The sequence below is a fragment of the Myxocyprinus asiaticus genome, chromosome 50 (genome assembly GCF_019703515.2).
Source record: "Myxocyprinus asiaticus isolate MX2 ecotype Aquarium Trade chromosome 50, UBuf_Myxa_2, whole genome shotgun sequence".
NCBI classification, from domain to species: Eukaryota; Metazoa; Chordata; class Actinopteri; order Cypriniformes; family Catostomidae; genus Myxocyprinus; species Myxocyprinus asiaticus.
Window position 1 is genome coordinate 15,731,556 of NC_059393.1, and position 288,358 is coordinate 16,019,913.

At 37.4% G+C, this 288,358-nt stretch overlaps 9 protein-coding genes and 1 long non-coding RNA gene across 20 annotated transcripts; 4 read left to right on the forward strand and 6 right to left on the reverse strand.

Annotated features, from left to right (window-relative positions):
- Window positions 1–4,653: 4,653 nt before the first annotated feature.
- On the reverse strand, window positions 4,654–21,734 carry LOC127439190 (cartilage intermediate layer protein 1-like). 2 transcript variants are annotated; one of them, XM_051695326.1, is made up of 10 exons: window positions 21,524–21,734; window positions 14,895–14,990; window positions 14,041–14,310; window positions 12,961–13,143; window positions 12,096–12,248; window positions 11,541–11,858; window positions 10,798–10,906; window positions 10,550–10,707; window positions 7,093–9,521; window positions 4,654–7,006 (listed from the first exon to the last, which is right to left on the reverse strand). In XM_051695326.1, the coding sequence occupies exons 1-9, from the start codon at window positions 21,585–21,587 to the stop codon at window positions 7,105–7,107; spliced, it is 3,768 nt and encodes a 1,255-aa protein (XP_051551286.1). In that variant the 5' UTR covers window positions 21,588–21,734; the 3' UTR covers window positions 4,654–7,006; window positions 7,093–7,104. The 2 variants fall into 2 exon arrangements, with proteins under 2 accessions (XP_051551286.1, XP_051551285.1); XM_051695325.1 differs by having other exon boundaries at window positions 12,027–12,248.
- Window positions 21,735–31,864: 10,130 nt separating this feature from the next.
- On the reverse strand, window positions 31,865–76,793 carry LOC127439199 (yjeF N-terminal domain-containing 3). The gene is made up of 6 exons (XM_051695345.1): window positions 76,602–76,793; window positions 49,670–49,778; window positions 40,738–40,848; window positions 37,608–37,721; window positions 37,333–37,483; window positions 31,865–32,667 (listed from the first exon to the last, which is right to left on the reverse strand). Exons 1-6 carry the CDS (start codon window positions 76,658–76,660, stop codon window positions 32,471–32,473), a joined length of 741 nt encoding a protein of 246 aa, XP_051551305.1. The 5' UTR covers window positions 76,661–76,793; the 3' UTR covers window positions 31,865–32,470.
- A 3,269-nt stretch (window positions 76,794–80,062) lies between these two features.
- On the forward strand, window positions 80,063–80,896 carry LOC127438896 (testis-specific serine/threonine-protein kinase 6-like). The gene has a single exon (XM_051694803.1). It carries the CDS (start codon window positions 80,063–80,065, stop codon window positions 80,894–80,896), a length of 834 nt encoding a protein of 277 aa, XP_051550763.1.
- Window positions 80,897–80,965: 69 nt separating this feature from the next.
- On the reverse strand, window positions 80,966–123,284 carry LOC127439193 (transcriptional repressor p66-alpha-like). 3 transcript variants are annotated; one of them, XM_051695335.1, is made up of 11 exons: window positions 122,377–123,284; window positions 96,748–96,991; window positions 90,319–90,445; window positions 90,002–90,130; window positions 89,328–89,399; window positions 88,327–88,446; window positions 88,018–88,134; window positions 87,255–87,516; window positions 86,511–86,938; window positions 83,093–83,312; window positions 80,966–82,956 (listed from the first exon to the last, which is right to left on the reverse strand). In XM_051695335.1, the coding sequence occupies exons 1-11, from the start codon at window positions 122,879–122,881 to the stop codon at window positions 82,823–82,825; spliced, it is 2,358 nt and encodes a 785-aa protein (XP_051551295.1). In that variant the 5' UTR covers window positions 122,882–123,284; the 3' UTR covers window positions 80,966–82,822. The 3 variants fall into 3 exon arrangements, with proteins under 3 accessions (XP_051551295.1, XP_051551294.1, XP_051551296.1); XM_051695334.1 differs by having other exon boundaries at window positions 87,940–88,134; window positions 122,377–123,280; XM_051695336.1 differs by lacking the exon at window positions 122,377–123,284 and adding an exon at window positions 119,869–120,051 and having other exon boundaries at window positions 87,940–88,134.
- An 8,577-nt stretch (window positions 123,285–131,861) lies between these two features.
- On the reverse strand, window positions 131,862–175,717 carry LOC127439205 (uncharacterized). 2 transcript variants are annotated; one of them, XR_007896866.1, is made up of 5 exons: window positions 175,208–175,717; window positions 173,917–173,954; window positions 163,148–163,209; window positions 149,487–150,548; window positions 131,862–132,726 (listed from the first exon to the last, which is right to left on the reverse strand). It is a non-coding gene; the product is annotated as an uncharacterized LOC127439205 (long non-coding RNA). The 2 variants fall into 2 exon arrangements; XR_007896867.1 differs by lacking the exons at window positions 173,917–173,954; window positions 175,208–175,717 and adding an exon at window positions 170,003–170,234.
- On the forward strand, window positions 173,062–191,728 carry LOC127439195 (transmembrane protein 161A). Of its 2 annotated transcripts, none has more exons than XM_051695340.1 (12): window positions 173,062–173,307; window positions 186,366–186,469; window positions 186,570–186,653; window positions 186,749–186,846; window positions 186,964–187,120; window positions 187,360–187,511; window positions 187,636–187,696; window positions 187,814–187,957; window positions 188,078–188,191; window positions 188,893–189,067; window positions 189,185–189,281; window positions 190,571–191,728. In XM_051695340.1, the coding sequence occupies exons 2-12, from the start codon at window positions 186,372–186,374 to the stop codon at window positions 190,864–190,866; spliced, it is 1,476 nt and encodes a 491-aa protein (XP_051551300.1). In that variant the 5' UTR covers window positions 173,062–173,307; window positions 186,366–186,371; the 3' UTR covers window positions 190,867–191,728. The 2 variants fall into 2 exon arrangements, with proteins under 2 accessions (XP_051551300.1, XP_051551299.1); XM_051695339.1 differs by lacking the exon at window positions 173,062–173,307 and adding an exon at window positions 182,230–182,321.
- Window positions 191,729–196,699: 4,971 nt separating this feature from the next.
- On the reverse strand, window positions 196,700–215,181 carry LOC127439256 (myocyte-specific enhancer factor 2B-like). 5 transcript variants are annotated; one of them, XM_051695462.1, is made up of 11 exons: window positions 215,058–215,169; window positions 212,886–212,927; window positions 212,547–212,638; window positions 205,930–206,017; window positions 204,542–204,745; window positions 203,061–203,189; window positions 202,699–202,882; window positions 199,500–199,663; window positions 197,957–198,053; window positions 197,560–197,662; window positions 196,700–197,279 (listed from the first exon to the last, which is right to left on the reverse strand). In XM_051695462.1, exons 4-11 carry the CDS (start codon window positions 205,981–205,983, stop codon window positions 196,982–196,984), a joined length of 1,233 nt encoding a protein of 410 aa, XP_051551422.1. In that variant the 5' UTR covers window positions 205,984–206,017; window positions 212,547–212,638; window positions 212,886–212,927; window positions 215,058–215,169; the 3' UTR covers window positions 196,700–196,981. The 5 variants fall into 5 exon arrangements, with proteins under 5 accessions (XP_051551422.1, XP_051551423.1, XP_051551424.1 ...); XM_051695463.1 differs by having other exon boundaries at window positions 205,930–206,020; XM_051695464.1 differs by lacking the exons at window positions 212,547–212,638; window positions 212,886–212,927 and having other exon boundaries at window positions 199,518–199,663; window positions 215,058–215,181.
- Window positions 215,182–223,122: 7,941 nt separating this feature from the next.
- Window positions 223,123–227,804, forward strand: LOC127439073 (transmembrane protein 221-like). Its single transcript, XM_051695112.1, has 3 exons — window positions 223,123–223,622; window positions 225,105–225,190; window positions 226,214–227,804. Exons 1-3 carry the CDS (start codon window positions 223,330–223,332, stop codon window positions 226,699–226,701), a joined length of 867 nt encoding a protein of 288 aa, XP_051551072.1. The 5' UTR covers window positions 223,123–223,329; the 3' UTR covers window positions 226,702–227,804.
- LOC127439075 (BLOC-1-related complex subunit 8-like) lies at window positions 225,264–231,766 on the reverse strand. 2 transcript variants are annotated; one of them, XM_051695114.1, is made up of 6 exons: window positions 231,596–231,766; window positions 231,218–231,330; window positions 230,926–230,990; window positions 228,496–228,603; window positions 228,056–228,141; window positions 225,264–226,111 (listed from the first exon to the last, which is right to left on the reverse strand). In XM_051695114.1, exons 1-5 carry the CDS (start codon window positions 231,630–231,632, stop codon window positions 228,078–228,080), a joined length of 387 nt encoding a protein of 128 aa, XP_051551074.1. In that variant the 5' UTR covers window positions 231,633–231,766; the 3' UTR covers window positions 225,264–226,111; window positions 228,056–228,077. The 2 variants fall into 2 exon arrangements, with proteins under 2 accessions (XP_051551074.1, XP_051551076.1); XM_051695116.1 differs by lacking the exon at window positions 228,056–228,141.
- Window positions 231,767–231,912: 146 nt separating this feature from the next.
- On the forward strand, window positions 231,913–236,399 carry LOC127439074 (DNA-binding protein RFXANK-like). Its single transcript, XM_051695113.1, has 8 exons — window positions 231,913–232,064; window positions 232,206–232,323; window positions 234,364–234,429; window positions 234,526–234,626; window positions 234,708–234,833; window positions 234,988–235,054; window positions 235,126–235,206; window positions 235,310–236,399. Exons 2-8 carry the CDS (start codon window positions 232,224–232,226, stop codon window positions 235,378–235,380), a joined length of 612 nt encoding a protein of 203 aa, XP_051551073.1. The 5' UTR covers window positions 231,913–232,064; window positions 232,206–232,223; the 3' UTR covers window positions 235,381–236,399.
- Window positions 236,400–288,358: the final 51,959 nt, after the last annotated feature.

Genomic DNA, 288,358 nt, shown 5'->3' on the forward strand with positions numbered 1-288,358 from the left:
AACCCTAAAGGTATAAGCACCCATTTTTATATTCAGTTGCATTACCTGAAAACTATTTTTCCTCATTGTTTTCATTAAAAACTGTTTTGTTTCCGATAACCAAGCCATCACAACAAAAGCGAGTTGTTATTTTCAGCTGTACAGGCTGTAATACAGTGAAGAGGAATGCATATTTTATAAACTAAACCCCCCAAACCTAAACCTAACCAACAGTGGAGTAAAAATGTAATATTGGAAAGAAAAAATGCAACCACTGAATCGTGCTCATCACTGATTATGCAAACACTATTACTTCCTGGTATCAACCCAGGATCCGAACCCAGGTCTCAAATGCTGCTGACACAATATGGTTCCGGTCGCATTACATGGAAAGGAGTAACATGCTGGAGCTGATGCGAAAATGTCTGATAGGAGATGACTCTTGTCAGTGAGGCATAATGCGGCCGATCCTAGGGTACTGGAACTTTCAAAAACAACATGCAGACTTCCTGTGTGATCATGTTGTTTATTGGGCATCATTTCCAAGCAAGCTGTAATTTTGTCAAATGATGCGAAAAGTGTGAAAATGTAATTTAAATGTGTGTACTTTGGATACATAAAATGGTAGCTATGAAATCAGCCTTGGCAAGACAAAAGAGTCTGCAATTTTACAACAAAAAATGTAAAAATTTTAAAATGTAGAAAACGATTGTGGTGAGCAGGGCGGAGCAGAGCGAGGCCAAGAACTTCGCGCCACACCGGCCTCGTGTTCCAGCGAGGGGAGGTGGGATTATTTAAGCAGAAGAGACAGCGGCAGACGAGAGAGAGATGAACGAAGCTTGTCCGCGTGTCTGAGTGTTTTTGTGATTTGACGCAGCTGGCTGAAAAGCAGTGCGTGTTTTTGTTTCTTTGTACACTGAAAAGTGTCATTAAATGTTTATGTGTTTGTCAAGCCGGTCCCAGCTTCCTCCTTACCTTCTTACATTACAACGATATAAACATAATTTCCTTCACCGTCATTTCCACCACTGAATTCTATTAAATGCAATACAGAATTTGAGATGTTGTGGAAATTACACTGTGTGGGAATTTCCTTGACTTTCAGAAAAAACATTGTGTTTTGCATGTGATTGCATGTATATACACTGTTTTACATTATTCACATACCAAAAAATATTGGTTTACATTACATGGTAGACATTTGTTATTTAGATTGTTTGTAAATCTTTTCTTTTTTAAGATATGTATTAGTTTGTGATGCTTTCCTGATGAAAAGATGTAAAACAGACATCTGGGAGAAGTACGTGTGCTATCTGGTAAGGTACTGTCGTGGTTTGTGGACAGGACATATAATGGTACTTTTATGTTTTTTTCGGACATGTAATGTCTACAATGGGTTTTTTTAACATGTACCATGATAGTACCTTGGTAGGCTATTCTTGGAAACACCTAGGTGCACCATTTAATTACCATGCGTGAATTTCAGTAATTTTCAGTAGTTCAAAATACAATGGTATTATGGTAATTGACAAATAAGGTTGTCCGGGGTATTAAAAATAAGAAATCTTTAAACAAATCTATTTTAAAACACGTGTTAAGTTCTTAGAAATGTAATATTTGTGCCAAATTGGTTTCTTAAATTTGTGCATTTTCTACAATAAATAATAATAATAATAATAATAATAATAATAATAATAATAAATTAATTAAAAAATGTCATGTGGTGTAACCAAGTAAAATGTATTAAAATACTTTCCTTGCACCTTGAATACATGAGAGTATAAACAACTTAATTATTAATTTCAAAAAAGATTAAAAGTTTATATATATATATATATATATATATATATATATATATATATATATATATATATATATATATATATCATACATTTTTTAGTCAAGTTTTCTCAGGGTTACACCACATGTCCTGGACAAAATGTGCTTTTTCATAAAAATTATTATTATTATTTTTTTTATATATATTTTTTTACTTCACGCTCAGTCTTGAGGGTCTAAAGGGGTCCTTTCTGTTTTATGCTTTTTGTCCACATAAACATAAAAATGGCTACCTACATGTTGGTTACATACAACATGACTTTGATTTGGTGGCAAACATTTTAAAACACAATTGTTTCACCGCCATTGTTTTTTTTTTTTTTTGTTTGTTTGTTTTTGTTTTTTTTAAGAAATATTAATAAAAGATTATTCTGCACTACTCATGCCAACATTTCTTTTTTCAAGAATTTCAGCTTCTTTTTTTTACTATCTCTGGATGGTTACACCACATGACAATTTCTACTTTGAAAAAATATCAAAATTACTTCAGAAATTGAAAATATGCTCATCATAGAAGAGGTCTAAGCCTATTCAAGTAATTGTTTTGTGTGAATTTCATTTTTTTTAATGTATTTTTGAATTATTTAATAGATCTGGCCAAAGAAATTAGCATTGTGTCATTGACCCATTACCATTTGATTCCACTGTACCATACTGTACAACCAAAGTACTTTTTCATAAGGGGGCTAATACCAAATTACCATAGTTTTATTGTAGAGTTACAGTTACTATGGTATGATGGTGGAAATTATGGTTACCATGGTAATATTTTTAAGGGTGAATGTTTTGTCTCATTCTGTACTCTGTCATGTCCATTCATCAGCCAGTTTAAATACTGAAAATTGGGCAAGCTAACATACACACATGATTATTTCAGTGTAAAAGGAGGTCCTTTGTGTGATGGAGATATTGAGGAGACCGATGGTGTTCTTCAGGTTTTCTGCCCTTGGCATGATTTCAACCTCAAAACTTGACAATCAAGCACAGGTTTACAGGTAAGAGACCTTTAAAAAAAACTTATTAAAGGGTTAGTTTACCCAAAATGAAAATTCTGTCATAATTTACAAAACACAGATAGCAAAAGATCATACAGTTTTTCTATCAATGTTATCAACTGTTAATATCTAAACGGAATCTCAGATTTATTTTGTGGCATTCTCTTGAATCAGTCCGATACCTGTATCGGCCTAAGAGATAAATAAAAGGAATAAAAGGAAAACAGCCATTCAATCATTTTTACTTTGAACCCAAAGAGCAATAGTCAATGATTCAGCATCCCCAGCAAATGTTTCTATTTTTGTATTAAAACCACATTTTTTGTACCATCACTTTAACTTAGTATGGCACCAAACATTATCTCATTGAGTAGTGGATTACACATCAACAGAATAATACCAAAATAGGGGATGCCAAAAAGAGAGAGATGTTTGGAAAGTCTCGTTCTAAGAATTAAACTTCCCTCATTTTGGCACATTTCAATGTAGTCAAACATCTGCTTTTTTAATAAACAGATGAAATGTGTTCTCTCACGCTGGGAGCAAAGAATTGGGCAGTTAGACGTGACAGCGAAACTCAGTCCAATCAATATAAGGCAGAGACTCGGTAAAACAATCCATAATTACGACAGTCATCATGGGGAGGCTCGACACCTTGAAATGTGCAGTAATTAGACATTATTCCCACCGCTGGTTAAAATCCACCATACTCTTGTATCAAAGCACCATCTTAGCTTCAGGCTTTAACAGCTGTGCAAGCAGAAATAGAGACTGTGATGCGTTGCAGGAGTTTTCAGTTGTGTTTATTCATTAAAATTTATATTTTTTTTCCTATTCCTTTTTTAGCAACAGGTTTATGAAGTGAAATTGGAAGATGGCAATGCACGTCAAGCACACAAGCGATCTATCGTTACAACCTTTCAGCCTGGTCAAAGAAAACTAAAGTCCTTGCTCAGTTACTGCAGTATTTAGTAGGGTGATCCTCATGAAACGTGTCAAGAAAATGGCACTACAATAAACTATATTTTAATTTTCAGACATTTCGATTATCAAAATGTTTATTTGATTCATTATGCCTATCTTAAAAGTTTTGTCTGCAATATATATTTATATACAACATGTACTGAACTCAGGAATAATGGGGTCACAGAGCATTCGTTTAGTTAGTGGTGTTTCAGCAGCTTATTTAGCCATAGCTTGGTTTAGGTAAATAATCAGTAGTACTCCAGAGATGTTAATGTGCTTCTCTCTAGGGTTGTAAAAAATGTTTACAGTGGTAACTTGCCATAATTATATCATCATAGAACTAACCCACTTGAGTGTTGGGTAGAAATGACTTAAACCATAGGGGAAAAACTGAATGGCTTATACGGATTCCCATTAATTACATGGTCAACTTAGTTCCCTTGTACTTTAATATGTACAAAACAAGAATATTGTTATTTTAAGAATCTTACCCCTTTTTTCAGCATCTGTGAAATTATCTTAACCACAATGTTAATTCCAAATAGAAAAATAGGTTGTCTCTGTTTAAAGCTATTCAAAGCTCTAACTTTTGCTTTGATTTGGATCATCTGTCTTCTATGGAGAACGCATTTTTGGGACGAATGTCTGTGATGCTTTTTTGTAATGTCAAAATCACAAATTTTGCAAATACTATGGAGTTATGCTGAGTTATTGCCCTTTAAAAAATTATTAATAAAATATTATAGCTTTTAAATGTTTCCATGTTTTATATTGTTGTGTGCCTATACGAGCTTTTGTATATATAATTTTGTGGTTACATTTCTTTTAATTTATCTTCGAAGTAATGAAAACAATATCAAGAAAATATGTTTACAAGAGATCTTTATTTACATTCTGGCAAAACTGACATACATTTTAATCCACAATTTACACATAAAACTGACTTTAGAGATTGCAAGGTGGGCAATTTCATGCAATACAAGTTCCGTTATTATTTGCGTGGATTTTTCAGGAATTGATTTATGGAATACATTCAAGATGCAAGCATGAAGAGTCCAAGAGCACAAAGGCAGCTATTCAACTCTTGTTTCATAGCAAAGACAATGGTAGAGATATCAATGCACATTGCACTAGAGGATATTCCTGTAAAGTTATAGTCTCCCTGAGACCAACCAGACAGTTGAAGTGAGGAAAGAGAGTTTTTTTAGAAGCTAACTGGAGGCCAACAAATTTTTACCACCATATTCATCCCTGTTCCCTACCTTGCCTCCGAAAATATGATGGAACAGCATAGACAATGAAAGACCAAAGGCTGCTTTAACTGGATATGTTAGAAAATTACAAAGGTTTAGATAAAGTTCTTCAAGTTACAAATGTATGACTCAGCGTCACTTACAAGTGAGACGGTCTGGGCTAAAAAAACAAGATTTTAACATGATTTTCAAGCTTATGCTTTGCATGTCACAATATGCTTAACATTTTAAAAGAAATAATGGTGATGAGTGTTACCTTATCTCTGGTTTCTTCTACACCTCATGACTAATAGAAAATAGGTTCTGCTGTTTATGACAAATCTCAACATACTTACATATTGTAATCTCTTCAGTCCCTCAGATTTTAATGTCAGATGTTAGGAGATTTAGCAACTTTGCTTTGCAAATTACGCTCAACTGGAATTTTGCAACTGTATTTCGTGTAAACACTACATGGCATTATTTCCTTAAAGACATTCTTGGTTTCTTCAATACATTCTCACCAGTACATTAATTGATATTATTCAGGATTATTCAGATGAATCAAAATAGTTTCTTCATGGGTTGTTGTAATAAGTTAATGTTTCTTTGAAGATTAAAATTTTTATTCCACAATGTTGTTTATATTTTACCCACACTGGGCCAGGTGTAAATCTCTTGATACAAAGACAATAAACTTTTGCAGGATTATCTATTAAAACATGCGCTCTAATCCTTCAACCCAATTAACTTGCCGCTTTAAAATTCTTCACTAGCCTGTGTTGGTTAAAAGCATGAAGGATTAGACAAATCAAAGCATAGTGTGGGGACAAATTACCATAATGAAATCCTATTTGCAATGCTACCTATGACACAATGGAATTTTTTTATAATTGTTGTCCATAGTTATTTCCGGAAAGAGTTAAAATACTGCAACTGCTTTATGTTGCATTGTCAGCTGGCTAAATATGCGTCGAGGTTGCTATTGCAGCTTTTCCTATGTGTCTTTTGCTTAACAAGATGCCCACATTTCTTAGCGCTATGTAATAAACAGGTGCTATTTACCAAGGGGTTTTATTTGCCCAACATTTTTTACAGACCTATGGTTGATTGGCTCATAACATAGGACATTTTAGTTAGGGCTCTCAAGTCATTATTGGAACACGATATTGCACTTTAAGAGACAAACAGAGACCCACAAGAAACATTATACAATGAATTTACTCTAAGAACGAGACATCAATCACTGTGATGTATACGTTGAATTTCAAATCAAAACAAATCTTATAATTAGGCCAGCCATAAATGTTATAAAGATTGCAGAGGTGAATCGGCCGTGCTGTGTTTGAAGTTAAGGGCCATTGTATAATTTTTTTGTCTTACCACAGGTTTGTTTAGTCTACCTTGAAGATCCGTTCTGTTAAGGGATACTATTCTTGGCTGGGGTCAGGCGTGCTTTGGCAGACCAGTGACTGGCTAAATCACAACTGTAATAGAAATGTGGAAAAAGGAGGTGTGACAGAAAGGGCATCTGTCCTGCCTTGAGTCTGGTTCATTGCATCCAGCAGAGTTCTCTCACATACATGTGTCATTGAGAAAAGCAGAAATTAGCAGTTATCACATCTGATCTAAACCCATACAGACTTTTCTCAAACATGTTGTCTAATATCAGTGGAAGACAATGGTCAATTTAGAAGAATTTGTCAATAGTTAAAGACATATTTGGCTTGTTTAGCTGCACATAAAGGAAGTGAGTTTTGATATCGAAATAAATAACATCATCTTGGATGAGTCATGTCAAGTATTTACCCAAACCATAAAAAAAATGTCTTATTTAATTAACTAAACTTTGAAAAGGACAGTTCTCCATACACAAAAAGCAGGAGTTTAAATGTTTTCAGATAAATCAGGTAAAGATTTCGATCAGTTAAATTTGGGATTCCCATTGCAGGTTTTGTGAGTCTTTTTTCTTCATTCTCTTCAATCCCGAAAGACCTACAAGAGGAAAACAAGCATAAATATGACATTCATCAAAAATAAAACATCTTAAATTTATTTAAATTAAAGTGCAGAGAACTCACCTAAAGGAAGATCTACTGTCTTGGTTGTGTCCTAGTAGCAGGTCTTCTTCTGTTAGTATTCGTGGCTCTGCGGTTCTGGCTCCTACCCTGTTGGCCAAAGGGATAGGCCACCATTTGAGTTGACCCTCTTCTGACTTGCAATCCCTGGGACTCCCTCATCTCTCGAGCCATCTGTGTTAGTGTTAGACCAGGATTTGTTTGCAGGCGTTGGAATAAACTCTCACGATTCACAGTTCGTTTGGGGCAACTGAAAGTCAGTGCCACTCCAGAATCTGACTTCATCTCCCTGGAGAAGCCATCTGAGGTACCATCAAAGCAGCGGCCAATGGCGATCTCTTTGGCAACTCGTGGGTTTTGGTCTGTAACAGTGTATATTCCGTAGTTGTGTCCAAGGGGATCAACGGGAGCTAACATATTAAATGTGTGAGACTCATTGTTCTGAACAACAGGAGGATGCTTTATCAGATACTCTTGCAAGAGGCCGTTGATGCCTATCCGACGACAGTTGCCTTGTGGAATAACAGAAATTAGTGATCTGTCAACCATACCTAGATCAAAAAGCATTCCGCTGCACTTAAACTCAAGACAAGCAGCAGAGGTGTTAGGATGGTGCAAGTCACGGGTGCTGCGAATGTCTCTAATCCCATACAACTGACCTCTGGTTTGAGGATGAGTGCCACCAAGATTTCTTGACCTTACCATGACTTCTGTAGCTCCATGAATCTTAACTTTGATGTAGCAAGCCCTGAACTCCTGTGGGTTTGGCCACCAGGAGAGGTAGTCCCCAGTCCATGACGTGAGGTCACTCTCCTGAAATGGTATCACGTTGTATTCGTATTTATCTTTTTCGACACGAAAGAAACGGAAGTGGTTAGCATCAACAGGTGCATTTTCACATGCAATTAAACTCTGGTAAGCATATATTGGTCCATTTGTTTCATCTAAATTATTTGAGTTTGGTTTTGCTAAGTTAAATCGGAAAGCTGTTTTTTTAAGTGCCGGATCATCATGATCTGAGCGCTGGTAATCTAACTTTCCCAAGTATGGCTGAGAGACACCAATAATGTTTGGGTTCATTTTTGGTGAAGAGGGAGCTGCTTCCAGTTCCTCGCCACCCATTATAGCTGTGACATAAGCAGTGTATGCGTCAGGCCTCTGAGCATCGCAGAAGGCTGGCAGACAAGCACCATTTGGTCCTGTTATCACACTGTCGAAGCGACCCCAGGCCCTTGGGTTTGATGAGTAGCCAGGCTTGGGCTCCAGGTTTATCAAGTTTATAACCACTCCTTCTAGTTGCTCATTGGGCAGGAACTTGTCGCTCATGTACGCCCGCACCTTGACGTAACAGCGCCGATTTTCAGGCACGTCAAGATTGAACAACCTACGTTCCCTTATTTCCATATTCCCTATCAGGAAGGTGCGCTCCTCTCTTTTGTTCCTCCCTCTGCCAGCAACTGTAGTTTGTGTGGGGTAAAAGTTACTTTCTTCCTCCCAAATGCCTGTGTCTGGATTGAGGGACCAGAGTTTCATTGTAGGGATATGCTCCTGCATTTTGACATGCTCTGTATCAAGGAGAACTTGGACACCTCCAGCTCCTAGAACCTCCTGGTTTGCCTCATCTCGGAAATCTACTGAAAACATTCCATACGTTCTCAGAGGAAGCATTTCTCCCTCATCGTCCACAAAGTTGAGATCACCAGGGGCTGCAGCAGCCGTGGTGATGTTTCGGGGGTCAAGGAATGTGACACTGGCCTTCACGGTCCCTTCATACACTTCCCCTGTGTTTTTGTGGAAAGAGTTTGGAGGTATGACCAGTTGACCAATAGGGTCCTCATCTTTTATTTCACCCAGATAAATGGTGTTGGTTTCTCCAGAATTTATGTCAACAGGTTCTTGCTTTCTCATTACTTTTACATCATGATAGACTGCACCTCCTCTCTTGTCAAAGATGAATACCTTGACTGAATCAATAAATTTTTCGGAGGGGTCCACAAAGTTTACCACAAGTCGTTGCGTGTCTGGTGACACCTGAATTGTGAAGCCACCCTGATATCCTGTGGTACCTCTCCGCTCTCTGCCTATGTAAATATGTCCAAAGCGCAAGGGTTCATCATTGTCTGATGCAACCACCCTGCCCCGGACAAGGACTTTGGGCTCTGCACAGTTCTGGCAGCCACACTCACTCACAACCTTGATAGGCAGAGTGTACCGGCCACAGTTGATCTCTCTGGCCTTCATTTGTTTGACCCCACAGCAATAGCCAGATCCATCTCTGCAACGCATATCAAAGTCCAGTGTCCCGGGGCATTTGTTGTGTGGACAGCGACCTGCATTGTAAAACTTGGAGTCTGTTCCAGGCTGCCTGCAGTCTAGTGGCAGTTTGATTAGGTGAGTGTCAGGTGTTGAGTTGCATGCTGGTGTTCCTTTTGCTGTGAAATATAAAATTTGAAGTCAGTGAGATGAATTTTCCATGCACACAGATAGACATTCATTCAGGACACACAGCCAAAGAAATTATATACCACTTTGTCTAAAGCCAAAATAATAAATGTTTCAGATAATACGTGTATCAAATAATTATAGGGATGTATAGATCATTTTGAACCCAAATGAAGCTGCATCACTGAACTCTACGTAAAGGGTGACTGATGACATGGCAAAATATTGGTTCTGATGAAAAATTATGATCTCATTGTGGAGACAGTTCAGTGTCTCCAAATTAATGACTCCAGTCATTATTGTCACATTACCACTTCATTGTAAATGCTTCTCATTTATACATAAGAACACTGTTTTCCCTTTCAAATGACATTAATTCGAGAGAGCACCCATGTAATCTTATTTGAGGTTGTTGAAATTTAATTTATGGAAATCTCTCCAACTGTAGCTGTTGTTTAAATGCAATGCAAAACACATTAATCATCCTCCAGTAAGAAACATGCTGTGACAGGTGTTAGTGTGTTTCATTCACCAAAGCACATTTCGTATGCCAAAATGATTAAGAACTTGAGAGATTCCGCAGACGAAATCTAGGGCTGATTGCTTTAGCACACTATTTGGCAGACTATACCTGACAATCTATATCTAGTATAACAAGCATCATGGGAATTTTTAAAATGTGTAGTTTTGTGTGCAAATATGGAAATGCATACTTGTCTGAGGATTATAATAACAGGATTTATTGACAGGCTTGGATTTCACTTTAATATGGAGCGCTCTGAACAGGTGGGATTTAATGATTTTAGTTCACTACGATGTCTTGCCAGTCATACCTTGTTTAGAATCAAGGTTGAGTTCTACAAACCTAAACATAATAAAATATTGTACCCCACATGTTACTAGATATTAGAGACCTTAATATTTCTTCAGATACCTCAGTGGGGTTATTTTTCTTCTTTAAGGACATTTAGTAAAAGTGCTGCAATGACATATCCCGCTAAAATGGTTCTGTACTTACAGAAAACAGTGAGTAGGGCTGAAGTAGACTTGATGCTGCCTGTCAAACTACTTGCTTTGCAGTAGTATTGGCCTGACTGCTCTGGTTTCAGGTCACGCAATATCAAATCTTCATCATACTTGTATATTGTGCGGTTCAATAAGGTTCCATTGTGGTACCTTCAGATGAAACAAATTAATATTTTATGTTACTATGGCAATATTTCCAGTTGTGAGAAAATGTAATTATTAACTTCAGTGTTTCTTTACCAGTAATATTTGTCAGGTTTAGGTGTTCCTGTTGCTCTACAGCAAAGGGTTGCACGTTGTCCCTCATAACGGACTTTTTCTTCAGGATGCTTAACAATATATGGCTTCTCTGTAAAACAGGAATCAATAATGCAACAGCTTAGAAAATCCAACACAGTTAGATCTGTTAGGTAAAATGGTTTTGAAATGATTATGAGTGATTCCAGTTTCTGTATCTATAAACATGAGTATATCCATTTTAATGTATTTTTATCTCCCTTACAACTGCTTCTAGATGTCTATGTATATGAACTTGTTGCTAGGACTTTCCACATTTGGTTTGCTAACCTTTTACAATAAGGTATATTCATTAACATTAGGCAAGGCAAGTTTATTTATATAGCAAAAAAACATACACAATGGCAATTCAAAGTGCTTTACATATAAATGCTAAAGAAAATACAAGATAAAATTAATTTTTGTTAATGCAAGAGTTAACATGAAGTAACAATGAACAACACTTTAACCACAATTTTAAATGTTTGTTTGTTAATTTTAAATTAAAAGCTGCATACAGCATGTTAACATTAGTTAATACTATATGGATTGACCTGAACAAACAATTGATGAATTAACATTTACCAAGATTAGTAAATGCTGTAAAAATTCTTCATTATTAGTTCATGAGACCCAATGCATTAAACAATATTAATGAATATAACTTTATTGCAAAGTATTACCTTAAGTTCTTTTAATATACTTACCCGAGGACCGTAAGACAGCCCGTACCCAAAGTGCCTCGGTGTTGTTGATGGCAACAGGCACAGTGACTGGAGCAAATTTCTCCTTGCTGATGACCACTTGGGTCTGAGGGCTGGAACACAGTCCAGCAATCTTGAACTGACCCTTGGCATCAGTGTGTGCTCGGATGATTTTAGGTTGGCTAGCCAGAGCCACTGTGGCACCAGCCACTGGAACACCTGTAACACTGAAGACCTCTCCGTCTAGAGTCTGTCCCTCACAGATACAGTAGTTGCAGTCATCGCTGGGACGTCCCCCAGGACAAATGCGCTTGCACACCACTGTGAAAAATGCAAGTACAGAAACCTTTATTTAGTTTATTAGGGTGTTCTTCCATAAGAATGGAAAAAAATACAAATACAAATGAGATCTCTCTTTAATATTTCAGTTACTTCTGAAATATTAAAGAGACCAAAATAAGACTAAATTAAGTGCTAATGGAGACCCACCTATGTCTACTGCCATAAAACGTTCCTCTGGTCTCATTGCAAGTTTGTATGTTTTGTTATACACAGTACCTGGACATGCATCTCCACACTTCTGGACCTCTATAGGTCGTCCTGCACAATGGATCTTAGTTGTGGATCTGTGACAGATCCTTCTTCTTGTCCTGCGACCCTTCCCACAGGTCACAGAGCAAGTGCTCCACGAACCCCATTGACTCCACATGGCTGTTTGGTCAAGAATGTGGGAGAAATTTTTGATGAATAAACAGTTCTGACACCATATGCATTACATCACCCTGTCTATCTAGCAAAACCATGCCAGGCTGGAAACTGCATTCTGAAGTGGTGTTGCATTGATTTTATGATCAAAGACAACAGAGTTCTGAACATACAAAAACATGTTTGGGCTTAGCCAGCTAATTGGGCACCATGTGTGTCATGTAAATGTCAGCGGGAAGTGATCACTCGTGAGAATCACGAGTGGAAAATAAGCCTCAATTCAAGTGTTGATTCAAGTGTCAAATATTACCAAGTGAAACAGACATACAACAAATTCAAACATTTGATCATATTTGATATGAAGAGCTCAAAACGAGCTTGTGACATCTCACTGCTGTCTAATAATCTGGCTCTATCTAAACCATTCTGTAAAAAATCCCCAGCTCAAACCAGCCTAAACTGGTTTGCTGGTCCTAGCTGGTCCCCCAGCCTGGTCTAGTTTGTTGGTTTTAGAAGGGCTTAGGGTTATCTTGGAGATCTGCTTGACCATCTTAAACAAGCTAAGACCATCAAACCATTTTGGTCTAGGAATATATTTATTTTTTAGCAGGGAAGCTAGTGAAACCAGCATTGGTGAATGCAAGCAAATGCATGTTTTATAAAATTAATTTTATTAATTCATCATAAGAATGGAAATGTTATCTCTTGCCATATTAACCTTGACATGGTGGGGTCGAACACTCTCTCCTTTCAATATGAGGCCCCACACAGATGGGGGAATGTAGCAAAGGCAGAGGCTGTGTGCTCATACATTTCCTCTGACGGACTTGAATACCAACATCATTACAGGCGGTGGCAGAGCAAGGCGCCCATGTGCTCCACTCAGTCCAGAACGAGAGAACTTAAGAAACAAAAAGCCACAATATTTAGAAATTTAATCTTACCTCTCCGTAATGCAGTAACTACATTGTTTGAAATCAGGAGTCTCAAGGGGGTCCCACACCAGACGAGCAGTGCTATACCGCGTCACGTAACAGGAAGCACAAAGCACAGATATTGCACATAGAATGTGTCGTTCTGTACACTCGAGCTCAAGTTTGAAGTCAACTACAGATGAGATTCCAGATGAGTGAGTTTTGACTTTACACTCTCTCCCAATAAAGATAAATCATAAATTGTTAATGGACGTTAACCATTCAAATGATTATGTTGTTAAATCTGGTTACATTTTACAATCTCTGTATTCTCAGTAGCAAAGTAGCAGAAGTACAAGTTACATAGTAACTATTTAGCTAGCTAATTTTAGCTAGCTAGCCCGACTAGGAATGTTAACCATACAGGCTATTCAGTATGTTTGTGTCTATCTAAAAGCCATTTTAGATCAAATATAATTGAAAACTATAGGTGAGGAAGAATTTTGAGCAGCCCCCTAAGTCGTAGCTGGGAGCCATCTTAACAAATGGACGCAGTATGCAACGTTTACGATATGGTGGTAACAGTATGCAAACATTCACAGAAAACAATGGTTTTTACATTTTAGGATACAGCATGTTGTCTGTCTGTCATGTGTGCGACACCATTTAGATTAATGAGGAAACGCGATAATCCACATTTGGCTGGACAATCAAAAAAACTTTGAAGCCATTTTCCTCAGTTTCAGTTTTTGCTGTAGTTATTGGGTTTTAGCTTTGCAGGGCAGCATATACTGTTGTACACTACTATGTTTTAATGCATACCGTATGTCTCCATCTGGAATACAGTTCTCTACTTTGATGGATTGTCTCTTGACTAATTGTACCTGGTGGACATTGGAATCGCACATGGTAGTTGGAACAATTGCGTCCATATGGCTGCTCCTTATTGATGCACCAGAAACCCTTCTCCAGGTTGGAATGTACCACCTCCCCTGTATCCGCTGCTGCTACCCAGTCTGTGGTACGAGCCTCCATGGCTACTGGTCGTGCACAGACCCTTTCCCGGTAGTAGAAACGAATGGCTTCTAACCTCTCGTAGTCGCCGTTTCCTCCCGGATGGTCAATGTTGAACCAGGATGTCCACTCTGTCATGCCTGTGTTACCCAGAACAAAGATGAGAGTGGGATGTGAGACATTTTACAAGAACAGTCTGCTGTTGCCAATGGCCCCATGATGTGCACCTAAGAAAATGAGCAATCTTTTTCCAAGGGTTGGATCCTTGGATTATATCAAATCTCTGCCCCAATTTGCATGCTATTTGCTCAGTTTACTTTTTTCAGATCAGTCCAGCTCTCTGCATTGCATTAACAGAATACAATCCATCTCTCACAAAACTGCTTATTGCTTCATGTCAAGCTTTCCCATGGGAGGTATGAATTGGATGACTTTATTGAAGGAAGATGGAGCTGTCGGAACTGTCTCAGTACATACAACTTCTTTTTTTCCAATTAAGAGCATTTGTAAACTAATTGACATATCAGTGTCTTATTGTTTCAGCATTATTGCACCAATACTGTATGCCTAAATCGGCTCGCATTTAATGGAGACAGATGACTCCGATTATATTATAACTCTGAACTTCTTTTTTATCATCACAAAGGAATGCGGTTTGGATCTAGTAAAACACCACAAATTAGTTGATTGCATAAAGAGAGCATGATTATTTAGCCATAACTACCTGTGGTCTGTGGTTCAAAGAGGCTGTTGTAAGCCAGCTTTCTGCTCCTGTCTGTTTGGTTTAACCTCCGAAGATTTGAACTGTCCCAGATTGGTCCTGTGGGAAGGCAACATTTATTACACTGCACTCAACACAAAAGGTGCTACTAAAGGAAGACTGGCTGCTTAATAGATTAACGAAATCTACAAGGAACACTGACCTCCTTAGGGACTAACTAAATTTTGATGTAAAATTGGAACATTGGAAATAAGACTTTGTTGTTTGATCTATTACAGTGCAATATAATTTGCAATGTAATGGATCAGAACAACTTATTCCTTCCACTTTCCTTATGTTGCATACATGTCTGTGAATGTGATCGGAAAATCTCGCTTGACTTCGCAGTAAATGGAATGTGTGCAAAAGACATTTGATATTTAAGTGCTGCCCCACGGGTGTGTGTTTTTTGTGTGTGTGTGCTCTAAGCAATGGTGCCATCATTGAGTCCAAGTGGAACGACTGGCCTACTTTTATCGGCTCAGCGTCCAGCATTATCTACAGCCAATTTGGTTATATCCAAGCAGTTTTGTGTGTGTACCTGTTATCTGACATTGTTATTGGCCTAAGGAGGACACATTTGGTTTCTGCACCTTATGATCCCTTTTCATTTAGCAACCAATTGTTTGGTTGTCAGGAGATGCTGCACACATATGGAAAAGCACTGCTGTCTGAGTTGACTGGGCAATATGTCAAATATTTATGATATATTACGATGATTTTGCCAGCAATATAAAATACATTCAGACATTCTTAATGAAACTATTATTTTAATGCACTTTTTAATGCACTTGATTAATTTTGTGATCATTCCTTTCCTTATCTTGCAACTTGTGAATGTGTGAGCATTAAGACTCTGAATCTGGTTCAAACTTCAGTTGCAAGAATGCCATTAGAGTTGGTAAATTCGACTAATTTCTGTGAATCAATTCAAACTGTCCATTTCACTGAATGAATGATTATTATTATTATTCTTGACTGTGTTGGAGAATATGCCTTGGTTATTTTAAATTAATTTTAACTGTATTTTAGTTCTTGCAATAAACGTTTTTAATCTACTTGGCAACAATGGCTGTAAAATCATGCAAAATTGTTAATATGGCAATGATTTTAATGCTCTTTTTATTGGGTCATTACATTTCCTAAATACAACATCTTTGATTAGTTTCACTATCATAACATTTCTAGTGACCTGTGAATGAGAGCATTGAGATTAAGCGTCTCTGATTTAAACTTGAAGAATACTGTTAGAGGTAAGTTTATTGCTATGATTTGTTATATTGGATTTAATATCCAAATAAAAATGATTAGCAACAAAGCCTGAATTATTTGAAACTAGATTTTACTTTAGTTCTTGCATTAAACATTTTTAATTTACTTGGCAATAATGTCTGTTTGCATGAAATGATGGAAAAATCACCCTAGCCATTACAGAGCAAATGTGGCCGGCTTCATCATTTTCAGTCACTTTCACCCAGAAACACATTTCGAGTTCTATGCAATATAGTAAGAAGTAAAGTCTAAGCTTTCTAGCAATGTAATTGTTTTTTTCCTTCAAACCATTAAATGTTGGCTGATCATAATTACTTCATTTACTTTTTACTTTAGTGCATAAAACTGAATATGTGTCTTTAGGACAAAATGTCTCAAAATGCAGGTCACAAATACATAAATATCAAGATATACAGTATATCAAATATCATCAAAAGACTGAAACAAATACTGAAATGTAGAAATATTGAGATTTTTTAGCTGTCTCGCCCAACCCTATTATCTGCACCACATCCATTCTCAAAGCTAATCTGAAAAGCTGGAGACACTTACAGGCCAGGGCCCCAGAGGAAACGAAAGAGTAATAGGGACAAACACATGGTGCCTCATGCTTTCTAGATGAGACATTACCAGAAGATGCACACACAGTGCCACATGTGGATCTGACTGTCCTGTCTGCCTTAAGAAAATCCCTGAACCACTTTGCAGTACATGCTTGAACACATTTCCCAGAGTGTGCTGTGATAAGGAAATTTGGTCATTGACTGAGGGATTCATTCACCAGTGCCATTTTTCCAGGGGTGACTTGTCTAGCAGATGTGGCCTAACATCCTCAAGTAGAAATAGTACAGAGTCTTGACAGTGAATTGTTACTGGCATTACTCGAAGCGTACACACTGAAGCGCTTATCTGTGGCAGACATGTCAGTCACCGTAGAAGCTATGCAGGACTTACTCCAAGCCACCATTAGCTGTGATTATATCCTTCTCAAATACGGCATTGATTTTCCCTTGCAGGTCAACCTGAAACAACCCTTGTCATTCCCAAAGTATAGTTCGCAGAACTCAAGAATATCATTAAGTTATTTATACACTTGTACTGATGTAGAGCCTGAGGCACTATATTGCTTTTAAGCTGTTCTTCAAAATGCCAACCACTTTCGCTCTAAAACAAAGTTTTTACTCCATTGACGGTTAAGTTTAGGATTGGGGATTGGGGTTTAGATTGGGGGTAGTTCTAATAAAATATGCATTCTGTATTACATCATTTAGAACTAAAAATTCAACTGACTTTTGGTGCCAATCTGTGGACATTTCACCCAGAAACTGGAGCTCACATGTGCCTATACGCAGGGGCGTGGCCACCCTCAAAACTAGCTTTGCCACCCCAACTCAGATTGTTAAAATGTCACAGCTATCATACTGGAGACGCTGATGTACACACAGAGATGGTGCGTAATGGCTTAACCTGTCCGTGTTGCGTATGGTCACAGCTCAATTTTCTATTTTTCTGAGAAATAGGTAATTGCGTCAAGACGTTTCAGAAGCACCTCTATTCGTAACACAATGTCTAAAAATGACATATTGACATATGACATATTGCATAGCGTTGCGCATAGCGCTCTTGAAATATGGCCCTGAAAGACCTGTTGAACAAGGATGAAAATCGAGAACCACTCACAGCATGCTAACCTCATCGTTTCCTAAAGTTAATGGTACTAGAGAGCATTTTTCGGAGAAGGAAAAAACAGTTCCGGTGTGGATGAGAGGCATAAACGTAACAAAATGTATGTGTTTTCTACTGAAAAGGTATTACAGGGGACATGGCATAATTGGCAATAACTATCACACAGTCCATTCTATTCCGAGGCAGAAGAACTATGTGTTTAGAATAGAACAGTCCCTGACCTCAAAGAAATCTTGTAATGTCAACACTCAGTTACAGAGAATTACTAGGATCAGGTGTGTAAAAATGATTTACTTTGCAGTGGAAACAATCAGTTAACAACCGCTAAAAATATGCAACCACCTATTAGGAGCGCATCAGTATCCTCCTAACATAGACTTACACTCTACCCTCACATAACAAACAGTTCATGCCAAGTTTATTTTGGGAGATGGCTCTCACACAAGAGGGGTGTATTTAACTTGGTTCAGCAATTCTGTGATTACTTTGTACCCATATTTTTGCCAGGGTATTTATTCCACAATATAAAGTTCAGTATTGTTACTCTTTTAGGACTTCTCACATTACCTTGTAAAGTCTGCACAATATCCAGTAGTCATACGTACAATTAATCCATTCAAACAAATAACAGTCTGTACCCTCTTAATAAGACATTCCCCTTTTTTAATGTGTGTTTGGGTTATTGCTGCCCTAGCCAGAAGCTAATCAAAATAGAGTCTAGGATTGGGTTTTAATAAAAGCTCTGTATCAAAGATGTAGCTTAGTGGTTAGTGCACACGCTCCAGACATGTCAATACAAGCCGCTCAGGAGATGTAAGTTCCAATCCAATTCCTGCTGTCCTTCGCAGCTAACAAATGTATGTTCTTAAAACATTTTGTAAATGTTACATTGTGGTTGTGGGAACACGAAAATGTTCAGTTTTCTAAATGTGAGTGAGGTTAGCATAACATTCCTTATAAAAATGTAATTTGCCAACTTAATTATCAATTTTCACATATAAAAAATGTGGCAAAATTTTGTTTAAAGAATGTATGAACAATGTTGTGCTAGCTTTTATCGAATACTACTAACTTTATACGGATGTTCCATTAATGTAAAGTTGTTGAAATGTTGTTTTGTGGGTTCTCCTTAGTGACTGTGCCTCCTCTATGCTGTCTGTAAATAAAAGTGTCAATACGCCCAAGGACCATATCAACAAAAAGCATTGCCAAAAATTAGCTGGCATTAGCACTGTCCTTTCTCTGAAATGTCTGAAAGTTTGTTAAATGTTCCAGAAGTATTAACATTTCAGCATGATATGTAATGCCTTCAGAGCAAACTCACACTGACTAAGTGCTATGGTGCTGACAAATCCAGAAAAATATTGAGACGTCTTTAACATGTTCATCGCACAGTATATGAGCTTGTTAACAAGTAGGCATTTGTTAGAAATCACAAGCGTTTCATTTAAGAAGGCACTGTGCCCGGGCAGTGGTCTCAAAATTGCATTCCACATCCCATCATGTTTTAATGAATGCAGAAGAGAGCTCCAAAGTGATTTTTTTGTGTATGTTTATCCTGCATTGGCAAACATGTGGAAGTAGTTTTGTGCATCTGGCACATGTCCTGGCTGAGGTGTGCTCGAATGGAAGACTCAGATGGTGAGTTCTATCTGATTGGGTTGAGAAGAAGATTAGGAGCCACTGACTGAACGTTCCATAGCCTCACGGGTTGCATCTGTGCTCCATTATTCTACTGGACTGGACTTGATAGAGAGTGACTCTATAGTCACTGAATTGTAATGAAAGCTCAGTCAGATTGGTGTGTTTAAATTGATTTGGGATGTTTAGTTTCCTTTGTCTTTGAACTGTTTTATCATATTATAATATGATGATAAGTGCCAGTGGTGGAGCTTGCCTTTTAGGTATGTGAGTGCAAGTGAGAAAGCTTGGGTTTGGTACAAACTCCAGAAATTGGATAAAGTCTGTATCAAAGACAAAATCAATGGAAATTGTCAGTGACACATTGATTTATTCACCTAAAGCTACTTTCCCAAATAATATCATTATATAACCATGTAAATCTGGCCATGGGTGCACGGAATTGAAGCTCCTCTATAGGTGCTAGTATTAATAGAGGGACTGTTTGCACAGAATACATTTTTGTGTCCGTGCATCCATCTGTTTTCATTTTTTTTTTCTATGTAAACATATTTTAGATGAACGTCTTTGACAATTTCACCATCGAGACACTTTTGTTCCATTCATAGCATTGCATTTAACTTTTTTTTATTGTAAGAACGCATTCGGTCTGACTGGTCCCTAAAGTTGGTCCTTGTTGCTGTTTGTTGAGGGAGTTTAAATTTATCAAAATCCCAAATACACCCAGACTAACAACAGAGGAACACTGTAAGCATACAGTCTGCTGACAGGTAGCGACTACTTCATGGATGAGAAATACTGAAATACTTCTGAACTGAGGTGTGTAACCTTTCGCTTGTAGACTTTGATCCCTCTTTCCTACTTTCTCGTTCTTTTGCACATCAAAGCAACAGAGATCGATGTACTAGGCAGCTGAACTTGAGTTGAATCTGGAAAATAAATTGTTTGAATGGAGCAGATTAGAGAGTGACAATATTTAATTTGGAGCATTGAAAATGGCTTCGCCGTGCCCTGGATGAAACTGGCATGGAGACACAAGCTTGCAGCTCATTACCGGATGACTGAGCGACATCTGGTTATTTAAAACCAGATTTTAGACGCAGAACTTTAAAGCCTTGACTTAGACCTCAGCAATGTCAGGCACTATTTTCCATGCTATGGGTGCTGCACAACGGCAGCTTTCTACTCATGTTGGGAAACAGGTAATAAATTCTGTAGAGACTGAGGTAGACTGGAGACAAGAGGGAAGTGACAGTAAATAGACAGCGGTGAGACCAGGAGATGAATAAAACGGTGGTGCTCCAAATTTCAGTCTGTATCTTCAATACTGGGCTGGTGTCCAGTATTTTCTGACTGTCATTCAGTCATAATTAACTCCTCCACAGTTAAACTGTACTTTCCAAAGCAGTGGATTTGAATGTGACATTGGGACAGAATTCAGAATATAATGCAGCTTTGTTCCGCATTTACTATTTTGAATTATACAGTAAACCGTGCATGCATATGCTAACTTTGGCAGTTTCTTAAATGACAAACAGCAATCGTGTGGAGTCGATTATCAGATTCACACAACTTGAGAGTCTGTTGCGCTGGTGATGAAGAGGTATGACATCACAATAAGATACAATGCCATTCCCACTTTAGATTTGATTAATAACAAATAGATCATTCGAATGCTGAAGCATTGAATTTGAGGTAGCATTATTAATATTATTTTCTAATTTGTCAATTCATATCCATTGATATACTGACTCAGGAAACAGAATCAGTCACACAAATATTCTGTAGGCAAAAACAGTCTTACAAAAGATTACTCTAGCCATGTAAGTTGAAACAGTACTGTGCTTCTTGGAGTGAAACAAACATTCCCTCGCTCTGTTTTAGTAAGTCCCAAAAGTGCTGACAGCTGTATTTAATCAGTTACATAATATTTAATTAATCACATTCATACATGTTGTCATAAAGACATAAGTAGATTATTTAAAGTACCTTACCTTGTGCAATGGACACAACAAAGAAGGAGGACAGCACCAATGTCACCACTGAGAGGTCCCACATAGTGCCACTTTCATTTATGGGTAGCTGTTGGTGAAAACAAAAAAACAAACAAAAAAATCCAACAAATAAATAAAGAAATAGAAAATAGATATAGTTTGATCAAGTTCTTGGGTGACTTGAAAGGAAAGCCAAAACAATGAATTTGTTTTCACTGTCCTTCAAAACAAGTCTGACAGAGTTTCGTGAAGTTCCCAGAGTTTTAAAAGACGGGATGTAGTGCAAAGGGGTCCAACCCAGCCCCCTCCTGCTCGCCATTGGCCAGTGCGCTAACATCTGTGTCCTCATATCATTCCAGAAGATGAAAAAGAAACAGACAGACGTAGGAGGAAGGTGAATGTTCCATCAGAAAAATTTAATGTTTGTGTTTTTAATCAAGCCAGACTACATTACCCTGGATCTGTGTGCTTAAACAGGACAATAAACCACATTTGTGTGTTTTATTATGTTCTGGGCAGGCATGTTAGTTGAAATAAATGTCAATGCGACTACAAATGAAGAGGTTTACCTAATGAAAGGAGATGATTTCAATTTAAACATATCGATACACTGCACAATTGAATTTTTGGAGCATTTTAGGAATGCTCCTCTCCTCAACAGTGTGACTCAATAGTTTGAGATGACAATGATATGGCGCACCGGTTTCAAAAATAAACAGGCACATGGGAGGTTGACATGAAATACCTTTGTAATGTTGGCGTGTCTTGTGGTGTGACATGCTATACTGCATCTAAACCTATTTTAAAACCGCATTTTGCTTGTTCTTTCCTAATTATTATGCCTGCAGCTTAACATGCAGACCGTATTAATGGACAGACTACATGCAATATTTGTTCTTTAAAAAATTAATTTGTCACACCACAGGGCCATTTAAAATATACATTTATATATATAAAATGCTGTGGAAAAAGCATATCTTGATTTCTTCTATTTTTGTGTATTTTTCATACTAAATTGTTTTAGGTCTTCAAACGAGATATAACATAATATAAAGGCAACCTGAGTAAACACAAAATACATTTTTCAAATGTATATACATTACCATTCAAAAGTTTGGGGTCACTTGCCTGAAAAGTTTCTCATGATCTTAAAAATCTTTTGATCTGAAGGCGTATGCTTAAATGTTTGAAATTAGCTTTGTAGACAAAAATATAATTGTGCCACCGTATTAATTTATTTAATTACAAAACTAAAATTTTATAAAAAATAAAAAAAACATTTTTTTTTTTAAATTGATGACTTGGACCGAATAATTAAGAAAAGCAGCCACTAAGTGCCCAGTATTGATGGGAACTCCTTCAATACTGTTTAAAAAGCATCCCAGGGTGATACCTCAAGAAGTTGGTTTATAAAATGTCAAGAGTACATGTCTGTAAATTCTAGGCAAAGTGTGGCCACTTTGAAGATGCTAAAATATAAAATAGTTTTGATTTACTTTGGATTTTTTTGTCACAACATAATTCCCATATTTCCATTTCTATTATTCCATAGTTGTGATGACTTTACTATTATTCTAAAATGTGAAAAAAAAAAAAAAAGACAAAAAAAATTATAATAAAGAATCAGTAAGTGTTTCAAACCTTTTGACTGGTAGTGTGTGTGTGTGTGTGTGTGTATATATATATATATATATATATATATATATATATATATATATATATATATATATATATATATATAATTTTTTTATTGAAGCAAAAAAGTTATCTATGTCATCCATGTGAAAAACTAACTGCCCCCTTAAACTTAATAGCTGGCTGTGCCACCTTTAGCAGCAACAACTGCAACCAAATGCTTCAAATAACTGGAGATCAGTCTTTCACAATGCTGTGGTGGAATTTTGGCCCACTCTTCTTAGCAGAACTGCTTTAGTTCAGCCACATTGGAGGGTTTTCGAGCATGAACTGCCCGTTTAAGGTCCTGCCACAGCATCTCAATCAGGTTCAAGTCAGGACTTTGACTAGGCCACTCTAAAACTTTAATTTAGCTTCTTTTGAGCCATTCAGAGGTGGACTTACTTCTATTCTTTGGATCATTGTCTTGCTGCATAATCCAGATGCGCTTGAGCTTCAACTCATGGACAGATGACTGGATATTCTCCTTTAGGATTTTTTGGTAGAGAGAAGAATTAATGTTTCCCTAAATTATTGCAATTCGTCTTGACCCTGAAGCAGCAAAGCATCCCCACACCATCACACTACCACCACCATGCTTGACCGTAGTTAAGATGTTCTTTTTGTGGCAAGCCTTAATGTTCTTCTGGGATATCAGTGGTTTTCACCTCACTACTTTTCCATGCATGCCATTTTTGGCCAGTGTCTTTCTGATAAAGGAGTCATGAACAGTGACCTTTACTGATGCGAGAGAGGCCTGCAGTTCCTTGGATGTTGTCCTTGGCTTTTTTGTGACTTCCTGGATGAGTTGTCACTGTGCTCTTGGAGGAATTTTGGAAGGTCAGCCACTTCTGGGAAGGTTCATTACTGTGCCAAGTTTTCTCCATTTGGAGATAATTGGCTCTCACTGTGGTTCTTAAGTCCCAGAGCCTTTAAAATAGCTTTGTAAACCTTCCCAGACTGATGTACTTCAGTCACCTTTTTCCTCATAATTTCTGGAATTTCTTTCCACCTTGGCATAGTGTGCTACTGGGTTAGACCTTTTAGCCAAAAGTTCTATTTAGGTGTTGATTTGATTGAACAGGGGTGGCAGTAATCAGGCCCGAGTGTGTCTAGTCCAGCTGAACCCCATTATGAATGCAGTTTCATAGATTTAGGGATTTAGTAATGAAGGGGGGAAATTATTTTTCATACAGGCCCAGTTGGTTTTGGATAACTTTTTTGCTTCAATAAATAACATTATCATTTAAAAACTGTATTTTGTGTTTACTCAGATTGCCTTTGTTTTGTTAGATTGTGTTTGAATTTTTGAAAAATTTAGTATAAGATATACACAAAAACAGAAGAAATCAGGATGGGGGACTTTTTCACAGCACTGTATCTGGCACCAAGACATTAGCAGCAGATCTTTCAAGTCCTGTAAGTTGCGAGGTGGGGCCGCCATGGATTGGAATTGTTGGTCTAGCACAGTTAGAAGGTGATCAACGTTATTCGCTTCACCTGTGAGTGGTCATAATGTTTTGGCTCATCAGTGTATATATTCTGATATATATATATATATATATATATATATATATATATATATATATATATATATATATATATATATATATATATACACACACACACATAGTTCTGGAAAAAATTAAGACCACGCAAAATTATCAGTTTCTCTGGATTTAATAATTATAGGTATATGTTTGAGTAAAACGAACATGTTTGTTTTATTCTATAAAGTACTGACAACATTGCTCCCAAATTCCAAATAAAAATATTGTCATTTAGAGCATTTATTTGCAGAAAATGTCAACAGGTCAAAATAACAAAAAAGATGCAGTGTTTTCAGACCTCGAATAATGCAAAGAAAGCCAGATCATATTCATTTTTAAACACAATACTAATGTTTTAACTTCTGAAGAGTTCAAAAATCAATATTTGGTGGAATAACCCTGATTTTCAATCACAGATTTCATGCGTCTTGGCATGCTCTCTACCAGTCTTTCACATTGCTGTTGGGTGACTTTATGCCACTCCTGGCACACAAATTCAAGCAGCTCTGCTTGGTTTGATAGCTTGTGGCCATCCATCTTCCTCTTAATCACATTCCAGAGGTTTTCAATGGGGTTCAGGTCTGGAGATTGGGCTGGCCATGACAGGGTCTTGATCCAGTGCTGCTCCATCCACACCTTGATTGACCTGGCTGTGTGGCATGGAGCATTGTCCTGCTGGAAAAACCAATCCTCAGAGTTGGGGAATATTTTCAGAGCATAAGGAAGTTAATTTTCTTCCAGGATAACCTTGTACGTGGTTCATTTCATGCGTCCTTCACAAAGACGAATCTGCCCAGTTCCAGCCTTGCTGAAGCCCCCCCAGATCATCACCGATAGAATAAAACATTTTCATTTTACTCAAACACAGCCATGCATTTTAAGTCTAGGCCTTTAGTGTGATTCATGCCATTAAGAAAACACAGTTTCACAATGAATAAGACACGGTATGCCTATCATACAATACGTGGCAGTGAATTTAGAATACCAATTGACATTTTAAAACATGTCCACACACGAAAGCCAGAACCAAGGAGCTCTAATACCAAGAAAAAGCTCTCTAATAATATTTGCAATTTAAATTTTGCTTGCAATAAATTTTATTTCGTCAGGGTACACGGTTACTTTCCAAAATTGTATCTGATACTGAATGCTCCAGCAGCCTAATTTACAATTTGAAAACTCCTGATGTTGCTATAACAATACAAAAAGCACTTACCAATTTACTTGAAGTGAAAATAAGTCCTCCTTTCCTTTTTAATTAATCAATCGCACGATATCTCAGGTTTTTAAATCCATAAGGATCTCTTTCTCAACGGCGATACTAGCAGTGATGACTGCCGACTCGTCAGCATCTCACGCTCTTCGCTTTCAAATTATGTATGTCACTTAAAGCGTGATTGCGTCACTCAAGGCCAGCTAGAAGGCCTCGACTGGGATATATACTAAAGATCACATCCACCAAGAATAAATAAATCATTCTGATTGTCTGATGAATCTGACATCTGACTTTAGATGCGCATTCATTTGCACTGTTGAGGGATTCTGAAGAAATTCTGAAGGCCTGACGGGGTGGAGTTCAGACTCACGTGCACCACCGCCCACTCCGTGATGACGTCATTTTTACCTCACGCTATTGCGGACGCGTCGAGTATAAGCCAGGCTTAAGGAGCATGGCTTCGGGCATGCGATTTGTGAAACAGTTATCACACTTTGCTTTTAAGCATCGAGGATTAAATTCTGATTGGATAAACGTTTTGTTTTTTGCTATTCATTTGTAGATGAATTAGGAGAGGAAAGCGATTAAAAATACATAGGCAAAAGGGTCAATGAGAATGAAAGGATGAAAAAATATTGATTTATTAGGCATGTTACACCAGCAGAGAAGGCTTTGCTAGCCCTGAGAAATCGCCACTACTCAAACACATACCTATAAATAGTAAATCCAGATAAACTGATAATTTTTCAGTGGTCTTTTAATTTTTTCCAGGGCTGTGTGTGTGTGTATATATATATATATACACTGGCGGCCAAAAGTTTGGAATAATGTACAGAATTTGCTGTTTCGGAAGGAAATTGGTATTTTAATTCACCAAAGTAGCATTCAACTGATCACAAAGTATAGTCAGGACATTACTGATGTAAAAAGAAAACAGCACCATCACTATTTGAAAAAAGTCATTTTTGATCAAATCTAGACAGGTCCCATTTCCAGCAGCCATCACTCCAACACCTTATCCTTGAGTAATCATGCTAAATTGATCATTTGGTTCTAGAAAATCACTTGCCATTATATCAAACACAGCTGAAAGCTATTTGGTTCGTTAAATGATGCTTAACATCGTCTTTGTGTTTATTTTTGAGTTGCCACAGTATGCAATAGACTGGCATGTCTTAAGGTTAATATTAGGTCAAAAATGGCAAAAAAGAAACAGCTTTCTCTAGAAACTCATCGGTCAATCATTGTTTTGAGGAATGAAGACTATATAATGCTTGAAATTGACAAAAAAAAAACAAAACAAAAAAAACTGAAGATTTTATACAAAGGTGTACACTACAGTCTTCAAAGACAAAGGACATCTGGCTCTAACAAGGATAGAAAGAGATGTGGAAGGCCAGATGTACAACTAAACACGAGGATAAGTACATCAGAGTCTCTTGTTTGAGAAATAGATGCCTCACATGTCCTCAGCTGACAGCTTCATTGAATTCTACCCGCTCAACACCAGTTTCATGTACAACAGTAAAGAGAAGACTCAGGGGTGCAGGCCTTATGGGAAGAATTGCAAAGAAAAAGCCACTTTTGAATCAGAAAAACAAAAAGAAAAGGTTAAAGTGGGCAAAGAAACACAGACATTGGACAACAGATAATTGGAAAAGGGTGTTATGGATCTTAAACCCATTGAGCTTTTGTGGGATCAGCTAGATCAGGGGTCGGCAACCTTTTTGACATGGAGTGCCATTTTTTATTTTCCTAGTTAATGGCTGTGCCGGTTCTCCCTATGGACAGTCCGCCCCTGTGTAGAGATACTGATTTAAGAAGCATTTAGAGTGTCTCTTAATTTTTTCCAGAGCTGTATGTATATGTGCATGTATGTGATTTTCCAAAGTTTGAGTCCACATGTGAAAATGTTTCTATTTTGCATTTTTCTAATTTAATCATTTATTTATTTATTTATTATTACAAATGATATTATCAGCATAACAGTTTGAGTGAAAACCCAATGATTATTATATAATCATGATCCTACATGTAAAAATGCTTTAATGAAAGAAAACCTGTCCTTTTGTAGGCTACTAAATGAGTTACAGTTAATGTCACAAATTTGCTTATTTGATTACTGATCACGAAATTTTGTGCAATCTTAAATAATTCTTATATTATGTCATACTACATTTTCAAAATCACACAGAGGGGTAATTACTAGCATGCAATCAACAGTGAAAGAGGAGCAGGCTATTTTACTTGTATGAAGTTTTTCGCACCTGCATTCAAATCTACATCTTGATGTAATCCTTCCTCATGTTCAACATGCGTGTTTTCATCAGTTAAATCGGAGACTAAACATTATTAAAGTGCGAGGAGACTTGCGAATGCAAGCCATTCGCACATCACAAGCCGATCAACTATTTAACCTTTTTCGGTGAATCACACCTACAAAATCCTTAACTTTATTTTCAGGTTTAATTTATATTTTGATTAGACTCAGGGTACGTTTACACGACAACGATGTACTAAAAACGGAAACGTTTTTCCTTTGCGTTTTTGAAAAGTTTCACGTACAGATGACAACATTGTCAAAACGATTCCCGTTCACACGGATCCGCGAAAACGTCTAAAAACGCTGCCAGGCCAGTAGTTGACGATGTCACTTAAACACTACGCGCCTGCGCACATAAATATTCTTCCACAGAGCGGTGAATACAAACAATGAAGATGGCGGGAGCATCGAACAATTTTGTCTGGACGGACGATGAGGTTGCTTTATTACTACAATTACTTTGCTGGAGAAGCGTCAATAAACTCAAAACCTTGAGCAGCACAAACACAGTCCTGTAGTCCACCACTGTAGTTCTGAATGTCTCGCGCGCTGTTTTGAAGTACTCGCGCGCATGCGTATAGACTGAACTCTCAAGATTATTCAATAACTCTGCTCATTTTTACCATCACTTCATCTCCTGCCTTCTTCTGTATTCCCCCTGCTGACTCTTGGACTGGTAGGAGAGTAAGTTAACATAACAAGCTGTTGATGTTGACTGGTTTTGGATATCAGACAGAACTCTGATATATGGATATCTTCTGACGGAGAGAGAGGTCTTGTGTTCATTGGATCTAACACGCATTTTCACTGCCTCAAGTTTTCATATTCTAAGCATATCATTGAATACATGGCATCACATCTCTGTCTATAGGCTATATACATAAGCGGTGGGCGAATGAATTGCAGGGTAAAGGTACATCAACTAAAATTAAGTAAATAAATAACATTTAAAAATACAAATACATTTTTCCCATCTGAATCCATACATTAATTTCAAGATTTTCAAATTGCAGGTTCTGCCTACTGTACAATGTTCACACTCCATACAAAACACTCCAAATGAATAAATTGTTGATTATTGTTATTTGCACAGACACCAGTATTCATATTGATAATTATACATCTCAAACTGATGCTTATCAATCCATCATTCTTTATATAACACATAATACGCATGCACATGACGTCATCGTTTTCACAAATTCATGTTTTTGTATGTTTACACAGAGAAGATAATGGCATCGTTTTCAAAAACTTGCACTTTGAAACCTGTTTTCAAAAGTTTGCGTTTTCAGGCCCCAAAAACGCCGTTGTCGTGTAAACGAACAGCCAAAACGCATAAAGAGTTTTCCGTTTTTAGTTGAAAACATTGTCGTGTAAACGGCCCCTCAGATTTTTATGTTTTCTCTCTTAATCTTTTAATGTAATTTTGAGTGTGACCATGGATTAAGGAGTGTGTACCTGTTGCAGTGTTGGAAATCTCAAGGATTAATAGTGGTGTTTTCCTTATTACATCACGTGTTGTTCTGAAAACATTAAGAAACAAATGAAACACGGAATGTTGGCTGTTATCCGGGCAGCCTGACCAAAGCGAAGCGGGCGCGTTTACTCGCGCGATTAAGCGAACGTGAAGTGCTGCCGGCTCGTGATGTGCGAATGGCTTGCACGCGCTGCAGTCTCATCACATTTTAACTTTTTGTTTAGTCTCCCATTCAGCTCATGAAAACATTTTGTGCGATCATGAGGAAGGATAACATCAAGATGAAGACTGGAATGCATGTGCGGAATTTCATCTAGTCTACTCCTGTCTCGCTGTTGCTGGTGTGCTGTTGATTACTCCTCTGTGTGCCATAGGTTGCCAACTCCTGAGCTAGACTGTAAGGTGTGTGAGAAGTGCCCGACAAGACAGCCACATCTATGGCAAGTGCTACAGGAAGTGTGGGGTGAAATGTCACCTGAGTATCTGGACAAACTGACAGTTAGAATGCCAAAGATCTGCAAAGCTGTCATTGCTGCACGTTGAGGATTTTTTGATGAGGAACTCTTTGAAGTAGTTTAACAAGAAATTTTTTCTTTAAATTGTAATAGTAGTTTTTCATGTTATTAATGTCGTGACTGTACAGTGTGATCAGCTGAATGCCACTTTGGTGAATAAAAGTACCAATTTCTTTCCATAAGAGCAAAATCTGAACATTCCAAACTTTTGGCGGCAAGTTTGTGTGTGTGTGTGTGTGTGTGTGTGTGTGTGTGTGTGTATATTAATCTTCATGTTGATAAAAGAAAAGGTCCATTTACTGTACATGTAATTGGGTCAGCTACCCACATAGAGTGTTATAATTGAAGATGTAAACAACCAAATGGATTAAATTTCTAATAAATTGCCCAAAGCAATTTCTTTCACAGACTCTGACTCACAATACCCATTTTGCATTAATTTGTGGCTTAATTTAATTTTCGTTTGTGTACAGTTTGTCAATAGTAGATGGTCCGCTTATAGTGCATTTCTCCATCTTTACCAACCACAGAGCGCAAGATGGCTACGTTGCCATGGAGGAAAGTGCCGTCATTTGGCCGTTAAATCAGAGTTCCACACTAAAAGCTTATGTGCTTGTGCAAAGCAGAACTTTGAAGTCTAACACACAGTTCATGAGCAATGGTAATTGTGTTTGACCATTTGTAAATATTCCCATGTATGCAACATGTACAGTACTGTTCCACTGTCCAAGATAATAACAAACACATCCATGACGGGGAGATTTGAGGTTGCTCGCCAATCCATGGTGCCATCCAACAAGTTATTTTGACTGTTTGAAAACATTGACTGGGGAATATGTGGTACTAAATGAGTTTTCATGGACTGTAAAGACAAGTTCTTGAATATATATAAAGATCTGAAATCGTGAAGATGTTAGATTATAGGGAATTGTGTTATCGAAACAGGACAAACAACCAAATTTGCAGCAATTTTTTTTCCCTCATTCCGTCCCAGTCAAAACAGATTTTCATATTTTCCTTTGTCACCATATTGAGTGCATATGGCTGCCTTTTACTTCTGTGGGGTTCTCCATGGATGTTTAAAGACAATAAACATACTTTTGGAATTCAGGGAGGTAGATATAAATGTAGAATGTTTATTGGCTGAGTAAGAAATTTCCCCTTTTCAAAATAAGCCTGCTTATTGTAGACTTTAATTTCAGATGACTTCGTAAACACCTTTTGATGAATATCAGAGTTTATGCAATGTATGGCCTATAATGCATAAGTGATGAATCATTACATTGTTTTGGTATTCCTGTCCACATATTGTAACTGTTGTCATTTTAGACAGAAACATTCCTTTTTATCACCCACACATTTTCCTGACTTTTTAATACATCTCAGGGAATAAATAATATACTGTACAGTCTAAAGAATATCTATGCCACCTCTTGTTCCCAAATATTAGCTAATGGGCTAATAGTTTGTGTATCCAAGACAGGCTAAATTATAACATCTGTGGCTTTGAATGTCCAACATTTGAATTTTTAAGGGATAGTTTACCCATAAATGTAAAATTTCGAATCATTTACTCACTCTCATTTTGTTCCAAATCCATATGACTTTTATTAACTGCATAGAGAACAATGTTTATATGTAGATAATTTAATTTTTCCACTTCCCGAAATTCATACAGTCTTAAAGAACTAAGAAAAAACGTGCACATGAACAATGTAGAGTAAAACAAAATGATATACACATACATGTTCTTTAGCCTCAGACTACTGTAGACTATACAACTTTTCCAAACAAAGTACAGTTGAATCGATTTGTATTGGAGTAACATTCCAGTGGAAAAGCATTGATTTTGTAGGTGGCGTACACATTAGACAGGAGGCACTATCAGGGTAATGCACTTTGTATATATATCCAACATTTAAAAGACAACTTTAATATGTTTTGAACAATATTGTATATTGGTGAATTAAGAACTCGGTGGTTGAATGAATGACATGAATGTTGAACATATGAAAAAATTCTGCAACTTTAATTTATCACTGTAAACCCATCTCATCTAAACTAGCCAAAGTATCTAATCAATAATATTTGTCAGTAACAGAATGCCACAGGACAATCTATAAAATACAAAAGGGGAAAAACATCCTTTTTTTTATTATTCAAAATACAGATTTTCTTCAAATAAATTGCTACAGTTCTATAACACATTCTGTGCCTGGGAATTCAGGCAGATTCAGTTCGTATTTCTTCTGAATGTCATAGGGTAGGAATCGTCCTGCCAGAAAATGCTTTCCCGAGAAACCCGCTGCGCACTTTTTGGGGGCTGTCAAGGAGACGAGGACTTCTGGATTTATTCCATCTTTGCCGGGTACATCCACGTCCCAACCTTCAGAAGAAAGAGACAAGAAGAGTTCTTTTTATTCGTTTTCACCATAACAAGCCATTATGTATTGCATAACATAACCATGTTTCCAGATTCTTCCAGATAAGAGGTGGAAAACTGGCTCGTAGTGTTGTCATCTGGAGGCAAGTAAAAAAAAAAAAATGCAATGTGTCAGCCATCAGCTGCCATTTTTAAATGAGGTCTCTACATGTAATGGTTATGAGTTTTCTTTTATGCAAACACTTCCAGTCCAGTGCAACTAATTTGCACATAAAGGTCTCTGGTCAAGTCATTTATGTAATTAGTTGGCGCCAAAGATAGGATTTCATCACTGAAATCCTCTTGGCGGTGCCAATAAACCATTGTTTAAATGTTCGAGATTAAAAATACCTATCCCAACATAATATGCAGATACGACTCTAAGTAAGCCATTCATAAGTTGATTCCCCTGAAAAGTGTATCTCTGTGCGATAAACTGTGTTCTGGACCGACCCTGCAATATTGGAATTGCGTTGTGCAAATTACATTCTGCTCAGAATTTGTGAGAGCATTTGCGCCTTTGCCTGATCTGCATAATTCCTTTAGTGAATCGAGCGTTTGAAAATAAACAGTGTTTTACAGGCCAATATTCATTCTTAGAAATTATGCACATAGTACATAATCATGTAAATGTAGGATGTGAACATACAGTATGTTGATTGTACATATGGTTAGCTGTCATGGATTACACATTATGTTCAGTGTGTAAAAATGTGTATAAAATATGAATCCATTGTTACAGACATTTTATTAAAACAAGTCATCAGATTTGTTTGGTTGTTCTGATAGCATCCTTCTTGTGTGCGCTGAAGAATGCTAATGAATATTTTAATGAGCACTTTTTATGTCTTGATGAGCTTGGGTCACATCAAGTCAATCTTTATTTATAAAGCACATTTAAAAACAACAGAAGTTGACCCAAAGTGCTTTACAGATAAAAAAACAATAAATATACAATGACAAAGTGATTATATATATATATATATATATATATATATATACACACTGGCAGCCAAAAGTGTGTAATAATGTACATATTTTTATCTTATGGAAAGATAAATTTTTCTTTGCAATTCTTCCCATAAGGCCTGCACCCCTGAGTCTTCTCTTTACTGTTGTACATGAAACTGGTGTTGAGCGGGTAGAATTCAATGAAGCTGTCAGCTGAGGACATGTGAGGTGTCTATTTCTTAAACTAGAGACTCTGATGTACTTATCCTCTTGTTTAGTTGTACATCTGGCCTTCCACATCTCTTTCTGTCCTTGTTAGAGCCAGCTGTCCTTTGTCTTTGAAGACTGTAGTGTACACCTTTGTATGAAATCTTCAGTATTTTGTCAATTTCAAGCATTGTATAGCCTTCATTCCTCAAAACAATGATTGACTGGTGAGTTTCTAGGGAAAGCGGTTTCTTTTTTGCCATTTTTGACCTAATATTAACCTTAAGACATGCCAGTCTATTGCATACTGTGGCAACTCAAAAACAAACACAAAGACAATGTTAAGCTTCATTTAACGAACCAAATAGCTTTCAGCTGTGTTTGATATAATGGCAAGTGATTTTCTAGTACCAAATTAGCAATTTAGCATGATTACTCAAGGATAAGGTGTTGGAGTGATGGCTGCTGGAAATGGGGCCTGTCTAAATTTGATCAAAAATGACTTTTTTCAAATAGTGATGGTGCTATTTTTTACATTAGTAATGTCCTGACTATACATTGTGATCAGTTGAATTACCAATTTCCTTCCAAAACAGAAAAATGTATACATTATTCCAAACTTTAGGCCACCAGTGTGTGTGTGTGTGTGTGTGTGTGTGTGTATACAGTGCATCTGGAAAGTATTCACAGCGCTTCACTTTTTCCACATTTTGTTATGTTACAGTCTTATTCCAAAATGGATTAAATTCATTATTTTCCTCAAAATTCTACAAACAATACCCCATAATGACAACGTGAAAGAAGTTTGTTTGAAATCTTTGCAAATTTATTAAAAATAAGAAACGAAAAAAAAAATCACATGTACATAAGTATTCACAGCCTTTGCCATGACACTCAAAATTGAGCTCAGGTGCATCCTGTTTCCACTGATCATCCTTGAGCTGTTTCTACAACTTGATTGGAGTCCATCTGTGGTAAATTCAGTTGATTGGACATGATTTGGAAAGGCACACACCTGTCTATATAAGGTACCAAAGTTAACAGTGCATGTCGGAGCACAAACCAAGCCATGAAGTCCAAGGAATTGTCTGTAGACCTCCGAGACAGGATTGTATCAAGGCACAGATCTGGGGAAGGGTGCAGAAAAATTTCTGCAGCATTGAAGGTCCCGCCTGGAGTTTGCCAAATGGTCTGAGAGTCCTTCAGGTGCCTTGAGAAACAAAGATTGAACTCTTTGACCTGAATGGCAAGAGTCATGTCTGGAGGAAACCAGGCACCGCTCATCACCTGGCCAATACCAACCCTACAGTGAAGCATGGTGGTGGCATCATCATGCTGTGGGGATGTTTTTCAGCGGCAGGAACTGGGAGACTAGTCAGGATGGAGGGAAAGATGAATGCAGCAATGTACAGAGACATCCTTGATGGAAAACCTGCTCCAGAGCGCTCTGGACCTCAGACTGGGGCAAAGGTTCATCTTCCAACAGTACAACGACCCTAAGCACACAGCCAAGATAACAAAGGAGTGGCTCTGGGACAACTCTGTGAATGTCCTTGAGTGGCCCAGCCAGAGCCCAGACTTGAACCCGATTGAACATCTCTGGAGAGATCTGAAAATGGCTGTGCACCGACGCTCCCTATCCAACCTGATGGAACTTGAGAGGTCCTGCAAAGAAGAATGGGAGAAACTGCCCAAAAATGGGTGTGCCAAGCTTGTAGCATCATACTCAAAAAGACTTGAGGCTGTAATTGGTGCCAAAGGTGCTTCAACAAAGTATTGAGCAAAGGCTGTGAATACTTATGTACATGTGATATATTTTTTATTTTTAATACATTTGCAAAGATTTCAAACAAACTTCTTTCACGTTGTCATTATGGGGTATTGTTTGTAGAATTTTTAGGAAAATAATGAATTTAATCCATTTGGAATAAGGCTGTAACGTAACAAAATGTGGAAAAAGTGATGCGCTGTGAATACTTTCCAGATGCACTGTATACATGTATATGCATACACAAACATAAAAAAAAAATACCTTTAAATACAGCATAATGTATTTACCCAGTTCAACCTATTCAAGGATCTATTCAAAAGCTTTAGCATAAAAAAAAACATTTTCAAAGAAGATTTAAAAATGGCTAATGAAGAAGCTGACCTCATATGGAAAGGGAGACTGTTCCAGAGATTAGGCCTTACCACAGAAAAGGCACGATTGCCCTTAGATCTATAGCAACAACTTATAAGTCATGAAAACTTATTTTAAGGCGCGGAGAAGGAATATTCAGCTTGTAACTGGAACACTTAATTTTGGAGACTACATCTGCTAACTGTGCTGACATAACTGGTTGATAGTAAGTCAGGGAGCTGGACGGGGAAGGTATTAGTGGTTGATCAAATTGTGAAAGTACAATAGCACATTTAATCTGCTCAATGTTGTGAGTAAAAAAAGTTAAAAAATGTCTCGCAGGTCTCGAGTGGCATCCTGAAAAGCATTTCTAGTTGGGTTTAAAACAGAATCGATTGTATTAAACAATACTTTGGTCGATTTGCGTTTTCAGAGATTACTTTAGAGAAAAACGTAGCTTTTGCTTCCTTTACTGCTCTTTGATAGTTTGTTAAACACACCTTTAAAATGTCAAAATAGGCCTGAAGCTTGTCTTTTTTCCACTTGCGCTCTGCTTTTCTACACTCTTGTCTGAGAGCACGGGTGACGTCATTGTCGAACAAAAATATCCAAAACAGTGCTTTGAACAGATTGAGACCTTGATGCATTTTTAATAATTATTTTGCTTGCTAGCTGACACTACAGTATTTGACAGTCCTGGAACACTCCTGTTGTAATCAACTAAGCTGTCTACACTGCAAGTAAAATTAGCGACACTACTAACTTAGCGTGGCTACTTTTTCCAAAACTTAGCTACAAAATGCTAACTTGTTGCACAAAGTTAATTGCAAACAGAGCTGAGTGACCTAAGACAATAATAAAACATGCTCTCCTGCTTATTCCTAGCAAACAGAAATACTTTAGCATATGGAAGTTTGGGCATCCCTGATTTTTCAACTGCATAATTTCGTTGCATTAGCATGAATGAAAGTGAGCTCCATTACATTTGCATATAGTGTGAAAATAGTAGATCGGATGCACATCCTTTTTGTAGAAACAAATTTATGTGGCCAAGTGTAAATGGAATGTGCACACCCATTGGGATTTGAGTGTTTGGATTGCTATCTATCGCGAATGCGTCTTGGGAGGCATTTACACATGGTATTTTGATGATCGGTATCGTATAAGCGACAATGCATGAAGTGACCCAAAGTGGTAAATACTCCCTAAATAAGCCCTTAGTGAATGTACTCTCACTTGTGCACTACTTATATATTTTTTGTTATTGTACAGCCATTGTTACAGCACTCTAAACAGCCTCGGGCAGATTTTCTTTGAAACAGCAGAATGTTTGTTTAAAGAGCAAATACCTGAGGGCACGTCCACACTAACGATGGGTATTTTGACCTGTTTAAGAGTCACCAGCATCCCAGCATAGGGCTCCTTCTCCTCCTTGTGCTCAGTTTCTGGTCCCAGGATGGCATCAATCACCAGATTGTAGGCATCATTTAGCAGCTGGACCTGGTCAGGCGGTACTCGGTTAGGATTGGAAGATGTCCAGAAGAATGAACATCAAATTAAAATCTCTCTGCCAGTGTACCTAGCTTTGTTATGCCCAATTTTGATCCCTATGTTTAACACCTACCTCCGTCGGAAGATAGGAGAGAAATGGGATATCCATTTTCTCGCACTGAACGGTGAAGTCCTGGTGCAAACTCTGAGAGGACCGCTTGGGATAGAAAATTGTGGGCTCATATTCCTACATTTGAGAGAAAGGGAGAAAACACTTTGATCAAAAACACTTTGAGACCAGAGGATATTGAGTTTGCATAAAATGTATTTTATTATACCTCTTCTGTTGTAATGAATGCAAAATGAATAAGGCATCATAAGCAATGTGACAAAAAAAATCTAAATAAAATAAAAGAGCATGAAAGCAACAGAATGGACAACCAAGCATTGTTGGAAATGTATTTTGTGGCGGCCACACATGAATTAGATAGTTAATTTAAGTCTCCATAAAAGCTGTTGATTTAGGCAACATTTTGTCCCTGTGTGGATTAGTGGTCGGCCGATATATCGCAGAGGCCGATTAATCGGCCGATATTCTGACTATTTTAATTATCGGCATCGGTCGATACATTTTCCCGTTCGGCCGATTTGTTTCTTGATGGCACAGAGAATCACCTGCCTGCATGTGAAGCGACCAAGACATGTAAACGACCAGTCATGGTTCATTTTGTTGTTACATGCCTCATAATACAATAATAGACCGGTGTGCAACAGGGTCTCATTTAAACAGTCCACATATCAGAGCCGCAGCAGATGCGTTTGAGCTCATAATATTAAAGTGCTCACCTGTTTCATTCTCCCTCTCTCTCCTCAACAGTTCCCTGTAACTTTTAACTCTCTTGTCTAATGCTAAAAGGCAAATATCAATAAAACTAATACAGTATCATATACTGTCTGTAAATATGCACATATCTTGTTTAAACAGATGTAATAACCCAACCTCATACAACTTCAGCAGATCCAGCATCCTGTGGATAGCTCATACAGTATATCTTCCTCTAAAGCAACTATTCTAAAAGTCTCTCCTCAACAGTTACCTGTCACCTTTAACTTTCTTTTCTAATGTAAAAGGCAAATATAAATAAAACTTGTATTATATACCGTTTGCAAATATGCAGATATCTCGTTTTAAACAGATGTGATTCACGAACCTCTCGAAAATCCAGCGTTTTCTTCCCGTCAAGCTCTCATCTAATATCTTCCTCTAAAGCGCGTATTCCATCAGCCAGAATCAAAAACTTCAGGATCAGGATCTAAAGTTCCTCTGATTCACAAATCTTGATGGTCAGTCCATGTCAATCCAAGCAGGCGATCCAGGCCATTTAAAGTGTCAGGAAATTGTTGCTCGAGCTGGATCCGCACGAGTGCGTGAGTGCAACTTCAAGGCTGTGTCCAAAACCAGGAAAATGCTGCCTCCGGAGGCTGTATACGGAGGTAGGATGAAAACAAGGTGCTTTTCAAACTGTTCAGAGACAAGTTTCCTTAAAAGTTCCATTCACGCAAAACAGCTGTCAGTTAAGCCATTAACTGATTAGGCAGCAAGGTAGCAAGTCAGCTGCCTACGTTTATGATGCAGCCCAAGGTAAAAGCGCTTCACATGTGCTATAAGTAAATGTCTTATTACGTGGATATGCCATCCATGGTTGCTGGAATACTGTGTGTACTGTTATTTCCTTCTTCCTAATATATTAACAATGTCTTCATGTGCAAATAAATTACTAAAATTTGATGACTAAACAGAATTCTGAAGAAACTGCTATCTACCATTTAAAATACAATATAATTTTTTTAGTTTTGTGTGAAATTGTGTAAATATAGTGCTAAAAATATATATATATTTAGCACTAATAACTCTTATTTAGCACTATATTTATTCAATTTCACACAAAACTATATTATATATATATATATATATATATATATATATATATATATATATATATATATATATTAGCAATTTTATGTTTGTTATTTACTATATTAAATTGCTTGATATATTAATCGGCCACCCTGCTCTCTGGATATCGGCATCGGCCATTAAAAACCCCATATCGGTCGACCACTTGTGTGGATATGCAGGGAGATACTGAAGAATTTGAGTTCATAAATCACATATAATTACCTTCTAATTTAATTTCAGAAGGACATTAGATGTGATTAATATGTCCTAAAATTAACATTCAGGATATAGGAGAAAATCCCCACAATATGGATTACTTGGTAAGTTCATCACAATTCAGTAGTTAAACTTAATGTATTTGTTACATAACGTTGGTACGGACACAAAGAATTCATGCAGATGTACACTGGGAATGTATAAAACAGAAGCCATCATGTGATAATACTCTATTGTTCATGTCTTTCCTTTGGATCTGGGAGTGAGTGTTTTATTCATTCCAAGAATCCCATAATGGTAACTGGCCAGACTTAGACTGGCCAAGCCTCACTCCTTTAGACAGAAAAGGGATAACTTTAACAGATTATATTGATGTGCATTTAACGGCAGTATGCTAAGGCTCCATAAATCTAGCATTACAGAGAAGTATGGCGATGTTATAAAGCACCATTTTCTTTTTTCTTTTTTTATCCCCTTTTTCCCTCAATTTGGAATGCCCAATTCCCACTACTTAGTAGGTCCTTGTTGTGGCACGGTTACTCACCTCAATCCGGGTTGCCTCCGCTTCTGAGACAGTCAATCCGCGCATCTTATCACGTGGCTCGTTGTGCATGACACCGCAGTGACTCCAAGCATGTAGAGGCTCAAGCTACTCTCTGCGATCCACGCACAATTTACCACGCGCCCAATTGAGAGCGAGAACCACTAATCGCGACCACGAGGAGGTTACCCCATGTGACTCTACCCTCCCTAGCAACCGGGCCAATTTGGCTGGAATCACTCAGCACACCCTGGATTCAAACTTGTGATTCCAGGGGTGGTAGTCAGTATCAATACTCGCAGAACAATAAGAACCAATACTCTAAGAACCATTTTCTTAATAACCACATTTTTCTTAATGTTTTGTATCTAGTACAAGATACAATTTTGTACTTTTTTGACTATAGGATAGTGGAGAGAGACAGAAATGTTTAAGGAATGGGACTGGGACATGACATAGGCTGGATTAGAACCTGGGTCCCCTTGAACCAACAGCTCACGGGCATGTGCACTACCCACTATGCCCATGTACTTGCTCTGTACTTACAAATATGCGCAGGTGGCGTGCACACACCAGACCAATGGAGCCATTCTGGTCAGGACCACAAACAACCAGCAGGGTGGGCTGCTTTTTACTCAGAGAGCTCAAGGGAAACGCCTGGAGAGAGAGAGAGACAGAGAGAGTGAGAAATCTAATTTCGCTCCCAATGAGTAAGCCAAGCCATTCATACTTGTCAAAAGTTCTAACTGCATTAGGAAAGGTAATGCTCTTAACAATAACCCAGCAACAGTTACAACAATAGTAAATAGCCCATGGAGACAACACCACAGGATGTAACCTTTAAATAACACATTTTTGGTCTGGTTTCTAAACCGGGCCTGTGTTGTTCAGATTTTCCAATGGTGTTTCTCACTCACTCCACATTTACACTTCCCTTTTGAAAAGACCAGCACCAAACTAGTATAATCCAGCCTAGACCAGTATAAAAAACATGGTCTAACAGGTCTAAGATGGTCTTGTCAGTAGGGTTCTTTTAAAATCAGGTCCTTAAATTCAGATAATGGTGGAAATCTTTGCCATTAATGTGGGATGATGTTTGTTAAATGTCCATTTGATGTGTATCTTACATAAGGATCACATTATGAACAATCTAATAAAGTAAAAACACAGTTATGAATGGAAAGGAAATGTGCATGCTATATTCACATCCAATTAACCATCACTGAAATATGCACTATGCCACAACCAGCATTTCTTTCAAATCAGCCGTGAACAGGGGTGTAATTACAGACTTCCGAGAGAGAGAGAGGAAGCGAATACTAATGAAGCTAATGGCATATCATGGGAGTTGAAATTATCAGCTGACATGGATGTTATATTAGTGAGCTGATGAAGTTTAGATTACATTATTATCACTGGTTGTCTTAGTCACAGTGCTGGATTAACAATATTGTAACGCTGCTATCACATATCTAAGCGTGGAAAATTTACGTATGTTTCCAGCTGTTGCAGTATTGGGGGAAATCTGTGTAGGAGATTTTCCCATTGTCTAGAAACTAGAACACTTCTGTTGTAATCATCTAAGGGTCAACATTGCAAGCTAGCATCACAATACTACGCAACAATACTAGAACACTCCTGTTGTAATCAGCTAAGCTGTCTACATTGCAAGCTAGCAACGCAATACTACACAACAAAACTAGAACACTCCTGTTATAATCAGCTAAGCTTTCTAAATTGAAAGCTAGCAACACAAAACTATGAGACAAAACTAGAACACTCCTGTTATAATCAACTAAGCTGTCTATATTGCAAGCTAGCGATGCAACACTACGAGACAAAACTAGAATGCTCCTGTTATAATCAGCTAAGCTTTCTACATTGCAAGCTAGCAAAGCAATACTATGCAATAAAACTAGAACACTCCTGTTGTAATCAGCTAAGGGTCAACATTGCAAGCTAGCAACACAACACTATGAAACAAAACTAGAACACTCCTGTTACAATCAACTAAGCTTTTTTACATTGCAAGCTAGCAACGCAATACTCAGAGTTACTTTTTGAAAGTAACTTGTAGAGTAGCTAATTGACTTTCAATTATGAGACATTTATAGCTTAGCAAGCTGATAATGGGAGCACTTTTGTTTTGTTGCATTGCTCACTCACAGTATAGACACTGTGTACAGAGAAGCGCAAGTGTAAGTTTCCAAAATAATTTGTAAGAAGTTTCAACCTTGAGGTAAGTGCAATTACTTTACATGAAGCAGTCATGTGAGTATGTGTGCATATGAAATATTATTGTATTTGCTCTTGTTTCTCTCTGTGTCTGTTTCCTTACTGGAAAATGACATGGAATAGACTACTGTGTTCTTGGAAGCAGTAGCCAGTGGATGTATTGTTCAATTCTTTTACAGGTCTACAGCAGCTGGGCTGAAATCTTCTGTGGTGTCAGCTCCTGCCAGGACTCTGGAGACTACAGCTCTGATCTTCCCCTGTTCGGAGCCTCTGAACCCACAGATTTCGCTTCCATGCTTCCAGCAAATGAGCTCTCTGGAGAGGACTCTGGCTAATTACTCTTGCAGTTTTTGCCTTCTACCCTCAACCTTACACACACATACACACTCTTACTTTATGTATCTAAAAGACAGTGTTCCCACACTTTTTACCAATCGATTACCAGGAGTTTTCCATGACCTTTCCAGTGAGTTATTATTACTGGATAATGTTTTTATTTTTATTTTTATTTATTCGTTAATGAATCACTTTGACTGAAAACTGTTCAACCAATTAATTGAAAAGAACCGACTCAAAGTATGATTATTTCACAAATCACAACACTTTGGCTCGTGAAGTATTACTTTTTTATTTTGGTCACATTTTTCATCTAATCTCTTTTTTCATGTAGTCATGTTGAGATATACAGTATATGTCAAATAAAATGGGAACACAGACAGTGTAATGTACTGTGGTTAGGATATTTTATTAAGTCAGTCTGCATTCCTTACTCATCTTAGATGACGTAACTGAAGCACTTATCCCCCCGATGTAGACAGACTGATGTTGATTTTGGCATCCGAACTGGGGCAGATAGTTTGGTTGTGAAATCACATAGTGGTAAAATCGTACAACTGATATCCCCCTCCAAACAACTGTGCTAATATAATGCCGGTCTCAGAGCTACTGAGTGACGTGTTTTCTTTAGATGCAATTTATCTCACTGAGGTTGTATCACAGGAAGTTTTGTTGATGCTAACCATGGCAGCTGCTTTACCGCGAGCCTTCAAGGGGCGTAAGGTTCAATTTGTAAAACTCTTCTAGCAGTGTTAGAAAATGTACACAGGCCAAATCAGGAAACAATTTCAGGCTTAAACCGACTCTCAGGTAGGTCAAGAGGAGGCCCGTGCTGCCTGTCAGCCTGACTGAATCCAGATGGGGTGGTTGCGGCTGTGTGACCGCAGTAGTCTGGTTTGGGTATGGCCTGTCTCTGTCAGAACCCTCAGGCCGCCCTGATACCAGAGTGACAAGACTAGAGACTTTCGACACCTTCAGTGATAGTACATTGGATTTGTCAGAGGGGGCTTATTTTTTACTTAATTTTTTAGTTTTGGTTTTCATTTTAGAAGACAGTAGAGGCAGTCAGGAAAGTAAAGAAATGACCTAGGTCAGATTCGAACCAAGGTTCCCATGAGCCAACAGCTCTAATATACACTGGCGGCCAAAAGTTTGGAATAATGTACAGATTTTGCTGTTTCGGATGGAAATTGGTACTTTAATTCACCAAATTGGCATTCAACTGATCGCAAAGTATAGTCAGGACATTACTGATGTAAAAAACAGCACCATCACTATTTGAAAAAAGTTTATTTTTTTTATCAAATCTAGACAGGCCCCATTTCCAGCAGCCATCATTTCAACACCTTATCCTTGAGTAATCATGCTAAATTGATCATTTGGTACTAGAAAATCACTTGCCATTATATCAAACACAGCTGAAAGCTATTTGGTTCGTTAAATGAAGCTTAACATTGTCTTTGTGTTGTCACAGTATGCAATAGACTGGCATGTCTGAAGGTCACTATTAGGTCAAAAACGGCAAAAAAGAAACAGCTTTCTCTAGAAACTCGTCATGTCTATCATTTTTTTGAGGAATGAAGGCTATACAATGCTTGAAATTGCCAAAAAACTGAAGATTTCATACAAAGGTGTATACTACAGTCTTCAAAGACAAAGGACATCTGGCTCTAACAAGGACAGAAAGAAATGTGGAAGGCCAGATGTACAACTAAACAAGAGGAAAAGTACATCAGAGTCTCTAGTTTGAGAAATAGATGCCTCACATGTCCTCATCTGACAGCTTCATTGAATTCTACCCGCTCAACACCAGTTTCATGTACAACAGTAAAGAGAAGACTCAGGGGTGCAGACCTTATGGGAAGAATTGCAAAGAAAAAGCCACTTTTGAAACAGAAAAACAAAAAGAAAAGGTTAGAGTGGGCAAAGAAACACAGACATTGGACAACAGATAATTGGAAAAGAGTGTTATGGATCTTAACCCCATTGAGCTTTTGTGGGATCAGCTAGACTGTAAGGTGCGTGAGAAGTGCCTGACAGGACAGCCACATCTATGGCAAGTGCTACAGGAAGTGTGGGGTGAAATGTCACCTGAGTATCTGGACAAACTGACAGCTGGAATGCCAAGAACTGCAAAGCTGTCATTGCTGCACATGGAGGATTTTTTTATGAGAAGTAGTTTAAATTCTGATTTTGTTCGTCAAATTGTAATAGTAATTTTTCACGTTATTAATGTCCTGACTATATATTGTGATCAGTTGACCACTTTGGTGAATAAAAGTACCAATTTATTTCCATAAGAGCAAAATCTGTACATTATTCTAAACGTTTGGACGCCAGTGTATATATTCATCTATTGTTTTTACTAATATAAAAAGTCACATACTTGTATATTTATGCAACATATATTTCAAAATACAACAAAAATGGCAGTAATCAAGAAACATATATTTTCCCAAATACTAGAGGAATTTGAATATGTTCATATATGTCCCAATATATTAACTATAATTGTGTATATATATATATATATATATATATATATATATATATATATATATATTCATATAATGGCCATATATCAGATTTCCAAATGGGATTGAAGGAAAGTATTTAATTATAACATAAATAATATTAATGATGCAGCTAAATATCTAGTATAAAATTAGTTTAAAGGAACATTTTTGGTTTGTGTTGATGAAGAGCTCCTTGAGTCTTACTGATGGGGCTGTAGGGGTACAAGAAAAAAGGTTGGGAAGCACTGCTCTACAGAAACAGCGAGATCAAAGGTTTCCCACTGTTTTCATCAGCACTTGCAGCAGGGCCTCAGCTCTTAAGAGGATTGGTTGAAGTTCAGCAAATGCCGACAGACACTGAGAGTGGTAAATTCCAAGCAATGTGTAAATGCTTGCATGTGGTAAATACAGGACTAAAATTCAGAAATAGGATTTAGATGTGTTAAATGGCACTTTGCACATGTTCATTGGTTTTTAACTTTTGCAATGAACTGTTGTTGTTTTTCTCTGCTGTTCATGCATTTGCAGGGGAAAACAATGCTAAACGCAATTCATAAAATGCAACAAACCATAAATGAACATAGTTGGGTGGCATTCACATTGAATGCATTTTTGCATCCGTCTGCGCTTTTTTCAGTTGTAAACAATTAATTATTTTTTTGATGTTAACATGCTCTAGACGGATGCTTTTGATCGTTACACTGTGTCTTGCAGCTTTTTAAGAGTCTTGTACAATAGCACAGCATTTTTTAGACACTGTGTTAAGTTAGAAAGAACATCAACTTTTAAAAATGCATCTTGTAACACCTGCGATCTTTTTTCAGAGCAAGAACGCATTATTCTTAGACATAGTTATCTGTTGTTGTTCACGTCAAAGGCTGTGAACCCAGTATTTTTGCGGAAAATTAATCTGTCACCTGGTTGAAGCGAGCCAAATTAGCTAGATGCCATAATGGACAGGTTGTATGACACGCCGTCAAAACCATGAACAAAACTATACTAGGTACTGTAAAAGAAAATACGATCAGGCTAGGGCTTGGTATCCAACCACCTCACAATTAGATATAGTGCTGTGAAAAAGTATTTCAACTGTTTTTGTGTACATCTTATACTACATTTTCAAAAATTCAAACAAAATCTAACATAAATCAAAGGCATTCTGAGTAAACAAAAAATACAGTTTTTAAATGATAATGTTATTTATTGAAGCAAAAAAGTTATCCAATACCAACTGGGCCTGTGTGAAAAAGTATTTGCCACCCTTAGTTACTAAATCCCCAAATCTATGAAACTGCATTCATAATGGGGTTCGGATGGACTAGACACACCCAGGCCTGATTACTGCCACCCCTGTTCAATCAAATCAACACCAAAATAGAACTTTTTCAGCAACATGAATTTGGCTAAAAGGTCCAAGGTCGAAAGAAATTCCAGAAATCATGAGGAAAAAGGTGACTGAAATACATCAGTCTGGGAAGGTTTACAAAGCTATTTTAAAGGCTCTGGGTCTTAAAGAACCACAGTGAGAGCCAATTATCTCCAAATGGAGAAACCTTGGCACAGTAGTGAACCTTCCCAGAAGTGGCCGACCTTCCAAAATTCCTCCAAGAGCACAGCGACGACTCATCCAGGAAGTCACAAAAAAGCCAAGGATAACATCCAAGGAACTGCAGGCCTTTCTCACATCAATAAAGGTTGTGTTTAACTATGGTCAAGCATGGTGGTGGTAGTGTGATAGTGTGGGGATGCTTTGCTGCTTCAGGGTCAGGGCGACTTGCAATAATTGAAGGAAATGTGAATTCTGCTCTCTACCAGAAAATCCTAAAAAAGAACATCTGTTCATCAGTCCGTGAGCTGAAGCTTAAGCGCAACTGGATTATGCAGCAAGACAATGATCCAAAGTATAAGTAAGAACCACCTCTGAATGGCTCAAAAGAAGTAAAATTAAAGTTTTAGAGTGGTCTAGTCAAAGTCCTGACATGAACTTGATTGAGATGCTGTGGCAGGACTTTAAATGGGCAGTTAATGCTCGAAAACCCTCCAATGTGACTGAACTAAAGCAGTTCTGCTAAGAAGAGTGGGCCAAAATTCCACCACAGCATTGTGAAAGACTGATCTCCAGTTATCGGAGTGCTTGGATGCAGTTGTTGCTGCTAAAGGTGGCACAACCAGCTATTAAATTTAAGGGGGCAGTAAGTTTTTTTACATGGGTGACATAGGTGTTGAATAACTTTTTTGCTTCAATAATATACAGTGCATCCGGAAAGTATTCACAGCGCTTCACTTTTTCCACATTTTGTTATGTTACATCCTTATTCCAAAATGGATTAAATTCATTATTTTCCTCAAAATTCTACAAACAATACCCCATAATGACAACGTAAAAGAAGTTTGTTTGAAATCTTTGCAAATTTATTAAAAATAAAAAGCGAAAAAAATCACATGTACATAAGTATTCACAGCCTTTGCCATGACACTCAAAATTGAGCTCAGGTGCATCCTGTTTCCACTGATCATCCTTGAGATGTTTCTACAACTTGATTGGAGTCCACCTGTGGTAAATTCAGTTGATTGGACATGATTTGGAAAGGCACACACCTGTCTATATAAGGTCCCACAGTTAACAGTGCATGTCAGAGCACAAACCAAGCCATGAAGTCCAAGGAATTGTCTGTAGACCTCTGAGACAGGATTGTATCGAGGCACAGATCTGGGGAAGGGTACAGAAAAAATTCTGCAGCATTGAAGGTCCCAATGAGCACAGTGGCCTCCATCATCCATAAATGGAAGAAGTTTGGAACCACCAGGACTCTTCCTAGAGCTAGCCGCCCGGCCAAACTGAGCAATCGGGGGAGAAGGGCCTTAGTCAGGAAGGTGACCAAGAACCTGATGGTCACTCTGACAGAGCTCCAGCGTTTCTCTGTGGAGAGAGGAGAAACTTCCAGAAGAACAACCATCTCTGCAGCACTCCACCAATCAGGCCTGTATGGTAGAGTGGCCAGATGGAAGCCACTCCTCAGTAAAAGGCACATAACAGCCCGCCTGGGGGACTCTCAGACCATGAGAAAAAAAATTCTCTGGTCTGATGAAACAAAGATTGAACTCTTTGGCCTGAATGGCAAGCGTCATGTCTGGAGCAGGCACCGCTCATCACCTGGTCAATACCATCCCTACAGTGAAGTATGGTGGTGGCAGCATCATGCTGTGGGGATGTTTATCAGCGGCAGGTACTGGGAGACTAGTCAGGCTCGAGGGAAAGATGAATGCAGCAATGAACAGAGACATCCTTGATGAAAACCTGCTCCAGAGCGCTCTGGACCTCAGACTGGGGCGAAGGTTCATCTTCCAACAGGACAACGACCCTAAGCACACAGCCAAGATAACAAAGGAGTGGCTCTGGGACAACTCTGTGAATGTCCTTGAGTGGCCCAGCCAGAGCCCAGACTTGAACCCGACTGAACATCTCTGGAGAGATCTGAAAATGGCTGTGCACCGACGCTCCCTATCCAACCTGATGGAACTTGAGAGGTCCTGCAAAGAAGAATGGGAGAAACTGCCCAAAAATAGGTGTGCCAAGCTTGTAGCATCATACTCAAAAAGACTTGAGGCTGTAATTGGTGCCAAAGGTGCTTCAACAAAGTATTGAGCAAAGGCTGTGAATACTTATGTACATGTGATTTTTTTCGTTTTTTATTTTTAATACATTTGCAAAGATTTCAAACAAACTTCTTTCACGTTGTCATTATGGGGTATTGTTTGTAGAATTTTGAGGAAACTAATTAATTTAATCCATAAGGCTGTAACATAACAAAATGTGGAAAAAGTGAAGCGCTGTGAATACTTTCCGGATGCACTGTATATATATATATATATATATTTGAAAACTGTATTTTGTGTTTACTCAGAATGCCTTTGTTTTATATTATATATCTTTTGAAGATCTAAAATAATTTAGCATGAAAAATATAAAAGAAATCAGGAAGGGGCAAATACTTTTTCACAGCACCGTACATGTTGCGATACACGTCACGATTCAATATATCATGATACATCAGGTTATCATTATTGGATTGCGAAAGAAACCAATATAAAATATAGATACAATATCATGTGAAACATTATCATGATGTATTGATATATACAGTAATTGTATCGGCACAGTCCTAATCTAGACTACATTAAATAATGGGTTCAATTGCAATGAGGGTGATTTGAGATGACCATGTATTTTTGGCCAAAATTGTTTTTACTTTTTATGATCATGATCATTGCAAAACAATTTTGCAATTATGTTGGGTTGTCACTTGATGTCTAATTTAAAATCTGGGTCCTGAAGCAAAACCAGTTGAGATCCACTGTGCATTTCACTGCATGTGTAGGTGTGGACAAACCTTTGTGATGGCAATAGCACACGCATGGCCCCATATTTCAATCAACTGCTGCTGTCCAAAGCGATAGTCCCGCAGGAGTTCCGTCTCAATGGTCGACACCTCTGTTTTACTACAATGGAAAGAGAAAAATAGACAAATTGCATTGACACAGAATTCATAATACACGTGGTTTAAGCTCATCAATGGGCATGCTTTATGCTTCAACATCAATGCAAACAAGTGTCAAGTTGGAAGCTGGGTGGTTTTCATTACATGGAAACTAAGGAGTGCATTGCACCACCTGATATTTACATGCATGTATTCTGAGCACATTGTATTGGAGATGCCAACCATTCCAGACATGGTGTCCCTGTGTGTAATGCCTGTTTAGCCACCATTCAGGGCTTATGCGACTTTGAGTTTAATGTTGGCAACTGGTAACACAACAAGACCATAAAATCCAGGTCATTACTTCACTGCTAAAACATGGAAAGCCTTTTAAATTAAGACCTACAGCAGGTACATGTTTGTGCACTCAAAGAGCATTGGTCGTTACATCAGAGCCCTCTGCTGGAAGAACACAGAACTGCGGTCAGGACAATACTGTGGTGTCCATGACAGCCTCAGTCACCATTCACTTTGCATCTATTTTGAATGGTGAATGAAATTGTTAATCTGCCTAGCATCACTTTTTGGGTTCCACGGAAGAACGTAGGTCGTACAGGTCTGGAGCAACAGCAATTTCAATTTTGATGAAATGTTCCTATAACTATTTGAAATATTGGCTGAGCATCACTAAGGATTTAGTTGCTGTACATGCTATTAATGGCTCTTATTTTATTTTTTTCTCTGAGCTTAATTCTATTTTTAGATACCTTGGCTTGCAGATCTTTCCCAACTTGTTATTTCATCCCAGAAGCATTTTTTTCACATTGTGTTTCCAGGACAACAGATTCATTGTAATGTGTAATGTTGTCTCTTATTGCTTTAGGCATTTCAGAGAGAACAGAGGAAGAGCTATTTATAAAAACTGATTATCTGCCGTGGACTGATGAGCATCAAGGGTTTTAGAGATACTTTTGTAGCCTTTTCCAGCTTTATTCAACATCTTAAACATGCAACTGGTGAGGCTGTTCTGTTGGCAGGTTTTAGACTGGTTTTGGGCACTTTTCTATGGCATTATACTGCATTTTTCATTTTACGATCTTTTCCTCTCAAATCTTTTTCACTCTCGCTTCAGAACAAAAAAAGTCACAGAGATAATGAGCCTGTTGTCTGCTCAGATGAAGTATGTGCTCGACTGTCAGACAGGCATTATTTCCAAAGCAATTTCTGTGAAAAAAAAGAACATTAAAAAGGAGAGAGATACAATACATTTTAACATTTTTTTTCTCAACCCTGTTATTGTTTTTAAGCAATGTCTCTTAAGAGAGTTAAATATTGCATTTACACAACAGTTCTATAAAAGTGTTTTTTCAACTTCGGGCACTTTTAGCACAGTGGACTTCTCATTCTGAACTGTTTTCACACTCTCACTATTTTATACTAGTACTACAGTGTATGTACATGCATCACAGGACATTTGTCGGTTTTTATTTTTTCTGAAAGTCATGAAAATTTCCACCAGTTTCATTTCCAGCACATCTCAAATTCTGTTTTGTGTTCTTTGCTGGAAATGATGCTGATGGAAATTAAATTTTTAATGTTTTTTAAATAAAATGTCCAACTCCTTTTTCTTGCTGCAGCTAATTCCATAGCTAACATTTTATGGATCCTTCCTAAGAACACACAATTACATCATATTTTCACACTTTTTTCCCCATAATTTGATGGCCAAATCAAAATATTCTGCACACAAGTGATATTTACCTTAAATTTTATTTGTTTTATTCAAACATTACTCTCATATTTTATCTCAAGCATGCTCTTCACTGACACTTTTGTCGACAAGTACCAAGTAACAAGTACACTAACTTCTATAAGAAAAAAAAAACGTTATTAGAGGTAAAATTGTTTGGTGTGGTGGAAATGATGCCACAGATGAGCGACAGTCGCAATTTTCGAAAAATAAAATAAAAATTATAGAAATCATTTTCATGCAGTACATATTGAAAAGTTTCATGTTTATTTCATTTTTGGTTTAGATTGTCATAGTTTTAAACATGTAATAATTAGTATTTTTAGAATAGATTTTCATAGTTTTCACTGAAAGTCGGTGTCTGGATCAAGGCTAAAACAAAATCAGTAAATAAAAGACGAAGACCTGGTAAAAAGTTTTCATGTCAGTTTTAATGTGACCTTTATATCAAATAAAAAGTAAAAAGTTTAAATCTATCCTTGGGATGTGAAATTGCCAAAGTTGAAGATACAACCATAAACAAGATGTTATTATTGGGTAATGTACATTTTAGACAAACTATGATTTCGGTCACCATTTACTGTCATTGCATCTGTTTTCCATATAATGAAAGTGAATGGTGACTAAGGCTGTCAGTCCCTAATATTCAACCTAATACCTCCTTTTGTGATCCACAGAAGAAAAAATAAAAGTCCTAGGGCCATAACCACAATATACATTGAGGGGGACAAGTCAAAGTCCCCCCCAGTAATCAGATATGGCCAGATTGCCTGTTCTGCTGTAGTCCATTATGCACCACTGTTTAATTGTCATTAAGTTGTTGCAGGAATGACATAATGGTTTAAAAATGTTACATTTTTAGCATGCACAGTAGTCTAATGCCGCTCGTCAATGTCATTTGAGATAGCAATCAAATCGATGAAGGCAGGACTCAAATTTAAGAAGCTGAGCGGGAACCTCATGGATTATTCCAGCAGCACACACGCATCAGTGTCAGCAGTTTAGGTTAACGCCGGGTTCACACATCCTCCGTGAGTGGGGCGTGAGCGGCACGTTTTCAGCGCCCATATTATCAGATGACACCGATTTACACAGCAAGCATGAGTTACGAGGTGACACGTCCCAGATGCGGCAGAGCGGATACTTTAGGCATTGAGCCTATTTTTGCAGTGCTGAGTGCAGTACAACACTAAAATATTCAGGTAATTATTGAAAAGACACAAAAGCAAATCAAAATTATTCAAACCGAACCTATAGTACACTACAGTTTATATATCTATATTCAAGTAAACTGAATAAAATAACTTAAAGGTGCTATGTGTAAGATTGACAACAAGCGTTTGAAATGGGTACTGCAGTCCAAATTCAAAATATTGGAGAGTTGTCTGCCCCGCCCCAGACCTGAAGCTCATGCGGGTTGCCAGAATTAGCCAACTCAGCATCCGTTTTAAAGGAGTTCTGGGCATTAAGCTGTCTCTATCTTCCAAAGGCATCTCCAATATTTATCCTTGTTTTACTACGCCTCTGGTCATGGTGGTTTTTAGATGGATGGCGAGGCTTTTTAGGTCGGGTGGAATCTGTAATCTCTGATCATGTTCGTTTGATGGCTTCCATGGCTGCAGCACGCAGTGTTGTTTGCCTGCAAACTTGTTCAAATCTGGCAACCCAGCGGTGTCGAAATACTATTGGTGAGTGAGCAGTGGGCGGGATCACACAGGCCAAAACATAAACAGAAATTCTGGCCCGGAATGGAAACTTCAAAGTAGAATATACTGGCTGTAGCATTGTTATCGGAGAAGCCAGTATATCAACTTAGCATGTTTCCTAATTCTCTAATGACATATTATGGTCATTTTATGATTTAGTACAATAAAAATACTTAATAAAGGAAAGAATTAATAAACTGCCGGACTTTCTGCCATTCTGTGTATATAGGTGAACACAACATTAACCAGTCACAACCAAGTGTGCTGATAAAGATGAAGTGCACGTGACTGCACGCTGTTGTCCTTGAAGCAGCAATAACCTCAGCTTATTACGACCTTCTTAAAGAAAAAAATTGCCGTTGGACCCCATAGATAACTTTATATCCTGCGCAGAGGTGCTGCCAGTGTGAACATCCAACACGACCGGCCCACTCACGCGCTGCTCACGCCTCGCTCACGGAGGATGTGTGAACCCGCTGTTGTGTCATGTAAGATGTAAGTATCTAACTAAACATGCGATATTTGCCCACTATTTTATGATTGAAATGTTGTACAGACCAACAGTCATTTCCAATGGGGCAAACTATTGACCATTTGGTGAAATTTGCTGTTTTGAATAAAAAATATGTCATGTACACTGATATACAGTATATATAGTACTGGATCACTAATGCAACATTAAACTGCCAGCAGGAGGTGAAGCCACCGGAAGTGTTTGAGCGGCCATCTTGGTATGCCCAAACTGCCATAGAGCATCAGTGACTGACAGGCAAAAACACCCCCGTTTCAACATCTCCGACCATCGGATTAGACAGTTGCATTTCGTCCTCTAGTGACAATCATGTTTAATGTTTAATAGCTGTTATGGATCATTCATTACGAGGGAGAAGATATACGTCGATCGCAATGTCAGAGCATTCGCCTGCCCGGGTGTTCAGTCTGTCAGTGCAGCACAACAATCACCAAAGGAAGCAGCAAAACTGTCCACAAGTTGTATTGTAAGTAGGAAAAGCTGTAATATCTGCTTGTTTTGGGATGACAACATGTCCATTTTTAATTCGCTTAAAATGCCCGGGATTTGCTTGTTTTCATATCGAAGTGCTCTCTGTAGTCATACATGGATACATGTCATAAATTACGTGTTCATTTGCCATTTAAACCCAGCATAACAATTTGATTTGAACCAGTTTTGCTTTGCGTGTCTCCCTCTCTGTGCGTGTGATATAGGGAGAGAGAACTTGTGCTCTTATTCAAGTGACTGCAAGAACAAGGCACTCTTTGATGAAAATATAAAACAAGTACTCTGAATAAACACTTCGATGTTCACAATAAATAAGTCTGAAAATGTCTGTTTGTATCTTACCTCAGTTTCAGTGAACTTCTTTACGTTCAGCTGATCTGTTCGCAGATGAAGTTTGTTAGTGGTGGATAGTAGTGGTCTGTTTGATACAGATACACATAACTCACACAGGCTTTCAAGAAACAGGAAAAATTCCAACTTTAAATAAATAAATAATTACATGTGTAGGACGTCTGCATTGTAGGGATTTACATGCAGATTTCAGATATAAAATAGGTGATTGAATGACTAATGTTTACTCACTGAAATTAGATGATTTCCTATTAACTCAATAGGGACATTGGAATGTTTGGGCTGATATGATGTCATGAGCAAACCAGTTCTATATATATATATATACAGTCGTGAAATTTTACAGATACTTCAATGATGAAAAGAAATTCATATTATATTCATCTTTTCTTTTATACAGCACACAAAAGAAAAAAGATGACTAAAATAGGCAAATTGCTAGCAATGTAGACACAGTGGAAGTCTTGTACTGTATGAAAAAATATCTCTTAAAACCACAAATTATAAAATGTTGGACCTTTATCACATTTATAGCCTTTATTCAGAAAATTATTGCATTCAGAGCCTTTACTATTTTAAAGGACCAAAGAGGACAATTATATTTGTGACCTCAACACCCACAACCCCCCACCCCCAAAATGGTTTGGTCCCCCCCATTTTAAAGACATACGGCTTTGCCGAATGCATCTTGAGTGCCTTTAAGGCAAAGCATACTGTATATTCTTAAAACCAACCAGAGGGCAAGACGGTCTGTACTATATTCAGTCATATTTTTGCTACATCACTTTTATGCTACAGGTCACCTAACGTTTACTCGGGTCAGTGATGCACTCTGATCATTGGCGTAACCCATCGTATGGAGTATCCCAGCGTTTTGGCATTTACAGTCTCCAATAGAGCGCTACCGCTGTCAAGCCGAGTTAGCAAGGGGAGATTTCCTGGCGTACTGTGACACAGTGATATTTGTAAAGTTCATCCGAGTCTAGTGCTTTTGATATTTCCTTTCCTATCAACCTATTGAGGGAAGTCTTTTGAGGGAAGAAATGTTTTTGGGTGAACTATCTCTCTCAGAGCAAAACTGAACATAAAGACAGGTAAAACAATTTAAATGTCAAGCTGCTTTGTGGAGGGAAAACTACACTGAGAAGACCTCCCCACCAGGGGTCAGCGTGGCCCAGAATGTTCTCATTGCACCTAGATTAGCCGTCAGTTCAAATTGCATCACATTATTAGCTCACTTAACATATATCTGCACATATCTGTAAATCTATAGCTGGTAAAATCTACCATTTGTAACAGAGGCCTTAAAATTGCCATTAGTTTTGCATTAGCATCTCCTCTGGCATTTATATTCCACAGGGCTAGCGCTTATTCTTGTTGATTCTTAGCGCAGACACACACATGAATGCACAGCCAAATGAAAAACAGTATCAGCCCGCAGGTTCCACCAGTGCCTGCCTCAAGATTTTAATTTCCCCTCAAGGAACCACGCTATCTGAGCCGCAGACTGTGCTGGTCATCTGTAATAACAACTTGGCTAATGAGGTTGTTTACCTCCAGCCCACAAGCTTATTTAACACGCTGGAGTGCTGCAACAGTGTCTTCTATTTGTGAGCATGTACACGCTTCATAACTTCAAAACAACCCAGTCCCACTGGAAGGGTATACAGAACTCAAATGTACTATTAAGGAAGTTTTACTGGCTTAAGATGAGCTAGCAGGAGTGTTGAAAGCAAGAATGTAATCACATATTCAGGATTGGGGAGAACCAAATGTATTTATTTTACAATCAACACTTAAAAAGCTTTTAGGTCGACCACTAATCTGAATATTTGTGTTCCACGGAAGAACAAACATAATTTGGGTTTGGAACAATATGAGGATAAGTTATGTAAATTATGACAGAATTTTCATTTTTGGGTGAATAATGCTTTTAAGCCTAGATTTCCATAGCACAAAATAGAGGGGTTACTTTTCAAAATCACTTTAGTAACATTTTGCCTCTTTCTCCACATTTTAGACCACTGTAATTAACCTAGCACACCACAAGACAACTAAATAACCACCTCTCCAGTTTAAATCAGGGGCTTGTTTTTGGGGACCAGCAGCCTTTGACAAGCATCCTCTCAATGTGTTTAGTTAGCATGGATTTAACAAAGGAAACGAGTGGGTGGAAATGATATAAAATAAATGTAATGATTACAGCGAACAGGAGAGTACATTGCTATTTCCATATGGCAGTTGGTGGATAGACGGGGAATGGATAGCCTTTGCAGCAGCTGACATCTGCTGATTTATTCAGTATAAAATAATTTTCACACATTGTCACAAGCACTCTTTAATGTCAGCTGATGGATTTGTGCCCTGATGTGAACGCTGATACGAGCATTTGATTGCTATTTAATGTAACATTTAAAAAAAAAAAGATGAAAGAAGAAAAATAGCTTTCTCCCTGCTAAGAGACTGAAATCCTAGACAGTAAATACGGAGGTTGCTTAAACCATTTGGTTTCTATTAAAGTTTACAGAAATAGTTCAACCGAAAATTTAAATTATGTTGTTCCAAACCTGTATGACTTTCTTTCTTCGTGGAACACAATAGATGTTAGAATGCTTATGTTGTTTTTCTCTACATTATGAAAGTGAATGGTGTTCAGCAGCTGTCAAGCTACAGAATTGACAAAAAAAGAAACATTAAAGCACCAAAATCACTCGACATCACTTTTTAGTTTGATGGAAGACAGAAAGTAATTCAGGTTTTCAATAATATTAGGGTGAATAAATATTACACAATTGTCATTTTTGGGTGACCTATCCCTTGAAAATGCATCGATTGAGTCTATGAAAGGAAAACGGAAAACAACATTTAATGATGCTGAAGATCTAGGAACTGAGCTCTCATGTTATTCTTAAAGCAATTAAAAACGTCTAGAAGGGGGTGACGCACAAACTCTTGCCAACTCCCTCCTAATGAGTGTCTCGATTTCCTACTCGTTAATGACATAAAAGCCGGCTTGCACCACTGGCATGAAGGAATGGTCAGTAGGGCCCTTTGGAGAGTTAGTTCAGCTTGAAACTTTTGTCTGCATATGTACAGGTAAAACTTTGGCTGGGGACAGGTGATGAGTCACAGATACATCTTTAATCAAACAATGTCATAGAGGTGGAGAGAACAGAAAGACAGTGAGATAGATGGAGAGAAATGTGAGAAAGGGAAAGGTAAGTTCAAAGATGCACAGGAAGGCATCAAAGACTGGACTTCTATGGTGATGGGTGACAAAACCAGGCGAGCTGCCTACATAGGCAGCAATCTATCCAAGGTAGTGGAAGAAGCGAGAGAAATGTTTATCATGATTATGTTTATAATTCATTCAATGCTCAAAAGTATGTTTAAAAATAGTACATCTAATTAAAATGGATTGTTTTACCCAATATTTGTGTGTGCTTCATATTTTAATGCTTATTTTGGAGTATCACAGTGTTAGCTTAGCAACATGCTAACGTCAAACTATTAAAATCAAATGATCAAGTCAAGCCTCCTGTGCACTTTGTGTGAGGAGTGCTATTTTATATGATGCTCGGAATTGCTTCCTATGTCGAGCGTTCCAAATCGGTCACTTACGAGGCTCCATTTCAGTTTCAACGCTGCCTTAGAAGGCAGCTGTCTATGTAGGCAGCAAACAGCAAGGCAGCTCACTAGGTTTTAGAAAAGAACCTTTAAGTCAGCAGACACGTTGTTGCTAAAGGTGATTTCTGAGCCAAAGAACAGTGGGCTGCACTGTTGGACTGAGTTGACACCAATGTTCTGAAACTTCACAGCTCTTGGCAGTGCGAAGCCTGGCTTGGCTGACATATGTTTAGATAGAAGATTAAATATGTATCAAACGCAACACTCTTATTCTAATATTAGCCTAGTTTTGACATTAATCGGCCAAGGGAAGTGATATTTTACAGTGACACAGAACACGCAGAACAGTTTATTAACATCTGAAAATGTATCTTTCCAGAGTCTTTCCATGCTCAATGAGCTACATATTAAAATGGTAAACAAATGTCTGCTTTTCACATTGTTTCATGTTGCTTTTCAGTCTTCAGTTTTTCCATTAGTTCGATTCATCATAAATACACTGCATTACAGACCCAGATTCTCTACCTTTGACCCAAAAATACAGTTCTAGGCCACTTAGTGACAAAGTACAAACAGTACAAAACACAATATTATACACTACGAGCAATAGAAAAGATAAATCACCACTTCACCTTCTCTACTGGAAATAATGGGCAATGCCCTGAGAGTACCTCTATAAATTGTTAGCTTATCTATGATAAAGTTTTCAAGTTTAAAGCACAAAAGAGGCTGGCCAATTGCACATCTACAAGATAATTTCAGCTTTTTTAATTTGATAAGGGCTTTTGAACATGAAGTGTAATTATCAGAATAGAATGGAACAGAAGAAAATATGAGCAATGCTTGCCCATGCCGCCACAATGCTAGAATGGTTGCCAATGTGTTGCTCTGCAGTTCTTAGGGTTTCCTGGTTGGTCACTAGGTGGTTGTTTATTTCCCTTAAGACAAAATAGGCCACGCCCAGTCTATATGATATTCTGGCCCCAAGATATCAATTGGTCCCTTCTTCAATGGAAGCACTTTGGCCATTAAGAAAATTTTACATTTGAACATTTAAAAAAAAAAAACATTTCCCCTACCAAGCATACAAATTAAGGTATCATTAGTGTCTGTAGAATAAGAAGTGAAATATTTAGGGTTATGGTTTATTTACCTATGCAAATTTCTATTGGGGTTAAAGTTTGACAGAGTTTGACATGCAAATTTGCAGCATTGACCAATGGGAAGTTGATTGGTTTAACAGTAACTTCATACATAGCAACACTGAATATTCACAATGGACAAGGAATCATTTTTGTGGCAGAGGGCCAGGCAACCATCATCTAAGTGGCTGCTTGGGAACCTTTGGAACACCTGGTGCATTCACGGGGGAGAGCGGTCTCAGGAAATAAGAGTCACAGTGTTGGATTTATGGCAACAGTGAAGCCCAAGCAGCATCAGGTGCCAAAGTGACAATGAATCACTGGACTAATGTCCCAAAATGCAGGAGAATTATGATAAATAGGCCTACTACCCTTGCCAATAATTTAATGACACGCATATTAAAGACATCATATTGTATCATCTTCCCCACTTTGTATTATTGACTGCTCACATCCTCAATGACCAAATCTTTGACCTGTAATTTACCTCAAATTGTGAAGCAGTATGCATTTCAATTGTCCGTTGGGGTGTAAGTGATCATGAAAACCAGGCACACCTGAAAATAGTATCAGGCTTTGGCCCAGCAGGCCAGATCACTGCACAATGACTTTCATCTGGCCAGATGAAGCGGTAAACAACAGTCGGCCACGACTGAGCTTCAATCATTTCTCTGAAAGCATGAAAGCAAAGAGCTACTCCAAAGGCTCCTGAGAGGATCACGCTCTGGCCATTTCTCATCCCGCAGATGAGAAAATCGATAAACGGTCATGAGCATCGTCTCAAGTCCTCCGCATCACTTCGGATGTGCTTGTTAACTCAATTTGGAAACCCATTGCTGAAGCGGATCACCTTCCCCCTGCAAAATTACTATAATACATCAACTGTTCCATTTTTCTGAGATGGTGCAAGTCAGAGAATTTGGCCTAGCATGTATGGACCTCTTTAAAAACAGGCCTGTTTTGGAGCCAGTCAGCTCTGGGCTGGTTGCCAGTCTCCATGGCAGCATTTTGGTGACAAGGGAGCCTTGAATTTGATGAACTGTGCTTGGCACTAAGGACCAACTTCAGGAGAACTTCATTTGGAGCTACACTTGACTCAAACACCTGGGGTCCCTCTTCAAATCTATGCGCTATAAAATATGAGTTCTCTTTTGCACTCGATAATGAAAGTTCCATCAAGGGATGTTCCATTTTAACACTGCCCATTTAGTTCAAGTAGACCGGACATTGGAGTATGGAGATACTAATTTCTGCAACAGTACAGCTTGCCAAAGAAACCACAAAATATGATTAGCAATGGCAATTCGTGGCTCTAATCCATTAGTTTCCTTCAGCGACATTACATCAAATGGTGCAAAGTGGATCTGATGTAACTTTTCGATGGTCTTGTGCTTATGTAATTATGGCTTGTGCCAGTTGGCAGGTTCTCAAGTAAATGTGCCCAGCTAGATATAGCAAGAGGTCCACAGGAGAGTTTGCAAGTGGAGGAAACCATGGTAACAGAGAGAGACAGGTCACAGAGCTGAATGTGCCTGCAGACAGGTTGAAGTATGCGCGGAAGTGAGAGAGAGAGAAAAAGAGATAATAGGAAAGCAGGTACAGCCCTTCAAGTCCAATTAAAAGTGCTGCATGGCAGAACTGGAGTTGGACGGAAAATAGCGCAAGTAAAAAAGTGAATATTTAGCTGTAGAGGTTAGGGATGGGCACAAGTATCGAGTACTTGTAAGTAACAGTAATGATCAATTATGATCATGGGTGACGTGATTTTTCTGAATTTGAAATTCAGTAACAACTACACACAAAACGCATCAAAAAAGGGCCTTGTTTGAAATTTCACAATTGGTTACAGTGTGATTTTCAGTACCTCAAATACAGAAATGTAATCCAACACTGCATACGGTGACTTTCAGTCATAATGCTCATGCTTATTATTTGCAAATAGTCAAGCAATTATGAAAATAGTGGTATGCACTGATAGACATGTTTTCTGCAGACTGATCTCACTGTGAATTTGGCAACGGTATGTCAAATGTTCTGCTGAAATCGGTCTGTGCTTTTCAAAATTTAAATCACTGCCTCCACCCCCAACCCATACCACCCCAGTGGCCAAAATTGTGAGCTCCAGTTTCCAGGTGAATTGTCTGTGAGGTTGCATGCGCAACACGTCATCAGCAGCACTAGAAGGAAATGTGATCATGGTTGAACTGATGCAAAAGGTCTGATGGTGGATGGCGCTTGTCAGTAATTCGGCAGTATGGGGTTGATTTGAGGGTCCATGGACTTTCGGAAGCTACATGTCGTTATTCCGTGTGATCATGTTTTCTGAGCATCTTTTTTTCATTGAGTTGGCCAAGTCTTTAAGTAATGACAAACATTTTTAGTACATTTTGTAACCACCTATCATAAATAAATATGCAAGACGCTGAAAAAACAATGAGATGCGGTGCAATGGCCAAAGATGTCTATTGAATATGTAAATAGACCAATATTGAAAAAAAAAAATAAAAATAGCGCACCTGAAATCCCCTTCTTAAGTACTCGTTTAATTTATCTGTCATGGACTAGAGTCGATAAAATGACTAAAATATATGTTTTTGTGCCTCAGCTGATTATAACAGCTGTGTATGGCCATAGCTATGCTAAAATAAAATGCCCTGTAATTATTTGCTATATGCATTCAGGTGTATTTTGACAGGGTTTATTTAAGGCTGACAGAGAAATCGAGGAACTTTGCATTTGCCATCTGGAACAGTCTAGGAAGTATATGCTGCAAAATCACTGAATAAAATTACATGAATTACATTTGGAGTCAGTCAGATCTGTACAGTTAAAGTGTTCTCATTTGGCTTTAAAGCTGAAGTGTGTATTTTCTGTGCCACTAGCATCACCAAACAAAATTTCAACAACAACAACAAAAATTTTTTTTTTTTTTTAAACAGGTATTCCACTGGTCACAATAACAGTTAGCCCCATGCAAAACTCATATGATTTGGTTGCTAAAAAACAAACAGAGCAATGTTCTGAATGTTCTGCCACAAAGCCACTATGTTTATAGGGGGGGGGAAACTACAAATCGTTTCTCTGAATATTAGGTTGGGATAGGATAATTATTATTTTTTTAAATCCCCAAAATAACACAATTCAGCTTTCAATGTAAAGTGTAATCTAATTGCAACAAATTCATGCAGGAAGATTCATGTTTCATAGGGCGAAAAACAGCACAAATATGGCCTAAATAATTATGCAATATATCTTAATTATGATGTTCCTGTTTCATGATGTTCTCAAGGGATGTGGGGTGAATTAAACATTTCACTATCTGTTAATGATAAAAAAATGATACATGATCCAAATGGATTATAGAATATAAATAAAGGAAAGCAGGATCAGTTTCTGTGTTTACAGTCTGCTTCCTCAAAGAAATATTCGATAAATGACAAGCTAAGCAAGGCAATGTATTTCATCTGACCCAAATCTGCCACTACTACTTGTGTAGTGTAACTAATATGCTTCCTTCCACAGGCTTCCTCAAACAACCAATGTGTCACTTTGATGCCATTATGCAAAAGATCTCAAGTAGCTTCATCATATCATTTGTGTGAATCTCAAGAAAACACATCTAATTTATATTTGACAAAATAAGAAATTATGTTTTGAATAAATATTTTGCATTGTGTTATTACTGTTTTGTTTATTATTATTATTATTATTATTATTTTAGGAAATTTTAGGGTTTTTTGTAATTCATATCATTAATGGTTATTCTGTGATATAGTATTTTTTTTTTTTTTTTTACTGTATTATTGTAAATATTCATATAGATTTTAATAGGTTAAACAATTTAATAAATCATAAAATCTGCATAAATTAAATGCAATACAACAAATATTATTGTGATGTTTAAATATTTTCTACATATATATATATATATATATATATATATATATATATATATATATATATATATATATAATTTGTATTTTGTATTTGCTTTATTTCCATTATCTGCATTTTGGTCCTAGAAATCGTAATTTTATTTATTTATTTAATTTTGGGGTATAATATTCTTGACATTTTCTGAGAGTGTCTCTGGATTTGTGAATGTGCATCTTACACAGTGTATAAGAGTCAACATTCTGCTCAACCATTTGACCAGTAGTGTTGCTCCTGTCCTGACCCAGCTTGTCAACACGAGCCAATGAGAATAAGTCCTCTGAGATTCTCTCTCAAGCTGCCTATCCTTGATCTCTTATCTTCCATTTCATCCAGCTTAGTGTGCTCTTGCCCAGAACGACCATAAACTATACAGTGTCAAAGCCAGAGAAGTAAGACAGGGGTCCATGTCCTCATCTGACTGATCTAAGAATCATAATTTACCCCAAAAATCAGTCATAAATCAGTTCTCCACCATCATACTTAAGATTTAGTAGGGTGTTGTGGCCATGCAGCAGATGGAAAACATGTCCCCAGATGTACGCTGTGAGTTTGGATTTGTACCAAAAACAATGTGATGAAGCATTTCGATTCAGAAGTGTAAATTGATGGTTCTTCCAAAAATTAAATTGTCATTATTTACTTACCCATTTGTTCCAAACCTGTATTATTTTCTGTCCTCAATGACACACTAAAAGAGATATTTAGCAGAATTTCCAAACTGTACTTTGCCGTGGACAGTAATTTTCAGTGTCAAGCTCAAAAAAGAACAAAAACCATCATAAAAGAACAAGTAGTCCATATGACTAAAAAGAAAAAAGAAGATGACAAAAAAAGAGAACATTTCTCTCGTTTCCAGTGTCCTATGTAACATTGTTAGAGCAAAATTTCATTTAATTTATGCTTCCTCATCAAATTAAGCCCAAAAACTGGAGGCTGAAACTTGAAGCACTTTTCACGTAAAGATGTTGTTCTTGAGGGCATTATGCAAGTCACGGAAATTATTTATTTAAAAAAAAAAAAAAGTTGTTGTAAATCCCTTATAAAAGCATGCCAAGCAATAAACAAGAATTTGTCAATCCTAGCTAAATTAAAGTGCAATTTCAGCAAATGAGCTTCACTTCTGCCCTTTTCTTTTCTTTCTTTCTTTGTCTTTTTTTTTTCACTTTTATAAGATATTTATGAGCTGCTGCCAACCTTGTTTATTGCCATGTTTTTCAAAAGGAACCAATAAAGGGAAAATGAGCTGCTGACCTAGCTATTAGCTCCGACTAGAACAATGTGCCTATTTTACCTATTTTTATTACTGGAGCATCACTGAGGAGAGTCGCTGTGAAAATGTGTGTTGTGTGTGAGCACAAGCAAAGCAGGTGCCAAGATTCTACTTTCCAATCTCTTCAGAATTACAGCAGACAGCAATAGATGCTACAACAGAACCACCTTCCAGTTAGGGCTGGTAAATATTTTGAAATATCAAGAACTAATCTAACTAATTTTGATTGTGATAATTATATTTGATCACACGAGAAATCGACATGTTGCCTCTGAATGTTCATGTACCCTAAAATCAACCCCATTCTGCCGAATTACTTACAAGCATCATCCCCTATCAGACATTTTTGCATCAATTCAAATGTGTTTACTTTTTCCTGTGGCGCTACTGATAACATGATGCATGAGCAACCTCAGGTACACGGGATCTAGCCCTGTGTGAACCAGGAAGTAATCATATATACAAAAACAATGGTGAGTGCAATTCTAAGTTTTTTTCCACTAGTGGTTAGGTTAAGGGTTGTGGTTTTGATAAAAAAAATAAAAACAATACATTTATTTACCTAAAAATGCAGCTCATTTTTGGCATCACTCTGTGGATATTTTACCCCAGAAACTGGAGCTCATTCATGCCAATTTGATTAGCAACACTTTCAGCTGTGGTCACTGGGGGCAGTGTTTTGAAATTCGGTAAGCACAGACCGATTTCAGCTGAAGAACTTTTGACCTCCTTTCGCTGAAATCACAGTGCCATGAGTCTGAAATATCGTAATGACTTTAAAGTGCTTTTTATTTGTCCATTAAGTTTCCTAAAGACTGGGTTATTGGACTAATTTTGCAATCCTTACTTGTCTCACAACTTGCTAATATAAGAGTATTAGGACAGGTATGTTTAATAAAGTTTCTGATTTATAGTGGCGAAATATACCATTAAATTCATTTAATTTCTGTGAATCAGTTCAAACTGCCTGTTTCAATTAATTGATTCAGATTCAATGTATCGTTTGTGTCATTACTAAAAAAAAAATAATAATATTCCATGTGACATTTTTAAATACAGTACTGAAATGTAAAAAATCGTTGTTTATTATGACTACCTTCTGCAGGCGAAGAATGCATGTGTGGATGTGAAGCAAAAGTGAAAGCCACAAAAACTATTTGCCAAGCAGCCTTTTTTTACTACTGCACTTTACACTCTGGAATAGTGGAGTTATAAAGAAACTAACCGCTATAATTATTTCCTTGTCCGTTGTGTATATTCCATGTATGAAGCACTGCCCATTCAGAGGTCACTGCCAAACCAAGCAACTTCCTATTGGTCAACGCTGTGAATTTGCATGTCAAAGTTCACCAAATGTGAACTTCATTCAAAATTTGCATATGGAAATTCCATCGGAAATTCTGACATTTCTGATTGAACAGATTTCCATTGAGATGACTCTATTTCGCCTGCGGAACTTGTGAAATGATAAATATGAGCCTTTAGTTTGTATTGTTATATTCCCAGACATCACACTCCGAGACATCTCCGAGATGTCTGTTTTAGATCTTTTCATCTGGAAAGCATCACAATCTAAATAAGATCTACTAAACATCTTAAAAAGATCAGATTTGCAAACATTCTAAATCATTAATGTCTCAAAGACATCTTCTGAATGTTTTATTGACATCCGAGAGGAAACGTCTTATAGACGTATTGCAGATGAGCAAACAACCTAAAAAAATGCATCTTCCAGCTTAAACACACACACATAAAATAGACATCTGCGTGATGTTAGAATCTAATTGACTTCAATGGCTGTTTGGCTGAAACAATACAATAACAATTTCAGAGCAAATACATAAATATCCATATCAAATATCATCTCAAGGCTGATAAATATCAACACATGATTGTTTTAGTTGTATTGCCCAGCCATACTTCCAGTACAGCTCTTCAGTGTTACTGACCTTTAATGGCATGGTGCTACCCTGGACAGGGGTCAGTATAGATCAATAGAATTGGAATTTCTAGACATCCAACAGGGTCATATAAAGGTGTTCCTACTCAATGCCAGGGCTGCCAAAAGCAACCACATGTTGACTGTTGACTTTAATTAGCAAGAGCGAAAATCAGCAGGTCACTAGCGACCCAGAGGGCAGGTCACCTCTCAACCTAAGTCACGTACACTCAGATCACAAGACAACAAGCGCATGCCTTGGGCAGATTCACAACAAAAAGTAAAGTTGCGCTTTAAATGTCTGCTAAAGGTCAGCAACTTCTCCTTTAAGAGCCTTTTGTTCTGTCGTTAAAAAAAAAAAAAAAAACACTTAAAAAAGACAATGCAGCATCTGTTAACCCGGCAGCGCTTTTCATCTCTGCAAAGATTAACTCTTTTCAACAGTAAATTCAGCCTAATTTGCGCACATACTTCGTCATAATGGGTATTCTATGAGGCAGAAGTAATGGAGGGAAATGGCAACAGACAGGACCCAAAAGTATCAAAAGGTAGTTCAATAAATTCATTCATGCAACATATTTCAAGCCTTCCGTAGGCATGCGATAGGTTTGGGTGAGAAACAACCTTAAATTAAAGTCATTTTTCAATGAAAATATTGTTGCACGTTCATGAGCACTATGAGAGAAGCTCTATCACAGTGGCTCGTATGAATGTTAAATTCTTATTTGGCACCTAAACCTATCCTTTTCCCTTAAGAAGACAGCAATATGATGCACAAAAGGAAAGAAAAATGGATTACAAAGAGTAAAATTGCATTAATAAGATTGATATCAAAACAGACTGATCTCAATGTGAATTTGGCGACAGCAGGTCAAAGCAAAGTCTATTTAGCAGAGACAGGCCACATCTGTTAAAATGAATGGGAGAAATTGGAACGCCCAACCAAGAAGCTCTAGCACCCAACGGTCAAAGTGAGTAAAAAGTTCCGCCTTACAGGCAAAAGCGCCAATCACCTTTTAGATACAGGCATGATCACCTGTCAATCATCTCGAGAATGCGCATGCACTTTAGATATACAAACCGAGAAAATTTTGCTTTTTTTAGTGTAATCTGAGGAAAAGAAGCACAATTTATAATTGTCGAATTTTACTGTTCTTTGATCATAATCTTTACCTATCGTTTTTGAGATTTCGATGTTCCCCATTCAAATAGATTGGAGCTGTACTGTCATGACTGGAAATAGTATCCCGGGAGCATTCCAAAGATGGCCACCAGTGGACTGACTTGCTAGAAAGCCTTTGGTCAAAGTTCTAGTTTTAGTTATAAATGATGTAATACAGTCAACAAAAAATGCATATTTTATTAACTCTACCACCTAACCCAACCCCCAACCCTAAACATCAGCAGAGTAAAAATGTCATTTCAGAGTGAAAATACAACCTCTGAATCATGCTCATCATTGATAAGTCAATGCGATTACGTCCTGTTCTTATGGGACCAGAACCCGTGTCTCGGAAGTTGCCCGTACAACGCCCATATGACTTTTATCTTCAAAGTCATACGGTTTGGAACGAGAGGAGGGTGGGTAAATAATGACAGAACTTTCATTTTTGGGTGAACTATTCCTTTAAAGTAATTTTTTTTTTTTTTAAATATGGATTTTATTTTATGAACCCACATGCACATTAGATTCATTTGTAGACAAATGTAGACAAAACCTCATACCACATAGACAACATTTGAGAGCAAAGTATGTCTGAGGAGCAGAAGCAGACACTGGCCAAATTATAACTAAGGGTTACTTGTCTGTCAGAGCATAGTGTCTTTGTAATAAGCCCAGCAGAGCGAGACAGTGAACCCAATTAGGCTGTCTCTGGCAAAACAAAAAGAGAACATTTTAGGACAGCCATTCCGGTAGAAGACAACTAAAATGTTGGGGATTCACCTCAGTCAAACTGTAAAAAGAGCCTTGGCTGAAGCAGAACATTCTGGATATTTAATCTGGATAAAGCTGCAGTACTTCATTCAGTTCGACAAAGTTCCATATGTATAATTAATACTATCCAAACAAATATTTGCATTCCCTTGTTGACAGCTGCTTTTTTGTATGTCTCACCTGAAATGTCCTCAAATATGTAGTCAGTTTGTTCTCATCGAGTACTGTTTCTATGGTGACTTGGCCGTATAATCAGTCACTGACTCACAGTTCTTAGCGCTACTAAAGGAAACTGTAGCATTTGCTCATGAAAACAGCTCCTAATTATTCTTTTAACGGTTCATGGTTCCCCATTACCTACTGAAATCCATGTGTCTATTGCAAGCCCTTTCGACATTTAATCATGTGCAGTATAGGAATTACACACTGAAAAAAAAATTATGTTGGATTTACTTAAAATATATACATAGCATTTTTGCATCACATTTTTTTTTAAGTAAATTCAACTCGTGGTAAATTTAGGTCAGCATTACTAGAAAACCTTTGTTAGATATACACAAATGTATCAGTTCATTTAACTTTATTTACTTAAAAATGTATGTCACACCAATAAGATTTTGCAACTAATAGCAAGTTATTTCAAATTAACATTTAAATCACTGTTTCTATTAAATTTTATTGGCTCTAAAGAAAATAATAATTGAGGTCAGGCATTAAACTTGATTCCCCAAAGAATGCATATTCTGCATGCATATTCACATGTGCAAGGAAAATTACATGGACTGAACAGGATCCCATTTTACCAAAGGGAACACTAATTACCCTAATGGTGACTTTACACAAAACAGCTATTTACAGTAAAACATCATCAATGATATTAAAAATAGCTAAAATCTCTGTTAATTATTAACAACTAATTAAATGCCCACTGTTACATACATAAACACACTCATAAACTAGTGTTCTGGCTAAGACAATGTGTTCATTACATTAATAGAATGAATGACCATTCCTTTAATGGTTTGCGATAACAGGAAGTGACGTTGACACTACAGTGACTCTCTCTGTCTGGTTTGGTTCCAGTTTAAAAAAGTGTTTGGTGTGTTACGACAGAAAAGTAACAGAAAACGTAAACTTTTGTCAGAGTCGTTCTTAAGGATATAACACCCACAGAAGTTATTCAAGCACAAGGGCTTATGGGTTTTCCCCACAACCTCAGTTCTGTACTTGATTGTTTGAGTTGGCAGCACATAAAATATAAATTTTATGGATTTGTAAGCTAAAGAAGTTCCAGAAACATGATGATTCATTTACTTTATGTAACTCTCTATGTTCACATTAAAATATATTTTTTGTGTTGTACACATTTATGAAAATTAAATGAAGCTAAATGTTATAAACAATTAATTTATTACATTACATTTCTGAGTAGAAGCTGTTTATTTATGCTAACTCTTGATATCAGCAATGAAATCACTACTAGTAAAAATGCAAATTTTTGATATCAGTAATTACTTTTGCATTAGTACAAGCTAGGGTGGCCAGACGCCCCATTTGTTCCAGGACAGTCTCGTATTTAAGCACTTTTTCTAGTGTCATGACTTATTCTGAAAAAAATCGTGTTTTTCCCAAATTTCCCCTCTCCTAAAATTTCTCTTTCGCCTATGCAGCTTTCTCAGTCCTGTGAGTATTCTAATCAAAGGTAGCCAAGGATACGGCTTGTAAAACCAATAAAATCACACCATGTTATTTGAAGTACATGATTGGACTAAACTATCCAATCACAATCCCCTATCAGTAGACGTCCATTTAGTGAACTGATTGAAGAGTCAGTTTGAAAGCGCACACAGATTAAATTGCAGCTGGAAAAATGTCAAGGAAGCATGCATGTACATGATCTTCAAAAAGAGTTTATTTTTCTAAAGAAAGGAGACACAGACAGAGCCTAGTAAAGTGAGGTGTGAGATTTCTGGAGCTCACTTTTCCATGGCCCATGGAGGCCCCACCGACATCGCGTAGCATGTTCATACAAAAAAGCATGTGGATGCTGCTAAAAGTAAGTGTGCCACACCAAGTGTTAGCGATTTTTTTGTGAAGCAAAGTTCCGAATCTGACAAGGTGCACGCAACTGAAGGACTTTTCGCTTATCATTCTGTTGTGCATGGCCATAGTTTTTGGTCGGCTGACTGCGGTGCGAAATTGATCAAGAAATTGTATGATCTGAAATTTTCTTCTGCCCACACCAAATCTGAAGCTGTTATATGCAACATACTAGTTTCTGTGCACCTGGACTATCAGAAATGACTGCAGCATGGCAACATGTTTCCTCTCTCTTGGTCAATGGTCTGCATGCATACTTTCTTTCTCAAGAAAAATGCCCAAAGTTTCTAAGAGACATTTTCAGCGATCCATGCACTAAACTTTGGATTGGCTTCGCACTCAAGCAAACAGCCACTTTTAACCGTGCTCTGGGGCAAGACCACATATCAGCCACAGAAGTGGCTTTGCACATTCATGACCTGAGATGTTTGATGGAAAATTAGTCTGTCACCATTCACTTGCATTGCATCTTTTTTTCATTCATAAAAGTAAACTGTGACTGAGGCTCCAACGGTTTCAAAAAACACTAACTTGACAAATTCTTGTCTAAGTAAAAAAAAAACAAACAAAAAAAAAAATGAACAGAAGGACAGTTACTCAAGGGCATATTAATCACACTTGATTTCCCAGTCACTAGAGGTTCCCGTGCCTGCATGGAAGAAGGTTCCTCATAAAATAAAAACACCTTCCCCACATCAAACATCTCACCTAGTCTATCAGAAATAGAGGCACTTCATTACACTGGAGCTTGGCAGTGAAGACACTCATTAAACACATCAGGGGGAGAAAAAGAAACAACCACAACTGCAAGCAGTGACGAAACTCATTAAACGCGCTGAGGGGAGAAAAAGACACTGTGCCAATCTTATTCATCCCCCTGACAGAAGAACACAGTGAATTTATACTGTATGATTCAAATGTCTGAGTGCACATTCAAAATCTGGGATTCCAAATCTAATTTAACAGGGATAGTTCACACACAAATGAACATTCTGTTATCATTTCCTCACCCTCATGTTGTTCCAGACCTGTATGATGTTCTTCCATGGAATGTTTAGCCTCTGTCACCATTCACTTTCAGCGAAAAAAGATGCAGTGAAAGTGAAACAGATGGGGGACATGAATTAATTAAAAAAAAATCTATAATAGAGTGATTTGATTTGATTTATACATTAACTGAATTATTGGAAACTGGGGTCTTGCTTTTGAGACATAAACCAACAAAAAATAAATATAGTTAAGTGTTTCTGCAGCAGTGTAATTCTGCGATACCTTAATCTATCCTCTTTATAGCTCAATAAATGAGGCTCTATGGGCTAACTCAGGTATTTGGATCTCTCAAATAGATAAGAAAGAAGCACTGAAGATTAAAATGAACACTGAGCATAACTGAACAAAACAAGCACTCTATCTGCCAGCCATGCTGTCCTTGTTTATGTACTAAACACCAAAAGATGGACGTCTTTATCTCCGTTCTAAGGAATATTTTAAATGAAACTCCTCTTTTTGCACTCTGTACATTAATAGACTTAACAATTCATCTGTGCACATTATTCCAATAACAAATAAAAAAATTAAAAAAAGAAATAGACAAAAATACATTGTCTTTGTAATCTTTACCTTGCAATAGCTTTATCCATCCCTTATGAAAATAAACCCTGGTTTTACTACAGTAACCATATTTTAATCATGGTTCCCAACCAAAAGTATTGCAACTATAGTAACATCATTGTTAATTTGCTGATTTTTGAAACCATGGTTCTTACCACAAAAATTCATGGCAGGCATTGATACAGCAATACTATAGTGAACCATGGTTAATCTTTGTAAGAGAGTAAGTCAGGGAACCCAAAATAACTGAGGGAACGCAAAACTATTCACTATGATTCTACTTAATTTAGCCAAACATTTTGGAAAAACATGAGGGTGAGTAAATGAGGATGAATGATTCCTTTAAATGGACTTCACGCCCATTTACACATGGTCATTGTGTTGATGTGGGCGAAATGCGTTTTTTGTCATTTCCCGATCCCATTCCCCCATTGCATTCCACTCTAATGGTTTTAGCACTGATCTTTGACTTCAGTCTACTTTGATCTTTGATCTCCTGAATGGACACATTTGATGGATCTGGATTGATGGTGCATCAAACGGCTTCTGGCATCATTGTTGAGGAGACAAGATGTTGCGTGACAGTATTCTGGTTTACTAGCTGAAGAAAATAATGGTGTACTGTCTCACTGAACCTGTAAATCCTCTCCTCTGGTGGATCATTTGACCTCAATACAAAGGTATGGTCAGCATATCCACTACATTGACAAAAATATGTGGACAGCTGAACACTACATTGCTTGTGAACTTGTTGAGCATTTAATTTCAAAACCATTAGTATTTATTCAACTGATTCAAATTGTTCACTCAAGCACACCTCCCTGCTGGAAAAAAACATCTTAAACCAGCCTACGCTGGTTGACTGGTCTCTCAGCGTAGTAAGACTGGTATTTAGGCTAGTTTTTAAGGTGCTTGGAGCGCTATTCAGCTGTGCAGAATGACCAGCAAACCAGTTTAGGCTGGTTTAAGATTTTTTTTCCAGCAGGGGTATTACAGTCCTACATTTCACGGTCATCACCACCTAAAACTACATTTACATCACTCTTTCTCTGCATTGCACACACACACAAACACACTTGACAAACAGAGTAAAGGCTCCATAACAGAACCTTAATGGTGGCCACCATTTGTGGTAATACATTGCCTGGTAATAAACCACAAATCATGCAGGCTGCCTTTCACATTATTGCATCGAGTCTTGGCCTATAAATAAACCCCAGCAGCCGGTGGAGAGGGAACAGAGCTGGATAAGGCTGTAGGGATGTGGAGAACAACAGCGGGCGGCAACGTAATCAGGTAGGAGTTACAGTAATGCCATAGTGGGCAACACCTGTTACTGCTAAACTCCTATCCAGCTCAGAAAGGGATTTTCAGCACAAAAAAATACACTGATAACTACCAAAAATCAGCATATTCAGACAACGCCAAAAAAAAAAAAAAAAAAAAAATTATATATATATTCAATAATAATGCCATTTATCTTCGTCAAATATGTGTTGATGTATTCATTTTTTTAGAGTGGCTCATATACTGTGATGGGTGAATTGTATGTTTGCATCTTATATGATTGTATTAATATGTGATTCTAGGTGGTGATATGGACCTATAAAATGCACTAGTTGCTCAACATATTGGATCACTTCACATATGCACTTAGATGTCCAGTCTAATTTTCGAGCTTGTTAAGTAATTAAGGAGAGAATCAAGTTTGTTGAGTGTTCCAATTACCTGTAATTAGAAGTTGATGCCCACACCAGGGGAAAAAATAAAGACTTTTTTGTTTTTTTTAACTCTGTGCAAACGTATAATAAAATTACATACTGAAGAAGGCTGTGAGGCCGAAATGCCTGTGTTCTCCTGTACTGTGAGAAAAAGGGGTGCAGATCATCTTGCTTTTGACATTAAAATGTAAACAGGCATGCGCACAATAGTTGTGCACATTGGATAAGCCTGGAAGAACACCTAAGAAAAGGTGTTTACGTGCAACACAAATGAGTTGTAATGCGCAAAACTCTACATATCGGTTCAAGAATGTGCAAGTAAACGCTTATTGTTGGGACATTTGTAGAGCTGTTCGGTTTTTTGTCATAAAACCCGGAAGACAATTAGCATTTTCAAGCCACAGGTTCCACTTAGGAAGTCTGTGGTTAATGTTATTAGAGGAGATTTTCACAAATTACGGAGAGTCGTACCTCAAATGAAGCTGCCGATGTTTTTAAAATCATAAGCTGCTAACAGGTTGCTAAAAAAGTACTACAGCTACCACAAGGATTTTAGTTACGTGCTTTGATGAACCGGACAATCATTGTAGTCCTTATGTAGCTACTCGTTAGCAATGTACGTATTAAAAAACACAGCAGCTACAAAATTTTTATTTGAGGTATGATTGTAATTTGTGTTGTAGAACAAAACCTGAAAGTATCTTCAAGTAACATTAACCACAGACACTATTTAACTACTACTACTACTGCTACTACTAATAAAAACGCTATTATAAAAATGTGATTTGAAATTTGCCATCTTTGCTCATTTTAGATCTGCAGCCAGGTTGTTTGAGCCAATCACTTGAGCCGTAAATGCGATGTGACTAAACACACTGGGCTGCAGGAAAATTATGTTATGACAATGTTGATTAAGTGATGGCACCACAAGAATACACACAGTTGCTAGCCCTTAACTAGTGGCTGTCTTGTGTTGTGACGTCAAAGGCAGCAGAGAAAAATATACGTCCATTTTACGCATTTAAGAGCCTGCAAAAAAAAAAAAAAAAATCAATAAAAAAAAAAAAAAAATGGACTAATATTTTCCCCTATCAGCTCCCACTGATGAGTGATCAGTCACGTGACGGCCGATGCCGGAACTGAGCAGCCAAGATGGCAGCAAAGATGCCAGCTTCCAGGTCTCGAACTTCCAAGGAACTCTGCGCTAGCTCAGCAGATGGCATGAATTAATGTTAAAATGAATGTTAGCCTTTCTCCAGGTATTTTAGAGCTCCTTGGTCAGAATGCACAGATACTTTTAAAAGGCCATCAAAGGTGAAAGATTCATTCTTGTGGCCAAATGGTATAGTGACAACATATACCAGCAGGGGCTAAAAAGCCAAACTTTGGTTTCAACAGCCGGACAAATAAAACACCTTACTGTAACCCAGTACTGCCAGTCGTTGTGCTTCTCTTGGTTTTAGCGTCCATTACTTAAATCAATAAAAGGACACAGGGGCCACTGACATGTACACATTTCCAGGATACACAAATCAATCTTCTCTGCAAAACAGTAGAAGAAATGCCAATTGTTTTGCATTTCACACTTTCCATGCAAAAATCAACATTACCAGATATTATGAGGGTTTAAGTTGCAGGGGAACACAAATTTCCTTGGAATCCAGATCTTTAAACCCCAAATACTTAAATCCTATTATTCCATCAACCCTTAAAGTGTATTATTTGCCTCGTCTCTTGGTATATTTTAAACAGCCGTGGGCTGGTGTAAAGTGATTCACGAGGCCTCTCTTGTGAGGAAAATATTTAGTGCAGAAACCAAACCTTGTGCCACTAGCACTTCTGATCAAAACAGCATTTATTCTGTCACTTTGATGTAATTTTTAAAGATATCCTCTGGTTACACTGCTTCATATCTGCTAGGGAGACCAATCTAATCCAGTTGAACCCAATAACTGAATCTCATTCAGTAAGGGTGTCCCTAAATAACATATGAAGCAATTTGTCAAACCAACAAAGGACTGAGGTAATAAGTTGGATTAAATCAAAGGCAATTGGACACTTTTACATGCTCAAACTGTTTATGCTTTAGAAAGGGCTCTAACAATCACCATATGTCACTCAGAACTTCAAGAGACCTAGAGTACAAAGATAAAATGACGAACAAGCGACATCAACTCATTTAAAGAGCAAATCGCTGGCCATGATGTTGCCATCACAACGACCAGTAGCGAAATTGTCATATCACCTTTGTCGACATGCCTTAATCACCCAGAAACTGCCGTGGAAAGGGAGATGATGTGGAAATGGCCATTTCTTCCACCAGTTTTGTTGTCAACAAGGCACATTCCAGACATCCTGGTTATTAAACATGGCTGGGACTTAAGGGGGGCTAGGAGGGGCATTGCCCCCCTAGATCCCCCAAGAAACTTCTGAAGCTCCCGCTGTAACTGTCAGCGAAATGATCAAGGGGCACTCCGCCCCCCGGACTGACAGCGAAGCGAGCAACGTTCAGGAAAGGGATATTACAGACATCCCTGTGGGTGACACATCTTGTTAAGCTAAAAGTAACTACTCAAACAGACACAAAGGATGTCTGCAAAGACAGCTGTCACCCTTAATAACATCCTTTCATGAAAACATATCTTAAAAATGGTTTGAATATATACAAATCTTTCCTATTTGGTGACAGCATCAGTCTTTATACTAAAACAATAACCATAGTGTGTCCAACATACCTGAGATAACGCAATGGCTCTATAGTCTCTGGTTCTTTCTCGTTGGAGCTGTGATTCATCTTGATGGGTTTGTGATGAACTGATGATTGGTGATGAGATTCTCTTGTCACAGTCCCCCCGTTATTGCAGTCTCTTTTCTCACTCTGTGTGCCCTGCTTCTCTCTATCTCCACTGGCTTACTGGCTGATAAACCAGGCTCCACGCATAGATCAGCTACTCTTACTGGAAGTGTCAGCCAATTATGAGGCAGGGAGACACCATGAGTACCGTCTGATTGGCTGAACACCATTGATGCTGGAAGCTTAGTCAACCATAAACTGCATCCCTTTCAGATGGAGCATCCTCGGTGACAGAAGAGTGTGAATATGATAAATTCTAATGCTCATTCATCACAGTCTTGATTTTAAGTTTTTATATTTGTACCGTTTTTGGATATTATTTCTACACAATATATATATATATAAAGATTTACGCATTTCAATTTCAGAATAAAATTCCATAAAATGTTTAGTAATCTTTTAATAAATAAAATATAGCTAAATATTAAATTATATATATATATATATAGTTTTAATATTTAGAAAACTAAATATTTTACGTTTTATTAATTTAATGCAGTTAGTTTATTAATTTAAAACAGTACACAGTTCAGTTTGATGGATTTTTAATGAAACTGAAATGCATAAAACTTAAATGAGCTAAATATATATATATATGTGTGTGTGTGTAATATATATATATATATATATATATATTAGTGCATAATACTACAGCTCATATCAGTGTATCATATAATGCATAGATTATGTAAATAAGAATTTATATATATGCATTATATATTAGCAAGTCAAATGCATCACACCATGTTAACATTGTACAAAAGGAAAAGACAACACTGAATTTGTTACTTTTACAATACGCTTTTCACTCGAATTATGTCATGTCGATAATATAGTTATTTCAAAACAATTTAATTAGAAAAATAAAATAGAAGCATTTTGGTGGACTCAATACTTTTGAACAGCACTGTTTATAAATAGAGAATAATTAAGATGAATTCTTATAAATAGCTGCAAATATATTTTAAATTGCATTTCAACCCATTATTGCAAAGCTGCTAACCTTACCAGTATAAATGAATTTGTACTTAAGTAATACAAGTCAAAATAGATGGGTGTGAGTATATCCAACTCTAGTATGTTTCAAACAAGAACAGAAAATCAGGATTTGAGGAGACGTGTGTTGGGCAGGGACACACAGTAGTAAATGTCGCCGTCTACAGGTCTTCTAGTGTCATTGCAGGCAGCCTCACAGAACTCCCATTAGAGGCTGGAGAAATTAACACTGTAAATTGAGCCCCGAGAGCATTGAAAACTAATGAGACACATTTGTTCACATGCAATTAGAATCACTTTAATGATGTATCCCAGATCTCGCTGGCCATAAACCTGATGTGAGCGCAAGCACAAAGTCCAAATCAGATGTAAAAGGCAGATTGCTGAAATTTCAATGCAGCAACATGTTTCCAAATATCAATAGGCCTATAATTGACTGGCCGGTCTTGTTAGAGGTACCTGATAAGGAAGTATTATCTGTTGTTATCGTTTATAATTAGGGTTACTGATTTGAACAAACTCCTAAAATACACATCAAACTTGAATTAGAGAGATGTTTGGCATAATGTTGATTACCACAAAAAATTTATTTAGACTCCTCCCTCCTTTTCTTACAAAAAAAAAAAAAAAAAATTTGTATCTGGTTAGTGAGGCACTTACAATGGAAGTGAATGGGGCAAATATTTAGCTAAATGTTAAAATATTCACCGTTTCCAAAGTAAAGCCACAAGACGCAAACAATATGCGCGTTTACATTATTTTAGTGAGACAAAATCACTTACTAAACTTTTACTTTTATGTGTAAAGTTATATCCAATTTTACAACTTTGTTGCCAAAACTACGTGCTGTAAACCTAACGGCCATAAAAAATTATTTAAGCAAATGTACATCTAAATAAATTAACAAGTTTTGACAGAATTAAATGTAAGTGCTTTTATAAAATTATAAGCTTCAAATTTCAGCTTTTAAACTGTCCAATAAAACTTTCACTTCCATTGTAAGTGCCTAACTGTAATGTGTGATTTTTGCTTTTTCTTAAATAAAAGGAGGGGTGAGTCGAAAGGTATTGTTGTCATTATCAATATTACGCCACGAATGCTGCCGAATTGTGCGTAACTTATATTGAACCTGGAATATTACCTTTAATGTTATGCACATTTCATAACTCAAATTGTGCAGACCTCGTTGCAGTTAGCGCCATATTTAATTTCTGACTTGGAAAAAAAACAAAAAACAAAATCAAGGCTGTGAGGGAAAGAGTAAGCAACCACCCAGGGCACCCACGCAATGCACTAAAAACTACTCGAACACCTAAGCAACCATATATCACAGCCCTGGCAAGTACGTTTGCATCATATTGTGGCAGTTTTGCAAGTACCACTCATATTTTCTTCCAAAATAAATAAATCTAAAAATCAATAATACAGTATGTTCACCTGGTCTCTTCTTGCATATCTTAGAAACTTGTTTTACTTGATTCAGCAGCCAAAATTTCAATGCTGCCATTCACTGTTGAAAGGAGCTCCATAAGCTGAAACTAACCCAGATAGCACATGTACATTGAGATGTCTATTTTAGATCTTTTCATCTGGAAAGCATCACACTCTAATTTACATCTGCTAAACATCTTAAAAAGATCAGATTTACAAACATTCTAAATCATAAATGGCTTAAAGACATCTGCTGAATGTCTTATTGACATCAGAGACGTACTTATTTACATGCATCTTACAGACATCTTCCAGATGTAAACACACACATCAAATAGACGTCTGGGTGATGTACGTGTGCTATCAGGGTAAATTTTGTCCAAAGGCAAAATGGTGCCAATGAGACAACAAAAGATGTCAACTGTCACACCACTTCTTGGTAAATGTCTGTAGCCACCCACATCTTAAAATAACAGTCAAAAAGGCGACAGGCCACATTTCATCTCTTCTAAAATGATCGTTGAGTTATGAACAGACACATCTCAATCAAGCCTTCTGAATAAAATTTAAGCAAATACAAAATACTTCAAAAAAATACAAGATATAATGACTACTCTGTAGAAATGTCTCTGGGGAGCCAGATAAATAGTTAATTAATCTGGTTTATTTATGTGTTTTATGGTTGTTTTTTTTCATAGGAACTCCCATGTGTTGCCATCAGTGGTCTATTTCATTGCTTACCTGTGACATGTTCTATTATGACATCATAGAATAGAATGTAAATATCAGTCACATTGAGCATAAGATGTAAAATTCCATGAGATACTTTCCACTAAGGGCACGTTAAAGAGCAAGGAAGGATAACCAAACTCAAGCCAAGGTACTGATTGGCTGAGTTCTTGCTAGATTAAGATAATGCCAATTGATAAAGTTTTGAAAGGCATGGGCTACAAACCCATTGCCATTATTGGTGAGGGCAGTTTTTCCAAAGTTAAACTTGCCACCTCGAAGAAGCATCATTGTGATGTGGCCATCAAAATCGTGGACCGCGAAAAGGCTGAGAAAAAGTTTGTCGAAAAATTTCTTCCACGTGAACTGGCAATTTTGAGACAAGTGAAGCATGAACACATCATTCAAGTGTTTGAATTCATTGAGGTGGGCAGTAGGCTACTGTGTATCGTCATGGAAGCAGCAGAAAAAGATCTTCTCAAGAAGATACATGAAGTCAACCGCATCTCAAAAGACCAAAGCAAAACTTGGTTCTCTCAGATGGTCAGTGCTGTTGACTACCTGCACAAGTTGGACATTGTCCATCGAGATCTGAAATGCGAAAACATACTGCTGACAGCTAAAGACCAAGTGAAGGTCACAGACTTTGGTTTCGGCCGCTTCGCTGACACCTCCGACTGCAGTAGCACCTTCTGCGGTTCTGCAGCCTACACGCCCCCTGAAATCATTCTGGGTGAAGCATATGATCCAAAGAAATACGACGTATGGAGCCTTGGGGTGATTTTGTACGTCATGGTCACTGGAACTATGCCATATGATGACAGAAACATGAAACATCTTCCACGTCTTCAACGGAGGGCTTTGGTTTATCCAGACAGTGCTGATGTTGAGGAATCATGCCGTACCTTCATCGGGACCCTGCTCCAGTTCAACCCATCCCAACGTCCAACCATCCAACAGGTGGCAGAACATCCGTGGCTGCAGGTGCCAAAAGACCAGGGCGCAAGCACTGCCGATTAAAAGATGTGTTGCAAATGCAAATAATGGTGTCTTCATACAGTTCAATTCTCTTAAATTAAACAGACAAAACAGGTTAAAATTAGTTTTTATTATAATTATTAACTGATAAAGCAGAAATGGATGAAAAAGACAATGTTTTTTTTTTTTTAAACAATTCATAAAAGGGATGCGATACGATAAACAATGCTGGCATCCCAGGAAAATGGAATGGTGTTAGTTGTCAGCAGCAGTAGTCAGAACAGCAGTCTGAAACAAGGGCCTCCATGTCCGAAACACTCCACAGGCATTCAAGATCTTTGAATGGATCATCGTAAAAAGATAAAGTGTAGAAAAACTAAAACTGACGCAAGCATAACTAACATGACATGTTTGTTGGACTGCAATGACTAAGGACCCAAGCTGTCATTTATAAAATACATATCTGTTTAGCTAAAATACCAAGCGTACTGCTAGCAAATCAAATCAGATGAAAGGAAAATAAGAGATGGCAAAATAAGTGACCACCACCTTACAGGTAGGTACATAAGGACTTTGAATTCGCTATTCACTTGTGACTGTGTGCTACATTCAATAAGCAGTCATGCTTTTAAACATTTCCTTTAAGGAAAGATTAAGCTGTGCCAGTCTGCACAACTTCCGACAGGATCTAAAATGGTAGATAGAACATGAACAACTAGCAAAACTTTGCATTTAAATACGCTAAATACAGTCCAATCTTAAATTCGTAACCCTTTGAAACTACCTGGGGAGAAATCATGGGTTTAGAAATTCATTAAACTTGGGCTAATGGTATATATCCTTCATCTAAAGTGACATTTATAAATAATACAACATCCAAATATTAGATGCTCTTATAAGAAAGCCTGGGGTAGGGGAGAACATCACAACGTTAATCAAAAATGTAATGCAATATCAGATCTAACGCAATTTTCCTGTTATAACTGATATCAACAAATGTTGTAGGTCTAGTAGTCCTGTTGTGGCTGCTGCTTTAGTTAGTTAGTCCATCTCTGTAACCATCCCTGATGCACAATTCTTGTCTTTTATAAGCTTACAAAGAAAAACAACCCAAAGTATCCAAAAATAAACATTACACCAGCAGATGTATAACCACCTCAACAATATAACAATACCTTTTAAACTCGAAGCCTTTAAAAAAAGGCCATTTCGAATAAAGGGTGGAATGAGTCCACAGTTAAGCTAAGAAAAATAAAATACAAACTTATTGACATCGAATACACATGCATACACTCCCATATCTGTTCAAGAGACGATGTGAGAAATAGTTCACCCAAAAATGAAAATTTTAATGGTGAGTGAAACATGACAGAATGTTCATTTTTGGGTGAACTGTCCCTTTGAGCTTTTCACAGCTCAAGTAATTGTGTAGATGGTCAACAAAAGGTCAAAATGTAATTTCTGGCATTACGCAGGAAGTCTACAGTCCCATCTTCTCCACTTCCTATGGGTAATGTGTCCGTCAGTCTCTGGAACTCTGAACAAAGGCTGTAGCTCACATAATAAAGCCTTTTCTCCACTTGAAGAGCCATTAGGAGCCACAAATTGGGAGCTGGTGGGCGACATGACCACCGTGCATGTGTATTAGATCACTAAAGACCATAGGGTACTGGAGGGATGCAGTAGATGGATACAAAGGCCTATACAAAAGGTTCTCATGCCTCCTTTATCACTGATCCCGGTACAGTTCTCCTCTAGGACACACTTATTGGCCTATAGGGATTTCTTACCTCAGACCGTACAAGTAAAGGTCTCAGAACAAAAGAGAAATAGAGAGAAAATATATCTTTTTAATTTTATTATTGCTTAATGGCTGGTTGTCTGACATTGAAAACCAACCAAATGTCCAAAAGTCAGGATTATAATCTATGAGAAATATTAGGATCATTTAATCGGTGGAATGGGGTATTATTTCCATGTGTTTGCCGTTTGGGAAATGGAGCGGGAAGGGATCATGTCCAAGAGGTACTCTCGCTGACGGTCCACCGGAGAAGTTGTCCTGTGCACAGAGAGGCTGGGGTTGACATAAGCCATGGTGACACCTGCCGAGGAGGATGTTTAGAGGTTAACAAGCATTCAAAACAAATTATAATCAATCAATTTACCTATCTACCTATCTATCTGAGAAAGGTAGGGGCAGAAATGTTATTTGTTGGTGTTTTAGATAGCATTATATACCTGTGGTCCCACTGTTCTGTTTCCTCCAGGTATTGGTGGTGGGGTTGCTGCTGCTGGTGCCCTTGTCCCCTGCCCTCATGGCATGCTTACCTGGCCTGCTAACTAGCACGGCAGCCGTGACGGCATTCTGGAGCTGAGATGACGTGGAGCAGCTGTGGCTCACCCCGCGTACGCCCGTGTTTAAGGCCTGCTGTACGCTGCGTGACAGCTGTCCTTGGTTCTGAGAGGAGAAAGGGAACATTAGTGTCCAAAGAGTCATTCAGGAGAGTAATATTTTTAATGGAAACAACAAAAACACTTTTAAATGAACTTGTTGTGTTTACACCAATGCTTGCATTAGCGCCGTGATGGGAGAAATGTGTCTCGAGTTGTTCCTGGCAGGCTACTCAGTCTTACAGGCTACATATGGTTAGAATTTGAGATGGGGGCAGGGTTAGGGCAGCTTCTGCCTGCCAGGAGCAAACCCAGGCACCTTCGAACAATGGGTTGTTAGCATCAATAATGCAACTCGCACTATGAATAATGATAGACCAATATATTAGCTTGCACGATATTATTCCCATTTTGCGATTATCGCCATTGGCTGATAACTGTGTTAGCATCACAGAAGTGATTTGTCAATGGATAGTCAACACTTTCAAGGTTTTTTCTTTTTAAGTTTTTGCAAATTTGAGTAAATATTGCATAAGTATTTCTTTCACTTGAGGAATGTTGCATACACAATCTGACTTGCTGTTGTTAATTTGTATTATGTTTATCAGGATATATATCAGCCATCCTGCTCTCTAGATATTGGCCACTAGATATATATCAGCCACTGAAAAATGCATATCGATCGACCACTATTTATGAATTGCGTTCTGGCACATTTCAAAATCAGAATCAGAATGAGCTTTATTGCCAAGTGTTCTCACGTACACAAGTAATTTTTTTTGTTGATAGGAGAAACAAGTGCACACAGAACATAACAGTGAGACACAGAATATAAAACAAGGTAAGAGTATAAATAGACATAGAAATAATAGGACATATAACAGAATGGCATATGTACATGTGCAAATGGTAATGTATGTGCAGGTAGGAGTATGTAGAGTTACTGATTTAAATATGTGAATTTACATATGTACATGAGATAAGTATTTACATTATTGCACTATGGGGGAGTCCTGAGGCAGTTTAATTGTTCATTAGGAAAATGGCCTGAGGGTAAAAACTGTTCTTGTGCCTGGATGTCCTGGCACTCAGTGCTCTGTAGTGTTGGCCAGAGGGCAACCATTCAAAGAGGGAGTGTGTAGGGTGTGTGGGGTCCAGAGTGATTCTACCTACACGATTCCTAACTCTGGAGACGTACAGGTCTTGGAGGGTGGGCAGGGGGGCACCAATAATCCTCTCAGCAGTCCTGACTGTCCGTTGTAGTTTCCTTCCGTCTGATTTGGTGGCTGAACCAAACCAGACAGTTATAGATGTACACAAGACAGACTCAAATGATGGCCACGTAGAACTGTGTCAGCAGCTCCTGTGGCAGGTTGAACTTCCTCAGCTGGCGAAGGAAGTACAACCTCTGCGGAGCCTTCTTCACAATGGAGCCTATCTGGGTGTCCCACTTCAGGTCCTGAGAGATCTCCACTGTTTTGAGCATGTTCAGCCCAAGGTTGTTGTGACCGCATCAGACAGCCAGCTGATCAACCTCCCATCTGTATGCAGACTAGTCACCATCACGGATGAGGCCAATGACCGTGGTGTCGTCTGCAAACTTCAGGAGCTTGACAGTGGGGTCTTTTGCAGTGCAGTCATTCGTGTACAGGGAAAGGAGCAGTAGAGAGAGAACGCATCCCTGAGGAGCACCAGAGCTAATAGTGAGGATCCCGGATGTGAGTTTCCCCAGTCTCACTAGCTGCTGCGTATCTGCCAGAAAGCTGGTGATCCATTGACAGATTGGTGTGGGCACGGAGAGCTGGGTCAGTTTGGTTGAGAGAAAATCAGGCATGATGGTATTAAAGGCTGAACTGAAGTCCACAAATAAGATCTATGCATAAGTCCCAGGTCTGACGAGGTGTTGCAGGATATAATGCAGTCCCATATTGACAGCATCAACCACAGACCTGTTTGCTCGGTAAGCAAACTGAAGGGGGTCCAGTGATGTCCTTCAGGTAGGCCAAAACCAGTCTCTTCAACAACTTCATGACCACAGACGTGAGAACGACAGTTCTGTAGTCATTAAGTCCAGTGATTTTGGGTTTTTTGGGGACCGGAATGATGGTGGAGCTTTTGAAGCAGCAGGGAACTTCACACTGCTCCAGTGATCTATTGAAGACCTGCATGAAAATGGGGGCCAGTTGGTCAGCGCAGACATGAAGACAGGCAGGTGAAACACCATCTGGGCATGAAGCTTTCCTTGTCTTTTGTTTCCAAAAGACCCGGCACACATCCTACTCACAGATCATAAGTGCAGATTGAATAGCAGAAGGTGGGAGGAGGGGGGTTCCAGAAGGTGTTGGTGTGTGTGTGAAGTGAAGATCAGAGCGGGGGAGTTGTGCAAGACTGGGCTTTTCAAACCTGCAGTAAAACACCTTCAGTTCATCAGCCATTAGTTGACTCTCTACAGAGCGAGGGGGAGTTGTCTTGTACTTGGTGATGCTTTTTAGGCCTTTCCACACAGATGCAGGATTGTTGGCTGAAAACTGTTTTTGAGCTTTTCAGAGTAGCTTCTTTTAGCCAATGATTTCCTTAGTAAGTGTGTTCCTGGCCTAGTTGTACAATATTTCAGAACACAACAATAACTTGTGAAATTGAACTTGCATACCTAAAGCATTTGCAATGAGGTACTTGTGTAGAGAATGTTTCGGGTCTACCCAACAGCTTTCCGTTTTAGTGAGCATGTCAGTATATTAGCATGCACAGTTATAATCGAGCTACAGTGGGTTTTTGCGTAGTCGTGCTACGGTATTTATCGGTCCATCCAAGTACACGTCACAGTGCGTAATCAAATATTTAAAGGAAGGACAACACTTTAGACTTACGAAGCATGCGCAAAACGCTAAGTCCAATTGTGGTCCCATTAACGTGTATGCATGCTGGACGAAATGAAGCTACAAATTCATTGTTTAGGTCTGTCAGTCTAACTTCACAGAGAGAAAAAAAAAAAAAAAAAAAGAGACTGGTATGATTTCAATCGGACTAAAGCGGTTACATGATATTTTAAACAGACAAATTATTTAGTCAGACTGAAATCAAACTTTTAAATAGCATTTAAATGTTCTGATTGGGTTGCTAGGCTGATTCAAACCATTAACTTGAGTGATTTGTAGCGTTACAAACCCAAGTATACCCTAGCCTAAACAATGCAGAAAAAAATAAATTTATGTTATGGACAATGTAATGCTCAGTAATAAACAGCCACTCTTAGAGTATCCAGTACCTGTTTGATGGTGGTGTGGTAGCGGCCGACCAATGTTGCCCTGTTGCTCTGCTGCTGTGGCAGAGACGTGCGAACCTGCTTATACTGTGGCGACACCAGCATGTGTTCTGATTTAATCACAGGTGAGGATGAGGAGGATGAAGATGAGGGGGTGGTGGTCTTTGAGACGGGTGAAGCGGCCTGCTGCAGAATGCGCTGCTCGATCTCCTGCTCCTGCTGCAGGGCTTTGACAAAGGCGGCCTTCAGACGGCTTGTATGCTCCGCCTTCAGCACTTTCTTCTGGTTGGAGCTCATGCACTGCTCGCACAGGGTGGAGCTGTTGCTCTTTTCTTGTCTCCAGCGAGACGTGAAGTCTGTCTGGCACTGGGCACATGTGAAGGGTTCCTTAGGTGCCAGGGTGGACACAAACTCGGCCTGCGGCTGCTTACCTGGAAGGTAGACAAGTGATTTAAGATATTACATGCTTTTTTTCAAAACTTACCAGTCAAAAGGTTCATGACAACATATTTGTGTTGGTAGGTGGTTACTTATTAGCCCAAGTCTATATGATATTCTGGTCCCTAGATATGGCTCTGGTCCCTTAAAGTAAGTCTATGGGAACTTTTTTGCCCGTTTTATTGTCCAACAGGTGAAAATTGCAAAACTGATCACTTTTACAGAAAAATTTTAAAGCACAACTGCTTTTCTCTATAATATAAACCAAAGCTTTCAGAAACAAAATATGTTCTACTAGGCTGTACTCACTTTTAGCCAGTGTATCTAGAAGGTTCTGGACCACCATCTCCAGCCCCACCAGGTAAATGAACTCATTATTGGCTGCAGAGGGCAGGAAATTGAGCTCCGGTGCTGGTGGTTTAGGTGGCGGGATCTCAAGTAGGGTTTTCTCCAACTGTTTTCGTAATGCAAGCTTGGCAGCGGCCTGACGGCTGGCGGGAGAGTCATTGACAGAGGATGTGCTGGTGCCCAAGCCAGATTGAGAGGATATTTTTAAACCAGTTGGGGATGCCTGGACATGGGAAAACATAACAGTTTGAGGTATTTTGATGAAAAATACACTGCATAAAATTACTATACTGAATCAATTATGCATTTCAAAACAAGAAATCTTATTCTATAAAATTTCCTTATAACAGCTTATAATTCTTATAAGCCTTCACAGAATCAGAGTCACATTTTTGTGGGAAAAATGTATTTAAATATGGTTAAATGTTAAACTGAGATGAGAGTACTGCACTATTACGATTTCACTCTTGCCATAAATGATCATACAAAGAGGTGTGTATAGAATTTTGTGAATTATGGCTGTTTGAATACTGATTTTGAGCTTTCTGCCAAATTCTCTGCAAACCTACTTATAACTTTGTAACTTATAATGGTTCGAAGCTTTTACTTATAATCTACAGCTATATAGTAAGTAAATGACAGTGACCTGTGGGACGAGGACACTGGCATTGGCAACATTGGCCACACGGATCAAGCCCTGTTGGATGATTCTCTGGCCCTGTACCTGCACGCTGGGTACAGAGGTCCGTGGGCCCAGCAGTAGAGGAGGAGGACCAGAACCAGAGTGCTGTTGCTGCTGCTGCCTCAGGGTCGCAATCTGCTGTGGGGTCACTGCGATGGGCTACAACACAAATGAAAAAGGATTGATTTTAGTGGTTGACAGATAATGGGACGGAGGCCTGAATTTTCAGCGTATCACCAATTGATTTCAAAAGTGTAAGTTTCATTATGACACAGTGACACATGACAGTAAAACCACATTAAGTTTTTTCTTAAAGTGAATTATGAGTACTTAAGTTGTTGCAGTACACACCTGTGAGCCTCTGACTAAGGGTGGCATGACTACTGTATTATGGGAGCCGTGCTTGGAGCCCTGCACTCCACCTCGAACCAGAGGAGGAGGAATGACTGTCCCTGAGTTTCGGTTGGAGACCTAAACACAACATAAGTATTTAATGCTGCGTTCCATTTGTCTCGGAAGTTGGAGCTCAGGACTCGGATCGAGAAATCCGAGTTGGATGCGTTCCATTACACACAACACGACAAGTCGGAAAAAAAGATGGACGCCTCCAGGAAAGTAATTGTTGCACTAGCTCTTTTGGAGTACAGAGAGCTACAAAATAAGTATGCCCTTCACCTAAGAGACTTCGAGGAAGATGACAGAAAGCGGAGAAGGTGTGTTAATGTTTCCGCATATTTGATTGTATCAAAACATGTTAACCACGTTTTAATCAAACCAGCGGTGTAAACAAAGGGCAATGCCCTATGGAAGTACAAACGTATATTTGCAATATAAATTTGCCTAACGGGGTTTGTGTGTAAACTGTTTTTCGGTTTGTAACGTTAGGCAGTGTTGTTGTAGCAACATTGACCATTGTTCTTGTAGCAGCAGCGACCTAGCCAATTTTAGCTGTACCAGTTTATAAACAACACATTATGTGGTAATTTACGCATAACAGGATCGTAGCAACATGCCTATAGGCAACAGTAATACAGTATTGTGTATATGACTTACTAAATTGGACACAAAAGACAAAAGTGCTAAAAAAAAAAAAAAACTTTAAACCCACAGCATACTACAGTCGATGCTCTTCGCAGCCATCTTGCTTTCTGAACTCGGGGTCCTCTGAGTTCGTCCAACTTTCCGAGTAGGAATTCCGACATCGGGGGGTGTTCCATTTGTCAGTTCCGGTCTCGGAACTCGGAAAATAACTTGGAGCTCCAACTTCCGAGACAAATGGAACGCACGATAAGCCTTAACAGCTCAGTAACTAACAGAGCCAATCTGCAAAAAATAGACTGAACATAACTGACCTGTAGGGGTCCTTTAGTGGATGAGATGCTGCCTCTGACAAGAGGTGGAGGAGCAGCCACAGAATTGGTTGACTGAGAAAGAGAAGAGAGATGTGAGAATCAGAACAAAAATGAAAGTGGTGTGTGTAAACATGGCTGATTTTACTAGAAAGATGTGAACGTTTTGTTTTTAGTCAAAGCTATATGATATGTTAAGTTGCATCCAACAGCCTGCTAGTTATGACTAGGCCCAGATGGAATCTGTAAATATTGTCACAATTCTTTTGTGCTAACTGTGGGGGGGAAAGCTGTGGAATGAATTTAATTATAACGGAATATGTTAAACGAAACTGCAATTACTACACTTTTCCTCACAGTAAAAACAGTTAAAATAGCAAACAAATTGTGTTCAATGACTGCGCCAACGATATGCATAGACGAGGGCTGTCTGCATGTCAAGAAAATTTGGGCCGCGAGTGGACAGTCTGCATGGACTGTGCTGATGATATTTACTTCACACGCACTGTGCGTGGAGTGATCAGCAATGCGGACAACCTAAGTACTGTATATTTTGGCCTAAATTCAGCAGAAATCTGCCGAGCTTTCAATGGACTTCTGCAGGCACAGATTCCCTGTGGATCTGGTTATGACTCCTTTAAACTTTTGCAAACATCTTTACAGGAGAGAGCTGTTACCTTTTGTACGCCATCTTTTTGGGTCTGACTTTGCCGAAGTTTCTTCAGTAGGACGAGTTTGGCCTCCTGCAGACGCAGTTCTTCTTGCAGCTGCTTGATGATGCGTTCACGCTCGGATGGGCTGCTCTTCTTCACACCAAAAGGGAGGAAAGTCAAGTTAACAATTGAACAGAACATTGTCAATTGATGTGAGAAGTCGGTGCATAAAACTTGATTTGGATGACATGAATTACCTTGTCGTGTCAAGTGCAAATGATCTGGCAAAATGAATTTCTATTTAATTGTAAATGTAGACAACGTACTAGAAGCGACATTACCATTAGCATCTCGGTATCCATCTTCTTAAAACTGTGGATGACCCCATTCATACAAGGACTAGAAGGCTCATTGTCCGACAGAACAATGACATCATCTGGCGTCGGAGGTCGCTCTTTCTTTATATCACTGAAAGAGACAAATGAAATGATATATCATGGATGAAAATACACTGACATTTCCATGTCCCACTTTAAAATTTGTTTCTTTAAAAAAGCATTTACTTTTCCTATGTTAAAATACAATCCCAGCTTAAGTATACAAATCCAACTTTAAGTAAGCCATTCATAAGTTGATTCTCCCAAAAAGCAAAAACATTGTGGCACTATTAAAACAATTCTCTATTTGAGATTCCCAACCAACCCGATACATCAACATTGGCTCAACTAATAACATTGGCTCAACCAATACTTATCTGTTTGCCCAACCAATTGAAGATGGGGGAAAACAGTTTGAAAAGTCAATATTTTTGAAATTCGGTTTGATGGTGCTAATGCAGCAAAGATAACACTTCACCTGTAAATATTTTAGACTAAAGACTAAAATTGTATTTCCTGCACTGCCCACAAGAGGTCGTAGTAAGACCAGTAAATTGTGTAGCTCAAGGAGCTGCACAAGAAGCTTAACTCTGATCAAAAGATCCATTTACATGTAAAGAAGGTGATCGGGTCTCATTGCTCTCATCCACAACATTAAAGACCCCTCCAAGCCGTATTTCATGCCCAGTTCAAATGAGATAGAAAGATAAGAAATGTATCTACAAGCAGCGCTTCAGGCTTAAAAGCTATAAGCCGTTCCACCAGAGAAAGACGATATTGGTCTCAAGTTGACTTCAGGAGCTCTGGGTCTACAGCCCCTCCTAAGTGACGGACTTTATGAGACGTAGGATGAGGGGGATGGGATGGCTAAAGGCAAGGCTATTGTGTGTACTCTGTCCTCAACTTTCACTGCAGGCAGGGTACTCGCATATCAACAAAGACACCCTCTTTCATGCGTGACATGGCAGCCTCTGTGCATGGGGAGTGTGGGAGAGGGCAGATGGGAAGACTGGTATTGGCACAGGCTCACTGCAACTTCTAGGAGAAGGGTCACTTATTAGGCATGTTGTAGTAAAAGTGCTGACCAAGAATCAAAGGGTTTTTCCTGGGTCAAACATGTTTTTCAGTGGTGTCTGAAGAACACGATCATCCATACGCACAAAGTTGGTTATTACATAATTGCAATTAATTAATATTTAACATAATTATGTAGCTGTATATCATGGTTACATTGGACATACAAGTTATTTTGTATAATCTACGCATGATAAATGAAACCAGGATGAATATCATTACATTTCAATGCAGGAAAATCCCTGCAGATTTTTGTCATTAATGAAACCAATTGCTTCGGAGTAGTTGCAGCTACTAAATTAGACTTTTGCAATGTCAGTTATGTGGTTGCAAGGGTGTTCGGAGTGCTTTCTAAAGCCGCTTTTCCACCATCGGGCCAAATAGTTCTGAGCACGGTACGGAACGGTCACAGTAGCATTTCCACAGGAGCACGGTTCGGCACAGCACGATTATAAACCGTTCTTGGGAACGAAATTCTCGGCACGGTTAGCTAGCCATACTCAACCGTGCTGGTAGAATGGCTTTAGTACGTAGCGACTCATTTAGTGTATCTTCATGATTTTATTATGATGGTTTAACTAGTATTGTAGACTACATTTATTTTTGTACATGTCTTTTTCAACATGGAAGTAGACTACTAACTCATTTAAACTCAAAATACATCAATATATTTCTCATATACTATTTTCATATAATACTTGCATAATACTGTGTCAATAAATCTCATTTAAAGCTAGAACTTTTACCTTTCGGCATGTTCGTGTCCGGTGGTAAACACAAGCCCTCAGCAAATGATGGTAAACCTCGCACCTTTTTCTCTTAATTTTCCTTTTTGCGACATGGTCCGTGCCTTTGCTGTTTGCTGGCAGAGTAAAACCAGTGAAAAAAGCAGTCCTGAAACTGGAATATGCAATCATCCTCCATAGCACGCCACATTCGATCTAATGTTTACCTCTCACGCGGATCTGTTACGTACACCCTACTGATTTCACAGAACCACGGTGAAAAAAGAAAAACATAACCGTGCCAACTGGCCCAGATCGGCACGGTTTTGCGATGAGAACTGTTCGCCCCGATGGTGGAAAAGCAGCTTAAATGGTTAATTACTGATCCAAGTCAAAAGAGCTCACCCTTGTAGGCCTGGGTAAAAATGCAGCCCAATAGAACTTATAAAATGAATCAAACAACAATAAAAATAAAATTATAACTTTGGATAACTTAAGTAGCTTTAAAAAGTATTAATGTATTAAAATCATACAGTGAAGACCAGTCATTTATGTAGCTTTGGGTTACATTTCATTACATTTTCAATTTCTGAATGTTTACTCAAATACTTGATACTGCTGTTAAAAACTTTAAGCACCCTTTTCTTAATTGGTATCTGTTTTGTATTGTTTTGATTTGTTCAATTGCTTGTAATTTGTTTATTTGTTCTTTATTACTGATCATTTAATTGTCTTGAATAATTACTCAATAACTTCAATGTTTAAATCAAATTAGTATTTTTTGTAGCATCAAAATTGGTTGAGAATTGTCAAATTTCTTTCATATGCAAATAAAATGGACATTATAACTGAAATATAGCCCATCCAAATTCATCAGAATCAAATCAAAAGCTTGTGAATTGTAATCGAATAAGGAAATCTGTATCAAGACTAGGGCTGCACAATTAATAGAAAAAATAAAATAAAAAAAATAGAGATTACAATGACTGCAGCAGCACTTAATGTCAACTGCACAATTCCCATTAGGTGTACTCCAGAAATTTCTTATGTCTTTTTTGAAACACTGAGCAATGTAATCGATCAGAGACATGTGTGTTGTATGCAATAGTGCAATAATAAATCAGTTACTGAATCCGAATATCCATTCTTCCCTACATTATAGTATGTCAAAAACAGTATGCCAAAGGAGTACTATGTCCGAATCCTCAGAATTCATAAATGAGTAAGCGAGAAATACCTGGATGAATTATTATTTCCACTGAGATTCTAAATGGCGGATCAACTGGACACTAAATGGTGCTTGTTCAACAAAACCAGAGTAGATTATTTTCACGGTTGTTGTTCTCGTTTCGAAAACATGGAGTGTTTAGACAGAGACTATTTAGCCAAGACGGTTACTTCTTTTAAAATGAATGGGAGAAATTGGAAAGGCCATGGATGTAGAGAAGGAAGTCCCGCTTTAAAGGTAAAAGAGCCAATCATCTTTTAGAAGTTAAGATGTCTGTGTGTCTTTTTAGCATGATTTGAGCTAAAGAAGCACAATTTATGATACCATTGTTGTCAGACTTTTTCTTTGATCGTAATCTTGACAAATTGTTTTGAAGATTTCGGACTTTCCACATTAAAGTAGCTTTACTTGTATGCCGCTTCCAGCCATAGATGGGCTGATGGCGTCCCAAAGATGGACTGGCTGGCTATGACTCCGAGTGGACTACCCTTGCCTTGAAAAGGACATTGGTTTAGATTAGTCTGGGCACAGACAGAATCGGACTTATTTTTTTTTTTTTTTTTTGCATTTTCTGCACTGACTTTGTTGGAAAAATCTCTGAATTTTTGCAGAATGGATTAAAACATGGTCAAATGTGTTGAGAGTACTACAGTCTTGATGGCTGCTGAGGGTTCAAATCAAATTATCTAATAAACATACAAGGGGCAAGGGAAGGTGAGGAAATTTGAGAATGAACGAGTCCCAACTCAGCAGAAATCTACAGTTTTGCTATCAGTAACAGTTCTACAGAGTTTAGCAAAGTCTGATACATGCTTTATGTCTCATGAACTAGGATTTATAGCTTAAACATGATGACATGCAGTTGCCCTAAACAAAGATGACCTCAAAAGCTAACACATGGACTAAAAGCCACAAAAATGTCAACGTTCACTTCATGGGGTCATTAATACTTGGGGGTTAGGAGTTTTTCTAAACTCTTTACTCCAGTTATAATGAATAGTTCTAGTAATGCTTGCCTTGACAGCACGACAACATAATCCAAAACTCCTGTAATCTGGAACTAACACTTTGAATGGCAGGATGTCTCCAAAGTCTGAGCATCCATTCCTCATGCAGCACTAAAGATGGGATGACGAAGAGGGGTCAAGTAAACTCTCCAATTGCAAGACCTATTCTAGTAAATTGACACTTAAAAGAGAGGAAGAAACAATACATATCCCTGAACAGCACTTAGCTGTCACTTTCCAGTACCACTGAGTGTTCCTTAAAAGCAAGTGAGTCAATTAAAGCCATCCTCCATATAGTGTCCAAATTTACTGAAACCACTCAGAGTTAATATTGTTTCCTCATGGGAGCACCTGTTATGCTTATCTAATGGGCTGGTGAGTCAGTATCTGCCTCAAAATGACAACTAAACACTAACCATAACTTTACCAGAAATGACCTATCACTTCCTGTGCATGATCCAGCACCAATAAGATCACATGATGCAAGAATTTCCCTCTGGTCACATGACTCACACCCTCCCTTTTCTTTAACTGTTCCTGCCAGTGTGGAAACCATGGCAACGGCTGGCTGAAACCAGTTTGTGACACAGGCCTCGTTTAGCAAAGTCAGGCAGGCTTCAGGTGCGACAGAAAAGGCTTTGAACTTTAAATGGGGTATGGGACCTGAGGGAAGACTGAAATGCTGAGAAAGCACAATCTTGAGTATGCTCTCTGGGAAAAGTTTAGTGTTCGGCGGCCGTGTTTGCAGAGTGTGACATCTTTCACTCAACTTTCTTCCCCTCCCCCACCCCACATGGCATCAGGCCACCTCCTTTGTCCTCTTCACTTTATCATGAGCTCGGCTCTTGTGGTTTGTCACTACCTTTGTTTGTTTGTTCCATTCAAATTGCCATCACAAGTCAGTGGGAACTGCCACCTTCAGATTATGGTGCTAAATGTTCACCATTTAGACATTTCAAAACATGGGTCGCCATTTGCACAGTGATAATTTTATTTTTATTGTAAGTGGTGCTCGTTACAGTTGGAGATTTGAACAAAACTCTAACCCTTAAGTATTACACTTGCCACATACCTAGTCCTGCACCGTTCGTGCTACAGACATGAATGATACCTCATATCTTTGTATGGGGAGAACTGGGAAAAGTAATGAGCCAGATTTGAAGTTGCACTACCAGCATGAACACCACAAGTCATGTGTCACATGCACGGCAAGTTACGCTCCGAGAAGACCTAAGGCCTCATTTATAAAGATGTGCAAAGATTCATCCTAAACATTAATGTACAAAAATTTCCAAAATTTCCCTATGAACAATTTATAAAATGTAATATGCAAAATAAACAGTATGCATATAAACGTAAAAGACCAGAGGCTTCATTTATAAAGTTGCGTAGAATCATCCTAAACATTAATGTACGATAATTACCTAAATGTTCCTACGAACGACTTCTAAAACGTAATTCGTAAAATATAGCATATGCAAACCACATGTGGATAAACAAAACAAGACCAGGGGCCTCGTATATAAAGGTGTTGCATGGAATCATCATAAGCATTAATATATGATAATTTCTGACATGTTCCTACGAATGATTTATAAAACATAATTTGTAAAATAAACCGTTTGCCTATAAATGTAAAAGACCAGAGGCCTTATTTATAAAAATGTGCATAGAATCATCCTAAACATTAATGTACGATAATTTCCTAAATGTTCCTGTGAACGATTTATAAATTGTATTATGTAAAATAAACTGTATGCACAAAAATCCCAAATGCATCCCATTTTATTAATCACAAATAATTGTAACATTCTCATGGATGTAAATGTGGTCACCCATTTACACAATTAAAATAAAGTCTTTATGAAAGCTTCTTCTGCCACGCGTGCATAAGACCATTTTCATGTCAATTTCTGTCTTTATACATTCCGATTTGTTTGTCTCTTTTAACGCTTAATTAAATCCATAGCATTTAGAATCAAAGTTGTTTTTTTTAAATACCAAAGTTAAAGCACCACCAGGCAACTAAAAACAGACTTAACCTAAGCTGAATGGTGTAAATCTGTAGTCATGTCCTTCTTTGCATCTACTTGATACTTTGTTTACTTTGCATTTAACAGAGGCTTTATATTCGGAGCATCTAGTAGGTAGAGTCTCAGTGAAGCAGCCTGAGGTTAAGTGCCCTCAATAACAGCACAAATATGAAATGGCAGGTGTGAGATCTCTGTAATTCTACAGCCAACACGTCACCACTTGTGCTAGCAAGCACTTTCATTTATTACCCCATTAAATATCTTGATAAACACAGTTTTCTTTCTTTTAGTGTACCAACACAGTGATTTGAAAGTGTGTTGCCTACCTCTTGGATGTGCTCATGTCCATGGGCTCGTCACTGGTCTGCACCTCCACCTTGATGGTGGCCTTCACCTCTCCGGCCCTCAGGATGTTGGCCACCTTGTTGGCCTGTTCGCTTCTGGTCTTCAGTCCATCAACAGCTTCCAGTTTAACCCTTTTTAAGTCTGGGTCTGCGGCGGGGGCATCTCGCTCCAGCGCCCGCTTTTGACTGCGCGTCTGACGCACAGCGTCTTCTGACATCTTCTCACCTGTAAATGAACATCATAAAATGAGTCAAGCATTCAGAAAGAAAATCAGCTTTGATCAGATTGAGTTTATAAGATAACAAAAAATAAATAAAAATAAGTATAGCCTAATAGACCATACAATATAGCAGTTGACCAAAGAGTTTTTAAAATGGCCAATGCCGATATCTTGAGCAAGCTGGCTGATAACCAGTCTAATGCACACAAAATGAACGAAACACTCATTTCACACCATAGTTCAAAATTTCCTCCTAACCACTGAAAACAAAAATAGTTTATAATCCACTGACAAAGCTGTCAGATCTTGAAATTTAAAATGATGAATGAATACTTGTGTTAACAGAGCCCAACAGTCTGGTGCCGAAAGTAAAAATACCTCTTATTTTTTTCATAGGGGAATTGATTTTTAAGGATAACTCAACCTTTTTATTGACAGGCCTACCGTGAGCTACGAGGTTGTTAATCAATGCTATATGCTTCTGTTCAAGCTGCCGGTCCATGTTATTTCAACTTGATTTTTAAAATTGCATTTAATAGCATAATCTGTGGTGAATAACTACACTTCCCATGATCCTGAGTTGGAAAATCCACCAATCAGAGAATATCAGCAAACAAACCGCAGCTAAAGATCCCTGCAGTGACCGCCACTTCCGTGATGCATTGCAAATGACGCAACAGATGGTGCTTCTCAATCGGAAGGCTGCAGCCTAGTTAGGCTGGATATCTCGGCTGCCATGTCATCAAGTACTATCAATAGCAGTCTCAATTGTGAGGACACTTGGAAGGCAGCCTCGTTTCGCAGCCTTCATTCGCCACATTTTGGAGGATGCATGAGGTGCATCCTTCGTGGCCTTCAATCACCCATAATCCTTTGCACAATTCAGATTTTTTTTAAAGAAAATATCAGAAAACAAATCGAACAGATGTGCACCCTCCTGGTGGCTTCCTCCATTTCTACAAATTTGTTGTAGTGGTTCACAAATAATTTTTCTTTGAAATTTTCATGCCATGACCGTGGGGGCAAAAACCTTTATGACGTATCCATGCAGGTTTACTAGACTGACTGTCTCATTCATAGCGCTGAATGCTGAGGAGGATCTTAGCCAGCAGCCTCAGAAGGACTGATCTTGCTAGGCTGCAGCCTTTCATTTGAGAAGCACCAAGGGTCATCTCAGTACACTCTGAAATAGGGTTGTCACGATACCATAATCATATCTTACAATTATATACCAGCTAAAGTATCATGATACCAAGTAGTATCACGATACCACATGATAGTGTGTTAATTCTTCACACAGTTTGTCACAGCAAATGTGGTTCTTAGAAACTAGCCATTCCACTCGTTGCTCAGGATGTGGTGAAAATAACGGATAGATGAACTGGGAGAAGGCTCAAATGAACTAACTTGTTACCTAATACATTCTTAGTTTGATGTAAAAAATAAATAAATAAATAATATATATATATATATATATATATTATTTGCTGCAACAAAACAGCCAGTTCAAATGGCAACATCTTTAAACTTTTATTCCATTATTTCTGTGAATATTTGAATGTTGGTAACATAAAAATAAAGACTGATTTGAGCAGCTGTTTCATTATTATAACCGCTTCAGCACCGGTCTCCTGGTAAACAGCAGCGCAAGTGCAAATTACACACACATCAGTTTGATCACACGGCTCAGGGTCGTGATCTAATCATAAGAGCAAACTTAGCAAAGTTACCGTCACCATGCATTCGTAATTGGAAAAAAGTTAAACGAGTGCAACGTTCAATTTTTCAGAGAAATGGTAAATCTGTAAATGTTAAGATAAAGCATTTAGGTTAAATGAAGTGGCACAAACCCGTGTGTATTCTGCAGAGGCAGTGGGATGTGTCTAAAAGTGTTTAATAAGGTTGCTGGTGTTTCCCCCTTTGGCTTGAAATCTCTGTTGACATTCAGGGCAGATGGGTTTTCCTGGTCTCATCAGCCAAAACCCAAAATAATTCAAAATCTCGCTACATGAATTGTGTTGTGTAAAAAGCTTCTTACTCTCCCAAAGTTTTATTTAAATCCATATTATCCATTAGGAGACACGACCGCCAAATTAACACGCGGGGATTCATATGTGTGTGTTTGAAGCATGGGAAAACCACTCATTGATAAATAAACAATACCATGTAAGGGGCAAATTCTAAACAGCATTTTGCGCTCTTAAAAAGGCACTGCGTGAAGAGGATGCCACTCGAAAAGACTATATTTTTAATGTTATTGCAGACATAGGTCTGATTTACAGTTGTGCTCAAAAGTTTGCACACCCTGGCAGAAATTGTGAAATTTTGGCATTGATTTTGAAAATAGGACTGATCATGCAAAAAATGTCTTTTATTTAAGGATAGTGATCATATGAAGCCCTTTATCATCACATAGTTGTTTGGCTCCTTTTCAAATGATAATGATAACAAAAATCACCCAAATGGCCCTGATCAAAAGTTTACATACCCTTGAATGTTTGGCCTTGTTACAGACACACACACACAGGTTTAAATGGCAATTAAAGGTTAATTTCCCACACCTGTGGCTTTTTAAATTGCAATTAGGGTCTGTGTATAAACAGTCAATGAGTTTGTTAGCTTTCACATGGATGCACTGAGCAGGCTAGATACTGAGTCATGGGGAGCAGAAAAGAACTGTCAAAAGACCTGCGTAACAAGGTAATGGGACTTTATAAAGATGGAAAAGGATATAAAAATATATCCAAAGCCTTGAAAATGCCAGTCAGTACTGTTCAATCACTTATTAAGAAGTGGAACATTCGGGGATCTCTTGATACCAAGCCAAGGTCAGGTAGACCAAGAAAGATTTCAGCCACAACTGCCAGAAGAATTGTTTGGGATACAAAGAAAAACCCACAGGTAACCTCAGGAAAAATACAGGCTGCTCTGGAAAAAGACGGTGTGGTTGTTTCAAGGAGCACAATACTTGTTGACCCCTCTCCAAACATAGCGCTTACGGTTGTGACCACAAAGCTCTATTTTGGTCTCATCACTCCAAATTACAGTGTGCCAGAAGCTGTGAGGCGTGTCAAGGTGTTGTCAGGCATATTGTAACCGGGCTTTTTTGTGGCATTGGCTTCTTTCTGGCAACTCGACCATGCAGCTATTTTTTGTTCAAGTATCGTCGTATTGTGTTCCTTGAAACAACCACACCGTCTTTTTCCAGAGCAGCCTGTATTTCTCCTGAGGTTACCTGTGGGTTATTCTTTGTATCCTGAACAATTCTTCTGGCAGTTGTGGCTGAAATCTTTCTTGATCTACCTGACCTTGGCTTGGTATAAAGAGATCCCCGAATTTTCCACTTCTTAATAAGTGACTGAACATTACTGACTGGCATTTTCAAGGCTTTGGATATATTTTTATATCCTTTTCCATCTTTATAAAGTCCCATTACCTTGTTACGCAGGTCTTTTGACAGTTCTTTTCTGCTCCCCATGGCTCAGTATCTAGCCTGCTCAGTGCATCCACGTGAGAGCTAACAAACTCATTGACTATTTATACACAGACCCTAATTGCAATTTAAAAAGCCACAGGTGTGGGAAATTAACCTTTAATTGCCATTTAAACCTGTGTGTGTGTCACCTTGTGTGTCTGTAACAAGGCCAAACATTCAAGGGTATGTAAACTTTTGATCAGGGCCATTTGGGTGATTTCTGTTACCATTATGATTTAAAAAGGAGCCAGACAACTATGTGATAATAAATGGCTTCATATGATCACTATCCTTAAATAAAAGACAGCACAAATATGATAAATCCTATTTTCAAAATCAATGCCAAAATTTCACAATTTCTGCCAGGGTATGCAAACTTTTGAGCACAACTGTAAATAAGGATTTTAGCGGAAAAATAATATTTACTACCACACATACAACATAACTTATGGTACTACTGTATTAACGGTACTACTGTTTAAAAAATACTGTGGCACCACCAGTATTTTGAAGCTTTAGTATCACGATACTGACGTAGCAACGGTCTACAGTGCAACACTACTCTGAAACTACTAATATATTTGTAGATATCTGAAGATTGTGCAATAAACTTAATAATTTCCATACTTATAATCAACAACTTTAAATTTATAGTTTTAAAACTTCCTGTCATTTTTTTATTTGATTACATCATTTGCAAGGCTTCATGTGATTGTAGTTCATTCCCTCTTTAAAGACAGTGAGTACACAGTCGTGTACCTTTGTCTGTCAGATTTTCATATACTTTTTAGCTTCAAATCAAATGTTTGTAGTGTTCTGACACCTCAGAGCTGGTTGGTTTGGTTCATGGCTTAGAACTCTTATGCAGGATTTTAGTAAATCCCTATGTAAAAAACATTAGCCTAATACTTCCAGAACCAAGATGGCTCCCTCTTTTAGCCAAGCTGGCAAGGGTATTAGTAACTGATTTATTAAATAAATAGGTTATTAGTCTATCATTAATATTGTACTACTTGTGAAAAGAGCCAATAATGGAACAGGTTTTTCTAAATGACATTTTACCGGAAAGACCATCGCCATCCATATTAGCAACTTAGGCCTATATCTGCTTATCCCTGTACAAGACAACTCAAAGAGATGCATTATGCAGATATACGAAGGAGGTATACAGTATACAGTTTTGCAGATGCAAAGAAAACTGTGGAGTTACATGCATGTCTTAAAAAGAGAGCCCATGCATACATGTTCTCAAGAAGTTTGTGGTAAACCCAACAAATAGGAAAGACAATCGCACATAGCAGAACCCCAGAGAGAATTTACACTCTATCCTGGATTATGACAGGCTGTCATTCAGAACAACAGCCAGGGAGCTTAAACTAAGGTTTAAAATATGCATGCAACCCACTGCAAATGGAAACAAATCTATTATTTGGGTTCATTCACATAACGATTGTTGTATGCAAGACAGCCCTGCCTATAGGAGACGTGCTGACCTACCTGTCTTAAATATAATATCAGCCATCTGATAGCAGGAGAGCTGACTCAACAGCCAGGCCTGCTCTCATCTGCTGTGACATCACTGGGGCTCCACATGACCCTTCCCAAGATTCCATGGGACACAAAGCATTTCCCTGAAAACCAGTTCAAACCGGTTGGTGGACGCAGCCGAGAGACTGAAGCAGGTTTTTAACCCCTTGAGAGACTGACTGGCAGTGAATGTGGCCACACAGACGTGAGAGTTTGCCAGTGGGGGATGGGCCATATGCATTCCAAAACACAAGTCTTTCAGAGATGAAGAGGAAGTGTCCGCCCATGTTGCAAGCAAAATAACAACCAGCACAGTGGTCTTGGCAATAAAGGTTATTCAATGAACCAAATAAGCTCATGTCCAGCAAATAAAAACTTTGAGTAGCTTAAGGGAATTAATTTTGTCATAACTTTCATTCTAGGTGAACTATAACTTTGACAAGCAATTCTTGAATTAAAGGCAAGTTCTGTCACTTTCACAAAAAGAACCGGGCCATACAGATGCTGAAGAGATCGAACAAGCAAACCTGAAGTTCGCCCAACAGTTTGCCTAAAAGTTTCTCTTGAAATGAGGCTGGCGCTTGAACCAGATGCTGGTAAATTTTTCGTGTGGTCACAGATATAATCGCCAATGTAAATGAGCACTGGACAAAGCTCTTAAAAAGTAGGTCACCAAACCTGTCAATTATACACTGACAGTTAGAAATGTAGTCAGCCAAGTGTTTTGCACAAACACTGGATGTCTGTTGACAAGAAAATCTCTCTTTAAGCAAGAAAACCTTAAAGGAGTCTTTCTGGCCCTATCTAACCTGGTATCAAGATGCATTCCAATCACAAGTGGACAGGCGAGACACATCGCCATTTACACCTGGTCATGATATGCATCTCTGTTGACCACTTGTGTTTAGATTTCAAGGGGAGGGTCTCCGATTTCACGACGACATACATCAATCACTACGTTGGTGTAGAAAGAAAGAACTGTCCGCGTATCTAGGAAAACTAGGCACTGCGCGCATGATGTCCTGGCATGCAGGGAAACCAAAGTATACTTGAACAAAGTTTGGATCAGCAGAGTGAAAATACTCTACAAAGACCATTTTTTGCTTAAAGAAATGTGTGAACAAGTTCCTTCATCAGTTGCCAACTACTTTAGTCATACATAAGCCACTTGTTCTTGTTAGGAAATGGATGCTTGTTGCCAAAACAGCCGACACGTGGCTTGTACGGCCTCATGGGAATCGGACGGCATCAGTAGTTGCTCACATCTATGCAACATTCATGCCTCGCTACATAGCCTACTACAACAGGGTTTGTTATGAGCTAAAAAAAAAAAAGACTTCAAAGAATCAAAGGTGGTAAGACTCAAGTTACTACTACATTTTCATTGATTCCATTACTGATACACATTAGGTTTAAAGCCCAGCTTATACCAGACAATGCAAAATGACAGCATTACACAAGCAAGAAAGCCTTATGTCTTGATATCAACATGGGCTATACAGAGGATTATTTATATGTTTGAGTATCATCATTCAGATTTAAACCATGACGTCACTCAACTGCAAGCCAGCTACAATACGCTTTTCTACTAATAACACTGTCATTAACTTTATGTCACAGACTTAAGATTATGCTTCCTGCATCACTCCAGTTGTTTTAGGAAGGCCTTTAAAAATTAAATGAATCATTATTTTTTACAATTCATTGTCTTACCAACAAATCGTATAATTTAGCCTAATCATTTATTCAATTGACTTTAAGGCACTATTTTCTGTAAAGCTGCTTTTAAATTGTATGAACTGTGAAAAGCAAAACACAAGTAACTCTAACTTGGCCTGTTTGAACCAAGCGACACTGCAGACTCCAACATCTGCAGCTAGAACTATATTCTTCACCTCTGCATTCGATAACAGTGCAACGGCAGTATACTGGATTGTTTCGAGACAAGTGAAAAACATGTCTATTCATGCCACACTGTGGCGAGCTGGGAGTGTGGAGACTATCCTCACGGGGTCAACTGAAGGCGAATCGTCTGATGTAATGTCCGCCCATAGGGCGCAGACCAGGCAAGACAATAGGAGTCAATTGCCAACCCTCAAAAACATCACAGCATGGTGGCAATACGAGCCAAAATAGATTTGTACATCTTCTGGAGAAAATGTGAGCAGTTCTTACCATTGCAAAACTCAACAGCACGATGCTAAGGTGTTGTGGGTGGTTGTCAGGTTTTGCAAAGCAAAGCATATACCATCAATGAACAACCTCGGAGCTCATGGCAGGTCTGTCTCTAGAAGTTTATAAGCTATCCTTAAAAAATGTATTATCCTTTGAAAAAAATAAATAAAATAAAAAATACTATTTATACTATAAATACTATTAAGCCCACCCCCAAGTCTCTATGATATTTTGGTCCCTAGATATGGTTCGGATCACCGCAATGTAAGTCTAAGGAGGGTTTTTTGTTTGTTTGTTTGTTTGTTTTTTTTCACACATTTTATCATCTGCCTTACAACATTAGTAAGTCTGATTATTTAGAAAAGTATTATCACACCTCTGCTCAACTAGACGCACAATGAGGAATTATGTTTGTAGCACAGACACTGGGTCACTGGCAAAAGTTCAATACTTAAGGTTAGAGTTTTGTTCAAATCCCTAACCACAGGCATGAGCAAACGTAATAGTGCTGCTTGCTTTAGGGTCAGCTTTAAACAGAGCTGAGAACTGATACACAGGCCAAACAGTGCTAGAGTGAGCGTTATGTCCAAGTCTGGGTGTTTCCTGAGTTGTATGCTTCAACTGCTTTTACAGTTTACAAGGCTTGTCCACTTAACAAGGACTTCCTTATTGTGTCACAAACAGATAAAAAAAAAAATCTGTTGATCGGCCTCCAAAAATTGATGTTTCAGGTGAGCAGAGTCTAACATGCTACAGATGTCCCACTGGATATCTAAAAACTAACATGTCTTCTCACCCACAATAATGAAGTGGCTGCCAAGAGGGTTGAGTCAAAAGTGGCCGTCAGCTTCAGTTCTGCGTATCAAGGGTTAAGCCCTGCCATTTTAACACCACAGACAGATCAGGCCACGAGGGTGTTACCTAACAAAATGGACGTTGTTAACCCTGTATCTGCCGGAAGATCCACCTGGTATGCCCCCTAGCAACAGGACACATGCAAACGACAGAAAGCAAATGACTGCTTTTCACGTGGGCACAAAAGAATGCTTTTGCTGTAAGAACAGTTGCAAGCAACCCCCCCCCAGACACACACACACCTACCCATCCCCCACAGTGATCTCAAACAGACTAGAGTGCAAATGTATACTGATGCACACACATAATACAACTGGCCTTTCAGATCTGTGGTGGCAGCAACAAAGTGCATTTAATTTACAGTAACTATGTCACAAGACGCACTCAAACAATCGTATTTCTCAGAGTTATTTGACTATTACAAATCCATGATGTATGGTTCACCTTCATAATCCCACTGTCAAACTTTACTAATCGGCTAATGCCTTAATTTAGTTTGAAGCACTTAGTTTGAATGTCAGCCGGGATGAAGTTAATACTCTGTCGGTCGGGTCGAGGTCCAGATTCTACAGGAACTGACAGGGGACCAAGCGGACTAGTGTCTTGTACATGGCTCTGGGTTCAACCTTAACAATTAAGATTGGCCACAGGTGAAACAAAACTATGAGCATCACTCCTTAAATCTTTAAAAGGAATGAATCAAGCTAGTCCAACTAGTTAACTATCAGGGCTCTACGCTAACATATTTTTTAGAAGCACTCGTGCCCCTAAGTGAAACATATTAGTGGCACAGTCAAAAATTTAGGGGCACAGACAGTTCCGTTTTATGCAAAACTGTTAAAGAGCCCGTTTTCTAGCACACCAATATGTTGAATACTCCCCAGAATGAGCTTATTTTAAAAATCTGACAGCAAAAAATCCATAATTACATTATGTTTGAAGTAATCACTGCTTTGGATGTCAAACCTTAAAGAGGTATGCGCAAAACTCATGCGTACACTGGAAAATGCTGGTTAAGGTGTTTACGTGCAACAAAGTCTACAGTACATAATGGGCTAAAATCTACCCGTGTCGATTGGTTATTCTTATGCCGTTTCTCAACTTATAACAATAAACTTACTGAACCGGAAGCCATTTCTTTCTTCATGTCCAACTCAAGAGACTTAAATCCTTAAATATGCACAATATGGGCCCCATTTTAAGAGCACTACGCCTTACGCTCAGCACTATGCGATATGTCATACGCGCACAGTCAGTGGGCGTGGCAATTAAATTTAGATATTTTCGAGTAAGCATGTGCTAAGTCTAGGCGTAAGTGGGTTGGTGAAATCATGCGCACAAAGCACTAATGGGCTTGGTCGAGTGCAATTTAATTTTAAGTTTTTTTTTTTTTCAGGTATTGCACCATCTGCTTCCAATTACATATTGCATTCCCTGTCAAGCAACCTCGATATAAATGATAACTGCATATTCATACAAAATATGTAGTATAAATGGGCTGCAAGTAAAGCATTAGACTTATAGAAAAATGTATATGTTCTTTTGGGCATTCACAATGTCCTTGCTGTGAACTCACTCCCGTTTTGTCTCATTCCTGTGCTATGGTGTTAAGCGGTGAAATACTACAGAGGATGTTTGAGTTTCCTCCTGCCTACGGACTGCGATGTTGGTGTTCTCTATTGGCCAGTTTCACCTGTGGTCTTCACGGTGTTAAGGGACACTTGAAGTTTTGCTGCTCTCCCATTGGTCATTGTTTTGCAATGTCTGTTTGTTACATGTTTGTCTGTATAATCTTTAATTTCTGTACTGCGTCCTTGAGCTTTTGAAGGTGCTATACAAAATAATTATTATTAAAAAAAATATTATTTTATTTTTTTATCTGAAAATCATGGTTTTAAAAGTGATTAAAAGCTCTTGCAGGAACAAATGCAGGAACTGATTTAATACTTTGTGCCGAGATTAGACGCGCTTCTTAGTCATCTTAGCGCAATAACATATTTCTAAGTAAAAATGCAAATTGCACTGCGCCACTTCATTAACAAACTATATACGTGCACATACACCCACAGATAGCGCAAGCACTCCCACCTATGACTAGGGCTGAACGATTAACTGAAATAAAATCGAAATCGCGACATGACCAAGTGCAATTATCAAACCACGAGGGCTGCCATTTAATTAATTAAATAGTCTCAACGCGCTGCCCGCTGTGCTGTGCCTATGTGCATGGCTGTTTTGTCTGTAGTAGTCAGTGTATCACACGTGGTTTCAGAGTGGTTCTGTGCTCCATACACAAATTGTATCTATCTGCTGCCCTGAGTGACAGATCTGACATGTTTTTTGTTTTAAAGTTTATCATATCACAGTTAAACTCACAATCATATTTTTTTTTTCTCCAAAATAATCGCAATTAGATTTTTTTGTCCAAATCGTTCAGCCCTACATACAACCTCTTGCACGGTCACAAAAATTGCATAAAATTGCACTCTCACGAAAATTGGATAACATGTAGCGCACAGTCGTTACACTGTGCCTTATGCAGCCACAACAATAGAGTTATGTTGTCAATTGTAATATTTTATTTAGATTTATAATTAAAAATACTCAATTCTGTTTAAAAAAAAAAAAAATTTATTCAAGAATCGGTTGTATTATAATATGAAACGATCAACATTTGATGGACTGCTCAGGGCAGTAGGCCCAATATACAGCCTAGTAAGTATAGCATTTCTGTTTTCCAAATATTTCTTCCTCAAGTAAAAAGGATCATGAATAGAATCATTAAGAAACCTGAATCTTTAAGAGGAATTGGAACCAGACTTGTTAAATGCCTTACACTTCCCATCCCTAGTGCCGAGAGTCTAACAGTTAACAATCTTTGAGAAGTTCTCTAAATTCATCCCCATTAAAGCACCACGACTACAGTCCTCAAAACAGATTTCGTAACAAACTCGCCACTATAAACAATACACTTCAAAAACATCATGGTCAGACTTCAAATGCTGTAAGCAAAGTTCCTCATGCTTGATGCGTAGGTGACCACTTTTTTGTGAGGACTATGATGGTTTTGTGCAAAAAAAGGTTATGGTAACAGACTATTTACCCGTTGAATATCTGTCAGTTCTCCTATTGAAGGATCTGCACTTAGCATCCTTATATCTCTAAGAAACCTATTCATATAGGGCTTACTTAAGACCAACTAGTTGTTAGGTTGTCTGAATAACTAGACTGGTCAATTTTGATAATATGTAGTTTTGTACAACACTATACTGTACGGTATTTTGATTGAATATTAAAGCATATTCTTTGACACTTTTCTGAACTTTGCAACTGCATATTTATTGAATAAATGCTACTTTTAAAGCAAATCTAAATTAATTCAAAGAAACACTACTACATATTTTAAAATCTTTTCTATGCTGTGGTTGGAAAAACAAAAACGGCCCAATGTGTCTGAGGTAAGTGAGCAGAGCTGCCATAAGTCTTCACTCCTGGATGAATAACTTAATGGTGCATTCATGTCACTACGGCACACAGAGTGTTCCAGAGTTGCCGCGTCAGCAAAGTCGCTTTGACACACCGCAAAAAACACTGCTGGAGAAACTCTAGAAAAGCATAGAATTAGCTTTTCGTTTATCATATACTAAAAAAACAAAAACAAAAAAAAATCAGTTGCATGTTTCAAAATTATATCAAGTTATTTCAACTATTGTTTGTGAAGAAGAAACTACAACTTAATGTCAAAAGTACATGAACAACATATATTAAGAATATACGATGTGCTTTATGCCAACATAATTCAATTAGCCTTTTTGCAAGCCATGATTAGGACGTCTAGTGAATTTGACACTTGTAATCTCTATAATTCAATAACCCCTATTATCATAAGCCTCAGTGTGTTTCACCAGTATCTCTGGATCTACATAACTAGCCTGAGGGAAAATAAACAGAACAAGAGGTAAAACCTGTTAATAATGTTCTATCCATCTTAGTATTGTAGAACAATCTATTTATTTAGAATAATACATGGGGAGAATGCACCATCGGTGACTTCTCCAAAAAGCTGTACTGCAGCTGTTTAAATAACAACATAAAAACAAATGTAAAAGGTAACTATTCTACAAAGTTAAGCATAATGTTTTTTCAGGCCTTTGTTCAGATTTTCAGATTAATCGTGATCTTCATTTGAAAATAGGGCTGGGCGATATGGCAAAAAATATTTTCACGATATTCTTTTTCATATCATTCGATATCGATATTTATCACGATATACATTCACATTTGTACATTGCAAATAAGGAAAAAAAACAAAATCTTAAAGTCAAAATAGTCTATACAAAACTGCATTGGGGGGCCCAGAGACAGCCAAAGCAGTGGTGTCTGAGGGATCTTCTAAAATATTACAATAGAGTTTATCAATCGAGTGCGGTTGGATATGAATGTTAAAAGATGATCTGTTCACACTGAATCATAAAGGACAGTATATATATTTTTTTTACATTCAAATTACTTTGCATATTTCATTACATTCAGATATCCAAGTATGGGGGCATAGAAGCCCTTGTGATACTGTATGGGGGTTCATGAGTATCCCCTGAGAGAAAATTTAGAAAATGTAAAAGTCTGAATGGACCATTTTCATATTTTCATTAAAGTGAGAAAGACTAGACTACAAACTAGTAATTTTATTGTCTTTCATCCTTGTCAGAGATAATGACATCTGAATAATTTCACAAAATTAGAACAGAAATCTATTTGTTTATTATTAAAGGCTTGTAACATGCAGATTAATAAAACTAAATTTAGAAAGAAAAAACTTTATGGTCTAAAGGCGCACTGGAACTACGTTAACTTACGTGGCACCTCATGTTTACTTGCATGCGGGGAAAAGAGGAAAGGACAGGGCATGAATGAAGCATGTTCAGTGCTAGAGAAAAATATTCAAGAATACAGTGCTGACAGATCAGATATGATGTGTAACCAGCACTGTTGTTTTGTCGTGCTGCTCACTAGAGACGATGAGAGGGCGCAACCGTCATAATGATGTTTTGCAGTCCTTTTGCAGTCCGGATGGAATCAATCCAGGGTTCGGACCCGGAACGCGGGTACTGGCGTAGCGAGGACATTAGCAACTTCATACAGCCTGAGGATGCGTTTCAACTGACGCGGAAGGAATCTGCTCAAAGCCACTCCCAACGCTAGGGATCAGCTTGCCCGTGCGTCAATTCTACAATCCACCTCGAGCGTTGCGCTCGGCTTCCATAGGAAGGAATTGAAAGCACTCACTCACCACACACCAGTGGAAACGTACAATAAGAAAGCCGAACTGCTTGCGTTTTTAGCAACATGCACCTGATCGTCTAGATGTAAAACAAAGGCTAAATATAGAAAATTACTCAAAAGCATATCATCGATATTGTTGAGTTTTTTTTAATCACAATAAATATCAAGATCATTTTATCGCCCAGCCCTATTTGAACAATCCTGATATTGATTCTTAAAACCCCCAAATCTTTTCTTTTACTTGTTTTCTTCAGTTTTGGTATAGCAAATTAACTGCATAGCTTGGGCCCCATTGTTAATTTTCTATATTCATATTTTCATAATGTCGAAAAGTTAGAAGAAAAAAAATCCATGCTTAGGCAATGCACTGCTGTTTAATAGGGATGGGTAAAATTTTTATTTTCCAATTAATAGCTATCTTTATTTGAACAATCCCGATATCTTTGGCTTTTACTAATTTACTTCAATTGCGATTTATTTTACAGATTATCAACACAACCAAAACTGAAGTAGATAGTTTAGGCCCTACTGTTATTTTTTATTTTTTAATTGTCTGATATATTATGTCATATGTTTATTAAAGTTAGAAGAGAAAGATTTTTTTCAGATGCAAGCAAAATGGACTCCATCTGCTCTCCATCTTATCCAATTTTCTAATTCGAATTAGAATTTCATGAATTCAATTTTCATGCAAGAGCAAAGCCCAAGTGGCCATGGGTGGGAGTGTTTGCGCTATCTGTGAGTGTATGTGCGCAAACTGTGGGTGTATTTTATGGTAATGAAGTGCCGCAAAATGCAATTTGCTATTTTCCTGAAAAACGCTCACCAAGACTTTTCAAAAGCAGGACTGTTTTCAGTGCAAAGTCTAAACACAGTTCCACCTGCAGATTAGGGCTGGGTGATATGACAAAAAAATTAATTCTCTATTTTTATCAAACTTTTCACGATTCGATTTTTTTCAACTTTTAAATATACTCCAACATTATTGAAACAGCATGTTCTTTATTAGAATGCAAGTCAACCTGGTTAGAGAAATCCACGTTCTTTTCATTATAGGAAACAAAGGTGTGCATGAAAAAAGTACAAATGCACCACAGGGGGAATAAATGAATAAATTAAAATCTAATGAACCCAGATGTTCAGAAATATTCAAATAAGACAAACTGCCAAATACTTCTTAGACAGTGTAGGTATTCATTTTATCCAAACAAAGTCTATCTAGAAAGTTATCTAGAAATCAATATCTATACATTATCAAGTTTATCTTGAAAGTACTCATTGCAGATCAAACAATTTGTGTGTACCGGTATATTCATAAACCCTGCAGTGGTTCACACTGAGCACCACAGCAATATAAAAGAATTTATCATTAAAATTCAACTCGCAAAGTTTGTCAAAATGATCGCTTGCTAAATGTTGGCTATAGATACAGTACACTTCAAACATTTTATTGAGCAACCTAAATCATCATGGCAAAAGGAGAGGCGGATGTTTGATTTTCCCATATATAGCCTATCCATATGATTTGAAATAAGTCACCCATAACTGTCATGTAACTAACGCTTTATTATGGGTAAATAGAAAAGAAAGGGGACCGTTCATCATCTAGGGACGGGCACGATTACTCGAGTACTCGGACATGGCAGCAATGATCGATCATGGAAACGATGATCGATGGTGATCATGTATGATGTGACTCTTCACTTAATTCGAAATTCAGTGACAATTACCTGACAACTAAACAAAAACATGTCAAAGAGCGAGCTTATTTTTAATTTTGAGATTGATTATGTTGTGATTTTGAGGGGTACATTGATTGTCAGAGAAGTCTCATAGCAACCAAACTGATATGCTGCAATGCTATCCTTATGATAATCAAAAGAGTGTGTAATTAACCGTGTTTTGAACACCTGTCTCTGCAAAACATTTGCTAAGCACGTTTTATTATAATTTAATGTAAGTACTTTGACTTGTTAATGGATATTATTAAAGAAAAGTGAATGTCTGTCACTGACTGTAAACTTCCCTACCCTGGGCGCCGAAATATTTGCGTGAAGTAACACAATGAGAGTTGAAAATTTCCACACGAGTTTCCAAGTTAGAAGTCCGACATAAAGTGTCATTCCGTTGCACTTTCCCCAGTTGAAAGGTGGAAATTCCGACTCAAAGTTGAATGGAATGCTTCATAAATCATCACAGCAACAACAATACGGAGCATTGCAGCTTTCCCCACAGGGGCGAACACTTGGGGAGACACACACAGCAGGCGTGTGGCAATGGACTCAACGTGCTGCGAGTGTTTCAAACAGCTAGGCAGATTGCAGCATCTTCAAAACTGAACTTCAACTTAACACGCATATTAAAAACACAATGGTTATGGCATCTCCTGTTAAGCCAAACATGATTTGAAAACAGACGGTTCAGGCAGTCACTAAAAAAACTGATGTGCGCTTACCAAGATTACTACGGTAACATGAAGGAAGAACAGACAGATGTGCGTTGGGCACATACTTTCATTGAGTTGGGCAGCGAATCTTCACATTATGACAAAATATGATGCACTATATTTTGATTATGCAATCTTTTGTACATTTTGAGATTATTTTATAACAGCCTATACTAATGAATAGACGATACACTGGTACAACAAGACGCAATGCAGCAGCTAAAGATGTTTGTCAGACATGTTATTATATACACAGTTAAGGACATGTCATTGCCCCTCGAGTACTCGACGAGTAATTAGTCCGAGTACTCGAGTAGACAAAATGCCCATCCCTATCATCAACATACACACGCCGAGGCCAGTTACGGTCTAAAGCCTGTGTATATATGCATGATGATGCACAATCACACTGTGCACAATCGTACTGGGAATATTACCACAGTCCTTTATATCAGTCTCCATGTTGTTAACCTGTCACGTTCAGTTGGAGTGCGCCACATGTGCAGCTAATCAGATCGGGAGTGGCTTTAAGACAAGTGCTCTGAATTCCTTTTCTCTTATTCAGCCTTTGGTGGATTTACAACGTATCTAACTATAGCATTTGCAATGCTACTTTTCTCAGTTCCTGTATAGGTCAGATGGCACCAGGATCAAAAATCAACTTTTCCATTAAGGGGCAATATTTGATTTCCATGGGGCATTTTTTACCTTGATTTCCAAAAGGACCATTTTTTTCTATTCTAACCTTATAAACCTGTCACTCTTTTATGTTATAATTTAGACAATTAAATCAATTTTAAAAATTGCATCTTCCAATAATTACAAAATTGCATGATCTGTACATTGCATATGTACAGGCACTTTAACTCTGAAATACAATGGGGACTCTTATTTTGAAATGTTTCCACTTCACTGCTTTAAGCTGCTCATTCAAACAAATAAGGGATAGATAATGTGCACTCCTACAATAATCTACAACGTATTACAGTGTAAACAATTAAAAGTAAACACTGTCATATTTCATCTACACCATATCGTTATCAACAGTTGATCATTAGTAATCACTTGTCATAAATTTCCAATATGGCTTAATGATTGTGAACTGCTCTGCAACAGCTGAAAACACTCAAAAGCCCTCGCGTGCTTGAAGAAAATACAGTGCCGCGTTTTCACTTTGAAGGATGCAGCACATGCATTTATTCAATGAAATCCTATTCTTTTGAAGTCTGAGGATGTGTTCACACTTGTAGTTTGGTTCACTTGGTCCGGACCAAAAAAGAATTTAAGACATTTTAAGACTTTAAAGAATCCGCAGGAACCCTGATATATATCATCCCTTCCTCCTGCACTTTTGGATTCTAGCTGGTGAGGAGGTTTTTCAAACAGACAGATATATAAGTGAGATGAGTAGATGGGCAGGGAAGCAGGCTATAGCACTTGGGGCAACAGTGTTACTTACTAAGACAGTATATTTTGTATAAATGGTCTGAATAGTCATGTAATTTAGCATGAGCACGACGCTGAACGTGCAGAGCGTGAGAAACGAAGTGTCCATCTGTCCGCGTTTATGTCCGCGTCCGCTGACTCGGTAACATCTGCACAACGGACAGCATGAAACAAATAATGTTCAGTGAAAATTTCAAAGAAGATCAAGATGTAAGTATTTGGAACTATATCAGATATGATATGAAAATTTTATTGAGATATGAAAGGCGTCAAAACTATAGATCGCTCCAACGTCACGCGCTTGCTTTAAAAGCTTTGTTAATTATAAACGGGAGCAATAGTTTTATCACTTCGCTCGCTAACGGAGACACGGTATAACGCCATTTGCATGTCGAATTGACAGATTTAGAAAGATTTATACATCTGTAACATCTGAAGTTCAGTAACTATGCGACAAAGCACTCCCTCACTGCACGCGTTTACACTAAATTCAACAAGCGCTTAACGCGCTGCTGACAGCTGCAAGCGGATTTACTCGGCATCTTCTGGAATTACAGTTTGATACAAAAACAAGTTTGATTTGTTCATCTGTATCTATTGGTTTAATAATTCACAACTGCACTGTAAAATGAATAAAAGTGTGCGGGAATTTCCCGCACTATGAATGCGGAACTTGCGGGAAATATTAAAATTGTGCGCAATACCTGCAATCAAGTGCCGAATTTTAGGCCCTGCTCACACTGTCTATAAATTAACAGAGCGCACATCCAAAGCTTGGCGAGAACCATATTTTCCACGCATAAAAAAGCAGCATGTCACTGTAATAGAGACATGCCTGATATTCAACAAGTACGCAGATAATGCACAAAAGAACACAAGTCAATTTTTCTATTCTTCTAATTCATTGCATACAGCATATTTACACTACCAACTTCTTATGAATGTGCTGTCTTTGTTTACAGTATATCGCTGGTGCTTGGCAGGGAATAGACTATATAATAAGACGCAGACGGTGCAATAACCGAAAGAACCTCAGAATTATATTGCAATTGGCCCAGACTATTCGAGCTTTGCACGCACAATTTCACCAAACAAAGAGCTACCACTCTTAAAATTGGGCCATATAGCTGACATATACCCAAATTAATCAGAATCGAATCAAACTGTATCAAAATCGGAAAACCGAAACCCTGTAAATCGGAATTAAATCAAATCAATACCCAGACCTACTTTTTGATTACATGATGGACATCTGTATCTGTAAAGATAGCCTAAATCTTAATTTATATGGATTGGTTTGAAACTTCATTTACAAAAGGCCATATCTTGAATCCATGTTTTGATATGTCATGTCAGGGTCTTCATATAATGACTGTGCTGTCGGAAATGTTGCTAGTTTAAAGAGGTTGGTTCAATAATTTTGACTACGTATTGGGGCAATGAACGCATATTGAGCAGACGAGAATTCAATGTTTGTTAGTTTTTTTTGTTTTTTACACTTCCAAATGGTGCCAATCATGTACTATGATACATGGCTGGACGATAAAAAAAAAGGTCATATTTTCAGCCAAATAAACAACTGTGATCTGATTGGAGTTTGTTCATGAGAAAACTTCCAACTGAGCTTATATGAAACTGGTAAAAAAAGTGGTGAATTCAAAGAAATCCACTGACCTATAAATTCCTTCTGATCTGACAGGATTCCCCTACACTTTTTACAACCAACGAACCCATGCCTTACTGATAACGACAGTCAGCTGAAAGGGAAATTGTTCCCCTCTACTACCATGGCATCTACTTTTGGACAACAACCAAAACAGAAGAATTACCACAGACAGATTTGTCCAATGAATCCGTCTTTCATGCTCTCTTCCACAAACCTTCCTCATCTGACGTATCAGGAAGTGGAGATTGAACAGTAAAAGATCTTGCAAGATTACAGTTGTCATGTATCAGACTTCAGCGCTTCCGGTTTACCAACCACCACCATCTAAGATCCAGCAGCTTTGGTAGCTCAGTTACAGATGTACTACACCACTACTTAGCAAAACACTTACCAACTCTTAAAAGTAACAATTTCAACACATTGAACGTATGGCTGTAACAGCCTTCCAATGACACACAGATCTCATCTCTGCTAAATATAGTTTAGTTACAAATCTGGCTCCATACCAGGATGCTGTGAATCTTTTGTCAGCAAAGCCATGCTTGTGTGCCTTCATCATTCCTGAACAAGATTCTCCTGGAGTATACTACTGGTCCCTCAGGTCTGTCCTTGGTGTGGCATGAGATTCAGTGAGACATATATACTACTACTCACCAAGAGGTGCCAAGTGTCTAAGCTGGTGCCTAACAGACACGCAACATGGTAGGCCAGGATTCGACAACACCTGAGAACACATACTGGAGTAGCATACTGGGACTGGCTTTTGAAAATGATTGTACACACTCATTTAAGCATGATTAATTGATCTTAATTGATCTAACTGAGATGGACAGGAATTCGTATTGAGTAGCTGTCAAGCTTTTTTTCTTCTGTGCTAAAGCAGAAGAAACATGGCCTTGTAGTTGCTTGCGACAATGTTTCTAAAATAGTACCACCCAATTTATTTACAAAAAAAAGCCACATCATGGATTCCCGCAGACAAAAACAACTTAAGCCACCACCACACCCATTGAGAGTCCAACCTTCAGCTGCACTCCCTCTTTATCATGGGAAACAAGACAAGTATTTAGTAAGTAATGAGCAACACCATGATGTCATTGTGTAGCTTGATATCATATTCTCACAAGCAGAGAAGGGTCGGTTGAGCTAATATTGTTGTGTTATTTTAGCATATAGCCTAGCCTTATGTCCACTGAAAAGGCGCTAACATTTCATAACTGACCCAAATGCAATAATTATTTTTGGACCAGTTTGTAGAAGACAGAATTGGGTTTTAAAAAAGAACTACTTACAAGGGAATATACATTTTAAAAACAAAGCACTATTGCAGATAATATTCAATGTTAGTGCCTGATTGACCTGGATCTAAACCTTTGGCAATTCTCTGTGAAATAATAGTTTTTGTTTAACGCCATAAAGTAGTGGTCGACTGACATGCCAATTCTATATCTAGAGCGCTAGGTGGCCAATGGCCGATATATTCATAAAGGAGCGGTCACACAACCCTGCGTGCTACATTCACTCCCATTCAAACGCATCTATACACAAGACACCAATATCGCAAACTCATGCAAAGAAATTTCGTACAATGCTGCGTACCAAAAGTTCAAGCTCGGTGAACTCTGAACTGCGAATCTGGATGACAAGAGGATGCGTGACCAATAGAACATTAAAAAGTCTCATGCTGACCTCTTGGCTCAATTCAAAGGATACATATTTCAAAGTTGCATGTTTTTTTATTGTTGCCGGAAAATGAGTAGACAACATTTTCATTTTGGTAATTTATCAACCAGTGTGGCATACAATATGCGGTCCAGTAAATGTTGTTTCAAAATGTAAAAATGTATCAACTACTATCACAGGTTCTTATCTTTATGTATTTAAAAATACGTTTTAATGCTTTTTATTTGTTGTATGAAACCACATACTGATAAGTTGTGTAAAGCAGTCTTTGGTCGTCTTATATAAATGACAAGCCAAAGCATATCATTTAAATGGTTTGTATTAGTAGCTATTAATGGATCACACAGGTTTATAGAATAAAGTTTTTTATTTTAATTTTTAATTAAGTTTTATGCAGTGTATTGAGAAACAACGTAGAAAGAAATGGCTTATTTCATATTTTACAGCAGTTATGGACGATGCAATTTTACAGTTAAACATGTTTTAATGCACAAAGTATTGAAAATCAAAATGAGTAAAAATAATTCACTTTTACAATTATTTTCACACAATACAAACATTATAAAAATGTTACTTACATATTTTCTACAGCACAATACACTTCCAACAACCAGTAGTGTATTAATAAATGAAAAGATGGGTAAAATGTTCAGTTATTTATTATTTTAAGTATGCTATAAGTCACTGCTACCAAAAACAATCAGTCTTCAGCAGAGTGAAAAGACAAAAACAGCTGTTGCAACCAGCACCAACATCTTTAAAGATGCACTCAGTGATTCCTAAGAAACACTGTTGATATTCGAACTCAGCTGCCAAAACAAATGCACCCCTCCCTTCAGTGCTCCTTTGGAAGCTCCGCCCCCCAAATTCAGTAAGTTGCTGCTGCTAAGATAACTTGCAGAGAAGATGAGACAGTTTTACGCACACAGCTCCAGCCACTCACAACTCTCCTGCTACTAAATCTACCATCACAACATCAGCATATATGGGTTCTGTGAAACATAGCTAAATTTATGTTACCCACCTATCCAGAAGAAAAAGAGGGCTCCAAGCCCTTGACTTATCATAATCCTTTTTTTAAGCTTATATTCGTCTGACCTTTTTCTCTTGGTCTGTTTCTCAGCCATATGTCCTCCTTGGAGTTTAGAAAGTTTGCATCAGCCAGATTTGCCATGGATCTTCTAATGAATTTCCCTATCACTCCGCCCCCATCACCCATCCTGTGCACGCCCAAGAACCACCCTCTGTTGCTGATTGGCTGGAGTATTGTTGTGTGGATCGGTCTGATCCACTTTGTTTTTGTCCCATTTACAGAGCCAGGCCTGAGTACAAATACTAGATTTTTTTTCAGCCCACCCACACAACAGACAGCTAGCAGACTGTGAGGAAATATTTGCAGAAATTGACAAAAAGTGTATTAGATTAGAATTACTGAGCGCATCATTAAGTCTACGAGTGTCCCAACCTGCAATCAAAAGCCATCCACACACTCGCAGTCTTCACGTGTACTTGCACACTAGTGGCCAAACACCGGAAATACGTAAGACAAGTGGGTAAGTAGGCAAGACCAAAACCGCCAGTGTGGGTATTGGGACAGGGCCCATCTCCCACCTTAATTGATTTACTTGTATGCCTAAACCTGTAAAACTACCCGGTATTACCTCAGCTATCATACAACAACCTGTAATAGTCATGCATGGATAAGCACGATAACAGTCATTTCTAACATTTCCACATTAAGTGCCGTAAATAAACCCGACTAACAGCTAATGCTGACTAACTCATCAACTCCAATTAGCAGACGAGCTAAATAACTAGATTATCCCACTTAAAAATGTGAACTACTCCGAACGTTCTCCTCACACATGTAATAATGTTTCGCGATAGTAATATTACTGCCAGAGTTCGATTACACGAGTCGGGCTAAACTGACGTTTAAGTTAGGTTAAGTTTGTAAATACACTGTTTATCTCAACAGTCCAGTTGCTAGCAAAGCTAATGTTAAGTCCTAGACCAAAGCCAGCTAACACACAAAAAACAACCATGAATCAATCACTCATTTATTTAGCAAAGAGACAAGAAATAAGAGCAAAGTCTTAATATTTGTGTTGTTTTGCATGCTTCCCTCAGATTAAAATATAATGCTGAATGGGGGTGGGGGGTTAACTAGCCGGCTAAAAGTGGCACGCGCACGGACGCACACGCTAGTGTGATAGCTTAGCTCGCTATCTGGCCCATCTTCAGCAAACTTGTGACCAACTTGGACTCAATCTAAACACTCTTAAAACCCTCGAAACAACTCAAGCGTCTCTTTATAAGAACTTACCGAGAAGATAAAGCGCTTTATAATCTTCTGAGGGGTCTTCACACGTAAAGTTGTTGTTATTTAGCCCGGTATTTGTGTGTAAAAGTATCCCAAGGATCCCCTCAGTATGTGTATCCGCCCTGCCCGCTGCCGCTCCGGTCGCCAAATAAAGATCCTCGCAGCTGCCTACACATGGACCCGAGTCACCGCAGCGCGCATGCGCACTGGCGCACTGAGCCACATTACCAGGGGTTTTAAAATGAGGAAGAGCATCCTCTCGTTTTAATTTTGACCCCATACTCACCCTTACAAATATTTACCATGGTAACCATAGTTTCCACCAAAATACCTTTGTTATTGTTGCTACAACAGAGCTGTGGTAATTTGGTATTAGCCACCACAACAAAATGATAGAAAGATTTGGAATGATTGCAGCTTTCGATAATATTTTAAAATCATGTTCATGCTTGAATGTGTATCTGTTTTATGTATGTAAAATGTATGCATGCCTATGTTTATACCCATGGAAGATTCTGAAAACTTTGACACTGTCTGGAGTTCCCATTTTAATGTGTTACGGTTTTATCACTGTAATAACGACGGTATTTTGGTGGAAACTATTCATTTCCTACCCCATTATCTATGAATGAAAATGGTACGAAAATAGACCCAATGTTAATTAATGTCTTATTGAATTACAAAATTACTTAAAATTGTGTAAACCTTGAGAGCACTGTTAAAGGAATAGTCTAAATTGAAAATTCTCTCACAATTTACTCACCGTCATGCTATTCCAGATGTGAATGACTTTCTTCTGCTGAACACAAATGAAGATTTTTAGAAGAATATCTCAGCTCTGTCGGTCCATACAATGCAAGTGAATGGGTAACAAAATGTTGAAGCTTCAAAAGTACATGAAGGCAGCATAAAAGTAATCCATATGACTCCAGTGGTTAAATCTTAATCTTCAGAAGTGATATGACAGGTGTGGGTGAGAAACAGAACAATATTTAAGTCCTTTTTACCACAAATCTCTACTTTCACTTTCTTCTTTAGTTTTTTTGACAATTCACATTTTTTGTGCATATCACCACCTACTGGGCAGGGAGGAGAAAAGTTTTTTTAGAGTAAAAAAGGACTTAAATATTGATCTGTTTTTCACCCACAACTATCATCTCACTTCTGTAGATATAGATTTAATCACTTAAATCCATGGATTACTTTTATGTTGCCTTTATGTGCATTTTAGAGCATTTTGGTCACCATTAATTTGCACTGTATGGACCTACAGAGCTGAGATATTCTTCTAAAAATCTTTGTTTGTGTTTAGCAGAATAAACAATTCAGACACATCTGGGATGGCATGAGGGTGAGTAAATGATGAGAGAATTTTCATTTTTGGGTGAACTATCCCGTTAACTGTTAGAATATTAAAATCATATAATTTTACACTTTTATGGTTTTGTAGATATAATATTGTTTTTGTGCATGATTTACGTGCTTGCATACAAGTAATACTCTCATTTTTATATGTAGTACTAGCCCCCCTATAAGGGTAGTTGATGAATAACATGGACATTGACTTTTGCATATAACAAGTATATAACATGCTGTAATTTGTGGTCACCATTTCCAATTTTTTAAAAACATTTTTATTTATTTAATTTTATTTTTGCAGTTCACTTAAAAAGTTTTGTGGTCAGAATTTTTTTAATTTATTTTTTTAAGTACAAGTATTCCATGAAGTTATAATTAAGCAATAATAAGAGAAAATATTTCAAAAACGTTTTAGATGGAGTGTAGCATGCCATAATGCAGGACATTGCTCTCATGGCTTGAAATGTCATGTCAGCTACTCAAATACACCCTTTTGAGCTCAGAATTCAAAAACATGCTGATAACAAAGTATGCTTAGAAGGTGTGCAACACCCAAGTAGGCTATTTGCCTGCTAAAGAGCTGGTAAAAAAATAAATAATAATATATGTAAATGTAATGTATTTTGAATACATAATATCTCTATATTTATTTCAACCGACAATGTAAAAGCCTCTGATGTAAACACGTAATGACTGTGTCCTCTGGGACAAAATCATCTTCCTCCAGGGGGCGCTACACGGCTCAGAAAGCCGAAATCCCAAATGAACCGCATTAAAATTCCAGCACTTTTTAGGGTTATTTAAGATTTATGCACACTACAAAGTGTAACAGTTTAAATACACATTGATTCCAAGGTTTCGTACCTGACGTATGAATAAGAATCCGCCACAACAATCTCTATTAAATTATTAAAAAAAAATAAAAAATAAAAAAAAATAAAAATAAAAATTGAATCCAGGCATCACAAACGACCGTGATTGGTCCACCCTTGCCCATCGCTGAGAAAAGTATCACATACCGCGTGACGTCACTGTTAATTTCTATGCAAATCAGGCACAAACCAAAACTAATCTCGTTGTATTTACACAATAACCCTAAAATACCTTTAAAACCATGAATATCATCAATTTCAGTGGGATCCATAAACTTACCAAGTCCATCAGCGGCTTGAATTTGTTTTCGTTTGTTTTGATCACGGCGACTATGATTGTGGCCCAGGTAAAGCTCCGGATCAGGATGCAGTTCCGTGGGCCTTTTATCCACAAAATGAAAGGAGCACACGTAAACTCTCTTCGGAGGGGTTTTTAATTTCAGAGCCGCAAGCCAGGCCTGTTTCCTCTCATCATTCCTCGGCATTGAGTGTAACGCGTACGGCGCCGGACACGGACATTCACTACGAATCTTTTGGTGATCTATACAAAAATTGTCTTGAAAACTCTTCAGCTTTTTTGAGTTGTTGTAGCAGCCAGCAACAGCACAGGTGGACCCGGAGCTCATTTTCAACACTGATACGTCGGATTCGCCTTGTACGTACGTGAAGAAAGAATAAGGGGACCGGAAGCTGAACACCGGCAAACGGAAATACGGAGACGTCATGGAAGCGCCTATTTGTATGAGTACAAATTGTAAGAACATATATGGAAAGAGCAAATACATGTAGTAATACAAAAGGTGACAACAATCAAATATACAAATGTACGGTTAAAATATGGCATTTAGATGAATTGTTTACTCTTGGTCCGCTGCATAATCTCTTTTTCTAATTATGCTACAGCATCATAGTGTCCATACACGATTTTATATATAATACACAACATAGACTATTTGTAGAAACTTTTCAAGACAGCATTTAGGCATATAGAATTGTTTACCACTTGTTTGTCAATAACTGGAACTAGTAGGCGCTTTTGGCATATTTGTAGCGTATTGTTATTGTATAAAATGATCAATAAAATGATCAATAAAAAAATCTAGGCTGTTTAAAATAAGCCTTAAGGCCGTCTTCAGTAATAACAGCATCATCTTCATTTGAAGTCATTGGACACAGGCGACAACTCAGAGTGCAGTGGCGACATCTGCTGGTTGTTTTGAGGAAAGGCATGCAATTTCACACTTTAAAGGGACGGTTCACCTAAAAATGAAAATTCTCTCATTTACTCGCCTTAATGGCATCCCAGATGTGTATGACTTTCTTTTTTCTGCTGAACACAAACTAAACATTTTGGAAGAATATTTCAGCTCTGTAGACCCTCCCAATGCAAGTGAATGGTGACCAGAACTTTGAAGCTCCAAAAAGGACACAAAGGAGCATAAAAGTAATCCATATGTCTCCAGTGGTTTAATCTATGTCTTCAGAAGTGATATGATAGGTGTGGGTGAGAAACAGATCAATATTTAAGACATTTTTAAACTATAAATCTCCACTTTCACTTTCACTTTCTTCTTCTTTTGTTTTTGCTGATTCGCATTCTCCATGCATTTCGCCACCTACTCGGCAGGGAGGAGAATTTGTTGAAAAAAAAAAAAGGACTTAAATATTGATGTTTCTCACCCACACCTATCATATCACTTCAGAAGGCATGGATTAAACCACTCCAGTTTTATGGATTACTTTTATGCTGCCTTTATTTGCTTTTTGGAGCTTCAAATATACCTTTAATGATCAAAATGAGGTAGATTCTTATTGAAGAAACGCACTACTGTAAAGTAATATATAATATATACTGTATATACTAGGCTACATATCCAAACCAGTAAATTAAAATATACTATATACCAATATAGATATTGTACTCTGAAATTTCTACATTATTTTAGAAAAATGTAATATTTTAAAACATTGAGTACTTGTACTACATTATGTTTGATTAAATGGTTTTCAATGAATTTAAGTTAAATATAATTAATTGTATAGTAAATTATAGATACATTATAAATATAGTAAATAATTACTAATTATAACTGGCATCAAATGTGCTTAGCACTGTACCGTCTCCTGCACTGTACTATGTTAGAATACATCAACAGCTATACTCCAAATAAACATGTTTAATTTACTCATATATAAATATGCATATTTTTTACAGGCGTGAGTAAATATCAGGCCTAAGTTTGTTTTCCCCACTTTATAAGACAGTTTCAAAGTGAGTAGTATGAAACATTAACAAGCATCTATAATTAAAAATAATAGTTTATCTTATGAAAAATAAATAAATGAAATTATGAAAAATGTATAATTTTCCAAAGTGTGCCTCATACCCTCATAGTCTGACCACTAGAGGGAAGCAACGACTAAGATATCCGTAAAATGAGCACCAAAGCTATGCCTTCTGATCAGCAATCAGATAAATGAGTCTGATAAATTACTCAAAGTCTGATAATTAGCCAAATCTTAGATCTTACAATATCATAAAGGTTTATTATTATTATTATTATTATTATTATTAATGGTTTTTATTAGTTCTTGCTCTAAAAGAACAGTACCTGATCAATGTTGAGTCAATTTGGCCTCTGCCACTAGATGGCAGCATTATACAGTAATTTAAGGGGTTGACTGGACCCTTATTGACTGGAGAGTAACATACATTCCTATGGAGTGATATATAAAATGTATCCAACATCCTTATAGTTTGTCAGCAAGTTACGCCATTAAAATCAGATCAGATTAGTCTGGTGTTTTATTTTGTAAAAATACAATTCAATAATAGATACTTGGCTGCTTTTCTTGGGATTGTTGTGAAGACTTTGGGGGGGCATTTCATTTGTTTGTTCACCTGACGAAACAATAAAAAAAAACATCTTTCTAAAAAAACATCCTTAAAACTCCAGAAAACACCAGTTCTAGGTGCTTATTACAGCTTTACACAGTGCATGACTTCAGAGAGACTCTACACTGTAAAAAAATAAAATAATAATAAATAAATAAAAAATCCTGTTGTTTTTACAAAAAAAAAAAAAAACATAAATATATAAAAATGTAAAAAACTTTATAGAACAACCTGTACATTTTACAGTTTAAAACTGTTGTAATTTACATGACCACAATGGCACTGTAATAATAATAATAATAATAATAATTTGTTAAATTTACAGTAAAATACGTCATAAACAAGGTTAGCCTTCTGAAACTGTAAAAATCTGCTTTTTACTTTATAAGGTATTGTTAATCACCGTAAAAATGACAGAAGGGCACATGATGACATGAAGTTCATCAATAATGGCTCTTCCAGGATCAGTGATCAATAAACATGTAGAGACAGTGTTCAGTATCACAGACAAACACTAATCACCATCAGGATAACATGTGTGAAATTTAAATAATGCAGTAAACATTAACTAAACTACATTAAATATAACACAGAACACCCCAATGTACATAACTGATATTAAGAATAAGAAGAAACATAACTATTGCCATAAAATATAATGAAATGTAATGGGTCATGCAGGGAATTGTGGGAATTTCTTTTTTTTCCTGTAATTTTAACAATAATTTACTGTAAAAAAATGCATGTACTCTCATGTTAAACATAATGTAATTATAAAGGAAAATCCTAAAATTTTACATCTAGAAAATGTAATTTTTACAACATTTTATTGTAAAAATTCTGTATTGTCTTTTAAAATATATTAAATGTTTTACTGTATATTTTACAGTTAATACTCACTAATCAATTAATGTTTTATTTATTTTTACAGTCTTTTACCGTTAAAATTACCGACATTTTCAGTGTAGGTACATCTATCCCTCACAGCCTCGTTTTCATTCCCGACAGACAAAAAAATAAATAAAAATAAAAATAAAAAATGGCTACATTGCCAAGTACCTATAGCCCTAGGAAGGGCTGTAATCTAATTTGCATGTATTTAAATGGTAGCCACATGAATAATTTACACAAGGCTGGAAGCAGACTAGCAGAAGTACTGTGGCGGAAATCTAAGACGTGTTTAGAAATCTCTGGTACAATCAGCTTCAGGCCACAACAAAAGCCAACGTTTGAAAACTCAAAAGCTATGCTTCCTACTGCTTAAAACAGACGTGGCACTGCTTGTTATCGCTCACAGATATTCCATTAAGGTCGTTTTGGCAGATCCACAAGCATCCACTCAGTGGAGCCCGCCATAAATTTTCCCGCATTAAAAGGCCTCGCGCGACATTATGAAAAGGCGCGAATAGCCTTGTAAACCTCGCAAGTTAAAATGCAAGGGGACATTTTCAAAAAGGTACCCAGAATGAATAACATTCACAAGACAAATGTCATTTTCAGAGGAAAAACCTCTTTATTTACGTAGCCCATATTTTTTTTTAACACTTTGCCTTTAACTTACAGCCAAGGTTTCTACAGTCTTGTTCATTTTATATGAAAGAGCATATTGCCACTTATCAAGGGGTGGTGCTGTAAAAGTGTTTAGGGTCAATGCATTACTGAACCGGGATTGGTTCATCCATTAGAGTTCCCCCTCAGCCAATCAGATGCACCCATCCTGTTGTTTTCATGTGTGGAGGGTCTGCATTCTCTCAGACTCAATGGGATGATTTGAAAACAAATTACAGGGTACAGCGGGGTAAAAGGCTCCATTGATTTTATTTTCTCCCAAACCACTAAATAGCAACAAAAACTACCACAGCACTTTCCTAAACACCTGTTTGTCACTATGCACTGGAAAATGTCCCTGTTTCATGAGATCTTTGCATGTGGTGTCTAAAGGCTGATATTGAGGCAATTTGATCAAATTTGTTATTATTTTTTAAAATGTTGCAAATTTATGTAGCTAATGAAAATCCCTAAAATTAACACATTTCTTTTTAGACAAAATATTTATTTATAATTTTCAGTTTTGTTTAAGGTCATTAAATCAAACATTTATCAACAACTGTCCAGTAAGTGTAAGGATAGCATATGGGGTTAAAAAAAAAAAAAAGAAAAGCCCCCCTGTTACAGGGGTTAAAGGCCCCTATGAAACACGTTGTTTTTCTTAAGTAGGGCTAATAGATTTGTTTTGAAAAATGTTCAAAGTGGGCTCACATTGACTCATCCAATCATAATAGAGATTAGTTTGTTTATAGAATACTTGAGATGTAATAAAATGCCAAATGTGTTTATATATATATATATATATATATATATATATATATATATATATATATATATTTGTTTTCCTTAAGGGGTGCCTTTAGCCCCATTGTACCCTACATAATTGAAGCATTCAAATAGAGTGACCCTCCCTCTACAATCTGAAGATGGTAGAATGAGTTTCTAGAAAATGCACTACTGTTTGGTTCAAACAGCCAAATTTAAGTACACTGAAAAAAAAAAAATGGTGAAAAACAAACCTGATACATTGGCTCAACAACTATAATGTATATTTATAACATACATATTAACAACAACTTAATTTGCATTAATGTGTACAACACAAAATATAAATTCTAAGGTGAACTTAAAGTGATAAATAAATGTAAAAGAATAATTGTGAGTTCCTTGAACTTCTTTTGCTTAGAAATCCATAAAATTAAGTTTTTAAGTTCTACTAACTCAAACGATCAAGTACAGAACTGTGTTTGTGGGGTATACCCATAAGCCCTTGCGCTTAAATCATTTAAGCATGTTTGTTTGGACAAAATAAACTTATGTGGGCATTTAATTACTTGTTATTGAGAATTCATAGAGATTTGACCTCTTTTTAGTATTATTGATGTTGTTTTACCAATTAGGGTGATAAGTGTTCCCTTTGGTGAAGTGCGATCCTGTTTCAATCCATGTAATTTTACTGTGCATGTGTGAATGTGTATTGCTGAAGTACAGTTTCATCTGCACTTCTTTACGAAATCACATTTAGTGACTGACATCAGTCATTATTTTCTTTTGAGACAATTAAATGAAGTAGAAACAATAATAGAAATGTTAATATGAAACAACGTGCTATTAGTTGTTACATTTTATTCGTGTGGCATACTTTTTTAAGTAAATAAAGCTGAATAAACTGATACATTTGTGTATATCTAGCAAAGGTTTTCTAGTTATGCTGACATAAAATGACCATAAGTTGAATTTACTTAAAAAGCGTGACGCAAAAATGCTACATAAATATTTTAAGTAAGTCCAACACATAATTTTTTTTCAGTGTACTTAATGTATTAACAAGACACAGACAACTGAGATTCTAAAATAAAACAGGTGAGCAGAATAAAATGCAAACAAAAATAGGGTTATATTAAAAAACAAAACAAAACAAAACAGAATACATGCAAAATGCGGAAAGTACTGTTTTTTTTTTTTTTTTATACACAAAAAGTAAGTGGTCTGGATATCTCAACGAGTATTGATGCTGACTACCATCCCTGGAGTCATGAGTTCAAATCCAGGGTGTGCTGAGTGACTCTAGCCAGGTCACCTAAGCAGCCAAATTAGTCTGGTTGCTATGGAGGGTAGAATCACATGGGGTAACCTCCTCATGGTCGCGATTAGTGGTTCTCGCTCTCAATGGGGCGCGTGGTAAGTTGTGCGTAGATCGCGGAGAGTAGCATGAGTCTCCGCGGTGTCATGCACAACAAGCCACGTGATAAGATGCACAGATTGACGGTCTCAGAAGCGGAGGCAACTGAGACTTGTCCTCCGCCACCCAGATTGAGGTGAGTAACTGCACCACCACAAGGACCTATTAAGTAGTGGGAATTGGGCATTCCAAATTTGGAGAAAAGGGGATAAAATAAAATAAAAATACACAAAAAGTAAATATTTCATATAGACAGAAGTGAAATCTGCTCTGTGCATAAATTACAATAATGTAAGTATGTTTTATTGTTAGAGCATGTTAAGTAATTTAAACTGTACCTTGAAACTAAAATGTAAACATGTCAAATGATTTTATCAGTAGCAGTTTACAATACGGTGCTATTTGTTGACATCGGTAAATGCATTAGGTATCATGAATTAACAATGAACTACACTTTTACAGCATTTACTAATCTTGGTTAAGATTAGTAAAGTAATTTAATAATATACAATTGTTCATTGTTAGTTTGTGCTAGTTCATAATGCATGAACTTATGTTAACATATAACACTTTTAATTGAAATAATACATTAGTATATGTTGATTTTAACATTAACCAAGACTAAAAATTGCAGTAAAAGCGTAGTTCATTGTTTGTTCATATGAACTAATGTGTAACTAATGCAACCTCATTGTAAAGTGTTACAATCTCATCTGATATTTTCAAGGTTTCATTCCAGATTTCAGTAAATTAAATGTTTATTATCACAATTTTAAGGGTGGTTTTAATGCAGCGTTTTCATTATATCCAATATTAACATTCGCATTGTTGGTACAGTCAATGAAAGTTAATTGCATTTTTGCACAATTGATCAGGAATGGTGTTTCCTTGTGTACATAAAAACTAGTTACTAATATATTTCTACCATCTCTGTACTGACGTGTTATATTGATATCTGAGAAATATGTGGGATCCTTCAAGTGTATTATACAGACACATGTATGTAAATGAGCCCAGGGGGTGTGGGGTCTGCCTTGTTTTGCATTTAAAAAGATGGGGTCCTGTGAAAGTTCTGCTCCCTGTGTGTGAATTCAATGGCTCTGCCATGGTTAGCATGACAAACTGCTCTTCAAGTTCACAAAGTAACCTCCCTCCTCACTACACACACACACACACACACACACACCCTGTTGACCCACTCGGTCATTCTCAAGTCTATTTCAGGCAAGTCAAAGAGCATCTTACTTCTCACATTCTTAGGCATTTTACTCATGTTAACTGCTTAGTATGAAATGTTTTTTTTTTATTTATTTTTTTGCTCAGAATTTGTATATATTGTTTATGAATGAACAAAAGAGGCATATCATGTACCAATGCAAATAGATATTGCTCTGTAACACCAGATATACGTATATAAAGATGGAATGTGCATTGTGAAATCTTTTTGTTTTAACTCTCTATTGTTATCATCGAGGTATGTTTTAAATTACTACTTTAAAATAGGCATATTCATTAAGCAACAACAAAGACCTGATAAACATAACAATTAACACAGCAAAAATGTAATGATTGAAGTTTAACAGTAAACGTGATTTGTTTCCAATTAAACGTTATTTTACTGTGCGTTAAGGCTTGTTATAATGAAAATGAAGAATCTACACAAATTTGATAATTTTATCATGGCTACACATAAGTTCATAAATGTGTTAATATTATTTACTGTTAACCTAATTTTTAAAAATACAGCATGTTTGGTCAATACTTCGAGTAATATTCATTTACGAAGTATGAACATACCCAGGTAATTCAAAAATCTAAATGGAAAAATTTTTGTTAGAGAAACTGGTAGCACTTTACAATAAGGTTGTATTTATTAACATTAGTTAACAACATTAGTTAACATGAACTGATAATGAACAATACTTTTACAACAAGGTTAGTTTAAAAGTAACTTGTACTTTGACAGGATCTTTACATGATGCTTTCCCATTGCTACATGCATATTCTGTCAAGTATATATATCTACTTTCCATTCATTACACAAATTAATACCAATTAAGAATGAATTAATGTTAAACATTTTCGTATTTGTGTTTATTACTTGTTTAATAGTACAGAGTTGCTTTCTGTAGATGTCATTAACAAAGATTTTCTGTCAATTTATGTTTCAACCACATTGAATGTATCACAACCTCACCAACAGCCAGACGCTCTAGCAAGGGGTTGCAAGAATTCATGGCCAAATTCCCTTTTCACCTCTCATGGCAAAGACAATCAACGTCTAGGCAGACCACCAAGAGCTGTTTAACAGAAGCTGCTCAGCCATAGTTTGAGCCCTGTTTCTGGGCAGAGGATGGTAAAGGGGAGGGGGTGAACAGGGAGGGCGAAAGCTGCCACCCTAATCTCTAAGAAAGAGGCTTGTTGTGTGTGGGTTTATCCTGTTGAGAGTAAGGGAATCTGCCATGCTCAGTAAGCATGTATATCAGGCCATCTCAAGGCTCACTGGACGCTCCATGGGTGGCTCCTTCTGGTCAATCCCAACATAGTCTCTACCGGACTGGCCCAAAATGGGATAATCTCTCCCTTTTGCTTTCTTTCAGGCCAAAGTCTGGCCTCCCAGCGGTTGAGTCACGGGCCTGATCCCACGTCAGGTAGTGTGAGAGTGAGGCTGGGTGACCAGGAGGGCTTTGAGATCGGGCTGATTTCAGAAAGGGCACTGGGCCGCACTGGACCAGCGCTTGAGCTGACAGTTAAAGGAAAACAATAGGATGTAGGATTGCCACCAGAGAAGGATGATATTTGTGTCTGTGTGTATGCTGGTCAGGTTTTGCCCACATTTCCCCACAAGGATAGTAACATTTAAAATGAGCGACATGGAGCCAATGGTCTCCATGAGGAAAATGTCTTAATAAACATACAAAATAACGTCTTAATGAAAATGTGAAAATGCAAAAAGGTGTAAGGTTAAGGGGTATAAAATATAATGAGCTCAATATAAAAACAGTAGAAGTAAATAGAAAGTTCCCATCATGATAGAAAAGCAAACATTTAGAGGTACAAATGAAATAGAAACTGCACAATTTATTTTCAATAAAAAAATAAATAAAAAAACACACAACAAACAATTTAAGTTCTTTTTTTAGCATTTATTAAAGCACTTTTATATTATTCATTACAAGGCAGTAAGGCAGCAATAGTTTACAACAGTAAACAAAAGTACGTTGAATTCAGCATTATCAATGCAATCTCATGACAAGTGGTAATAATAGTAGGAGATGGCGTAATAAATCGTACGAGTTGCCTCATACAAAAAAGTACGACTTTTACTTCTATAGAGAAAAAAAATGAACAATGAACAATGATAATATATGATTTTTCCTACATTTAATCCCAAATCTAAACCTAACCATCAAGTCTAATCCCTTCCCCAAACTCTAAACCTAACCATGGTTTTAATAGAAAAAAAAGAAAATGTGTATACCACGGAAGAAAGAAAACATTGGGGGTTTGATAAAAGACGAAGGAATCGTATATAATTGATTGGTCTAAAAGTTGTACCTTTTCATATGAGCCAAGTGGTACCATATCTTACGATTTCACCATCTCATTATCGCAATTATTACAAGTTTTCATGAGACTATGTTGATATTATTGTCATTTTCTTATCAATGCATATCAAGGTCAAGATAAAATACAAGTAAATAATTACCATTTTTAAGTTGCATTTTTAAGCAGTCTCGCTATCATTAAATTGTATGTTTAAAAAAATGGAATTCAATAATTAACTTACCCTTTAACTGTCCAAAAATACTTACCTTATGGATGAGGTCTAACAAAAAAAACAAACAAACATAAAAATCTAACTAAAAAGCAATTATATGCAGTCAATAAATGAAGAAAGAAAGAAAGAAAAATAAATATTCCTCTGAATGGTATGTGATGGTCCTGGGTTCAAGGCATGATTCATTCAGCTTTTTTTGGCATCTCTTGCGCTCTTAAAGAACCTGAAAGAACACAACAAAACATGCCAGTATTAGTGAAATTTTAGTGGAAAAGTAGATTCCAAAAGGATGAAGGAATGATTTAAGACATGGGTCTTTGAAACAAAATTATTAGGAGAAGAAAAATGTATACATTTCTAGAAAAAGCGACGGAGGCTAAACATTTTGCCCAACATCTCTTTTTGTGTTCCACAGAAGAAAGAATGTAATTCAGGTTTGAAACAACATGACAACAGAATTTTCATTTTTGGGCAAACAATCCCTTTAATGCCTTTGACACATATAAAAGGGAAGACTAAAGACAACGCTATAGCAACCAAGCAGACTCAGTTTAGCAGATCAAAAAGCAGCAATAACACAACATGCTCTTAAACACTTCCTAACTTGAACTATGTATTGCAGCATATCCTGTGAAGCGAACACACAATTCGACAAGCCTTTCACTGTACACAGTCTGAAAGAGGTGTGGCTTGAGCACAGAGGTGGACGGGAAAGGGAGGGGGGTTGAGAGTTGACTGACAGCACATGGATGCCGGGATGCTCAGCATCACGTGTGTGGCGATGACGCTGCGTATGTCTTGCCCCTACCACCACGCCATAGCGTAAACATGCATGTGTGTTTACCAGCAGGCAGGTTGAAGGGGCGGGGAAGCAGACTTTATCAACCATGATGTTTGACCCCGAGCCTAAAGCCAGACAGGGGTCAGAGGAAGCACTGTCTGGGCACTGGATTTGACCCCTAGGCTGTGGGGGTGGGGGTGCTTGTTGGTTCCAGTCTAGGCTTTAATATCACCTCTGGGGATTGAGGTGCAGACAGCTCAATGACTGACCCTGCTTAATCATCAGTGCGCAACGTCTCGTACGTCTGCTTGGTCATGGTACAAGTCATGGCGACGGGCTACGACGTGATGTAAATCAAATGTGACAGCCAGAATGTCTCTACACCTATTTTTAGTGACATAAGGCATGAAGCTGGGCCTTTTCCCTCCAATAGCAAAAATATGTAGTGAACAAAAAACTAATTTAGTCTCAGAGGAACATATACTCTAGTGAAAAGCCACACCCACACTGATATGTTTTCGTTTGAAAACACATCAATTTTGCAATGTTTACGCCTCTCGTCCACACTAGAACAGCGTTTTCCTTCACCGAAAATGGAGCGGAAATGCTCAACATTACCGCATACAAAAAGATGACATTATGAAGATGAAAATGGAGTTCTCAAATGAAAATTGATTAGTGTGGCAGTGGCCTGAGATTCGTTAAACCAACCTAAGAACTGAAATGCCAGTTTTTACTCTGGTACAAGAACAGGTTGAAAGCCGCAAACAATGGTTAAAGCAAACCAAAGAAGAACATACTGTAGATATATGACAACGTAGTAACATATCAGCTTCATTTTAAAAATTGTACACAAACAAACAAACAAATAAATAAATAAATAAATAAAAATCCCCTCCCCAAAATGCCTAAATAAGATTCTTTGACTGAAACTTCAAATTTAATAAAAAATAAAAATTAAATTACAAGCTACAACAACGTGTGAGACTTTTTAAAATCTTTAAATTAGATTTCTAAAAATTTGAAACATTTGAAACCAACCATAAAAAAAAGGTATAGTCAATGCTGAACATGTCCTTGCACTAAAAAAAATCTAGATACAGCACCACGAGAAACGTGTATCAAGGCAAGTTCTTTTTATCTTCACATTCCATGTAAATATGCAGTGTTCCTTGTGCAAAAAAATGCCACAAATGCAGGTGTCTTGAGACATGTTTTTTAAAAGTTTAAATTCTTTTTCACTTGACACAGTGTCTGAAACACGCTGCAACACGCTGTGCGAGATGTGACGCAAAGGTCAAATATGTCCCTTTAGCGCATGTTTACATAGGAAAACAACTGGAAAACAGTGCTGACCGAGGCAGAAATGCATTCAAAAACAGCCCAATAGATTGTCTATAATTTGGCAGCAGCCATAGGACAATACCTGTTGATTTGTAACGGTTTAAAAAAATTACATTTGACTAAAAACTCCCAACAGACATACCGAAGTTCATTATCCAGCTATAGCTAATGTGTCTTTGGACTATAAACGAACAGTGGACCAGCTAGCTTGCATGATGCTAGGCTAGAAACCATAAGCGTGTTGGGGTGAGACATTTGCCCAGCGTTTGCTGTCAGGAGACAGACCTAATGTGGTCAGTGTTTGGCTAGGATGGGGGTGGGTGGGGAACCAGAATTGCTTGTCTGAGACCCCCCTCAATAGAAACCGTCAGAGAGAGAGAGAGCGAACGCACCTACGACCTAGGCAGGGGGGTGTATTTTTTATATTAAATTCTGCATCACACAGTCATGAATTGGGGTTTGTACGAAGAGCACAGTGTTTGAAATATAGGTGGTGCAGAAGGGAGGTCCCATATGGAAGGAAAATAGCATATGTTCACTAAAGATAAAAACGCTCACACTGACAAATGTCCAGCACATTGAAAAATAGGGTCTTACAGTTTTTCTCGGTCAACACTGCTTGCTAACTGGTAAGTTGCAGTGTTCTGACGGAAAAGGGGAGGAGCTAGGAATCATGCAGCTAAGGCTACATCCACTCTAATCCGTTTTCATTTGAAAACTCTTTTTTTCAGTTTCCTTCAGTTAGTGTTTTTCAAAGTATGCTGTAAGGGAGAGCATTTTCGCTCCATTTTCGGTGAAGGAATCCACCGTTCTAGTGTGAATAAGAGGCATAAACATAGCAAAATGAATGCCTTTTCAAACAAAACGTATGTGTGGACACGACCCAAGATGAACTTCATGATGAACAGTAGTTTTTATTTGTATTTTTATTTTGACCTTTTTGTCATTTTAGTGATAGATGTCACTGATACAGTACAAATAGAACTGGATCGCTGACGCAACGTTAAACTGTAGGAGGTGAAGCTACTGGAAGTGTTCGAGCGGCCATCTTGGTATGCCCAAACTGTCATAGATTTGACTGAATGACTTACAGGCGAAAACACCCCCGTTTCACCATCTCCGACCTTCGTCCTCTAGTGACAATCATGTTTAATGTTTAATAGCTGTTATGGATCATTCATTACGAGGGAGAAGATATACGTCGATCGCAATGTCAGAGCATTTACCTGCCCGGGTGTTCAGTCTGTCAGTGCAGCACAACAATCACCAAAGGAAGCGACAAAACTGTTCACAAGTTGTATTGTAAGTAGGAAAAGCTGTAATATCTGCTTGTTTATGGTGATAATACGTCCTACCTCAGACCGGGATTTCTAAATCACCTTAAATGCCCGTAATTTGCTTGTTTTCATATTGAAGTGCTCTCTGTAGTCATACATGGATACATGTCATAAATTACGTGTTCGTTTGCCATTTAAACCCAGCATAACAATTTGATTTGAACCAGTTTTGCTTTGCGTGTCTCCCTCTCTGTGCGTGTGATATAGGGAGAGAGAACTTGTGCTCTTATTCAAGTGACTGCAAGAACAAGGCACTCTTTGATGAAAATATAAAACAAGTACTCTGAATAAACACTTCGATGTTCACAATAAATAAGTCTGAAAATGTCTGTTTGTATCTTACCTCAGTTTCAGTGAACTTCTTTACGTTCAGCTGATCTGTTCGCAGATGAAGTTTGTTAGTGGTGGATACTGTTTGATACAGATACACATAACTCACTCAGGCTTTCAAGAAACAGGAAAAATTCCAACTTTAAATAAATAAATAATTACATGTGTAGGACGTCTGCATTGTAGGGATGTACATGCAGATTTCAGATATAAAATCGGTGATTGAATGACTAATGTTTACTCACTGAAATGAGTTGATATCCTATTAAGTCATTAGGGACATTGGAATGTTTGGTCATAGCAATATGGTGGCACAGTGGCTTCACTGATATGACGTCATGAGCAATCCAGTTCACCTTATTCAGCCCTGCCCCTTTTCCTCGCTCCACTCTTCCGAATTTTGTCATCTAACTTCCTGTTTGTACTGAAGCTACTGAGAAGGGTCAATCAAAATGGATCGACTCGTGTGGGAGCACAGAAAGTATTTTTCACCATGCGTTGATGGTGTAAGTCTACACCACCCCTTTACTATGTGAAAATGCTCATGAGGTGTTATTTCTGTCACTCTAGATGTTTGTTTTTACCACATCCGTGGAGGTAAATTGGACCTGGAAGACTACATTCGGACAGACACACCACACTTTTTCATAATACAAGCGTTTAATTGTTATATGTGTAATTCTGCTTAATTTTTAGGTTTCAACTTGTTAATAATTTGTTAAAATGTGTAGTTGATATTACATTTCCAACAGTGACAGCTCATATTATTACACATGCAAGTTCAATATTAAAGAAAATTACAATTGTACTTTTTAAAATTAATTTGTCACCCATAAATGTTTTTAGAGGATTAAATGTGATTAAAACAGTTGTAAATGGAATATAAAATAAAAACATACACTTTCACATGTGTATGTGTATATAAATATAGTGTCACCCCTCCCCCCATCCCGGTTTAACGCTCAAAAAATCTGCTAACCTTAACTATAACGCAATGGGTAAATGACATGAGAAGATGGTCAGAGAAGTCATACAGAGATATTTTTAATGACTTTGTGTTGTCTATATGAGTTTCATGAGCACGGAGGCATATCGGTACATCCATAGCTTGACGGTAGGATCTTGTGTATTTATAAATGAAGTACTCTTGTTTTAAAATCTCCCCGCTCTGCTTCCAGTTGTTATGACACCCCCTGAATACTTTTAAATACTCATGATAGCTTTTCAAAACTCTATAACCTGGAAATCCACTTCGCTAGCTAATTACACTTTGACATCAACACCATAGATGTCTATATAGAACCGCTAGAACGGAAGTTCAAAGACAAAATGTTTAAGATGGCTGCGCGCTAGTTTCTCTGGCGCATAAGGTGAATAGTATATATCAGTAATAGATATATTCAAGAGAGAGACAGGAAATGATGGAGAGAGGAGGGGGAAATGGCATTGGGACATGTTGTGAGCAAACTTGAACTTGGTCACCCACATGAGCACCACAGCACAAAATTTCAGCGCATACACTAACGACTTTTAGTACATTTTACATTTCACATTTTAGTATTAAAAAAAAAAATAATAATAATAATTTTGTTTTCATTTTTGTTTTAAACATGGCACAAGTTCCTTCCAGATTATTTTATAGTATATATATATATATATATGTATATAATACATTTTAATAAAAGATTTATTTTAACAAAATATAAAAAATATTTAATAAATGTAAAAAGTGTGATAATATTTTATTTTAATTATATTTAAAATATTTTAAAATATTATATTTTATAAATATATAAAAAATATTTTTATGAAATGTATATAACATTTTATACCTAATATGTATTTAGATACAGTGCAGAAATAATATGAGGTTACTGTAAAGGCTACTGTAAATGGTAAGTTTAAGTAATGTGTTGTTGAGGATTTAAAGAATGGCGTTTCTGTGGCCGTTCTCAGGAATCTGACCCAAGCTTTAGAGGATTTAATTTTATGCTTGTGCAAAGTTTGTCGTTGGGGTCATAGCCAGACAATTTTTCCCCCTCCTAGCCTTGAGTTTTGTGTCCAACCAACAAAGATGTTGATGGAAATCTTACGTTACATAGGAATACACACCACTGAATCACAGTGTGCTTGAATCGGGTAATTCTGCCGGGCTATAAATAACCATGACCAGAGTGTGAATGGGAGACGTCAGGCGAGGCCATTGGAGAAAAGGACCTGGTCCCAAAAGGGACCACTCTGCCCATAAAGGGGGGCTCATACAGGGCTTTGTCCCCTGTTTAACTCAGCTTTTTAAAAACTGTTCTTTATGGACTCAGCAAAGCAAACTTGAACGCTCATTCTTACAGCCAGAAGAAAGAGATGACAGACAGATGGACAGACAGATAGACAGCACAACACATATAACAGAAGACAAAAAAAAAAAAAAAGCATTCATTGTGAATGCCCCTTAAGACTTCCCTAGGGTTGCCAGGTTTTCAGTGAAACTTTTATATTCTGTGTCACAGTAATAAATGTTCCCCTATTTGCTAATCAAATACGTTTGGGGCCAAATCTATGTGTCTGACCATACAGCAACCCTCTGACCTTGACCTCTAGGGTCTTTCCTCACCTGCTGCTGAATGGAGCAGCTGTGCCGTCTAGCCAGCGTATGACTGAATATTTTACACTTTAGTCCGTTCCCATGCTCAACAGAAACAATATTTAGACAGTCTTTGTGCGGGAGAGTAATGTTTACTTTGCTTATTGTACTGTGGTGGCCATTATTTGGTGTCTTCCAATATCTGCCCTTGTTTAGTAATTATAGTCACCTTAAAAGCAGGATATAAGAGCGACAAAAAACACAGCCCTAATTTGAAGTTTATTTGTTAAAACCACACCTTAAAACTTATACTGTCTACATCTGTCCACATTTTGTGCACCCACATAACCTTTGGTTATGGAACGGTACTTATGATAATGAGTCATGAGTAAAAAACAATCAGCAATCCATGACAACATTTCATCATAACAACACCTAAATTCTCATTTCAGATACTAAATGGACTCGGGCGAACACGATAATTGAGAGCGAGCTTTCGACTATATTCTAGGAGATGAAGCTTTGCAAATAGTCATGGCCACATGACATCACTCTCTTCTATGCTCAAACTCCACTGCTGTATTCTGAGCTCACAAGACTGAGTACTGCACCCTCCCTCGCCCGTCTCCCTCCACCGACAACAAGAGGACCCCTGGATGTACTTCTTTTAGACAGTCTGCAACGTGCCTGATTGAAATGCAAAATATCTGGGGATAACAGGGTTGGCATATTAGGACGTAAACATAAAAATACATTATTCACTGTGGATCACAGAGCATTAGATGAATGTAATTACTTTCAGTTCTGATTTATGGAGGTTTAAGTGACCTGATCTGGCAACACAGTCATTTTCTTCTCATAATCTAACACTGGAATGTGCCTAATTTTAACAGACACCTGTATTCCGGTACGCAAGATCCAGCGAAGCTGGTGGTCTCTCTGTATGCCTTCATCTGAATATATTTACATGCAAATCGTGCTACGCTGGCAGATACTAAGCACCGTTGAGACTTCGCCGAGAAAGACAGTGTCCAAAAAAATCATAATGTGTGAGCAGATCAGACACCGTCTTGACTGAATCAGCCATATATTTTCCACAGTGTCACGATCTTACCGTAATCCCATAATTACATAATCATAACAGAGCGATCCAGATGGGAAAAGAGCTGCCAAGCAGGACAGGATGTGGCGAATGCATTAGAATACATTTCAATGAAGAATAAACACAAATTTATGCTAGCATGCGGTGTATCCATACACATAAACACATTTTACAACATAGTGCAAGTTCATATACGCAAGTACACAAAAAGACCCACACAAATACAAAAAAGGACATTAATATTGGTTAATTAATAAAGGGTTTTCCACAGCTGATACCAATGCTGATATTTACAATGCAGGGTGGATGATGGGTGAAATAATTCCTAAATATATAAAAATAAATAACTTATTATATTCATATTTATTATGGCAAAGGAGACGTACATTAAATAATTGTAATATAATTATACATTTTAAATGTAAAATACACACACACACACACACACACACACACATATATATATATATAATAAATGTAATAATCATTTATTTTTCACAATATTTAAACAAAACATAAATATTGTTATATATATAACAATTGTTATTGTTGTATTGTTTTATCTATTGTCAATGTTATCATTAGATTATCATTATTAGCCTGGCCGATATATATCGCTCTATCACTACTTAAAATACTTAAACAGATATAGATAATTTATTATTCTGCTCATACATGTCTAATAATAAGATTTTTTAAGGAAAATTGCAAAAAAGATAAAAGTAGATTAATATTTCAATTGTTTCTGCAGCCGTTGCGCTGAATAGTTTTTGTATAAGAATTTAGTGCCATTTAACTTAAGCGCTTTAACTTTAAATTTAAGATATTGAAGCGTTTAACTTAGTCCTTTAGCTAAACCCACATATAGAACAAATGAACATGAGGAACTGAGGGGGTCAGTGAGGAGGAGGTGAAACCCCAAAGGCAAGCGAGTGTCAACCCCAGCTGGGCGGACATTTTGTTGACATGCTGATAGGGATTTAAGCAGTGGGTGGGTGTGTGTACGTATGCGTGGATGTGCTAGGTGAGAGAATGAGCCGGAAAGGGGGGGAAGAATCGCGAGAGGCTCACAACAGTGGTGTTTCTAAGCTTGATCTGAACACGAGCTGAGACGATTAGGGAGAACGGGGATAAACAAGGAATTGGGGGACTCACTGGAAAAGATGGGGACCATTTCATTGAGATGCTGGCTGGTGTGGGGGTTGGTGGACGGGGGGATTTTTCAGCTGAGCTAATGAAGCATAGGTGGAGATGAATAATGGAATCTTCCAGAGGGTGGGCTGGTGCCTTCGTCCGCTATTCAAAAATTTGGGTTCTTTAGACAGACATGTTGAGAGCATGAAAAGCCCTCCTCTTAAAGGGATATCATTGTTTACACTGCAGGAGTCGGACAGCGTGAACAAATGTGGCATAGCGACAACGCAGATGAATATAAAAGTGCGTTTGGAGTTCGGAGTCATTTCAGCCTCGCTACTGATGCGTTAAATAAATGACCAATGACATTTACACGTGACCATGAGAATTAATTGAAAGGTGAAGTGTGTAATTTCTGTGCCACTAATGTCACCAGAAAAAAACTGCGAAAATAATGATGGTCTTCAAACAAGTTTTTGGAAAATTCCCTCCGTCTGTCATTGGTCAACACATAGATACAGACTCACGCCACTGGTTGAGCCACTGTTGCTATGTCGGCCTGGTCGAGATTCTCAAAACAAATAGAGTAATGTTTTGAAAATGTCACGTTGTTTATACATTTTGGTGAAATCAGCCTAAAAATGGCTAACTTTTAGTTGTCTCTGTATATTAGGCTCGGATTAGAGAAAGTGACTTCGCAAAAATTATATATATCAAGTTTAAAGAAATATTCCGGGTTCAAAACAAATTAAGCTCAATTGATAGCATTTGTGGCATAGGGTTGATTACCACAAAAAATTATTTTGACTTTCCCCTCCTTTCCTTTAAAAACAGCACAAATCTGGGTTACAGTGAGCCACTTTCAATGAGAGTGAATGGGGGCCAATTTTAGAACGTTAAAATACTCACTTTTTGAGAAGTATAGCCACAAAAAAATGTCAAACAAATGTAAAAATGACAATTTAAACAACTTTACAGCTCAAATAATACATGAGTTTTAACAGAAGAATTAATGTAAGTGCTTTTATAAAATTATAAGCTTCAAATTTCTGCCTTTAAACCCTCCAAAAATTGGCCCAATTCACTTCCATTGTAAATGCCTCACTGTAACTGTTTTTTGTTTTTTTGTTTGTTTGTTTGTTTGTTTTAAAAGGAGGGACGAGTCGAAATTAAGTTTTGTGGTAATCAACATTATGCCACAAATGCGGTCGATTGAGCTTAATTTTTATTGAACCCGGAATATTCCTTTAACATATGAAACAATTTTGACAAAAATATAGCAGCTAAGACTTTCCTTAGGGTTGCCAGGTTTGCAGTGGAGCACTTATATCCTGTGTTGCAGTAAAAAGTGTACTCTTGTTTGCTAATCAAGTACATCCATGCGGGACACGGGACAAAGCGCACTGATATATTGCTGCGCTGATTTAAAAATGTGCACTTAAATACTGATATCACAAGAGCCCAGTAACAGAATCACCCGGAAAATGACCATCACCATGTCACAGAAAAGCCCGTGTTATAGAGCCACAACTTAGCTCAGAATGCTGCCTTAACTTGGAGCTTCAATTTTAATCTTAAAAATATCCGATTGTCTTGGTGTTAAATGAAGGCATTGCATGACGAAACTATTATTTTTTCACTTGCGGAGCGAAGAAAGTGTTTCACTTAGTTAGAAGAGCATGATGCTGCAGCAGTGATGGGCTCATCTTGAGTGACAGTCTGTGACAGCGCGCGCAGCTATGTGAACTTCTGCTGTCGTAAAAGTCCCTTTCAATAATCTCTCAATAAATTACGCATTAATTCAAATAAAACCCAGTAATGTAACGCCAGAAACGCCGCCCATTGTAACGAAGTAAAAGTAAATTTTTTTCATTAGAAATTTACTTGAGTGAGAGTAAAAAGTACACACTTTTTCCAAAAAGTTACTAAAGTAAATGTGGCACGTTACTACCCACCTCTACTCTAAACCTTGCCCCAACTTTATACTTCCTGTCTACATCTATCCATAACCTGTACACCCACAAAACCATTAGTTACGAAATGTTACTTTCTCATTCCCTGCCTCTTTCTCTCTGTCTGTCTATCTTGTTCCACGTCTACTTTCGCTTCTTGCCACGTGGACAGACCTGAGCTGGACTGAAGCAACATTTTGAGGCGAGTGGAGGTGCAGTTCGGGGGCATTTTCATTACAGTCAAATCTCAGGCCCGGCTCTTCAACGTGGCCTGTCTCCCCAAGCCGACAGTTTAATCATACAAACAGCACTCCATTCTCATTTCCACCACTCTCCTTCACACAATCCACTCCTTGCTTCATAATTCCACACCCCACACACTCCACATGCAGTGTTGTGTTTTGGGGGCTTAAAAATGACATAATCAGTGACTTGGATAAATGTCTGCTTTCCCTCCAACTGTAACCAGCCAGGGTTGAAGCTAGCTGATTTTTATTGGACCAGTGCTGCTTTTCCCCCCCAGATGTCTCACTGATTCTTAAAACATTCTTTCTCTACTCGATAAATGAATCAAGTTGTGTAGATGTAGCACAACTGGAAGCTTTTGATAATGCAAACACAGAGTCAAATGTTCACATGCTAATCAGCAAATTCTCTGCGTTACTGAACATCCTTTGGTAAATCTGCTTAAAATTTAAAAATTAGCTGCTAATATGTACAAACATCTGGATGAATGCACATATTACACAGACATTTACTATTACTTCTATTCTAGACAGCAATCTGCACTGTTGGCCTATGTAATCATCCAATCTGCTAGGCTCAAAACGTTTTCAGTTATTAAACCATTTCTTTTCTGTAAATACAACCCAACATAGTTTCACAACAACACGTAATAATTTGTACAAGTTGGCGAAATTGTAAGATATTGTATGCCTTGTCTACAATGAAAAGTTATAACATTTATTCCCATTTGAGACCAACCACTCAACAAAAATAATTTAAATTGATACAATAAAGGCATCAAATTTTAGCTTGCTTCTTATTGTATGAAAATCCCAGGAGATCAGCAGTTACAGAAATACTCAAACCAGCCCATCTGGCACCAACAATCATGCCACGGTCCAAATCACTGAGATCAATTTTTTTCCACATTCTGATGGTTGTTGTGAACATTAACTGAAGCTCCTGACCCGTATCTGCAGGATTTTATGCACTGCTGTGCTGACACATGATTGGCTGATTAGATAATCACATGGATGATTGTTGGTGCCAGACGGGCTGGTTTGAGTATTTCTGTAACTGCTGATCTCCTGGGATTTTCATGCACAACAGTCTCTAGAATTTACTCTGAATAATTCCAAAAACAAAAAACATCCAGTGAGCAGCAGTTCTGTGGACGGAAACACCTTGTTGATGAGAGAGGTCAACAGAGAATGACCAGACTGGTTCGAACTGACAAAGTCTACGGTAACTCAGATAACCACAGAATGCTATTCTGAGATGCGGGTTGGTGCTGTTTTGGCGGCACGAGGGGGACCTACACAATATTAGACAGGTGGTTTTAATGTTGTGGCTGATCGGTGTATATATATATATATATATATATATATATATATATATATATATATATATATATATATATATACAGTATATATGGTGTATATATAAATATTATGAATAAAAATCTGCTGCTAATATGCATGCAACAGGATAAATTTGGATGTGCAATGGGGTAAATGTGCATATCATTCTCACACATTTGTGCGTTAGAAGTCTTCAGTAGATTCTAGATTCCGTTAGAAGCCTTTAGCCTAGCTAGTCACTTGTCAGATCACAGGAGGAATAAAATCAAATCAAATAACCCCCCCACACACCCACCCCGCATATCGCCCTTGCAGAACTGAGCAATGCCAATAAATGCTTTTAGCAACTATTACTTCTGTGGGTGGACCACATTCAATCAATAACAAAGCAAATAAAAGCAGCGGGCACTCAGAACATAGAAACCCCCTTATAACGAGGAGACGGTGCTGAGGCATGGCAAACATTAAAACATTATACCTATAAGGTGGTCTCCACACAGAGGGGAGCTAGAACACACTCACATGATGCTACAGTGCTTGTGGAATGTAAAAGCGGACTGTTTTTCTTGAAGGCTAATCAGGAATTGGAGAAATGCTTTCTTTTGATAGTGCTGGAGACAGTATACCACTTGTTTGAGATAGTTTGGTCTAGTTGTTAAGCTTTAAGACTTAAGACAATTGGACATTTAAGAAGAGGTGAGATTTCAACAATTGAAAATTGAAGCTCCAAAATTGTGAGAACAGTCAGCCTGGTAATGGTTACTACGAACAGTAAAAAGCTGTAGCTGTTAATCATTTTTTTAATACCCTAAAATGTTATACTTTCAGATTTTTTTTTTTTCTGAATGTATTGTATATTATTGTTGTTTCCTTAATAGCTTAATAAATATAATCAAATAACTGATTGTTTTCTTTTTATTGATTTTTATTCTTTGTATGCACTAATTTTGTGTCACTCTCAGGAAACTGTGCCATTTGTGCCTGAAAATTTTTCAACCATTTAATTTAAAAATGTTACTGCTGAACTTAAATGTTACTGAGAAATTAGTTTCCCACCTCACCATTGATACTGGGGTAACACCATAAGAAAACATGTTCCCCTACAATATTTAAATTAGTGGTTGACAAACACAGGGTTTTAATTATTGTTGTATAGTTACAGCCTTGCAAAATACTAATAATTATTTATGGTTACTAACCCTGAGGGTAACCCTAAAGCTCATTTTTAAAAGCATTACTGTACAAACATTTCCATTTTGTTTTCATAAACTGAGGGACCATTTTCCAAAGTAGTCGGCAGCATGCTGATCGAGCTTAAGTTGTGTTCAACCCAGAAAATTCCTTCTTTCAGTGTGACATTAACAGCCAGTACCCATATACAGTATATGCTGTCGTCATGGGGGATAATAGCGGACATTGTCCTGGGCCCTGTGATGAAGGGGGGCCCACTAAATGTGTCTTTACATTGAATAATATGGTGGGGGCACATCCATAAAAATTTGGTCCCGTACCCTGTGAATTCAAGACATCACAAAGCTAATCATGGGCAAAAACAACAGCTTGTGACACTTAAATTCATGCCGTCCACCATTGCTTCACACCTGTACAGAGGGGGTGGGTGGTAGGTTAACATATCGAAGGGTCTTGGTGAAAATGTGGCCTTCATTCTGTCACCAAATGGGTGGAACACTTGCCCCACTGTCCCCTCCTTTCCTTTCCCGCCTCTGCAGGCTACTAAAAGGATTTACTGTACTCAGCCTCCCTGCCTAGCTTTTTGTTGAATTATGCATAAATGTGCTAGTGTACTCACCCACATGGCTAGGAGTGTGATTAGCATAGAAGGTTTTTGTTTTTCCTTTTTTTTTTTTTTTCAGGTGGGAGTGGGGCATTTTTGTGCTTTGGAGAGAATTTGAACAGCCCAAGATTTGTGGCGAGTGAGAGAGGGAGAGAGAGTTTGTGTGATTGTTTTTGTTTAGGGGGGCCATGGAGTGTGGTAGCCTTCCTAGCGTGTCAGGCTATATATACATTTGTCTGGCTAGGCTAAAACATATGGGCTCCCCAGCTGTTGTAAATATGTAAATACAGAACGAACGCAGACTGTCTGACCCAGACGTACCACTCGGTTGCTAATATGTGCTTTAGACATGTAATTGTCCAGACAGATGCAAAGCACCCCCATGCACCACCCCCCACCCCCTCCACCCCAAATATAACTGCCCTCCCCATATAATTTAAACCAGTTCATCCTACCCGCACAACAAAACTCACCTATAAACTACAAATGAAACAACCAATGAGAGTGACTGCTGTTCTAGACAGCTAACAGCACTGTTAGCCACTCTCAATAGCATCCAATATGTTAGCTTTAAAAAAGCGCACAAACAAATAACAGTGATCTATGATCATTTAAACTAGGCTTGGGCGGTATGACGAAACCTTATGGTATGACTAAAAATGGCATATATAAAGTTATTTTGTGCAAAAATAGCTCCACATTATGTATTATGTAGCACTTGAATAAAAAACAAGTTAGCAAAAGAGTTAACAAGTTGGGGGCCTGGGTAGCTCAATGAGTATTGACGCTACCACCCCTGGAGTCGCAAGTTCGAATCCAGGGCGTGCTGAGTGACTCCAGCCAGGTCTCCTAAGCAACCAAATTGGCCCAGCTGCTAGGGAGGGTAGAGTCACATGGGGTAAAATCCTCGTGGTTGCCATTAGTGGTTCTCGCACTCAATGGGGCGCGTGGTAAGTTGTGCGTGGATCGGGAGAGTAGCATGAGCCTCCATGTGCTGTGAGTCTCTGCGGTGTCATGCACAGCGAGCCACGTGATAAGATGCACGGATTGACTGTCTCAGAAGCAGAGGCAGCTGAGACTTGTCTTCTGCCACCCGGATTGAGGTGAGTGACCGTGCCACCATGAGGACCTACTAAGTAGTGGGAATTGGGCATTCCAAATTGGGGAGAAAAAGGGGAGAAAATAAAAAAATAGAATAATTTAAAAAAGAGTTACGTTAACAAGAAACAAGAAAGTAAATAAAATACCATTTATATTAAGACCTATAAATCAGTTTAATTCTGACTAGATGAGTACATTTTCAAAGTCGTTGTAAAAAAGCCAATGTATATTTACCTATGACCACACATCAATTGAATTCTATATTAACAACACCAGAATGCTTGCTAATGTTAAAAACAAGGCAAATCAAAACAAGTACTTGATCTACAGTTAATTCAATGAGTCTAAGATTCATTTCCTCTATTGTTATCACCCAAAATGGTGAGGGTTAGAAACTAGGCATTTTTGACTGCTACAATGCTACGATTTCAAGCACAATCATTCATAGTTATTGAGGACTTCTTTGCGTAAACAGCACATACTGTATATCTTAACTGAATTAAATCAATTAAAGGAATAGTTCATCATAAAATTACTATTCTGTTGTAATTTATTCATGTTGTTCCCAATCCGTATCACTTTCATCCATAGAACACAAAAGGAGACATTTTGCAGAATGACAGCCTCAGTCACCATTCGCTTTAAATGTATGGGAAAAAAAGATGTAGTGAAAGTGAATGGTGACTGCCCAAGCTAACATTCTGCATAACATCTCCTTTTATGTTATCTGGTAGAAAGAAACTTTCCCTTTAAATAAATTAATTTAATTTGGCTATGAACAACCCTTTCACTATCCAGCTAAAAAAAGAAGAGCAGAGATATTGTACATGGACTCGACCACTCAGGCTAACTACTTAAGCCCCATTTAGATCTTCAGCTTCATTGACATGATTGTAATAACACAAGTGTGAAGTTTTGTATTGTGAGGAGGAACACATTGTTGCCCGGTGAGAGTTTGTGTGAAGGGTGTGGACTCTCGGGTCCCACGGCACAGCAGTGCACCAGGGCCTACGGTGAGGAGTGCTGCGCATGCTAATGAGGTCATTATGGGAAGCTGTCTGGACCTGGGCCCTGCGAGTGAGGGATTTACGTGGCGGAGCCTAGCTAGACTACCTAGTCACAGATGTCACAGATGGCACAAACATTAGATGCTTTGTGTGTGTTAACGGCATATTTTTCTCCCATTTCAAATGACAGAACGTTACTGTGGCTCTACATAAAGTAGGACAGACTGTACAAGGATAAAAATGATAATGGATGCATGCACATATGCTGTGCATGTTTAAAAGCAGGGAAGCACCATGAATTATGGCTGGTGTGCTTTTTGTGCAGTTGCCCCAACCAATAATGGCAAGCAAAATAAGCATATGCAAATGCAATTATCTGGAATATGCATATTGGCCATTGATTAGGCAGATGGGCAGAGTTTATGGCACCACCATTTTGGCGGGGAGACAGCTGGCAAGCAGCGGCGGCCATTTTGTTGAAGACGCTGCCCAGTGGAGACGAGACGGCATGGTACACATCTATAAGGTTACAACGGCAATCTGGACATTAGTAACATGGGCATCACGTTTACTTTCAAGCCTATGCTTAACATAATACAAATCATGACATTGGACATCCCAGCTTTGCTAAAAAGACAAGAATTTCCATGCTGGTCCAGACTGGTTTATGCTGGTTAGTGTTGGTATGGTGCTGGTCTATCAGGTGGACTAACATTGCATTGCATTACATTTCTGGTGAAGCTGAAATTGACTTGATGGTTAGGCTAGTTAAGAAGCCTTGTGGGGATACCAGCACACTAGTATCCCATGGATGGAGAACAACATCCAAAGCACAACATATGCAGCAGGAATTTATCAAAGCAGAAAGACAACCAAATGCAAAGCTGATAACAATAAACCCATGCATAAAAGATTACCAAAATTTCTCCTTACCAAATTCACTTCTTTGTTGAAAGGGTCCCTCGATTTCCAGTGCAACCAGCATGCAATGAAACCCTTCAATGCAGCCTTGCTTCATCCATTTTTGAGTTGTCCGCATATTGCTTCATTGACATTTCAGAGTCTTCCACATCCCAAGTAGGATGTTCACGAGGGCTTATTAGGAGATTTTCGACCTCTGTGCTCTATCAGTGACTTGCACTGTCCTCCCCTTGGTCTGCAATATTGTTAATGCCCATCAAATGCCATGGACAGGGGTGAAAAGAGTTGTAAGTACCCAGCAAAGGTGAGTGCCAAGCCCTTCTCTACAAATCAAGGCCAAGTCCTTTTCCAAGCTCTCGAACGTTGGTAATTATTAAAAAAAATTCATCTGGAAAAGGTTAAAAAAGGGTTCAACCTGTTCACTCATCCCATCTGATGTAGAGCACTTTGTGTATACTTATGAGGAGGACCATTAAAAAAGAAAGACCTCTTGATTTAGCGTAAAAGAGATCTCCGTGAAGCACTCATTCAAACAGTCAGGGGGAATGTGCACTCATGGTGAAAAAGGAATCAAAGACGGGGGAAAAAAGGCCTTTGACATTCTTTTTCTACTCATTCTCCTAGTTTTATCAAGTGATGCTGGGTCTGCAAAGGCCCTCTGGCAGAACCACACATACACTCGCTGTTGCATGAAGAACAGCAAGGCTCTTGGCCCATTCTTTAGCTGATGCGAGTTGACTGAGATTGGGTTGAGGAAGAGAAAGTTGAGTACACTGGCTCCCATGGCTCCATGGCTGAAGGCAGTGTTTGGCGACCCCTGGCAGCATCTCTCCTCAGTATTGATTTCTCTCCCTCCTCGCTGCCGAGGTGCCGGTAGCTAGCGGGGAAAGCGAGCCGCCTCACCAGCCCACTCCGACGCTCCCTGGCTGGCCCCTGCCATTTCTCAGAGGCCCGAAGACGGAGAGTTGGGACTGATAGAAGAGAGCCCATGGCGGTCCGCAGCTGCGTTCACCTGCTCTGGGTTGACTTCTCCACCACCATCACAACTCCCACTCTTCGCTCGTCTTACGCCTTCTGCCAAAACAACAACGTGAGAGAGAGAAAACAACTTTAGCGTAACTTTCAGTATTTCGCCCGTTGCAGATGTCAATCCAAGGCTTTGATCAGGGAGATGTGCAAGGTGAATGTTTTGGCATCTGCTCTCAGTTAGTAATGTGAACTTTCTAACCTTGGAATAAAAAAAAAGCTGAGGTAGGAGATTTTTTGAGTTAAGGATGTCAGGCTGAAAGAAACTGTCTGCCAAGTGCACTTAGAGCCCCTGTGCTGATGCTTCCCCCATACATTGTAAGTAAATATGCCTTTAAACAGGCTTTTTTTTTTTACATTGATGGTAAGTTAACTGCAATGCTTGTAACATCAGAGACAAGGGGAATATTTTTTTTTTTTTTCTTCTGTGTTGTCTGAAATTTAAATGATTTCAGATGCCTGTTGTCATGCAAATTAGTTAAAAAGGACATTCCTTTATGGAGTCTCTGACTCATTCTGCATTTAAAGCGTGAAAAATGTTAGCCAAACCCAGGGTTCCCATATCTTTTGACTAATGAATTTCCATTACTTTTCCAGTCGTTTGTGATAACTTGCTAAAAATTTTACAGAGATTGACCTCACAACAAGCAGCTTCTTGCAGATGGAAAAACCTGGATATATCAAGGTTTTGCATGACTGTGGGAAGCCTATTAAACCATACCAAAACATTTGGATGTTACCCAGTTGCCGAAATATTTTAAACATTCAGAAAACCACTAAAGCGTTTTTTCGCTTGTTGCAAAGTAGAGAAAGTTGGGTCTCAAAATTACGTTGATTTAAAGTGGGTAAAGTGACGAAAAAGTGGGGAACCGAATCGGGGTTGGGGGGGTAGAGCGCAACTGTGGGGGCGAGCTGCATGTCTCAGACACAATAATACTATTCATTGGGTCCAGACATGGGTGTTAACACCCCTCTGGCAGCACACAATGGGGCTCCCTGGCATTGAGACAGCCTCGCTGATATTGTTAGTTCAGGGCAGCGTTTTGCTGGCTGCAGGAGAAAACGTCGACATTGTGCTGGGACGGCAGGACGGGCAGAGGGAGGTGAAAGGCGAAGAAAGGGAGATCAGTGTATCTGTCAGCTTGGAGGGAGAGGACAGGGGCAAAAAGGGGGCTAGGAACAGAAAGGGAGGGGGACTGGGTCACTCCACGGCATTGGACTTGTAAAAAAGAATAGAAAAAAACCCTATGAAAAAGGGGTGAGAAAAAGATTGCACTATAAATATTATTGAAGGGGGGACAGAGATGGGAAGGAGGCGGAGGGTACGAAAGGGGTCCAGGCAGAATCGGGGACGAGGGCTGCAGCTAGGGAGCCGCTTTCTGTGTTTAGGTGGATTTCATGCCTGCCATAGTTACAAAGCACAGGGGAACAATGAAACTGTGTGGCAATGGAGAAAAAAGAGAACATATTCAGGGAGCTTACAAGTGAGAGCGTGAGAGAAAAAGAGGGAGGAAAACAGGGAGGGCGCTGCTGCAGTCTCCCCATGGTCGAGATCAGGTACGGCTCTGACATCCAAGTACCGCGAGATGTCTATCTCACCAGCTTCCCCCATCTCTCCTATGTGTGCATGTGTGGACCAAGAGAGAATAGAGGAGAGGAAAGGAGGAGGGTGGGGTGATTCAAAAAGAGCTGTGCAAAAACGATCAGTAGGCACATTTAAGGGATAGTTCACCCAAAAAAACTATTTGTCATTAACTCGCCCTCTTGTTGTTTCAAACTCGTATGACTTTCTTTCATGGAACACAAAAGGAGATGTTAGGCAGAATGTTAGCCACAGTCACCATTCACAGTGACTGTATGGAAAGAAGCACTGAAAGTGAATACTGAATGAGCCTGTCAGTTCCTACCATTCTGCCTAACATCTCCTTTTGTGTTCCATAGAAGAACCAGAATCATACAGGTTTAGAACGAGGGTGAGTACAAGACAGAATTCACCTTTAAGTAAACCTCAGAATGAAACACTGTGCTGAAATTGAGCTTTAATTTTCAAATATATGGTATGTGAGTGAATAGTTAGAGGACCCCAGAACCGTTGCTGAGCAAATTGTACAAAAGGAAAAAATACCAAAGCATTGCCTCTCAGTCGTACAACAGCAAGGCCAATCAATCTACCCTTGTGAGTTTCTATGTGATCTTGCACATAGGTTAAAGAAAATCTGTGCACAACCTGCAATCTGATTCTTCATGCATACAACAAAAATAAACAAATAAACACAACTAAATTCCACCAGTTCTGTCCATAAACAAATAATGCACACATAGACACCCACACATAAATAGACTCATACATGGATACACACACATTTTCTAAAGAGCTCCAGTTTCAAGGTATCCTCTCTCTGTGCACAAAACCAACCCTGCTTCTCAAGATCACTACTTTCTGAAACACTACTGTTTGTTTCCCTTCTGGTTAACACCGAGCATTTGTTCCCATAGCAACCTCACCTCCTCTTCCGTCTCTGACTGATGGCGGGGCAGCGGAGGTGCGGCCTTGCTGAGGAAACGCCCCCCTCCATCTCATTGCATCCCGCGGAGGAGAAACACATCCTCAATCCCATTCAAAGCCCTCATGAGAATGTGATCCAGTTATTCTGCATCAGTGCAAGTGTGAGATTCCGGTTAAGATTACCGTTGTTTATATTTAGATGCATTTAACTGCATAAAACGTTGGGCAATTTCAGGTAAACAATTTTATGTTTTGCATTTAGGCAATAAGTTCCAAAAGGCTGAGCTAATTTATGAATAGTCATGGCTAATGGGCATTGTTGGTAAATAATTTAAATAAAACTCTTATTTATGATGCAAAATGATTAAGCACATTTATTAAAAGGAATGATCCAGGTTCAGTACAAGTTAAACTCAAATGACAGCACGTTTGGCATAATGTTGATTATGGTGGAAAATAATTTAGACTCATCCATCGTTTATTAAAAAAAAGCAAAAATCTTAGTTGCAGTAATGGCCGTGAATGGGGCCAGTCCGTAAATGATACACAATAACATCTTAAATTTAGGATAACCTCACAGTTGTCTCAAATTCTAAAAGGTAAGGTGTTTAATGGATTAACTGGGTTGTTTTTAATGTGATGCATTCTATCATGTCGAGTCTGAAGTTGCAATGGGCTGTTTATGTAGAAATTTGATTTTAGACCAAAACAAGTTTCTGACTGTTTTGTGATTAATTATATTTTTATTTTCAGCTTTCAAACCATGTAAATGTTATCACCAAATTCAAACAATAAATGTAGATATGAAGCTTCTTAATGTGGGTCTTCTTTCCGCGATATTTACAGTTCATAAAAACATAATAATTATAACATTAAAAAGCTGAGACTTTCTTCCCCCCCCCATATCCACATCACTATTGGAGCTGGCCACAGCGGAGACAGCCTTCACCACCCTTTCCCATTTACCCGCCTCTTAATTTCAGACGTGATATAATTATCAAGCTTCCCGAGGACTTTTTCCTTGCAATAATTTCCTCAACAAGAACCTCTTTTCTACTAAAGTTTTTGTTTCTCTTTCTTTTCATCCATGCCAAATTAAAAGTTATCAAATGGTTAGCAGCAAGTAAATTCTCCTATGATGGTGAATGTCATTAAACTAACACATCTCATGCACTTTACATTAAAAAAGTTTGCGCGAGATGCTTGCTATTAAAAAAAAAAAATGTCGGCTAAAGCCAGGCTGTGGGCATCACAAGCTCTGATAACAGGCTGCATTATTGGGACAAGATGTTTGATGTAGGGGCCAGATATCCCCTCGGCATTGTGACATAGATCACAGCACCATCCAGCACCCACTCTGGCTTTTCTAACTCCATTCCGTGACCACAGGGGAGCTGTTCCACTCCGCACATCAGTGCGGGTCTCCTCGCCACTGTCGTTTCATCTCCACAGACAGTCTCCCAGGCCAACATGAATAAGTAACCATAGACATGAGCTGAGCCAGTGGCTTTGATGTGCCGTGTGCCGTTAGCAGTTAGCAGGGCTGGATGAAGGGGGCTTGCTAGATGGTGGGCTAATACACCTCTGTGGCCTGTGGGCAGGTCTATTGTACTGGTGGAGGGGATTACACCGGTGGGAGAGGGGCAGGACAATGTGACCCTCCTGAGAAGGAGGAGCACCAGGATTCCTTGCTATTCAGCAGGGTGGTTAACTTCTCACTAACTCAATTACCTCAGCCGAGAAGCAGTAGAGGGCCCATTATGAAGAGAAAGACTCAACACCTGAGAATGAGTGAGAGAAAGGGAGTTGGACTGCAAGTTATCAATATAAGATAACAATAATAGGATAAGAAAGTGTGTATAATCAAACTGATGTGAGGGATAAAAGTAAAAAAGTTCAGGTGAAGTTTGTTGTGTCTGTGCCACTAGTGTTACCAAAAGTAATGGCAAAAACGTTTTCCAACAGGTTTCTGAACGCTCCCCTGTTTGTCATTGGTCGAACAAACAGATACAGTAGTCCTATCCTTTAAGTGTAAGAAGGAAAAAGGAAGGCAAAGGAAAAAAATTACTTAAAGTATAGAACAAATCAAGAAGAAAATGTGCCCGAGAACAGACCCTTGAGGCACTCCCCTAGAAAAAAAGCCTTAAAAAACCTTCAAAAGTACGACAGAGCCAAATTAAACAGACATGGACATGAAGCTTTGGCCACAGAGCATGTTAAATCTCTGAAATATTGGTACTAATGGGCCAGACTATGTGACTGTTATGTGTATAGACATCCAAGAGCAGAGAAGCTAGCTTAAGACTCTTTATGGCCATCAGTAGAGCTCTCCTACACCCACTAGCCTTAGTGCCTGACTAGCCCGGCTCTCTGTTAACTGTATTGATTTTGACAAGAAGGAGGGGTGGGCTTTTTCTATACTTATATTGTTACATAGCCTATTCACTTATCTCTTCTGTCCGACCCCTTCATCTCACTCATCAAGGTTAAAGAACTCTCCAGAATGAGGAAAAGAAGGCTATGGTGGTACTTAAGGTTTGTGGTGGTAGAAAGTGGGAGGGGGGATTGTCACAGTGATCTTATTTATCTTCATGAAAGTGACCGCCTCAGGGTGCCACTGCAACGAGAGTAAAAGAGACGACAGCAAATCGCAACACATGATCGTATGTGGAAGGGGGTGTTCACACAGGACACGTTTGTGTGTTAAAAACAGATGGAGCGCAATAAAAGGCATATTAACTCCCTAGACTCAAAAAGCTTGTCCTGTCCCCAGATTCATCTGATTGGTCCATTGTTTTAAAGTTGACATTGATCCAATGTGCTTTTTTTTAACTTGACAAGGTGTCTTCATGATGCATTTAGTATTTTTTTAATAATTAAGAAATTAGTAGTACATTCACATGAAATGAAGACAGGCCTAAGAATAGCTGTTTTACAACAGTTACAAAATAGCGCAGATGAGCACAAGAATGCGTCCTGTGTGAACAACCCTGAAGGCTGAGTTTTGTGGTTTTTAGTCTTAATATCTGCTACACTAGTGTACTCCAAACATTGACAAAATTCACTTCAAATTTGAAAGTCTTTCTCTTCTGGGAAAACAGACAAAATATTTATGACTCATCTTGCACTCACTTATTTTGTTATACCAAATGCTCCCTAGAACGAGGAAGCTCCTCTCCCAATATCACCTACTACTGACTAACAAATCGCAACTAACAAAGCATGCCCATGGTTGTAAAGTAAACTAAAGGCTTTTGGCTTTAAAAAAGTACGATCCTTTCGATATGTCCCACCCCATCTTCCTGTTTCAACAGGAAATTTGTCCATACAGGAAAGAAAACTGGGCTTGTCACCCAATTTCATGGTATCTTCAAACAAATAAAAATATATACATTCACTTCTTGAGGTTCAGAACACTTTTGATTTAATTGAAGTGCATCTGATCTATTATGCCGACCAGGCGCTAAACAAAAGGCTATTCTGGGCCCTGGGAAGCTTGCTACAACCCCACGCCGAATTAACATGCTGTACGTTTCCTTCATTGTGCTGGGTGATTGCCCCAGTGCATCTTCTTGCTCAGCTAATTAAGTGAGTCTCTTCTTTGTCTTGCTGTACTCTGAGAGCCTCTGAATAGTGGCGGGAGAAAGGCGAAGAGAGGGATTGCCTTTGCCTGTGCTTGTTTATCAAAAGAATGGGGCTTATTGCAGGACAAATGTGCCATAAAGGAGTGTAAACGGCACAAGGTGGGTGGGGAGAATCTGAAAGACTGTGACACAGTGGCGGAGTTTGTAATACGCCTTTAACAAGATGGCACGTTCTATTGAAGACAAATCCAGGGGAGAGGCAGGGTCTATATTCGCTAATGGAATGTATGTATAGGGCCATAAATGTGTATTCAGGCGGGTGAGCTCTACGGCAGGGTGAAAAACAAACATGCAATTAAAACTAAGGAGCATTCTATGGGAGTTAAAACAAACAGGCACACAACTAAAAGTAGTTGCTCTTCTCTTCTTCTTTTCTTTCTTTCTTTTTTTTTTTTAAATATCCATAGTGCATATTTTGACAGATATGTAGACATTTACATATGCAGAGTTTGCTCTGTATTTAAGGCAATGCATTTTAATTTTCACCATACAGACTGTAACCACCAAAGACATCGAGGGGGGCACATCCCCCCAATTTTCAGATTGTCGACCAATGTGCTTTTCAAATGTTGATTGAAAAATGTTGTTCATTTGGTCACCCAAAAATGGTAACAACCATTGCTTCATAAACCTCTACGGACAGAGCAAAGGTCTCATTTAAAGTCCACAATCTATCTATCTATCTATCTATCTATCTATCTATCTACAGTATCTCTCTATCTATCTATGATCAAAATATATGATGAAATAAATCTATGTGTCAATATTTGGGCCAGTCTGTCCAACTCTGTGTCTGTGCATGTGTGTGCCCAACTCATACCGGTTAGCTTGTTAATTTGCAGAATCTAAGACTGTTGGTCTAGAACTAGACAATGGCTCCAATGTGACCAAAATTAGTGTCAGAGTCTTTTCTTGCTACCCACCCTGTCTCTGTCTGAAGGTAGCTGGTGTGTACATATGAGTGTGGGTCTGTCTGTGTGCACACACCAAATAAACGAGTTGTGTGTATCCATTGTCCGAGTACACAATCCCAGTGTATATATTAGCAAAGTGACTTGACCCTGGCAGACTCGGGCCACTGTTTTGCCCCATTGCTGGGTCGTGGGAAAAAGAGGAGACCTCCTTTCACAGCTGCTCTGGCCGTTGCATTGAACCAATGGAGGTGCGGACACTGCCGCCCCCCTCCTCGTTGGTCCCATTCACTTCGCTGCCTGCTGCCTTTTCATAACATCCCCCTAAACCACCCTCCCTCTCTCTCTCTCTCTCTCACCCCCCCCCCATCTTCATAAATATACTTTACTATTGAAGCAGTGTTTTGCATTGCAATGTCATAGAGGCCTTACTCAGCTTGGCTAGCTATTCTCTTGTTGAATTAATCAATCACACGTCGCCATTAGACAGTAGCCACTTTAAAGAGTCCACTGTGAGAAAAATTTTATTGGCTTTTGATAGAAAGAAACATCAGTTTTCTCCATCAGGCAGAAAATACAAATATAGACTTTAATTTATGTTAGCATATGCTAGCAGTACCAGCACCCCTCAGCCTCATTCTCTGCATTCATTTGAAGAGATTTATTTCCTATCAAGACGTAAAATGTAGCAGTATAAAGCAAGCTATGGGGCCTTGTTTTTTAATTCAAATCTATTAAGAATTTGCGTTTCATTTTCAAAGGACCAGAGGCTTTCAAGCAAATGAAAACTATCACAAGTAATATATCTACAATTTGGTTTGGATCACTGCCTTCTATACAACGGTTAGCAAGCCTGAGAAAACCACTGCATAAATCTCATGATAAACTATTGCTTAGAAACTTTCAGCCAGTTGAGAACAATTCAATTCACACAAAAATTCATAGTTTATGATGATAAAATTCTATGAATGAACAAATCCTTATAATGCTCATATAACTAATATAATCAGCATAGACAAAATGAGTGGTCAACCAATATTTTTTTTTAATGGCTGATACCGATATATGATAGAATAAAATGTAATGATAACAAACAGGATGTACGCAAAATGCTTAAATTAAATGTGCATTTTACACAATATTTATTCATAATTATTTAAAATATATTGGAAATATTGGAAAACTGAACATTTTCATTCTGCATTGATAAAGCTGTCTGTAGATTTTTTTAAATTACAAAAGAGGAACTAACACTTCTAAAAATAAAAAAAAATCGATCAGGGGGGCATAGTCATCAGACCATGTGGATAATCACAAGATGATGAAAAAACAGTCAATTAATCAGCTTGGCTAATATATTTGTCTATCACTAGTTATAATGTCCTCTAATAATTTTAGAGTATTATGATCTTCGTGTATATCATTTGTATATCATTTGTATGTCATTTGTAAGAAATGGCAAAACTCTAAGATATCATACGACTTGGCTCGTACGAAAAGGTGCGAAAAACTTTTAGACCAACCAATCAACAATCAGAATTTCAAATCAATAAAATACAAGGACAACATTTTATCTAGTCTCTGTGAACAAATTTCATATTTATTTATGCAATGTAAATGACGAATGTATGTAAATAACCTGTAACACACTTGTCTCGTTTCAAACCTGATGTTTTCTTTATTCCGTGGTACACAAAAGTTATTGTCTTATCAAATTCATGGTAAGGTTTGGAGTTAAACTTTGATTTATTTAATGTTTTTTCTATGGGAGTACAACAAATATATTGTACGAGCCAACTCGTACGATTTCTAATGATTTCACCATCCTGTACCATTATTACGACCTGTCATAAGACTAGGTTGAAAGAACTTGATTTAGAGAACTAACAATGGGGAATTTCCATGCACTTTATCCATAAAAACTGAGCTGATGTGAAACATCACAATAGTACTGGTTCTACAGATACAAATCTGCCGTATACAAGTTCTAACTGAATATCAATAATTCCTGCTACATTTTCAAAGCAATGCACTAACAGCGCAATCTTCTGTGGCATTTACAAATGGAAATGGTGCAAGTCAACAGACAGCACATCTTGATATTCAGTCCTATAGATTTTTGTGTGCGCGAGTGTGTGTTACAGAGAATTTGTTTATGTATGCTGCCTCCTCGCTCTCCTACGTACATCATTTCAGAAAGTCTGCCTCACATTGAACTATCGAACCTTGCGTGTACGATATTGACTTCCTCTATGAATGTGGGGGCTCGTCCGGGTACGGAGAGAGGAAGAAAAAGCACTGGATGAGGGTGAAAGGTGGCTAGCTGGTATGAAATGGGGGGCTCATTGCCACAGGGTGCTTAGTCCCCTCTAATCCTCTGTCTCTGATTCTTCAATTCAATTTTTCCTCTGGGCGAACGTGATCTAGAACTAGGCCAATGTCACAGACTTGTTTTTCTAGCATAAAGGAAGGGGGAAAAAGACTCTCCCTCTCTTTTCCACCAATTTCCATTTCTCTGACAAGCTTCTTCTCACCCCAAAGATTTGTTGCGACTTTAGATGGCCTTCCACCAGCCCTCTTCACTGTTAGCTTGTTAGAAACATGGTTCCAGCAGAGTGTAGAATAGTAAATATCCCATTCATGTGTTCCATAGGCAAATTAATAATAAAAAAACAAACATTGTAAATCTTTAAAGATAGAACTACCTGGAGCTCTGAGGTTGTTAATCAATGGTAAATGTTTCTGTTGAAGCCATCAGTCTGCGCTATTTCAGCTTCATTTGTTAAATATCGTGTTTAAAGCAGAATTTCTGAACTACACAACCCATGATCCTGAAGAGCTCCACCAATTAAAGAATCGCGGCCAACAAGCTGATGCACCCATGATGCACTGTGAATGATTCAATTAAGTAGGTCTTCCTACACTCTCAAACAACTTATATATTTGCAAATAGTTTACGTTTTGAAATACAATTAAAATATATTGTTTCTATACTTATAATCAGTGAATTAAAAAAAAAATAGTTTATATTTTTCCATCTTTAATTCGATTACATCACTCACATTGCTTCATGGGATTGTAGTCCATGCCCTCATGTAAGATATTTAGCATGCAGTCTAGTATCCCTGTCTTTTTGTATGATTCTCAAACACTTTTTTGCTTAAAATCAAAGTTTGAAATGGTGTGATTCACCTCTGAGCTGGTTGGTTTGGTTCATCACTTAGAACTCTTTTACGAATGATTTTAGGAAATCCTTATGTAAAAAATGAATGGGAAAAATACTTTGGGAACCAAGACGGCTGAAAAAGTAGGTGGGTACTGTTGTGCTCTATTAGTGTAGAATGCAGTTCAGTGGCTCACAAGCAGCCTAGATCTAGTCAGTTTCCCTGAGATGTAATAGATGAAATGGTTATCGCTTTGTCAGAAATACCTCTACCACAAAAGACAGGTCTGCTATAATAAACTTCACAAAGGCTAAAGAGCGTTTCAGGGAAGTACTTTGAAAGCACAAAGACTTCCACACTATATATTCTTAATTTTCTCAGTATGATACAATATGAAATTATATGAACTGTGATTTCTGACTTGTGTCACATTGCCTTCATGAGAGTGCCATAAAACGAGGCTACTTTCTTGTGTGGCGGTGTTCGTGGTCTGAATACACTGCGTGGGAGAGAGTGGGTGAGTTTGAGAATTTCACATTAAGGCAAGAGGAGAAAGAAAAAAAGGTGCTCATTTCTTTTTCAATCTGTGTTTCTCAATGCATGTGTGCCTGGAGAATTGCAGCTAAAGTTCACATGGGGGAGGGAAGGTACCTGCCCCCATCTTCCAAAACCCACTAGAGTTGGGAAAGGGGGGGTTGGAAAAAGACAGAATGAAAAAAGTGCCATTGAACTCTGACTTGAGATTGTGAAGGGAGAGAAAGAGAGAGGGGTGTGAGTCTGAAGAGGGTTAGAGAGAGGGCTTTAGGTGCGTGTGTGGTTTGGGGGGTGGGGGATGAAGGAGTAAGAGAAAAAGAGCGAGGGAGGGAAGGGAATTAGGAAGGTGAAGGACTGAACCACCCTCATAGCCTTTCCACATGAGCACACCTTATATACACACACATTACCAGGACTCCTGCAATATTTTAAAGGGATAAGTATCTGAACAAAAGAATTCAAATACAGATCACACAAAAGGCCTTCGCATCTCTTGTCCGGCAACAGTGTGGAAACAAATTGGATCAGAGCATTACATGGAGAGGAGTTAGCGAGGGAATGAGTAAAGGGCTATACTGTCATGATCAGTGTTGGTAAGTTACTCAAAAAAGTAATCCACTTCAAATTACTACTTACGTCTCTCTAAAATTGTACTCAGATTCATTAACAGTCAAAATGAATTTCCAATTGGAAAAGTAATCACATTACTAATTACTTTACTTTTAAGTTCCTTTCTAAAACACTTTTTACCGAAAAGTTTTTTCCCGTTCAACAAATTCTAAATGTATTGTCATGCTGTACACCCTTCAGCTCTCACAGAAACTTAAACAGACATACATATACACAGTATGCATTAAACATACATATTATTGTTGTAGATATGTGCACCTCAAGTAATGTACTTAGAAGTAATTGCCTTAATTGAAAGTTGATAATCTGACAAGAAGAAATGAAAATGTAATGTTACAGTACTTTTGACTTAAAAGTAATTAGATTACAGTAACTAATTACTTTGTAATCAGATTAAAACCAACACTAGTGATGATCATACTGATCACACTTGTTATGGTTCAAAACAGATAAAATAAACAAATATGACCAAAATGTACTAAGAATCTCGAATTTCTTTCTTTTTCTTTTTTTTTTTTTTTTTTTAAGAATAAATGTCCAAAAACACCCTAAACTAAACAAAGAAAATCCAAGAAGAAAATTCCAGAACTCTGGAGATGGACACAATAGCATTAAAACTGTAAATCTTAGCAGAAAATAAAGTGCATCCTATACTAGCTTTTGTCTCCTTGTTCCAGGGTAACACATAAACATAAATTTGAGCATTGAAATGAACATGTAAGCCAATGCTTCGCAGGATACTGCTCTTACTGGAGTCATGTGACTTAAGTCTACTTTACTCCTTACCACCAATGAGCAAGGGCAAACGCTGTTGCCATAGTAATCCCTCCTATGTTTGCTACCCAGCATTTTTGGGGGTAAAAAGAAACCTTTTTTTATGCCACACGATCGCCAGGTTGCCATGAAAAATATCAGACCAAAATTTTTCATATGAATCCTCAATATAAACACTCAATCCAAACACACAGAGGCTTAAAGTGATAGATGGATATTAAACAACATCATATACACTTATTTTCTACAAACAGATATGATTATGATATGATAAGAAGAATATCAGAATATGCACATTAACGCTTTGTTTGCCCATAAGGTGCATATACAAAACCACCATCGCCTACAGGTCATGTTATGTATACGGACAGAGAAGCTGTTACACATTTTACTGTTAAACAGGTCTGCATGCAACCTCATGCAGAGTGAAAGTCAAGGTCATATTGAGAGCGCATGACAATGCCTTAGGGGCCACAGCACTCACCTGAGATCTGTGGTCATTTGATTGCATGTTTTATCGTTCACTTGCAGCATCTCGGTCTCCACCTGCAAAATAACAAAATATCACATCTTAGTAGATTCAACACATATTAAAATGTAAATGTAAATGCTGAGAAATATAACTGCACAAGAAGTTTTATAGGCTATAGCTTTTACTAGGGTTGGCTGTCATGATGCTGTTTTTATATTATTTATTAATTTGGTCAAATTTAGCTGACCTTTCAGTTTTGTGAGGCCCAAGTTCAGATGACCAAGCAACCAAAGTGCAGCTATAAATAGGTGACAATTTTCAAACATGCACTTTTTTATTTTTATTCTCAGATATGCATCCTGCATGAACTCAGCGGGGGAACTTAGAGGGCCACCTGAATTCAAGTTCAGCAGCACTTCTTTAGTCATGAGGAGTCAGAACATAATATGATAATCATGCAGGACTCAAAATATATAAATAAATAAATAAATAAATAAATAAATAAAGCAATAAATAGAATACAATTGAAATTCGCAGCTTGTTATGCAAGAGGATCCCATATAAATCTTCTTACATAACCTCTAAAAAGCAGTGCTGGTTTTCTGTGATCCCAGAATTAATAAATGAAGTAATTTTCGGTGGGGTGGGGAGGGGGGTGCAATTTCTCACACATGCCATATTTCAAATACAGGAAAAACAAACATATAGGGCTGGCATAAATAAGAAACGATTCATGTTACATGAGAAACAAGACTTCGTAAATGCTTCTCAGAACAGAAGAAACGAAAATAATTGACTAGATGGATGACTGGTTGAAAAATAAAATCGATTTGAAACAGTTTTTTTTAAAAAAACTTTCTTCCGTACTTTCCTCAATTGATAGCTTTATAAAAGCTTTATGAATACACTCTTACATATACAAATGCATATAGTCTGTTTGACATAATGTTTGACTCACACGGAAATGTAGCTAACGTTAATTTTTAAGATTTGCGGCTTTGGGGCGCAAACAAAACTTTAGAGAGACAAACTAACATAAAAAGAAAATGTTATAGGCTATTCCTAATCTTACACGTCTGTGGCAAATTCTACAAATAAGTTGTGATTTAAAAAAAAAAAAAAAAAAGAATTACAGCTTATCAAAACGTCTTACATTAAGATAACAGAATAAAACGTTTACAGTCATCGTTAATTTCGCCGACTCTTCGGAGTGTGTATCAATATCTAGTACGCGACCTACATAGACAGCATATGGGGCATCACAGGCGCGCTCTGAAGCAGCTCGGCGTTTTTGGCGCGAGTTTGATAACACTGTTGGGCATTAGGGGTTGTCTGGGTGGGATGCTGAGAAGATTTTGAGACACAACCGTCGTGTAATATAGAAAAAACAACAACAACGCTAAAAGAGTAAAAAAAAAAAAAAAAATGTTGCCAAGTGTATGTAGAGCCTATGATGTGGACTACAGCATATAGCCAGTCAAAGCAAATAATAATAATAATAATAATAATAATAAGAGCCTAATAATAATAATAATAATAATAACAATAATAATAACAAGAGCCTAATAATAATAATAATAATAACAATAATAAGAGCCTAATAATAATAATAATAATAATAATAATAATAATAATAATAATAACAAGAGCCTAATAATAATAATAATAATAATAATAACAATAATAATAGCCTAATAATAATAACAATAAAAATCATAATAATAATCATAATAATAACAATAATAATAGCCTAATAATAATAACAATAACAAAAATAATAATAATAATAGCCTAATAATAATAATAATAGCCTAATAATAATAACAACAACAACAACAACAACAACAATAAATTCGCTTTAAGGAAAAAAAAAACATTTTAGAGAGGTCTAACAAAAACATTTCTTTTAATATGAACAAATGTGGCTATTTTTAAAACTTGCCTGCTGTAAACTTTTCTGTGTGTACGTAAGACGTAGACATTTCATTTTTGTCATGATTATCATTAGATATCCCGCAGGAAATAACGTGTAAGCAATATTCTGATACGGCGTTTTGCCAAGGCCCTGTGCAGGCTCATTCATCCTGACTAATATTCAACCTCACAGATAGGGCGATTTAAAAAAGAAAACCTTGAAATCTGCGGTGTATGAAAAATATTTTCATATGCAGTATTGGGCCCTTTTAAATCCGCCAATGTACGAGTCCGAATAAAGGATGATTTTCGTTCCCATTTCATTGCTTGGATCAGAGGCCGTTGCTAAGATACCACACTCAGAATTCATAAGTTCAGAGGAGAAATGATTGACATTTGCTTTTTGAGGTAAAAATGAAAACTGAATAATAATAGATAAAAAAAAGTCACATTTTATCGTGAGTTACAGTACCTGTTTGAAACCTAATCTATTTGAATGAAATTCATGACAGCAGAGTGCAAATATAATGAGGCACAAAAAATATGGATATCTAGAATAAATGTAGTGCTTTATATATGCTTAAATAATAGAACTTGACACATGCACTAACCCCAATTTGAATAATGAAACAACTCTCCTATACATATTGACACTTTTGTGCTTTCTCAAAGGCTTAACAACTGCAGCAGTGAAAATGAATTATAGGGATGTCAACATTGGAGAAACAATAGAGATACAGTATGCACAAGGAACTGATATTTATCAATAGATTTGACAAAAATTGCTGCTCTATTATATGACAAATTGGATTTGTTCACAAAAGATGATGATTCAAAAGGGGCAGTTCATCAAAACAAAGCAGTGATTAGTTAGTGAGAAAACAACTACATTTTATTAGCACTTTCCAACTGTAAATTAGCTGCTTCTTTTATTTTAGGCAAAGATGAAACTGAAACACCCTCGAAAGCCATTTCGCCATTCAGTCACAATCCTTTGACAATCAAAATGCCACAGTAGCAAATCGTGAGGCCTCTCCACAACAGTACCACTGTGCATCTTGACACCATAGCAGGGATGCAAAGTACTGGAACGCCAGCTTCAAAAAATTAAGTAAAGTATACTTATTTTATATACTTGAGAAATTTCCTCAAATTAGCAAATAAATATGACAAGGTTTTCTACTTTAGGATTGATGCATGATGATGCATTGTAAAGATAACAAACAATCATAAATAATATCACTTATAACTAGAGTATTAATGTTTACATGTTTGAATTGAGTAAAAAAAAAGTTGAATTTACTTAATATTTTAAGTTCACGCTTTAATATTTTCTGCTATATTTACTTGATACCAGTACACTCAAATTACAGAAACATAATCTCATAATACTGATGTATATGTTGTTTCCTCTTATAGATATGGTGATGGTATTATCAGAACAAACTGAAAGCAATATAGCACAAACTAATTCATTTAGGACTCACTGAAATGTCCCCCCCAAGCCCCCCTCCACAGCCCCCTTTTCTCACATATTTTTAATCTGTAGTGAAATTGAGATGCAGAGTTCATTACATTTAATTCAGATTAGTATTAGAAGTAGACAATGGCAGTGATGCATATGCCAGGTGCTAAGACAAGACTCCATCTGCTGGGGCCCCTAACGCAGGACCAGACACATATTAATGTGGGAAAATGTCTGGGGCGCCTCTCAGACAGACCTCTTGCTGCACCTCAGACTCTTTTTGTGTCATGCATCTATTCTGTGCCCACCCCCATCAATTTCAACATCTCGAAATTAGTGAGACTAAAAAGAAAAAATGGATATGGAACTAAAGCAATCAGCATTTACAGACACTATTAGAGGTGAAAGAAGTGATGTCACTGATTCGAAATATGCTATATTAAAAGAAATATATTGTAAACCTCATTAAACACATTAAGCAAATGTGCCATGTTATACAACATCTCAGGTAAATCCGACAGCAACATACTCAGAAAAGATTGTGCAGATGGAGATTTTAATACTCAAAGAACATAAAAGCACACTAGACTTAAATAAGACTATGGAGAGTTTCGAGGATATCCGTTTAGAGAATGAATAGATTATAAAGATCAAAATGTTGTCTCAAATTGCCATAGCTCACATAAAGAAGCCAATGTCTCAAATTCATTTAACTGAAGTATTCACACTCCATGATCAAAAATATTGGTCAAAGGCATTCCAAAAATGTTCCTTATAAAACCATAGCTAAAGGCCTATGACAGACACAGGCCTATAAATACGTTTTTTTGTTTGTTTTTTTTTTATCAGACGCATCAGCCTATATGGTCAACTATAGTCTTATCCTAAGATTCACAAATGTGTGACACATCTGTGCACAAAGCAACAGCAGAATGATGCCATAAGTAGGCCTATAGCCCATTTAAAATAGCATTGTGATATTTCATTTATGTCACAAACGGCGTTCCACTGACCAACAGAATTTAGAACAGAAAAATAAACATTCTAAAAAGCATGCACCAACCCGAATAATGCCCTTTAGATTTAGATTCACATTTAATGTTAGTATTTTAAACAAAACCACATCCTGTCAATCATTCCACAATGGCAGGTGTACAAAAAAGAGGCCAGTTCTTTTTAGGTTAGCCTATTCTATAATAAAGAAGACACGTATTATTGCCTAGTTATGGCAGAAGCTACCATAAGACTAAAAGAGTGTTGAACCACACACACCTCAAAGGTTTGACTAGGCTTTCCCATGTTATATGACGACCACGTGACCCATAAGATCCGACCAATCGGTTGCAACACCTCGATTAATCGATTCCTGTCATCCCATATTCATACATCAACATCATCACGTCTATGATGGAATGTTGCCCGACATAATCACACTTCAGAGTATGAACACAAGTCCCTATCCTCCTGAATATCACTTAGGAACTGTCCAGGTCTGCCAACGTACTAAGGGGCCGTTCACACCAAACGCGTTTTCTGCTCTCGTCCTCGCTGTTTTCGTGTGTAAACGTGCGCTAGACGGACGTCGCTGTTTTTCAGCGTCTCAAGTTGAAAAGACACCTGCGTTCTGTTCAGTTCGTTGCGTCTAGCTTTTTAGGGTAACAACGCGTTCGGTGTGAACGGCCCCTAGCGCGTCCCCATATGCAGCTCGAGCCAGATTCAAGCATGATCGAGAATAGCGATGATTAAAATCCATGTCGTCCACATAAGCTCGCGGTATTTATTCCAAGTCACCCAAATCAATGAAAACCATTGACACAGCGCGAACCGCATGCCTACCGGACTGGATGCTCTTTGTAGCGGACGTATCGCCGTCTCCCCCATACCCCGGCGCTCCAGACCTTCGCATCCTCCTGCTTTCCACCCTTCTTCCCATTCAAAGCGCTCCGAAGTCTTTGGAATTAGTTTATACATTCGGTTCTCTAGCTTTATGATATCACATAAACTCATACAGCTAGATAACCAAAGAGAAAAACTAACCCATGTCTCTTAAAGGGACCGCCGCGTACGCCAGATGCAGCTTCTGTTGTGGTCACATGGAGCTATTGCATTCGCTGGTGTTTGTGCAGCACAGATACAGTCTCATTCTTTCACTCGCACGCACACATACATACACACACACACACACACACACACACACACACACACACACACACACTCGCACACATGCACGTGGGCTAAAAAGAGCTTTTTATATTTATAACGGCTTATGTGAGCTACAATTTATAATGCACAGCCCATGCATTTGGAGGTCCAATATATCACAATCGCTTGAACGCCACTGTCAAGTTGAGTGTTAAACACACACACACACACACACACACACGTTGGTGGCTATCCTTATGAGGACTCTCCATAGACATAATTATTTTTATACTGTACGAACTATAGATTTTATCCCCTAACCCTAACCCCACCCCTAAACCTAACCCTCACAAAAAACTTTCTGCATTTTAACATTTTCAGTAAAACATCGTTTAGTATGTTTTTGAGCGATTTGAATTATGGGGACACTAGAAATGTCCTCATAAACCACAGAATACTACCCTTGTAATTACCAGTTTGGAACCTAAAAAAAATGTCCTTGTAAACCACTTAAACCTGCCCACACACACACACACACACACACACACACACACACACACACACACACACACACATCTATATTGTATGCAGTTGGCCTAGCAACGTCGGAGCTTAGGACGTTTAAGTAGAGCTATAAAATCAACATTCACCACCAATACTTGGTTTAATGAAGCACAGAAAGCTTTACAAATCTCTCGAATTGAGCACCAAATGTCCGTGCGCGTCTGGGTTGCCATTTACGCATGGCACACTGTCAATTAAGGCTCCTGTTTAAAATGGCAATTCTTCCCATTCTGTTTTAAAAGTAGCTATAGGGGGAAATCCTTTAAATAATCCCTGTTTTATAACGGGGAGAAATCAAATCTAAATCTACACCCTCAAGGATGCATGCGAATATTTAGGCCCACACTTTTGATTGTCTATAACTGACACACACAGTAGGCTATTAAAAGCCATTTCTTACAATGAAAAAATAGGCCTATTGAAATGCTTTTCATCCAGTAAAATTCCAAAACTTGAATATGTTCTACTCCTAATGATTTGCTTTGAATTATAAACACTATATCTAACAGGCAACCACTTTCAGATTTGCCTATATGACTAAACAGCTTATATGCAAGTCTTAGTCTTAAGACTAACATGAAGACTGAGAATGTGGCACCTGATTCAACCTTTAAAATGAGAAAAGCAAATAAAAAGAATACAGACTAACACATAAAATACACCGAAAAACGCGTCGACTATAGCGGGTTCAAAGAAAGTCAGGCTTTAGCAACACAAGGTAACCTAACTATCACATAACTCTCAAACAACGAGCGTTTAATGCCATAAAAAGAGGTACTCACAACTGAAATTTCCCGAAGTAGCCTACTTCTCTCCATGTTTTCCCAAATGTTCACTTGCTCAAAAACTAAATAAAACATCCACTTCAATAAGACACTTTTGGAGCTCTTTTCGATGTTTTGTTTCTGTCTTTTCAATTCCTTTAAAGAAAAGCACGTATAATCAAATTCAAATCTGTTTATACGGCTAAAAAGCAAGTACGAGTAAGCGCGAGGCTCCGGCAGCTACACTGAAGATGCGAACGCGAGACATTGAATTGAGGGGCTCCTCTGGGCAGGGCCACCGGGGTCACGCTTCCAACAGAACTGTGATGTCACCAGCATTAACCATTAATGCTCATTGATACACATGGTTGCGCAGGGCTGAGACATCCGGAGACGCGCCCGTGACCGTGCACTATTCTCAGGATCTCCAAAGACTGATGCTTAAGCTAAATCTGACCTCTGTAACCTGAAATTGGACGTAAACGAATACAATCCCAAATACATTTAAAATAAGTACTATTTAAGCAAACATCCAGGAAGCTTGTACACATGCAGGTTATGCTAAGTATTGTGTCACTTTCGATTGGTGTTTGTTTCCTATTGGTTGCTCTTTTCTCGAAACAAAACTATTTCAGCCTTAAAAAAAAAATAAAAATAAATAAAAATAAAAAAATAAACACTTCCCAGATACTTATCTCCCAGATGTCTGTTTATATATTTTCATCTGGAAAGCACCACAATCTAATTAACGTCTGCTAAACATCTGAAAAAGAGCTGATTTACAAACATTCTAAATCATAAACATCTCAAAGACATCTGCTGGACGTCTTATTGACATCCGAGGCACTTTTTGACATAGGCCTTATAGACGTATTGCAGATAAGCAAATAACGTAAAAAAAATACTTGTAAACGTGTGCTATCGGAGTTTTAATGGTTTACATTTTAAAATTAATTTTAATGAGGGGTCACTTTTATATTTTACGAGATAAAAAAGTGCAATTGGTCTAAAAGAATCAAAAAGTTTAAATCCAGTTTGTGGTTCTGAATTGGTCAGAATGTAAGTACAAGTCACAATGCATTTGTTTATGAGGTGCACAGTAAAAGTGATTCCGCAGTTGTGGCCAAATAAAACGTTTTATCTGTGTGGCTTGCAAACGTTAAACTCGTTTAGGTACATTATGTGTAGAGCACGAGAGCAGAAAATAGTCAATAAATGTTTTACCTTTTCCCCTTGTGTGTAGAATCGATAGGCTACATGTTAGACTTGAAAGGTGCAGATTTAAATACTTTAAATAATACGAGTGAGGGCAAGAGAGAGAGAGAGACATAAATGACCAAAATTATTACAATTCTGCAAACCACGAAGGCAACATTAAACACCTCAAAGCATAGCTGGAAAACTTAAAAAATAAATAAATAACATTTTTTGCGAGAATTTCTGATGAAAACTAAAGGCAGCTAAAAAAAAGAAAAAAAAAAAGAAAAAATCTAAATACAATTTATTAAAATATGCAAGCATGCATGCAGTCAGACTAGCAGATGGAGTCTCTTTCCCTGACACACACACACACACACACACGGACGCACGCACGCACACACACGCACACACTTCGCCATAGGCCTGTTTTCCATTCAAATGTATTCCCCAGTTTATTGGAAAATGGGATCTCCCGGTTGCTCCGTGTAAACTAGAATGGAATGTTCCATTTTTGTATGAAGAAAACAAGAGACTATTTCGGGAGGGGGTGAAACAACACTGTCGTGCCAAGCAATCATCTAATATTTCCGCTAATAAACTGGAGTGCTTTATATACATAAAGACGAGTAGATTTTGCAACAGATCTCTAAATCATACATCTCAGGCTTATATTGCACTCTAAAAATAGATATTAGCCAAAACTTGAAAAATAAATCTCAGATTGCACTAAAAATGAGAATGGTCTAACGATTGAAATACACCACATTACATTAATTTCAGTTTGCATGTGCATGTTAACCGACACGAATCATTTAAGCAATTATGTATTACACTATAAACTTTACTCAGTTACTTTGTTCATTTAATGGAGATTCGACCAAATGTATGTCTTTACACATGGGCCAAAATGTCTGTTTCTTGTCATTTTTTAAACATAGATAAAGGAAAGTACAAAGCAATGTTGGAATAGACCAGTAAAGTTATACTGTACATTTGCAACACTTGAAGTATTTATAACAGTCACTTATAATAAATGTATTCGAAAAGTCCATGCATTAGTGAATCGAGTTTCAATAATTACTGTCATTTGTTTGAAAAGAGCTTATGAGCATTTAAAAGTACAGTATAACATTCTCGGTTTGTAGTTATGAAATGTGAATACAATTTGTTAGACATGCTTTGGATATTTTAATGTGTGTGTGTGTGTGTGTGTGTGTGTGTGTGTGTGTGTGTGTTTCGCAGCAAACGAAGATCTCTGTCTTCCACTTTTACACTCTCAAAAGCGATCACATGCAAAATAAACTGCCCTGAAACATAAGACATGGGTCGTAAATTACAATCATAAAATCCCATAGAAAAAGTGTCATTATTTAGGAAGCAGATCCCTATTCCTTTCCCATGCTTATTTCTAAATATTTTCCAGTGTCCTTTTCAGGCATCAGTGTCCAAGCCATTAGATTTATTTATTTATTTATTTATTTAACTTAAAGCTTGCCAGTTACCAATTTTATAGGCCTTATTACAAGGGCTCATATCAAATAACAATGTACAATTTTTGTCTTAATTGTATGCATTTTCAAACCTTCAAACACAGCTCTTAAATGAATCTACAAAGTCTCAATAGATGCATGCATTTATCATGCTTAGCTCGCCCGCCCTCTGCTACACTCACATGCATACCTACATACACAAACATTTACACACCTCCACATGACTGAGACACTCCCGCTCTTTGCGTCACGTCCTGTTACAAATATCAGCTGCACCATGCTAAGAATAGGCTACAACCCCAGGAATACATGCACACATACTGTAGCTGATAATTCATGAATATTCTCGTTTCATTTCTCAGCTTACATTGCGAATATATATTAACACATTTTATCGTTTTCTGCTGCTTTATACAAGTAACACATTTGTTATTAGAGAGTGCCACACTCCTAGGTAGTTTTATCCATGACTTGTAAAGAGACGTAGATACAAACAAGAAATAAGAAACTTCACTTATTCTATTGAAACCTCACAGCCAGTAGAAGGGACCTGTCCTTGGTGCTGAAGTTCAGCACGCTGAAAAGCTCCGCTGGAGTTCCTTTTACATTTCCAGATCATGTTGCTAACAAACTGTAAGTGTAACTTTGACAACATTTATTTATTTTAAAAAAAAATTTTTTTTACAGTTAATTCAATTTTCTTTCTATCTTTTTTGTTTTTGTTTTTGTTTTGTTTTTGTTTTTTTGTTGTTTTGTTTTTTTGCTCCACCACATAAATGTAATGTAACTTTAATCAGTTAAACTGCTCTCTGCATTATACCAATATCCAAAGAGGTCATCTAAATAAACAAATTAAAAATTAACGTGGCTTAGTGACTATTGGTTTTCAGTAAAAAAAAAAATCTTAAGATAGTTCACAAGCAATTTATACAAATCGTCTTAAATAAATCGTTTATCATAAAGAAATGATCTCATAAATAGGTCTCATTATTGTAGCTGCTATTTAGATGATTCTGGCAAACGATGTGGCTGAAACTATTTATTTATTTATTTATTTTTAGATGTGAAAAGTTTCTACCGACAAATGTATGTTCAGTAACCTTGGGGTTCGTTTCAACAATTACACTTACACTTACAATAATACTTTAATACACAGTTCATTACACAGATATAGAAAAGCCGAAATAAATGACTTTTAAAAACATAGACACAACATGAAACAACAAAACGCCGTTTTCTCACCTTTTAGTGGACACTGGCGACCTTCCATATGAGAATGCCTGTAGATTAGAAATATGTGAAATAATCAAAATCGACCGAAAACACAGGGCTTCCTTTTTCACGCTGGTATATTCATTTGAATTCCTTCACATATAGCCATTTTTCTATCTATAACTGATACATTTCACCCAGTGATTCACACATTTAAAAATAATAGACCAATGGCTTTATTAATTATATCAGGCTATTTAACTAGCAATGTCATGGCAAAACCTTAGTAAAAATATAAAGTAAAATGTTTGGGTATGGAGCATTGCTTCTGTGTGAGTTTACAAAGAGAAACACGTGTTTTTCTCTCTACACACACACACACACACACACACACACACACACACTATTGCCTCATTTTATTATTTCCAAAAACCTGCCCAAGTAGCACTCATTTATTTTGCAGGCATATAATATGCTACTTTTTCCAAAGCTTTTTATATAATAATAATAATAATAATAAAAAGATGATAATATATCAATAATTATTATTATTATTATTATTATTATTATTAATATAATAATAATTATTATTATTATCATTATAATAATAATAATTATTATTAATAATATAATAATAATAATCATAATAATCATAATAATCATAATAATAATTATTATTATTATTATTATTGACGATATTACAGTGTAGCCTACATTGAAATAAGTTCTTAAGTCGTTGTCTCTTTCAGTCTGTTGTGGCTTAGCAGAATAAAGTGTTAAAAAAGGGGTTCTGGGGCCTTTTGTGGGGTTCCAGGGATCCTCTTGGTCTCTATTGTTGGCCGCTCCAAAAGCCTGATTAATTAATTTCACAGTGTAGCTCCGAAAAAAGATTTTCCCACAAACAAGTGAGCGAAAAAAAAAAAAAAAAAAAAAAAAACAGCCCTAAAGAAAGAAGTCAACATCAAGTTCAACAACGTGCGGGCTGCTCATTATCATGACAATCGCGTCTGGGAGCACAGAAGTCCCCTTAACAAGAGGGCCTGGCGTCAATACACTCCACCTCCCGGACCCCAGAACATTTTCCCAGGCTCCTCGAACAATCGCCCAACTGTTTGCTCCACGGGCTCGCCTAATGATCACTTCATACAACGCTTAAAAGATGATTTGGTTAAAACACGCTGCATTAACTCAAATGGAAACTTGGGTAAATCGGGTAAAATAGTTAAATTTAAATTCAAATTATAAAGTCAGTTTCAAACCGTGTCATCTAGCTATTTTAATAAAAACGAGTTCGAAAACTTGTGTATGTACACACACTTACCAAACTTGGGTTGACCCATTACAGCACAACATCTATTCCACAGAAGACCAAGATAGTCGCCTTTATCGCAGTGCATTTGGTGGGAACAAGAATAACGCCTCCACGTAACTGTGCAAAAGTACATTTGGCTTGAGTGATCTGACACTGCATCGGTGCACAACGCGTTCTCCTTATTTCTGCCAAGTATCCAGTGCTGCTACTCCGAGGACTGGGATCGCGTCAGTCGTGGGTCCCCATGCAGCGCGAGCGAGCCCGGCGCGTCTGGTGGACGTGTGCGGAAACTCAAGCAGCTCGCGCTCAAACGGCGTCCCGTTGTGAATAGATGAGTTATTGTTGCAAAGACAGCGTGCATGATCCATTTAGAGTTACGCCCATCTTATTTCTCGCGCTGAAGTGTTTTGGATTTGCATATGCGCGGAATGCATGCAGGTACATTTGCTGCTGATATATCCGTAGATTTTATTTTATTTTATTGAAACTCGCGAGAATATAAGAGCAATTTATTAACATACTAATCCACTGACATTTTTAGGTAGACAAATCTACGAAGCTCAAGCGAGCCGACGGAATACAACTGGATAATATTTATGCTTAAAACTTACAAATAAAGACCCTGACTGAACGTGCATTTGCACATGATGACACCTTTACATTCATGTAGGCTTACTGACAGCACACACGCGCCACAGCTAGAACGCAACTCTAAGTGAACAGCGTGTGTGTGCAATGCAAGGCCAATAGACTTTAATGTTATGAGCCGGCCATACCACAATGCAATGATGGCTTGTTGCTTTGAAGCGTCATTTTGCGTACATTTACAATAACTGAGTGTAAATCTATACATGAAGCGTGTCACTCTTGGAAACAAATGCGATGCGGTACGTTAAAATGTGCCGTTTTGCAATAGAGGTGTATGTGATTGACTATAATGCATTCACCGATGCTACGTGCATGGTTGCGTCTTGACGTCATAGACTACAGAATTCATACGCGTCGGATTTATGACGGCTTTCAGTATTTTGTAGTGTATTTTTTGGAACATGGAACGGAATTAAAAAGGTAATATCACTCCAACTGGCTAAAACAACATTAATTCGAGCACCAGAAAAGTTTTCATTATCGTATGTGTGACTACATATACTGGACTTCACACATACACACTTCACCTGGCTGAATCAATCTTTAAATACTTTTTTCATTTATTACAAGACTCTAAAACTGACAAAAGTGTTTATTTGAATGTAGGCTACTACAAGCACACACTTAATAAACAACAAAAAATGGTAAACAAACGTAGACACGTGATTAAAAAAACTCTGACAACTTGTCTGCAATCATGACAATCATGGTCTGTTACGGAGTACGTCTTGTTCTACATCGACATAAGATCAGCTTAATTTTTCAATAATTAATCATCATGTAAAAGACAACTCAGGTTAACAATGCTGAAATTTACTTCGGCCTGTTAAAGGAATAGTTCACCCAAAAATGAATGAAGATTTTTAGAAGAATATTTCAGCTCTGTTGGTCGTCACAATGTAAGTGAATGGTATCAAAAAATTTAAAACTCCAAAAAGAGCATAAAGGCAGCATAAAAGTAACCCATACGACTCCAGTGGTTTAATCCATGTCTTCTGAAGCGATATGATAGGTGTGGGTGAGAACCAGATCAATATTTAAGTGCTTTTTTAGTATAAATCTCCACTTTCACTTTCTTCTTTGGTATTTGACGATTTGCATTCTTCATGCATATTACCACCTACTGGGCAGGGAGTAGAATTTATAGTAAAAAAGAACTTAAATATTGAACTGTTTCTCACCCACACTTATCATATTGCTTCAGAAGACATGGATTAAACCACTATGGTCTTATGGATTACTTTTATGCTCCCTTTATGTGCATTTTGGACCCATTTACATGTATTGTGAGAATCAACAGAGCTGATATCTTTTCCTAAAAATCTTCATTTGTGTTCAGCAGAACAAAGAAAGCCATACACATCTGAGATGCCAGCATGAGTGTGAGTAAATGATGAGAGAATTTTAATTTCTCGGTGAATTATCCCTCTAACATCATGTCGTCACTGAAACTACTAGAAAACAGCGACACCCATCGGTAAAAAGGTGCATGAACATGACTTGGATTTAACACGCTCAGAAGGATGTTAAAAAAAAAGCATGTTTGGATGTCAAGACTCAAGTGGCAATTTGTGTATAGCATAATCGTCCTAAAATACCCACAATTTATTTTACATTTTAAATTAACTTTTACAAAAAGTATTTAAAGCAAAGAATGTTGGGAACAGTTTTTTTTTATTTTTTATTTTTTTTACCAATTTAACCCTCGTAGCTCATTTAAAGCAGATTTCTATGCCACTTGTGAGATTGCTTCCAAATATAGAGTTAGTTAAAAGTTTAAGAATGTATAGATTTAAACCTAACCGCAAAACTGTGAGAGTTGTAGCCTATGTACTGTATCTTTCAAGACTACAAATATTTGCCGCAGTACGCCTGTTGCCAAATCAACACATTGTAACACAATCGGTTTGTTTGACGAACTAAAATGAATCCACCTTTCGTCGGCTCACACATTATTTGCTTTTTTTAATGACTGATTACTGATGTCAAATGTCGGGAAACGGCAAGATCATTTGCAACGTGCTTGATTGACTGTGCAGTAGCATAGGCTACTTGTTAAATTTTAGCAGCTTAATATTTGTAATAATGTTAATTTTAAGATAATATCCTACCTTATAATCATAACCGTTGCATGATTTAGTAATTACAATAAGAACAATATGCTGGGGCTATCAGATTTTAAACACATGAAGCCTATTTTAAACATTTTATATGTATAAAAAAACAAAACAAGTATTTCCTTTAACATAAAGCCAATAAGAAACCTTTTGATTTCTACATTTCCAAAAATGTATGTTAGGTAGGCTAACGGTCATGAGATAAAAAAATAAAAATAAAAAATAAAAAAATAGGATAAGGGTGAATTCTGAACTGCCTAATGTAACTCATATTCAACAATGACACTAAAAAAACACAATAAAAGGTTCCCAATAATGCACTCCAACACCACGTGGTGGGTTATTATATATATATATATATAAAGGCCAACGGTAGTTTTGCCATATTTTCATTGCATTGTGCGAAAGTAGTCTACTGTACAATTTATGAGATATTTGCAACCAAGTTATAGAGCTAAAAGCTGAAAATCACCTCACCTAATACTCAAAATTATGATAGAATAAAATAACATCATTTAAAATGCATTAGCTCCAAAATATTACCTGTAACTTAGGTTTAAAAACAAACAAAAAAGAAGTCAAATTAACCTAATTTGGATCATTATTCTATTCATGATGACTGACTATGGTAGCACTGAAGTAGGCTAAAATAATTGAATGTGATTCACTGAGGTTTTTGTATGCATTACTTTGTTAAAATAACATGAGTCATTACAGACACAATTTCACAGCCAATTTGAAATGTTTTACTGTACTGATTGAGAACCTCAATTGAGAAAATCTTTCAAAAGCCATAATTTAACACATTAATAGCCTACACCAAATTCATGTTTTAATAATGTTATGTAATGGTCATGTAATGTAATGGTCAATCTCTATTTTACAAATTATAAATCATGCAGAAATAATGGTTGGTTTCCTCTATGATAACATAGCCTGATTGTATAAGCTTTTATGCTAGTTTGTCATGTCAGACTTTGTTAAATTATACAAAACGTAAGAGGCTTTGCTGTTGATATATGCATGCAAAAACAGGCATCCTTGTGTATGCATGCCTCACCGGTTACACTTGACCTTTTGCTCAAATAAGCATTAGAGAAGTCCCGTCTGACCTCAGGTCACAGGGTCAAACACCAAATCTAAGACTGAGAAAAATGATTTGGGTTGAGTGACCTCCCTTAAGACACCTCAATACATAGTACCAGTTTTCTGAAATCATTCAGATCTTGCCAAAAGACGATGCAGAGTAAAAAGTATAGCTACTCATGCCGGTATGGAGAAATTCAAGTTTCAATACAAGCTAAGATCAATCGACAGCATTTGTGGCATAATGTTGATCAACGCAAAACTAATTACAATTCATCCCACATTTTCTTAAAGAAAAAAATCGGGGGGAAATCGACAGAAAAAAAAAATCGTGGTTACAGTGAGGCTCTTACAATGGAAGTGAATGGGGGCCAATTCGTAAACGTTAAAATACTCACTGTTTAACAGGTTTAGCAACAAGACTTAAACAACATGCGTGAAAACATAATTTTAGTGTGATAAAATCGCCAACTTACCTTTTCTTTGTAAAGTTATATCCAATTTTTCAACTTCGTTGCCATGACAACGCAACGTCTGACGCAAAAATTATGATTTAAACAACGTTACAGCTCAAATAATACACCAGTTTTAACAGAAGGATTAATGTAAGTGCTTTTATAAAATTATAAGATGTCTGCCTTTCAAAAATTGGCCCCATTCAGTTTCATTGTAAGTGCCTCACAGTTTTTTTTTTGTTTTTTTTTTTTTTTTTTGTAAATTATTATCATTATTATTATTGTGGGAATATTCTACAAATGCTGTCGATTGACCTTAACATGTACTGAACCCGAACATTCAGTTAATAATCATAAAGATGACACTTTTTGGTTTTTAAAAAGTTATTGCGAACAATTATTGCTTCATCAAATCAAATGAAAATCAACAGGTGCTAAATATGACCTAAAGATACATAAAAGCGTACATGACGTCATACACACTGTAAACGTCATAGTTACATAAAGTAATTTCGTGTTAACCACCAAATCGCTTTAACCAGTCTTTCCGCAGCAGGTGAAACAATATTTTGGGAACAAGAACAGATAGATTGTTCGTATTACAAAAGTAATAAGCTATTTAACCATTCAAATTATTTTCTGGCTAAACTACAAGCGCTGCATAAACTTAACTAACTAAAACTAACTTGCTCCACAAATAAATAAGACGGTACACGAATAAAGGCCATTTAATTTACCTAAAGTTCTTGTAGCGTTGTAGAGAGATGTTTCGTGGGAAAAGGCTCGCTTTGAAATGTCCCAGACCTTTAATTGGAAACGGACTAGATTTTATGGAAACGAGTATTGAACATCAGTCTTAACGACTGATTCCCACATAAGAAGAGTGCAAGGGGCATTTTCATGTCTTTCAGCAACGCAATTCAGAAGGTCAAGTTCAAGTGCATATATCAGCTCTCTCAGTGTGTGACTAATTATCATGCAAGTCGCGTAAAAAGCCGTTTGTGTGTGCAAGCCTATAGGGGTGCGCTGTAGCTAACAAAGTTCAGCTGGTGGAATTCTTCATTTAAAAGAGTTTAACGGGATAGTATTGTTAGTGCAAAACACCCTAATCATTTCAAAAGCGTGGTTAACACTTTCTAACTTTCATTAAAAAAGGCATTAACAAACATTATAATGCTTAACACTTGTGCGACCTTCGGGGACATTTTTGTCATTTTCATTTTTGTTTTTTCGATCATTTTGGCTGTGTTAATGCCAACGGCATAAATGTAGCCACATTTTGATATTTCAACCTCAGTTCCTATAATACATCTATAATACACTGTGTACACAAAATAGTTACACTCAGGACAAAAATGTCCCCATTGAAACCCATTAAAATGGCAATATTTGATCCCAGTGCCATTAAAGCATAAAATCATGAATTCTATTATATAATGCTTTCATTCCGGAGCCCTGGCTTCAAAATGTAATCTTTTATATTTTCCACCAGATGGCGCCATTTTTCTCATGTTTAGCCTATGGAGCAAATACATGCTTTTTTCCTATTTTCTGTTTGCTGTATTATAGAGCACCGCAGGCCAATTGAATAAATGATGCAGCTAAAATTGTGTGGGTGTGTTGATATGGATGTCAGAGTGTGTTTTGTATGTATGTATTGACAAATGTGTGTGTGCATGTGTGTGTGTGTGTGTGTGTGTGTGTGTGTGTGTGTGTGTGTGTGTGTGTAAAAACAACAGTGGCATTATGTTAACAAACTGGCATTTATAGAGTTAAAATCCTGAAAATGAATGAAAATTTGGTAGTTATGATCAGGACTGATGTTGGTTAAAAAACCTAAGCCAGTGAAAGTGGAAAAAATTAATATATCATATTTATATGGCAGTTTTTTGACGTGGACATTTCTTGTCCTCTAAAGTACTGAGTGTGATTTTTATTTATTTATTTATTTATTTTTATCTGACACTGCACAAAAAATAATAATGCATCAAAATCAATGTTGTTGCTAATCATTGACATATCCCAGACTGTGATAATCCTCCCAAGAAATTGGGAGAAAGAAAGAAAGAAAGAAAGAAAGAAAGAAAGAAAGAAAGAAAGAAATTGGGAGAAAGAAATTGGGAGAAAGAAAGAAAGAAATTGGGATAAAGAAAGAAATTGGAAGGAAGAAAGACAGAAAGAAAGAAATTGGGAGGAAAAAAGAAAGAAAGATAAAGCTATTGGGAGAAAGAAAGAAAGAAAGAAAAGAAAGAAAGAAAGAAAGAAAGAAAGAAAGAAAGAAAGAAAGAAAAAGAAAGAAATTCGTAAAAAGAAAGAAAGAAAGAAATTGGTAAAAAGAAAGAAAGAAAGAAAGAAAGAAATTGGGAGAAAGAAAAGTTAAACAGAAATGTTGTAAGAATGAAGAAGTACACAAAATATCAAAAATGCATTAATGCATAAATATACAATGAATGGATTAAAATAACTAGGACTGGTCACAAAAAACAAAGACTTTAGCGTTTGAAAGTGTCTGTTGCCACAACACCCCACATTTGCCATCGCACCTCTAGTCCCTCCCTCAGTTTTATTTCTGTCCTTGAAGGAAAACTGAAGCCATTAGCAGTTTCACCACGAAGACCAATCAAATTGTAGAACCTTTCCTAACGTGACCAATCGAATGTCTGCTCTCATGCGGCGTCGAGGACAGCCAATCAGAGCGAGCGTTTCTTCCACTCGTCATCAAAATACTCCTTCAGCTGTTCAAACACTCAAGTGTCACCACGATTGCACTGCTACATGGGACCCAAACTCATTCATTAATCTCAGCAAACGAAAATGGTCAGTATGTTTACTGAAGTTAATATTAAATTGACCTGTAAATGTGCTCTTTTTCACAGCTGATCAGGTTGATTGTTGTTTGTAGCCATAGCGTTTACTGTCATATTAGCATCCAGTCGTAGCTTACAGGCTGGTTTGTGTGGGACTGATCAGTCTTTGCATTGCTATTTTGGATCGATAGCACTTACCTTCCTTGTTCAAGTGACTGTGGCAAAGGAATGGCCCTGATACTTCGTGTTGGCTCTTAAATGCAATATAGGATTGGTAGTTTAGCATGTTAGCCTACTACCCATGCCTGTCAGTGTATAATTGGGTTTGCAGTGCTTCCACCTGCTCATTTCTGACAGCATGACTTCAGTGCTGATCTTGAGTGATTGGCACAGGCAGGGGTTTCTAAGCCAGGTTGAGAAGTGAAATGATGTGAATTACCAACAATTACATTCAGAACCAAAGTTAAAGCAATGTTGCAGGTTCAAAACAAGCGTTATTGCTCTAAAATAAGTGTCTGGAGACGCCTTTAAAAATGTAAATATGAGCTTCATATATCTGCTTTTAAAGGAGTAGTTCACCCTAAAATGACAATTCTCTCATAATTTATTTACTCACCCTCATGTCAGCTCAAACTCGTATGACTTTCTTCTGCGGAACTTGCTGTTGAGTATTGTACGAGGTGTTGTTTTGTCCATATTGCTTCAAAATACTTGGATTAAAGGGATAGTTCACCCAAAAATGAAAATTCTCTCATCGTTTACTCACCCTCATGCCATCCCAGATGTGTAAGACTTTCTTTCTTCTACAGAACACAAGTTATGTTTTTTAGAAGAATATTTCAGCTCTGTAGGTCCATATAATGCAAGTGAATGGTGACCGGAACTTTGAGTTTTCAGAAATCACATAGAGTTAGTGTAAAAGTAATCCGTAAGACTCCAGTGGTTAAATCTATGTCTTCTGAAGCAATATGATAGTTGTGGGAGAGAATCAGATCAATATTTAAGTTCTTGTTTACTTTCACTTCCACATTCTTCTTCTTTTTTGTTTTGTTTGGCCATTGGCATTCTTCATACATATCACCACCTACTGGTTGGGCTGGTCAAAGGTGGAGATATATGGTAAAAAAGGGACTTAAATATTGATCTGTTTTTCACCCACACCTGTAATACCACTCCTGAATCATGGATTTACTCACTGGAGTTGTATTAATTATTTTTATGCTGACTTTGTGATTTTTGGAGATTCAAAGTTCTGGTCACCATTCACTTGCATTGTATGGACCTACAGAGCTGAAATATTCTTCTAAAAATCTACATTTGTGTTCTGCAGAAGAAAGAAAGTCATACACATCTGAGATGGCATGAGGGTGAGTAAATAATGAGCTAATTTCCATTTTTGGGTGAACTAACCCTTTTAACCACTTTGTATGGTGCATTTATGTCCTTTTAGGAGCTAAGAACGTTTTGGACCCCATTAACTTACATTGTTTGGACAAAAATGCCTGATGAGTCCTTCAATATATATATATATATATATATATATATATATATATATATATACCGATCAGCCACAACATGGAACCCACCTGCTTAATATTGTGTAGGTCCCCCTCGTGCTGCCAAAACAGCACCAACCAGCATCTCAGAATAGCATTCTGAAATGATATTCTTCTCACCACAATTATACAGAGCAGTTATCTGAGTTACCGTAGACTTTGTCAGTTCAAACCAGTCTGGCCATTCTCCGTTGACCTCTCTCATCAACAAGGCGTTTCCGTCCACAGAATTGCTGCTCACTGGATGTTTTTTGTTTTTGGCACCATTCTGAGTAAACTCTAGAGACTGTTGTGTGTGAAAATCCCAGGAGATCAGCAGTTACAGAAATACTCAAACCAGCCCACCTGGCACCAACAATCATGCCACGGTCCAAATCACTGAGAAATATTTTACACATTCTGATGGTTGATGTGAACATTAACTGAAGCTCCTGACCTGTATCTGCATGACTTTATGCACAGCACTGCTGACACATGATTGGCTGATTAGATAATCACATGGATGATTGTTGGTGCCAGACGGGCTGGTTTGAGTATTTCTGTAACTGCTGATCTCCTGGGATTTTCACGCACAACAGTCTCTAGAATTTACTCTCAATAATTCCAAAAACAAAAAACATCCAGTGAGCGGCAGTTCTGTGGATTGAAATGCCTTGTTGATGAGAGAGGTCAACAGAGAATGACCAGACTGGTTCGAACTGACAAAGTCTACGGTAACTCAGATAACCACAGAATGCTATTCTGAGATGCGGGTTGGTGATGTTTTGGCGGCATGAGGGGGACCTACACAATATTAGACAGGTGGTTTTAATGTTGTGGCTGATCGGTGTATGTATGTATGTATAATATATATATATATATATATATATATATATACATACACACACTGGCGGCCAAAAGTTTGGAATAATGTACAGATTTTGCTGTTTCGGAAGGAAATTGGTACTTTAATTCACCAAAGTGGCATTCAACTGATCACAATGTATAGTCAGGACATTACTGATGTAAAAACAGCACCATCACTATCTGAAAAAAATAATTTTTGATCAAATCTAGACAGGCCCCATTTCCAGCAGCCATCACTCCAACACCTTATCCTTGAGTAATCATGCTAAATTGATCATTTGGTACTAGAAAATCACTTGCCATTATATCAAACACAGCTGAAAGCTATTTGGTTCATTAAATGAAGCTTAACATTGACTTTGTGTTTGTTTTAGAGTTGCCACAGTATGCAATAGACTGGCATGTCTTAAGGTTAATATTAGGTCAAAAATGGCAAAAAAAAAGAAACCGCTTTCTCTAGAAACTCATCAGTCAATCATTGTTTTGAGGAATGAAGGCTATACAATGCTTGAAATTGCCAAAAAAAACTGAAGATTTCATACAAAGGTGTACACTACAGTCTTCAAAGACAAAGGACAACTGGCTCTAACAAGGACAGAAAGAGATGTGGAAGACCAGATGTACAACTAAACAAGAGGATAAGTACATCAGAGTCTCTAGTTTGAGAAATAGACACCTCACATGTCTTCAGCTGACAGCTACATTGAATTCTACCCGCTCAACACCAATTTCATGTTCAACAGTAAAGAGAAGACTCAGGGGTGCAGGCCTTATGGGAAGAATTGCAAAGAAAAAGCCACTTTTGAAACAGAAAAACAAAAATAAAAGGTTAGAGTGGGCAAAGAAACACAGACATTGGACAACAGATAATTGGAAAAGAGTGTTATGGATCTTAACCCCATTGAGCATTTGTGGGATCAGCTAGACTGTAAGGTGCGTGAGAAGTACCCGACAGGACAGTCACATCTATGGCAAGTGCTACAGGAAGCGTGAAGTGAAATGTCACCTGAGTATCTGGACAAACTGACAGCTAGAATGCCAAAGATCTGCAAAGCTGTCATTGCTGCATGTGGAGGATTTTCTGATGAGAACTCTTTGAAGTAGTTTAAGAAGTTCTGAATTTTTTTTTTCAAATTGTAATAGTAATTTTTCACGTTATTAATGTCGTGACTATATGTTGTGATCAGTTGAATGCCACTTTGGTAAATAAAAGTACCAATTTCTTTCCATAAGAGCAAAATTTGTACATTATTCCAAATTTTTGGCTGCCAGTGTATATATATTTGTTTGTGTCCTGCTGAAGAAAGTCATATGAGATGGCATGAGGGTGAGGAAGTTATTTGAAAATGACAATTTAAAGAGAATTGTCGTTTTTGAGTGAACTATTCCATTAAATCTAAAAATGCCTTGCCCCATAGACTTCCATTGAAAGTGCATTACTTTTACCATTTTTTTCTGTGTTAACAAACTAGGGTACAAATCGAAATTATTTTCTGTGGTAATAGACAGCACGCCACTGTTAACTGAAAGAGCTTGATAAAGTTTTGCATACGTTAAGCTACATTCCTTTATTGATGCAAGGGGTAGTTGGTGGATGTCTGCCGTTACATGTTTATATTTATATTTCTGCATATGTTTATGCCTTTTTCAAGGCTCTGATGGGAGTTCAGTTGGTGGTGAGCTTGCTGGCGGTCAGTATAATGCAAAAAATGGCCCCACATCTTTCCTTTGCACGCTGGCTCTTATGTAATGGCAGGTAAGTAATGCTCTTTTTGTCCACATGCCACTTAATCAGATAAACATGTTTGATATAGGCCTCGATTCTTTGTAATACCCCAGCTTGGTCATTCTCTCAGCCTTTTCAGGTTCAAACATCCATCTGAGGGTGAGCTGTGCGCTCTTGCTGGAAAGCAGATTCCAAAGACCAGCAGACGAGACAGGTATGAGCTGCTCAAAATGGGTTGAATCAGATGCAGACAGCTTGCGACAGTTACTTGTCATTCCCTGACAGAGGAATCTCTCTTGTGGTTTCTAGGAGACAAAATGGACATGGAGAAGCCAAGCCGTTTACAGTTCCGAAAGACATCGATCTGCACCTGGAGAGCACGCCAGTTAATGTCTTAGATGCTCTTGGTAGGTCTTTGTAGAAGAATCATGTTTTCCAAGATATGACCCTTTTAAAATAAAGATTAAGTAGTAAGTACAGTTCATTTTGTGTTCCTGCCTTGTGGCCTTGCCTGTTCCCCACAGTTCTGCGGTTCTTTGTGGAGTACCAGTGGCTGATTGACTTTGCTGTATATGCGATGGGGATCTACCTCTTCACTGAAGGCTACTACAGTGTGGTGGATGCCAGCAAAGAGGTCAACATCGCTGCCATCTGGTGTGTGCTGACCGTTTTCTTCTGCCTGTATCTTTCAATTCTGTACTGCTTTGGGGTAGAAGACTCTAAGCCACCTGAGAAATTCAGATTAGACTTGTCTTGGCCTAAGAAAGAAAATGCTTTCTTTCCACCAAACAGCTGTCCCCTAAGTTTGTGTTGTAAATTAATTGGTTCTTCTCCTGTGTAGAAATCTACCTGTAGAGTTGTTTTTTTTTTTTTTTGCAGTCTTTTAGGCTTTTCTTGTTATACTTGACTGAAGTTCTCAGGAGAACACTGTATGTTCTCATGAGCCATTACTTCCGCTCCGAGGACGGCGGTGAGCGCTCTGTGTGTCTGGCTTTCGGCTTCTTATCTCTGCTTGTGGCCATGCTGGTTCTTGTAGTGAGAGAAGACTACCTGGAGTTTGGACTTGAGCCAGGTATATGGTTATCTGGCCCATACACATGCTTTCAAGGAATTAGCGGATGTTTAGAAGAGTTGCCAAGTTGTCATCATAATTGTAGTAAAGGAATCTGAACTTGTTCCTTCTCCGATTTTTGCAGGTTTTACCAGTCTCTTTGATAGTTTCGAAGTCTTTGCCAAACAGCAAGGCTATGAGTGGTCGTAAGTGGTGAAATGTTGGTTAGATGTTATTTGATACTGAACACAATAAGTCATTTATTATCAGTGCACTCACAATTTTTATTTTTATTTTCATTTTTTGGGGGGGTGGGGGATCAGAATTCCCTTCACCAAGCTGTCAGTGAAGTTGGGTCTGGCTGTCATTTGTGCCTTCATTGGAGCTCTCCTTGCTTTTCCTGGACTCCGATTGGCGCAAACTCACCTAGACGCAGTTGAGATTAATTCAGACCGTCCGATCATTCAGTAGGAGACTCAACATTTTATTGCATAACACCTGAACATGAACAAATATAAACATATTGCACTAATGAAGATATTGAAAGTTGTGTAATCTGCAACAGCAACTTTTTTTCTGCCTGTTAGGATCCTTCTGCACATGAGTTTTCTCTCTCCATTGGTTATTCTGGTATTGTGGATTAAACCCATTGCTCGAGATTTCCTAGGGAACGCCCCCATGGGAAAGACCTCAGTTACCTTGTAAGTCTCTGTTGACCAAGTTTAAATTTTACTGAAATGTATTCAAGTTACTAAAGTTTATTGAAATTAGAGCAAGTAAGAAAGTCATTATTTAGCCTTCACAGAACATTGCTGTGTTCCATTAGACAGATGGTGAAAAGTCCTAAAACATAACCTTTATTGGTGTTTATCCTATCTTTCAAAAAATATGTAAAAAAAAAAAAAAAAAAAAAAAAATATATATATATATATATATATATATATATATATATATACAATTATTGCTTTTTTTTTTTAAATAAATAGGCAGCACGGTAAAATGGAAGATTATGAAGATTTCCATGCTCAGCATTAAAGCAGTATTCCAGGTTCGATACAAGTTAAGCTCAATCGACAGCATTTGTGGCAGAATGTTGATTACCACAAAAATTATTACAATAAAATAAAAAAATACAAATTGACTCATCCCTCTGTTTCTTTAAAAAAAAGCAAAAATCTGGGTTACAGTGAGACGTTTACAATGGAAGTGAATCGGGCCAATCCGTAAACGTTAAAAATTCTGACTGTTTCAAAAGTATAGCCACAAGACCTAAACAATATGCATGTTAGTGTGATTTGTGTAAAGGTGACAACTTTGTTACCATGACGATAAAGCATATTGATTGTTAGTGTTTGCGATAGACTATAGCACAGGTGTATGTATAATTCTTGTCATTCTACAGGCTCTCTAGTTCAGACTTTAACTCAGTGCGTCTGTGGACGATCGTGGTCCTGTGTGTTCTGAGGCTGCTGCTCACAAGATACCACCTGCAGGCCTACCTCAACCTGGCTCAGAAGTGGGTGGAGCAAATGAAGAAAGAGGCGGGGCGTATCGCTGCCATTGACATCCAGAGAAAGGTAGGGCTAAAATTCGAAGAAATATTTGTCTGTATTGCTGTTTACGAAAAATAAATAAATATGTAATTATGCAATAAGGATGAAATTTAGTTGGTGTTTTTAACCATAATTATGCAGGTGACGCGAGTTTTCTGCTACCTGACTGTGGTCACCATGCAATATCTTCTACCCATTCTGCTTGTCCTGTTTTCAACCTTGGCACTCAAATCTTTAGGTGGGACACTATGCTTACATTTGCCACACATACAGCCTTTGCATTAATGTTAGTTGTCCATTTAGAGGTCATATCGAAAGGAACCCATTGTCAAAATGCCGAAACAGATCTGGCAATTTGGTGGCTTAAAGCTTCACTACGGAAATCTGGGCTTACTATCGACATCTGTGGTTGAAACAGAAACTATCAAGTAACTTACAGAGAAACATTGTTTTATTACATCAGATGTGCTTTAGCGGATGAATCTAATGGTATGCAGTAGGGATGTAAAAATGCCTCACGATGCATCGATCTGACAAAGAAACTTCGATGCATTGATTATGGAAATGAAATGATGATATATTATGTTTATATTGCTTTATATCTCCATAAAATTGTATTTCTCCAATAACCAGTTTAACCACAAATTGAACAGCCTACAGTGAATAAATGTGAATGTGAGCGAAATCACTCACTCGTTCACTTGCTCTCTTTATAGTGAATGCCACAGAATATAGGGAATAGGGAGTGATTTCAGATTGTTCTGAAGAGAACTAACCAGTTAGCTTAAATATCTGTTAAATACACTCACTTGTGATTGGTGAATGGCACGCGGCAGTCGTGAAAAGATAAAACATTTTGCGTGTTTGCATCAAGTCATTATGTTGCATCAGACACTGCTGTCCTTTATTAAGTGAAATTGGAAACAGTAGGTTGACCTTTCTTTAGCTGAAATCGGCCTGTGCTTACTGAAATTCAAAACACTGCCCCCAGTGGCCAAAGCGGTAAGTTTGGGCACGTGTGAGCTAATTTTTCCAGATGTAATGTCCACAGAGGGGCGCCAAAAGCGAGTTATTTTCAGCTGTACTGATTATACGAGCACAATTACTTCCAGGTTTCAACTTGGTATCCAAACACAGGTCTCTCACGCTGCTGACGCAACACGCTTACGTTCGCACCACAGGGGAAGGTAAACACACTGGAGCCAATGCAAAATTGTCTGATAGATGCCGCCTGTTGGTGAGTCGGCATAATGTGGCCAACCCTAGGGTGCTGGAACTCTCTGAAACAACATGCCGACCTCCCGTCTGATCATGTTGGTTTCAATGGTAGCAATATATATGTGGTAACTTTGCCGGAAAAGTAAATCCGGCAGTTTTACTGCAATTTCAATGCGTGAAGAGGCTGTTGACACTTATGTATTGGTTTATACAGTATCCACAAATCTCTTTGCCATTTTCTTTGAACCATGTTCCACCCCATCCAAAACCTCTTAAAAGCCAAACTCTTTTATAATTTGCTGTTCTCAGGTGACTTCTCATGGGGACTTGGAGCGGAGACTCCGGGTGTGACCCCTGCTTCCATAGTTCCCACCACCCCTCCGCCAGCCCCTAGACTTGAAGACGACGAAGACATGGAAGACATGGAGGAGGACATCCAGGCCACCGTGGCCCACCTGACCGAACTGTTCACTGCCTTACGCGGAGTCCTCACGCCCCTTTTCTTCAGGGGCATCTTTGCTTTTCTCACTTGGTGGGTCACAGCCTGTCAACTCATTAGCAGCTTGTTCGGTATCTACTTTCACCAATATCTGATGCACAACTGAAAAGTGCCCTGAATTGAAGCTCTATGCACCAAATCCAATTCTTCAAGCCTAGAGATGATGCAGCATCATGGACAGTCATGCAAACTCATTTAAAGCATTAACAAAGAGAAGGCTGGCACTTCAGAAGATTGACGTTTGAACATCTAAACATGCTGTAGTTCATTATCTTTATGTTTAGGGTCAATTGCGGGCACACCTTTGAAAGCGAATGTTTTGGTACAATCAACAAAGCAAAGATGTTAGTTAAAAGGAGAGTTCACTAATTTTTTTTAAATTCTGTCATCATTTACTCATCAACAGTCTGTCAGATGTGTTTGTACCACACAATATCTTCAGAACTTGCATGCTTTACCTTCATCCCCTGGCATGACAATCTTTGCACTTTGATGCAATTCAAAGAGCCTGGTAACTCAGGGATGTTATCTGAAATAGCGTTTCTTCCACCAGCACAATATCATCAAGTGCAAATTAACAATTTGAACATCGCAGAACAATTTCTTTAGCTCTGTAGTGCTAACAGACTGGGTTTTTCAGAAAGGAAATTGCCTTTTTTTTTTTTTTTACAGAACTGTATTTTAAATACTGTGTAATAAATCGGTATTACAAATGTAATGTACTGCTAATTGCAGTTCTAATCAATTGCCCATATGTTTCATGAATAATCATATGTGAGTTTTAATTATTTTGCCTGTCATTGTTCACTCCATTAGCTGCCAAACTACTGTGTAAGAGGAAGTGTCATGAGGGATTAATATTAATTTAAAGATTTTACATTGGGACATTGTTTTATTTATTCATTTTCTAGTGTCACTCAGTGATTCATTTGATTCACAACAATAAACTGACAAAAAAAAAAAAAAAAGAAACCTGTGGCTTTTTTTTAAAATTGATTTAAGACAAGGATTTTCAAACTTTGATACCAAGGACCCCCAAATATGATGGTCCCCTTGCACAGGACCCATTTCTTAAAAGAACTAAGGCATCTACTGTATACTGTATATTTTCATATACAAAGACCAGTTTATTGTGTATGAGTAAAATAATAGTTAATACAAAATTAAATAATTGACTTATATTGCCGTTTTACTAAAGCCACAAGATATTGAGATATCAGTAAAGTTAATTATTATTATTATTGTTGTACACGTTTTTATTGTTCTTTTTTTACGGACCCCCTAGCACCCCTTGGTGGCCCACTGTGGGTCCCCAGACCCCAGTTTTAAAAACCCTGATTTAAGAGACTAGTTTGCTATAAACTTATTTATAATGGTCAATCGATGTGGGGTTTTTGAATACTGACACTGAAGAGCGAGGAGGGAAATGACGTTTATAATGCCGATGCACACTCACTGACCACTTTATTAGGAACACCTACTTATTCATGCGATTATCTAATCAGCCAATCGTGTGGTAGCAGTGCAATACATAAAATCATAGAGATACGGGTCAGGAGCTTCAGTTAATATGCACATCAACCATTAGAATGGGGAAAAAATTTGATCTCAGTGAGTTCGACTGTGGCATGATTGTTGGTGCCAGATGGGCTGGTTTGAGTATTTCTGTAACTGCTGATCTCCTGGGATTTTCATGCACAACAGTCTCTAGAATTTACTCAGAATGGTGCCAAAAACAAAAAACATTAAGTGAGCCTCAGTTCTGGGTACAGAAATGACTTGTTGATGAGAGAGGTCAACGGAGAATGGCCAGACTGGTTTGAGCTGACTTAGATAATCGCTCTGTATAATTGTAGTGAGCAGAATAGCATCTCAGAATGCCCAACATGTCGTACCTTGAGGCGGATGTGCTACAACAGCAGAAGAGCACGTTGGGTTCCACTTCTGTCAGCCAAGAACAGAAAGCTGAGGCTGAGAAATCACTGAGATCACATTTTCTCCCCATTCTGATGGTTGATGTGAACATTAACTGAAGCTCCAGATCCATATCCGCATGATTTTATGCACTGCTGCCACACAATTGGCTGATTAGATAATCGCATGAATATGTAGGTGTACCTAATAAAGTGGTTGGTGAGTGTATAGTAAATTATACATTTAAAAGGGATAATTCACCCAAAAATGAACAATGTTGTCATTATTTACTCACTCTCATGTCATTTTAAACCCACATGACTTTCTTTTGCAGAGCACAAAAGGAGTTATTTTATAAGGATGTTCCATTCACTGATTTTAACTCCCTTTAAAGCTTAAGAAAGCACCCAAAAGTGTCACAAAAGTCATATTCCAAGTCTTCTGAAGGCATACTACCGCCTTGTATGATCAACAGACCAATTTTAAGTTGTTTTTCACTCTCAAAATCATTGATCACTCCTGCAACACAAATCACTCCTGTAAACGGAGCACAAATCAGATATGTCAGTAACATCAAACCTAATTGGTCTCGTGACCAAACGTCACAACAGCATGATACGAACCAATGAGGTTTAATGCTGTTAATACAGAACAAAGTCATATGGGATTAGAATGACATGCGGTTAAGAGAATAGTAATTGATGACTGAATTTCTTTTTTGGGTGAACTATCCCTTTAATGATATAGGAAATAAGATTGCTGAATTTAAACGGACACTCATTTGATATAATATTTACTCAAAATTCACTACAAGGCTGGTGGTACTGATACACTCAAAAAAATATTTTAGCCAACACACTCTCAAAGCGAAATCTTCAGGAATCGTACGACTATATACAGTAGGTTTATCACTATGGGTTTTTATGATTATTCTTTTATATTTGATCCCCCCAGTTTTAAATATTTTATTTAGTAGTCCTACTTTTATTAATAAGTATTTTAATCCTTTATATGAATTAAAATTTTTTAACTGTGGAAAAATTGGTCACCAAATCATCAAAGACTATATAAGCCATACAGGCTACCATTTGTATTTTTGTTACATGTTCATGTAGGCTACAGTATTCATCTCGTAGGAATATTTGAGGAATTTTTGGTAAATATTCATTAATAAGCTGGCATATTCTTTATAATTTTTGTACATATCCTCTGTCTCACCACCAGAGCCGTCCTTCCCCAAAAATGTCTAATCTTGACATGTCTAATCTTGGCTGAAGACATGTCTGGAAGCGGTGTCTATCGTAATGAAATGAAGGGTGACGGGGTTGACATATCTATATAATCACATTAATTATGTGCATCTGTCAGGAGGCCCAGTCTGAGACCCAACGCAGCCCTGGCTGTTGCTATAGGGACTGGACCAAGGACCATTCAGACATGCCCCGCAGACTCGCCCCATTGGCCCCCCGAGACCTGCCCAGACGTGACCTCTGTAGCCCATCTTTTCAACTGAGGAAGGGTAGGCTGTGCTGAAGAGAGAGCCATAATTCCAGCCAATTTTCTGTTTTTAATGGCTGAAGTAGTTCAAGATGGTGTGGATGGGTGTCTGAGAAATTGAATGTAATTGTGCATAGTGTCATAAAAAGATATGTATGATAGTGGAAAGCATGTGCCTTGATTTGGAGTATGTTAAATGGTGATTACAATCAGTATTGTATATAGTAGAGGACATTAGATTAGAAAATGATCAATTCTTGCTGGTTCGTGTGTCTAACAACTCCAGATAGACAGCCTACAGTGTCTATCACCACTATGCTGAAAAGAGATGCTGAAAATGGAACTGGTTGTTGTTCCTTCCCCCATCATAACATCTTAAAATGAGTATTTCCTTTAGGCAATGCAATTGCTTAATGCTTTCATAACATGGTGTCTAAAAAATTTTGGGGGAGGGGAGACTGGGGCTAGTTATAATGTTTTGAGATGAAAGTCCAGTAGCACAGATGCTTGTTTTCTTATAAAAATGTACGTGATGGTGGCGAAATGTTTGCAAAATCATATAACGTGATTCTTTTCTTGTATTGCAGCAGTTCCGAGGTGAAATATCCATGGAGTGGCACTAAAAGCGAGTTCAGTGTTCTCCAAACAGTTGAAGGTTTTAAACCTAAATGATAGTGTCAGAAAAAACAAATGTGACAACAAATGCAATTGCGTCAAATTGTGTTGCTTCTATGACGCGCCTCATGTTTCCACACTCGTGCTCTTCAGGACTCATATCCTGGTACTTTACACCGTAAGTGCAATGCTCTATCAGTTGAGCTACCTCGCAATTAGATCACACTCCAACATAAGCTTGTAAATGTATTTGGTTATGTAACGCAAACATTAAAATTATTCTTCCCAAATCAGTGTCAATGAGAAGCAGACTTCCATTGTGACAACTTACCTCATTTGATGTGATAGCATGCCTCACTAAAGGGCCAAAGAATTGACCCCAAAAAATGGTCACTGGAATAAAAAAGTGTGACAACTAGCCCCGGTCTCTTCTACACTGCTGAACATCTAGTAAATAAAGGTGGCAAGAGGCAAGTGTTCGGATGCCTGATATATTTTGAGTCATGTGCTGTCCTCTTGTGGACACAACAGCAAATTTCAATTGACAATACATCAGGACAGCAAAAAATATTACATATATGGATGGTTTACATTTACATTACTCAGAAAAACTCATAAAACAAGCACAAGTGGAAGAAAAAAAAAAAAAAAAACACAAGCTTGGAAATAAAAACCCGATAACATAATAAAACATGGTAAAATAAAAAGTAATGGCAGGTAGAAATTATGCAAAATTTTGCATGCAAAATTGTTTGTTCATAGCACATATAAAAACAGCACATTAATGCAAGAAGCCTTTAACTTTTGAATATATTTACATCATGTACCTAAAATAATAGTTAGAAAATAGAAAATGAGCCCGTCCTGAATGAAGATCATTTTTACATGAATATAATTTATGATCATACACTAATTTACACTATGTGAAGAAAATAGAGGGGCAGACATCACAATTCAAAACTCTGTCGGCATCAATAGTTTGAATGTTGCACTGGTAAAGTGGTATTATTTTTAAAGTTGCATAACTTTGCATTGATTTTTATTGGTTCTGTGTAAAAACGTTATTTACTGCACATAGTTGGATACTGCAGTTGCCTGTTTGAAGATTACTTGATAAATCTATGATACATTACCTATTATGAAAAAAGTGACAAATATGATGCATCTTTTTAAAATAAACACGAGCATTGTGAGACTGCATCTTCCATTTAAGAAAAGTAAAGAAAAAAGCCTTAATTTCATTATAATGTCAAAGATTCTGTCTCTCTTTCATTTAAAAACCAAATGAGCACATCTTTTCAAAGCACGCCATCCAATAAATTTGAAGCTGCACAAGGAAATAATGCTAGACTTTCTAAACAAAATGATGGGCTCAATTTTATGAGGCATAGTGCAGCCTCAAAAACATAACACACCTTTTTAAATGTTTTTTTTTCTTACCTTAAACACAACTCAGGCACTCTAAAAAACAACAAAAAAACAAAAACAAATGTTGGATAATTCTGAATTTCTTTCTTCTGCAGAACACAAATGAAGATTTTTAGAAGAATTTCTCAACTCTGTAAGCCCATACAATGCAAGTGAATCGTGTCCAAAACTCTGAAGCTCCAAAAAGCACATAAAGGCAGCATAAAAGTAATCCATATGACTTCAGTGGTTAAATCCATGTCTTCTGAAGTGATATGACAGGTGTGGGTGAGAAACAGATCAATATTTAAGTAATTTTTTACTATAAATCTCCATGATTCGCATTCTTCATGCATTTCGCCACCTACTGGGCAGGGAGGAGAATTTATAGTTAAAAAGGACTAAAATATTGATCTGTTTCTCACCCACACCTATCATATCACTTCAGAAGACATGGATTTAACCACTGGAGTCGTATGGATTACTTTTATGCTGCCATTATGTGTTTTTTGGAGCTTCAAAGTTCTGTCCACCATTCTGTTCACCTCGCATTGTGTGGACCTACAGAGCATAGATCTTCTTAAAAATCTTCATTTATGTTCAGCAGAAGAAAGTCAGACACATCTGGGATGGAATGAGGGTGAGTAAATCATGAGATAATTTTCATTTTTGGGTGAACTATTCCTTTAAATCAAGTTGAAATAACTCCTTATGGTAACAACTTCACATATCAACCTTTTACAGTTTAGAGAGCCATAAATGTGTGTTGAAGAGGCTTGGGCAACTAGTTATCTTATCCATCCATTACTGATCTCAGGTTGTTTCAGAGGCTCATTGCGTTTCTCTTCTCCAGGGCCTCTGTTTGGACCACGCTGGCTTTTCATAGCCGTATACTCTTCTGAGGGTGTGCGTCTCATCACTTTGGCCTCTTCTATTGGTGAGTGCTGTACCATGTGATGGCCGGGGGACATGGCTGAGTGCGTGTGCTCAGGAGAGGTGCGCTCTGATTTGATGGTCAGGTTGAGAGAGGGGTGTGGCGGGGAGGAGCACTGGGAAGGGTATGAGCAATTTCCACCCGAAGCAATTCTAAAATAAAACATTACCACACACGCACACATACACACACACCATATATACATATTGTAATGAAATGATAATGTATACACAATGGTTGTGTTTCAAAGCCTAGTGATCCACCTAACTAGACAGGTTTTTGTGAATCAGAGGCATATTCTGAACATTCAATTTGAATGTGCCTAAAAATGTTGTCTAGGTAGTTAGCTAACTAGGTTTTGAATCACAGCCCATTTATGTATTAATATAGGCTTTATAATATTTAGGGCAAGCAAAAGAGAAGACATCTCACCCAGGGCTGATCATTGACTGGTGGGCATCCTGATGAGGCACAGGTTGCCAAGTATTAATTGAATTACGCTGAAAACCCACAGTGTGACCTGGGTGGCTGTAGTCTAAGAGGAAAAAGTCTTTAAATACTTCATTTTAGGGTGTTACCTTCATACTTGTGCAATAATTTGCTTCAAAGTAATATAAATATATTGTAGTTAGTATAGCACTGATGGAGCGCTAGAACAACACTTTGTGTGGTCCTTGCAAGCACTGGTATTTCATGCATAATATAAATGCAAAGTAAATAATTAAAGTAACATACTGTATTTAATGTGTAACAAGGACACTGTCAAATAAAGTGTTAGTAGTTTAAGTTTACAGTATATAATTAGCCAGTATTTCAAACTGGCAATCACCTGAGGCTCCGTAGTTCCCCAGACTGTGGCCCAGTAAGCCTGTCTTTCCCATCGCCATCATTTGGCCACCGGCATGCATACTATGATACAGCGCCCTCTAGATATGTACAAAGAAAGCACACATTTACAAAACCACTAGATTTAGATTCGTAATCAGACATGCCCAAACAGAACATGCTGACTTTTTCACATTTTCAGCTATGATTTGGGGGGAAAATATACTTAATTCTGTGTAATGGATTTAAACATGGTAAAACATCTATCTATCTATCTATCTATCTATCTATCTATCTATCTATCTATCTATCTATCTGTCTGTCTGTCTGTCCATCCATCATCCATCCTTCTATCAACCGTCCATCCATCCATTCATCATCCATCCATCCATCCATCCATCAACCGTATGTCCAGCCATCCATCCATTCATCCATCAACCATCCATCCATCCATCCAGTCATCCATCATCCATCCATGAACCATCTGTCCATCCATCCTTCCATCCATCCATCTGTCTGACCATCCGTCCATCCATCCATCCATTCATCCATCCCATCCATCCATCAACCATCCACCGTCTGTCTGTCCATCCATCCATCCATCATCCATCCATGAACCGTCTGTCCATCCATCCGTCTCTCCATCCATCCATTCATCAATCACCATCCGTCTGTCCATCCATCATCCATCCATCCATCCATCCATCAACAGTCCATCCATCCATTCATCCATCCGCCATTTCGTCTGTCCATCCATTCATCCATCCATCCATCCATCTATCAACCGTCCATCCATCCATCCATCCACCCATCCATCAACCATCTTTCCATCCGTCCATCCATCCATCCATCCATCATCTATCAACCATCCGTCCATCCGTCTGTCCGTCCGTCTGTCTCTCTGTCTGTCTATCTATCTATTAATCATATTAATCAAATCAAAACCTTACCTATCTAGTTATGATATATTATACAACAGTTAATTCCGGTCCTCAAATCTGATTGGACGAGAGGTGTTCCAAGTTTGCTGATCTACAGTCCAACAGCATTGGTATGCTTCACTGTTTGTACCACTTGGCTTCTACAAGTTTGCGGCTTTCACAGTGGTGGGTATTTTGCTTTCATTCACTGATTTGTTCAGTAACCATTTTTGGAGATTGCATATTTACTCCAGTAGGTGGTGACAAATAAGTGTCTATTATGTTATGAGTGAGTTATTCAATCGAGTCAACCACTGATATGATATAATATAATATAATATAATATAATATAATCAGTCAACATTCAAACAGAAATGTCATGAAACAAATATTGAAAATATACTCATTAATAAAGTGTAATTTCAAAGCCACTGAGCTACTGATCTGTTAAGCATTACGTAATGTAATGAGTGACTCATTCATGAAAGTTATTATAATGAGTTATAAGGAAATGTATGTGGTTTGCAAGATAACACTGCATCTTCCTCTGTATGCTAAATTTATGTTCAGTGACATCAGAACAAATGAGACAAAAGTGTATTTTTTAATATATGTGTAAGTGAGTACTTTGGTGGACTCTCTCACTGCATTTGCCAAATTGCTGCGGGTTCCGCATAGTGCAGTGTGTGCATCAAGGCGCCGTCCATCACTGGTCATGCTCAGAGGGGGCGGAGTCTTCATCTCCAACGCCCTGCTCAGGTTGCCATGGGAGAACATTGAGTAGCCCAGACCTTTACAGCCATATGGGAAGTGAAAAACAAGATGTGGGTGAAATTCATTTTTCGGTTTCTCTCTTTCTCCCCCTCTCTCTCGTTCTTTTTACCTCCATCTCACTAAAAACAGAAGTTCTCCTTCCCAGATGACTTATTTTGATTCACTATCTAGGCTTGACACCTGTTCGTGAACAGATCCCACTGATAAGTGTGAACCTGCCTTGAACTGACAACTCTGAATTCCACCACACACATTCATTTGACATGTTCTGCATTTGGCAGAGGTTTTAATCCAAAGCAGTTTACATTGTATTCAAAGTATTGTATATATTGTCAGTATTTGTGTTCCCTGGGAATCGCACCCACAACCTTAAGGCCGAAACATACTTTACACAAGTACGTTAATGCAAACGCTTTTAGCTATGCAAGCTCAATTTCATGCATAGTTGCATTCCAAAATGTGTCAGACTGAAATACATCACACAACGCAAGTCCCTGTTGGATTCTCAACATTGCCACAAGGGGCGCTATCTTCGTAGGTGAGTTTTCTCTTTCAAGACAGCTACTGTATTGGCAGAGCAAGAGTTTGAAGAGAACATTGCTTAGTAAGTAAGGTAAAGTCAATATATTTACAGCAACTTATGAACCTGTATAATAACACATCCAGATTAATGGTGCTGACTTTTTCAGGTAACTCTATCGCCCCCTTCAGTACTGTTACTACCACAGTTGTTACCGCCACAATAATGCAAGAATGCAAATTACGAATGTTGAACCGGACCGCGCATTGGCAATGCATTGGCCAAGCAATCGCATCTGCGTACACGTACTTGCGTAAAGCATGTTTTCTTGCTTTACCAGATGAGCTACAGGAACAGACGCATTATATTTGGTAATATTTGCCAATTATTTGGAATATTTCGCTATATTATCTGGTCCAAAAGTCTGAGACCATTTATATCTGGAAATAAAACAAAAGTTTTAGAATTTTTTACATTTTAAAACAATGAAATGTTTTTATATAGGATGAAAAAAAAAAAAAAGATTATACACTATTTTTAATTCACTAATTAAATGTAAACAGATTTGTATAATTGACCATGTTACAGCAACTTAAACTTTTCACTCAAATTGTTACTCTGATATCATCAGTTGAAATGAATATTTTGTTATTAAATAGAAACATTTTCTCTTGTGGCCTCAGACTTTTGGATGCCACTTTATTTGACACTACTAAATTAAAGTGATGGAATCAGACCACAGCATTTATCTGGTATTTAGTCAAATTGCTTTGAGAAGAAAATTCCCATGCAGCGCTACTATTAGTCATATGAAGATGAAGAGACGCTGCTTTACGAAGTTCAGCAGGTGTGACATTATGCTAAGAAACCACAGCTCTGTCTTCAACTACTGTTTCATTGGTTTGTCTGTATGTTAGTGTGTGTGTGGCTGAGAGGGTGAGCTGTTTCACATATGAGAACTTCCTGTGTGCAAAGTACTAAAATACTCCACTCGGGCTGCGTTCCTTTCACTGTAGCCCTATCAAAAAAATACTATAATAAGTAAAAGGTATAATAAGGTAAACTGTTTTAGTGTTTCTATGGGTGAAGTCTCTACAAAACATATTGTGCAACAGTACCAGTTATATAGAGTGGTATATTGTATATGCAGCATTTTATATACTTATATACAGTAAATGTCTCTTATTAGAGTAAATATTGGTAAAAACTTGACACAACACCTTATAAACAAAGTCCCTATCAAGGCAAGTCAATTCACTCGGCGGCCATCTTTGAAATGCTATCCAACAGGCTAAGCAGCTATTTTTCTATGTAAACAAGTGGCATAAAAGTGCAGCTCCAATCTATTTGAATGTGGAAAGACAGAAATCTCCAAAAATGATTGGAGATTACAAGATTACAATCAATTAACATATTTCAAATAAGCAGTAAAGTCTGACAACACTGGTATCATAAATTAGGCTTCTTTACCTCAGATCATGTTAAAAACCACTATTTTCCTGACTTGTCTAGCTAATGCACATGTGCGTTCTCGAGTTGATTCACAGGCGATGTCTGTATCTGAAAGGTGATTGGCTCTTTTACCTGTGAGGCAGTAGTCCATTATAAATAAAGGTTTTCAATGGTTCTTCGAAGCCCTCTTCTTATCAAGAACACATTTACGTTAAATAGGGTTCAAGAATTTACTTCATGGTTCTTTGGAGATTACTGATGTTCTTGCAGTTACATAAGTAGCATCTGCACCAGAACAAACAGTGGCCCAAAAACGCAGACTGATCACACTTTAAATTTAATGACAGGCGATCGAAACTTTTCCGCTGAAATTGGTCTGTGCTTACCGAAATTCTAACCACAGCCCCCAGTGGCCGAAGCTGGAAGTGATGTTGAGGTGAAATGTCCACAGGGTGGCGCCAAAAGTGAGCTGTATTTTAGTTGTAAATGACGTACTACAGTCAACAGAAATGCAAATTTTATTATCTTTTCCCCCAAACCCCAAACCCCATCCCTAAACCTAAATGTCAATGGAGTAAAAATGTCATTTTAGATTGAAAATGTAACCTCTGAATCGCGCTGACTCCTGTTTATGTGAACACAATCACTTCCTGGTTTCCATGGGAGCAGAACCCGCATCTTGGAAATTATTAGCGCAACGTGCTATCAGTAGCACAACTGGGAAAATAAAGATGATTTAATTGATACAAAAATATTTTATGGATATGACACTTTTTTTTTTTTTGGCAGAATAGGGTCAATTTCAGGGAACATTTGGAAGCAGCATGTCGATTTCCCGTGTAGTCATGTTGAAATACCTGCCTTTTATATGTGGCGTAAGGGTCCAAATAAATGTCTTAGGGCCACTGTAGGTAGGTTCTGAAGAACCATGGAACTTTAGAAGGTTCTCTTTTGGCATTAGACTGTAAAAACCTTTTTGGGACCTTTTTTAAATTTAAATTAAAGGAATGTTTAAGAGTGAAGGTGAAGTTAGAAAATATTCAGAAATGTTCTGCCCATTTTGGAGGACATGGACCGTACCTGCATGTGGTCCCACAAGAGCTGTATGGGAGTTTGATCCAGCAGAACCAGCTGACCCAGGCCTGGTGCACAGAGGTTTGAATGTTGGAGTCCGGTGGGCCCCTAAGTTTGAATTTGAGTTGGTGTAACCATTCTCACTACTCACACCTATCATTGGAGCTTCTGTGGGGAGGAGTGAAGGAGCCTGGGAATATATTTTAAAATGTTAAGCTTTAAGAGCATAAATACAGAATATACGCATGTTTACAAATGCATGTGTATTTCTGTGCATCAATGGTTTCATGTACTGTAGGTTTTTAATGTGTTACCATATTACAATACCACAATGGTTAAGTAATTGTTATCAGAACCACGGAACTCACGTAATAGCGCTGGCGAGCAATGGAGAGGTCCATGCCATCGCTAAGCTGATATTTCTCCATCCCTATCGCCATGCTGTCTTCCTGATCGAGCTCAGAACTATCCAGCCCCAGTCCCTTCTTTCTTAAAGTCTGGAGCACTCAAAGAGAGAAAGAGAGAGAGTAGATAAGAGAGTGCACAGTGAAATTAAAATTGTTATGCTGGCAATATAGTTTGTAATGGAAATGGAAATGCAAAATAGAAGCATTCTCACAAGTGGTTTTACTTCTCACTTTTATACTGTATATTTTTATATATTTCAAGGATACATTTGTACTCCACTGTATACTTCAGGTATACTTATGTTCTTCAAGTATAATTATGCACTACACTGTATAATTCAAGTATACTTTTAAATACTTCAAATATACTTTTGCACTCCACTATATATTGAAGTTTACTTTTATGCACTTCAAGTATACTTTTGGACTCCACTGTATACTTAAGGTACTGTATATCTACATTTTTATTTACATTAAGTATAATTTTGCACTCTACTGTATACTTCAAGTGTACTTTTAAATACTTCAAATATACTTTTGCACTCCACTCTATACTTGAAGTATATTTTTGAAATCCACTGTATAATTGAGGTTTACTTTTATACATTTTATATACTTTATTCTTTTGGACTCCACTGTATACTTCATGTTTACTTAAATTTTATATATATTAAGTATACCTTAACACTCAACTGTATATTTCAAGTGCACTTCTATATATTTCAAGTATACTTTTGGACTCCACTGTATACTTCAAGCATACTTCCACATCTACAGACATACATATCCTACATACTAGATGTCTGCATGGGCCTTAAAATGAAACCCGAACCCAACCCGTACCTGAGACCGTGTGGCCCAACCCTACCCGGCCCAAACGATACCGTCAGATTATAAGCCTGAACCCAACCCGAACCCGAAATCGCTCACTCTTTTTATAATTTCTTCTCCTAGCAAGTACGTTGCAATAGGCTATTTTCTAATGTAAGCATATAGGCAACATTCGTAACAATATTGAAACAGTAAACATACGGTTTTAACAAGGCACAGCAGCCCCTCAGTACACTAAAGCAGAAGGGGGTGGGGGGTGTCTGTGAGTGAAAGCATCTGCGAACCCGAAGTTTTACTTGAAAAACTGACCCGAACCCGGCCCGAAACCCGTTGGGTTCTCGGGTCCCATCGGGTCCGGGTTGGGCTGCGGACCTCTACTAAATACTATACTAGATCTACATACTATATGTAAAAATCTGCAGCTTTGCGTCAAAAAATTCAGATAGTATGTACAGTATATTCTCAATTACAAAATAGTTGTGGAACATTCCATTGTTCCTTTACAATTAAATTAACGTCAACAGAAACCGTAACAGTAGATGATAGCAGGATATGATCTGATGATATACTATTAATTAAAGAGCTTCAGAATGGAGATATTTGGCATGTACCTCTAGTATGTCAGTGTTTGTACGGCTCTCATGAGGTTCACTGTATTCGGTGTACTTCAGCAGCACTTTGTCCATATCAGTGCTGGCGTACTGGAAGAGACGATTCGTGCTGTTGAAGATGATGAGAGCTATCTCACAGTCGCACAACACGCTCAGCTCGTAGGCTTTTTTCATCAAACCAAATCTGCGCTTGGTAAATGTCACCTTCAAAAAGAGAAAGAAAAAAACCCCACAGCAGTATTGTTAAAAAACCTCTGACTGATGCCATAATGCTTTCATGGTTTGAATTCTCACACTGCATCTTCTTGGAGCTTTTTTTGGACACTTATTGCTTGCTTCACACCTTTAAATCATTTGCCTTGGTGGAAAATATCACATTCTAATGTAGAGCTTGAATCAACATCTTTGGATGTAGATTTCTATCAAATCAGGTGTGAAAAATCACCTCTGCCCTTTGACCAGGGTACAAGGTGGCAGACAATGAGAGGCCCATATGACCCTTTTCACAAACTGTGAATAATTTAACAGTGTAAATCTAGCAAGTGTATTATATTTTACATTTTTAAATTACTAAATTATTGAAGTTTAAATTCGGGAATGTAAAAAGGGTCCATAATGGTATTTTAATGTGGAAGATGAACAGATATAGATTCAAAATGAGAGCCGTCAATCAGTTACTTTTTTTATTAATTAAATTTAATCAAAGTAATTAATCAATTTAACTAAACAAATCATTTAATTGAATAAATCAATCACAAATCAATATTTGCTGAAAAAGAAACGACAAATAAAGATAATTCAATATATAATAATCAAAATAATCTTAAATATAAATATAATAATTCTGATAGTTCAAAGGCATTATAGATGAGTGATTAGACAATACAAAATGTGGCTTTAGAAGTCAGTATGTTGTTTGTTCTGTTTCTATATCACTGAGTTTGTCAATCTGTTCGATGTAGACTTCTTGCATTCTTGTGCTATTTTTGTTGGACTCTTTTGGAGTGTCTCACTGTGGTTGCATCACATTTTATTTGTTTTATTGGTATCACGTCTTTAGCCAAAAATACTGAATTTTTAGGACACAGTGTCAAGTTAAATGTAGTTTGCAACTTTGAAAAACACACCTTGAAACCACTGCATTCTGTTTGCTCCGTCCAGCTGTCTTTGAATAATCATAGCCTGATATGACTTTAGCTTTTAAATCTAGGCTGCTAGGGTGGGGATAACCAGTGATCCAATAACCTTACATCCACAATCCAATCAAATTTCACTGGATAAAACCAAGTCCCACCATATATTATTTTTAAAATATTCTTCTTCACTCTGAAATATTACAGAAGTAAAATATGCCTTTAAACTGTTTCAACGGGAAAACGAGTACAAACCTGTCGATTTCGTTGGTCAAGAATCCGAGAAATCTGTATTTTCTTCCGCCCCATGATATTTTGTGTTTGGAATGGATTTTTCTTTAATCTGCTAAAAGATAAAAAGTGAATAAACACTTTTGTCCAAAGAAAAGTGTATTTTGTGCATTTCAAAAACAACTTTTTTCATTTTGCCATTTTTTTAAAACATCACCTAAGAGTAGGTGAGAAATACAAATTCCACCTAAAATTTATTTGACATTGATGCCTGTTCTACAAGCAGCACAGTTATTCATTGACAACCATATTGCTACAGAGACAAACTGTGCATGTATTGCCTTCATAAATCTTGTGGGAACTGCTCATGTGTTGTATTTAGCCAATACCCACTTCCAAGCAAACTTTCCTAACGTGGATCACAGTATGGTGTTTACTTATGCCCCCCAGAGAGTCAGTTGGGAGTAAAGTTAGCATGGGCACATGCTAACACCCCCACAGTCTGGGATGTCCCAGCAAACATGAGCATTTCCACGGGTCATGGGTTAAAAATATGTAATCTCCATTTAAAGGTAAAGTTAGCATGTGTTACAACCACACTTAGAATAATAGTGTTTCAATGAAGGGAAAATTCTCATCCACCCCCTGTTCTCCCATGAGTGAAATGGACACAAAAAGACAGTTTTGGTTGTTTGAGCAACATCAATCATCTATAGATGTAAAAAAAAAAAAAAAACAATTTGCCAGAGAATGACTGATGCATTTTAGAGTTCTTGAAGTAATCTGGTAGAATGCTAGTAGCTAGTTGAGAAGGTAAAACACTTGGTGTTTGGTGAATTAAAAGGTGAAGTGTCGCCCAAATGGTAAAGCACATATAATGGTTATCAACAGGTTTCCCAAACACTCCCCTGGCTTCCATTGGTCTTCCAAGAATCACAATTTATTTGATATATATGTAAAGTATAGTAAAATTTGGTAAGTAAAAGTCTAGAATTCTGAAGCTACGTTTGACGCATCTGACGAATTGGTGTTTCTAAACTTCGCATTTACATCAATGAAGTCTATTTAGAAAATGACTTTATAATTATGTATTGAATCACAATTTATTTGAAATAAGTATTGTAAAATTTGGCAAGTGCAAATCTTGTAGCTAGAATTCTGCAGCTATGCTCAACGCATTTGATGACTTGAAGTTTCACAACTTCACGCTTACATCAATTAAGTCCAATCAGAAAATTACAATTTACAATAATGCACTGTCCATCAATTCCAGTGAGAAATCAGATAGTTGCTGTGTTTTCAATGCACAGACTGGCCCTTTACCAAGCCCAGACGGAATCAGCGAACATTTTTTATTTATTTTTTGTGCTGATTTTGTAGGTAAATCTGTGGAATGGATTTAAACATTGATATAAAATTGGTTAAACTGAGTTGAGATTTTTAATGGCTGCTAGCTAAAATATTTAATAAAAAATGGGAGGGAGATTGTGTGGTAATTTTTGAATGATGGGTGTCCCAACAACATGATCGCACAAGAGATCGACATGCTGCTACAGAATGCTCCGGTCATATTCAATCATACATTTTTGCATCAATCCAAATGTGTTTACCTTTTCCTGTGGCGGTACTGATAGAGCATTGCATAAGCAACATCAGGGACACAGGGTCTGATCCCATGGAAACCAGGTAGTGATTGTGTTCACATAAACAATGGTTACTGTGATTCGGAGGTAATATTTTCTCTAATAAATACAATTTTTACTCCACTGACGGTTAGGTTCAGGGTTGGGGTTTGGGTTAGGCCATATAGTTAATAAAATAAGCACGTTGACTGTTTTGCATCATTTACAACTAAAAATACAACTCACTTTTGGCACCCTTCTATGGATATTTCACCTGGAAACTGACACTGTCCTCACTGCAGACTGTAGCGCGATGACACAGTGGATTTAAACCACTACGTAGTCGATTTCCATGATGTACTGGATGTTTTTAATATGCACGTGCACAGCTATTAGATTCTCTTTACAATATTATATTATTTGGTGTTGTCAATATGGCATATAGCCTATACGCAATTTTGTTTGACAGGTTATATTAGTGGCTAACTAAAAGTTAGTAGTTTAACTACTGCCAGTAGACCTCTGTGTCTTCATCCATTTAACAAATGTTATTTTACCTCTGGTACTTCAAAGATTGATGCTTATTTGAAATACTGGATATATGCATTGTTTTGTATTTTATCTCCACAAAACTGCTCTACCTGTGCCATATTGTAATTGACCATTGCAGGATACATAAAGATAAACGTTTTCTTATTATTATTCCTGTCAGCTCAAGTAAGTCATATTTTATAACAATATATGTCCATAATCCACATATTTTATTATAACATGTCTTATACTCTTTCACATATATCACAGAGAGACAGAGCAATACTATAAATAGCCTTTATTTGATTCATACATTAATGATTATTACACGCCGATGACTGCTTCTAAACATCTATGAAACAACGTCTCTATAAGACAAGAGAATAATTATAACATATATATAATAGTCATCATCCATACCAAACAAATTAATTCCAAATACTCAGCATCCCTCATACTCTTTAGAAGACTAAAATCCCTGATGCTCAAGTTATTAGTGCACTATACTATACTAGCCAACTAAAAAAAGGAAACACATTCATTATAACACTCTCTCACTTTTTATTTACACATAACGCTACATACTGTACACACTGAATAAAACGCTTGCATTAAAAACATACAGCATATCATGGCTCTGAACGTTTTAAATCCATTAAAACATGGATTTAGGGGGCCTGGGTAGCTCAGTGGTAAAAGACGCTGGCTACCACCCCTGGAGTTCGCTAGTTCACTAGTTCGAATCCCAGGGCATGCTGTGACTCCAGCCAGGTCTCCTAAGCAACCAAATTGGCCCGGTTGCTAGGGAGGGTAGAGTCACATGGGGTAACCTTCTCAGTGGGGCACGTGGTGAGTTGAGCGTGGATGCCGTGGTGGATGGCGTGAAGCCTCCACATGCGCTATGTCTCCGTGGCGAAGCGCTCAATAAGCCACGTGATAAGATGCGCAGGTTGATGGTCTCAGACGCGGAGGCAACTGGGATTCATCCTCCGCCACCCAGATTGAGGCGAATCACTATGCGACCAGGAGGACTTAAAAAAAATAAAAAATGTACTGGGAATTGGGCATTCCAAATTGGGTGAAAAAGAAAAAAAAAAAAAACATGGATTTAATCCACTATGTAATGGATGTTCGTGACGTAGTAGATGAAATGGACTTCTTGAAGAAACTGGGGCTCACACGTGCCAATAAGTTCAATAATACTTGGCAGTAATACTGGAGGCAGTAATTTGAATTTCAGGAAGCGCAGACCGATTTCAGCTAAAGAACTTTCGACCTACTGTCACCGGATTCACAGTGAGATCAGTCTGGTCCCAATTCTGCTTAAATCTGCAGAGTTTTCTGCATAATTCTGTGTGCATGATTCCTTATGGGCCCTACCACAAGTGACTTACTGCTGATATAAAAGCCCCAGGGAGTTTGGCCATTCTTTTTTTCTCTCATATTAGACATGCGTGACCTCATCTATTTTTAAAATCTCAAAGTCAATGGTTTGCGGAGAGAACGACACAGTTCCCACGATCCACGAGTGCCCGTTGCCCTCACACCCACCCCTTGGCATACAGGCGGACAAGTGATCCGGAGGAATCCTTGTTTTGTGCCATTATAACCATATAAAGAGAATACAGATATGAGCATCTATACACAACCTTGCACACACACACACCTAAAGGCTTTGACAGTTGGTATGTATCAGGGCCAGCAGTTGGTCATGAGATATAAATGGAATGTGAGGAAGTGAGAAGTATTTGTGATGAGATCTCTATCACTGTCAGTCGCTACGTTTAAAGTTCCTTAAATTTGTAAATGCATTTGCTAATATGAAGCATACGGCCTTCACTGAATCAAAGAGAATATGAAAATGCTTTCAAAACAATGCACATGGAAGCAAGTATAGATATGTTTTGTTGTTGTTTGACACTTAACTCAGTTCTTGAGCTTTTGAGAATCAGTTATTTCAACGAACTAAGGTTGGGTACTGTGGTAGACATAACCACAGAAACAGTAGCAGGGTCTGAAATAGTCAGATGTGAGGTGAATTCATTTTCAAAATGGTATGAGTAAAATGAATTTTTAAGTCATGATTCCATCTGATGACACTAATGGTGCATAAATGATACACTTCACCTTTAATCTCTAGTCATGTTTATAAAAGCACATACATTAGCTTTGCCATCATATTCTCAACCTTATGTCATCCCAATCCCTATGAATTTATTTTATGGAGCGCAACAGAAGAGATTTCAAGAATTTACTACAAGAATCTTTTTACATGCAATTATATAAATAGGGGATGGAGCTTTCAAGCTTCAAAAAGGATGCAAAAACTTTGACAGAACCTAAGGAGGAGAAAATGATGACAGAATTAAATTTTTGTTTGAACACAAAACACACAAAACCTAGATAATGAATTAGAATATTTCCTTAAAACTCTTCACAAAGGCCAAATGCAGTAACTACGTCAACACTGAAACTAAGATAAATGAGTATAAAGTTACTTGGTTTTAGAGTAGAATTTATAGTTACAATGTTTTGGGTAGAAAAAAAAATACAAAATACAATATACAGTGTATATATATATATAGAGAGAGAGAGAGAGAGAGGAAGAGGGCGGGGCCGGGCCGTGAGTGCACACGGCCGGCCCCCAATCGGGCTAATCAGCCGAGGAGAGGGATAAGGCCAAGCTGGATGCAGCAGTTCTGGAGAGAGAGAGCCACACACAGCTGCCATGTTGTCTTTATAATAGCATGTCTGCTATTTTTCCTCACATAATTTAAATGGGTCTTTATCCATGAATATTTTAGGAAGGGGGTCCCTCACATAGGGATCATCATATTTAGGGGTTCTTGGTATCAAAAAAATTTAAACATCCAGTCTAAGAGGCCTGGTTTCAGATTCATGAAAATCTTCTGAAGACAAAAGTTAAGAAAGTTTATCAGGATAAATAATAAGTTCATAAGAAGGTATCTAGCTGTAAACGTTGATGGTTTAAGAAAAAGATGACAACATTCGGCAACACTTTACAATAAGTTTCCATTTGTAAAGTAAGGGATAATGTACAGTCAGCTGGTTGTTATCGGAAAATAAACTCAGACAGGATGAGTCATATCTCAGCCTGAAGGGGTTTATTTTGTGATTACAACCGGTTGACCGTACAGTATCCTGCTTATTACACAGCTACTAACCAAATAAATAAATACATGGACATAAAATATTGATTTGCATTGAAATGATGTAATTCTGTAACATTAAATACAGTAAATCACTGAACAGCTAAAATTAATCTCCGGATTGGAACGAAGTTCTGTTGGTGTTTTTTGTGTGAAAATAACCATCTGACTCCTCATTTTTCAGCCTATTACAAGACTACTCTCCAAACAAACAAATAAATGGACATGAAACATTGATTTGTGCTAAAATTATGGAATTATGTGAGAAGTAATAAATAGCTGAACAGCTGAAATCCATCTCCGGTTTGTGTCGGAGTTCTGTTGACGTTTCATTTTGTAATTAATGACCGTCTGACTGCGCATTGTGTATCTTATTAGAAGACTACTTGCCAACTAAATAAATAAATGCACATGAAACATTGATTTGAGCTGAAATTATTTTATGTGCTTTTGTAGAGATCACACAGTGAGCTGAGAAGCAGGAACGATGGCTCACAAACACCCGGATGAGCGATCTGATACGTGGATGTACAGTTGTTACTGAGCAATATCAGACCACTAGATGGCACCACTGACCAATCAGAATTGAGTATTCTAGATAGCCATGTAATAACATTAGTTAACTACATTAGTTAACATGAACTAACGATGAGAAATACTTTTACAGCATTTATTAATGTTGGTTAATGTTAATTTCAGCATTTACTAATACATGTTTTAAAACAAAAGTTGTATATGTAAACATTAGTTAACATGAACTAATGATGAACAATTGTATTTTTGTTAACTAACATTAACAAACATTAATAAATTATGTAAATAAATATATCATTGTTAGTTCATGATACCTAATGCATTTACTGTGTTAACAAATGGAACTTTATTGTAAAGTGTTACCGAACATTCTTACGAAGTCTTTCGGGAATACAAAATATTCGTAACTTTTTCTTAAGTCACAAAATAAGAAAAAAGTATTAGTTCTGAATATTTCGTGAATCCTGCCCTGATTTTGGTCGATTTTTACAAAATGTCTAGTTACTGTGTTTTTCCTTTGCATTGCAGTTCACTGATTATAGCTGTAAAATGGATTGTATATGAACAAAATGAAAAGAAGAGAAATACATGAAAAAATAAATAAATCACAAGACAATGGTTTTGCTGCGTAATAGAGCAACTATTGCACCTCTGGATCCTCCATGCCCTCAGTGTGTGTTCGGCTTCCTGTGAGACTCTTTCAGAGGCCTGACAGTGGAAAAGAATACACACAAACAGTGGTGGCCTGCTACGCTTACACAATCTCCCACAGAGGAGCACTTACTCTGGGCAAGAGGGGACTAATTGCTGGGTCCCTCAAGGGGGCAACACCATCAGTGCACCAACAACAGACACCTTTGTCAAGACAAGTCAAAGCTGTTGGAGCATGGGAACAAAAATAAATGAGCTCTACAAAATATACTGCAAGCTAGAAATGATTTGTTAATGGAAGTCAACATTTTTCAAAACCATATGCAACTGCCACCTGTTGCATACAGTCACTTCAGCTGTTGCAGGCTGAAGCTTATGGTTTTTATGTTTATGTATTGAGGGATGAGAAACCTATGCTTGCCAAAAATAGCAAGTAAGACTTGTATTTGCATATCAAATGACTAGAGCAAACCTGCAAGAGCATGGCTGAGAACCCCAGGAAGCAAGAGGAAACCTGTCAAGAAAATGGCTTGGTCATGTTTAATCCTAAATCAATACAAAACAAATATGTAATTATATTTACATAAAGAAAAGCCTACACTTTTCTGGCGTTGTTTTCAGGACACTTAAGTACATTTTACTCCTCAGTTTTCATTAATGCAACACATCGGGACGTTTTACTTTTACTATTCCAATTGTTTTCAATGATGATTCTTATTACCGTAACCATACCGTATTTTTTATTTTTTTTTTTACTGTATTCAAAAAAATACACGTTGCACAATTTTTTTTTTTTTATTAAAATCAGTTAAAATTTATACAGATGTACTGAATAAATACTTTACAATTTAAATAATATATAAAAAAAAATTCTCTTTTTTTTAATTTTATTTTTATTTATTTTTTTGCATTGCGGTAATGAGAATTTTCATGAAAATAATGTAGCAACTTAAAAATCTTAAAGGAATATTCTGGGTTTATTACAAGTTAATCTCAATCGACAGCATTTGTGGCATAATGTTGATTATCACAAACATTTATTTTGACTCTTCTCTCCTTTTCTTTAAAAAAAAAAAAAAAAGCAAAAATCGAGGTTTCAGTGAGGCACTTACAATTGAAGTGAATGGGGCCAATTTTTGGAGGGTTTCAAAGGCAGAAATGTGAAGCTTATAATTTTATAAAAGCACTTAAATTAATTCTTCTGTTAAAATGCATGTATTATTTGAGCTGTAAAGTTGTTTAAATTGTCATTTTCAGTCGTTTTAGGGTTTTAGTGTTTATTGACTACATCGTCATGGCAATGAATTTATAAAATTGGCTATATCTTTACACAGAAAAGGCTAGTAAGTGATTTTATCACAATAAAATCATGTTTACAAGCATATTGTTTACGTCTTGTGGCTATACTTTTTAAAAAGTGAGTATTTTAATGTAAACAAAATTGGCCCCATTCACTTCCATTGTAAATGCCTCACTGTAACCCAGATTTTTGCTTTTTTTAATGAAAATGAGGGGCAATCAAAACGTATTTTTGTGGTTATCAACATTATGCCACAAATGCTGTCGATTGAGCTTAATTTGTATTGAACTCGGAATATTCCTTTAATGGCCCTAAAAACGTGCTTTATTTTCTATATGCAAAATTTAACTTCTTATTTGTTTCTTTTGCTTTTGATGTAAATATCCAAGACATACTGTAGTATTAAGCATCTAAAAATGTAATTAGAAGCAACTCTGGAAAAGAAAATGCTGCATATTTGCACTTTGCACCAACTAAACGAAGCCATACCATTCTATGATTTGCACAGTTCTGTACTATTATGAAAATTATGGTGATTTTGCCAATGACGGATACGATTATGTCAGTTTGCCACAGAAACCACTTGTCAATCAAAACACCTGTAATCTGTTAACTCACAACTGCTTCACCTGAGTGACCAAACAGTTCATAATAGTGGCGTTAATACCACTTTGTGTAATAAATAAAGTGTTCTGCATTAGATTATCACAGTTTCAAGGTTACAATCGATGGTGGCTTGATTAGACTAGTGAACAAGCACAAAGCCTACTTTTTGTCATAAGTCCTAATCATCTGTGTGTTAAGTAATATTGATTCATTTTAAAGAAATGTTATGAGTTAAATGGCCAAATTCCATTGGCTGTTGATCGCTGTTTCTTTAGATTCTATACTATTCCATGACAACTGGACAAAGATGATGATTCTTTGTATACAGTAGGCCTACACATTTTGTTAACTATGAGATATTAAATATGAAACCATCAAAAACTTGCATTGTGACCTCTTATATGACACCAACAATGCAGTAGGTTGTCTTAATATAACGCATGCTGGTACACTTTAAGAACATGCAGACCATACATACATACATACATACATACATATATATATATATATATATATATATATATATATATATATAGGCTATATATGATACTTCAAAATAACCTATTCATAATTTAATTTAGTTTAATGCATGAAATTACTTGTTAATCCACTGAGGCTGCACTGTGTTATTTCATTTAACTAGCTCTGCAGTCCGGTATATAACATATACAGTAACTGTATAAGGTCTGCTTGGGATACAAACGTATTTTCACAAGTAGTAGGCTAAAAAGTTATTACCTGCTTTTGAAATGAACCAGTCAATGAAGTTGTTAACAAAGTCACCAGTCTGCAAAGCAGTGACTCAGATGAATGGTCGTGTTGATTCAGTCACATCACCCGATGATCGTCGAGCGCTTTTGACAGTTGCGCATCTCCAGTTGTTCATACAGTGGCAGCGTCATGTCGACATAAACCACGCCCCCTCCGCTTTTCCATTGGCTAAGACAGACGCCAATCATATCCATAAAAGAAAACGACCATACACCCGCCCCCTTTAAAGCTCCACTGGCTGAAAAAGACGCCAATCATCTCTACGCTTAAGGGCCGTTCACATCGAACACGCTGTGGTGTCCGTCTGCGCTATTTTTCCAATTGTTTTTCTACGTAAACACGCGCTAGACGGGCGTCTTTGACGGTTGCGCCGTATCTCAACGCTTTTTCAGCGCAGAAGCATCGCGTGTTTTAGACGCCGTGTCAAGATCGTCAACTGTTAAAAACGCGTCCCGAGACAACTGCGTCCAGCCGGGTTTTTTTTTTTTTTTTTTTTTTTTTTTTTAACGCAAAAACATGTTTGGTCTGAACGGCCCCTTATTCGGTTATTCACTGAATATGACATTTCGCAGACCTTACCTTAAATAGGCACTTAAACACAAAACTTAATGAGAGGGTTACAGTTCAGTGATGCGGAACATGTATTCTCATCGCGAATAGAGAAGCAATTAAATATTTAGCAAATAAAAACGTAAAAAAATATCATCCATAAGTCCAGTAAAATTAATGAAGGCAATAGTCAATTTTATGTGTGTTAGGGCATATAATATGTAGAATAGAAATGAATAAAAGTTAATTGGTTTCCTGATAATTAGACTGTTGGTTAAAAAGTGCTATCCCTAATAGCACATGTACATCACCTAGACGTCTATTTGTGTGTTTACATCTGAAAGACGTATTTTTTACGTTGTTTGCTTCTCTGCTCATCGGTCAAAAGGTATGTCTCAGATGTCAATAAGACTTTCAGCAGATGTCTTTGAGATGTTTATTATTTAGATTGTAAGTTTGATCTTTTTAAGATGTTTAGAAGATGTTGTTTAGATTGTGAACATCTTCTAAACATCTTAAAAAGATCAAACTTACAATCTATATAATAAACATCTCAAAGACATCTTCTGAAAGTCTTACTGACATCTGAGAGGGAACATTTTATAGACGTATTTCAGATGAGCAAACAACCTAAAAAATATGTCTTCCAGATGTAAACAAACACATTAAATAGACGTCTGGGTGATGTAAGTGTGCTGTTAAGTACCAGCTATGATGAAATATTTTTGGCCCATCGGATCTGCTCATAATTTCATAAGGTTACCAAAAGTTACTGCATGCTGTAAATAATGAATACATTTCGGTTTTCTGAGAGTTGTTTGCTTACAGTGGTAAAATGCTTGCATTCAGCAAGAGAGAGAGAGAGAGAGAGAGAGAGAGAGAGAGAGAGAGAGAGAGAGAGAGAGAGAGAGATTCATTCATACAGTAGTTGAGATAAAAATAAAATGATTTAAAACAAAGAAAGATTAGATGAAAATGACTTCACAAAAAGTTAATTTACAAATTCACAAAGGGTGAATTCATGTAAATTGGGACACATACCTCCTACACGACACAACAAAGCATATATTCTATCTCTGTAAACAGAGTATTCAGCACTTTTCACCTTTCAGAGGACATCACATCATTTAATCTCAACAGGTGTGTAAATGAGAGTTAATCTACCTAGTGGCCATTTAACATTTTAATTATTTTTATCCTGTCATACTATTTATCACAGCTGAAATCTGTAGATCTCACATAAAAAGTGGCAATGATATATGCAAGGGAAATCTACTATACATGCCATAAAGCAGTTACCGCTATCTTTCACTGGACACAGTAGTTTCTCCCTGAGAGCTTAATCTACATGTCAACTGATGCAAGAATTAGCAACCTCCTCTCATGCTCCTGAAAGTCCCTCTGCTGTGCTGTATCCCTCCTGAAGAAAGATCGGTGCTTTGGATTCCCCTCTAGTCCCAAGAGAATATAAGAGATCTGTACAAAAGGGATGCATATAGCCTAAGCAAGTGAGTCGCAACCAAAAATGGGTCACAGGTCAGTTTTGATAGGGTTGCAGAGCTAGTACCAAGATGTGATCTGGGGGGAATCAAACCAGGATGGGGATGTCAGATGTTTCTCGGGGGGTGGCACAAGAAAAATCTTAAGGAACAATGCCCCCCTTAGCCGCCCCCCCAGACCCAATCATGTCACAGAGAGCAAAAACTGTATATCTTCTTTTTGTTGATGGCAAAGACTATGCTTCTGACAGTTTTTTGGATGTGTCCCCCTTGCTCATTTCACCCTCTGGCTGGGGAGGCACAAGGAAAATCTAAGGGGGCCATTATTTAAAATGGCGGAACACTTAAAAGAAATGGTGACCAGTTCCATGGCCTAACATACAGTTGTGCTCAAAAGTTTGCATACCCAGGCAGAAACTGTGAAATTTTGGCACTGATTTTGAAAATATGACTGATCATGCAAAAAACTGTCTTTTATTTAAGGATAGTGATCATATGAAGCCATTTATTATCACATAGTTGTTTGGCTCCTTTTTAAAATCATAATGATAACAGAAATCACCCAAATGGCCCTGATCAAAAGTTTACATACCCTTAAATGGTTGGCCTTGTTACAGACACACAAGGTGACACACAGGTTTAAATGTCAATTAAAGGTTAATTTCCCACACCTGTGGCTTTTTAAATTGCAATTAGGGTCTGTGTATAAACAGTCAATGAGTTTGTTAGCTCTCACATGGATGCATTGAGCAGGCTAGATACTGAGCCATGGAGAGCACAAAAGAACTGTCAAAAGACCTGCGTAACAAGGTAATGGAACTTTATAAAGATGGACAAGGATATAAAAATATATCCAAAGCCTTGAAAATGCCAGTCAGTACTGTTCAATCACTTATTAAGAAGTGGAAAATTCAGGGATCTCTTGATACCAAGTCAAGGTCAGGTAGATCAAGAAAGATTTCAGCCACAACTGCCAGAAGAATTGTTCAGGATACAAAGAAAAACCCACAGGTAACCTCAGGAGAAATACAGGCTGCTCTGGAAAAAAGACAGTGTGGTTGTTTCAAGGAGCACAATACGACGATACTTGAACAAAAATGAGCTGCATGGTCGATTTGCCAGAAAGAAGCCAATGCCACAAAAAAGCCCGGTTACAATATGCCTGACAACACCTTGATACGCCTCACAGTTTCTGGCACACCGTAATTTGGAGTGATGAGACCAAAATAAAGCTTTGTGGTCACAACCATAAGCACTATGTTTGGAGAGGGGTCGACAAGTATTGTGCTCCTTGAAACAACCACACCATCTTTTTCCAGAGCAGCCTGTATTTCTCCTGAGGTTACCTGTGGGTTTTTCTTTGTATCCCGAACAATTCTTCTGCCAGTTGTGGCTGAAATCTTTCTTGGTCTACCTGACCTTGGCTTGGTATCAAGAGATCCCTGAATGTTCCACTTCTTAATAAGTGATTGAACAGTACTGACTGGCATTTTCAAGCCTTTGGATATCTTTTTATATCCTTTTCCATCTTTATAAAGTTCCATTACCTTGTTACGCAGGTCTTTTGACAGTAATTTTCTGCTCGCCATGGCTCAGTATCTTGCCTGCTCAGTGCATCCACGTGAGAGCTAACAAACTCATTGACTATTTATACACAGACCCTAACTGCAATTTAAAAAGCCACAGGTGTGGGAAATTAACCTTTAATTGACATTTAAACCTGTGTGTGTCACCTTGTGTGTCTGTAACAAGGCCAAACATTCAAGGGTATGTAAACTTTTGATCAGGGCCATTTGGGTGATTTCTGTTACCATTATGATTTAAAAAGGAGCCAAACAACTATGTGATAATAAATGGCTTCATATGATCACTGTCCTTAAATAAAATACTTTTTTTTTTTTTTTTGCATGATCAGTCATATTTTCAAAATCAAAGCCAAAATTTCACAATTTCTGCCAGGGTATGCAAACTTTTGAGCACAACTGTATACACATACCTCTTATACATTTATTTTAATTTAAACCAAAATCTTTATATTGAAAAAAAAAAAGTCCATAGACACTTTATGCATCAACTCCCCATATAACAAAAATAAATGAATTACTACTCTACGTAACTGTCTGGGCCTCACATCAAATAAAGTACACTCTGGAAAGTGTTAAGTGTTAGCCTATAAAACTTTTTTGTTTTTTGCTTTCATGAAACTTCTCACTTCTCCTTTTGACAACATCAGTGGCTTGAAGTTTTGTACATGTGGTGAGTTTCTCGGATTTAGAAATAGCCACTCTGGTCAGCGCTCATGTTCAGGCGATTTTTTTAGTGTCAGGCTTATCGTGTTAAGCACACTGGCAGACTTTGAGTTCTCAGCAGCCCGTTCTGAGTAAAAATAACCCACCTGCTCACTCAGGGCTAAGGTAACAGTCAGTACTTCAAAAGCATGCAACCAAGCCGAAAAACATTACATAGCTTTGGAGAAATAATTGATTAAAGAGACATACGCCTGAGTCCACATTAACAATGTGGGATTTAAAATGTAGTTTAAATTTGAAATAAATGTTTTCGGGTTTTAGAAAAATGTAAAGCAAATACACGTTATAACATAAAATGAATAAGAAATATTTAGGATTCTGTACTATTGCTAGGACACTAATCAGTTTTCTTAGACACTTACCATGCTAACTCCTTTGTACAAAAGGTCTGTTTCTTTATTTTTATTTTGCACAAACTTTCAGATTGTCCAGGTCAGCTCGAGTGCATGTTTTTATTAAAGCAAAAAGGGGGACATACCAAGAAATTCTAAAATTCATATTAATTTTCAATTCAACTTTACATTCAAATTGTTAAGCTGACAATGCATTTAGTAAAGAATTAATAAAAAAGCTTAATTACATTTTCACAAGAGCCACCTATTTTGGCTCACAATAATTTTAACATAGAAAAGAATGGGTGAAAATTCTTTTTTTCTCCCTTTTGATCAGCATGTCAAAAAGAGGTAACTGCAAAGTGTGTAAAATGTCACATAGCTGTGACAGCTGCATTTTCTTTCAAATAAAAGTTGCACTAGTTTTAAGAACTACTGTACATATGAATAAAAAGTGATGTGGGCTGTTCTTCAAAAGCTTTCAGCTGCCTTAATCAAGCATTCTCTGGAGTGCAGCGCTTGTCTCTACTGCAACCGAAGCAAAGCTTTATCAGTTTTAAATGGGATTAACTGCTGCCTCTTCACCCATTCCAAAACACACTAAAAAGGCAACACAGTGACCGGGCCTCTTACCTTAGTGGTCTCAGATAAACATTTCTTGTCCCTCTTCCAACCATTCTTCCATAATAAATTCCAAAAAATATTTATTGTTACTTATCTAATGTATGCACTATCAAAACAATGTGATATTATTCCTAAACATTGCTCGAGGTTAATTGTTTTTGCATATGCATCCACTTTTATAATTATCTTACCATGTGCTACAAAATGTGGGCCAATTTTAGACTTTTTCTAAACAACAAAAAAAAAAAAACTTCCACTATCATTATTTTACTCAATCCTCCCATGTTCATATTACTCAAAAAAAAAAAAAAAAAAAGTAACCAAGGGAACTTAAATTAATTGAGTTGATTCAACTAAAAAGGTGTCTTGTCAGCTTTACTTAATCCATTTGTGTTGAGACAACATGAATAATTTTTATTTAGTTAACTGAAACTGGACGGAGGATTTCTATGCTTTACATTGGACTCAACAGAAAAAGTAAATGTTAAATTAAGTGTTATTTTATTTGTCTTTGTGCAAGATAAATATAAAAGAGGAGGCTTGTTGGTGTTTAATGTTTTGTTATGTTGAGATTTAGAAGAGTTTCTGTTATGATGTAGTTTTGGGGGTTACCGTCATGGTAAAGAGTGGAGCTTGAGCCTAGGTTGAGGACCAACAGGCCCTATATTTTAAGTAGTCTGCACATTGCTTTATCCATTGAGCAATTATTGTGCTGACCAAAGAATAGTAACAAAGTTGCACTCAGTAGTGCTTTACCCCAACATGATTTTAGCATGTTAACTTTACCTGTCACTAGCTAGCACATCACTAAAATAGATTAATTTGAGTCATTTTGACATATTACATTTTTGTTAGGTTTACTTGATTCAGTTTGGTTCCCTACTACTCTAAGTAATTTAGCTAAAACTCATTTCAAACATGTGGAACCACTGTCCATGACTGAATTAAGTTCAGCTAAAGAGTTTTTGTATTTATAAATTTTTTAGTATAGACTTTTTAGTGATTAACATGCTTATTCCTTTGGGAATAAGGAGAGCTTATAGGGTCTAATGGAGAGCTAAATAAATATTGGACAAGTAATTCACCACTTTTTTGTTTAGGCAAATCTAAAATAAATGGTAAAAGTTTATAAAGTTTTTAAACTGGGGATTTTAAATCCACTTTAGAGTGGTATCAAAATGGCTGTAATTATGTGGCTATATAATGTTATGAATAATTTTTGATTATGTATAACAGAGTATGTGGCTACAAGAGATGCTACAAAAATGGTTATTTTTATGCTTGTAAAGGTACTTCAGAAGGTACTTCAGAATCAATACATATTCTTAGTTATTCTGAAGTTCAGAAAATGTGACATTTAACCGTAAAAAGGAGAGGCATATACCTCTAAAAATTAATTCATTGCTATTTTTCAATACATTAGTACCCACAAAATACATTTCCATGTTTTTTTTTTTTTTTAAGTTTTGTTTGTTTTTGTTTGTGTGTGTGTTTAAATATTGCTTTAATTTACAGGGTCTGGGTAGCTCAGCAAGTATTGGCACTGACTACCACCCCTGGAGTCGCGAGTTCAAATCCAGGGTGTGCTGAGTGACTCCAGTCAAGTCCCCTAAGCAACCAAATTGGCCCGGTTGCTAGGGAGGGTAGCGCCACATGGGGTAACCTCCTCGTGGTCGCGATGAGTGGTTCTCTCTCTCAATGGGGCACGTGGTAAGTTGTGCGTGGATCGCAGAGAGTAGCATGAGCCTCCACGTGCTGTGAGTCTCCGCGGTGTCATGCACAACGAACCACGTTATAAGATGCACGGATTGACTGTCTCAGAAGTGGACGCAACTGAGACTTGTCCTCCACCACCCGGATTGAGGTGAGTAACTGTGCCACCACAAGGACCTACTAAGTAGTGGGAATTGGGCATTCCCAATTGGGGAGAAAAGGGGATAAAAAAATAAAATAAAATTTTTTAATTGCATAGCTTGTATAAATCATCAAAATGACATTGAAAAGATAGGAGCTTTTACCTCGAGGTCAGCAGCCTTCTCAAAAAATGGTGGCTTTTTTACTTTTAGATAAAAGTAGTGAGAAAAGTAGTTTAGATAGTGAGTTGATGCTGGACTTTATATACAAAGCCTCATGTCCTCAGTATTTGCAGGGACCCCCTTTTCAATATTTTACACAAACAACTGACCGACTCACTCATTGTTCCTGTCTTCAGCCTTAAATGTTTGTATCCCCCCAGGATACAAAAACCTTTTTAGGGTTAATGCAAAATAAGGGGAAATCTGACCTTTTTATATTATTATTATTATTTAAATATATATATATATATATATATATATATATATATATATATATATATATATATATAGGTGTTAAAATAGAAGAAAATAGACTTTTGTAAAATTCACTGTTAAATTGCAATAGAATTACTACTATAATTACAAAATGTGAATAGTTCTTAATTAACTATGCATTTGCATGCTCATTTATGATGATCTTGTCATGCACTTCCATAAGGGGAGTCAGTTTGAGACTTTTCCTAGTGCTTCACACCTGTTGAATGCACTGAAGCGAGAAAGAGAGAGAGACAAATGCATGATGTTATGCTCTTTCCTTATGTAAAAAGTTACACCTTTCCCATTGTGGTGCGGCATTGTATTGCTTATGCGAATCAATCCAAACAGAAAGTCCATTGTTGCATGAAACACTTTTTAATCTCGGGATTTAAAGTAGATCACATGCTCAGTCTGAGCAACAACACGGAGTGCACGCGCATTCCTAAACTAGCCTCTCGTGCATCGTTTTACGTGGCAAGAAAACTGAACAGACAAAACAGAGAAATCACCGAGGAAAAGCGGGAAAACAGACCCTTTATGGACTTTTGCGGTGTGTTTGTGTACTTTTATGAGGCATTCATTCGCAATCGGCGATGACGCAGAATTCCTACAGTCAGCGGACTCTCGTGGTGCTCGCGTTTTTAGGGATTTTATCCGCAATTATGTCCATATTATCGGTCATTTTGATTTTTCAGCTGCAAACGCAACAGGCTGGAATAAAGGAGTCGCCTTCTTTCGTGTCGAGTGAGATTGCAGCGGTTTTAATGCCTGTTTCTACAGTGCTCTCAGCCTTGTCTCTGACGCTCAGCTTGAGTTCAGTTGTCGTGTGTCTCCTCCACAGTTATTTCACAACTGAAATGTGCAGAGGGGAACAAGATACACAAAGGTAAATGGAGAAGATGACTGTGTTGTGCACCCACGAATTAAAATAACATGTAACCTTTGGACACTTAAATTGCATGAATGTCATTGCATTAGATAACAAAATGTCAAACCAAGCGCCTTTTAAACACATTTTTCAAGCAAAACATTTACAAAAAGAAGCTTGCTAGGTTTGAAAAGATAACACAAGAGATACTGCTCAAAATTAAGGCAAATAGGGGAACATTTCATACATAAAGGGATAACTACACACGTGTGAACTTGAGGGAAACTCCATACAGTATCCACTAAAAATGACAATGGGACCATCTGCTTAAATGCATATTCCGAGTTCAGTACAAGTTAAGCTCAATTGACAGCATTTGTGGCATAATATTGATTACCACAAAAATTACATTTGTCTTGTCCCTCCTTTTCGTAAAAAAACAAAACAAAACAAAAAAAAAAAAGCATCAGAAGTTACAGTGAGTCACTTACAGTGCAAGTGAATGGGGCCAAAGTTTGCAGGGTTTAAAGGCAGAAATGTGAAGCTTAAAATTTTATTAAAGTACTTACATTAATTTGTCTGTTAAAACTCATGTATTATTTGAGCTGTAAAGTTGTTTAAATCGTCATTTTTATGGTTGTTTTAGTGTTTACAGCATTACGTCGTCATGGGAACAAAGTTGTGAAATTGGATATAACTTTGCACAGAAAAGGTTATTAAGTGATTTTATCATTCTAAAATCACGTTAACATGCATATTGTTTACATCTCGTGGCTATACTTTTGAAACGGTGAATATTTTAACGTTTCCCAATTGGCCCCCTTCACTTCCATTAAAATTCTTAAGGAACTTAGGGACGAGTCGAAATTAATTTTTGTGGTAATCAACATTATGCCACAAACGCTGTCGATTGAGATGAACTTGTATTGAACCTGGAATATCCCTTTAAAAGTCATGGCACAAATAGCTAAAATAATAATAAAGGATCTGAGAATCTGTTTATCAAACTTAATATATTAAGGAAAGTTGGACCTTGCTATAAACAACCAATTATTAAAAATGACCACCGTTTTAAAGTATAGAACAGCATCTTGTTACTTAAACCCGTTTCATTCTGGTAGACACATGATACTGTGGCATAGCCAAGGGTGGGCCGGGTTGGGCCTGGGCCCACCCAAATTAGACCCAGGCCCACCCAGAATATTAGAGATTATTCTTTGACATCATATATGTATTTATTAAATAGTTAAAAAAATACATAAATTCTGATTTCTGAAAGAACTGTTTGAATCCGGTGCTTCTCTGTTGTTAAGGAAAATTATTTGTTTTTTTAAATTGGGCAAAAACTTGCCCCATTCATTTTTATTGAGGCCCACCCAAAAGTAATTTTCTGGCTATGCCCTTGGTTTGATATCACAATTTGTATTGCAAATTGAGATGCTGAAACTTCACTAGCCCATTGAACTAGAAATGATTACCCTTTTTTCTATGCACCCTTAGGGCCGATTGGTTTCTATTGGATAGCAGGGCTGTCCGGCATGTGGCCATTGGACTTTTTTGCCTTGGAGTTTCAGTTTATTTAGCTGGTAAGTATGCAGACCTACTGTAAAAAAATAAATAAATAGTTTTCGGTGAACAATCCCTTTACCAAGACACACATTTATATTTTCATTAAAAAGTTTAATGATTATATTCAGAATATACAAATTTACAGAACATAGCTACAAGTTTTATTCCACTGTCTTCATTACATCAAATGTAGAACGACTGCCCATTATTTATTTTGCGTGCATAAAGTCTAACCAAAAGCTGTAACCTTGTATTTCAAAGTTGCTTTATATCCTTTATGCCTAAATGGGAAACGTTGTAAAAAAAGTTTCTTAAGGCCAAAACATACTGTACACAAGTGAACGCAGACGCTTCTATTTACGGAAGCTCGATTTCGTGCACTGTTGCCAAATTGTGTCAGACGGCAATTCATAACCAACGCAAGTATGCGTTGCATTCCCAACTTTGCCACAAGGGGCGCTATAGTGGACATTAGCGTGAAGTGTCTGCTTCAATGGCGAGATTTCAACTAAATAATGGAGCAACAGTTTGTAGACAATATTAATGAGCAGGTAAGGTAAAGTCAATACATTTAAAGCAACTTACCTGAATAATAACACATCCAGTTTTAGCGCCCCCTTGAATACGGAGGTTTCTTTAGTGCCAAAGTTACGCAAGAATGCACAAGAACACACGCAAGAACGCGCAGGCCAAATGTTCGCATCTGCATATACGTACTTACGTAATGTATGTTTCTGGCCTTAGAGTCATCATCAATATGAAATATATCATATATGAACATATAAATCAATATGTCAAGGGTACACTCTTTGGAGATGGTATACGGTTTTATCCAGGCCTAAATTTCCTCCATTGGGCAACTTAGTACATAAGTTTATATTCCAGAGCTGTGCTTTTCTCCTCCATCCTTAACCATGCCGGGATCCAAAGTTTTTTTCCTGTTGAAACAGAATATATCAGTGTTTATTCAAAAATATAATATGATTGAATCATACACAGTCTCCATGTATTGACTTTGATTTGTCTTTTTCCTTTTACAGCCATGTCCATTTACATGTTGTTGGTATTTGAAGTTGAGACTGGAATAGCCAGTGTGTGCGTTCTGTCCTCCGGTGTGCTCGTCCTGTTACTTATCATTATTCACTCCTTAATACGGGCAGCACGCACAGCTGAACACTTCCGCAATGAATATGCCCACACCATGTACCGAAATGACCCTGAAAGCAGCGCTGGAAGTCGTAGGTCGAACTTAAGCCTTACGGACAAGCTGAGGAGGCAGCACAGCTTAGCTAGTCTGCAACGGGATTTCACCAACATTGATCCAAAGCAGAAAACCCAGTACTCGCCATCCAGTGGGCCTCACGTTCACTCTAGTGATAGCAGTGGCAGAAGCGGCCGAACACACCAGACCCTTTCGACTGATTCGGGCCTGTTTCACACCCAGGCGAAACCTTGGAACGGTGTAAACAGTGAGATGAGATCTGTGCTAGCACGCAAGGCCACGTTGAAGGATTCAACTTTAGTATGAATGATATCAAGATGGGCATTATGTGATGGTTATATATAGGTAAATATATAATATGTGGCTCTGTATATCCTGTAACATTTAGACCCTGATCTCATGAAAATGTACAGACTGTGGCGACATTTTTGCAAAATGAAATTAGGAAGATTCCTTACATGTATTGCGGCAGTTCAGAGGTGTAATGTCCACTAAGTGGCGCTAAAAGCGAGTGTAATTTTCTTCCATACACATGAGGTTATATGGTTATTGCTGTATTTAATTTTAAATCAGCAAAACCTACCTCCTTACCCTAAAACTTCAACCTAACCCCAAATGACAAGTGTCTTAAAAAGCAAATACGACATGCTGAAGCAACCACGACATTTTGTGGTGCTTCTGTGACACTTTCGGCTCACGCGTTCTCTTCAGGACTAGGTCCTCCTGGTCCTTTGCAAGTGCAACGCTCTATTAGTTGAGCTACCGTGCAATTTGATTGCGCTCAAACAAGCTTCTAAATGTAGTTTATGTAATGCAAATGTTAAAATCAAGTGATGCGCTATAGTAAAAGTATTTATGTTATATGCTAGCATTGTGTGAGGAACAGGGTGAAAAGTGTTTCTGAACTGATAATCTGCTGTTTTACTAGTGATTTGTGAGAAAGTGAATAGAAGTCGTTGTTGTATGTATAATGTTTATTTCCCTAGGAAACTGCCATGATACATACGAGCCGTGTAAAATTAATTCTGCAAAAATGTAGGTATAGTAAGTAACGGGTTTCTATGAGACCAGGTTGAACGTGCCTCCGCTAAGGCAGGCACCACAAAAATATAGTAAAATTCCTTGAGTGACTTGTCTTAGACTCTGGCCGCCAAGTTTTTAATAACATTTAAAGCAAAATATGTGAAAATCTGATTATTTTTGTACACCTAATATAAAACAAGTGTTTGCAAACCATGCACGCTAACTGTTAAAATGTAAGATCATTTTGTTGAATTGCTATTGTAACTTAGTTACAAAATACTCTTTTCTTTTTATTTACTAAAAAGACTTAAGATCTATGAGTTTTGTATATTCAATGCAATGTATTACCTGTACTTTCTACAGACAAATAAAAGTATACAAATTGAGATGAGATGAAAAATGACACCTAAAGTCCATATACTACTACATCATAATAACACTGTACATGTGGCTGAGTCTGAATTGCCAATTTTAATGTCTCCCCATTACAATGAAGCTGAAATAGTATGTAAAGGTTTCTGAAGCTTTTGCAACTTGACTGGTGATTTTATATATAATAAATCACCAGATTACGACTGCATGCTTTATGTAGAAACGATAATAATAATAATAATAAAATGCCTGTAGAAACACTAACCTTGAAGAAAGATTTCCATGAGTCAAGGTGGAGTGACTGAAGCATGTGTGGATGTCTCATTTTGATTAATTGTAGGTTTCACACCACTGAAGCAGCATGCATTTTTAAAAACATAAAGTGAGCAAATTAAAAGTGGAGCAAACAAGCAAAGAAAAATTGAAGAAAGCCCAAAATAATGTCACATTGACATATAACATTGAAGTGATTTATCAAGCTATTAATGAAGTGATTGCAGATAAATAGCAAAACTATTTGATGTGAAGTAAATATGTGACAAGCAAGAATGATAATACATCACAATGTTTAAAATATGCCTTTGAAAAACAATAGATGTTTAATTGGTCTAGTTTTGAAATATCTAATAGGGAGGTTAATGTCCTTGGTTGGTGCTTATAATGTTGTAATGGTCAGTACTGTGTAAAAAAACTCATGTCCTCTACCTGCGTCCCTGTGAGTTGCTGATCTGTTCCTTCAGTGAGATTGCTTGCCGGAGCAGCCCGTCTATGTTCTTGAAATACAGGCTACTATTTGACATACTTTTAACGGCACTGAAAACACAAGAGACAGATATGGCATGCAACAAAACATGTTGAAAAATAAAAACTTAGATATATATACATACATACTAAAGTTCATGTTTATTTAATGCAAATCATAAGAAAATATATTAAACATAAATACAAAAGTATTTATAAACACTAAAGTCCCCCTTTAATTAATGAAAAATCAAAAGAAAACATAAAGTTAAAGTAATACTTATGTCCCTGTTTATTTAATGCAACTAATCATAACAATATTGAAAAATAAGTATTTATAAGTACTCAAATCCATGTTTATTGAATAAAAAGCATAAGGAAATCATATTGAAAATAAATGTGAAAGGAATACATACTTAAGTCCCTGTTTATATAGTGCAACTAATAAGACAAAATATTGACAAATAAATACTGAAGTATTTAAAAATACTAAAGTTCCCATTTAAGGCAAATCATAAGTAAAAATATTACAAATAAATATTAAAGTATTCATAAATACTAAAGTCGCTGTGTATTTAATGCAAATGCATTAGAAACTAAATTGAATATATTAATACTAAAATATTTCTAAATACTGAAGTCCTTGTTTATTGAATGCAATTCATAAGAAAACATATAGATAAATGCGTCTTTTATCATTTATACACACTAAAGTCCATTTATTTAATGCCAGACATAACAAAACACTGAATATAAATACTAAAGTATTTATAAACACTAAAGTCCATTTATTTAATGCCAGACATAACAAAACATATTGAATATAAATACTAAAGTATTTATAAACACTAAAGTCCATTTATTTAATGCCAGACATAACAAAACATACTGAACATAAATACTAAAGTATTTATAAACACTAAAGTCCATTTATTTAATGCCAGACATAACAAAACACATTGAATATAAATACTAAAGTATTGATAAACACTAAAGTCCCTGTTTATTTAATGCCAGACATAACAAAACATACTGAACATAAATACTAAAGTATTTATAAACACTAAAGTCCCTGTTTATTTAATGCCAGACATAACAAAACACATTGAATATAAATACTAAAGTATTGATTAACACTAAAGTCCCTGTTTATTTAATGCCAGACATAACAAAACACATTGAATATAAATACTAAAGTATTTATAAACACTAAAGTCCCTGTTTATTTAATGCCAGACATAACAAAACACATTGAATATAAATACAAAAGTATTTATAAACACTAAAGTCCCTATTTAATGCCAGACATAACAAAACATACTGAACATAAATACTAAAGTATTTATAAACACTAAAGTCCATTTATTTAATGCCAGACATAACAAAACACATTGAACATAAATACTAAAGTATTTATAAACACTAAAGTCCCTGTTTATTTAATGCCAGACATAACAAAACACATTGAACATAAATACTAAAGTATTTATAAACACTAAAGTCCCTGTTTATTTAATGCCAGACATAACAAAACACATTGAATATAAATACTAAAGTATTGATAAACACTAAAGTCCCTGTTTATTTAATGCCAGACATAACAAAACATACTGAACATAAATACTAATGTATTTATAAACACTAAAGTCCCTGTTTATTTAATGCCAGACATAACAAAACACATTGAATATAAATACAAAAGTATTTATAAACACTAAAGTCCCTATTTAATGCCAGACATAACAAAACATACTGAACATAAATACTAAAGTATTTATAAACACTAAAGTCCCTGTTTATTTAATGCCAGACATAACAAAACACATTGAACATAAATACTAAAGTATTTATAAACACTAAAGTCCCTGTTTATTTAATGCCAGACATAACAAAACACATTGAATATAAATACTAAAGTATTGATAAACACTAAAGTCCCTGTTTATTTAATGCCAGACATAACAAAACATACTGAACATAAATACTAATGTATTTATAAACACTAAAGTCCCTGTTTATTTAATGCCAGACATAACAAAACACATTGAATATAAATACAAAAGTATTTATAAACACTAAAGTCCCTATTTAATGCCAGACATAACAAAACACATTGAATATAAATACTAAAGTATTTATAAACACTAAAGTCCCTGTTTATTTAATGCCAGACATAACAAAACATACTGAACATAAATACTAATGTATTTATAAACACTAAAGTCCCTGTTTATTTAATGCCAGACATAACAAAACACATTGAATATAAATACTAATGTATTTATAAACACTAAAGTCCATTTATTTAATGCCAGACATAACAAAACACATGGAAAATAAATACTAAAGTATTTATAAACACTAAAGTCCCTGTTTATTTAATGCCAATCTTACCTGCATGCATATTCAACAGTGTATATTGCTCCCTGGCTTTGTTCCTCCCAACTCTGCATGTCTGTCTACAAAGAGAAGGGAAATAATTTTACATCACTATTATGCACAGTGCATCACTTTCAAAGTGTCAGATTTTCTTATAACCAGCATGGAGGCCCAACTTCACTATGTAGTACATTTGACATCAGTCATTAAACAAATCTTTAATACAATAATTTTTAGGAGGCTTAAACTATCTTTATCTCTGTAATCTGTTATTAATATACAAAATAACATTATTGAAGTAAAATACCTTGTGTTGCACCAGCTCTGGTAAGGACCTCCTGACGTGCTCTTGTAATCTATACAGCGCTATAGACGGTTCATTGGCCAACACAAACATACTCTCTGTGAATTTATCAGTCACTAAAGGAGAGATAAATAAAACACAATCAATATCTCTACATCAGGGCCATTACCCTGATTCTACTGTGATCCCAAGTCAGGTCACTGACAACAAACACCACTTTCGCAAGACGCTTTGTAGAAATGGTCTGATAAATGTCAATGTTAAATATCAAGCAAAACAAAGTATGACGATTATTAATGATCACACATGCATCAATCATATTAAATTTTCGAAACGTGTATGTGCTAACACACATCAGAAATGTGAATCTAGCCATTGTACCTCTTTTTACTTTCAAATGCATTTCTTGATCGTCCATGTTATCAAAATACAAAAACAAATGCCGATATAATTTTCCTCCTGTACTATTAAAGCGCTTCCCAAAGTTGCTTCCCTGCGCACGTGCAACCAAAATATACTCCGGAATAAAACAACCCCCTAATAAAACGTTCCTAGCCACATAGAAAATTATTTTTCAATAGGGATGAAAATAAATGTTGCAGCCAAAAGTCGAATATGCATGATCATAAAAGTACTGTACTGTCTGATACTATGACATGACCCATAAAAACCTTCTCTATGTGCGTGTGTTGACCTCAAAACACATTCATGTATCCTATTTCAGTTTCACTTTTACAAACGAATCAGGAAATAAAAGCATCATATACGATCTTACAAGCCCGTCATGTGTAATTAAAAGAGCACGGTAGTGTTCAAGAAATCTGGGAGCAAAAATAGTAGGGAATCGAAGGTAAGATACACCCATGACACGTTTATTTGCATTGATAGGATATTGACTTTGAAATCATTATACAGAATTAGACATTGTAATTGGAGCTTATCTAAAGTTGCTAAAGCTCTACATTTTCTATTTGTGTTCTTTTTAATGTAGGTGAAATGCTCAGTGATTATGGAAAACAGACTTGACGAGACTGCTGCAAACCATTCGACCACTCTGACTAATAAACAGCGCGGGAATGAGGTCACAGTCCGACCCGCCACTTTAGATAGTGAGTCCCTCACCTCCATCAGAGCACAGTAGAACTTTTGTTCAGTTCCTTACATAAACTTACCACGATAACCATATTTACTGATTGAATACCACAGTTTCAGTTATTGTAACTACAATCGAAAAAGATTCATTGAACAAAATCATAAAAAAGCTTCTGAAAGCTCCTAACACGGTTTGAGGTCTCATAGTATTTTATAATTAATTTTTCATTCTTTATTTAATTTACAGAACCAACAGTAACTTTAGCAACTATGGTATTTTCAAAACTGTATTTACAATAGTAAGTCCTCCATGGTACATGTTGTTTATTTAGTTTTGGTGAAATCATTATTATGTTGGCTTGACATTCTGCATACATGGTTTAGGGTTTTTACAAAATCCCTAAACAAAGACCAAAATTATTAAACGTAACTCCTCCTACAACTTAGAAGCTGCGTCCACCAATCAAGACACAGCCCTTCAGACTGTTCTAAGGCCTCGTCTACACTAATATGTTTTAGTTTGAAAGCGTTTTGGCATTCTGTTCACACTGAGACAGTGTTTTTGTCCAGCGAAAATGGAGCTTTTCGAAAACGCTATCCCAAGTGGATACGTTTGAAAGCTGCATCTTCGTGTTGTCGTGTGGACTGGAATGCTGGAGATATTAAAAAACTATGATGTATTCGTTGGCATGTAATGCAGTCATCTGATACATTCAACCTAAATCAATTAAGATGGCTTCCCATGTTGTAGCTGTATTGTTGTATGCTATCTACAGTTGAAGTCAGAAGTTCACATACACTTAGGTTGAAGTCAATAAAACTCATTTTTTATCCACTCCACAGATTTCATATTAGCAAGCTATAGTTTTGGCAAGTCATTTAGGACATCTACTTTGTGCATGACATGAGTCATTTTTCTAACAATTTGTACAGACAGATTGTTTCACTTTTAATTGACTAGATCACAATTCCAGTGGGTCAGAAGTTTACATACACTAAGTTAACTGTGCCTTTTAAGCAGCTTGGAAAATTCCAGAAAATGATGTCAAACCTTTAGACAATTAGCTTCTGATAGGAGGTGTACTGAATTGGAGGTGTACCTGTGGATGTATTTTAAGGCCTACCTTCAAACTCAGTGCCTCTTTGCTTGACATCATTGGAAAATCAAAAGAAATCAGCCAAGACCTCATAAAAAAGTTGTGGACCTCCACAAGTCTGGTTCATACTTGGGAGCAATTTCCAAACACTTGAAGGTACAACATTCATCTGTACAAACAATAGTACGCAAGTATAAACACCATGGGACCACGCAGCCATCATCTCGCTCAGGAAGGAGACGCATTCTGTCTCCTAGAGATGAACGTAGTTTGGACAATGACCCCAAGCATACCTCCAAAGTTGTGACAAAATGGCTTAAAGACAACAAAGTCAAGGTATTGGAGTGGCCATCACAAAGCTCTGACCTTAATCCGATAGAAAATTTATCAGGGGATTTAAGTGGTTCAGTGTGGATGAGCACTTTTTGGAAAATGCTTGAAAACGTAAGTGTGGACGGAGAGCGTTTCGAAAACGAAATCGCCATTTTCAAATTTATCCGGATTAATGCGGACGTAGCATCTATCTATGTCACTTTTTCTTTATTTTCTATATATCTATTTTGTCTGTCTAACTAAATCTTTTTAAACTTTCAGACCGGGCTTTCTCAAGCCAACATCAAAGTTTATCTCCACAAACTTGAACAATCTAGTTTTTTGTAGTGGTATTAGCTAAATAGTACCCTTTCAAAAAGTACTGTGGCAGTACCATGATATCAGATGGTAACACTACAGTACTTTAGTTTACACAATGATGCTAGATGATTTACTTTTTCATGTCCCATGGTATTTGCATATACTTCAAAGAATGCCATGGCACCATGTAAAAAGAAAACCCATAGTAACACAGCAGTACTTTTTGATTTGTGTAGTAGTTTCTCATTGCATATTTCCAGTTACAAAAATGCACGTTGTCTTTCAGTTATGCCTCTAATTATAATGAGTTTGGCCTATCTCTTTTAGATCTCTCAATTCATCAGCTGGCAGCCCATGGAGAGATTTCACAAGTGGAGACACATCTAGACAAAGGTACCTAGGACTTGCTGTTTAACTGAAGGATCCACTGTTTAAATGTTACATAAACAATATATGACATGCAGAATATGTTTATGGTTACTCTTGTAGACGACTCTGCATTAAACAGTCAAGATGAGCGAGGTTTCACCCCATTGATGTGGGCCGCTGCATTTGGAGAAATAATGATGGTGGAGTTTCTCCTACAGAAGGTGAAGAAGACACTTATATTATAGCAGTTCAGATGAGTTGGAATGGTGTTTGGTCATTAATGTTTTGTTATTTTCAATCAGGGAGCCAATCCGAAAACACTAGCTCGGGAACGAGAGAGTGCCCTGTCTTTAGCCAGTGCTGGGGGATTTGCAGATATTGTTAATGTTCTCCTAAAATATGATGTTGACATTGACTCCTATGACTGGGTACATAAAATTTCATTGATTTAAATGATGCAAATAATCATAATATAAATAGTGAAAAAATACAACCATCAAGTTTACATTAATTAATTAATTAATTAATTAATACAGCAGTTTTAATTTAAAGATTCACAATCATTGTGGCTTTTTACAACAGAATGGTGGGACCCCTCTTCTTTATGCAGTTCGTGGTAATCACATGAAATGCGTTGAAGCTCTCTTAAGTAAGTCCTTTTAAATTTGTAATTCATTTAAGTATATTTGTGATGAAAACTTAAAGTAACTTTATGTTTAGGATATGGGGCAGATATTACGTTTGAGGCAGACTCTGGATATAGCCCTGTAGCTCTTGCTGTTGCTCTGGGTCACAAAAAAGGCAAGTACCCATCATCACACTGCAAAAAAAATGAACCATTTTAATTTTTCTGAGTTAGAGATAAGAACATACCTCAGCGCTGAATTGTTGAATTATTTTGCAGTGCAAAAACTTCTTGAGGAACACATTCTGAAACTGTTTCGTGGACCAGTTTCAGCATTAGAGAGCACATGAAGCACAGGACTGCTCTTTAATAACCCTTGTTTTACCCTAATCTTGAATACTTTATCACTGTAAAGATCAGTTTTTATACTTTTTAAATAAAAAATAACTTGTAAACATGACACAATCAGTGTTGACCTGAAAAAGCTTGTGAATACAATCATAAACCATCACAAGGGGTCATTCAGAACCACTGTAGTACAAAATAAATTAGATGTGATGATCAAATGTAACGTCATTAGGTGGGAATAAATTCCATGTCCAGAGGTGAACACAATCTCTCCATAACCAAGCGAAAAAAGTTGGTTGACATTCACTCCTCCTTCCTTTCAATACTTTTCTCAAAACATTACAAAACCTTTTCCCTCAGGATATCCAAAGTATAAACCATTATTCTTCCCAAAATGTCAGCATTGTTTTCAAACACTGTTTTAAGCCTCTGCACCAAAGGGGCATATTGAATGGGAAAACTGTGGGTGAAGAATCAAGGATTTGATAAGCTTGGGATAAATGAAAGACATGCACACTTTGGCTATCGACCAGGAATAAAGAGAAAGCAAAGTAGACCATTGTAATGAAAATGCTCATTGACTTTGATATTATGTGTTATGATAAGAATTCCATATTAAAGAAAAGATTGCCGGTAGCGGAAATTAGATGAATATTTTCAACTTCAGCAGAAGCATGTGATAGGATATTTGTAGACAGTTGTTGTCCTCTGGATAGAAATCTAAAATATGTTTAAGAGCCTCTTCTTTGGCACCTCCTGTAGAAGAATATGAAGTATTTATTTAAATGCTCTTATTCACATGATAAGAAATACATTATGTGTGTGTGATTTAACCTGTTGTTTAATGTGCATAGATGTACAATTATAATAGAATGCAACAGTGACAACCCACTTTGTAGGTGTCTTGGGTTCCTGAAGTATTTTCCCCTAATATTTTTCTCCAAGGCATTAAAAAAATAAATAAAAATAATCAGAATTCTAAGAATAGCCATCCAGTCCAGAGATCAATCATACCATTGCAGTATTTAATTTAATAAAAAATAAATAAAAAAATGGGAAAAATGATAAAGAGTGAGTCCCAGATAGAACATGTACATCTCCGAGATGTGTGTTTTAGATCTTTTCATCTGGAAAGCATCATATTTTAATAAACATATGCAAAATATCTTCAAAAGATCAGATTTACAAACATTCCATCTAAATCATAAACGTCTCATAGACATCTGATGAATGTCTTATTGAAATCTGATACATCTTATAGACAAATTCCAGATGAGCAAAGAATGTAAAATATACATCTTCCAGATGTACACACATTAAAATAGACGTCTGGGTGATATATGTGCTATCAGTGGTACTTCTTTACGAAGGAATTAACTACTCATTCCATCCCTGAAAACACAAGTACATCATACAGACATCTTTATGATGTGTGTGTTTAAGATGTATTTTTTAAAGGTTGTTTGCTCATCTGCAACACATCTGTGAGATGTTTCCTCTCGGATGTTAATAAGACATTCAGCAGATGTCTTTGAGATGTTTAGGATTCAGAATGTTTGTAAATCTGATTTTTTAAAGATGTTTGGGAGATGTTAATGAGATTGTGATGCTTTCCAGATTAAAAGATCTAAAACAGACATCTCAGAGATACATGTGCTATCTGGGATGAAGCATCATGACTGACATAATCGAATCAGCAATGACAAATATAATAAGTATGCAAAACATGTTAAATTATATAAAATAAGTTATAACGAAGTTAGAAAAATTAAGTTAAATTAATTTACAAAACAGTGGTTAAAAATACTGAGCCCCTAAAGGGTCAAGGTAGTGGGGAAAAATTATTTGGGTGGGGGAAAAAAATAAACAAATGCTTTTGCGTTCTCTCACAAAACATTGCGTTCCCCCGAGAATTTTTGCGTGCTCTCGCAGAACTTTTGCGTTTTCTTGCAAATTATTTTTCGTTCTCTCGCTAAATGTGCATCATAATGACTAATAAAGAATGTCTTCCGCTAGCTCTCCTATGAGTATTCCAGCATTATTCCAGCTTTTGAGTTCAACAAGAAGAGAAATCAGTGCAATGAATTGCTTCATTATGTGTGGTGACTGAAGGTTTTGGGCTTTAAAATAACTGCAATTCGGAACTCATTTTTAAATCATTCATATTTGTGTAGTTTAGCTACCATGATTGCTCTCCCTTCGGGATGCCCTGTGGAGGCATCATTTATGTGGTTTGGTGTGTGTCAGTTTTTAATGATTGACTCACTCATAACACAATAGTTGCCATCTTCTGGTGCATGATAAATGGCCACATAAACATAAAATAATAGTTGATATTTGAGCATATGATATTCAAATTCCATTAGGCCTTTAGTTTGGGAAAACATGCTACAAAATGTTGTTTTTGTAGCATTGTTTTTAAAATATATATTTTATATATATATATATATATATATATATATATATATTGCATTTTGAATGGCATTACAATCACATTTTCTGTTTTCTTTTGTTTTTTTTGTTTTTTTGCATATGCCATATATAAGATTTATGTATGATATGATGATGCGATACAGAAAGGAGTCACTGTATCTTCTCACTCTTCACAGTTTTCCACAAAACGTAGGCACCGGTACCTGTCATCTCGACTTATCTCTCATAAATGCAATAGCCTGCAGAGCATTCAGGTGCGGGAATGCATATATGAGAGCATAAGTTTGGCAAGAGAACGCAAAATAATTCGCAAGAGAACGCAAAATAATTTGCAAGAGAACGCATAGTTTCTTGGGGGAACGCAAAGTTTTGCGAGAGAACGCAAAAGCATTTGCTTATTTTTTCCCCACGCCACTCATTTTTTCAATACCACCTTGCCCTATAGGGGCTCCGTATAAAATTATTAAATGGTTATTTATTAGTAAACAAGTTCATCCATACAATATTTAAATATTTTAAATAAATAACTACTTCGCAATGCTGTATGAGAGTGGACGTTTACTGTTTTGCCACGCTTTCGTTTTTTTTTTTTTTTTGCAGTGCTTTATCTGATTGGTGGATTTCACTTTGGGTAGCATAGTACTGATCATGATTCTATGAAACGAAGTTGGAGCAGAAGCATACACCATCCCTTAGCAACCCCGAAGATCATGATAGGTATGTCTTGGAAAGTTTATGATATTGCTAAGAGATGTTGTTTGTGTTGACAAAGACCTTCTAATCGTCAAGATTTCGCTGAAAATCCTCCTTGGAACTGCAGTCGGAGCTCAGATACTTTCACTGCCTGTGGAAACTCCAGGATAACCCACTGGGTTCTCCCTTGTCCAAGGGCGTAGGAGCCATGGGGGACATGTCCCCCACACTCTTTAAAAAGGTGATTTCTGTCCCACGCGCTTTTCCAAGCTAAACACATTCCGAGTCCAAATGGTGGATTTGTATATATTACTTGCTTTTTGTTACTTTGGGCTGATTGTGCGACCAATCAACCAATCACAGGTGAGTTTCATGAGCCGAAATAACCCTTACATAATAGGCCTTCAGTTAGACAGTCTAATCAATGCGGCTCCATTCATTTCTACAAAGTTGCTATCAACAATGCTCATTTATCCATGTTTTTTATCGGCATTGATGTTGATCTAAATAATCTAGAGATGAAGTGCACACAAGTACACACAAGTTATTTATCGACATATCGTTCATGATTGGCAGCATTAGGTGAAATGCACTGCAGAAAAAAACAAAGGACAATCCTTCTTTTAAGCACACATTGTAAGTGGAGTTTATATCAGTGCATGAGTCTTCATTAACTTATGCTTTTTACATCATGTTTGTGAGGTAATAGTTTGATCAGTTATTTTTGCCAATTAAGCAGATTACTAGATCTGTGTTAATTATGTAAAGCTATTTTTAATATCGGCTCCTGTTTTTTAGCTCTATGTTGGTGTGCAGTCGACAAAAAGATAGATATGCTGTGTTCTTAGAACACATGCATTTTACAGAACTGAATACATTTGTAGATGATTTTTTATACATGAAACATATGGACATTATTGAAACTCATACTTATTATAAGACTATTATTGTCGTCTTTTAATAAAAGTCATGCTCAGCAGCTCAAACTGTAGGAAATGATAGACTTGCTTTGTTCTTATAATGCTTAAAACCTCTACTGAACTCTCTTTAAACTGTCTTTTGATCGTCGTTGATTCAGTGACTAACTAATTTCACACAAGACACTCATTTGTCACCACCTTCTGGCATCATCAGAAATGGTCACTGAATCATTTATTGGATCTGAATGAATTTTGGTGAACATAGTCAAAACACTCTTGGATACATTTAAATCCCACAATGCACAAGCACAGAGTAAAAAAAATAAATTAAAAAAAATTTGTGCACATGCACAATTGTCATTAATGTAATTGACTACATAATTTATTCAGGACCAGCTTGTGCTCAGTCTTATATATAATTAATTTATAATTTTCTTTATTTATCACATTATACATTTGCACATATACAGTGAAATTCTTCTTTTTCACATATCCCAGCTAGGCTGGGGTCAGAGTGCAGGGTCAGCCATGTTACAGCGCCCCTGGAGCAGATAGGGTCAAGGGCCTTGCTCAAGGGCCCAACAGTGGCATCTTGGCAGTACTGGGGCTTGAACCCCTGACCTTCTGATCAGTAACCCAGAGCCTTAACTGCTGAGCTACCACTGCTCCTAAAAAACTATATTGTCATGTGTGAAACAGAAGTGCTCCACAAGATGCCTTTAGTTCGTGAAATTTTGCAAACTTGAATCTTTAAAAATATTAAAAGTAAATAATACGTTGTAACAAGGTTTAAAATGGGCAAGGAGGAGGCGGGAACCGGCTGAACAGTCAAAATAATGTTTAATGAAATCTTAAAAAGATGTAAACATAAACACACACATGGCAGCTGCATGTGGCTCTGTCTCTCCTGAACTGCCGCATCCGGCTCGGCATTATCCCGGCTGATTAGCCCGATTGGGGGTCGGCTGTGCACACTCACGGCCCGGCCCCTCCTTGTCACATACGTATATATTTATATAATAAATATAATATATCATACTTATATATTAATATATACAGTAATGTATTAATACAGCACTGTAAGTGTTGGGTCTGTGCGAGCCACCTACAGACAGCTGTGTCCCCCCACTTTTAAAATGAATGCTACGCCCCTGCCCTAGTAGACCACATACAATGATATTTACAGTAAGAAAGTAAAAGGAACAAGTCAAGTTATAGGTAACAGGAAATATCGCACCAGCTCTGCAAAATTACGTGGTCAGAATTCCAGCACATCTCCTCGTTGGAATCAAACATAAACATGAACTGCTTGATCTCTGTTCAGAACAGAACTCACCCTGTTTGACAGAAGCTCCATTTAGCATTTTGTGAAACCCACTATTAAAAACAATACAGGTAATAATGCGCTTTATATATATAAATTATGTAATATGACAATGAGGCACACGTTTTCATTTTGTATAACCCACATTTCCCCTACCTGCTTTGCGTTTTCGTCGACCTTTCAACAGTGGGCAAACTGAAGGCATGTCGGATTTAACGTAATTCCCTTTTGTACCACTAGATGTCAGTGTCGCCCTAAGTGCTAGACTCTAACACCAGTTTCTTCGTTCATAGACTATGCAGAAAATAAATAGAAAAATGTGTTGAATTTGGCCAATGTTGTTCTTAATCCTGTAAGCACAAGGCTGCATTACAGGAAGTGTGTTATATGATGATTTTGAGGCCCATCATGAATGAATGTTATGATGATTTAGTAAAAATAAAAAAATGTAGACATGTTCAAACTTGTTTATTCATCTTATGAGGACTACACGTCCTCTGTATTTTGGCTGTTGCTTCACATAATTCCACAGTTCCAGGATTTAACAATCTTCTGTCTTGTTTTACTACAATTTACAACTTAAAACTACGCGTGTGTGGCTATTTTTGAAAAATATATCTCTCCTTCCTGTAAAGAGAATCAGAAAGAGGGAAAGAGATATGTGCGTCTGACATTAAGATTGTAAATAAGCTTCACATCTCGAGCCGTTTGATTGGTGTCAAGGTTTACGATCTAGTTTGGGTACTTGTGCAGATTGCCCCAAAGAGACGGCAAACCAGATTACAACCACAAATCAACTTTCAGACTGACATCTTGAACAAAACTACACTCATTTTTCCAGCTCTGCTTAAAGGTGGTGTTTGTTTGAATGCCTACATAAGATGCACCCAAGAATTTCACACACCATTGCACTTGTGTATATGGCTGTGTGACAATAAAGTGATTTGATTTTGATTTGATTTGAAGATGTCCCCTCTAACCTGACAACACTTGGTAGTTCTGAAAGGGTTACCGATTACAAATTACACAGCTGAAATTGTAATCAATGACATAATCTTTTAGATTTTAGACACTTTTTAGGTAACCTAATCTGATTACTTTTAGATCACCCATTACATGGATCAATGATTTGACGCTAACTTTTCTGTCCTGATCTATTAAATTATTCGAAAATACATAAAAAAATTCTTAGCACAAAATACAATTGTAACGATGGCGCACTGTACACCTTAATTGTGATTCTGGACCACCACACAATTACTTGAATACACATCTTCCATGATTAACATATTTTCCATTACTGAGTTCCAAGTCATTTAGATATTTTTTTTTCTGGGCGTTAAAGTCAAAAATGTAATGTGGTTTAACTGTCTGGAGACAGTAAAATAATTGTTTTTTATTATTGCGGTGAAACAGTTTTGTTTTAAAATTTGATTTAAAAAAACATTTGTCCACCAAATCAAAGACAAGGTGGTGTAACCAACATGTAGGAAGCCATTTTGCTGTCATATGACGAAATAAAAAAAAACATAAAACCGAGAGGACGCTTTTAGACCTTCAAGGTTGTGTGTGAAGTTTTAAATGAATAGCGGATATTTTGTCATTTTTATGAAAAGGCACATTTTGTTCAGGGCATTTGGTGTAAACCTGAGAAAACCATAAGACAAAAAAAATATATCCTGGAAAAGATGTTTGAAACCTTTTTAAATTAATGATTAAGTTGTGAACACACTCGTGTATTCAAGGTGCAAGGAGGTATTTTAATACCTTTTACTTGATAGTTACACCACTTGACATTTTAAAGTAATTATTTTATATATTTATTTATATATTTTTGTAGAAAAAGCTATTAAATGTTTTTCAGAAATTTGAAAAACCAACATGGACTCAAATTTTACATTTCTGCGAATTTGACACGTGTTTTAAACTAGATTTTTAAAGGGGTCATGAACTGAGAAATCAAAATTCCCTTGATCTTTTGACATATAAGAGGTCATTGTACTATAAAAACATCCTGTAAGTTTCAGAACTCAAAACTTTCTCGTTAGTCTAAAAACAGCTTATATTGAAGCCAATCTGCCAAAACGACAGGATGTGGAATGTGCCACTTTATTACATAATAGTGTGGCTAAACACCACCTCAGCAGAAGAAGATCAACGCCTGCTTCTACATCACTGCCTGTTTAGCCACGCCTACCGATTCACGCATATAGTATATAAATAACGAGAGAGGCAAACGCAGGTCTACGCAGAAACCAAACGATAAAGATGGCTCCGAAGACGACAAGACGCTGTGCATTGCCAAGTTGTGGAAAAACAGTCTTTACATTGCCTTCCTTCTGATCCCAACATTAGGAAAGAGTGGATGAACTTTATTTTTAATGAAGTTCCAGACCGCGTCAGTAAGAACTTGGTCCTTTGTTCACTTCATTTTACCGTGGATTTTTTTAGAAACAAGGCACAATTCGACGCATGATTTTCAGAAAGATTGAAACTAAAAGACGATGCTGTGCCGACTATATTGGATCCGACAGTAATGTCGACCTACACAAGTGTGAGTAACTGTTTTTATTACGTGGGCACGGTTGCTTTGTCTGTTATTACAGATCGTTTGATATTTACTGAGTATTTATGCGTTTTTAACCTAAATCAGAGCAGCGTCCATCTATGAAGGATGTAGGATTTTTAAATATGCAAAACTGTTAGCCAATCATACCAGTGGGCGTTTACTTCCGAGTCTACAATCCGCCACGCCTATTCAAACGGTGTGTTACGATGATGGGGGTCAAAACAGGACAGAAAATAGCCTATTACTTCTAAATTATGATGTTTTTTTTATGTAAAAATCATGATAACATTATAAGTGGACCTCAGAGAACAGTAAAAAAAAAAAAAAAAAAAAAGGCAATTCATGACCCCTTTTAAAAGAAAACTGTATCACCTCAGACAACCTTGTTTGTCAAAAGTGCTGTGTAGATTTCTTCTAAATTGTAATCTGGTACTGATTACAAATTACATGACTAAAATTGTAGTCAGTAACGTAATCTTAAAAATTAAAACTAAAAGATTGATTTTGGATTACTTCTACACTAATTCTTGTTCATTTGATGTTACATGCATATGAATAGGATAAGCTGGTACCATTTTTACAAAATGTTGCTTAAAGCTACACTACGTAACTTTTGGCCCTCTAGCGGTTTAAGCATTGAACTGCAAGTTACTTGCAGAGGAACACTGTTTTGGTACTTTCGTGATCTGGGCTTTGGCTCTGCTCTTCTGCACAGATGAATCAGATGGTTTGAGGAGTACCGGTGTAACCATGGTTACAGGTGATCAACTTATCAGAGTGAATGTCGCTAACAACAAGCAAACTCGCCCCTTCCTCTCAAAAAATGTAATAAATAAAAAATAACGAAAGGAAGAAAAGGACGGATATCGAAAAATGTCTTATTAGCAGGTAAGTAGCATTTCTTCCGCTTTTGTTATGACTCATTGAAAACAATTGTTTTAAAAATAGTGTTACAAAAGTGAGGCAAAACTGACATTAGACAACGATTGCTAGTTATATCAGATAAAGTCAAACAATGGAAACTATCATAACTTAGTTAGCAGGCAAATAGACTAAGGTAGTAGCTGGTTTAGAGATTGGCATTGTTACCAGCATAAAGTTAATTTTTTTCCATTGTCCTTCCTCGAAAATGAAAGCAAGCATTGCAGTAACACAATTCATAATAAAGTGCCCCATTAGAGTGGCTAACACTATCTAACAAACTACCACGCTAAGAGAGCTACCTGACTAACTATCGGCCCAATAAAATATCTTACCTGTCAAGCAAGAAAAAGCCATCTCTGGGTCGGTTTTAAATCCTTTAAGATCTAAGAACCTCTAAAAAAAGCCGACGTTGTTTCGTGTTTTATCATTACGGGCTCTGTCACTTTACATTTTTGCTTGCAGACTCTTCTCGGTTCGAGGTTTCTTTATTTTGAAAACGGGTGATTCCCCAGAGGATTACTTTTTTGAATGATCCATGGTTAATGCTGCTCATGTGTTGTGGCTACAAGCTTTCAGCTTCAAACTACTACCACACTTATCACCGCACATATACATGTGCTGTATAGCTGGACCTTCTTTTCTTTATTTACAGACATGACGTAAATGCGCACGAATGACTGACGGAAGTATGCAAGCTCTAAAATATAAATAATTATTATAGGCTTACCATAGTGAATCTGGGTAAGGCAAAAACATGGTTTGGAAGATGGATTGTTGGTGCAATTGCTCATGAAATTTTGTTCAATTATAACAAAAAAAAAATCGTACATAGTTTAGCTTTAAATGCAGAAAAGAAAACGTACTTAATGGATCAAAATATGAGAATTAATACGATTTTTTTGTGTGTGTGTTTTACTCGCTATTTGTCTGTTTTACCAAACTCCATATGTACAGAATGCAATTAAACACTCAGAATGACAACGGTATTTAGCTGCACTGTGTAGTAGCCCTTGTATAATACGCCAAGCATAAAGAAGCAACTAAATCTTTTTTGTTGCTGTTGATTTTTGGTTACTTTTATGTGTTGAAAATCATTGCTCAGTGGATAACATATTGATTGGATTCCTTTTTGCATTTTGTCGGCTGATACGATATTCGCAGCCAGTCAATTATTCCCTACGCCATTTGATGTACCATGAGGCACTCTGTGCTTTAATAAGCTTAAAATGGCTTGAAATAGAAGACACATCTGCTTGTTCTGGAGCAATTAGTGATGCGTTTGCACCATTTCCTGTTTTTGGCAAGCTTCTGTACTTGTCCTCAGCACCATAAATGTCTGCTTCAATATTAACGTGACTCATAATCAAACCATTTAGGAGCCAAGCATTTGCAAAATATGCTCAGCTGCTTCCGTTACAAAGCAAAAGTGCAGTCGCTCATGCTTTCTTCACTTACAACTGCAAGCAGAGGATTTCGATTATTTCCTCTTTTCCCGCTCACACTGAGAAACTGGCAGTCATTATTCAAGGTGAACATACGTGCTACTTCCAGCAATAAATTAGAAGAAAGATTGATGAAGAGGTAAAAGAAGATTGACGAGAGAAGAAATATTCGCCATGTGCTCTAATAGCCTATTGTTCGTTAAATAGGAAGTTTTCAGTCAATGTAATGGAGGTTTTAGTCTTTGAAATGGTAATGTCATGGCAAGATCTTCTTTAAGATGCTGTGGTCATTTAGGTAAAAACTCCATTAAGTCTCCTGAGCTATAAAAGAAATCTATGCAACATCTGAGCAATAAACTGTCCTCTGGGTTGGATTGTGTAAACAGCTCTACAGCAATGTCTCTTAACTGGATTTATCTCTGTAGCAAAACTGCAGGGCTTACAATCACCTACTGGCGAATGACAGACCTAAGCGCTGTTGTCAAGCCATTGCACTTTGTAACGATACCTTGTGCAGAGAGCAGTCAATCCTTCTGGCTATTGGTTCCACTGTAAAAACGAAGATGAAGAAGAAAAAGTAGAAGAAATGTGTCAGCAGGGTTTGTGAAGTGTGCCCACTGTGGTTTAAATAGTTCACTGGTGCTGGACCTAAACCGCCCAAGGGTTGGTATCATAAGGCAAAAGTATTGAAAATTTGAAAAAGCTTTAACTGGAAATGTAAGCGCAGCGTAGTTCTAGCGGGAAGACTAGCAGCTGTACATCATCGCACTATTAGCTAGGTAACTCCTAGCCAATCACATGTAAGCCATTGCTTTATAAGTCTGCTCACATTCTATCACATTACTGTTTCATTTGTGCTTACACGGCAACCTCCACCACCACCAGTCGAGTCCCGTCCTGCACAGGGGTAGGCTCCTCGCCCCTGCCTCCTATCTCCGGCAGGATATGACGGTTCCGAGTACAACTTCTTCAGACCGCCAGACGGGGCTTACGCCAAAGAGAGACATTACATTTTCTGTTTTATATTCATCAAATAAATGTCATCTTGAATTTCACTCAAGTCTGCAAGTCTTCCTGATAGAACTATGTTACTGCTGAGACTCAAGCTCTGTTCCAAACTCTTGTGAGCTGCCTACCTAGACAGCATTTTTAGGAATCGTAGGCACCCGTCTGACACAAAGGCTGATGTAAACAACAGGCAGCAAAATTCTGCTGCCTTCTAAGACACCTTGGTTTGACCAGATCCAAGGCAGCATTGTATGTACCCTTCATGCCATATCCCAGAATGCATTCAGATGAACAACAATAACAACAAAAAAGTAATATCTAACTAACAATTGAATATTTCATCCAATATTTGTGTGTGCTATGCACTTTTTATGCTTATTGGAGTATCACATTGTTAGATTAGCAACATGTTCTAATGGCAAAGATCATCATATAAATGATCGAGTTTCCCCCTACAAAAAATCTAGAGTTCTGGCAAACTAGCCGCAAGCTTGCCACAATTTTGCCACTCGTTATTTTCAGATGCAAATGAGCTTGTGATTCACTGAAATTTTTTGCCAGAAGTTTGCATCTCTTCACTGGAAGTGGTGAACCTGCAGCAAACCTTTGGCAAATATGGAAAATTTGCCACAAGTTTGTGGCAAATCTCATTTGCATGTGAAAATGATCAGTGGTGAATTTGCTGCAAGTTTGTGGCAAATTTGTAGCGGACTCTCGATATTTGTAAGTGTCATTGCTAGTAAAGTCTGCACATAAAGACGCTTTGCGCTCTTTGAGTGGCACAGTGCTACCTGGTTAAGTCATAATAATTAATATGAGATCGCAAAATTGTAAGAAATCGTAAAACTTGTCTTTCAAAAGCTTTCAAAGTACAACTTTTACTCCCATAGAGAAAAATAAACAAACCAACAAACCATGTTATTACAATTTTTCTAAAGTCTAACATTGTAAGGGGGTTCAGTGGAAAGGAGGAGGCGAGAACCGGCTTGACAACTTAAATAATAATTTAATAAACAACTTAAACAAACACACAACCAAAAACCACACAGTACAGCTGCCTGCAATTCTCTCTCTCCCGAACTGTCATCCCCAGCCGCCTTTATCCCTTGCGTGCCCCATCAGGCTGATTGGGGACCGGGTGTGTCTCATTCCAGCCCGGCCCCGCCCTCCTCGGCTCTACAAACACCTTACCTAAACCCTAAACATAATAAAGGGTTGGATCGGATGCCAGCTAAAATTGTATCGATTTGAAGTTCTGTTTGTTGATTGGTTGGTCTCTATGGGAATCAAAGACATACCTTTTCCTACAAGCCAAGTCTTGCAATATCTTACGATTTCATCCCCTCATAGGAATTATAACGAATTGCCATTAGACTATATGGTGCACAAAGTTACTGCCCAGGTAGAGTGAGATTCCATTTCATTTCTAGAAGCTAGAAAGTAGCTGTCTACCCTTACAAAAATTGTGAATTCTGGCAAACTTGCCACATATTTACTGCACATTCGAGACTCATTTTCACATGCAAATGAGCTTTGTGGCAAACTCTTAATTGTCATCAAAGGTTTGCTGCAGGTTCACCACTATCAGTGAAGAGCTGCAAACTTCTGGCAAACATTTACGGTTAATTGCAAGCTCATTAGCATGTGAAAATAATGAGTGGGAAATTTGCGGCAAGTTTGTCAGAACTCTAGATTGTTAGTAAGGGTGTGTAGGCACTAGGCAGAGCTCACTAGGGCAAAATTTGGAATGCATACCACCATACAACTCTCACTAGATATGGCAGAAACAGTCAAATAAAGCCTAGGTTTTGAAGTAGAGCTTCAGAGTGCCCTTATGCCTTGAGTTATTTTAGAATTCATGCAAATTACCATCTAGCTCATATGAGGTCATTTGTTGTCATGGCGATTTGTATGTTGTTAAACCCTTGCACTCTATGGAACAACACAAGAGCAAGTAATATATGTGTTGCAGATCAAATGGAAAATAAACATCTAGAGTGCAAATTAAATTAATGTGAGCATCGTTTCAAAGTGTTGTTTAAAACTGTTATCAGGCTATTTTACTCAAAGACAGATAATTCGCTGAATGCACTGAATTCTGAAATGGACATGTAACTTTATGAAGAAACTGACTGCTGTGTTCTTTTCGAAGGTCCATTGTGTGCTTCTCAGCCTTTATCTTTTATATGATTACTAGTCTCTCCTGAAGCTTTTTCTTCCTTGAAGCCTTGAATGAAAACAGCTGCATTTCACGGTCGCCTACTTTCGCAAGAGACAAAGGTGTAAATTCTTGCTCGTTTCTCGCTGGCTGGATGCCTTCACTTGCACTTCAGTGTAACCCTGCAAATTGCTTTTACAGCTATTATCACACAATAACACCTTGAATTAAGAGGACTCCATCTCATTAACCCTGGTGCACACATACCATGGCGGCTGTGAACACCTGGGCGGCTCAACATGCTTTTTGTGTGAAGGAACTTTTGAGAGCCTGAGCATTAAATTCAATTTGCACAGATAATACCATAACTGGACTCCTGCAAAGAGTGTGTTAAAGGAGTGGTCATGCTAAGCTTTGAGGGTGCAAAATTACTTTGGAACACACAACGAATATCGGCAACAGGACATCATTTCATGCTGTAGGACTTCTGTTTTTAATAAATTACAAGTTATAGTAAATTCAAAATGATTGATTTTTGTGTTTTTTGAATTCAGCCAAGAGGTCAAACTATGGTGATTGGCATGTGCGGTGCCATAAGTTTTCACCGACAAGAGATTTGTCCATGTCCACACTGAACGGAAAACTGCTGCGCAACGTTGCATAATCACACCCAGTTAGAACATATATGGGTCATTCTCACAAAATACTGATTTAATTCAGATCACACTAATTTTTTAACTAATTTGTATACGATTTTGGTTCTTTTCTGTTAGAACATGTAAAGGGAAGTCTGAAATTATTGTAAACAGTATAATCAAGACATAATTGAAAATTTTCCACATTTTTGAAAACCTGTCTAGAAAAATTCTCATTACCGCAACACACAAAACCCTGAGTATTTTGAAAAATAATTCAAATTGATTTGAAATTTAAATGTCAACATTTAGTTGAGGCTCTAAAGAATGAATCATTACTCACCAGATTTGGTTAAAACTAAACAATTAATATCATTACCGAAACACACCAGCAAAATTTGCACCTTGATTTTTTTTAAATCTCCTCCATCCCTTTCTCTCAAACATACCTACGCCGTCAAATAAAAACCAAGTGGTCAACAAAATGTTTTTTGCTTGACGCAGCTGGTTAAGACAAAAACTCTGATTAGTATGACAGAGATAATGCATGTTGGGTTATCACATCCTGCCTGGTTAGGACATGGTGTTAGAGCCTCTTTTGTTTAAATGTACTTTGGCTATGTAAATTTATTTAATGGAAACAATATGCAATGAAAGTGAATGGAAGGTAAGGAGGCTAACTTTGTGCCTAATATCTCCTTTTGTTCCATGGAATAAAGATAGTCATATGAGTTTGGAACAACATGAGGGTGAGTAAATACTAGAATTGTTTAATTTTAGGGTGAACTACCCTTTTATTAGGGAGCTGCAGGCACATTGTGTGTGTGTGCATGTGTGTATTTGTGGGGTTCACAGAGGTGACGGTCTTGAGGTCCCAACAGCTGCCAAAGGGACTTCATCATGTCTGGGTCAAATCAGTTGCCTCTTGTTCAATTCAAGGTCCAATATTGTCCAATTCAATTGATTTTACTCTCAATGGCACCAATTCCACCTCATAAATGATCCAATTTCCATGCAAATTCCATTCAAACTCTTTCACTTTATATCCAATTTCTTCAACTCATTCCCACATAATAGATGCCTCTACACTTTCATAGCAGCTTCTCAAATAAGACTGATGAACCTTCCAGACACTTGAACCTGGTCTGTGAGTATATTTCAGCTGGATATGTGAAGTCAAACAATGCTTGTGTCTTTTAAGATGTGCATAAGCCCCTGTGATTAAGATCTAAAGCTTTGTGACAACCTAGTGATTTTGCAGGTCCTTGCCATGCAATATCACAGGGTTACCTGTGTGCGAATAATAATTACACATTTAGTTGGTCTACTCTGCCTCTGATATGCTAATAAGCAGTGCTTCATGATACTTTTGTAACGTTACATATTTCAGAGTGAAACAAGATTTTAAATGAAAAACTGTAGGGTGCAGTTTGATTGGATTGAAAACACTGGAGTTTCTGTACCTGAATGCGAGTTTGCAGTGGATGGTGGAGGAATGCAACCCTCCTGAAACACATCTGGCACCCTTTTTTGAGGAGCCTTTTTGATCGGGACATGGAGGATGAAGGTCAAGTTCACCATCGAGAGTGTCTTGACTTATCCCAAAGGTAACGCTCCTTTTTTAATTTCTATCTTGATTTGCTATTGCAGTCATTTTTACATTTATGTTAACCGGCATAAAATCACTATTAACTATTGGCAATATTTTAGAAAGGCAGGTTACAAGGAATTCCAAAGATTTTGATGACAGATTACGAAGACAAACATTTTGTTTCTCTTTGGATTAACATGCATTGATGAATCATGTACAATAAGGAGCCGTTCAAACCAAGCAAATTTTTGCGTTCATTCACGCTGTTCTTCAGTCTTGCGCAGGAGTGATGTGTTTTTAAGATGCTGTGTCACTTTAAAGAAATGTTCCAGGTTCATCGCAGGTTAAGCTCAGTCAACAGCATTTATGGCATAATGTTGATTACCACAGCATTGTACGTCTTTATAAGAAAAATAAAAAAAATCTCAAAGCACTGCACCAGTGACAATGGAAGTGAATGAGGTTAATCCATAAACATTAAAATACACACTGTTTCAAAAGTATATCCATAAGACCACATTATATGTGTTAACATAATGTAGGTGTGATAAAATCTTACGTCATGTGGCTATACTTTTTGTATTTTAATGTTTATGGACTGGCACAATTCACTTCCATTGTAAGTGCCTTACTGTAACCATGGTTTCTGCCTTTTTTTTTTTATTATCAATGGACAAATTTAAATTATTTTCTGTGGTTATCAATACTATGCTACAAATGCTGTTGATTAAGTTTTACTTGTATTAAACCCAGAACATTCCTTTAAAAGAAGTTCAGCTTTTAAAAATGTGACTCGAGAAACCTGAACTCTTTGCCATTTGTTGCACTCCATGGTGTGAATGGCCTCTAAGACCAGGAGCATGTATTGAGAAATTAATCAGGGTCAATTTTGATGTCACGCCATGAATCTGTACATTCTTTGAATCTTATCTGTTGAAATAGGCAAATTTAAATTTTCAAGGCAAATGCTACTATTAAACAAATGTTCAAGGTTCAATGCAAATTAAACTCAATCAACAGCATTTGTTGCATATAATGTTGATTACCACAAAAAAATAATTTTGATTCTCCCCCATTTATTATTATTCATTATTAAAATAGAAGTTAATGTAAGGCACATAATATAGAAGTCAAGGGGACCAGTTCATAAACATTAGTATACACACTGATTCAAAAGTGTAGCCACAAGATATCATTCTGTGTTAACATGATTTCATTGCTCTATCCTCTATTATAAGCTGCAAGATTCTAATGGTTGAATTCAGCTGGTCTTGCTGCAGGTTTTGAAATCATGTCCCTGAGTTAACCCGGTCATTTAACGTAGCGCTGGCATTTGGGGGAGTCAACGGATCAATGCTTTAGAAATGTCACTGGACGGAAGCCTGTGATCTGACAGAAGGGGAAATTATTTGTAAGTCCATCCGTTATTCTCGGAGTCTCGCACTCTCAGTTGCTGAGTCACCCTGAGTAATGTTCAGGCAATAAGGAAGGCAATCTGCTTCTATCCTACCAAAGACCTTCAGATTTTCTCTTGGTGTCTCTGCGCAATGGTCCCCAATCATTCTCTGTAGCTTAGCAACATCCTCAACATCCATCAAGTCTTCGCATGCAGATGTCAACATCATTTCAGATTCATTTACATAGCACAAAGACAGTAAATCCCAATGTTGACATATAATTAGCTTGTCTAAGTGCTTCTCGTATGTTAATATGAAATAGCTAACAAAACTGTCATGAAAAGGAAAACGCTTTAAGCGCAGATTGAAGAGCATTTGCTTAACACTTTACCAAACTGATGGTTTCAGCATTCTGTGGAAACATTTGTCCCACCGATGGTGGCAAGGTGCTATCCCATGTTTACAGAATCCCAAAAGTACACTTATGTGAAATATGGTTTTATAGAAATAAATAACAGGTGACTTGAATTACCCATGAAACTGATGCCAAATCAAATTGCAGCCGTGCTGGTGTAAACATATTTTGATCCAATTACGTCAAATGTGTCAGACTGAATTTTAATAGGATTATTGCGTGACGATTCAGAGTCTGCAAATCTGATGGCTTGGAACTGGACTATGAAGGAAAATTTGATTTCTGGGTTTCTTGTATATATAACAGCTTTCCTTTGACTGGATGACTTCTCTGCAACCAAGCTTTTTGAAGAGGATTTTGAGACCAGGTGACTTAGCAATGTTCCACGGGAACACTGTAATTGTCCGTGGATCAGGCAGGTAGAGATTCAAATGAAAAGACAGCTCTGTAATAGAACTTCGGTACTATGAATTCACAAAAAGTTTGATGAATTCTTCAAAGAGAAATGTTCGAGGGCTTTTGTGTCACTGAAGCTCAAATTTGTTACGTGAAGCCCAGACTTCATTTATTAGCGACGAAAAAATTCGGCCTCTCCTAATGAAACTATTACATACTGTTTTCTGTGCGGTAGAGTGCTTAATTTTTTTGCAAGGTGTCAAATACATTTGATCTTGTTTTGCAATAAATGGAACGATCATCGCTGTCTCGTACAGCACATATTCTCCCTGCATTTGATGCTTTATCACCTATAGTTATGAATGCCTGGAATCCTTTTTGGTATTGGATGGATTGGGACTGTTTTTTTCCCCCATTCTTCACTTCTTTTTCTGATTATTTTTTCTCAAGGCTAATGCTCACAAAAAGCATATTCTAGGGTCGCACTTATTACTATGAGAGAGGGGCAGGTCAGGGTTGAGACTATAATTGTTTGTTGAATGGGACAAATAGGCTTGACACTGGAATAAGGATAAAGGTATATAAAGGTATACTGCCTGGTATATATATATATATATATATATATATATATACCAGGCGGTGTGTGAAAAAATCTCAGAGGATCAACAGAGACTCCAGTCACCCGAGCCATGGGCTGCTCTCACTGCTACCATCAGGCAGGCAGTATCGCAGCATCGGGACCCGCACCAGCCGACTTCATGACAGTTTCTTCCCCAAAGCAATCAGACTTTTGAACTCTTGATCACACACGATCAACATTTATCAGCACTGCACTTTATTAATCTTACACTGGTCTGTCATAAATTATATTCTCTCTTAACAACACACTGGCAACTGACTATCAACCGACAGCCTGAATGTCAATACAGCACAATACAACCTACTGTATATTTTATATATACCATTTTTATTATATATATACAATTCTATTTATATTGTGTATGTGTGTTCTATATTGTGTGTATTATATATGGTACATTGTATATTATTATTTGTATATTGTGTTGTGTGTAATTATGTGTATATTAGACTTTAATTGTGTTGTGTAAATCTGATGTTTATTGTAAATTGGTATATGTCTCATCACTGTCATGACTGCTGTGTTGCTCGGAACTGCACCCAAGACTTTCACCCACTGTTGCACTTGTGTATATGGTTGAGTGAAAATAAAGGGATTTGATTTGATCTGAGAAGCGATTCAACTCATAAACTCATTTAAGTATGAGACTCATTCAGTTGCCTTTGATATGATGAGCTGTCGTTTAGAGACACAATTTAGACCCCACACACAAACCACTGAGATGCCTAGCATGTCTTTTTCACGCCATTAAAGACTAAATAAATCCCTCCTCATGCCAGTTTTTTTATTAGAAGGGTAAGTAGACGACACACTTGACCAGCTAAGGGGTGGAAGAAAGGTTCATCTATGTTAAAACATCCTTGTGGAAAACTTCAAACAAAGCAGCATTCGTAACCGGTCCTGCTCGACTTGCTCCGAACGGGATTCGAACTGGCATCTCCAGCATGAAAGGTGGGCATGCTAACAAGGAGGCTGATGGTTACAGCCTCTAGTGTCAGTCACTAGTGTGCCACTTTAGGCCAGGGGAGTGAGGTTTACACATAGTGCACAGCTATCACATACCAGCTGGCTCCCGCTACACTCACCCCCCTAAATCTCACTCCCATCTGGGTCATGGCACCACTGTAACCGGTCCTGCTTGACCCACTCAGAACGGGATTTGGACCGGTGTCTCCGGCATGGGAGGCGGACGCGCTAACATGGATAAAGGCTACAGCCTCTAGCGTCAGTCGCTAGTGCACCTCTTGAGGCCAGGGGAGTGAGGTTTACACATACCGCACAGCTTTCACTTACCAGCTAGCTCCCGTTACACATGCAAGATGTAATCTTAAAAAGGGGTTTATCATTAAATTCAAATACTATCACAGTAAGCTGTGAAAAATAAATGCACAACAAATTAAACTTGAAATGAACTGCGACTTTAAAACGTATTGAATTTTATGTATGTTAGTAAGTATTTGATTGGCTCGTTGTTTGTATCACTGCAGTTTCCTGGTGAAATGAACACTAGAGGCGCTACAACAACAATTACTTTTATTCCGATTTACACAAATCATGAGTAAAACAGCAGATTATCTGTTCATAAACACATATTTTTTACACCCTGGTTCTTCAGAAAATGATATCTAATGACATTTTGACACTTTTAATATATGTAGCACATGACTTGTAAGGCAATACATTTTAACGTTTGCATTACATAACTAACTACATTTACAAGCTTGTTCATGCACAATCAAATTGCGCGGTAGCTCAACGGACCATGGGACAAGTCCTGAAGAGCACGCAAGTCAACGCATGAGCAGAAAGTGTCTTAGAAGCCACTTCGGCAATTGTGTTTTTCATGTCACATTTGCTATTTAAGACACTATCGATTAGATTTAGGTTTACGGTTTGGGGTAGGGAGGTAGGTTTTGTTGATATAAAGCATTAACCTTTAAAACCTCATCTGTTTGAGCTAATTGTTTGAAATCGCTTTTAGCTCCATTAGGTGAATATTTCACCACAATACTACCACAATATGTGTAAGGAACCACGTAATATCATTTTGCAAAAATGTGGCCACAGTCACATCATTTTCATGAGACCAGGCAAAACAATAAATAAATAAATAACTGCAAATCACTGTCAGTTTGAATACCCCTTTATAGTTAAATACACCTTACACAGTGTCCTATCCAGACGATATGTCATACTGCATACGCTAAACGCAATAATCTTGCGCAACACGATACAATCACACAGTCAGAACATGTTTGATGTTTAACATACAGAATTTTGAACTGGCGCAACACCACAAAAATAGAAATCAAGCGATCGACAAAATGTCCTGCCGTTTGTCGTGTGTCACGGTCATTGCTGGTTAGGACAGAAACTTTGATTAACACGGAAGTGAGACTTTTTTATCGTTTGCCACTTTATCGCGACACAGTGTTAGTATACTTTGATGAGAGTGAGAGTGTCTTTTAACTTGCATATCAAAAATACTCAGTAGCTTAGGTTAAACTACTGTTGCATGTTAGACATGGGGCCATTTATTGTAGGGTAGTATACATTTAACATAAAATTTGCAAAATGTGAATGCTTTAGGCCATCTCTTGATGCTCTCAACATTTTTCCTTTAATTTCTCTCTTTTACATGTTCATTTAGAACTACTCTGACTGGCTTAGTTAATAAATTCATTTTGTACTCTGTACATGATGAATATGAATGTCCTAATGGTTTGTGCTGGGACAATGCCAATTAGCTTACTCCTTTGTAGATGAAAGGGTTATTCAGATGAGCGGTCAGGTTAACAAAGGTGTCAAAATGAATAGCAGAAAGAGTGGGAACAATCGTACTGTCATGGCTTTGAAAAGAGAATTATGTTTTGGGCATGTGACATTACAGATCTCATTGTTGCACCATCAACAGCCCTGGAGTACCTTTGGATGCTCAGGGTTCTGTCTCTGAAGATAACAACATACACTGATCCTTGGAACATTTTAATTCCATAAGACATGTCTGTTATACAGTACCTCTGTTTATGCTTTGTTCCTTATGCAAAGCACTCACTTTACGCTTTGCAAAACACAGCTCCTTTGTTTTTTGCTAAACATGAACAGTTGGGATGAGGACAAGAGAGTAGCAATAAACCATTTTGTATACCATTTGTTAAAATTTTTTTATTAAGGCTGGGTATCACCAACCACCTCACGATATGATACATATCGTGTTACATATGTCACGATTCAATCTTTTTCGATACATCAGGATGTAGTAATTGGATCATCATTGAAACTGTGTGTGAGAGACTTTGTGTGTCTGTAAGAAATAAAATCATAAAGGTTCGGTTTGGTTTGCTCTCAAGACTCATGTAAGCAGCTTTGACTGCACCGAGAAACATCAGTCTCTGAGTTTGTGTATATTTAGATGACCTGCTTCTTTATTATTGGAATGTTGGACATGATATGAATACACAAATAGATTAATAAAAATATCGATTCAGGAACCTGAAAGTACTGATACAATATTGTGAGAAAAAGTATTGTGATATATCAATATACTGTACGATTGTATCTGCACTGCCCTTTTTTGTAGCAACTTTTACATTTAGGCCTATATGCAGTTGGATTACCATGTATTTAAGGTACACATTTCATCATGTATGACCTGGGAAACTAACCCATGACCCTAAGTGCAACCAATTAAGCTATGGGAACTCAGAATACAGTTGGAACTTGTAGAAATTTCTAAAAGAGAACTTATGTCCCCTCACTTTTTGGGAAATATATTTTTAAGTTTTATTTTTGATTGGAGGCATTATGAAGAAAAACTTTCTACGTCACAAAAAACAAGTTTTAAGACCACTCCGAAACTGTTTACGTCAGCTGGGCGCAAACTATAATCAGCAATCCTACTATGACTACCGCCTATTTAGCATCATCATCGGACTATTGGGCCTATTCAATATCAATTACATAAAGCCATGCTATCATTCATGAGCCAATCTGATAAGTTTTTATAGTTGTGTCCCTGCTACTTTTCAGATCATTCCTACACCCATGGATAAGGATATGCTTTAAGACAAAAGGAACTTATTGGTGTGAAGTGGAACCAACCACAACAGCCCTTTATGCTCTTTAGGAATACTTGAGCTAAAGCATTTTGATTTGCAGAGGGAAAATAAAAACAAAATACAAGACATTTAAAAAAATGTCTTGTGAACAACAACCACAACAGCGACTCATGCGAAGCTTGTGTCTGACAAAGCAAATTAAACTAGACTTTTACTTTTTATGAAAAAAAAAAAAACATATATATATATATATATATATATATATATATATATATACACACACTACCGTTCAAATGTTTTGAAACACTTACTCATTCGTTATTATATATATATATATTTTTTTTACATTTTAAAATAATAGTAAAGTCATCAAAACTATGGAATAACATAAATGGAACTATGGGAATTATGTTGTGACTAAACAAAATCAAAAATAAATCAAAACTGTGTTATATTTTAGCATCTTCAAAGTGGCCACACTTTTCCTAGAATTTGCAGAAATGTACTCTTGACATTTTCTCAACCAACTTCTTGAGGTATCACCCTGGGATGCTTTTTAAACAGTATTGAAGGAGTTCCCATCTATGTTGGGCACTTATTGGCTGCTTTTCTTTATTATTTGGTCCAAGTCATCAATTTCAAAAACTTTTCTTTTTTTTAATTAAATTTTAGTTTTATAATGAAATAAATTAATATGGTAGCACAATTATATTTTTGTCTACAAAACTAATTTCAAACATTTAAGCATACGGCTTCAGATCAAAAGATTTTTAAGATCATGAGAAACATTTCAGTCAAGTGTTTCAAAACTTTTGACCAGTAGTGTATATATATATATATACAGTATATATACACCAATCAGCCACAAAATTCAGCAGTTACAGAAATACTCAAACCAGCCCATCTGGCACCAACAATCATGCCACGGTCCAAATCACTGAGATCAAATATTTTCCCCATTCTGATGGTTTATGTGAACATTAACTGAAGCTCCTGACCCGTATCTGCATGACTTTATGCACTGCACTGCTGCCACACGATTGGTTGATTAGATAATCGCATGGATGATTGTTGGTGCCAGACGGGCTGGTTTGAGTATTTCTGTAACTGCTGATCTCCTGGGATTTTCACACACAACAGTCTCTAGAATGTACTCTGAATGGTGCCAAAAACAAATAACATCCAGTGAGCGGCAGTTCTGTGGACGGAAACACCTTGTTGATGAGAGAGGTCAACAGAGAATGGCCAGACTGGTTCAAACTGACAAAGACAACGGTAACTCAGATAACCGCTCTGTACAATTGTGGTGAGAAGAATATCATCTCAGAATGCTATTCTGAGATGCGGGTTGACGCAGTTTTGGCAGCATGAGGGGGACCTACACAATATTAGGCAGGTGGTTTTAATGTTGTGGCTGATCGGTGAATATATACTGTGTATATATATATATATATATATATATATATATATATATATATATATATATATATATATATATCTCCTTGCCTGGGCAAAACTTGCTGCCACGATGCAAGGAGGTTGTGGGTGTTGTGGGTGGTTCCTAGGATGTTCTGGAAGGGTAATTAGGTGGTTGATTACTGGCTCAAGTCAATTGAGTCCACCCCCATGTCTCAAAATCTAATAAAATAAATTCATGTGAAGGTATCTAGCTATAAAACATTGAGAGAAAAATGATAAGAACATCCTTAAGGATTCTAACAAAATATTCCTTATGATTTTTCTTAAGTTAGAAAGTAAGAAAGAAATGGTAGTTAGGAAGAATTTTATTCTTAAGAATGTTTCATAAATCCAGCCCCTGGTCCCTAGATATGGATTGTCTCCCTCCTTAATTGTAATGGTGCATTCACGTCATGTTGGAATTATGGTAATACAGTACTGTGTCGGAAGTACAGTAAATTACAGGAATTACGTCTTTGTAGAACTCGTAATTACAAGTTGTAAACTTGGAATTCTATGAAAGCTCCGACTTGATAATCGTGACGTCATGTAAAAAGAACCAATATGGCAGCTGTCTTAACGTAAATAGTAATGAATACATTTTTCTGTTTGATATGCCATTTTTTTATGCCATTGTTACCTGGATTACTTTCTTTGTTCTTAAACATTTTGCAAGAACAAATAGAGGTGAATTAATGTAGTGATAAATATTTAGCTGATATCAACAACAGCAGTTTTGGCATTATGAGTGTTGCATAGAAAACAATGACTTCCGAGGTCTGAGAATGTGAACAGTTCTGAGTAGAGTTGCCATCTCATAATTGCAGTAATTCTGACAGGACGTGAATGCAGCATAAGTTTTATGATTTATGATCTGCCAGATGAAAATCTTAAAGGGTTAGTTCACCCAAAAATGAAAATTCTCTCATCATTTACTCACCCTCATGCCATCCCAGATGTGTATGACTTTCTTTCTTCAGCAGAACACAAACAAAGATTTTTAGAAGTATTTCTCAGCTCTGTAGGTTCATACAATGCAAGTGAATTGGTGCCAAAATTTAGAAGCTCCAAAATCCACATAAGGGCAACATGAAAGTACTCCAGACGACTCTGGTGGTTAAATCATAATCTTCTGAAGTGATATGATTGGTGTGGGTGAGAAACAGATCAATATTTAAGTCCTTTTTCCTTCACTTTCACTTCCTCCTTTTTCTGTTTTTGGTGGTTCACATTCCTTGTGCATATCGCCCCCTATTGGGCAGGGAGGAGAATTTATGATTAAAAAAGACTTAAATGTTGATCTGTTTCTCACCCACACCTATCATATCAAGTCTGAACACATGGATTTAACCACTGAAGTTGTATGGGATTACTTTTATGCTCCCTTTCTGTGGAATTTGGAGCTTCAGAAATTTGGCACCCATTCACTTGCATTGTGTGGAACTACGAAAAAATCTTAGTTTGTGTTCTGCAGAAGAAAGAAAGTCATACACATCTGGGATGCCAGGAGAGTGAGTAAATGATGAGAGAATTTTAATTTTTGGGTGAACTATCCCTTTAAGTCTGAAATCTTTGAAAAGTAACAGCACACTTCTCCTCAACAAGCTGCACATTTTGTAGTATCCGTTGCACAAACGGTGCGTGACAAGTTACACGCCAGAGCTAAATACTACGGATTAAGGGTTCATTCAAACCCTTAACTTTACAGATGTAGCATCGCTAATAAAAATATTACTAAAAAGTGTACTAAAGTCACACAAAAAAGAGCCAGACTTCATGATTAAATCCATAGCTTGGAGCGGGACACCTGGAGAACGGTGCACTTTTTTTTTGTCTGGCTGTTGAGCTCTGGCCAAGCATAACTGACAGAAGTTTTTCCTCAGAGATGACTATTCTGAATTGCTGTGGCCATCCCACTGGCTTTCAGGGTTTCTAGCTTCGCTGGCTTAATTGGCAGTAGCACTCACACGAAAGCTGCTTACAGAGTCCATTCCACATCTGAAAAGGATACGGTCACACAGTGTTTCCCATTAACACCAGGCTTTCACTCACACATTATAGGGTGAATTAGTGAAAATGGCTTTTTAGAGGCTTTTTTTCTGTGCATTTTTGTGAAATGTCAGCTTGACAGTCATCGGATTGCCCATCCTAAACCAAGAGAAAAACACTGACATGCCATAAGTAATGGAGTAGACAAGTGCATCATGATAAAGCATCAACACTGAAATCCTCCCTCGCTCAGGTGTTGCTCTTGTCAACATGGTGTTTGTCAGAGAATTTGAACCTTAAAAAACTGTCATTCTGTTGTCCTATCACTGCTTACTGCAATCCCTATTTATCTGCCTAACCACAGTCATTTCAGCTGTTGAGGCATCTGCCTGGTCTTTGCTGGCCTTAAAGGAATATATCAGGTTCAAAGCACATTAAGCTCTATTTACAGCATCTGTGGCATGCTGTCAATCACCAAAATGGATTTTGAATCTACCCTCAGTTTGTAAAAGCCAAAGATGCATTTACAGAAGTGCATTTACAATGGAAGTCTAAGGGGCAAGGCATTCTCAAGGGTTTAAAAGCAGAAATGTCCAACTCATATTTTGTCAAAGCACTTCTGTTCTTATTATTTTAGCCACAAAGTCGTCTAAATCGTATTTTTAGTAGTGTGACTACGGTTCTGGGTGAATAAACTTTACCACTACGTAAACCTCTTTGTAAGCAGGACTGTATTTGGTATCTCCTTAGAGGACAGGGAGGGAATTTATTTTCTGAAATAGTTTTCCCTCACAATGAGTTTTGGGTTCCTTCGCAATAGCTTTATCCATCCCATATGAAAATGAACCATGGTTATAATTCAGTAACCATAGTTGATGTATTGTATATGTAGTAAAACCATAACCACAAAATGTACCATGTTTTTACTACAGTAGCCATAAATAAGAAAGTAAAAAGTATAAAATTATAATCATTCTGAAAAAAAGAAAAAAAAAAAGAAAAGAAGTTTAGTTTTACTATAGTAACACAATAATGAGGAAACTTTTAACTTTTTAAAACCATGGTTCTTACCACAAACAAATTGTTACAGCTACAGTCATGGTTCCTGCAGTTTTACTATAGTAAAACCATTATTTGTGGTGCAAACCAGTAAAACTGTAGTGACTTGCAGTTACTGTAATAATTATGATTTTATTACCATAGTTTTGGCTTTCCTGGATTATTAATATGGTTCCACTAAGAATGTCATGGTTTAAATATAGTTACAGTAGTAAATCCATGGTAATATTTGTGGTTATGGTTTGATTACAAATACCATTGTTGATCTGTAGTTAATGTCGTAAAATCATAATACATTTTATGGTTACTATGGTTCTACTAATAATACCTTAGTTCAGCTATGGTTACTGTAGTAAAACCATGATAAGTTTTCGTAAGTGATGGATAAAGCTATTGCAAGGGAACACAAAAGAACTGCGAGGGAACTCAAACTGTTGCGAGGGAACACAAACCTTTTGTGAGGGAATGCAAATCTATTGCAAGGGATCGCAAAGCTTTTTCAGACATAAATTCCCTTCCTGTCCTCTTTACATACCCATGACAAGAGTTGAAAGATTGGATATAACTTTGCACAGACACTTAATGTAAGCTATTTTATCCCACTAGACTCATGTTAATATACAGTATATTCCCTCTTTGTCCTCTAAGGGCCTCCGTAAGTATCATTACGCGTATCAGTTTTTGGTTTTATTGTCTTTACATAGTCATGACAATAGTTGGAAGATTGAGTATAACTTTATTTTTCTGTTCCACTTGTCTCATGTTAACACATAATTTTAACGTCTTGTGGCTATACGTTTGCAGCTGTGTTTTTTAACATTTTTCCCAGAATGCCTTGCCACAGAGACTTCTGTTGTTAGTGCACTACTGTAAACACTTTATTTGCTTGTTGGGTCAGGAGTCGTAATTATTAACTGTGGTAATCAACAGTACCTGTGGCATTGAACTTAACTTGTATTGGACCTGGAACATTCCTTTAACAAGCATGACTCTGGAAGGAATCATTCTAGATTAAATCTATTTCTGTCTTTTTATAGATAACCAATTTTCCCTTTTGGTACGAAGTAATAGGACAGCTGGTTACATCTCCATCATGAAGACATAACAAGAGACTATATTTAATGCAATTTTGTAGATTACAGTGCTCTGTAAGGTAAAACAGAGATTTCTGGGCTGTATAGGCCCTTTCCCACCTACAGTCCTAGTAATTTTCCTTTAGTAACTTTCTAGATGAGAACTTTTAGGAGGAACGGAACCCCCGTGGAGACTTTTCCCCTCTTGCATTCGCATTCATAAAGTCACCACTGTAGTGATGTCATCTAGTATCAACCATTACTATTCTGATGTTATTTGCATGCGTTTCAATAGCAACAACAACAACAACAAAATCAACAACACCGATGGAGGACGTCAGGATCGGAACTACACTTTTGTTTGTTTAGGGCTGTTTTATACTAACTTTGGCTGCACCGGAAAATGTTGGAAGCTGCCTTATCAGTTAATGGTATAAACAACAGTGTTTTTGGATGAATGGAACTCTCTGAACAGTTTAAATACCACCTTATTTCATCCTACCTTCATCCATCCTTATACAGCCTCCGAAGGAAACATTTTCCAGTTTTTGGACACAGTCTGTTTCTTCAGCTTACAGTTTAAACTGAGCGCGTGAGGTGTGCATGCAGTGTTCCATGCTGCAGCCGGAGATGATGAGATGAGGCGGCGAAAGTGCTGTTTAACCACACAGCATGTTGAAAATGCACTATAAACCTATTTATAAACACAATCTTTTACAATAAAGGCTTTTATGACTCAACATAAATTAATGTACTGAAATACTCAATCATTGGCTTAAAAAAGACGTCTTGATGCAAGTTAACCACGCAGTAACAGGTATACTTCCCTTATGTAAGCTAGATTTAATGACCATTTAGTGTACATTAAAGTTCAATTAACCTCTCTCGATAAACATCTGATTATTTATATCCATCATCCCAGGAAAAAGTAGATGTAGTAATCAGAAATCACTTAATTTTCTGTATAGTAACACATTACAGATGTGATGAAAACTCAAAGCCTGTCTCCCCATGAAGTCACACACATACACATGTGAAATGGGTGATTATCTTTGGATACTTTGTTACAATCCTCTGAGTAGCAGGCTAGCAGCTAGTTTGTTTACTAACGGTGGCTGTGGAGCTCCTCTCCTTTCTCAATGCAGGTTTTTGACCAATCACAGGCTGCAGCACCTCCCACAGTTCCTATACAGCCCAAAAGTATCTACCCTGAATTAAGAGCTAAAAATGTCCACTAAAATAGCTTCGAGGTACTATAGTTCCTTAGATGCGAAAGCGACGAAAAGCACTAGGGGAAAAGTACCAAATATGACTCCAAATATACTGCACCCTTGCTTATTTCAGCCCTTAACCTGAAGATTGTAATGAAGGGAGAGAGATTTTATCATGGTTATGTGCAATGCTTGTAATAGCTGTAGACCTATATTTGCATGTGTGCATTTGCCTTCAATGAGAGCGCTATGAGATGAGTGTGTATGTGTTTACAGGCGATAGAATTAAGCTTTACCCTCTCTGTGTAATACAACTCAGCCCAAGGACAGTCTTTGATCCTGACATTGTCCCAGCCTGAAGGTAAGGAATTGAGTTTACAGAGCCTGATAGAGAAAATCTGTCAATTATGATTTCTTAGGCAGACATTCTCGTGCTGCAGGCCCTAAATGTATTCTGTATAAATATCCAATTTGCTGTATTTGTGTCTGTGTAAGGGTAGCCAGCTGGTACATGCGGTGTGTAAACCTCACTCTCCTGGCTTTAAGAGATCAAGCCTAGAGGGCATGGCTTTTCTGGCCTCCTTGCTGGTGCATCCGACTCCCATGCTGGGGAATGCCGATTCGAATCCCGCTCAGGGCGGGTCGTGTTGGACCGGTAACATCTGCCTTAAAGATAACTGTTGCTTAATAAGTCCCGATCATTCTTTTGCTCTTCAAAGGGAGTAGTTTATGCAATTATGAAAATTCTGACATAATTTACCCACCCTTATGGCATTACAATCCTTTAAGACTTTCAAGGAATGTTCACACTGCTCTATAGACAATGGCAGTACACTGTAACCAAGTGCTGTCAAGCTGTCAAAAGGACAAAAAAAAAAAAAAAAGCACAATAAATGTAATCTAATGACCCATGCACAGTATTCTAAGTCTTCTGAAGCCTTAACCCTTTTGTGTAAGAGATAGAAGAGTCATTATTTACTAAAAACTAAAATAATAAATTCATTTGCAGTGGTCCCAGAAAAGCACCTTACAACATCTTCCCTTGATGGTCATTACCATAAATATTCTATTTAAAGGCAACAGCAATAATAAAATACTTATACCTCAATAATGCGACATAGCTTTGATAAAAGGCAATGTAAACACCAAGAGCACATCATGTCATGTTTTGTTACTATTGTTTATTTATTTTTAATATTTGTGCTAGGGGAAACTGTCACTGAGATGTTTGTGTGGATATGAAATTTAAATATATTTCACAAGGTTGTTTTGAAAGCAGAAATATTTCCTTTGATCACACTGTTCTTACTTGGATTATAGATCTACGCAATGACAACACTGAAGCCGACATCAAACAGATTCCATTGCAGTTTTGCTTTATTTTTGTATGAAAATTGTCTCTGCAATGAAGCCATCGAGCTGATAAATGTAAAAACGTTGAAGAGGGTTGGTAAGGTAGACAGGCAACATTATATTAATTGGTCACAATTGGCTTTACAAGAAGGTTCCATTCATTAACATTAGTTAATGCATTAATAAATGTTTACAGCATTTATCAATCTTTGTTAATGTTAAATAAAAATACAAATGTTCATTGTTAGTTCATGTTAATTCATAGTGCATTAACAATGTTAACTTATACAACTTTTGATTTAGAAAATGTAGTAGTATACAGTATGTTGAAATTAACATTAACCAAGATTGAGAAATTCTGTAAAAGTATTGTTCATTGTTAGTTCATGCTAACTAATGTTATTAATTAATGATAACAAATGAAACCTTATTGTAAAGTGTTATCTATTAATTTATTTGGGTGTATTTTTTAATGCATCACCCCAAACCCATGATAACCATCTGGATTTGCCTTGACACATTAAGCACAGTACAAATTGTGACTTTTGTTACACAGAGCTTTGCTGATTTTAAAGGAATAGTTCATGCTAAAATGTACCCATTTGATTTTCTGTCTTTCTGTTTTGCAAAAATGTTCAGACTGCTTTTTCCATACAATTAAAGCAAACAGTGACAAGGGGCAGCAAAGCTCCAAAAGTAACAAAAGTCCATAAGGGGCCATTCAGATTGAATGTGTTGTTGCATTAAAAAAGCTCGATAAGCGCAACGAATAGAACAGAATGCAAGTGTTTTAAAAGTTTAAGTTCTTTTAACTTGACACGTCATCTTCAAAATGCTGCATTGCATGAGATGCTGAAAAAACAGCGAGATCTGTCTATGTTAAAAAAAAAAAAACAGCACAAAGTTGTCCATCGAGTGAATGTTTATATAAAAACAGTGCAAAGATGTTTGTCTAGTGCATGTTTACAAAAAAAAAACTGAATACATTTTTCGTCTAGTGCATGTTTACGACAAGCAGCGTAAAGATTTTTGTCTAGTGAATGTTTCCAAAAAAACACAGTAAAATTGTCCGTCTTGTGCATTTTTACATTAAACAAAAAACAGCGTAAAGATGATTGTCTAGTGCATGTTTACATTAAAAAACAGCGTAAAGATGTTTGTCTAGAGCATGTGTACAAAAAACAGCACACAGTTGTCCATCTAGTACAGTGGTTCTCAACCTTTTTTTGATGAACGCCCCCCTACTTTATTCCCTTACCCCAGCCGCCAACCTAATTATGTGACATAATTTGAAAGTGGAAACTTGGTTGTAACAAAAAACTTAATTTGCTCAATACAACTTCGATGCATTGCTTAATTTTAAAGTTTTGTTCATAAATTCAGCAGGCTTACACATCATGAATTTGAGACCAAACCTTGCGTTTCTTGAATTCAAGCAGACAAATTATGGCATAGTAACTAACTTATTTGTAATTATAAACAGTAGACCTACTCTAAGCTCATGTAAAAACAATAAATACAAAATATAAATATTTATAAGTTGTAACAAGAATGTATTATATTCCCTCACTCCTCTAATGTAGCCTATGATAAATTGAATAGAGCTGAAGTAGGCTATTTCTGCCTAAAGTACAGTTAGTGTTACTATAGTAAATTCAAGTGTGGTGATGTAGAATTCTGTGCCAATTTCAAATTGTTTCCGCTTCTCACGCCTTGCTTCTCACTGATTCTCACAAAGCTGTGCTTTTAAGAGCTTGAGCTTTAAGAGCTTTTTACTCGCGCTGCTCTGTCCATTGAGCCATATCCATCTACAGAGCCATACAGGTGCATTAGCTAAAGTTGTGCCTTCACCTGTGAACTTGACACTGCTAAACCAGATACTTCAGATGTGTCGCTAGATTTCAAAATCAGATGAACTGCAGTACAAATGTGTACCAACCTGTATAATTGAGAACCAACTGATATACTCCAAGTCTAGATAAACGTTTTAATGCAAAGAGAACTTGATGATGGATTTGATTATGACTGATAAATGGCCCCCATTTGTAACCTAACGCCCCCCTCTCTACTAATTTGCTCTCAGCACCCCCTGGCATCCTTTGAACATCCCCTGGGGGGTGGTACTGCCCCCGTTGAGAACCCCTGGTGTAGTATGTTTACATAAAAAAACCAGCACAAAGATGCTCGTCTTGTGCATGCCTACATAAAAAAAAATTTTTTTTTAAAACTGCGCAGACAGAAACACGCGTGCGTTTGATGTGAACGAACCCATAAAACATCACTTTCACTTTATGGAAAAGAGCAGGACATTCTGCAAAATATCTTCTTAGTGTTCCACAGAATGACTTGAGGATATGTAAATTATCACAGAATGAACTATTTAGTTTTAATTAAAGTACCAGTGATTGTTTTCATGACTGCTCCATGGTACTTGATAATTCTGAGGCATGGTGAGGTTCCTTGTCCAATTCCTGATGAAAGCCCTAATGGCTTTAGATTTGCATGATTGGCACATTATTACATATACTTACCTTCAATGGAGCCTGTGTAATTGGCAATTAGGAAAATGGTAATAAATTGTATGTCTTGTGAGATTATATGCCTTCACATTGGGTATATTTTCATTTATAATGTTCTGTAAATGTGTTGAAGGGAATTTTTAATTAAGGGCATTTTCTGCTTTAGCTATCTTAAAAGTTTAAATAGCCTATAAAGGCACACAATTAAAAATCCAATAGACACATATCTCACATGGAATCATGCAAAATGCAAGCCGAAGGCAAGTTGTAATTTTTGTCTGCTGTTGTGTGTTTATCATTTACACTCGACGAGTCCGTGCTTTTCACCCTCATCAATTATGGATCAGCTGGGCCCCTCATCCAAGCAGCTTCATTTTATTCTCATTAGGATCTTGTGCTGACACCCCTCTTTTCTCCATGCTCCACAGCTTACCCCCCCACCCCCAAGCCAATGGCAAGTGACCAAGATAAGATGAGCGACCGCCATTAAATGCTTGTGTCAGTAGTTTCTGGGTCAAAGAGCTGTGCGGTAGGGCTCTGGCCCCATGCCAGAGTCAACCCCCAGTCTAACACAATGGATGTGGCTGTGGAGAAACTTAAGAATTGCAGTTGCCTGACAGGACCAGAAATGGAAAAATGAATTATAGTGGAAATGCATGAATTTACAATCAATCAGAAACATCCACCGTTGAGTCTCTACAAACTCAATAGAGTGCAAAAGTGTTTTTCCCATTCATTTTGGGAAACCAATGTTCAGAGATGAATCACATTACAAACTTTGATATGAAGCAAAAATAAATAAATAAATAAATAATTAAGAATCGAACAAAAAGGAAAAAGACTGTGTACTTAACATCTTTAATGAAGCATTAAATGCTTCACACATGAAGCACTGCGAATGACATAAATTAAAAACAATGGAAACACATAACACTATTGATATTAAGTTGATGATTGTAAGTATAGAAACAATATATTTTAAGTGTATTGCAAAATATTCAGAAATATACAAATATATGAGTAGTTTGAGAGTGTTGGGAGACCGACATGATTGCATCATTCGCAGTACATCATGAAAGTGGGCGGTCGCTGCAGAGCTCTTTTGGTGCAATTTGTTTGCCACGACTCTGATTGGTGGATCTTTCTCTTCAGGATTAATGGGTACTGTAGTTCTTAACCAGGAATTCCAGTATTAAACACTTTTTTTTAAATGAAGTTGAAATAACACAGACTGATGGCTTCAGCTGAAACATATTCCATTGATTAACAACCACAGAGCTCATGGTAGTTCTGTCTTTAAGGTCTGCTTTTATTACATCTCGCCTGTACTGTTGCCACATGATAAGATGCGTGGATTGACAGTCTCAGACACAGAGGCAACTGAGATTCATCCTCTGCCACCCAGATTGAGGCAAGTCACTACGCCACCACAAGGACTTAGAACGCATTGGGAATTCCAAATTGGGGAGAAAATCCAAAAAAATTTGCCTATGGAAAAATAATTTTTGGGATTTTTACTTCCGGAACCAGACTGTTTACAAGTTTGGTTTATCTGCTCATTACAAGTTTTTATGTAAAATGCCTTAGATGGAAACCTTGTTTTCAAAAAATGTCAAAATTTTAAGATTCATTAAAATTGTTCAATTATATATTTATATTCATAACACGTTAAAACATTTTAATCTCCAGACTTTTACGAAAGGCCTTTTGGAATTTCAACATTATATTTAGCAAGATACATATTCCACAGTGTAGCAGTTATTGATGCATCTAATTCCCCATGTAGGAAGTATTCAACCTTGATGCTTTAGTGATTTGATTTATGATGTAGACCCTTGTTGTTTTGATATATTTTAAAAGAATATTCTGGGTTCAATAGAAGTCAAGCTCGTTCGACAGCATTTGTGGCATAATGTTGGTTAAATAATTTCAACACGTCCCTCCTTTTCTTAAAAAAAGAAGAAGCCAAAAATCAAATGTAGCAGTGAGGCACTTACAATGGAAGTGAATGTGGCCAATTTTTGGAGGGTTTTAAAAATTTAAAAATGTTGAAGTTTATAATTTTATAAAAGCACTTACATTAATTATTCCATTAAAACTTGTGTAATATTTGAGCTGTAAAATTGTTTAATGCATTGTTTTTACAGTCGTTTTAGGATTTTAGGGTTTACTGCATTACATTGTCATGGCAACGAAGATGGAAAATTGGCTATAGCGTTACACAGAAAAGGATAGTATGTAATTTTATCACGCTAAAATCATGTTAACGCATATTTTTTATGTCTTGTGGCTATACTTTTGAAAGGGTGAGTATTTTATCGTTTACGAATTGGCTCCCATTCACTTCCATTTTAAGTGCCTCAGTATAATCCAGATTTTTGCTAATTTAGATTGAAGCTCAAATAGTTCTAAAGTAATTAGTAATTTTAAGAATGTTAGACTAGTTTTTTATTTATAACCATATTGAAGCAAGATTTCAGTGTTACATTCTGCAAGCATCATATTTTGCAGTGTAGCAGTTACTGATGCATCTAATTCCCCAGATGAAAGACTTGATAAGTAGTATCTGTACCTATTTTGAATGGTTACATCTTGTTCTCTGACTTTTAAAAAAGTGCTGTTTCCCTTGGAAAGATTTTTGTGGTGGCTTGCTGAGATGCATACCTGCAGCGATGATGGAAAGAAAGGTGTGGAAAGTGTTGGTTAAAAAAATAAGATTGAAAGAGTTGGCTCTTGAGGATTGTCCGTATTGCATTGTTCTTTTATGAGGGACACTGCGAGGAGTCCTTTGTTCATTGACCGTAACGTTGTCAGCTGTTTAAATAATGGATTTGTGTGGCAGTATATATTACGCTTTGGTCAATGTCCCTTGACAATAGCATTTTGAGGGAGTCTGGGACAATGGGGATATATTTTTTGGAGTCTGTCTGTGATAGATGTGTCACCAGGGTATTTTCCCCTCAGCAGTTAGTCTGAAAAATATGTATTTTTTTTCTTTTTTCTTGTTCATGCTTTTTTTGGTTTGCTATAAACCACAGACAGCCATTATGGAGCCAATTAGCCTACTATTTAAATCCCCACCTACTCCATTCCCATTCAGAAAGCCACACTGCTAAGATTATATTTAGCTTATGACTGGCATTGATTCAAACATTTTGTATAAAAAAATCATCTCTTTTCAATAAAGTATAATGGTTATTGTGTCCCTAATGTACAGTAACATAACTCTGAGTTGCAACATTTGAGAGCTTTGTGCAGCACAAAAGAACCACCGAGCATAGAAAATGTGAAGGGTAGCCTAAACCTCTTGCTGTTATTCTCATTATGAGATGCACTGTCACATCAGGAGCATTGGGTGGAAGCATTGCGATTTGTTGTGATTTGTTTACACCGTAACATCTGTTATCGAATGACAGTGATGTGATGAATGACTGAACTGGGGCTAGTGTTAAGTGCGTGGGTTTTGCAGGTCGGGTGAAATGTGTGTCAGTCGGCCACTGCGTTGCCCCTTCTGAACAGATTTGCGGCATCTCATGGGACATCATTATTCTGTCATAAAGCAGAAGGCAGGTCAGAATTATTTTTCCAAGCAATTTCAAAAGGCTCCTCCTGATGCTGAGATGATTTATTCATCTGCAAACAGAAGAATCGGTAGACTGGTTAGCATACAGAGACAATGGCTATCTGTGCGGACATTTGTCAAATGATGAAAGATGGATAGAAAGTCAAACTAATTCATAATGATACATAGGTGCTGTGAACAAAGCTGCCTATTGTAGGCTTTTAAGCTAAATTTAAACAGTTAAACCATTACAAAACAAAAAAATATACATGAAACAGCAAATATGTAAATGTAACACAAAATATTAAACATTGTTTTAGCCAACAGAAAATGTAATGAATAAATTGTATAAAATAACATAAAGCACATTTGACAACCCATTAAACATGTGACAACTTGCCCCACCCAGACATTTATGCAAAAAAAACTTACCACATTTATGCAAAATCTACCTTCATTTTTTAGTTTTCCCTTGCCTGAATGTATCCCAGTGTGATTTTATTTCAGTAACTTTTTAACCAACAGCAAAAGCCAATTACAAAAATAGGATGATAATGAGATTTTAGTTTGGAGGACAAAATTTACAAACAAAATATCTCTATTAACAGTTTTCAACCAGATGATTGAGACTATACAAAGCCACTGAAGAAAACAAGCATTTGTGTATCTAATTAGACTTTTGACTTAAAACCTTATTGTTGCGGAGATACAGCTCTTGTGACAACTAGCCCCAGACTCCCCTTTATAATACACGTACAATCAATAAAATCATTTTTTTTATGCCAGAGCATTTCATGAGAGTTATTAACCCTTGTGCATCAATAAAAAAAAACATTTACTCAGAGTTCCTTGGAGGACAAAAATGTCCACATCAAAAAACTGCCATATAAATATTATATATTAATATTATTTTCCACTTTCACTGACTCAGATTTTTTAACCAACATCAGTCCTGATCATAACTACCAAATACTCATTCATTTTCAGGATTTTAACCCTATAAATGCCAGTTTGTTTACATAATGCCACTGTTGTTTTTTTTTTTTTTTTATTATTTTCTCCCCTTTTCTCCCCAATTTGGAATGCCCAATTCCCAATGCACTCTAAGTCCTGGTGGTGGCGTAGTGACTCGCCTCAATCCGTGTGGCGGAGGACGAATCAGTTGCCTCCGCGACTGAGACCATCAATCCACGCATTTTATCACATGGCTTGTTGAGCATGTTACCGCGGAGACATAGTGCGTGTGGAGGCTTCACGCTATTCTGCGGCATCTACGCACAACTCACCACGTGCCCCACTGAAAGCGAGAATCACATTATAGCGACCACGAGGAGGTTACCCCATGTGACTCTACCCTCCCTAGCAACCGGGCTAATTTGGTTGCTTAGGAGACCTGGCTGGAGTCACTCAGCACACCCTGGATTCGAACTCGCGAGTCAGCATCAATACTCGCTGAGCTACCCAGGCCCCAATGCCACTGTTGTTTTTTACACAAACACACACAAATTTCTCAATATACACATACAAAACACACTCTGACATCCATATCAACACACCCACACAATTTTAGCTGCATCATTTATTCAATTGGCCTGCAGTGCTCTATAATACATCAAACAGAAAATAGGAAAAAAGCATGTATTTGCTCCATAGGCTAAACATGAGAAAAATGGCGCCATCTGGTGGAAAATATTAAAAACTTTAATTCTGAAGCCAGGGCTCTGGTATGAAAGCATCACATCATAGAATTCATGATATATTGCAGTATTCACAGGTTTCAATGGGGAATTTTTTTTGTCCTGAAGGTCCTGATTGTAACTATTTTGTGTACACAGTGTATTATAGATGTATTATAGGAACTGAGGTTGAAATAACAAAATTCCCCCAAAAATACACACCTTTGGCAAAATGTATGCCGTTGGCATTAACACAGCCAAAATGATCGAAAAAACAAAAGGTCGCACAAGGGTTAACAAGGTTAAGCTTAGTTGGAGATCTAAAACAAGAGTTACTCACCCTACAACATATTACATCTGCACAAGCAAATGCCCAACAAAAGACGAAATCACGAAAATATTGTGCAAACTCTTAGGCTATCCATCTCCCACACGAAGTCCATTGAGTATTGGCTATACACTGCTACAGAGCGCATATATGCCATCCAACGCACTCTCTCCTCAAAGCATCTGCTCCGTTCATTTGGCGAGGAGGGGTGAGGGGGTGCTGAGAGCCTCCGCACGCGCTTTTGTTCAGTATCTTCTCGCGACCGGCGAAGTGTGTGCCGTCTCGAGCTCTTCTCTGCGCGAGCGCCACACTAGACGCTGGCTGAAGGGAAATATCTCTAAGAGACGCCTTTTAGGAAAGTCTGAAATGATTTTAATGAACTAGCGGACACCTTTTAAAACATTTGAACCTGGAAAGATTTCTTGATTTTGATGGTTTACCTCAGCGGCTGATATCACCTGCTCTGAAGGCAAGTGCTGCTTTATCTGAGGCGACGCGGCATTCCTGTGGACTTTTTGAGTCGACGACGAGCTTTACTTCTGAGAAGGTGAGAACAAGCGAAATAATTGTGCTTAATTAGTTGTGACTTGCTTCATTATTTATTTATAATGTGGTGAATGATGTCTTCTGTTCAGGACAGGTCAGTGAGGACATGCAACCAGGAGCACAACGATATTGAACCACTGTTCAGTGCAGAACTCTCTCTGTGAACCATTGCTTGACAGATATAATGTGTATTCTGATGAAATAGTCTCTTAATTCAGTGCATTTTCAGAAATGGTAGACTAAGTAGTTTTAAAAAAGTGTAGGTATGAACAAAAATTATCCTTAGGATCTGCATTGTTGTGTTAATATTTTACTTTATGTAGCCTACTTGAATTTTGATGATGATGTCCTGTCTTCTTTAGGTTCAAATTAGTAACCCCCCCCCCCCCCCCCCCACCACCACACACACACACTCTCCAAAGCTGTCACTTGCAATAATGCCTCAATGTGGATGAGTTGAAAGATATCCAATTACCTGCAAGTGAGAATTTTGGAGAGAAAGAAGGACCCTATGCAGCCACCCTGCATTGTCTTATCTTTGGAAAGTGTCATCTGGATGCTGTTTAAAGCTGACAAGCACTGAGTGCTGTCAGTCTTAAGCCCGTCTCACCAACAGCGTGTTTCTGGTGGGAGAGGTAGACAGCCCTGATTTATCTTGGCATTCTGTCTTGACTGTCTATGTTGTCTCTGCTCAGTCTGACTTTGAATCCCCCGAGACTCTACCTGGCAGATCACTCCAAATGCTTTTTGCATCAGTCTGCAACAAGTCTTGATACACAACGTGAAAAACGTGCAACAGAGTGATTTGTAATTGTGAATATGTGTGTTATTTGTCAAAGAGCATATGAAATAGAAAGCAGCGAAAGAGTTGTAGCTCTGGTGCTCAGGGGAAATTTCTGGCAGCTGTTCGCAGCAAATTGGTTACTGTGGGGCAACGGTCTTTGATAGCATTGCAGCTCTCTTCTCTTCTCTTCTCTTCTCTTCTTTTTTTATTCACTTGTCTTTGTATGCCTAAGTCACAAAAACCAGCATCTTGGGAAAGGGGAAAGAAACTCCCCAGTTTCGATTTCTCCCTCTCTTGTCACTGGGAAGATCAAGCACACCCTTGTTAATGCATTATTCATCATGTTTTTGAAGACATATTTTTTAATGATTTTTTTACTGGTCAAATATACAGAGGAGTAGAAATGCACTGATATGGAATTTTTGGGCCAATACAGATAACCGATACTTTACAGCTCATTGTGGCAGATACTGATCATTTTAACGCTGCAGCGATCGCCCTTAAGGAATCTACTTAAATGTTTTTTGTCACATATTCTCTTATTCATGAAACATAAACAGAAAATGGTGTATTGTCACTGACAGCAGATGATTGAGATTAAAACGAGCCCAAAACAATGTAACATTGTGCATTAATATTGAAATAATCTTTACAGAGCGCAGGGCCGTTTCTGACCATTATGGTGCCCTAGGCGAGATCCCTATTGCCCCCCCCCCCCACCAGCTGGTGACCGTCTAGTTCGCCTATGTCTAGAAACGGCGCTGACAGAGCGATGTGACATGCTAATTTGGCTTTAAACATTGTTTTTTTTAAGTCACACATGCTGCTCGTGTATATGAGACGTTCTCTGGGGCAAGCAATTGACCCTTCGCTAAGCTTCTCCCCCCTTGGTTACGTTTGCTTGTTCTGACAAGATCAGCAGAACTCCCCATGAATGAATGGGAGATTGCCGTGAATGGCGTGGTTTTTGGCTAAATATTCTTATAAACGGAATGGGTCATATTTTTACGGGGGCTGGAATGAAGAGTGACACTGCAAGGCAAATTAAACTTACGTTTTGTTATACAGTAATTTGATTGAAAATTGTGAAGACTTTAAATCACAACTGAGGCAAACCATTATCACAGTCACTTGAAAAGAGAAAAGCGTCTTTAAATGGCAATTCCACACCTGGTAACATTAGTGTAAGTGGACAGAACTGTTTATAACGTCTCAAATCACATTCATTTTGATGCTGTGAACTCTTTTTACTCTACTATTTACTATAACCTTTACTAAGACTTGAATCAATACATAATGAATTAACGTTAAGTTATTTGCTTTAATTTACCTTATATCATGGTCTGTTCTAATACTTGATTCTGATTGGCTGGAATGCGTGCAGTTCAAACCGTTGAAAGCACAGGTTGTTCCTGTGCTGTTTGTAACCACAGCAACATAACACTACAGAGAAATATAATGGAATTCAGCTTGTTTTGCACAGAGGGTGAGAGATTGAAATCAGAACATATTTAATGCGTCTTTCGCTGTCCAGCAAGGCGATTTAACTGTAATGTGTTGTTTAATGTTATGTTGCTGTGATGAAGTGCCGCCTATAGCCACTAGAGGCCCTCTCGCGCTCACACATCTCTGACTCAAACACTGAAGGAGAAGCGCAGATTGTTTGCAGTGAAGCGCTAACGTGCAAGGACAAATTGCGATTTCATTAATTCAGTCAATCGTGCAACCTTGATGGTTACCATACCGATGGCTCAGAGGTCCAAATTTGCAGGTTCAAGAATGTGTTTTGAATGGTTTTCCCCTTATTATACAATAAGTGCTACTTTTACTGTCACTGTCACATTTGTAACGTCGGTTTTTCCACATTAATGTGAAAATGACAATAACTATGTGTGACGAGGAGGAGGGTGGGGCTGGGCTGTGACTATGCACGTCCGGCCCCCAATCGGGCTAATCAGCCGAGGAGAGGGATAAATGCAACCGGATGCGGCAGTTAGGGAGAGAGAGAGCCACACGCAGCTGCCATGTGTGCATTTGTGTTTGTGTCTTTTTGTTTAAATTAAATATTACTTTGACTTTTCAGCCAGTTCCCGCCTCCTCCTTGCCCATTTTAAACCCTGTTACACTATGTTTCCATCCAAGGGTTTTTTTGCAACAAAAGGTGTAGCGCATCATCAAAACGTTTCGACATAATATTTTTCCGTTTAACTCTAGCGCATAAACTCTAGGTCGATACATCAAATGTCACGAAAAAAAGATTTGGAAACACTTTTTGTTGAGAAAATTGGCATTAACGCAAAAATATAGTGTCACATGACACAATTTACCCCAGGTTGTTAGCCTGTGTTAATCATGACAACAAGGTATACATCTTTGAAAGCCAATTTATTGTACGTGAAGCATTACTAGCACTGTTATGGATTGGTCTTAATGGCAGACCTGCACAGATCTGATACTGCAAACACATCTGCGTCATGACACTTCCAGGAGTGCCAACACAAATATTTTGTATCATGCACCTGTCATCGACAAGTGCATGGAGAACAATTGAATGGCCACTCTTTGCAATTAATTTAATCATGGTAGTCTTCCGTTTATTTATTAAAGTTGCTTTTCCACACCATTCAAAATAATATACAGCAGTCATGTTTTTAGCCCAAAATACAAAAAACATATAATTTCTGTGCATAGCTTTTTAACATTTTAAAACTTTTAAATATTTTAAATCTAACCCTCTTTACCTCGTCTTGCATTTGCTGTGTTTCTTCAGAAAATGTCAATTGCATTATGATGCTTACATTTATTTTAAATGACAATCAAGTTCATAAAGGGGGGCAATTAGGGACATCTGGGAGGCGAAAGGAATGGCCTACACAGTTAGTGATATACACACATTTCTATATGGAAATGGCTTAAGGACAGATTTCTTTTGTGATAAACCAAAACTTATGTGACAAAGTGTTTTTTTAAGCATGACATCATCACGCATACCATTTTTATCGATAAAAGGCCATTTGAATGGAAACAAGCAGAAGACAAACTTTTTTTTTTTTTTTTTAGCATTTTCACTTTGTCGATAACAAAACAGCACGAAAGGGGGATGTAAACTAGGTGAATGAATAAAAATTAAATAATTCATTTTCTCTGGAATGCCAACCCACATTGGCACTTCTACATTCTGTGGATATTATTATTTCTGGATTGTGCTTTTAAATTCACAGTTTTGACCAAGTGTGTGGTCGCACTACTTTTTCTCTGTGTCCGATTTAGAATAGGAGCTGTAGATCTAACGGCTCGTAGATAAAATTAACTGTTATTTTTTATTCTTCCAGTCAAAATTTGCACAGCAAAAAAACATATTACAGCTGTAACGAATCAATTCTGGCAAGTGACCATGGTATAAGCAGGATAATCCACAGCTAGGTGTGCATTAAACTATTTTAAATGCACTACGTGGAGGTGAAGTGCATTTAAAATAATTTAATGCATACCTAACCGTGAGTTATACATTTTTTTTATTTCGATTTTAAATTCTGCTTAAAACTGCTCAAGCACACATTACTTCCATAGGCTCTCATTGGAAAACAGCAAACGTGTCAGAGAAATGGCAGATGGCAACAGTTGCTAAGACAGGATTGGTCAGAAATACATTTAAGGCGGAGCTTAGCGAAGGGTCAGTTTAATACTAACAAATTATGGCCAGTAATTCCATTATCCAGTATTCTATTATTTAAATTTTTCCCAGTTATTGGCCAATAATATATTGGCCACCGATATACTGTCACATACGCTGCTCGTGCACACGAGAGATTCACTGCAGAAAGCAATTTAATTTGACAAAATGATTGGGGAATATATCTGTGGTAATTCCATTTTCAGCGAGAAAAATCTGTAATTTTTCCTTTATGGACAAATAATATATTGGCCACCAACATATTGTCACACACACTGTTTGTGCACATGAGACATTCACTGCTTCAAGCAATTTAATTTGAGCAAATTATTTGCGAAAATATCAGTGGAAGACCACTATCGGCGAGGAAAAAGAAAATTCTCAGTTATCGGCCAATAATACAGTATATCGACCACCGATATATTGTCACACATGCTGCTTGTGTGCAGAAATCCTCTGTCACAAGCAAATAAACTTAAATCAATTATTGGTAAAAGTTTCAGCAGTAATTCCATTTTTGCCATAATAAAAGTATTTTAATTTTTCAATAATATTTTGGCCACTAATATATTGTCACATGCTATTTGTGCACATGAGAGATTCTCTGCCTCAAGCAATTAAACTGTAATAAATTATCGGCACACATATCAGCGGTAATTCCACTATCTGCAAGAAAAATATTAGAATTTTTCCAGTTATTGGCCAATAATATATCTGCCACCAATATATTGTTACATATGCTGCTCAGGCATACAAGAGATTCTTTGCCACAATCAAAGAAACTGTTAACAAATTATCTGTGGAAATATTTGCAGTAATTTCACTATTGCCGCGATTAGTAATTTTTAAATTTTCCCAGTTATATGCCAATAACATATCGGCTACCGATGTATTGTGCAATCCTACTGCTAAGGCTATGTCACTAAACTTCACATTGGCACAGACACCCTGTCACCTATAAGCAACCCTTCCCTGGTTGCATCCACATAAGGTGAAGTGCTTTGGTGCTCAGACTCCAGGTTCAAAGACCATCCTTAAACCGAAATCCTTGCACAACCTCTTTTCAACCTTGCCAAACCAAGCAAACATTCATGTTAGCTTCAGAGCCTCGTTATAACTATTTGGAGCATCCCTTTTTCTCTTTATCTAGGCACTCTCTTCTTTTCCATGTATAATCATAAATGCCAGTAGAGCACCTTTTTGTGTTTGGACCAAAAAAGAGGAAATTGGCTTAGATGCAACCGTTTTGGTGTTGGGTGACATTTAGAGGGCACTTGATTGATTCTCACACATTTTAATAATGTACATTTCCTCTCCACTGCACACAGTTAAGCATCAACAATTGTACAAAGAGGGGATGCAGGGGGTAGGCCTGGCAGGTGGAATTAAAATTGCACTTGAATCGCATCCAAACAACTAAATGCCTTTGAATTACAGGAGATAATGTCCTTGTCATAAATTAGTATGCTCCGTGCTTAATGGACCAAGTCTACTTCTGTGAGAGCAACTAAAATTACTCACAAAATTTGTGCTAGATGCAGAATTGCAAGGGGGAATTAAGTTTCTAAATACTTGCTAGGTATGACAATATGTTTGCAGCATAAGGGGCAGTTCACACAGAAAAAGCTACAGTGTCTCTTAAGAGTTGAACTTCTTTTTAACTTAACACAGCGTCTAAAAACTGCGGTGCTAATGTGCAAGATGCTAAAAAAGCCAGCAAGACACAGCACAACTGTCAAAGATGGCTGTCTTGTGCATGTTTACATAGGAAAACAATTGTAAAACAGCACAAATGGATGCAAAAAACATGTTCAGTGTGAACGCCCCCTTAGTCATGCTCAAGAATGCAGACATAGTGCATGTTTTATTATACTAAATGTGACTGTATGTACATGTACATACATACATGTGTGAATAGGTGACAGTGAGTCTTTTAAAAATTATGAGTCAACTACAACCCTTATGGCGACAGTCACCTAGTTAGGTGCATTACTGTGTGTATGTGCACTCTCTTTGATTGACAGCTGACAAGAAAGAGCAGTTTTGTCTAATCCCATGAGCCAGAGGAACTGCTTGGCAGCTGCTGGTCGACTGCAGAAAAGGCATTGCCACACATAAGTGTTACCAGCCAATCTGCCTTCACCCAAACTCTGAATATTTATCAGAGCCCCGACCTGGAATACATTATTCAAAACGGGCATTTGCCTTCTTAAACGCATAAATGAATCATGACACCTGGTCTATTTTTTGCTGGATTTGAAATGGGACTGTAACGGTTTTAACGGCACAGGGGGAAAGAGATTAATTTTAATTTCATCTAATTCTTTTTTCTATTTGAATGGATTTCATTTTGGCTCAAAGGTTCGCTCTGACAGAACACACTACCTTGCAGTTTAAAGATTCATTTAGAAAATGTTTTATCGCTTACCATATGGGAGAGGTCCAGAAGGAAAAGGAGCCTGATAATTATTCCAGCAATTTGCACAGTGCTAGGTGGAGAGCTTGGGCCTCGTACAAGCTTCCCTCACACTCGCTCTCTGGTATTTTTTAACCGTGGCAGTGTGTTTCAGCACTGGACAGTTCCCAAGCCTGGAGTTTGCTTGGCTATTGTGCACACTGCTGCTGGCTGATAATAAATGAACACAACTGGCAGCATAGCTAAAAAAATTATATTTGCTTCAAGAAGGAAATGGATCAGAATAACTCTTCTTCACGTTTGCATTTGGGGAAGATATCAAATCTGAGAAAAGACTCAAGATTGGTTTCTCACAGGAAAAATTGTCTCTGGGTCACATTTGGATTTGCAGGATTCCTTGCAGCCTCATAAGTGCTTGTGATATTTGGATTCTCCAGATCTGTGTGCTCAAGAAATATGGAATTAAGCATGCAAATATTTACTGCACTATTGTAAATGGAAACCGAATTGCTGTGGTCTTACACATGGCTTTCCAGCCTTCTCTCCATTCTACTATACCTGTATATCCCCAGTGCAATGTGCTTTTATTAATCCTCTTCTGATTCTCTTTGTCTATGCATTAGAAACACCTCAGTAATCTTGCAGCTATTGTCTTCTTCACAATATGGAAAAAGCACAGGGAAACAAAATTTATTTTATTTTGTAATTAATTTATTTCGAATCCCTGAGGACCATCTTTTTGCTTACAATGTCAGGTTCTATAAATGTAATCTGCGCATGCCATATCATTCTGTTAGAGATTCATTTTGCTTGACAATGAGGTTTTCTGCTTGCCAGATATTTCACTATATCATTCATTAACATGGAAATGGCTTTTATAGAGTTTCAGACTGTGCTTTAGAGTTCATATTAAGTAGTACCAGGTTGTCAGGAACCGTTCATATATTTTATTTTTTTCATTTATTGATTCGCTCAGCTTGATGAGAAACATGTTGACACATGTGTATGCTTATTTGTGCCACTGGCAAAGAATGTAATGGGATAGAAGCTTGTAGATTATTCGAATGATAAAGTAGGCCTGTGCCGATACAATAATACAGTCGGAAGTCAGAGCTGCTTCTACGAGGCGTGAGAGAGATTGAAGCTCACTGTTTCTCGTGGACACGCTGGGCCTCTCTTATGTGTTTAGCATAATTTTAAGCGCAATCCAGTTATGATATTGTGGCGTATCGTGATATATTGAATTGTGATGTATGTTTCGCGATACATATTGTATCGTGAGGTGGCTGGCTACTCCCTGCCCCCAATAATGGTTAGGGTACACTTTGTTTTTCAGTGTACAATTCATCATGCATGGTCGATCATTCAGCTTTTCGAAGTATACTCTTTTGACCATGATCCCATAGGGATGCATTCGATGCATGCTCACTTTGACTGTTTTGCGAATCGGGATGACCTTTAACACAGCCAATGGCATGTGTATGCGGTGACAACACAGAAATACACAGACTGTGCATGAGATGTACCAGTAAGCGGAAAACCAAAATAAACTTTGGCCTTAAGGCATACTGTCACTTGTTTGCTAGATCTGCATACTACCATTTCCTCCATATTCTTGTGCAATTCTTGTGGTAAGTTCTTGCTGAGCTGTACTTAGACCAAGTAAGACATGACAGGTGAGGAGCTTTTGTCAAAAGCTCTCTTATCCCCCCGGAACTGGATCACAGTTGGATCACAGCTGGATCACAGTTGTTTTAGACCTAGACAACCCTGCCAGACTGAAACATACACCATTGATTGAATGTGTAAGTCTCTCAATTTCACCCAATGTATCATGGGTCAAAAGTTCTCGTAGAAGCATTTCTTTGCCCTTTGCTGGCTATAATGAGATTTCCAATGTCACACTTCAGTGGTTTTACTCAGAAGAACAAATTATATGTCCCTTTTATAAAATTAGTTTGAGCTGTAAGTTCCTTTAGTTCCTTTGTGGGGTCTGAGACTATGACACAAATGTTGTGAGTGGTGTGATTTATGTGTAAACACAAAAGCTTAAATTGTTTTGATGAAGAGCATGTGTTTTTCTACAGATTCTAGGTCATAGATAAAGTGAAGATGGTGCTTTGGAAATGTAATTTTCTTAGGAAATAATACACTGTTTTATTATTTTCCTACCTTGCGGTACTAAATGAAAGCCAACAGGCCTACTTTTGTTTCTCTAATACTCCTAATGTCATATATGCAGACACAACAATGGAATGGACAGTGTCAGATTGGTCAATGACCTATTGATAAGTCACATCCTTTATTAGCATGGTGTTATTCCACACTTAATACCAGTTATACACCAGAGAGCTTTTTTAAAATTCGCAGTACACTTCACATGCACTTTTCATAGTCTCATGCTTCAAAGGACTCACTTGACCCTTACAATCACAATCCAAAATAGTATATAAGGCACATTTCATATTCTTTTTCCTGGAGAGCCCCTTTCCTTTAATAATGGGAACCTCTTTAAATTCCTCTACCTTAAATTTTTTTTACATCTATGTACAACCAATATTCTTAAGAGTGAATTGCAGAGTGGCTTTAAAACCAGTGCTCTTCTGAGTGTCTTTTACCTATGCCCTACAAATGTTAAATATCAAAGAGTGGGTGTCTGTATATGACGCTGGTGGGCTCTTTGCCATCTCTACCAACCTCTCTGTAATTAACAGGCCCTGAAATGTATCTCTGTCTAGGTTTTAATTATCTAGGGCCAATACCCAAAACTCTTTGACTTTTCTTGTAGAGCCAGCGCCAAGTGTGCTTGTCTTTATGGCTGGAGAGGAATACTTAATTTGCAGTACTTTTTGGACAGAGCTAGGGCCTTTTTCTTTACCTCTTTTTACCTTTTTTATGGGATTGGGGGGGTGGGGGAGGGGGGGGGGATTCTGGAAATTGCATCTGGAAAAAGCACAGGTTATTTGTACGCATTGCCTGCAAGGGTCTAGTGCCTGTTTCAAAAAATGAATTATGCAGATCAGACAACGGCGCAAATGCGCCACCAAAATCATTGCTGAATGCAGTTTGCATGCGCAATTCCGATGTTGCCGGCCAATTCTGAGCACTATATAGTGGAGAATGCAGCAGACCATTGTAATCTGATACATTTTTGCAGGACTGAACAGCATCACTGGCTACTGTGATCCAGACACATGAATCACCTCGTTAACATGATGAAAGTGCACTTAAACACACCGCACATCTGCCAGGTTATGTAGGATATATGCCAGGTTATAATGCTCTTCTCCATCATTTGATCATTATTTGATGAATTACTGCTGATATTATTGATAGAAAATGTACACAAACATCTCTTTTAAATATAATTTATTTTTCTGCCTGCTTTCATCTGCCGGTAATAGTGGAATGTAAATTGTGCCAATTTCTTTGAATGAAGTGCAATCTTTAATAACCCTAATGTACATTACATAGAAAAGAATGCGTGTTTGGCCGGAAATAAATGACAATAAGTTAATTAAAATACTCAAGACGCAGTGCAATTTTAGCGCTGATTTCGTCTGCATAATTAAACTAGATTGAGGGTGTTTAGTAAATAACGCACAGGTTTTTGCACTGGAATACATGCGCAAAAGTGCCGCAACTGTTAAGTGAATTCACCCCCAGGTATTTTTGCCCCAGATCATTTTTAGACAGTGGTATTCTGTGAATTTTTTGTTCTCGTACCATTTTCTCCAAAGGAATCTTTTCATTTTGGGATGAATTATCACTTTAAATAATGCTTCTTCCATATTTTAATTCATATGCACCATTGCAGTATATTTGTTATTTATGATACATACTCTTTTGTTGTTATGTTGATGAGTGAGAACTCTTATTAGCATTTTCAATACAGCAAAGGAACATCTCCATCTGCTACTGGTACTCAGTTTTAGGTCATGATGATAAGGTCAAAACGTTACTTTTGGGGAGTTGCTTAAGGGAGTTTAGAGTCTGAAATGCAATCACGCTGCTTGATTACACTAGCATTCATCATTACTGCACCAAGATACTATCCTCATTCTCATCTCGCAATCAAAAGCAATGTCTCTTCATAGGTACTGCACATTCATAAATGACTAATTTGGGGGATAGATTACCGGAATGAGTGCAGTGGCATTTTGTTTATTAGCCATACTACTGGGGACAATCAGCACTAATGGAGATTCTGACATGAAGTACTCATAGTGCTGTTTTACATGCCTGTGGTTGAAATGTTTGGCTAATGGCAGCATACCTTGTTCAACGAATGTGTCAGTCATGCCATCTGGCCCTCAGAGGCAGCAGAGTCATTGTACCAGTAGCTGGATGAATGATGTGTTTGCTTTCTTTTGGTAGTGCAGTGATATTGAAAGGTCAAAGCTGAATGGTGTTCCTAAGAGCCTGTGTGTGTTTGGTGATGTTATACCTGTCTCTGAGCTCTTCAGCTCAAATACCAGGGTGAGGTAGAGTTGTATTCCTGCAACAGTTGATTTGAAAGAAAGTCTCACTGCTTACATACTAACTGCAACCATAATAAGCCATTTTGTGAGGCTTTTGCCAAACCTGTATTTGCAGGATAGTTTGACTTGACTCTCCCTGTGTGTTCATAACCAAAACAGCATCTCCTCATTACCCTATGCATCCCTGCTTACTTTCTCTCCCCTCTCTCTTGCACAGCCATTGCTTGTAGCTGCTACTTTTTGCATTTAATTAGCCTGCAGGGAGTCTCCCTGTCTTCCCTCCTTTGAGCAGGATTATGTATCACTGTGTTGGGAGTGGAGCAGTTCTCCCTTCATTAATTATACACAGCATATCCAACAAACTGTCCAGTTGCTTGGCAAATAAATAAATAAATGCTCTGTTATGTGATAAAGTCGACATGAGGCCCAACGGCTCACAGTGGTCAGAGTCAGCTTTATAATGTTTTAGAGCTCTGAGCTGCACAAATCAACTTTAAGATGTGTGATTTTAGAACTTTCTGAAAATAGATATTTTAAGCTCTTAAATAAGGGTGTTTCTTCAACTTCTGGCACTTTTAGCACTGTGGACTTCTAGAACGTGAAGTCTTGTTACAACATTTCTCACATTCTCACTACTGTAGTTTATTTAAATTGTCTGCTTACAATGTCCAACAGTGTATGTACATGCATCACAGGAGATTTGTCATTTTTTCTGAAAGTCATGAAAATTTCCATGAAAAGTTTAATTTCCACCAATTTTAAATTCTGTATTGTGTTTGGTTAAATTCTGTGTTGGAGATGACAGTGATGGAAATAACAAATAAAAACATTTTTGAAATAAAATGGCTAATCCTTTGTCTTGCTAAGACTCATTTCATAGCTACATTTTATGTTTCCCAAATACACAACATTAAATTATATATATATATTTTTTTTATAACTTGCCAAAATTACAGCTTGATTGGAAATTGTAATTTCATCATTTCACATCTTATGTTACTTACATGAACTTCATATGTCCACATTTTTAATATAATAAATCTTATATGCATTTAAATACTTGCACAAATGTAATCTCACTCACTCTTTTTTAACACATGTATTTCCACTTTAAACCCACATTTGACACTATCTGCATTTTTATACAGGATGCATATTAAACTCCATTTAATTAACTAATTAAACACTTTTAAAACTCATTTGTATCTTATAACTTGTATTTTCATGTTATCTTCCAAAAGATATTTTCTAAATACTTTTTTTGCATTATCACTCTGTAAATGGGCCACTCGTTAGACCACGTTGTCTCCACCATTAGCAAAGAGCATGTAAATGTGACTAGCACGTGAGTGTGTACACTGAACTTGAAACAAACTGATTAACATAGGGCTGCCCCCTAATAGTCGACCAAACGTTAGTCGATGAGAAGCGTCTTGGTCGACCAAGTTTTGATTGGTCAGTTGGTCGCTGAAAAAAAAAAACTCCACAGGAAGTGGTGAAGTCATGCAGTCAGTGCCAGACAGACATGATCGTTTACAAGGCTGGTCCATGCGTTAATTATTTATGTTCACCAAACCGACGAACACCGGTATTACCGCTGGTTGGACACTAGGTGGTACTATGGGGTAATTTTTGTTATGCAGGGTTAGGGTTAAGCCTACACAATAAAGCAAGACACCTTGATTTCAAACTTTGAACTTTAGTTTTTATTTATTTTAACTAAAAATTCAAATGAAACTGGAAAAAAATTAAGGGCAATTAAAATGTGTGTTTTTCAACTTTTTGAAAGATGGCTTTACAACAGTTGTGAAGGGCAACATCTCTTTGGCAAAGAACCTACTTCATCTGTGCATTCTCTTCCGGTCGGGAATTTCGTTGTCCAGGAAAATACATCATGTGTGTGAATAAATTTGTTTTGTTCCCTCCGTCATGATATACAGTATATCAGCAACCCCCAGGCTGAGGGATTGGTGAATATTCTTGCTTTAGTGATTTTGCATTGAAAATTTAATTAATTTATTTAAAAAACAAAAAACTCAAATCAAATACATTTCTAAATTCAAATTGCACTCCAAACGAAATGAAAAAGCAATTAAAATAATGAGGTGATAAAAAAATAAAAAAAATAAAAATGTTTTAATCACAGATATATAGGCTGCAGAGTTGGTCACAATGAACTGTTCTGTGGAAATAAAGTGAACTGAACTCAAAACACCTCCTGAGCTGAGATGTCTGAGGTAATTTACAGC

Bases quoted from the DNA above. Each gene is read 5' to 3' on its own strand.
- LOC127439190 (XM_051695325.1), bottom strand. From the start codon at position 21,587: ATGTGGGACCTCTCAGTGGTGACATTGGTGCTGTCCTCCTTCTTTGTT. The intron at 14,991-21,523 runs GTAAGGTACTTT...GCCTTCCCACAG, and splicing joins TGTTGTGTCCATTGCACAAG to GACCAATCTGGGACAGTTCA. The intron at 10,708-10,797 runs GTAAAGAAACAC...TTTCATCTGAAG, and splicing joins AAACCTGACAAATATTACTG to GTACCACAATGGAACCTTAT.
- LOC127439199 (XM_051695345.1), bottom strand. From the start codon at position 76,660: ATGAATCACAGCTCCAACGAGAAAGAACCAGAGACTATAGAGCCATTG. The intron at 37,722-40,737 runs GTAAGTACAGAG...TCTCAAATGTAG, and splicing joins CACGCCACCTGCGCATATTT to GAATATGAGCCCACAATTTT. The intron at 37,484-37,607 runs GTAGGTGTTAAA...CCGCCTGACCAG, and splicing joins TCTCCTATCTTCCGACGGAG to GTCCAGCTGCTAAATGATGC.
- LOC127438896 (XM_051694803.1), top strand. From the start codon at position 80,063: ATGCCAATTGATAAAGTTTTGAAAGGCATGGGCTACAAACCCATTGCC.
- LOC127439193 (XM_051695334.1), bottom strand. From the start codon at position 122,881: ATGTATTTGCTCTTTCCATATATGTTCTTACAATTTGTACTCATACAA. The intron at 88,447-89,327 runs GTCAGTTATGTT...TGTTGTGTTTAG, and splicing joins CCACTAAAGGACCCCTACAG to GTCTCCAACCGAAACTCAGG. The intron at 82,957-83,092 runs GTATATAATGCT...CCTCCTCGGCAG, and splicing joins ACAGAACAGTGGGACCACAG to GTGTCACCATGGCTTATGTC.
- LOC127439195 (XM_051695339.1), top strand. The intron at 187,121-187,359 runs GTATCTTTCAAT...TGAAGTTCTCAG, and splicing joins CTGACCGTTTTCTTCTGCCT to GAGAACACTGTATGTTCTCA. The intron at 187,697-187,813 runs GTAAGTGGTGAA...GTGGGGGATCAG, and splicing joins CAGCAAGGCTATGAGTGGTC to AATTCCCTTCACCAAGCTGT.
- LOC127439256 (XM_051695460.1), bottom strand. From the start codon at position 205,983: ATGGGGCGGAAGAAAATACAGATTTCTCGGATTCTTGACCAACGAAAT. The intron at 203,190-204,541 runs GTACATGCCAAA...TGAGTGCTCCAG, and splicing joins CAAACACTGACATACTAGAG to ACTTTAAGAAAGAAGGGACT. The intron at 199,664-202,698 runs GTACGGTCCATG...ATGGCTGTAAAG, and splicing joins TCTTGTGGGACCACATGCAG to GTCTGGGCTACTCAATGTTC.
- LOC127439073 (XM_051695112.1), top strand. From the start codon at position 223,330: ATGACGCAGAATTCCTACAGTCAGCGGACTCTCGTGGTGCTCGCGTTT. The intron at 223,623-225,104 runs GTAAATGGAGAA...ATGCACCCTTAG, and splicing joins GGGGAACAAGATACACAAAG to GGCCGATTGGTTTCTATTGG. The intron at 225,191-226,213 runs GTAAGTATGCAG...TTCCTTTTACAG, and splicing joins AGTTTCAGTTTATTTAGCTG to CCATGTCCATTTACATGTTG.
- LOC127439075 (XM_051695116.1), bottom strand. From the start codon at position 231,632: ATGGACGATCAAGAAATGCATTTGAAAGTAAAAAGAG. The intron at 230,991-231,217 runs GTATTTTACTTC...TTCTCTTTGTAG, and splicing joins CAGAGCTGGTGCAACACAAG to ACAGACATGCAGAGTTGGGA. The intron at 226,112-228,495 runs GTAGAGGACATG...CTGTTTCAACAG, and splicing joins AGCAACTCACAGGGACGCAG to GAAAAAAACTTTGGATCCCG.
- LOC127439074 (XM_051695113.1), top strand. From the start codon at position 232,224: ATGGAAAACAGACTTGACGAGACTGCTGCAAACCATTCGACCACTCTG. The intron at 234,430-234,525 runs GTACCTAGGACT...TTACTCTTGTAG, and splicing joins GGAGACACATCTAGACAAAG to ACGACTCTGCATTAAACAGT. The intron at 235,055-235,125 runs GTAAGTCCTTTT...CTTTATGTTTAG, and splicing joins ATGCGTTGAAGCTCTCTTAA to GATATGGGGCAGATATTACG.